Source organism: Pinus tabuliformis, chromosome 6 (assembly GCF_031772625.1).
Source record: "Pinus tabuliformis cultivar Carrire ecotype Pingquan chromosome 6, CPIR1, whole genome shotgun sequence".
In the NCBI taxonomy this organism is placed as follows: Eukaryota; Viridiplantae; Streptophyta; class Pinopsida; order Pinales; family Pinaceae; genus Pinus; species Pinus tabuliformis.
Window position 1 is genome coordinate 1588310517 of NC_142292.1, and position 288358 is coordinate 1588598874.

At 37.9% G+C, this 288358-nt stretch overlaps 1 protein-coding gene, 1 non-coding gene and 1 pseudogene across 3 annotated transcripts; all 3 read left to right on the forward strand.

Annotated features, from left to right (window-relative positions):
• Window positions 1–12175: 12175 nt before the first annotated feature.
• On the forward strand, window positions 12176–170908 carry LOC149264887 (uncharacterized; annotated as a pseudogene).
• On the forward strand, window positions 12716–12788 carry TRNAR-CCU (transfer RNA arginine (anticodon CCU)). The gene has a single exon. It is a non-coding gene; the product is annotated as a tRNA-Arg (tRNA).
• On the forward strand, window positions 150412–239557 carry LOC149264889 (uncharacterized). Of its 2 annotated transcripts, none has more exons than XM_089429029.1 (3): window positions 150412–150691; window positions 191502–191577; window positions 238621–239557. In XM_089429029.1, the coding sequence occupies exons 2-3, from the start codon at window positions 191541–191543 to the stop codon at window positions 238968–238970; spliced, it is 387 nt and encodes a 128-aa protein (XP_089285155.1). In that variant the 5' UTR covers window positions 150412–150691; window positions 191502–191540; the 3' UTR covers window positions 238971–239557. The 2 variants fall into 2 exon arrangements, with proteins under 2 accessions (XP_089285155.1, XP_089285156.1); XM_089429030.1 differs by lacking the exon at window positions 150412–150691 and adding an exon at window positions 189691–190055.
• Window positions 239558–288358: the final 48801 nt, after the last annotated feature.

The window sequence follows — 288358 nt, forward strand, 5'->3', positions numbered from 1 at the left end:
AATATGACAGAGATGGTGAAGGTCCTCTGTGAAGAGAGGAATACCAGGTTGCAAGGGGAAAGTTCCAAACCTCCCAAAGGAGAAGGATCTTCAGGAGGAGGTAATGGAAATGGAGACAAACCTCCACCCTCTCTACCATCTTCTTCATCTTCTTCTTCACAAGCATCTTCACCCTCTTCCACTAACACAACCCTTACTCATACTCATCATCATTCTTCAAAAGGAACTGGTAAATCACCTTTTTTAAAACTTGATGTTAAATTCGATTTGCATATGTATAATTGTGAAGTGAATGCAAATAATCTTGATAATTGGATTCATTAGTTGGAGGTCTATTGTAGGATTCAAAACCTTCAAGAGGATGACATAAATATTTAGTTAGCTTCCTTGAGAATGGAGGGTGTAGCACTAGTATGGTGGGAATCAAAGACCCAAAAGGAGATTAAAAAACACTGTAAGATCTCAAGTTCTTGGAATGATTTCATTGATGCAATCAAAATACAATTCTACCCTCTAGCTTATATGGAGAAAGCCATCATGAATTAGCAGAAATTTAGACAACTTAAAGGTCAAAATGTGCAATATTACACCTAATAATTCAGAAAAAAGGTCTTTGATGTTAGGTGTAGATTTGCAATCAAAGGACACATTGCTGAAGTACATAGGGGGTTTACACAGTTATCATAGGCATATTATCTTAATGTTTAATCCCAATAATCTAGATGATGTGTGTGTGCAAGCCACTCATCTTGAGAAAAGAGGGAAAAACACCCCAGAATAAGGTAGTAAAAACCCATTTAAGAGTAAATGAAAGAAAAAGGATTTCAAAGGGAAGGCAAAGAAAAACGCGTCTATCAAAAAAGGAGCGAAAATTACATGCAAACATTGCTCTAGAGAGGTCAGGATGAAGCTCATTGTTGGAAGATTCATCCTGAAATGAGACCAAAGAACAACAACAAGGGAAAACAAATAACAACTGCAACCACTCAACGGGATTTGGGATCTGATTCAGCTGATTAAACTAAAATCACATCCATGGGGTTAAAAGGAAAAGAATCCATTTCCAGAACTAGTTCTTCAGACTCACAAAATGAAACTCCAAATGAAAAGAGGAGAATAGAACTTTTTCACATAAGGTGATATCAAAACATAACAAGATTGATACGTTGTTCAATAGCGGCTCTCAAGCCAATCTTATCTCTGAAAACATTGTCAAAAGTTTAAATTTGGAAACTGTTCCACATCATAAACCGTATCCACTTGGATGGGTGTGTGACAATGCGCAATTGTAGGTAACGAGAAAGTGTAAACTAAAATTTTCCATTACTGCAAAATTCATAGATGAAGTGGAGCTTGACATTGTGTCGTTAGATATCTGTGGCATAGTTCTGGGCAGCCCATACCTTTATGATAGAAAATATATCTTCCATAGACATGAAAACAAATATCATTTATTCAAAGGTGGAGTAGAATATATTGTGAGAGCTCATAGCAAGAAAACAAATCTTTCGCTTGTTAACGCAGGGCAGATGAAAAGACTAGTGAATTTGAGCAAGAATTTTGTGTTTCTAATGATCAAACCCAGGAATGATGTTGATAATGAATCTTTTAAAGGTTGTGATTTGAATTTGAAATCTGAATCGGTTGACATAGTTAACCAATATGATGAGATGTTTCAGAAACCAAATGGATTACCTCCCAAGAGAGGAATCCAACATGAGATACAGTTGCAGCATGATTTTTCTCTTCCTAACATTGGCATGTACATGATGTCAGTGATGGAAAGCACAGAAATTAAGAAACAAAATCAAGAGTTGTTGAATAAAGGGATCATTAGACCATCTTCTTTATCGTGTGGTCCACCTATTGTCTTGGTGCCAAAGAAGGATGGAACATGGCGCATGTGTGTGGACTTCCGTGCATTGAAAAAAATTACGGTAAAGAACCGTTACCCACTAAAAGATGCAAAGTATTTTACTAAGTTGGACTTAAGAAGTGGCTACCATCAAATTAGAATAGTTGAAGGAGACATTTGGAAGACAACATTCAAAACAAAACAAGGTTTGTTTGAATGGCTAGTTATGTCGTTTGGTTTATGTAATGCTCCCGCTACATTCATGCATGTGATGAATGATGTATTGAGGTCATTTCTTGATGAGTTTGTCATAGTCTACTTAGATGACATCTTAATTTTCAGTAAATCTCGGGATGAACATGTCATGCCTGTAATAAAAGTACTTGATGCCTTGAAAAAAGAACAATTGTATCTTAAGATGTCAAAGTGAAAATTTGGAAAAACTTATTTAGTTTACTTGGGACATATTGTTGGAGGAGGTGAGTTGAAAATAGATCCCTCCAAGGTTGACGTCATTATGAATTGGCCAAGGCCTAAGACAGTTACAGAGGTAATAATTTTTTTGGGAGCAGCCCAATATTGGAGGAAATTCATTGCTAATTTTTCTCTTATAGCAGCTCCTTTGCATGTGTTGACAAGTGTGAAAAAGGTTTTTCAGTGGGGAGGCAAACATCAAAAGGCCTTTGATGCGTTGAAAGAAAAGATCAGTAAAACTCCAGTACTCGCACTTCCAGAATTGAGACAATCGTTTGAGATTCAGACTGATGCTAGTGATTACGTTATGGGTGCAATCCTCATGCAACATGGTAAGCCTATCTGTTTTCATTTGGAAACTTTTAATGGTGCAGTGATTAACTATCCTACATATGAAAAGGAATTGTATGCATTGGTACAAAGTGTGAAAAAATGGAAACACTACTTGATGGGTAAGGAAATAGGAATTCACACTGATCATCAACCATTGCAATACCTACATTCACATTCAAAGTTGCAGCAATCAAGGCACTTCCGATGGATGGGTTTACTTCAACAATTCCACTTTGTAATCATGTATAAGAAAGGAATCTACAATAAAGTTGTTGATATGCTTTCTAGGCCTATTTTTGGTGCAACTACTTTACTTACGCATAATTTTGTTCTACATGAAAGTTACATTGAGCAATATGCATCAGATAATGAATTTCAATATGTCTATGCAAGCTTGAGCCAAGGTAACCAAGTAGAGGAATTGGATTATCATTTGCATGATAACTTGATGTACCATCTTGGCAAGCTTTGTATTCCACAGGGAGAAAGAGTAAACATCATAAGAGGGGCACATACTTCTCTTATTGTTGGTCATTTTGGTGTAAGTAAGACGGTGGCACATCTACAAAGGTATTGTTATTGGCCTCGTATGCTTGAAAGTGTGTCTCATTTTATTAAAGGATGTTCATTATGAGCAATCAGTAAGCCTAGCAATAGGAAGTTAGGATTGTACACACCACTTTTGGTTCCTTCACGACCGTGGGAGAGTGTTTCTATGGATTTTGTAGGAGGTCTTCCATTGTCAAAAAGAGGTCATGATTATTTGTATGTAGTTGTGGATAGGTTCAGCAAAATGTGTATTTTGATGCCATGTAAAAAGCAAGTTACAACTGAAAAAACTACTCAGTTATCCTTTCATAATGTTTGGGTGCATTTTGGATTGCCCACATCTATTGTTAGTGATTGAGATTCTCACTTTGTTGGGAATTTTTGGTCGAGCTTGTGGGGATTCATGGACACCAAATTGAAAAAAAGTACAGACTTTCATCCAAAAACAGATGGTCAAACAGAAGTGGTGAATAGAATAGTCATATATCTTCTTCGTGGGTATTGCAGCAAGAATCCTAAGTTGTGGGATGAACATTTGCACTATATTCAGCATGCTTACAACTAAGCCAAACACTCTTCCACTCAAACTTCACCATTTGAGACATGCATGGGATACTTGCCTAAATCTCCTTTGGATTTTATTTTGGCAAAGATGTTTCTATTGAAGGTCATAGCGACATAGACAAAGCAAGGAAGTTCATTGAACAAATCCAATTAGTACACCAAAAGGTTCAAGAACAACTTGAGAAAATCCAAGGCAAGTACAAAGCAAGGCATGACAAGCATCATCAAGATCACAAGTTCTAAGTTGGTGATGAAGTTTGGCTTCACATTAACAAAGAGAGGCTCAAAGGAGAAGGTAAAAATCTAAAACCAATTAGATATGGTCCATTCATAATTTTGGAAAAGATTGGTAACAATGCCTTCAGGTTGGATTTGCCTTCATATATGAAAATTTATGTTGTTGTTAATGTTGATAATTTAAGGTTGTATGAGCCTCCTTTGATTGAATATCAAGGAAAGAATAGTCAAATTCCATCTATTGAAGACTTTTCTCTAGAATTCCTTGATGAGCTTCAGCAAGACACTATACTTGACAGAAGAACAAGGACATCAAAAAGGGGAAGTATCGATTATCTTCGAGTGGGGGTCAAGGGTACAAATCCTTTAAAATTCAAATGGATATAGGTTGGAAAGGTGAGGGAAATGTACCCTCACCTACTGGACAATTGAGAGTGATCCTTTTGGGGTATAAAAGGCTTCCAGTTGGGAGGAGTGATCAGGTGCTCAAAATTAGGCTCAAAAATCAAAGTGTTAGAATCTTGATAAACTTAGCTTCAGATTGAAGAGCTTGTCATTCTGATTCCAACGGTGTGAATGGCACTCGAATCTAAGCTCATATGAAGAAGTTACAGCAAGTCAAAGTTCAGGTTTGACTTGGACAGATGGCAAGAAAAGATGATGTGACAAGGCCCTTCAGTGAATGGGGAGGTGCCAAGTGGCAGGTCACCATTGGCCCCCGCAGATCGCTATCACACTTTGCAAAAGATGGGTGGAAAGGCATTAAGGGATCAGCCCCATAGTTGCGATGCGATGGATTGCAAATCACAATCGCACTTCGCAGAAAAACAGAAGTCTCGCATATATGGACCTCTGATACTCTGTCGAATTGCGATTTGCGAAAGGATCCCGGATGTGATATGTTTATCGGTTGTGGTTAATACTTTCGTCAGGTCCACCACATCGCAATCGCACATCGCCCATCACGTTCACAGACTGTAAAGCCCACTGGTTTCCTCTTCGATTGCGATTTGCAATAAACAGTCGACTGATAGATTATGGCCTGCCGCACGGTGAAATTTTTGCCCAATTAGCGCATTTTTGGGCTAATTTGTAGGATCATGCCGGAAATGGGGCAATTTGTGGAGCGAATATTGGGATAACTAGGAGAAGTCATAACTTCTTCATTTTTCCACCAAATTGGATGCAAAAAGAGGCGAGATAGCCATTTTTTAGTATTTTGGACTGATGGGAGTAGATTTCAGAAGCATTTGAGCATTGTAAACACATATTTTTACACTTTTGATCACAATAGAGAGGCCCAAGCCATTAGAAGTTAGACCAAGAAGACGTAGCCCAGGAGGGGTGAACTCCTTTATCATGGGCTTGTTGTAATGTGTTTTTGATGATGTTCTATACATGTTTATGTTGTTGTTCAATCTCTTATTTATGTTAAATTTCTCATAAAATTAACATAAAAACTATTCATGTCACTTGCAAAATCATGAATCCTTAAGCACAATGAAATCATTTTGTTTATAATTTAAGGAGGACCTTAGCACTGCAATCTAATATTCTAAATCAAATCATCTAAAGTGTCAATGATGTGATTTCCTCAGCAGAGACAAGAAAAATGACGTCATCAGAGGAAGGTTGGAGGCTTGATGTCATAGGGTCTGTGCAGGGCAGTGCAGAGGCTAACACAGAGGGTCCAGCAAACTGAGTTTTGTGAAGGAAGTTATGTCGGGATTGCTTGTGGAAGAAGGGTAATTACCTTAAAATAATTTTGCCCAAATTTTCTTATTGTTTAGATTTCTAGTTAGGCATCCATAGATTGTATTCATATTTTCACTGTTGCATAATAATAAAACCCTCACTTGTGCACCGGTTTTCCCTAAGTTGGGTTTTTCCAGGGGCTTTAGTCCAAAAATAATTGTGTCATTTTTATGTGTGCGTGCTACTGTTTTCTCAGTTTCCAGCGCTATTTATTTTCCGCAATTTTTATTTGTGAGAGTTGTTGTGTGTTTATTTCGATGTTGTCGTAGCAATAAACTGAATAATTCATTTATCAATTAGAAGAAATAATACCAATTGCTACAATAGGATTTCAGTTTTAATATTTTCATAATATGTGTTGTGATCGCTTGCATGGTTTTCTAACTAAACTTGTATTGACAACATCCTTGTTTATTATATGTTTTTTGAGTTCATGCAATAATAACTAGGATCTCTTGTTTGCATTGATAAGCTTTGTATCAAGTTTTATGACATCTTCATCTATATTCATGTTTTCAAAGCCATTTGCATTATCCTCACTATGTTTTTTATAGGATTCTTCTATATATTGTTCTTAGTTAACTGTTTCAATACCACGTAAAATGTTTTTCTCTTGTACTATTTCTTTCAGAGGTTCATAATGAAAATGACCTACACTCATTTCTAATTGCATAACATGGAATACCATTGTGTCTTTCTCAAATGCACGAAATCCAACTACAACAACTAACGTATCAGCAGAATGTATGTATATAGTTATATTCATATATATTGTATCCAATCATAAACAAAAAGGCCACCCTTTATCTTCCCTTTTTCATATGGAACTGCTAATTGTATAATATATCCTTGCCAAATTGCTATTCCAGGGAATTGCATAATTACATTTTTATTCATGTATTTTTCTATGCAAATGAATCATTATGAATGATTGAATTGCAAAAATTATATGCAATTATGTGTCATAAACAGGATACATAATATTCATTAACATCATCACAAGAATCGGCTAGTTAAGTACGACTTCTATTGGTTTTATGCCCACGTGATGGGCCAAGAAACTACGACGAATGTTTCAAAATGCATTTTGTATTTATTATTATTATTATTATTATTAGTTGTTGCTTCGTCACAAACTACAACACTTGCTTTGTGGTCGAAGTGTGTTGACTCTCCATTATTTTGCCAAGTTTTTTATTATTACAATTTTTCTATTGGTCAAAGTCCATTGACTATCAATTATTTTGTTGAGTTTTTGCAATTTTAACCATAGTTTTGGGAAAATGTTGAATATTCATATTTTCCTATAAATTCAAGTCATTTTCTAATTTCTGGAAATTTTATTTCTAATTTTTCATTGGTTGAGATAGGTTTGTCTTTACTTACTATTGATAAGTATGTTGAAAATTTAAAAGGTGTTGTGACAATTGTAACCACTAAATCTAGTTATGTTGCTTGTAGGAATATTAGCCAAATGTTTATCATGTAGTTTTTTGGCATACACGTTTTGAATGCATGATCAATTACTATTGGTTTTGATTGCATTTATTTGTAGGTTTCTTCACGAATGCTTTTCTATTTCAAGTTTATTTGATAAATACAATCTCTCAAAAATGTACAGCCCCCATTTAATCACAAACTCTTAAAGCCAAAAGTACTCTTGGTATGTACATCATCGTCACTACAACTTCATCACTTCCCATTTATAATAATTAATGGATTTTAATATAAATTAAACAATATAAGCAAAAAGAAAATATCAATAAGAACAAGAAAGTGTGAAAATAATAATACATTGAATTAATATATCAACAAAATAATTGTATTGGGAGGTGTTCTACAGTTTAATATGGTTGTTATGTTGTAAAACATTATGTAATATAATGTTATGTAATGTGATGTTGACACGGTCAAATTATTTAAAATAAATTTATAATATTCTTAATATAATATTCTATAATTTACTACTATATTAGGATTATTTAATTTAACATGCATAATGATTATTATATTATATAATTTAGGGTTAAAGCATTGTAAGTTTGGTTTAAAGCACGAATGTGGCCATAATAATATATCTCTTAATATATTATTTTATAAAAAAAAATTCCACTGGAAAAATCGTAATCTTTCATTATGATTGAAAAATTACATGTTGTAGATGCCTTTCGGCATATGTTGTAAAAACAGATTCAAAAATGGTGTTCAAAAAAAGATGCAAAGATCCTTCATCACCACGCAGGGTGTACGGATTTCAGGAAATAGTCATGTAAAGAAAAATGAAATTTAATGTACAGGTGGGGAAAAGTCAGACTTTTCGCCCTTTTTTCTTCTCAACCTTTCTCCAAACCCCCTGTGACTCTGTTGGAGTTATAAGTGCTAACGTTGTTTCAGCCACAGGTTGTGGATTGTCTTTATCGGAGTCTGATGTGTCTGATATGTGTTGACATTTATTTCTGCCCATATCCATAGTATCTGATATACTTGCCAGTGTTGTGTCTATTTGTTCCTGTGGGTTTGTATTTTCTGCTGCTGGTTCTTTGTTCATCTGGCTGGTTTCAGTGGGGTTGGTAAATTCCATCTCTTCTTCCTCCTCGTCATCCGGGGGGTGGAGAAAATTTCCATCCCTTAGCTTGCTTTTCCGTTTTCTTCTTTCTGCGATTGTCTTTTTTGTTTGCTGGACATGAGCTTTGTAGATGTCCTGTTTGTCGGCAAATTCGGCATCTGAATGCCGTATTTTCATAATCTAGGACCTGTGTCCAGCTCCTCTGTCTATGCTTTAGCTGAATTTGATCTGGCAGGCCTTTGCTGAGGTCTACTTCCACACATATTCGTGCAAAAGTATATATTCTTTCCTCTATTCGTTGGGTGTCCATTTTGATGTAGCGTCCAATAGTGTTTCCGATTCCAGCTAGTACTTGATTATTCCAGAGATGTATTGGGAGATTGTGTAGCCGCACCCAAACTGGCATCTTGGAGATGACCATTGTATTTGCATCAAAATCTGGGAACCATGGTGTGATGAAGAGTCCAGTGGATCCCCAGAACCAAGGTCCTTCCTGTATTACTATGTCTCTGTCTATTGCTGATAGAAATTTCACTATGAAAAAACCCTTGGAGCAGAGATGTATTTCGCATTGTGTGGTCCAGTTCGTGAAGATCCAATAAAATAGATCAGCTGGTTTGGGCCAAAAACAGTTAAATCTACAGATTATTGCTTGCCTTTCATATATTGTGCAATGCTCATCTATTTCTGGTGTATCTATATTGTATTCTGGGGTATGATCTAGTTGTTCCACAATGTATGGTCTGGCGTCCATACCTGTTTGTTTCGGTGCTGCTCCTTCTGTGTTTTTCCCTTGTAGGGCATTTTTGAAGGAAATGCTGCCTGGTTTTTTCCCTATTGAACCAGTACCACTTCCTTCAGCCCTGTCAGGAATCCTGTTATTGTCAGTTGCTCCCCCTCTTATCCTCAGATTGAGGATGATTGTTGACAGTGATGTAATTTTGTATTCCCACAGGTATTTTGTGTCTTGTAGCACTCTGCCCCCATGTATCAGGTTTTGAGTTCTGATGGGGTATCCCAACTGTTGCATTATAATTTTCTGCACTTGCTCTACTGAATCTGTCTCTTTTACCCAAATTATTTTCGATTTACCTTCCGGGGTTTTTACAAAAACTTGAAAACTGTAAGCTCTTACCAGGGTTTCAGATCTTGTTTTCTGCAGATCTAACCATGTTTACGATTCTGCCCCGTCCCCACTAACCAATATAGACCACAGAACAAATCTCACGTTTACTGGTCCACACGACTTCGGGCAAATAGAGCAGCTATAGCGGTATAACTCGGATCTAACGGAATCAGTTTGGGGGTGATGAGTGGGTGAAATGTAAAGCTACGCACTTCGAAACAGCTTTTCCAGTGAGTGGGTTTCCAGATCTGACCAGAAAAGGGGTAGATCTGCTCTACAGAGGTCTAGATCGAAGAGCCCAGGACTCAATCTGTGCACAATGCTGCAGATCGATGAATATGATGCCCAATCTGGGCTCAATGGCGGTTGTTCGGACATATGGAAATCAGGATCTGCGTAATAGTTCAAATCGGAGTTCTGACATGCAAAGAGCTTAATTATTTCTTCATACCTTTGGCTGTATCGGCGATCTACCGTCCTGAGAGCTCCATTGTTGCTCGAGACAGCACCCTCGCAAAGTATGATCTCAGATGCAGTTGCTGCCACAGAGCAGACTGTCAAAGGCTCGATCCGTCTGCATTTCGGAAGCATAGCCAACCCTGTTGGGCCTATCGGGGGTTTATCAACTGTATTCGCCACAGTATGCAACAGATCCGGCCGGATTCGCACCTCCGCTCTTCTTTTAAACCCTGACTGCAGCAAATAACGTGATACCCTTACTCTCGGCCGTGCAAAGATGATCAATACACGTCGAGCGGATTCAGGCTTCTTGCTTGTGGAATCTCCGGAGGTTTGACAGGTGCGGGTAGATCTGAGAGCCATTGCCTTCGCAGGTTTTGAACTCAGGTCGCCGCCTATAGTGTTTGCATCCGTATTATTTTATAATTTGTACAGTAATATAATTTAATATACATAATATAATTTAATATATATATAACATTTTTTACTATGATTGTAATGTTTAATATTTTGCCTTGATCAAAATAAAAAAAATTAATTAATTAATCAAAAATATAAAATTAATAATTATCTTTATAATTATAATTAATACTTAAACCAACACGTGGGTTTACCAAGTGGAGGATCAAATCTTTTGAGACACAAACCTCTTACAAAATGAAAAAAAAAAATGATTCCTCTTGACACTTAGTAAATTCAAAATTAAAATAAATCTAAACTAATATATAATATAATTTATTATAATATCATAATAAAAATATAAAAATAAATAATATTTAATTAAAAAATTATGAACGTAATACAAAATAAAATTAAGTATATGATACTTATGACAAAAATTATATTATATATAAAGTAGTTAAATTTTCCTTAATAATGAAGAGTCAAACGCTTTAAATATTAATTTCAAAAAAAAGTAATTATTGATATTTACAAAATGAAAGTAAAGTTAAATTAATATTTTATTAATATACTAGCCGTTGGTCAAGTTAGTTGTTGGGTGCTCTGCTCAGATTATTTAACTTGCTTTGCTGGATCTGTTTCTTCAACTTGTCCTGACGATGAACCACACTAGTTGGTTCGAAACGCGTCGACAAATGATATTCCTTGTGATTTTCGCCGAAAAAATCTCTCTAACTTGATATGGATCACAGAAGCCTGAACTCTATTATTTTATTAATATTATAGTTAATTTTTATTTATAAATATTATAAATGTAATATTATCTAAGTTATAATTACATCTCATTAATAAAATTACAATTTGTGAAAATTATATTTATTTCTATATAGTTTGTATATGATTTGCTAGACTCGCTTATGGTATAAGAAATTGTGACTTGTGACATATAAGTTGTTCATCAAAATCACTAGTAATTGTATTTACCTTAAGTCATATCAACCTTTAACATGGTTGGAGTTTTTAAAGTGTCTTATTTTTCTAATAATGTCCTTGTGGTTTGGAAAACTAACTTGTTTAAGTCGTTCGTCAAAATCATCAGTGACTACACCCAATCTAGGCCACACCAACCCTTAACATGGTTGGATTTTTTGAGTGTCATTTTTTTATAGTGTGTATGTAACTTGTATGTCTAGCTTGTGGTGTAAGAAACTATGACCTGGGGCATCTAAGTTGTTTGTGAAAACCATTGGTGATTGGACTCGGCCTAGGCCACACTAACCCTTAACATGGTTGGATTTTTTTCCAGTGTCTCCTCTAAAATATAACAAGTTTTGAATCTTGGCCACCTTACAAAATGAATCCTTGAAATCTAATTGCACTAAGGAGACTTGGCCTTTTAAAAAAGGACATGGTGGTGGGCTTTGATCTACCTCTGTGTGCACAGGGCACAAGATCATTAATAAAATTTCTCTCGATGCAACCATACATTCAATTATTACCTCAAGGTGTCCCATGGCTTCTTCTTCTTTTAACACCATGGTAAATCGATAACTCATTGGAGTACTCTAAGTGAGGCCTGAGATAAAACCTAGTGGTTGCCACTATAACACCAAGAGTATATCCAACAACCCGTAAGCCAAATATATTTAGGAAGATTCGAGACTCCACGAGGGTGGGGGAGCCTACTCCTTGAGCGTTGTCACAACAAGCCAAATATTTTGTAGTATTTGAAACTGGGTAGAGGGGATAATATCGCATTGTGCCAACCACTGGGTCGTCCCACAAAGAGACCAAGGTGTCCGTGACTTTAAGGGTAAGTAATCTTCACAAAAAGAAAACTCTACTCAATGATAAAATGCAAACATTATATGATGCTGTATGGTTTAATGGTGAGTGTTTTTATATGATGATAAACTCTTGGTGTTATAGTGACGAAGTTTGATTCTAGGTCTCACCCAAAATTAGTCTAAGAATGGATATACTTTTGGTGTGCTATTGGATATATTCTAGACCTCACCTAGATTAATCTAAAATAGATATACACTTAGTGTTATAGTGGTAGCCACAAAATTTTTAATTGGAAGCCTTACCCAAATTAATCTAAAAATTTACCAATTTACCATTAATATTAAAAAAATCAAAAAAATTCTATATTTTATGATTTTTATTTAATTCTTTAAATACTTGAATTAAGGCATTGAGATTACTACCTATGTAATACGCTGAACGGGAATTCATGAGCGGTAGAATTAGAACCTGCGCGCGCAAAACCCACCCACATGATTACTAGTAATGCTGGACAACCGCTTCAACACGTCCAACTGAATGTTGAAAAATGGAGAGGATAACACAAAGTTCAATGAAATAAGATTATAAACGAAAGAAAGATAGCTTGGCGCCTGTAGCTCAGTGGATAGAGCGTCTGTTTCCTAAGCAGAAAGTCGTAGGTTCGACCCCTACCTGGCGCGTGTTCGGCCTCGTTTAAGCTTACGCAGTTTTTTGGTGGGGATTTATAAAAAGGAGAAGAGGGGAAGTAATGTGGATAGTGTTGTTATCAATTAAATGTATTGTTGATTTTTATTTTATATATATATAATGTTGTTTGTTGGTGGGGATTTATAAAAAGGAGAAGAGAGGAAGTAATGTGGATATATAGTGTTGTTATCAATTAAATGTATTGTTGATTTTTATTTTATATATATAACGATCTTTGTTGCTGGGGATTTACAGAAAGAAAGAAAGAAAGAAAAAAAAAAAAAAAAGAGAAAAGTAGTATGGATATGGATAATTTTTAATACATAAATATAGTATATTGTTGTTATCAATTAAATATATTGTTGATTTTTATCTTATATATATAACGTTCTTTTTGTTGGTGGGGATTTATAAAAAGGAGAAAAGGGGAAGTATGTAGTGTTGTTATCAATTAAATGTATTATTGATTTTTTTTTATATATATAACGTTCTTTGTTGGTGGGGATTTATAAAAAGAATAAGAAAGAAGTTGGTGGGGGATTTAGAAAAAAAAAAAAAAAAAGAGGAAAGTAGTATGGATATGGATAATTTTTAATACATAGATACAGTATATTGTTGTTATCAATTAAATATATTGTTGATTTTTATTTTATATATAATGTTCTTTGTTGGTGGGGATTTATAAAAAGAAAAAAAAGAAGTTGGTGGGGGATTTATAGAAAAAAAAATATATGGATATGGATAATTTTTAATACATAAATATAGTATATTGTTGTTATTGATTTCTATTATATATCTATCTCTCTCTCTATATATATATATAACACATTCTTTGTTGGGGATTTAAAAAAAGAAAAAAGAAAGTTGGTGGGGGATTTATAGAAAGAAAAAAAAAGAAGTTTGTGGGGGATTTATAGAAAGGAAAAAGAAGAAAAAAGTAGTATGGATATGGCTAATTTTTAATACATAAATATAGTATATTATTGTTATCAATTTTATATATAGATTATATTTGAAATTGGTTTTTTAATGTTATTTTGTTATATATTATTGTTATCAATTTTATATATAGATTATATTTGAAATTGGTTTTTTAATGTTATTTTGTTATTGTGGATTTTAAAAGAAAAGGTAAGTAATATGGATATGAATCATTTTTATATATAAATATAGTGTATTGTTATTTTCAATTAATTATATATATATAAAGTATTATGATATTTGAAATTTGTTTTTAATCTTCTTTTTTTTTTGTTGGTGGGGATTTATATAATAAAGAAAAGAAGGAAGTTGGTGGGGATTTATAATAAAAAAAGAGGGAAGTAATGTGGATATGAATAATTTTTAATACATAAATATAGTGCATCCTTGTTATCAATTTTATATATCATTGATATATATATATATATATATATATATATATATATATATATATATAAGAAAGTAAAAAATTGCCAAAGTAAAAAAGTGCCTAGAGTATGCCCTAAAATTAGCTCATCTTTTTTGGACGTAAGGAAAAAAGTTAATGGCCAAGACGCATCTGGTAGGAATGAAAACCTTCCACCTTATGGATCAGCAACATGGAATTATAGGTGGCCTGGTTTTCCTTGAATAATAGTGATGAGTCAACCTACATTAGTGGATATCAGCCATTAATGATTATCCCCGCTCTTGATTTGACAACTAAGTTATGATAGGTTTTCTCAATATTAAAAAAAAAATAGTACCAAATATAATAAAAATACAAAAAATTACACTTTCAAGGTCTTTAGAGGCCCTGCCACACCTTAAGAAGCTTATTTATCATCTTATAATTCTCCTTACAACAGTGTAACTAATTCTACTTATATAAACTCGTATGAAGGAGCCACTCCAAAACTTCGTGAGTGTAACTAATTCTACTTGTATAAACTCTTATGAAGGAGCCACTCCAAAACTTTGTTTTGAACTGCATTTTTAGCAAGAATTAAACATCAATAACAATTACCTTTAGGTCATCTGTTGCCCGATTCAGATCCTAGATAGTTAGGAAGATCGAATTTGTTGAGGATATTTGAATTGAATGGCCTTGACCCTGGTTTTCGTTCACAATGGTAGAGAATTGGGCTTCAGCCTATTAATGACCACTATTCGTATGCAGCATGTTAGAGAGCCATAAGTAGCTTGTTGGATAGCTCAATTATCACTCAGATGAGTGCATACATATCCATCATTGACGATATCTTGATTACTTTTGTGTCTAATTTTTTGTTTAGAAGTGAAGCCAATCCTTGAAATTATATGAGTTGAATTCCCCTTGAACCAACCCGAATTATCAGTGTCCCTTTCCAACTGTCAATTCTGAATTCAAACCAACCCAAGTAACACTGAAATATGAAACCAACTAGAGTGCACACGCTGATTACTTTGTGAGCATCACTGAAACTCGTAGAGGCACTTGGGAGGGCACACTCACGGAGCCAATCTAAGGGAGTGAAGGTGCTTGAGAAATCCAAGAGCTCAGATATCACATGTGAACCAACAACATATTTCAAATTCGCACCTAGGCCAATGACACAACTAAGAGCTCAGGGAAGTCAGGCAGAGGCTTGTCCAACTCCAAGAAATCCACAATACCAAACTAGAATCTAGGGACTCAGAGAGACCAGAGAACCACCAGACTAGCTTCTGTTGTAGTGCATTATCTAATAGGCAGCGGGTTGGATTACATATGATAGAGTAGTGCCTCTCAATTTGGTCAGACAGACTCACTCCAAGAATTCTCTCATGCCTAGGTTGTCCTGCAACGTCACTGGGCCCATCATCCACCATCATTGTAGATAGACGAGACCAAATTCGTCATGGGTGGTCGAACTAGTTTGCAGGATGAAGTATAATTCCTCTGAGCTTCAATTGAATTTGCTCATAGCTAAGTGGGGAGAGGTACGAGAATAATGCATGAACAACTGGGTGGATTAATTGCCATATGGTTTCATAATTCTTTGAAGGGGAGGACGCGTACCTTCCCTTAAAAGAATTTTGATCTAAACTTAATAAATTATTATGAAGCTCATTAAGAAAATAATCAAGGAATTGGGGCCTCTAGGATTGACTCATTTGCCACTAAAGTTCCCAAAATAAACGAGTTGCTTGATTTTCCATAGAGTCTACTATGGAGTTATTCTCCCTGAAAATGTGGAATACTCAAAACCTATCGAGGGAGGAGAACTAGAGTTTAATCTTGGATAAAATTGATGCAAGCGCAAGTCTGAAGGCAGTGTATTCAGAATAATATGTTGGATTATATTATGAGAGTCCCTTATTATTGTTAGAGAATTGATTCCCCTTTCCAAGGCTAAGTCAAACCCCTTAAGGATCCCATAGTATTCTGCGTGATTTTTGTGGCCATTCCTAGACCTCATGAGAATTTCAATTCCATTTTTCCTCTAAGTCTAAAGATTACCCCCTCCCCCCGGACCTGCCACCTCAAGATTTATTTTTGAGACTCCATCAAAACTAAGAATATGGTCATCACGTGAACTAATACATTGTCTAAATTCCTCATAAAGAAAGCAAAGGTGCCAATTTTTATGAGTTCATTTTGTGTTTGGAGGGGGGCGGGCAGTGGTGAACTGAAGAATTGTTAATACCATTATTCATTTTGCTTATCCAGTTGTTGGGTCTGAGGTTGCTTGATCTTTTTTGTTTGAAGATGTTTTGTCAGCAAATATAGCGGCTATGTTAGGAAGGGTAATTTTACCTTAGAAGACTGCTCTATTTATTGCAATCCAAATTTTACAACAAATTTATTTTGGGATAACCATCCAAATGCCTTTGAAGATCACTTTGATTTTATAAGGGACAGAGTAATTTATGTTCCATTCACCAAATATTTGAGTGGTCGAGCTTGGCATAATAACTCATCCTCTTATTTCTTAAAGGGATAATCACCAAACCCACTTAGAAAAATCACAAAATAAAAATAGATGACTATTAGTTTCTTCATGATTTTTGCATTGAGGGAGAATATATGGCCCTAGGATTCCTCTTCTTTTCAAATTTTCAAATGTGAGGATTTTCATGTGTATAAGAGTCCAATAGAAGATATTAATCTTGGGGAGACGATCAAGATTACAAATATTAGTCCAAAGTTTCAATATAGGGGGTTGTTAGAAGGGAAGAGAAGGGCCTCATAACCTTGTTTAACTGAATAGAAGGATTTTGTAGAAATTAATGTGTAGATTCAAAACTGCTCATGAAATTTACTAAATCACAAGACTTGAAACTATTCTACTGATCTGCAGAAGTTAATTCACCATCTAGAACACAAATCATAGACATGCAAAAGGAAACATCACACATGCATAGATATTTATCTAGGGGAAAGAAACTGCTCAAAACCCCTTACTATCTATATTGCATTAATCAGAGAATAGATATGAAATACATATGCTTTCTCAAGCTTGAGCACACCCTACAAGTGTATAGTCTATCCCTCTGCCTGACTAACTAAACCTGGCCAACACTAGCCAATTTCAAGCCTTTCCAAGCTCTTATTTCCTTGCATTTTTCCCTTGGGAAATTGCCCCTATTTTTTAGGAATTTCACACTTTGAAATTGCACAATAGCCTTAGGTCAATCTCTAACTACACGCACCACCTGTACACATTGGAATATGCTACAATTAATAGTACATTGCCTTGGAATCTCCATCTCAACTGGGTAACTCGAATTCTTTGTATGCAACAATTATTTTCATTTGATTGATCAGTTAACTGGTTGATCATTGAGTGTGGTTGAAGTTCCACTTCCACAACTTGACCTCCACTAGTTCTTTTGACTGTTAGAACTAGTTAAACTGACAATAACTCAAATTCGATGAAATAGATTGCTACAAATTAGCAATCAATCATGCAGAACTGAACTCAAGCTTTCCCAACTCGAAATTACTGAGTTCACTGAGTGAAAAGTGCCATGTCACCTCAGTTAACTACCTCCAAGTATTCTACTGAAATAGGAATTCGAATTTTACTCTAGTTTGACCAAAGCAAAATCAAAACTAGATTTTATTATTGCATTTTCAACACTCCCTCTCAGTAAGAAAGGGATTCTCAACCACCCTTATCCTGCACTTGTGGAACTCAAACTTCCCTCTTAATAAGGCCTTTGTCAAAATATTTGCATCTTGTTCCTCTGTTGGAATGTACTGCAATAGCATAATCCGCCTCTGCACACAATCTCGTAAATTGTGATATCAGATATCAATATGCTTGGATCGATCGTGTAAAACAAGATTCTCATAAAGTGATACAACTTTGATTATCATAGTAAATTACAGTAGGATCCATCATCTCACTAAAAAAGCCAACAAGTATCTTTCTCATCCACATCGTGTCACATGTTGCTTGACTTGCAACCATGTATTTTGCTTCTGCTAAGATGAGTGCCACTGATCTCTACTTCCTACTATACCAATAAATTGTTGTGGATCTAGCACTGAAATTCCATATGATGTACTCTTCCAGTTTGATGGACTTCCCATACAATCTACATCGGTGAAACCACATAAATTCACTCCCTTTGTCTGTTTGTACCAAAGTCCAAATTGGGTAGTGACTCTGAGGTACTATAGAACATGTTTAGTTTCCCTCCAAAACAATTTGGTTGGCCTAACCACAGCTTGACTAAGTTGATTGATTGCATAACACATTTATGGTCGTGTGTTCACAAGATATATGAGTGAACCCACCAATTGTCGGTAAATAGTTGCATCCACTTCCTCACTTGAAGTGGCATCCTCTTTCCTCCTCTTTCCTCTAGTTGGTCACCAGAGGAGTCTCTATGGGTTTGCACACGTCCATGCAAAACCTATGAAGTATTTCGTTGGCATACTTTCCCTGAGAGACAAACAGTTCCCCATCACCTTGCCATACTTCCAATCTAAGTAGTGCATGAGGCCCATGTCCTTCATCTTGAACTCTCTTGCAAGGTCCTCCTTGCAAGATCTAATCAGTTGCTCATCACCAGTAAGGATCAAGTCATCAACATATAAAACAATAATCAACAATTTACCTTCTACCAAAATATGATAGAGGTTTGCATCTGCTTCACTTTTGGTGAAGCCCAAACCAGTGAGATAGTTATCGATCCTGGTGTACCAAGCACGGGGTGCTTGTTTGAGACCATACAATGCTCGCTTGAGTTTGCACACATGAGACTCTCAATTATAAGTCTCAAAGCCTTCTAATTTGTCGATATACACCTCCTCCTCAATAACTCTCCATTTAGGAAAGTTGTTTCACATTCATCTGGTAGATCTTCCAACCCATCTGTGCAAAAAAAACAAGGATTGATCTCATGGATGAGTACCTTGCTACGAGAGCAAAGGTCTCCTCATAGTCAATCCCCTCCACCTAAGAGTACCCCTTGGCCACAAATTTGGCCTTGTTTTTTTCTATGCTTTCATCTGTTGTCTTCTTCACCTTGAAGATCCATCTCGAACCCACCATTGATTTGTCTATTGGTCTTTGGACCACTTCCCAAACATTGTTCTTCACAATGGATTAATACTCCTCCACCATTGCATCAACCAATATTGGTTTCTCTACTCCTTCCTTGAAAGAGGATGGCTTAGTCTCTACTAGCTCATTAGTTAGAGCCATGTATCTAGTGTAATGATTTGGTGACCTTCTCTATCTATGTTGATTTGAAGGAGCACCCACATTCTCCCTCGCATCCTGCACAAGTCTCTCAGCTTCTCTGGTTCTCTTCCTGCCTTTTGTGGATGATTATGTTTGAGTAGTTGTCTCCACTCTATGCTCCTCAACTTGTGGCTTCTCCAAAACATCTTGAGGCTCCTCCTTTGGAGCTAAATTGCGTAGTGCCTCTAAGGTACCATAGAACATTTTTAGTTTCCCTCCAAAACAATTTGGTTGGCCTAACCACGGCTTGACTAAGTTGATTGACTACATAACACATTTATGGTCGTGTGTTCACAAGATATATGAGTGAACCCATCAATTGTTGGTAAACAGTCGCATCCACTTCCTCACTAGAAGTGGCATCCTCTTTCCTCCTCTTTCCTCCAGTTGGTCACTAGAGGAGTCTCTATGGGTTTGCACATGTCCATGTGAAACCTATGAAGTATTTCGTTGATATACTTTCCCTGAGAGACAAACAGTTCCCCATCACCTTGCCATACTTCTAATCCAAGGAAGTAGTGCATGAGGCCCATGTCCTTCATCTTGAACTCTCTTGCAAGGTCCTCCTTGAAAGATCTGATCAGTTGCTCATCATGAGTAAGGATCAAGTCATCAACATATAAAACAAAAATCAACAATTTACCTTCTACTAAAATATGATAGAGGTTTGCATCTGCTTCACTTTTGGTGAAGCCCAAACCAGTGAGATATTTATTGATCTTGGTGTACCAAGCACGGATTGATTGCTTGAGACCATAAAATGCTCGCTTGAGTCTGCACACATGAGACTCTCGATTATAAGTCTTGAAGCCTTCTAATTTCGCGATATACACCTCCTCCTCAATAACTCTCCATTGAGGAAAGTTGTTTTCACATTAATCTGGTGGATCTTCCAACCCATATATGAAAAAAAAAACAAGGATTGATCTCATAGATGAGTACCTTGCTATAGGAGAAAAGGTCTCCTCATAGTCAAACCCCTCCACCTAAGAGTACCCCTTGGCTGCAAATTTGGCCTTTTATTTTTCTATGCTTTCGTCTGTTGTCTGCTTCACCTTGAAGATCCATCTCGAACCCACCATTGATTTGTCTATTGGTCTTTGGACCACTTCCCAAACATTTTTCTTCACAATGGATTAATACTCCTCCACCATTGCATCAACCCATACTGGTTTCTCTACTGCTTCCTTGAAAGAGGATGGCTTAGTCTCTATTAGCTCATTAGTTAGAGCCATGTAGCTAGTGTACCGATTTGGTGACCTTCTCTGTCTATGCTGATTTGAAGGAGCACCCACATTCTCCCTCGCATCCTGCACAAGTCTCTCAGCTTCTCTGGTTCTCTTCCTACCTTTTATGGATCAATCATTTAGGGCCTCAAAATAGCTCCGAAAGTTTAGGACCCAAACTGCCAAAAATAGTAAATTGTGCTACAATTAAGGAAACCGAAAGAGACAGTTGTGGGGGTCCAAGTGGGATAGGCGGGTGGCCGCCAACATCCACCTAGATCATTCATCCCCCCTTAGGAAGCAATAGTCCCCATTGCATTGAGCGCCTCCATGAGATGGGGAAACTTCTGCTAAACTTGGTCCCTGGTGAGTTGTTCAGCAATCTTTGATGTGTCTAGTAATGATGGGAAGCATGGTCGAGGGCGGTCCACATTGAACACTCGGTGCAAGCCAAGGAATGGGGGAATTTTGTGCGCCAAAGTATTATTTCCCATAGCCTTGGTAATGGTGTACGCACCATATCGGAGTGGTATGAGCTTCCTATGGGCTCTGGTAAGGCATCCTTTCTCCAAATGCAACCAAAATTTGTCGTCCACTTGAAACTTGTGTGGTACCTGATGCTCATCACTTCGCTGCATGTACTTGGCATTTTCCATACTAGAGCGGCGATATATCAGCTCGTTGGGTAGAGGTGCTCTGGGAGTCAGATTGAATGAATGTTTGACCTGACAGTGCAACGGTACCCCTGTGGGTGAGGAGAAGATGTCCCTGTATTCTTTCATGACCGTATCCCCCTACTTCTGCTACGTGGAGGAACCCTTCCTGGGGGCCATGGATGTGGCTACGATCTTCCCCTTACTTTGAGAGCAAACCAAAAAGAAAATAAATTTCCTAGTCTAGGAGATGATCTTACTGCATTTCTTAGCAGAGATCAAAGAGGTGGCGGTAGGTGGGGCTACCTCCGGTATCCTGTATAATGAATTACCCAAAGAAATAATAACAGTGTGAGGCCTTGACTCATACACAGCATGTCACTTCCACAAGTATGGTTGACCTAATAATACATCACAAACATCAAGAGGTGCAACATCACACAATACCTCATCTATGAAGGGCCTAATGCTGTAGGAATGGTGACACTGCTAGTGGACTTGGAGATCTCGTCCTTGGTGAAGCCACACGATACTGTACAGTTTCGGGTGTGGTGTAGTCGGTAGGCCCAACCACTTCACGACCTCTGCTGAAATGAGGTTCTTTTGGCTACCACTTTTGATAATGAATTGCAGTGGCAAACCCTTCACCCACATTTGTGAGTGGAAAAGACCCTCCCCCACCTCTGGATCTTCGGGCTCATTCTTCTGGATCTTGGCAGTGGCAACAGTGGCGTTGGGCTCCGCATCAATGATCTGCTTCCCTTTGTGATTTCTTTTGTTGGGTTCTGACTTAGGGTCGGACCATGCATCTGATTCTGAAACCTTCAACTCGGCCACCAGTGACTGCTTGGTCCGGACTCACTTGTGTTGTGAGTGGGACTCTTATAGAACTCACACCACTTTCCTGTGTCCTTCTTTGAATTCGTGGTGTTGTTCTTTTCTTGCCGCTTCGACGGGTTGTCTTGGGTCACACTGTCTTGGCTTTGTCCTTGGTTCTATGGTTTTGGGAAGACTTTCCCCTACTTTGGATTCATGGATCCAAAGTCTCGCTTCTTCTGTTTAAACTTCTGCTCGATCTTGACAACGTATTGGTACATCGTGCCAAGCGAGGAGATGTCCAGGAAATCCATCTTGTCCTAGATGTACCTATGTAGGCAGTTGCGGTATTTGAGTACCAAATGTTTCTCAGAATCCTTGATGTCCAACTTTGTGCGCAGGGTATGAAAAACATTGGTAAACTCTGGCACATCTTGGTCGCTTCCCTGCCGCAGCGTGGTCCACTTTATGTATTTATCCTCATAGCTCCTGACAGGGTAGTACTACTCCTTGATGGCATCTCAGAATGAATTCCAAGTGGGAGCGGCTGAAAAATGTGAGTTCGTACTTTCATCCTTCTGCTTGTAGTAGGTCTACCACTAGTCCTTGACGTGAGGGGCTGCTTTGAGAAGAGCGAAAGTAATCTTTTCCTGGCTGGAAAAATCATGAACAGAAAAAATACCCTTCTAGCAGGTTTAACCATTTGTCTACAACATCTTCATCTATCTCACCCTTGAATGTGGGGATTTCAAAGTTAACATGTACCTTAAAGGGTGTGGCATTTCCAGAGTAGCTGCTAGAAATAGATGTGTCGCCCCTAGGTAGTCGTTGAAGGATCTGGGCAAAGTTGTCCATCATCGCATTCCTTTGTCGCTCGAGCACTTATTTGAGCAATATTTTGATAGGATCTCCTGCTCCCTCATCTTTCTTTTCATCTGCCATGGGAGGTCATCAGGGTTTGCAAGGCTGATCTTGCAAAGGCTCAACCAGATCAAGCCCTAACTCCTTATATCCCAACCTCGTTGGGGACATGCAAAGAAAAACAGAGAAAGAGCATACCACTCTGATACCTCTGATCTGGATTTATGCAGGAACGCAAAAAATTACAGAAATAAACATAAATACAGAGATACAATGGAAATAATACTTCATTTCATTAATGTAAAATATTGAAATATGCTTACAAACAAAATGGAAATAAGACTAGCTCGGGCGATGGTAGCTTATCTCTGAGAAGAGATGTGGTTGCTACATGCCTCTAAACTGTGTTACAATGAGGCTCAAAGGCCTATTTATTATTGAGAAATAATGGAAAACCCTAAACATCAAAAAACCTAACCCTAGGAGATGAAGCGCCTAACTATGGGCCCCATTTAGGTAAATTGGTACATCAACTTCCCGGAGTCGTAACTTTGGCATACGATCTTCGTTTGGTGTGCACAATACCTCGTTAGAAAGATCTATCCAAGGAATACAACTTGTGACCCATGTTGGTCCCGATTTTCCCAAAAAACGTCGTTTAGGGCCTCAAAACGGCTCCAAAAGTTCAAGACCCAAAACACTGCCAAAAATAGTAAATTGTGCTACAATTAAGGAAACTGAAAAGTTGAAAGAGACAGTTGTGAGGGTCCAAGTGGGATAGGTGGGTGGCCACCAACATCCACCTAGATCATCCTTCCATGCAGCATAATTTGAGTTTCCCCCAAGGGAATACTCAAACCTTAGTCCATTAAAAGCCATCTTCTCGACCCTGAAGAAAACCTACAACCTGATCTACAAACTCGAACTTGATTTCAAGAGTTGAAGCTACTCTACTGATCTACAAAAGTTAATTCACCATCTGGAACACAAATCATAGACATGCAAAAGGAAACATCACACGTGCACATAGATTTATCTAGGGGAAGCAACTTCTCAAAACCCTTTACTATATATATTTCATTAATTAGAGAATATAGATGAAATACATATGCTTTCTCAAGCTTGAGCACACCCTGCAAGTATATAGTTTATCCCTCTACCTAACTAACTGAACCTGGCCAATGCTTAGCTAATTTCATGCCTTCCCAAGCTCCTATTTCCTTATGTTGTTCCCTTGGGAAATTTCCCCTATTTTTTAGGAATTTCACAATCTGGAATTATGCAATATCCTTACGTCAATCTCTAACTGCATGCACCACCTATACACATTGGAATATACTACAACTGATAATACTTTGCTTTGGAATCTCCATATCAACTAGGTAACTTGAATTCTCTGAATAAAACAATTATTTTGGGTTGATTTATTAGTTAAGTGGTTGATCACTGAGTGTGGTTAAATTTCTACTTCCACAACTTGACCTCCACTAGTTAAACTGACAATAACTCAAATTAACTAAAATATATTGCTACAAATTAGAAATCAATCATGTAGAACTGAACTCAAGCTTTCCCAGCTCGAATTCACTGAGTTAACTGAGTGAAAAGTGCCATGTCACCTCAGTTAACTACCTCCAAGTATTCTGCTAAAATATAAATTCAATTTTAATCTAGTTTGACCAAGGCAAAGTCAAAACTAGATTTTCTTGTTGCATTTTCAACAAATTTTCCCCAACCTCTAGTGTCAGCCTCTACAATGGACTTCAGTGCACATCCTTCTAAGATTTTTGCTAGAGCTTACTTTAAATCTTGCATATAAGGGGGGGTGACTTCCATATTCCAACCTTTCCAAGTATCATTTCCATCTCGGTAGGAGATGACAAACAAAGAATGTTTCCTTGCTCTAGCTTTCGAGTAGTGAAGCCTCAATAAAGTTGAATAATTGATCATTAATCCAACTAATAATCAATATTCTTTCCATTACCCAAGATCTAGGTAATATTTGAATTAATCAAGGGGATTGTTTTCACCATCAATTTCCAAAATTGGAGAATCTCCTCGTTACCATGAGAGACAAGGAAGGTTGGAAATGTTTTACTTGTTTGTGTATTTCTATTGTAGAACTTGTCTCCACCAATTTTTCTCTCATGAGATGAATCTCGATAACAGTCTTCCACCCAATGCCATAGTCATCAAGGAGGGTTCCTTTATACCCAAACCTCCATAAAACAAGAGGGGCCTTAATTGTGGACCAATTAACTAAGTGAAATCTTTTATTATTATTTTTTCCTATGTTACAAAGAAATTGACACTGTAAAATAAACGTTTATTTTATATTATATGATAAATTGAATGATGGTCTTAACAATGAACGCCCTAGCCTTAAATATAGCCCCAGGTGCCATTACACAAGGGGTCTTGATATTTTGATTGTGTCCCCTTTACCTAATTAATCATAATTAATATTTATTTAATATTTTATATAACATTGCCTTCCTCTCACTAAATGATTTCTCCTCAAAGCATAGGTAATGAGGGATGTTGTTGACAAAAATATTATGTTTCCCAATGATCCAGATATTTTCACTTCAAGGATGCATATAGAATTGCATTTAAAATAGCATGTAACCATGAATGCACACACATAAAAGAAGCGGAAATTAAAAGGCAACCATGAGAAACAAAGGCACACACAAGTTGATAACGGAGTTCACCTAGTGTGGGTTATGCCTCTGGGCCCTACTCAATGTGGGGAGGCCTCTTTCATTAATCTTCAGTAAAATAAAAAAAATGCATACAATACAAAATTACATCTTATACCTCCACTCCTAGGGATGGCCTAAAAATGCACAACTCTGCTGAAGAAATAGATTACACGGTGTTGATAGTCTATATTTACCTCATTAACATTGGGAGAAAACCACCCGGTCGGAGTCACAATTAGACCCTTTTCCGTTTGGAATGGTGGATCCGAATGGAATTATGGGACCAGTTTCCCTTAACTAAAATATGTGGAATGGGATAAATGGGGTGATAATGTATTTATTAAGCAAAACTAATAAATTCTGATAATCTACTTATATATATATATATATATATATATATATATATATATATATATATATATATATATATATATATATCGCTAAACCTTATTATAATACTCGGGTAAGCTGATAACATATGTGCTAAAAAGATGTCATAATAAACATAATAATGTAAATCATTATGCAATTACGATATTAATTCAATCAAAGAAAATTAATTTAATTAAATAGTTAATTAAATTAATTTGATTAAAACATCAAATATGATAAAAATTTGTTGTTCACAATATAACATTAAATTTCAATCCAGCATATCAATAATGATCATGAAAGACTGACTAACATACATATATGTGAACAAAAAAACATTAAACAATTCCCTTTCAAAGCAAATACACATAAACATAGGATAATAGTACCCGATAAACTGTAGATCTGCTCATACTGGAACTGCAAGTGGTTCAGCTTATATTAAGAAAAACTTAAAATACAATAGTGCAATTTCAAGTCCTTTCTTTTCAAAATTCATAACCCCTTCTCCATCTCGGAGAAGTAATTTATAGTCTTAATACAAAAAGGAAAAAAATAAACTATTCTAACAACTTCTCAACATAAACAATACTAAAGGACTAATCAGGAAATAGTTGCAACAATTTCTAAGCTTAGGACGAAGACTGTCCAATAGTAAGTTGTCACAATCTGTAGATATCTAACAAGATGGTGAGCTCTGGGGGTTGCTTGGGCTTGATTCTCATATGACTAGTAAAAATAGCAGTCTTCAGTGATGGTAGCATCTGAGTAGTGACATTAGAAAGACATCAGAGAATTAACCATTGACTATGTGGCTTAACCAAAAATTGTCAATGATGCTCAAGGTTAAGTTTAGATAATTGTTCAATCAGTTCAACCATTTTTATACTTTGTTCCAACCATGCCTTCAGTAATGTCTTGGAATTTGGAATTGAATATTTGGAGCAGTTAGATATGAGATTTGAATGCAATAAGGTATCATTGACAGCTTCTATGATAGAACTAGAAATATCTTGGGCTTCATGCACAACAGCTTCAACCTACTTTATCCTGATTTCCCATTCTCTAAAAATTATCATCTTTTGAGTTTCATCCATCTTAGGAAGATTTACATCTCTGCCCTCTACACTTTCTTGCCAAGTCAGAAAATCAGTCAGTTTCTCATTCACCTCATCAAAATAGTTTGTCATATCATACAATTGATCAACCAAAGAATTTGCAGTTTTACATTGATCATGGATCATCATGAGCTTATTGCAAAATAATTGCTTCTGATGCTTAAGAAAAGCATTTAATTATTTTGCTTCTTTCTTGAATTATGTCAATTGATAATTGATATGGAATTGTTCTATTTTCTTTTACATTTCTTTAATTTGATCATCTTCCATCTGTATATCCTTGTCATATTATACCTTCAGGGCGTCAAATTTTTGTTGTAACTCAGACACTTGATCCTGTCATTGTTCATTAATTTTATGTCTCTCAATATTAAGAGTTTGTTCCATAGGACTTCAAAAGAAGAAAGTTTGTTGGGTACTAATGATTGATATTTCTCTAATTTCCTTTTCTTCCTTCCCCTTTTTACCACATCTTTATGTTGAGGATTGTAGAAAATGTCTAAGGGAGGAATTTCCTCAATATTCAGAGTTACTTATGCAGTGGGAAAAGAAGGAATGATCTCAATGTCATTTTGAACATAAGACTTATCAGAAGTCTCCCCTAATTTTGTATTCTTCTCAGAATTCTTTGGAGAATTTTGAACTTCATCTTGTTGTGAAGTTGTTGTAGTTTGAGAAACTATATTTTGTTCATCAGTCTTTGAATTAAGAGTTTGACTAAACTCTTTCCATGCCTCATTTAACTTAGGATTAAAAATCAAATCCTTTTTCTGGGATGTGGAGGAAGTTATAATAACCTCTGGTTGATCCTGAGGAGAAACCATTAGTTGTGAAAAATTATCAGGTTGATCATTAGAAACTGATGAATTCTCTAGGGTTAACTATAGAAAATTCAAAGGAAGATTAGCTATCCTTAAAGCTTTGTACTATACAAACTAATTTTTCTCCTTTGTATTCAATTGTTCCTCCACTTTTTTTAGGACTGATGCATAAGAGAAGGATTGTGCAAATAATTCATCCAACTTGTCTTCCTCATGGACAAATTTTCAAAGATTATGGGAGGCAGTGAAATTATTCACCACAACACTAGGATCATATTATATGTTGGGCACAGTAGGTAAATTAAGGACCTGAATTCCTAAAATTTCTTTCTCAGCATGGTGATAATTCGCCAATTCATATATTCCAAATCTGACTAGGAAATCAGGCCATATCATTTTATTTGATTCCTTCAATGTCATAGAGATACCATAACCCACTATTTGATAGGATACCTCTCTGCTTACTAACTTGCTTGGGATGAATAGAGGAAAAACATGAGGATGGGAAAGGCTACCATAGACTCTAATGTAAGTGAACAATTCCTCCCCAAACCAACTTCCGACCTTCTAAAGATCATCCATGGCTTCTTGAGACATCCAAGGTGGCTTAGACTCAAAAATGACTTCATAAATCAGAAGCATCACTCTATGACAAATCTGGTAAAAAATCTCATAGTATTTGAAATTTCGCGAAATATCATGATAAGTATTAATGGGTTTTGTATCTTGAATGGTCCATTTCTAGCCCATGGTAGGAAAATCCATTGTAAAACACAGGGAATCCATGATATAGGCAGACATGTAGAAAGGAGGGATCTTATTTTCATAAATATTTCTGGTATGCCAGAAAGATAAGATGTGTGTAGCTAAATTATCTGACAAAATAGTGGCCCAATCAAATATAAAGCCTTCTATTGCACCATCCATTAAAGGTACCCAGGTGTCTGGGAATTTTGACACATTAGGCATTGCATGCAACTGACACATCATAGCTGCAACTTGGGAAAATGGAGTAGTGAGGGAATCAATTGAGTACTTACCGGTTTCCTCAGCTTTATGTTTATTAGGGTCTTTTCACCATTGTCGAATTTTTTCTAACAGGTGTCCATTCTCCTTTATAAAGGCTTTGACATACTTCTTGTTATAAACACACTGAGGATTAGGAAAATGATACATACTTTGCAAATCCTTGCTGGAAAAAGAACCAATCATCGTTCCCTTCAATGTTTGTATGTGTCTCTCAGAGATATCCATATTTTCGACCACCCAACGAACCATATTTGTATACGACATTAGTCTTGGTCTAGCCCAATCCTATGAAGAAAGGAATTGGTCATGTATTTTGGAGTATTTTCTGAGGTAGGAGTTTTTCTGTCGATTGTGATTGTTCTTTTAGTTACCTCTAGTCCTTCCTCTTCAAAATATTGATAAATCGCTTCTCAGGAGGAAAGCCCAACATCTCTTGTGCATACAGTGTTGGAAAACAGTCCTACTCCTGGATTTTTCTCATCTATGCCTTCCACAAATGGACCCGCAGGTTGCTGTTGTGGAGCCTTCTTCTTTCCCTTGTCACCTTTCTTCATCTCTTCAAAATGCCAAGAATCAGGGTTCACCTGTAAGGGACAAGCGCAAGAACTTAGCAGAGACACTATTTAGCATCAACTCAGACTAGCATAAAATAGAACTTATAATAAAAACACATTCTAGAACGAATTGGGAAAACCAAAGCCAATTAAAAGTGAATTGTTTATACTTTCAAGATCAGTAAAATTGCATTTGAATCCTTTCAGTTAAATGATGGGAAGCCACGTGAATATTGCCACATTAGATTTCGGGGCGGAAATATCAGAGAGTAATTTAAAATGGACGATATTGTATCGCTCTGATATGGAAAGGTTCGAGATATAATGTGTCGAAAGTAAGAGCTCTGATAAACAAGGCCTTTTGCTATAAGAACATTCTCAGTGGAACCTTTTTCGTAAGTTTAATTAAATTTTATTTATGATATTCGAAGTCTCGATATATACTAACCTGATATAGAAGTTATAAATATAAAGGAAAAGCATCGGGAAGTAGGACCTCGAGGACAAAGAATTTTGTAATGTTTTATAAATAAAACTTATGATATAAAAAGCTCTGACAACAAGGCTTTAGTGTATCACATGGGAATCTCACCTCAAGAAATTACCTTTTCGGAACATCGGGAATTCAAATATCAGAGATAAAAATCTCGTAACATTTTATGGAATGGCTCCGATAAAATGACTCTGATAACATTCGCTCTGATGAGGAGATAACTTAAGTTTTTTTTAAATGATTTCAAGACCACTTACAAACTTATTTCCTTTTTGTCCTTTTATTAAACAAAGGTAAAGTGATTTATGGAAACATAAGAAAAATAAAAGGGTTCTCCATTATTTATTATGTCTTAGTAATCAAGAAAAATGGGGGTTTTTGTTTGCTACGACAATTGGCGATGCACTGGGTGAAACAATTATCTCTAAATAAATTAATGAAGTTGAATAGAAAAAAGGAATAAATATGAAAAGATCATAATGCTAAATTCAGATTTCATATAAAAATTTCTCTAAAAAAAATAAAAAGGAAAGTTATTATTTGCAAACTTCTCAACCTATTGATATGAAATAACTTAACCTATCTCTCACATCCATTTGTTAATGCTAGTTATAATGGTGAGATAAAGACTATTTGTAAGTTTTGTATTAAGATAGACTCCATTGTCACATGTAGTGCCATTGCTGCTAGCAAGTGTTCATAGCCTCGACAAGGTTACCTTAAACTAAGGAAATACTTTATCTCATCCATTAGTAAGGGTTTTAAAGATATTTATTTTTTATTTTTGATACTTACTTTTCCTTGAAAGTCATTGTCCCGACTTGGTGACCACTTTTCGCCAATGCCATTCACAAGTACTAATGATAATGAACAAGCTGACTCATGATGAGACTTATTGTCTTACAGCTTTTGGCTATAAGCCATTACCCTGGCTTGGTGACCATATGTGGTAACATCAGTACCATTAGTACCCATGGTCATGGTAAGTTGGCTCTTAATGAGACCCCTTATCTTTCAAGATTTATATTTTTGAATTAAAGTCTAAAAATATTTAATTAATGGATGGTGAGGTAAATCTTCTCCTTAAGAGTCGTAGATGACAGTTAGAGTCATGATATGCTAAAATCTTTCATAGCCTTTACCTATTTCAACAATTGTTTAAAGTTATGGCTAATCATGAGATAAGATATCCTTTTTAGAGATTTAGGTCATGAGTAGTTCACAAAATAATATAATAGAGTTATTAATATCAGACACTGTAATATTTATGAAATACTGAAAGATAACATAATAATCATTTTCTTAATAAGTTTCCTTTTTAGAAATTGAATCTCAAAATAATGATAGAGACTATTAATATAAAACTCAAGTAAAAAGTCAAAAGAGTAGCATTCAACAAAACTAGCTAAAAGACAAGTCGGTTTATACATATGATTATCTACATTTTTACAACAACAAAAAACATGATCTTCATGAAAGATTTTTCTTAAGGCTATTCCCATTCACGGGGAGGGATTATTTCCTACTCTGCAAATCTTGGAGAATAAAAGTAGATGGGCCAATATTTTCCACAATTTGAAATGGTCCTAGCCAAAGTTTTTGAAACTTTGTGTTTTTACCTTTTCCCTCATGGGCTTTATCCCATTTCAGCACAAGATCACCAATTCAAAGTTTTTATTTCTAGTTGAGCTTGCATTGAACCAGGATTTAACTATGTTTTAATGTTTAGAATAAGTATTTTTTGCCTTCTCTTCTTCTTATTTCAGTAATTAAGACAATCTTAATTGAAGTGAAGAATAGGGTTGTTCCTCAATAGATTGAACTATGGCTAATGAAGGAAAAGCTATATTAGGGGGTAATGCGTCCTCTTTTCCATATACTAAATAGTAAGGTGAAGTACCTAAGGAAGATTTATGAGTTATTTTATCAGCCCACAGAGCAAAGATTAAATCTTTATGCCAATTCTTTTTATTTTCATCTGTGGTCTGCCTTATTATTCTCAAGAGGCTTTTATTTGTAGATTCTGCTAAACCATTTTCCTGGGGATAATAATTTGCAAAATATTTAACTTTGAAACCCATTTTAAAGAAAATACAGTAATTAAATTTCCATAAAAATAGGATGCATTGTCAAACTATTGACGTGCTGGACCCGCCAACATGTCAAGGGATCTTCCCGGTAAGAAGTCCCAACTAGACCTCAGACCGTTTGGTGTAGGATTCCTAGCATTGGATCATATGTTATCACCTTGACAGCGGTTGCGTGCAGAGGCAAGTAGGATGTCCTTGTTGGTAGCAAGGGTGTGACCAACGCAGCAAGCCAAGGAAGGTGCATGAAGGGTTCTAATACACGGAAAGGGGAATGAGTGCGCCCCTTAGAAACCTGTGGAAACGCGCAGCTTGAAAGGGAACACACGAGCAAAGACACATCTCAGGGAAACCAACGATCCAAAGTGATGGTTAAACCAACAACACATCTCAGTAAGATTCATACATACATATATAGAAAGATTCCATACATACATGCGTAAGAAAATAGCTACATATATCATTAGAGTAACCAAGATAGCTGAAATACAATAACAACATATGCATGAAACATGTTGGCTCTGTTATATTAAGAGTGAAAGATCCAATCATACAATGCAACCATGACCAACCACTAGTTCCGACAACGGAACATTACAGTCACTGTCGCCTGCTCCTCCAAAGAGATATACTAGCTCTGCACTGTGGAGAAGCCAAGGCTCGTTACAATACACTCCAAGCTTTCTCTAAGATACACCTATAGGAATCTTGGCTCCCAAAATCCTGTACAATGAGTTATGAGGTTCTATAAATAGCAAAGGGCGGGGTGACCCTTGACATTCCCCTTTGTGACTCTTCACCTACCCTCATGACTAATCACCTACTACATGACTATTACATTCAACCATCGACACTTGGTCTTTCACTTTTATAAGATGTTACATTATAATCTCCACATGTACCCATGTGAGAAAAAATAGGCTTGAGAAATCCATGCAAGCTATCAATAAGACTCGGATAGTTGTGGGAAGACCAACTCTTCGACATCCTCGTGATGATCGATGGTGGCGAACTGATGCCATGCTTGGTAGTCCATGATGGTGTCTGCATGTTAAATGGTGACATCTTGCTGAAAACAAACTCATGCCTCTGTTGCATCCGGGTACACCGATTTGGCTCCTCTGTCCAACTCGTCGAATAACATGTGCATCATAATCTTGAGTGCGGCCAAGCCAGCAACATACTAATGCATAATGTCTGTGTTGATCTCCAAGTGCGTTCTGGTGGCTATATGCATCAACTCGTCGAAGTACATGTCCAGCTCTAGTCAAACTTGGTTCTTTGTCTTTGCCTCAGTGAGTGTGCCAACGGATGGGATCGCATGCGTGCACACAATGACATCCACGCTTCTAAACAACCGTGCATGCGATCGAGAGCACTGCTCACCATGTCTACTCTGTTCAAGTTGCTGGGATGGGTCTATATCCTGTATGGGTACAGTTTCATCAGTCTGTGCATGTTGCGCCCCTGTTGTACCTGTTCTTGTTGTGCTTCCTTCTCTACTATGCACAACTCTTGTTCTTCCCTCAGTTTCCGCTTCCACTCCTTCTCTGTTTCCTCCATCCTTTATTTATCTCTTTTCCTTTGTGCAATCCTCTTGTCGCGCTGTCACCTCTTAGCCTCAATCTCCAAAGTTGCTTTCATCACAAGTGGATCTGCTTTGAACTTGCAACTTTTCTCCGTCTCTGTGTTGTCAACAACCTTCCTCTTGCCTTTGTTGTGTGTAGCTCTACTACTCTCTATTGTTGCTGATGGTTCTTCTCTTTGTGATGTCACTTCCATTTCATTTTGATATAATTTTTTATGAGCAGCTTGGTGTCTTCATAGATAGGGAAGCTCATAGACACTCGCTCAACTGCATCTTCAATTGCGCTCTCAATGGTGTCCTTTGACCCTGCTCTCTAGGAGGCCATTGTACCTATACTGCTGAGAGGTAGATGAACACCTGTGATACCTGGAGACATAGGAACACTCATGGCAAGCAATTTTTCAGTTGAAAACCAAAAAAAAATATATGACTGACATGCAACGTACCTGTGTGACTGTCTGTGAAGATTGCATAATTTTCACTAGGAGGTTGGGAGACTAACTGAAAAAACTGTGCAAGGCACAATCTAGGCTGTCAGGACGCTGATTAACTGTTTGAACTGCATAATGCATAGTCTAGCCTGGCCTGCTGAGGAATGAAACTGTGCAATGCGCAATTTCAGTCAGCAATGACATGCAAACCAACAAGCTGCATTGTGCGGTTTCTGAGGCCAGCAAGGCACTGCCTCCCAGAATTACGCAATGAAAGCCTAGAGGCCAAGTGTTGGGCCAAATTTGTGCAATTTCTAGAGGGAAGGTAGAGCTTTCACTTCCAAAAATGTGCATTTGCTAGCTAAGTAAGGAAGGGTTTGGGCCAAGGCAGCCCAAACCCGCCGACGGGCGACTGGAAACATGAGAAGTTCGAATGCATGGTGAAGTTGAGTGCAAACAAGAGTGAATGATCATGCATGCAAACAATGAGTGTAGGATTAAGAAAATGGGAAAGTAAGCATGCGTGTGAAGTGAGTCATCATGACGGTGACCGTTAGTGAAAAAATAGTGCCATGCATGCGATAGTAGTGGGATGCAAAGAAAAATTGAAACAGTGCTTCTACAAGCTAACATGCATCAAAACGACAATAAGCATTCATTGAAATCAAGCAGACAACACTTACACAAAGAGAAATACAAAAAGCGATAGAAACGCAACACAAGACATGAGAAGCAAACTTACCCTGAAAAAGATGAGTTGAATGTGCCAAAGACTCCTAGATGTGATGTGGGATACCTGAATTTCAAGATCGATGAGAGGAATGAGCTCTGCAGCATCCCGAAAATGAGTTTTGATAAGATCAAGGTTATGACGCGCATGCCACAAATCTAGGAAAAAGCGACACTTGGAGGGAAGTTTGTAAAATGATCTTTGCATGTAACCTCTAGCTACCAAAAATAGATTCCTAAAATTTATGGATGCCTTTTGCATGTTGCTTTTTGCTATTTCGGGAAAAAACAGCCCATGCATGCAAATCAGGATTGCTCAGTTCCAGAGGGAACCGGTCAACCTGAGGCACATGCAGCAATCTGCAAGCCTATGAAAGGGATTTGCAGTTTCTGGGCTGAGCAAGGTTGGTTTTCCCTCAGGCATTGCGCAATTTTTGGGGTCAACAGGTCACTGTCTCCCAGAATTATGAAATTTCTGGGTTGAATCCCAGTGTCAGGCTAGATTGCATAATTTTTTGAGGGAGGGCTGCCTGGCTGGATTACTCAATTCTAGAGCTCGACATGTAGCCCAATAATGATTGTGCAATTTATGGAGGAAAGGATGGTTCCCCTCCAGAATTGTGCAATTCTCCAAGTGAACATCTCAACCAGAAAATTACCTAAGTCCGGAATGGAAGCATGTGATGGCAAACAAACAAGTTGACATGCACAGGCTGGCAAACCAATGAAACTCAGTTGAAGCCTATGTACTTGACAGTGCAAGACATGTTGCTAAGGATGGTGTGTAGGGAGGCTCCAAAATGAAGCTAAGGCAAAATTTTGGAGGGTGGTTATAGCCGCTACAACACAAACATAAGAGCATTTGGAAGGACAAACCTCGTAATAATATGTTGATCAATGAAATAAACTACGACCTCAAAGTTAACCAATTTAAATGGAACTACCTCCACCCATTTAGTAAAATAGCTAGTGGCAGTAAGAATATATTTATGCTGCTTGGATGAGTGTGGAACAATCTCACCTATAATCACTACAACAAAACTGACAATTTGCGCCAGGTTTTAGTGCATTTTTTTACAATTGGGATGAGCAATCTGGTGGTAAATCTAACTCTATTGTAAAAAAATTAAAGTGTCCTTTTTTGCACCTGATTTTGCAACCTTTTTCATGCTAGTTTTTGCATCCTTTTTTACACCAGATTATGCATCATTTTTTGCATCAAATTTTGCACAAAGATTTGCATCTGATTTCATGACAGGTTTTGCTTCTAGTTTTGTGCCATTTTTTGCATCTATTTTTCATCGTTTTTTGCTTCCTATTTTGTGTCATTCTTTTCTTCCATTTTTGCATCATCATTTGCATCAAGTTTACACCATTTTTTGCATCCAATTTAGCTGTTTTTTCATTCATTTTGTGTCGTTTATTTCATCTAGTCTTACGCCAAGTTTTGCATCGAGTTTTGCACCAGCTTTGGTGCCTATCTTTGCACCATATGTTGAATTTGATTTAGCACCAAATTTTGCATCCATTTTTGTGCCCATTTTTTCATCTTTTTTCGAACCATTTTTTATGTTCACTTTTATGTTTGATTTGTCTCCCTTTTTCGCATCCCATTTTGCACCACATTTTGCATCATTTGCTACATCCAATTTTGCATTGTTTTTAACACCACTTCTTACATCTAATTTTACATCCTTTTGAGCATCAAAAATTGCTTCTATATTTGCATCCTATGTTAAGCAATGTGTTGTGTCCACCTTTGCATCCCATTTTGTGTCTATTGTTACATTCTATTTTGATCCATTTTTTACATCCACTTTTGCATTTGTTTTTGCACCAAGTTTTGCATCCAATTTTGATCTATTTTTATGCCCATTTTTGCACCGTTTTTGTGTCTACTTATGTGTCCAATGTTGTACCATTATTAATGTCCACTTTTTCATCCAAATTTGCATCCTTTTTGGTGTCTAATTTTACATCATTTTTGCCATCCAAATTTGCATCCTTTTTTAGCCTAATTTTGTGTCCACATTTGCATCTCATTTTGTGTCTAAGTTTGAGCTTGAATTCGCATCTGATTATGCATAATTTTTGGAATCCAATATGGCATCCTTTGTTTCACCCTTTTTTTAGCCCCATTGTGCATCCTATTTTATGTCTTTTCTTACATCTTTTTTTTCATTTTTTGCACCTAAGTTTTCATCCCAAATTTACACCATTCTTTGCATCATCATTTGGCATCTTAATTTTCATCATTTTTTGCTTCTTTTTAGCACCCAACTTGGCATCCCCTTTTTCATCCTATTTTACATCTAGTTCATTGTCCTTTTTTGCATCTAGTTTGGTGTCTATTTTTTTGTCCTTGTGATTGTCACCATTCCCTATGAATATTAAGGTGCGATGGAATTGAACCACCAACCACCTGCTTGTAAAGAAGGTGCTTTTCCATTGAGCTAGCACCCTTCAAAGAATTAGACCTTGAAAATTTATAAATTCTAAATTTTAAACCTTTAATTAAATTATAAAGCTTTGTAAAGTCTTGTAGGTTCCATTGGCTCAGCGATAAAAAACAATCGTTTAATAGATGCAGAACATAATTGTTTTAGAACAAGGAAGCAACTTTGACATGGTATAAGAAATTTTCTCGCGGAAGGCCCAACCCCACTGTATTCATAGATTTAGATGCTCAACCAATATTGATTTTACTATCTTGTTCCTCTTTGTCTATTGCAAAGAATACAATGGATCTCACTTTTGAATCCCTGTAAGTCCTCTTAGTGTGTCTTTACTACTTGATTTTCGTACCCTCAGTCAAAGGATGGGCTTGCAGGGACACTTGTGGAAACCTACAGGTGAAATACCCCATCGAGACATGCCCCAGTTATGGGGATTCATGATTCTAGAACTTGGTAAGTTGTGTGAATCAAAAGTTAATGTTCACTACTCACTCAGGCTCTTACCCTATCTCATATATTGACTACAGCCAAACTACTATTTATTTAGCCAATCCTCAGATGTTGACCTGCACTAGCATGACCAGTAGTGGTAGCTTTAGCCTTGACTCCACTGTGAATTTCAAGTTCAAGAATGAAATTTTCGTCCTCTTTAGTTGTTCTCTTTCCTCCTACCTTTACAGACCCACAAACTATATGTGCGACACTAGAAGTTCCCAAATCCACAATGGTTTCTACAATTTCCCTAGAGTGGTAGGCCTCGGTTTACAACCATATTCCCCAATTTTCTCCTGTTGTGTATATGCGCCCATCAATATGGGCTCTGCTAATGAGATAAACTTGTCTAATCTCGAATGTCAATCCTACACCATCATTTATAGCTTGGTTTTTAGTGAGGCGCTCCTCGCACCAATGATCCCCTCTGTCTCCACCCACACCAGAGCCATCTTTTTGTCGCTTGTGAAGTCCCTTTACATGGCCTGTGGAAGCAACATTGACAATAGGATGAAACAACAAATGGGATTGTGGCTCATACTCACCAACTTCCAAACATTCATAGTTGCTTCTGTCATGGATTTTATAGCTATGGTGAGTAAGCCCCTCATCGTGAATATTTCTACGGGGGGCATCAGGTGGACGAATTGGGCTATGGAAACATTTATGTCTCTTATCTTTGTTCCACTCCTTTACATGATCTACCCACCCTCTGTCAAGAGTAGCCCCGATACACCAAATCTCGGAAAGGAAAAGGTGCAAAAAAAAGGGTTTGATGAGCAAGAACAAGACAATCATGAGTGTTAGGTTGTTAGTCACAGTTTTCCTTTGGATATTTGGGGTAATTCTAAAGGTAGATGTCGTCACTCTAGAAATCCTTGGTTTTAACATCCTTCTGCACAGATGTTGTGACATGGAAGGAAAATCTGACTGAATTAGTATCTTGGGACACCCTTATGAGGTTTATTGCTCTAATTGTAATGGCATGTTATCTCAACAATTATGTTGAAATATATATTGATGTTGTAGATATTGTAATTCTCAATAATGGTTGTTTATGTTGTATATTAAGAGGTGATCTTGTGCGAATGTTTTCAGAATTGATGAAAAGAAAAAGAGACAAATTTGATCATATAATTATCCCAACAATAGGTCTTGTAAATCTTGCATTGATAATTCAAACATTCTATGTTGATGACTTCGTCTGCTCTCTAGTGTCAAAATCACCTTATTTGTTACATCCATACATTCCAAGCGGGCTTATCTACAAGATAGTAGCTAGCTACATGAAACATGTTACTTCCTTATCATCCTATGCTAATTATTTGAGCCATACTTTTCAAATTGTTCAAATTACTCGTACTCACCTCAAATCAGCTTCCAAGTTCCAAATGGACTACATACTTGGAGATAATCCTTTCAGTCTTTCACATGTGGTGGGATATGGTTTTCACTTCCCTTATTGTATTCATCACCAAGTTGTTGGAGTGGACCCAACTTCAACCTATGTGTTTGAGATGGCTTGCTTAGAAAATATGTTTCATTTAAGCATGACAGAAGCAAGTGGATTTCTTACAATGGGTCCTATGAGAATCTACAAAGATAAGCCATCATATTTCTACGAGGCAGGCTAACTGATCTATTGTTGAATGTTATTTTTGTTGTGCTAATTTCAACTTCAAAATTAAAAACAATTTCTCATCATTTTCTTTATGTGCATAGGTTTCCTTATGGTGTTTTTGAATGTAACAGGTAAATTTGTCAAGTTTTATGTCAAATTCATGAGCAAAACAGTATGTAAATAAAGTGTTGAACAATAGAAAACAAATATACATCAAAATATCAAAATGAACACTTAACACAGTGTTTTGATAAAGGAGTTCACCCCTCCTGGGCTACATCTCCTTGGTCCAGCTTCCATGGCTTGGGCCTCTGTATTAGCTCAAAATGGAAAAAATTGTTGTTTAAAATTCTCTGTTAATCCTGAAACCTACTTCAATGTGCCCAGGACATCCAAATCATCTGGGAATGAATTTTTCTGACCCTAAATTGATCGAAAATTGTAAAAGTTATGGTCTCTTCAGTTTCCCCTAAGAAAACTCCACCAAAACTAGAGAAACTCTAGTTAATCCCGCCAAATTTGGAGAAAGGCCAAATTTATCGAACCCGCCAAAAAATCCGCCAAGTTAAATTGTGCTTTAATTATGGATAAGCATGGGTTTAATTGTGTTAATCTATAGTTGGCGCATAAATCGCATGGTTAGTGCTAACCACCAGCCGACAGTTTTGTGGTGGTGGTCACAACCGGAGGGGGCTAGCCCGCAGGACTATCCCTCTCCTCCCCCAACTGCCAAGTGTTATAATAACAAATACAAACCGCAAGCATAGTATGTTAAGAAACATTAGTGCGGCATAGTGGTAAGCCTTTGTGCTTGTGTGGGCGAGGTCGCGGGTTTGACTCCGCCGACCTACCAATATAATTTTGTCACTACACGCAAATACCTATACACCATTGGGGAGGGACACACAGTGGCCTCCAGGATTTCCACGTGTCTCCTTCTCAATGGTCCTCCCCTGTCTAATGAAATCAAGCTAACTCATCAAATTGTAGACAAACCGAAATGTGCCACTTGGCATGACCTCACTAATCATTGACCAAACCTTTGACCTACACAGTCACCTTCCATGTCAGCAGTACGGACTGCTGACTGTGCAATGACTGTACTTTTTTTCAAAATTCCTGTGTTTGAAAAAGCAAACAGAAGGCGGTATCTTTCTCATACGAGCTCCATTTTGAGTGAAACGAGTTGCATTAGGATCGTATCACCGAGACGGACACGGTCGTTAAGGTTTTGAGTGATTCTGAGCACTTTGATTTTTGAGCTAAATATTGATCACCTTATCATTCCTCCCCATCGGAAGCCTTTTGGACCCTAGAAGATATTATCAATTGTTCAGTAGGTGAGGGTACAACTTCCTCACCTTCTCAATCTGCATTCATTTGGCCTTAGAAGGATTTTTCGCTTGAGTCCCACTCAAAGGTATTCGACATTCCCTCTCTTTAAAGTTCTGGTTCTTTTGTCAAGTATGAGATCTTGTTGTAGTTCATCAAGATATTCTGGCGAGAAATCATCTATTGATGGCAGTTGAACATCCTCTCCTTGATTATCAATCAAAGGAGGCTCAAACAATCCCAAATTCTCAACATTAACTACAGATTATATTTGCATATAAGGAGGAAAATCTAGCTTAAATGCTTTGTTACCAATCTTTTCCAGAATTTTAAAAGGACCATAACGGATTGGATTCAGCTTTTTACCTTCCCCTTGAAGTATCCCTTTGCTAATATATAACCAAACTTCATCTCCAACTTGAAATTTATGATCAACATGGTGTTTGTCATGCCTTTCCTTTTAGTTGCTTTGATTCTTTTTAAGCTATTCTTGAACTGTGTGATGTATCAACTGAATTTTCTCAATGAACTTCCTTGCCTTATCGATGTCGCTATGACCATCAATAGTGACATATTTCTCAAAGATGAAGTCCAATGGCGATCTTGGAAAGTACCCAAAACATGCCTCAAATGGCGATGTGTTTGTGGAAGAATGCTTTGCCCTATTGTATGCATGTTGTATGTAATGCAACTGTTCATCCCACAACTTGGGATGTTTGCTGCAATATCCTCTAAGAAGATGAATGATTGTCCTGTTGACCACCTTGGTTTGTCCATCTGTTTGCGGATGAAAGGTTGTACTCTTCTTCAACTTAGTGTCCATCATGTCCTGCAAATTTGACCAAAATTCCCAACAAATCGAGAATCCCAATCACTTACAATGGCAGTACGAAGACCAAAATAAACCCAAATATTTTGAAAGAAAAGATGAGTTGTTTGTTCAGTTGTAATTTTCTTTTTACATGGCATTAGAATACACATATTGTTGAACCTATCTACAACTACATACAAGTAATCATGACCTTTCCTTGATAATGGAAGACCTCCTACAAAATCCATTGAGATACTCTCCCATGGACGTGAAGGTATCGGAAGTGGAGTGTACAATCCTAGTTTCCTATTGCTAGGCTTACTTATTGCACACAAATAACATCCTCTAATGAAACGAGATAAATTATACAATGTGTGTGGCCATAACAATACCTTTGGAGATTTTCTATTGTCTTGCCTACACCAAAATGTCCAGCAATCAATGAAGTGTGTGCCTCCCTTATGATATTGTTTCTTTCTCCCTGTGGAATACATAACTTGCCCAAGTGATACAACAAACTGTTATGTACATGGTAATCTAACTCTTCAATTTGGTTTCCTTGCCTCAATCTTGCATACACATCTTGAAATTCATTATCATATGCATATTTCTCAATGTAACTTTCATGTAAAACATAATTGTGCTTGAGTATAATAGATGAATTTACAATAGGCCTAGAAATCATATTAGCTACCTTATTGTAGATTCCCTTTTTGTACTTGATAACCAAATGAAACTGTTGTAGAAAATCCATCCATCTGAAGTATCATGATTGCTGCAACTTTGACTATGACTATAAGTACTGCAATGGTTGATGGTCGGTATGGATAATGGTCTCCTTCCCCATCAAGTAGTGTTTCCATTTTTTAACACTTTGTACCAATGCGTAAAGTTCTTTGTCATAAGTGGGATAGTTAGTCACAGCACCATTAAAAATTTCAAAGTGAAATGAAATGGGCTCACCATGCTGCATGAGAAATGCTCCCATGGTGTAATCACTAGCATCCATTTGAATCTCAAATGGTTGTCTAAGATCCGAAAGAGCCAATACCGATGTTGAACTGATCTTTTGTTTTAAAACATCAAATGCTTTTTGTTGTATATCTACCCAATAGAATATTTTCTTGACGCTAGTCAATGCATGTAGTATAGCTGCAACGGAAGAAAAATTAACAATAAATTTCCTCCAATATTGTGCTGCCCCTAGAAAGCTTCTTACCTCTGTAACTGTATTGGGCTTGGGCCAATTCACAATGACCTCAACCTTAGAGGGGTCTATCTTCAGCTCACCTCCTCCAACAATGTGTCCCAAATACACTAAAGAAGTCTTGCCAAATTCACACTTTGACATCTTTAAAAATAACTATTCTTTTCTCAAGACATCAAGTACTTTGTTCACATGCATGACATGTTCATCTCTGGATTTGCTGAATATGAGAATATCATCTAAGTAAACAATGATAAAATCATCCAGAAAGTAGTTGGAGCATTTGTAAGACCGAAAGGCATAACAAGCCACTCAAACAATCCTTGTTTAGTTTTAAATGTGGTTTTCCAAATGTCTTCTTTAGCTATTCTAACTTGATGATAACCACTTCGTAAGTCTAACTTAGTGAAATACTTTGCATACCTCAATTTATCAAGAAAATAATCAATTCTTGGGAGTGGATAACGATTCTTTATCGTTATCTTATTTAGTGCACGGAAATCCACACACATGCGCCAAGTCCCATCCTTCTTTGGCACCAAGACAATTGGTGAACCACATGGCGAAGTAGATGGGCATATGATACCTTTGTTCAGCAATTCTTGAATTTTCTTCTTGATTTTCATACTGTCCATGATCGACATGCGATACATGCCAATGTTTGGAAGTGGAACATCCTGCTGCAATGTATCGCACACTAAATTCCCCTCTTAGGAGGTAACCCCTTTGGTTCCTGAAACATCTCACCATGCTTGCTTACCACATCAAACAAATCAAATTTTAACTTATCATCACAACCTTCAAAAGATTCATAATCTATATCATTCTTTTTCTTTATCATGAGAAGAACAAAATTTTTACTTGCATTTACTAGTCTCTTCATCTGCCCTGCATTAACCAAAGAAATGTTTAACTTTTTACGATGGGCTCTCACAATATACTCCACTCCATCCTTGAGCAATTGATATTTTTTCTCATGGTGATAAATTACTGCTTTCCTATCATACAAATATGGGCTTCCCAAAATAATTCCTGAGATGTCAAGTGGAACTACATCTAACTCGACTTCATCTATGAATTTTTCAGTAATGGAAAACCTGAATAAACGTTTCCTTGTAACCTGTAAATTTGAATTATTGACTATCCAACCCAAAGGATATGGCTTGTGATGAGGCACATTTTCAAGGTAAAGCTTTTTGACCAAGTCTTCTGAAATTAATTTCGATTGTGACCCACTATCAAATAATGCATCAATCCTTGTATGGTTTGAGATTACCCTTACATGGAACAACTCTGTTGGGTCCCTATAATACTAGTGATTACCCCATTACTATTGTAGTTATACCCCTTATTTATATTGTTGTGCCCCTATTACCCCCATATTGTTATTTCTGTGCCCCATAGAATCCCTCTATTGTTATTTTTGTGGCTTTATATTATTATTGTTAGGTCGGCTGGATTATATTGTGACTCCTTAGACTCCTATATATAGAAAGGAGGTTTTGTCATTTGAATCATCCAAGAATTGTTCATTTATGTAATGTAAAGGAGGTTGCCCCCTCGAAGAGGCTGAATTCTAAGGCGTTGATCTATCTTTTCTATCTTTTCTTGAGCTGGTTTCATAACATTTGGTATCAGAGCTTTGGATTCTAGGGTTTCGCTGCTCCAAACAGGTCATCGTGGCATTTTCGCTATAACCTTTTTTCTGTGACGTTTCAGAAGTTGCAAAAAAAACCCATTTGAGAAGAAATCACATTGAACCTTGGGTCCGAATTTCAGAGCTTTTCGTGCGATATTTGCGGAGATATGATCTGAGGAAGTTGGTCTTTTTGCAGACTCCTGAATTACATTCAAAACAGGTGACCTGGGGAAAATCGTCATAACTTTCTCTCTGGGATCGGATTGAAATTTCGTAAGAAAGTACAGAAAGAGGACGGACTGTAGTTTCTTTTATGCATTTTTCAGATCCAAAGGTCGAAACAGTGACTCGTGGCACGTCGTACAAGTTCGCTCTACTGAACTAGTCTATAATCAAGTCACTGTGGGAGATTTCGCATAACTCTTCCTTGGAGAATCCAATTTGGGTCAGACTTGTGGCATTGGAAAGAGGACACAGAGGGCTACTACAGGTCACAAATTCAGAACTAGATGATCGAAAAGTACAGAGATACATCAGAGGCAATATCGAGCTCCTACAAAGTGAAAAAAGGTGTGTAGATTTTTTTAAATTTTTGCTTAAGCTTGGTTTGAAAATTTATTTTGAAGGAATTCAAAGGGCATAGTAGAGCATTATTATCGGTAACTGATGCCCCGAGGAAAGAAAATGCAAACACCTAGTAAGGAACCTGAAAGCTCTAGCATGACTCATGAAGAAGAGGAAGAAATGCTACATGATATATCAAAATTACAAGAACAAGTGCAACAAATGTCACTTGCACAAAAAGCAACAGAATATAAAATGGATGGTTTAAGGAAAGATGTAGAAGCTAAGATGGATGGTTTAAAGAAAGGTGTAGAAGCTAAGATGGATGGCATGGAAGCTAAGGTGAATGGCATGGACGCTAAAATTGATGGCATGGATGATAAGATGGAAGAATTGAAGATAAATATGAATAAGTTGCTACAAGAAATGGTCACTAAGGGTGAAAGGGTACTAAAGGAAACTCATGATGAGAACAAAAGAAATGTTAATCATGATTCCATAGACTCTAATGTTGGATCGAAGACTCACCATATTCCAAAAATCGATATGAGGAAGTTTGATGGCAAGGATCCCGCCACATGGATATTACAGATGGAGCAATTCTTCGATCTCAATAATGTGCAAAACACACAAAAGGTACGTATGGCAACTTTATATTTGGAACCAAATCAGTTTGTATGGTATCAATGGCTTTGTTCTCGTAAACAATTTATCACTTGGGCAATTTTTACGGAAGAATTGATAGCACATTATGAGGATACAAAAAGCAACACTTTTTTTAGCCAATTGATAAGTCTCAAACAAAAGGGTTCAATAATGGAGCACATTGAGGAGTTCCAAAAATTGAACATAAGGGTAAAAGATATTCCAGAGGAGCATAGGATTGATGTGTTCATAGGGTCTTTAAAGGATAATATCCAACATGATGTTCGCCTTTGGGAACCTGATTCATTAGAGAAGGCATTCAGGTTAGCAAGAAAAATGGAAAGCAAAATTATGGCAACTAGGAAGCATACCACTCACAACTATAAAGACGGAAGTGTTGTTGCCCCTAGTCTTCCACAACCTACAAGGTTGACACCACAACAATTGGAAGAAAAAAGAGCAAAAGGGCTTTGTTACAGTTGTGATAGCAAATACACAAAAGGTCATAAGTGTGCTGAGAAGAAATTATTCTACATAGATTGTGAAGAGGAAGAAGAAAAGGAGCAAGAAAGGTCAAAAGAAGAGGATATACTCCAGGAACAAAGCCTAGATGAAGAACAAATAAATCCGACCATATCTTGTAATGCATTGGCGGGAATTACCACTCCTCAAACCATCAAGATAGAAGGACAAATCAAGAAGAAAAAGGTAATAGTGTTGATTGATTCAGGAAGCACCCACAATTTTATTCATTGTAGGGTAGCAAAAGAATTGAATTGCTTCCTATATCCAGCACCAGAGTGTCAAGTGATGATTGCAAATGGAGGAACAATAAATTGCTCTGGAAAGTGCCATAATATCAAGCTATCCATGGGAGAATATGTATTGACTAGCCCAATGCTTTCCATTCCAATGGGAGGTGCTGATGTTGTACTAGGAGTCCAATGGCTACAATCCTTGGGTACAATAGCTTTTAATTTTCAAGAACTTTTCATCAAATTTTCTACGGAAGGAAAGGAAGTTGAATTAAGGGGTATTGCAGGGAAACCAGGAAAGATAATCAGCTCTAATGGCATGACAAAGCTTCTAAAAAAGGAGCAAAGAGGTGTAATTGCACAATTATGTTCGCTAGATGTTTCCACATTGGAATCATCTATTTCTCCAGATCTCCAAAAAGTCCTGGACAATCATTCCAAGGTATTTGAGACTCCAAAGGTCTCCCACCTATGCGTGATCATGATCATGCTATTCATCTGATTCCAGGAAGTGTTCCTCCAAACATCAGGCCGTACAGATATCCCTATGTCCAAAAAAGTGAAATTGAACGTATGGTTGCAGAAATGCTAGAGGCTGGTATAATTCAACCGAGTCAAAGTTCTTTCTCAGCTCCAGTAGTATTGGTGCACAAGAAGGATGGATCATGGCGCATGTGTCCGGATTATAGGGAGCTCAACAAGCTCACTATTAAAGATAAGTTCCCCATTCCTGTCATTGATGAATTACTGGATGAATTGCATGGATCAATTTACTTCACCAAGTTGGATCTTCGTTCGGGATATCATCAAATCAGAATGAAGATTGAAGACATTCCGAAAACGGCATTTAGAACTCATGAGGGTCATTATGAATTTTTGGTCATGCCTTTTGGCCTTACCAATGCACCTTCAACATTTCAAGGTTTGATGAATTCAATTTTCAAACCATTCCTTAGAAAATTTGTGTTAGTATTTTTTGATGATATACTAATCTACAGCAAGTCTTGGAAGGATCATGTTGAACATGTTGACAGGGTGCTACAACTATTGGAGGAGAAACAATTATATGCAAAAAGATCCAAATGTTTCTTTGGAGTCCAGGAGGTGGAATATTTGGGTCATATTGTATCTCATGAAGGAGTTAAGGTAGACCCTAGCAAAATTAAAGCCATTAAGGAATGGAAAATCCCCACATCCATAAAGCATCTGCGAGGATTTCTTGGGTTGACAGGGTATTATCGCAAGTTTGTTAAGAATTATGGGAGAATAGCAGCACCTCTAACAACATTATTGAAGAAAGATTCATTTTCATGGACTCCGGAAGCAACAAAGGCCTTTGAACATCTTAAAGAGGCAATGTGCCAAGCACCGGTCTTAGCTACACCGGACTTCACAAAAACCTTTATTGTGGAATGTGATGCTTCAGGAAATGGAATTGGTGCTGTTCTAATGCAAGATGAAAGACCCATTGCTTTTGAAAGTCGTCCAATCAAGGGAAAGTTTTTAAGCAAAGCTATTTATGAGAAGGAAATGTTGGCAATACTCCATGCACTTAAGAAATGGCGACCCTACCTAATGGGAAGACACTTCAAGGTAAAAACGGATCATGATAGCCTTAAATACTTTTTAGAACAAAGATTATCCTCTGAAGAGCAACAAAAGTGGGTCACAAAGATGTTGGGTTATGACTTTGAAATCATCTACAAAAAAGGGAAGCAAAATGTGGTGGCAGATGCACTCTCAAGAAAGGATGAGGATGTGGAAGCATTGTTGTGTGCCATTTCTATTATCCAACCAGATTGGATAAACGAAGCAAGGGAGGAATGGAAGAATGACGAAGAAGTGTGGGCACTTATTCGAAAGCTACAACAAGATTCCAGTACTTCTGATACATTTAGCTGGCAAAATGATTCGTTATGGTACAAAGATCGCTTATACCTCTGTAAGAATTCCCAGCTAAAACAAAAGATTCTTATGGAATTGCACACTTCTCCCTTAGGAGGGCACTCAGGATTTTTAAAAACTTACCACAGGGTTAAGAAGGAATTTTTTTGGGATGGCCTTAAATCAGATATTCAAAAGTTTGTGGCAGAATGTTTGGTTTGCCAACAAAATAAAGTTGAAACAATTAAGACACCGGGTCTATTACAACCTTTATCCATTCCAAGCCAACGTTGGGAGGAGGTTTCAATGGATTTTATCACAGGTTTACCCAAGTCTGAGGGAAAGAGTGTCATCATGGTGGTAGTTGACAGACTTACCAAGTATGCACACTTTTGTGCATTATCACATCCATTTAAAGCCAGTACAGTTTCTACTGCATTTATGGAAACAGTTCAAAAGCTACATGGAAACCCAAAGATTATTGTAAGTGACAGAGATCCCATTTTCACTGGAAATTTTTGGACAGAATTATTTTCTTGTCTTGGTACTCAGTTAGCTCATAGCTCATCTTATCATCCTCAATCTGATGGGAAAACTGAGATAGTAAACAAATGTTTGGAAGGATATCTTCGTTGCTTTGTATCTGATAAACAGACACAATGGGTCAAATGGTTGCCTCTGGCTGAATGGTGGTATAACACTTCCTTCCATACAGCAACAAAAATGACCCCATTTATGGCACTTTATGGGTATCAACCACCATCCATCACATCATATTTAAGAGAAAATTCTAAGGTTCAGGCAGTGGAACATCACATCGAACATCAACAACAAGTCCTCCAACTCTTAAAGGATAACCTCGTGTTGGCACAAAATAGAATGAAACAACAGGCAGATCAACATCGCAGTGAAAGAAGTTTTGATGTAGGTGATTGGGTATTCCTACGGCTACAACCATATAAGCAAATGTCCCTAAAGCAAGCTAAGAAGGATAATAAATTATCACCAAAGTATTATGGTCCGTACAAGGTGTTGCAAAAGATTGGTACTATGGCATACAAATTGGAGCTTCCTGCAGCTTCTCGATTGCACCCAGTTTTCCATGTTTCATGTTTAAAGAAGGTTATAGGCGACAAGCTCCCAATTCAAACAATATTGCCAGAACTTGACGAGGAAGGAAAAATTATATTGGAACCGGAAGCAGTCACAGAAACAAGAACTCGACAGCTACGAAATCGATCAATTTCAGAGTATCTTATCAAGTGGAAGAACTTATCCGCTGAAGATTCCACATGGGAGGATGAGAATTTTATGCAGAAGTATCCAGAACTACTCAAGCGTTGAGGACAACACTTTTTTGAAGGAGAGGGGCATGTTGGGTCCCTATAATACTAGTGATTACCCCATTACTATTGTAGTTATACCCCTTATTTATATTGTTGTGCCCCTATTACCCCCATATTGTTATTTCTGTGCCCCATAGAATCCCTCTATTGTTATTTTTGTGGCTTTATATTATTATTGTTAGGTCGGCTGGATTATATTGTGACTCCTTAGACTCCTATATATAGAAAAGAGGTTTTGTCATTTGAATCATCCAAGAATTGTTCATTTATGTAATGTAAAGGAGGTTGCCCCCTCGAAGAGGCTGAATTCTAAGGCGTTGATCTATCTTTTCTATCTTTTCTTGAGCTGGTTTCATAACAAACTCTATCCTTGATTCTTCATTTGGAGTGTTGTTGTGACTATGTGAGGAACTAGTGCTTGTTATAGCTTCTTTTCCCTTTGTGACCATGGCTGAAATCTTGGTCTCATCACTGGAATCGGATCCAAGATCATGTTGTGTGGTAGCGGTCGTCTTTTGTTTCCCCTTATTGTTTGGTTTCTTAGGCCTTAGTTTGGGATGTAATTTCCAACAGTGGGCTTCATCATGCCCCTCTTTGGAACAATGTTTGCATGTAATTTTCTCCCCTTCTTTCTTTACACTTGCATTCTTCTTTCCTTTCCATTTTCCACCCTTCTCTTTCTCCTTACCCTTGAATGGCTTCTTCTTACTACCCTCTTCCTGAATGTTCTTTCCTCTTGCTTCAAGATGTGTGGCTTGCACAAAAACCTCATCTAAATTGCTTGGATTGAACAAAAGGATAGTGTGTTTTAAGTAGGAATGTGAACCCAATGTATTTCAATAATGTATCTTTGGAATTCAAGTTTACTTCTAACAACAAAGCCCTTTTCCTAAACTCTTGGGTATAGTCTTGAACTATTTGGCCCTCGAGTTGCCTAAATTTTTTCCAACTCATAATGGATTTTTGCATGTAGGCTAAAGCATAAAATTGTATTTTAATTAAGAAACAAATTCAACTCAAGAAATGGATATCTTACCATGAATTTGCATTTCCTCTTGAGTCTTTGCTTCCAACCAAACTAGTGTTGCTCCTTCTAGCCTCAATGAAGCCAACTGGATATTTATGTCATCTTCTTGACGGTTCTGAATTTGCAATAAACCTCCAATTGTCGAATCCAATTCTCTAACTTTTCTGCATTTATCTCACCATTGTACATGGGAAGTTCAAACTGAATGTCCAATTTGAGTACAAGAGTTTTTCCTTTTGGGGTTTGTGAATGAGTATGAACAATTTTTGTGGTGGAAGTGGAAGATAATGTTGTTTGTGATGATGAGGATGATTAAGATGATGAGAAAAATGATGAAGATGGTGGAGATGGAGGAGGCTTTCCACCATTACCCTTTGAATCCTTCTTTTCATCTTTTTTATCTTCTGAGCTTCCCTCTCCATGTGGGGACTTAGAACTCTCTCCAACCATTCTTGTATTCCTCTCTTCATAGAGGACTCTAACCATGTTAGTTAAATCATAGAAAGCTTTCTTGAACTTTTCCTCTTATGAAAGACCTTCAGTCTCTCTTGCTCCAAACATGATGGATTTGGATTCAAGCTCAGCTTCAGGTACTACTTGTACCTCCTCAATCTCAACTGAAGGTAAAACTTGAGGTGCTTCAAGTGCAGCTGGGATTGAAACTTTGGGTGGATATTTTGGCCTTGTGGATCTCCTTCTTCTGGGAATTACCTCAAGATTTGCAACCAATAGTTTCCATTCTCCTCTTTGCAACTTTAACCTTGTAAGCATCATAAATTTGCAACCATTAAAACCCAACTTGCACATAACTCAAGCAATCAAGAAAATAACCTTGGCTCTGATACCAACTTGATCTGTTGTTGAATGTTAGTTTTGTTGTGCTAATTTCAACTTCAAAATTAAAACAATTTCTCATCATTTGCTTTATGTGCATAGGTTTCCTTATGGTGTTTGTGAATGTAACAGGTAAATTTGTCAAGTTTTATGTCAAATTCATGAGCAAAATAGCATGTAAATAAAGTGCTGAACAGCAGCAAACAAATATACAGCAAACCATCAAAATTAACACTTAACACAGTGTTTTGATAAAGGAGTTCACCCCTCCTGGGCTACATCTCCTTGGTCCAGCTTCCATGGCTTGGGCCTCTGTATTAGCTCAAAATGGAAAATGGTGTTGTTTACAATGCTCTATTGTGCTCAAAACATCCAAATCATCTGGGAATGACTTTTTCTGACCCAAAATTGGTCAAAATTTGCAAAAGTTATGGCCTCTTCATTTTCCCCTAGGAAAACTCCACCAAAACTGGAGAAACTCCAGTTAATCCCGGCAAATTTGGAGAAAGGTCAAATTTATCGGACCATTCAAAAAATCCACCAAATTAAACTGCACTTTAATTACGGATAAGCATGGGTTTAATTATCTTAATCTGCAGTTAGCGCATAAAGCACGTGGTTAGTGTTAACCGTTGGCTGACGGTTTTGTGGTGGTGGTCACCTGCGGAGGGGGCTGGCCCTCTCCTCCCCCAACCGCCAAGTTTTATCATAACAAATACAAACCGCAAGCATAGTATGTTAAGAAACATTAGCGCGGCTTAGTGGTAAGTCTCTGGGCTTGTCCAGGCAAGGCCGTGGGTTCGACTCTGCCGACCTGCCAATAAAATTTTGTCACTGCACACCGATGCCTATAAGCCATTGGGGAGGGATACGTGGCGGCCTTCGAGCTTACCACATGTCTCCTTCTCATTGGTCCTCCCCTGTCCAATGAAATCAAGCCAACTCATCAAATTATAGACTAACCAAAATGCGCCACTTGGTGTGACCTCACTGGCCACTGACCAAACCTTTGACTTGCACAGTCACCTTCCATGTCAGCAATACGAACTGCTGACTATGCAATGACTGGACTTATTTTTCTTCAGAATTCCTCTGATTGGCAAAGTGGATCTCATATAAGATCTATTTTGAGTGAAATGAGTTGTGTTGGGATCATATCACCAAGACAGACGTGGTCATTCAAGTTTTGAGCGATTCTGAGCACTTTGATCTTTGAGTTAAATATTGATGACCTTATCATTGACAAGCAAACTATTTCATCAAGGATATCGATAAACCACATAAAACCCTTGCCACCAAAGTCTAGTTTCTAGGAATAACATTGTTAGCATTGCAGGGTATCTCTATCCTTAGATATTTGTTCATTATGGTTAAGGGTTAGCCACACAAAACCCTTGCCATCGAAGTCCATTTGCTACGAAACACACTATCATTATCACAATTGGCTCACAAGCATTGTCGGGTATCTCTATCCTCAGATATTTGTTCATCATGGTTATGGGTCATCCGAAAACCCGTGGCTATGGATCAACCACACAAAACCCTTCTCTTCATTAGCTCATGTTCAACAAAAGCTTCTCAAGAGGGAACTCTACACAATGGGTACCATTGCTTCCTAAGGAGGGAGGAATGATCTGAATGGAAATTCGCATACACCCATGGTAGTTACCCAGGGTATTTTCCCATGGAATTTACCCATTGTATCCGCCCATGGTAATTACCCATGGTATTGTAACTCAAAAGGCTTTAAATTTTGGGTCTGACTTTGTAAAAAGACATATTTGTCCACATAACGTAATGGTAGATATGTCTCTTTAATCTAATAAAGAATTTCTTTATGTGTATTTTTCTTTTGTTTTTGAGTTTTGGTTTCTCATATCTTGGCCCCCTAATATCTAGATCATGAGCGATTGCAGCTAATCATAGAAACTCACACCTCCAAGTTTGTAGGGCACCTTGTGTAGGGAAGAAAATGACCAACTTGCAAAGGTATGTGTATTAGCCCAAGATGGAATAAAATGTATCTAGGTTCATAAGAGGATGCATGCTTTGTTGATCCATACACTATCATGGATATTCCACTGGAAAATTCATCACAACATATATGATAAAATATAGATATATAAAACATCCTGAATCTACATTATTAAATTTTTATCTCTTTAGATTTATAGATTTATAAATTGTTGTTAATAGCATATGCATGTAAATTAAAATTATGCAAAAAATAGAGAACCGTGACATAAAATCTCACACACACATTTGACACAAGATATGACGTGGGAAACCCTTTTGAGAGAAAAACCCAGCTAGAAGGTGTGGTCACTTTGCTCCCTTTCTTTTAATAGAAAATGTTTGTGAGTACAAAGAAGTATGGCATGTAGCCTGCGGGATACTATAGTTCACAAACCCTCTCTATGTGCTCTATATCCTATCCCTCTCGGTTATTTTTTCTTCACGATGGAACAAATGCACTCAAAAGAATGGAACCCCCTTTTCCTCCTAGTGGCCCAATTATAATATAGCTCGAAAACCTACTAGTGGTTAGGATTGACTACCTCAACTCTTAACTAGAGTTACAATATAGACTATTATAGAGTCTTCTACACAATAATCACATGGCTAGCTCCTTTTTCATGAATAATGGGGGCTGACATGGCATCCTCTCAAATTATGGTGGTGAAAACAGGAAGGTCAACTTTTGAGTGGCATAATTTTCACTTACAGACTCTAATTGATGTGATTATTGCATTGTTGGAAAGGTCTATGTGTGTAGAAAAGGAAAAAAAAAAATCACCCTAAAGTTTCAAATTTTTAACCTAAAAAATAACTCATTTGATGCCTGAAAACACTCCCGAAAGGTTTCATACCCCAATTTGGAAAACTCAGTCTCATCAGTAAAAATGGTCTTGTGAATTGATTCCTCCTCTTTTTTCCACTCTAGAAGCATCGAGATGAATGAAAAGAAATACAATGATCCAATATGGATCACACCTCCTCATTTTGGGAGGATTTTGGTCCCCAAAAGCTTCTACTGAATGAGGTGAGGAAATTTTTCCTCCACCTTCTCTCTGATGTACCATTTAGCTTTAACTGAAAGTTGTCCTTTCAACCCAATATTACAAAGGTCATGTTGCCCGTGTCTTATATTTCTAGACCTTTTATGAAAAATTATATATTTTGTCAACTCTACCTCAGCATCTAGTGCCAAATCCTACAAAAAGGTAGGACATGTTCCTCTTCATGGTCTAACATGGAAGGCTCATAAAGTTTCATATTCTCTACATTCACAACTAAGTAAATGTGCATATATGCTGGTAAACTAAGTCTATAGGCATTACCACCCATCTTTTCTAGTATCTCAAAGGGATTGTACCACAAAGCCTTGATCTTATTAATACGCCCCTGTAGTGCCTCCTTGTTCAAATGTAGCCATACTTTGTCTCCTACCTTGAACAATTTCTCTATTCTATGTTGATCATGCATGGCCTTATATTTATCCTGTGACTTTTGTAGTGTCTCTTATACATGTATACAGATCTACCTAATCTTCTCTATAATTTTTTCAACCCTGAAGGTGTCTCCTGTAAGATCTACCCTCACTCCTTGTTCTTGAATAATGTAACTAGTGTTGGTCTTCATAGTTGTATTTTTCAAAAGAGAAATTTATTGTAAAATAAAAATGTTATTGAAGCATGGGTTTCATGTTATTTTATTTATTTTCTAGGTCATAGCCTCCATTGAAGGCTTATAGGCTTTATCAAGAGTCAAAATATTCATTGTCACATTTATTAGACCCTTCTTGGGTTTTTATATCATGTAAAGAAATTTATTTTTCAGGCAAAGTAGTCATTTTGTCCCTCCTCACCAAGTCATCCCTATCCTAGAGAAGTTGGCCCAATTGGAGGAAATTCAACCTCATAGAAGTAGTATAAATAGAGGGACCTTGACTCATTTGAAAACACACTCAACAAGTTCGATCTAAAAACAGAAAGAGGATGAAAAAGAGAGTGAAGTGCAGGAGAAGAAGACTTAATCCAAGAAAGAAGGAAGATTAAAGTTTTTGGGCATCTCTCTCTCACACGTGTGAAGTATGCTAGGGTTTATGGACTGAAGATGAGGCTGCAATTTCTGAATTAATTGCAAGTCTAAAATTCTAAAGTTGGAGACTGAAATTTTTGAATTAATTGCACGTCCAAAATTCTAAAGCTAGAGGCCAAAATTCTGAAGCTGGGGGCTGAAATTTTGGATTGAAGTTGCATTTGAAGAGCTGACACTTGGAAAATTTGACAGATATCATCTACTTGAAGGAAGGGTTGACTTGGTGATTAGCAGAGGTCTTTTTCTATCTCTAAAGGGTCTTGGATTGACTCATCTTGATTGGAATATACTAGTGGAAGAGTTGGACCGGGTTTTCCCCTAGATAGGGTTTTTCCCTTACTGAGTGCCTACATCTAGTGTTTCTTGTTCTTGTGATATACATATACATTTAATTTGGTAATTGATTAATGAAACATAATCTAATAAAGAGGTAAAATAATCCAACATAAATCACAAGTAATTATCAAGAAAAGAGGAATCGAACTCTATAACTACATGCATTGATTTCTCAACATGGTTTCAAAGTTAAGGTGAAAGAAGGACTAGTTGAAGATCACTTTTTTGGATATCAATTGAAGGAAGGAAAAACAATCTTGAAAGAAAATATCACTCTCTCAATGGAAATTTATTCGAAAATGGGACTCAATATCATGAAAATTGTAGGAGACTTGGTTGGAAGTATCATCTACAATCTATCTATAAGAGTCAAGAGTGGAGGATTATTGGTTGCACTTACAGGAACACTTGATGAAGACAATGCATGTATTATTGATAATGGAGCCTCAAAGCACATGACAAGATAGTGGAAAGCTTCATACATTATCAAAAGAATCATTATGACATGTAGTGGAGCTTCGAGACAACAACAACTATGCAGTCAAGGGCCTTGGATCTACATCATTGAAGCTAGAAAGCATAACAAAGCTACACCTCAACAACACCCTCTATGTCTTAGGTTTGAAAAATAATTTACTTTCCATTTCTTGTTTAGAAGATAAAGGATATACATATGATTTTGTAGATCGTAAATATTTGTTTTAGGGAAAATATTCTAGTTTTGAAAAGGCAAGGGTAATTGGGATTCGTGAAGGAAGATTATATGGAGTTATAACTCCATCTCCTCAAGCCCTTGTTTATATGGAAATTTTTCCCATTGAACTTTGGCATAGACTATATGGACATATTCACTACAGGATAATACCCTCTCTAAGTCAAATGGTGAAGAGCATCCCCAACATCAAGGAGGACCATGAAGGAATTGTAAGGGATGTGCCTTGGGAAAGAATACTACGAATCCCTTTACATGCAATGATGAAAGATCTAAGGAGATACTATATCTCATTCATTTTGATGTATGTGGGCCCATGTCTAATAAATCTCTTGGAGGCCACCAATATTATGTGACCTTCATTGATGATCACTCTAGAAAGACATGACTCTATATTCTCAAGACAAAGGATGAAGTATTTGAGAAATTCAAGGAATTTAGATCCGAAGTTGAGACCCTAATCGAAAGAAACATAAAGACTCTGAGATCTGACAATGGAGGTGAATACACTTCAAAAGAACTTATAACATATTGTAAAGAAGTAGGCATTAAGAGGGAGCTCATTGTTCCCTACAACCCCGAATAGAATGGAGTAGCAGAAAGGAAGAATAAAACCATTGAATAATGCATAAGGATTATGATATTTGATCAAGATCTACCAAAATTTCTATGGGGAGAAGCATCCATGACAAAAATATACATACAAAATAGAAGTTCTCATAGAATCCTTGACAATATGACACTGAAAGAAGCATTTTCAAAGAAGAATCCATTTGTAGACCATCTCTTAAAGTTTGTATGTCATGCATACATTCATGTTCCAAAAGACAAGCGAAAGAAGTTAGAATCTACAAGTATAAAAGGTATCTTCGTTGGTTGTATCCTTTCATCAAAGGATTATAAAATCTACATCAAAGAAGATAGATGAATTGAAGTTAGTAGAGATGTTATATTTGATTAAAATCATGCCTACAAGAAATCCAAAGATATGAATTGAGTCTGATGAAGAAGATGTACCATTATTTGAAGAAGAAGAGCAACATGACAAGTCACCTACAAACCTAGAGGAATAAGTACCAAGTGAACCTATTCAACCTACAACTATTCCTTAATGAAGAAGAGGCCTAATTGGTTAAAAGTTACACTTGAAGATGTTGAAGGACATGGAGCAACAAAAGGAATTTTCAAAGAAAGAAAAAGATAAAAAAGATACTTAGGATATGCAACATATATAATGAAGTTAATCGAAGCAAAACCAACTATCTTTGAAGAAGTTTCTCATCAAGAAGAATGGAAGAAATCCATGTAGAAAGAATATCAATCTATCATGAAGAATGGAGTTTGGGAAATTTTCCCTAAACCTAGTGACAAATTTGTTGTCACTTCCAAATGGATTTAAAAAATCAAGCATGTCATTGATGGAAGCATAAACAAATACAAAGAAAAATTTGTTGCAAGGGGTTTCTCTCAAAAAGAAGGAATAGATTATGAAGAAACCTTTTCTCTCACTACCAGGTATACTACTATTAGAACTTTGGTTTCACTAGTTGCAACTATGGGATGGAATATACATCAAATGGATGTTAAAATAGCCTTTCTAAATGGAACCATTAATGAAGAATTATATATTGAACAACCAAAAAGATTTGAGATAAATAGCAAGGATACTCATGTTTGCAGACTAAAGAAATCTATATATGACTTGAAGCAAGCTCCTAGGGCTTTGTACAAAAGAATGGATCCTTGTCTTTTAAGGGTTGGCTTTGTCAAAAGTTATGCTGATGAAAACCTCTACATCAAGATAGTGAAGAATGAACCCTAATTATACTTCTATATGTGGATGATTTATTTATTATAGGTGTGGAGCGTATAATTCTAGAATGTAAGAAGTTGCTAGCAGCTGAATTCGAAATGAAAGATTTGGGACTCGTGCACTATTATTTGGGCTTGGAAGTTTGGAAAAAACCTAGTAAGATATATCTTGTTTAAGGAAAGTACATAATCAAGATGTTACAAAATTTCAGTATGATTGATTCCAAGCCTATGACTACTCCCATGATCACAAATATAAAGAAGTTGAGAAGCTCTTGTTCTAGCCCCATTTATACTACAAGCTATCATAAGTTGGTGGGCTCTTTGATGTACCTGGTGAATACCAGACATAACATATGTTTTTTTGTAAACTTTTTTTTCAATTTCAGTTGGATCCTCGTCATGACCATTGGATAAATTCTAAGCATATCTTGAGATACCTATGGGAATAATTCATCACTTCCTAAATTATGGTGGAAAGGACGTTAAAGTAACATGGTTTACCAATTTCAATCAGGGTGGCAGTGAAATTGATGGAAGAAGCACTACCATTGGTCGTTTTAGTTTGGGATCTGCAATGATTTCATGGATGAGTATAAAACAAGATCTTATTGCTTTAAGTAGTGTTGAAGTTGAATATGTTGTTGCATGTGAAGTAGGAAAAGAAGTAGTTTGGTTAAGAAAACTCTTGTCATATTTGTTTGGAAAGCCACTAGATCCTACAATGATAAATTATTATAATCAAAGAAGCATCAAGATGTCTGAAGACGTCATGTTTCATTCCAGGATGAAGCATATCAATAACAAGTACCACTACATTAGAATTTTGGTACATGATGGGGTCATGAAGCTATAATATATTTCGACAAATGAACATGTAGCTGACATGTTGACAAAATCTATTCAAAATAAGAAGTTTGAACATTTCATAAGCATGCTTGGATTAGTTTATATTACAGATTTAGTATATAGGGAGAGATGAAGCATCTTGTGGCAACAAGATGCTTTGGAGGACATGTGATCGACCTATGATGAAGTCTAGATCCCAAAGTAGGGAGGGTGGTCTTGGTCTTGGAGCTCCAACCTTATATATGCACCTAGATCCCTGGGTTGGTGTTAGAACTAAAGATTAATGGTACCTAGAGAGGATAAAGCTTGCAACATACATTAGTTCCACCCAGTTAGATACCTTGGTTAGGCATCTAAACTGTAGCACTATGTGTGCTATGACTCTTCATAGGGTATATCATTTTGAGATATTCCATGTACCTTTGTATATGTAATTATGAATACCTTCCTAATTAAGAGGGAGTGTTGAAGAATGTAACTAGTGTCGGTATTCATAGTTGTATTTATCAAAAGAAAAATTTATTGTAAGAGAAAAATATTATTGAAGCATGGGTTTCATGCTCTTTCATTTATTTTCGAGGCCATAGCCTCCATTGAAGGCTTATAATTTTTTTCAAGAGTCAAAAGAGTCATTGTCACATTTATTAGACCCTTCTTGGGATTTTGTATCATGTAAAGAAATTTATTTTTGGGTCAAAGTAGTCATTTTGTCCCTCCTCGCCAAGTCTGCCCTATCCTGGAGAAGTTAGCCCTATTGGAGGCGATTCGACCTCATGGTAGCAGTATAAATAGAGGGAGCTCAACTCATTTGGAAAAACACTCAACAAGTTCAATATAAAAAGAGAAAGAGGACTAAAAAGAGAGATAAGTGTAGGAGAAGAAGGCCTAATCTAAGAAAGAAGGAAGATCGAATTTTGTGGGCATCTCTCTCTCTCTCACAAGTGCAAAGTCTGTTAGGGTTTCTGGACTAAAGTTGGGGCCGAAATTCTGAAGTCTGTTATAGTTATTTTTGTGCCCTACAACCCCAAGCATGAAATGTCCATAAACCAAGGGCTCCTAAGTCCCTAAAAGTGTTGTTCTAACCCCTAAAGGAACAAGGTCAATTGATTACAGCTTCTCCCAGAAGTTCTCCATGAAAAACTACTCAGAACTGGTCAAAACTAGATCATTGCACTTGCTCCATGGCCAAAGTGTGATGCATTGCACCTTATACACACGGGAAGTGCGTTGCATTTCAAAAATCCCTTCTATGGGGTGTGATGGACGAGAAAAGACAAGTGGCGGAGACAGTTTGCGAGGTGGATGATCATGGAATCTTCCAGAAACTTCTCCTGGGACACTTGCCTCTCAGAATCGCCCAAGGATGAGTAAGAGATCAATGAGATCTCCAAGTGGCATCAAGAAATATCAGAGAGAAGAAACTAATCAAAAACCCAGAGCTGACTCACACCTCTGCAAATATCTATATATAAATCTCTCATCCCAGAGATCCAGAGGTTGGAGGCTGGAATTTTGCATATTGTAAGGAATTGTTGTTGGTTTCTAAAGACAAACATCAGATTGTTGGGTGATCTAAGCTTTGTTTGAGGTGAAGAGGGGCTTCTTTGCTGGGAGGTTGATGCTGGGTCGGAACAACTGGTTGTAACTCCTCCTGGATCTTTTCTTGTTTATCAATAAAAGCTATTTGAGTTTTCCTCCATGCTTTTGTATCATTGATGCTTGTTACATTTGTATGGTCAATTTACATCTGATCCTAGATTGTTTATGAATATAGATCCATGTCTTTGTATAGTGCTATGCTTCTGTGATCTTACAGGTACTTTGTGAAGCTGGGCGTGCAAGGGAGCAGGTAGCTGGGGACTATCAAAGAAGAGACGGATCGAATCAAAGGATTACCGCAAGACAGAGGTTGGTCTTTCTATTCCTCTCTATCTATAATTCATAAAGGAAAAACATAAGTAGATTTTCTCTGTTTTTTTCTAAGGCAGCTGTCACACCTTAGTGGGATAGAGCAGTTCTATATAGACACTTTTCCCTGTAACAAAATGGCGACTCCACTGGGGACAACTAATTAGTTTGTTTGTTTATCATTCTTTGTTATTTGTTTCATAAACTTACAAGTAGCATTCGAACTGCATTTGCCATAACAAATGCAAAGTAGACAACTGCTACTTCAATCCATCTGTTGGATCTGTTTATGATTTAAACAACTGATTCACAAACTATCTGATTGCCCTTGTGATAGCTCTTAGATCCTCCTTAGACCTACCCCTGATTGTTGCGTTACTGATTGCTTTTTACTTGGCCAAAACCCAAGAACTGAACTGCAAACTGTGACCCAGAACCCGAACAGAGTCTCGTTTCTGGCCCAGCGCAGGTACTATTCAGAGATTCTGAATTTTAGCGCACTTCCTGAGTGGACAACCTGCGCTGCATTTCAAATTCTCTGTGTTACAGGTGCGTTGATCAGACTAGCTTTGTGTAGTTGTGGCTTCTGTGATTCATTCTTTCTAGTTCTATTCCTGAATCTTGCTGCCTGTGATCAGTATATGTCTATTTGGAACCCCTTTTCCTTGTTGTTATTCCTCCTCCTTTGTACAAAAGAACTGTAGATGTTTTTGTGTGTTTGTTGAGTCATTTACTGTTCTCCTTTGCAAAAGTAGCATAGTCGTACTGTCATCCTTTGATTTGAATCTGTCGCAAGTGTCGATTTCGATCGTAGGAAAAATTTTGATTGCTGTTGATGGTCGATTATCCTGTTACTATTGCTTTTGGTCTGAATTTGTAACTTTCTAGTGTCAAGAACAAGAATTCAGTTCAAAATCATAAGGTGTTGTAATCGTCTCCATTTTTTGTTTTCGAAAAGAAGCTTGTTTATATTTGTCGCTTGAAAAGAAATTCAGATTTGTGCATCAACTTTCTTTTTAGCATCCATATACTAAGAAAGTCGAAAACAAATACATACATGTGCATTTGCATATAGACAGTCTGATTGGCTTGATTTAGGAAAGTGCATTTAGAGTGTGCTCTTTGCTCTTTTTGAAAAGATTATGTCTTTCTTTTCCCTAGTAGCTAGGATTTTCATTGCATAAAGAAGATAAAAAGTTTGTTTATCATCTTAGATTGCATTTTAGGAATTACATCTACATCTCGTGGTGAACCCGAAAGGCAAACTTCATAAACAAGATCAACTTAAAATAAATTCAATGAATCTAACAACGCTTTGGAACTTAACGCACAACATTTAGAAGTCTAGGCTAGAGACATATTCCGGCGTCGTAAACCCTGGTAACTGTTGTTCTCACTGATGGCTGGGTGATTCCTCCACTTTGAGACGATAAGTGCCAGTACAGACTTGTGCTCCCACGTACCGTCGAGTATATTTTGGGAGACCCCAATAGGCTTAATCCTTTATCCATAGGAAGCCGTGTCTGCCGCCCTATCGATCGCAATGCACTGAACACAGCATTCGGGAAGATTGACTGTCGTACTGTAAAAAGTATTCTGCAGTTTTGCGATTGGTTTGGTACTCCCTCTACCTAGACTTCCAGAGCAGTCCCTTTCGTTCCTTTTCAGACTCCTTAACGGAAAAGGTCCATCTGAGCACTTGTCACTTCAGGCTCATTAAAAATCGAAGGAGACTAGAGTCATATTTTGTTTTTTCTCGACTCTTAAAAACTGAAAAAACAATTGTGTCAAAGCGTCTAAAATTTATTTTAAACGGAATAATCATCACTATTCCCTCGTTGGTCTTAGAAGTTATTCTCACTTCATCGCAAGTTCTTATAGAATCGCTAGTAAATATTTTGGATAGACTAGATATGTCTGAACAACCGTCAACATCTAGGACTGTGTCGTCTGACACAGCGATGGAAGAACCTCCTGCTGCTACTCCAACAATGTTCACCGGTATACCATCTGTTCCGGCATGTTATCAACAACAAGCCGGAGTCCAATCAGGGACTGCTTCAACGACATGGTCAGTTCCTATATCTTCATCCGGATTATCATCTGGTATTTCTTATGTTGAAACTCAACAAATTGATCCAATGTGTCTTCAAAGGCCAATCTACCCTTTAAGTATTGGCTTTCCACCATATGGAGGGCAGTATGCCTTTTCATTGTTCCCTCCTGGAGAACAACCATATGGGAGTTTACAACAAAGTTCAGGTCGAACTAGAATTACATCCAGTGGTTGGGTACCAATACTGCCTCAGCAACCAAGGGTTGTATATTCAATGCAACCAGTCCCCCCTGTGTCGAATATTCCCACTATACCTGCTATGGTGACTACGTCGCAAGTACAAGCGTTACCTGTTGTATGTCAACCCCGAGTTTCTTAGGTTGCAATACAACAGCCTCTTGTCTCAACGACTCAGTCACAACCTCAGGTTAGTGCCTCCTTATCTGGAGCGACTCAGGCTCAAACAAGTACTATGACTCCTCATCTTGGTCAATCATCCAGTATTGGGCAACAGCAAATGGTCCAACAACCATGGCTGATTCAACCTCAACAACCGCCATTCCAGTAATCATATCAAGGACTTGAGCAACAAGTCTTTGTAAGTAATGGGCAACCGCATTTCCAAAGCGGTTATCAACAACCATATTATAATGGTTATGCCCATCAACCTTGTCAAAATTGCCAGCATCAAATACATTATGCTGGTATGCAAAGACCCACTGCTCAGGTGATTCCATCTTATCCTGGGTATGCTTCGCCTAACCTGAATCAACAATTGCCCATTGTAGCAACTCTGGAATTACCAGATTTAAACCAGCTGACGAATGATCCAATTGCTTACGCCCCTTGGTGGCCGGCGATTCCGCATAAACTTCCATCAGATATTCCTAAATTTAATGGAAATCCGGGTGAAGATCCATCGAATCACGTGATGACCTTTCATCTATGGTGTTCATCAAACACCCTAAATGATGATTCAATAAGACTTCGCCTCTTTCAGAGGACGTTAATGGGTCCGGCGGCAAAATGGTACATATAATTGCCTAGAGCTTCATTCGACAACTTCAGTACCTTAGCCACAACCTTTTTAACCCATTTTCAGTTACCAATAAGGTACGAAACGGGGACAGAACTTCTTACCAATTTCAAACAGACAACTGCCACTCACATATCTGATCATATACATGAGTGGCGACGTCGTCGTAGAATGGTAAAAACGTATGTCCCCGATCAGCTCGTAGCTGAATGGTTTATCAAGTCATTACTACCTTCCATCACGGAAGATGTGGCAAAGGGGGGAGTCATAACAGAAGACCAAATTATCGCTCGTGCGCAATATCTGGACTTGATTTACACTCAATCTGGCATGCTCTACGATAAAATACCTAACGCTCCTAGACCAGAATTCTCAGTTCCTCCTCCTCCTAAATCAAACAATGACTCTCATGCCGGCGATGGCGTGATTGGCGCAACATACACGAAATCGACAAAGGCTACATCCAAAGAGGCCCGTAAGATTTCAGGTCATAATGCAAATGAGAAACTTCTTGCCTCGGAAGTAAATGTCGTGTCGGCCGAAAAGGGCAAACAACTGAAGCAACCAGGGGGCAAGAAGAAAAAGAAAGGGAGAAAAAAGAAGCGGGATGAGTCATCTCCTGAAAAACCTTTTGCAAACCCTTCTGGGCAAAGGAAACCCCTTGCGGGGTGTCACATATGCGATGAGGATCATCGGACGAGAGATTGTCCACATAAAGATGAAGTTAAGAAACTCTTTAAGAGTTCAAAAACCTCAGCAGTATTGACTGATCCGTTTCCAAACCCGGGAACCAAACTGGTTGCTAATCAAAATGCTTCCCGATCCCAAGTGCTTATGTTGTCTATCTCAGAGCAGCAAAATGATGCTTTGACAAGGAATAAAGATTATGGGAATCCACAGTTGTCGAATAACAAGGCTAATGAACAACTTAGTAGTTCGACAACAACTTTGACCGAAGTTGTGCCACCCATCATTCTTGAACCAATGATAAAGTCGCCAAAGGGAGTAGTACACAAATCGACATTTAATCCTCGTGCAAAACTAGCACAGAATTATAATATAGTAGAGGACCTAGCCCAATCACTGTCCGCTATGTCGACACTTGAGGTACCGAAAAATTTCCCCTCCCAAAAGCAAGCTTTATTATCAGCAATAGGTGGGATTGACCCAATGGATTCCAATCTTGTGGCCTTTGATCATAAAGGATATGACCCTCAATTACCGGCTCAACTAGCTTTCCTTATTCAAGTGAAAGCCCTCAACAAAACTGTTCATCGAACAATTATTGATGAGGGGGCATCTACATGTATTATGTCGATGAGTTGCTGGAAAAATTTAGGCTCACCACCCTTGTCAAGATCGTCAACGACATTAAAAGCATTTGATGGACGATCATACACTCCATACGAGATTTTAAGTAACTTGCAAGTTGAACTGGGGGGAAAAACAGTAGAAATTGATGTTGAGGTTATCCATGAAAACCTCGATTACAACATCCTACTGGGAAGGCCCTGGATATATGCCATGGCCGCAGTTGTGTCGACCTACTTCAGGAAGATTGCATTTCCCTTTCAAGGAAGAATTACAATCGTCGACCAACAAACATTTCTCCCCAATAGTTCACAAGTTACGGGAAGCATTCCAATGATCCATGGAAGCAATCATTCGCTTCAAAATATTTGAGTAGGCCTCCTAAAAGACCCAGCCTTAATGGGTACTCTTGCCCTACCGCCTCTGAGAAATCTGGCGGAAGTGGCCACAGTGGAAACCCACAATATGAAATCTTCTATATCTAATGGATTCAAAAGATTCCTAAACATTTTGTCAGCATGGATCATCGCCATTTTAGAAATATTGTAGCAATCAATTTTCTTGGCTTGGGGGGCAAACCCAAATCAACGCTCATCGAGTGTTTGGATAGATAGGTCTAAGGAATATGGCACCTCTTCAAATCCTTGGTCGCATGTACATTCTACAGACGAAGGAATCATTCAATCAATGATGATAGGAGAGGCACCATGGGAAGATTACCACCATCTTCCGGATTACCACGAAGATTATTCCAGCAACCTTAATCATCCATCAGTTTTTTATTTTCTATCAAATACTGTAAATACGGTGGATTTCGAGGATGATTCTTATCTCGTGTCGACCTCGTTAAAAAATGAAACAAGGAGTCATGAGGATAGTTCTTTTACTGTGTCAACCTCATTAAAAAATGAAACAAATCCCCTTTCCAAATCTCAAAGGTAAACCTTCATTACAACCATCGAGTTGATTGCAATGAAGCTTGGGGGCATGCACCTCGATTTGCGTTATTATGCCGGGGGCATGCAAACTTATCACGAGCACTGTTACTGCAGGGTTCAAGCTCGTTAAAAAATAAACCCGACACGAGCAATGTTACCACAGGGTTCAAGCTCGTTAAAAAATAAACCCACATCGAGCAGTTTTAGCACATAGTTCAAGCTCGTTAAAAAATAAACATAAGACATGAGCAAATGTTTCCCCCCGCGTTTAAGCTCGTTAAAAAATGAACTATTCCCCGGTAAATAACCATCATGAATGTAGTACTTCAGCCGTTAAAGCCTTGGTCGTGTTTGCACCGTCACCTCCACTTTTTCATTGGCCGATCATTCACCTCCATTTGATTGTTTACCCATTTTGAGGAACAGCTGCGAAGAGTGATTTCACTAGCCATCCTTGTGACACTGCCGTGATTGGAAAATTCCAAACCTTACCTGGAATCAGCTGCTACCCATTTTATCACTCGTTCCTCAAAAGACGAGTCTCCTTTAAGCTCTTTTCAACTGACTCGTAAAATATGAAAAGATTGCCGAGCCATTGGCCTCTCCAGCTCGTTAAAGGGACAGGAAGTGCTATCCCTCCTCTAGATTTTAATCTTTTTGGACCTGAGGGATTATTACACAAAAAGATCGAGCGCTTGTTTTGTTCGGCTCGTTAAAAGTATCAAAAATTCATCCCTTCTGTATTGTTTTATAATTTTTCAGACTTAAGGGATTAGATGACGAAAAAGGAATCTTGGAGTTACCTTTACGTTCCTTTTCAGACTCTCTAAAATTGAAAAGGACTGAGTTATCTTTGTCGTTAAACTCGTTAAAAAGATTAATAGCGACAAACTTGTCTATAGACGAGAACGAGTTTCACTATCACTAGGCTCGTTAAAACATAGCGATGGGTTTGCCTGAAGGGAAAATTATAGAACAAGCATATGTTATCCTCCTCAAGCTTGACAAAAATAAAGAGGTACGGGTTAGCAATGACTGGGGAAAAATTGGGAAGAAAAATCAAAGAAACTTTGTTGGTAGCAAGTCGCTCTTGAACATGACACTTCCACTCCGTGTCCGAATCGGGTTGGGTTGTTTCATTCACCGGTCACATCACCATGGTCCCATCATACCATCCACATTTGGGGTTAATGCTACCAATCCATCACAACAGTGTCGCCAATATGTTCAAGAGAAGTCATTCAGAGAATTCACCTGTGTCTCACCCACTACCATACATTATACTCCATTCTTTCATGACCGTCGCCCTGAACCTTATATCACCAGATCGTTTTCACCTCCATTAAAATAATTTGCTCTGTTCCGTGTCATTGATGTGGGATTCATTAAGTCCCTCCTGTGATGGATCACTTCTTGTCGACATCAGCTCATTATCCAAGAAGTTGATCTAGGAACACCCCATTCAGTACTTTGAAGCTTGCATGCCTCAATGGCAAGTTTCTCACTTTCGGCGACATGTTACATCAATGGCCTTCGACCGAAAGATTTTGCGTGGTGTTCGATGCCAAGTCCTTTATTCACACCACGTAAATTGTACTGCAGTACCTTGAGGGTCATTATCATTATCGGTGATTCCTCTCGCGCTTGTTAACAGTTTACATCACTGGTTGGTAATCAAGCGATGTCTTTCCATGTTCGACTTCAGAACATTTCTCACATGGATCGACTTGTACTCCGAGTGAAGATCGAACGAGATTGAAGACCCCGGATCTAGTTTCATCCATCCGGGCTGCGATATATATTCAGGGAAATAAAGACATCAAATGTACATCATTGCCGCACAGATAATCATCCAATCAAAAGGATGATGGCTCTATTAGAATCATCAATCTACACTCAGACGATTGTCTGTCCTATGTACATGAAAATGAATTTATAAAGCTGAGCATGGGAATGCTCGCCTCAGCTAGATCATGAAAATATTATGAAGATAATGTATTATATTGTATCTTATTACAGGTCTCCTCCTAGCATTGAAAGAACTTCGGATCCTCATAATAAAGCATTTCACCCGACACCAAAAGGTTAACGGCCTCATACTTTAGGGAGCAACTGTTATAGACATTTTTGTGCCCTACAACCCCAAGCATGAAATGTCCATAAACCAAGGGCTCCTAAGTCCCTAAAAGTGTTGTTCTAACCCTAAAGGAACAAGGTCAACTGATTACAGCTTCTCCCAGAAGTTCTCCATGAAAAACTACTCAGAACTGGTCAAAACTGGATCATTGCACTTGCTCCATGGCCAGAGTGCGATGCATTGCACCTTGTACACACGGGAAGTGCGTTGCATTTCAAAAAGCCCTTCTATGGGGTGCGATGGACGAGAAAAGACAAGTGGCGGAGACAGTTTGCGAGGTGGATGATCATGGAATCTTCCATAAACTTCTCCTGGGACACTTGCCTCTCAGAATCGCCCAAGGATGAGTAAGAGATCAATGAGATCTCCAAGTGGCATCAAGACCTATCATAGAGAAGACATTAATCAAAAACCCAGAGCTAACTCACACCTCTGCAAATATCTATATATAGATCTCTCATCCCAGAGATCCAGAGGTTGGAGGCTGGAATTTTGCATATTGTAAGGAATTGCTATTGGTTTCTAAAGACAAACATCAGATTGTTGGGTGATCTAAGCTTTGTTTGAGGTGAAGAGGGGCTTCTTTGCTGGGAGGTTGATGCTGGGTCGGAACAACTGGTTGTAACTCCTCCTGGATCTTTTCTTGTTTATCAATAAAAGCTATTTGAGTTTTCCTCCATGCTTTTGTATCATTGATGCTTGTTACATTTGTATGGTCAATTTACATATGATCCTAGATTGTTTATGAATATAGATCCATGTCTTTGTATAGTGCTATGCTTCTGTGATCTTACAGGTACTTTGTGAAGCTGGGCGTGCAAGGGAGCAGGTAGTTGGGGACTATCAAAGAAGAGAGGGATCGAATCAAAGGATTACCGCAAGACAGAGGTTGGTCTTTCTATTCCTCTCTATCTATAATTCATAAAGGAAAAACATAAGTAGCTTTTCTCTGTTTGTTTCTAAGGCAGCTGTCACACCTTAGTGGGATAGAGCAGTTCTATATAGACACTTTTCCCTGTAACAAAGTCAGGGGCCAAAAATCTGGATTGAAGTTTCATTTGAAGAGTTGACACTTGGAAACTTTGACAAAGATCATCTACTTGAAGGAAGGGTTGACTTGGTAATTGCTTGATGCAAGATAATCTAATAAAGAAGTAAAAGAATAAATCACAAGTAATTATCAAGAAAAGATGAATCAAACCCTATACCTACATGTATTGATTTCTCAACACTTGTTTCACATATGCAATGTCCAAAGGTTAAGTTGGAAAATATCCAAAACAAGTTTCAAATGGGAACTTTCCTTAAAATTGTGGGCTGCAATTTTTGTAAGAATGTTGTATATATACCAAAATTTCATTCTAAGTCTTTGAATGATTCTAGTTGTATCCCCTCATAAGTGTTTAGTCAATTTAGTGTTTCTAAATTGATGTCATTAATTGTCAACCCGGGGCTCGTAAGCTGATGAAGTGAAGGTGTACTATATGTACTTAAACAACCTCTTAGATCTTTTTGTCGTTTTGGGGGTGTTGTTTGTGGTCAATTTATCTTCCTAAGATGGAATGGAGTTTTTATAAACAGATGAGTGAGTGTGTGTGTAAGGTGATTTCTAGATGAGTGAGTGTGTGTTACAGGTGATTTCTAACTACATTCTACTTGCAAAGAAAAAGCTTGAAAGAAATAAATAACTTGAAATGAACTGAAAGCAAAGAACCACTTTCTAATGGCACTAGACACCATTCATGCTGCTGCAAAAAAAAGGTAAGAAAACCACTTTAAAAACCAATGATAATGTTTATCTCTTCCTAACTCTCTGCTTCCAACATATGGTACTATGTAAAACATGATTAGGAAGTAGTTAGAGATGAGTTTAAAAAGTGATCAAAAATGAGAAAAATCTACTTTAAAGACTAGTTATAATGTTCAGCTCTTCCTAACTCTCTGCTTCCAACATATGGTACTATGTAAAGCACGATTAGAAAGTAGTTAAAGATTAGTCTAAAAAGTACTCAAAGCCAGCTGTAATTTATTAGTATTCTGATCTCTAAAAGATGAACAATTTATGATAAAGAGACCATCAATATGTTAGCAGACAACTTTGAGAAACTAAACTAGAAATCAGTTATGAAAATAAAGTAAAGGCAGCAACTTTGAATCTGTCAACTGAAAATACCATCAGATATAAAGCAAATACACAAAGACAAAAACAATCCCGGGTTAAAAACCTGCAAAAGAACAATACTAATCAGTTTAAAATAAAGGCTGGAAATGAAATGACATAAGATCAAATGGTACACTATGATACATGATGAAAGAAATAGAAATTGCTGAAAGCATGAAAACGAAATCAAACACTATGTACACGGGCTGTCATAGATGGGGGACCTCCATCCACGCAACCAACTTAAAAGATCAGCTACGAAAAGGTGAACAGAACAGTCTTCTTTTTATAAAACCAGCATGTCAAAATACAGTGAAAAGTGATGTAGGAACAGCCTTCTAAAACAGAGTTTTTATAACAGAATCAGCGCAGCAATTACAATACTCAAAAAGCTAATCTACAAGCGTTGGCACACGCTTTATTTATAAGCGCAGAGGCAACTACTCTCTGCGTGAACTAAGCAACTACAGCCTAACTGATTAACTGCGCAGCAACACGCAGTCTTGGCTAATTAACTTGTGCAGCAAACACGTAGGCAACCCCGTGCACTTTTGAGGGAAACGGTCATCATGGGAGACAAATCTATGCTTGGATTCTGTCTTTAGCTATCCTCGTGGCATGAAGGAGGTGCCAGCTACAGTTCCGTGTCCCAACTGTTCACGGCTCTCATGCCACCGTTTAGAACTTGACCGTTTGACCGAGGGAGTACCTGCGTTGACCAAGGGCATACGTGACTGGTTTGGCTCAACCAATAGCATACGATCCATGTGTACATCCAACCCATCATGCCCATGTGGCTCATTCCTTGAGAAGACACGTGGAGCATATCAAACAACAAAAAGGCTGCGGAATCTCTGAACAGTTGCGGAATTGCTGAACAGCTGCGGAATTGTTGAACAGCTGCGGAAACTCTGTTTATATGTCAAAAATCTAAACCAACAGTAAAACATAAGCAAAGTTAACTAATTATGCTTAGAGACATCAAATGTAATGATCTGGGCGGAAAATAGAGCAAAAGAGAGGGATAAGTGAGGAAAAGCTGTAGGTAATGATGGATAATCAAGTGCAAGTTTGAGGCTCTACATACCCCCACTACGAGGGTGTTGCATGTCCTCATGCAACGAAAACATTGTTCAATCCACCTGCTGAGATGCCTCTGCTAAGACATCTAGTCTTCTCTTCTTCCTCTGTGTGGCCACATTGACTCTTGGTCTTTTCATCAAACATCTGAATTTTAAATTGATCAAAGCTCTGCTTAACTTCCTGCATTTCTTCTTGAGCTTTTTGTTTTCCTTCTGCCAAAGGCCCATATGAAGCATGGTATTATCTTGGACCATCTTGTCCACATTGCTCTGTTCCTTCAGTCTTTCATTTTCTTGTTTGATGTGGCGATTTAGTACCTCTAGCTCAAATACTTCTTGCTTCAGTGATTGAACTTGTTGTTCAAGAGGTAGAACAGTGCTTGGACCAGCAACAGCTTGTTCTAATGTTTCCAAGTAGTTATATACTCTTTGCTGGTCTGGGTCAATCTCTGGTGACCTCTTTGGACTAGGCTCATGCTCAAATTCAGATTCATGTTCAAATTCAGGCTCATGCTCAAAAGGACTTTCCTCACGTGGAGGGCTAGTCTCAACCTGCTCAACATGTGGAGAGCTTTTCTCAAAGTCAAGTCTTGTAGCAACCTTTGTTGGTGTGCTCAAGTCAATAAATAATGACTCTTTGTTCCCCATTTTGCTTTGTAACTCGCTGCTCCTTCTCACGGTGGTGATGCTCTGTTTTTCTTTTTGTTGCTTCTGTTTTTGTTTTTGCATCTTCTTGGAAAGGGCAGCCTCATGAAGTTGGGCCAACCTATGTGCCAATGGCTGAGTGTCCTCTTCACTAGAATTCTCAGGAGTAAGGTAGGTTTCTTGGGCTATGGCTTTTCCTTTATCTTTCTTTTGTTTCTTCCTACTCTCCTTTTTCTTTTGAGCAGCTTCTTGTACAATTTCTTGCAGGGTTTCTGTAATGATTCCTTGGGCTGTTTGATCAATGTCTACAGCAAGTTCAGGGTCAATTTCATGTTCAGAATGATGGCCAACATTTTCTTCTTCAACAAGGTCTTGGACAGTTTCTTCTTGGACAGCAGTTTCAGGGGTAACCTCTTCTCTTTTTCTTCTACTCTTTCTAGGCACAGAGGCTTCTCCTGCCTCTTCGAAGTGGTTTCTCACAAGAAATCTTTCCCAGGTATCCCTTTTGGCCTTTAACTGTTCTTCAACTAGTATTTTGACAAGCCCATGATGGTATAAATGTGGCTCAATGTTTCTTGGGTTTCTTTGGACTATTGAGCACATTTTTCTAAGGCTTGAGAGTAAAAAGTATGGAAGTTTAATGTCATGCTCTCCTAAGAAATGCATCATAATTTTGGCATGATAAACATATAGAACTCCAAACCTTCCCTCACATGTAAAGAATTTTTGTACTAGTAGAAGCAGAGCTGTCCATTCTTCTTTGACAAGATTAACAGGGATTCCTTTTGTAAAGATGCTAGTGTCCATACCTGGATTCTTTAGAATTTGCTTCCATTGCTGGTCTTGTACTGATCGGTTTTTGAACCATCTTTCTCCAGTTTGTGGGAGTGAAGTGGCCTGAGCTAGACTGCTTTCAGTGACTGTAAACTTCAGATCCCCTATCTCCACTTGATTGTCTTTGTCTCTGAAAGAACGTGCAAAGGCCTTCGTAACCTCTTTGTGATAACCCCTGAATTTTTGGATGCATTGGAGCCAGTTTGCTTTCTGCAAAGCGTCTTTAACTTGGGGGTATCCTTCCAGAAATTTGGAGCCCTCTGGCTCTGCCCTTAAGAGTTTACCCATTAGCTCTATGGCTTTGTTTTAAAATTTTTGGAGAAAGGGTTACACGGCTTCAACAGTGGTCTTAACACAGTAGATTTACGGCTCTAATGTAACAGCCGTAATACACTCTCAACAGTAATCAAAGTTTAGCAGAGAGGAAAGAGTGAAACAGAGTATGGTTACGGTGGCAGCGTAGTGAGCACAGCGGAGTAAGGGAAATGCGGAAATGAACCAGCGTGAATGGGATTATACAAGCGTAGGAGGTTTATGAATGATGGGTAGAAACGGTTAGGTCCTTAGGCATCGGTCATGAGTTATACACTTGGCTGCGGAATCATGACGCAGAGAAGCGTAGTACAACAGTCTACGTCACTCAGGTACAAAAACATTAATGGAATAGCAGCCGTGATTGAGTTTCAAAATCGTGATGGATAGGGACCGGTAAGTTTGAGGGATACGTGGATTTTTGGTCGCATGATGGGAAGGACTGTAATCATTACATTAAATGGCAAAAAACATAACCCGGAAACTTTGCAAAATGATATAACCGTAGGTTTAGGATTTAGATCATACCTCATATCCGCGCTTGGATTGCTTTTGATCATTTGCCACTAACCCTTCATTGCTTTATTGTTGCTGCATGACTCTTTTCCAGTTATTGTTGATGACTTCTGAACTGTAAATTTCTTTTTAAACAGACTGTGTTTCTTTTGTGCAGGTGCAGAGAGCTGCGGAATTGCTAAATGGCTGCGGAATTGCTCCTCAGCTGCAGAAACTGCAGTGATACCCTTCTGACTGCACAAAACAACTTTAGCTGTGTAAAAATAAATCTGACAATGACTTTATTGATGGAATGGAATGTAATGGATGGATGAATGAAAAGAAATGAGGTGGAGTGAGAGTGGTTGAATGAATAAGATGGTGAATGAAGTGAATGAAATGGCGAAATGAGATGGAAGAAAGAGAGAGATTTTTTTTTTTTTTTTTTTTTGGAAAACATGAGGTGTCAGGTGGCCCTGATTTTCACCTCAGGTTTTCTGCATAAGACTGCCAATCAGAGATTGGTTTTCAGGCTTATACACTTATTCTTTTTTTTTTTTTTTTTTTTTTTTTTCTTTTTTTTCAAAAACCAAAGATTAGGCTGATGGAGGAGAAGAATCCTTCTCCACCAACCTGATTGCAGAATCTTCTTTAAACAACTTGACAAATTCCTCTTTTGAGAGTGGCCTCTGATAGACTTTCAATCTATGGCCATTCACAATAAGAGGAGTATGAAATTCATCAATAGTTTTCACTCGAACTGCTCCATTACTAAAGACTTCATCAACCTCATATGGCCCAAGCCAATGAGTTTGAAATTTTCCTTTGAAGTCCTTAAACTTTGAATCAAACAATAGTGCCCAATCTCCTTTCTGAAACTTTCTTTCTTTGATATGACGATCATGCCATTTAGATCTTTGGTGCTGAACTAGATCGGTCCTTAGAATTGCATCTTGTCTTATTTCATCTAGCTCATTTAGCTGGTCCATTCTGTGTCTTTGGGCTTCTGAGAGGCTCATTCCCAATTGGACTGCCATCTTGAAGGTCTTGATTTGGAACTCAATGGGGAGCAGGACTTCCTTCCCATAAACAAGTTCATAGGGAGAATGTCCTGTTGTGTTCCTCCATGTAGTTCGATAGGCCCATAAGGCTTCAGGAAGCCTTTCCGCCCAATCTCTTCTATGAAGATGAACAGTCTTGGTGATAATGCCTTCAAGAACTTTATTGGTAGATTCCACTTGGCCATTGGATTGCGGATTGTAGGGAGTAGATGTTCTGTGCTTGATCTTATATTCCTCCATCAGCTTCTCCATCAATTTAGATGTAAATTGGCTGCCCTGATCTGTTACAATTTCCCTTGGGACACCAAAACGAGTGAAAATATCCTCAAAAAGAAATTGAACAACTGAATTTTCAGTGGCAGAAGGCAATGCCTTGGCTTCTACCCACTTAGTAACATAATCAGTACAAACCAGTATATACTTCTTTTGCTTTGATGGTGGATTAATTGGTCCAACGAAATCTAGAGCCCATTTCTCAAAGAGTTCGATGCATACCTGAGGCTGTAGTGGCATTTCATTTGAAGGAGTTGGTCTCCCAACTCTTTGGCAGCTGTCACACCTTCTAACATACTGCTTTGCATCTTTAAAGAGAGAAGGCCAATAATATCCTAGAGAAAGGATTTTATAGGTTGTCCTCTTGTCAGCAAAGTGCCCGCCGCATGGTTCATCATGACATGCCTTAAGGATGTCAGGCATTTCATCTTCCCGAACACACCTTCTGATTATACAATCTGGCCCTGTTTTGAACAATTCATTAGAAATCCAAGAATAATGTGAACTCTCCTGAATGATTTTCCTTTTCTCATTAGGAAATAAGTGTAGAGGTAGCTTCCCTGTAACTAGATAATTAGCCATATCTGCATACCAAGGAGTTTTGGTAGTTACTGCAAACAAGTATTCATCTGGAAACTTATCTTCTACTGGAGAATCTTCATTAGTGTTTTGGATTCTAGACAAGAAATCAGCTACTGTGTTTTGTTTTCCAGGTCTATCTAACACAGTAATGTTGAATTCTTGTAAGAGTAAAAGCCATCTTGTAACTCTACCATTGGTAACAGGTTTGTTCATTAAATATCTTATGGCAGAGTGATCAGTATGGACAAAGGTTTCATAGCCGGTTATGTAGTGTCTAAACTTATTGATCGCATGTACCACAGCTAAGAACTCTTTTTCTGTAACAGTATAATTTAACTCAGTGGGAGTCAAATTCTTACTTGTGTAATAAATGGCATAAGGGATCAAATCCTTTTGTCCCAAAACAGCTCCTAGAGCTGTATCTGAAGCATCAGTAGAAATGTGGAAAGGGAGTTTCCAATTTGGCCCCCTTAAGATGGGTGCTTCAGATATTCTAGTCTTTAAAGCTTCAAAGGCAGATTGACATTCAGGATCCCATTTGAACTCACAGTCTTTGGTAAGTAATTTGAAAAGAGGAGATGCTATCTTAGTGAAGTTTTCAATAAATCTTCTGTAATATCCAGTAAACCCAAGAAAACTTCTAACATCTTTCTGGCAATTTGGAACAGGTAACTTAGAGATGACTTCAACTTTAGATCTATCAACCTTAATCCCATCTCCTGAAATATGATGTCCTAAAACAATCCCTTCAGTAAACATCATAAAACACTTTTCATGACTTAAAGAAAGATTTGTTTCCTTACATCTTATTAGTACTTTTTCCAAATTTTCCAAAGTTTCTTCAAATGTATTACCATAAACTGTGAAATCGTCCATGTATACCTCTACACAATCATGAATCAGATCTGAAAAGATTCCTAGTACAGCCCTTTGAAATGTAGCGGGTACATTGCACAATCCAAAAGGGAGTACTCGGTAGGCAAAAGTTCCCCAAGGACAAGTAAATGTGGTTTTGTCTTGATCTTCAGGTGCTACCTGAATTTGATTATACCCACTAAAACCATCCAAGAATGAGAAATACTTTTTACCTGCTAAAGTGTCTAGTACCTGATCAATAAAAGGTAGAGGGAAATGATCCTTTAAGGTTGCCTTGTTCAATTCTCGATAATCAATGCAAACTCTCCATTTACCATTCTTTTTGGGCACTATAACCAAGGGAGAAACCCATTGGCTATCTGAAATGGGGTAAATGAAGTTTACCTTGAGCAATTTCTGGAGTTCTTCTTTCACGATTTCCCTAAGGTTTGGATTCATCCTTCTTTGTGGTTGCCTAATAGGTCTGTTGTTTTCTTCAATATAGATGTGATGAATACAAGTCTTAGGATCGATTCCTTTCATGTCAGTGTATTCCCATGCAAATGTAGTGGAATGTTTTTGCAAAAGTTTAGTTAATTCTTCTTGTTGTGGTCTTTCCAAGTTTTTGTTAATGTTCAATGTTTTTCCTGGAAGGATTTCAACTGTAGAGCTACCAAACTCTTCCATTGAGAAGAGAGACATCTGTCTAGAGGAGAGATATTCAATGTCTGCATCTAACTGAAACTGTGTAGAGTCATATTCTAAAGGTATTTCAAAATTTTCTAATGTATTTAGAATTTGACTATCCTCACTGATCTCAGAGATGGTTAGAACAGGTTGAATAGTATCCTCATCATCAACCCACTCATCTTCTCCTATTTCTGTTATTGCCTTTGCTGGAGGATACAAGTTGAATTTCTTGGTGGAATTACCATCTGATATATACATGTCCCCAGACCTACAACTGATAAAAGCATCGGCTGTTGCTAACCAAGGTCTTCCTAAGATAAGAGGATGTCCTCCTAGATTGTTCTTGGGAGTTAAAATCATAAAATCAACTGGATATTCCCAAGAGTCTAGGGAGACTGGAATGTCTTCCAATACACCATCAGGTTTAATGATTGATCTATCTGCAAGCTGCAGTAAAGTAGGTGTAAAGAGAAGGTTAGGAAGCTTTAACTGATCCATGGTCTGTCTACTCATGATGTTGATCGCGGCTCCTAAGTCAATCAAAGTATTTGGGATTTCAACCCCATTAATATGAGTTTTGACAATAGGGCTACCGGGATCCACATACTTTTGCATGGTAATCTTACCCATCATAATGTCTGCAATTTTTCCAACTAGATGTATTCTTTTGGTATCTCTGGTTCTCTTTCCTGTTTTCTTCAAACTCAACTCCTTTATTGTCTTCGCTAGAATGGGAATTTCCTTAATGGCTTGTAACAAGGGGATCTTGATACAGACATTCTTCAATTCATCTAGAAAACTATAGTCAGGCACCCATATTTGCTTTTCCACTCCTTTGTCAATTTGTAATCTTTCGGGAAAAGGAGGTGTAGCTAAAGGTGTAGGTTTCTCAACTATGGGAGTTGTAGAGGTTGATTCTTTTTCTTTTTCTTTTTGGATATTTTGGTTTTGAAGTGATACTTCAGAACCCTTATTGACTTTGAGAGATTCTTCCTCAGAAATGCTTGGTTGTTGAACACGTGTAGAAGGTTGATCTAAGATTCTACCTGATCTGAGTTGTACTTCATTGAGAGGAACAACCATATAGGTAGGGAATGGTTGACCTTCCATCATGTAAGCATTTTGAGGGTTCCTATTATTTGGATTTGGTAATGGCTGAGAGGGAAGTTGATTTGATTTCTGCTGGGATTGAAGCGAGAGTTGAGAATTTTGATTTTGTGGAGGAGGTTGTTGTTGTTGAGGGTATGGCAATGATAATTGTTGACCTTGATTTGGAAGTTGTGGAGCCTGCTGATTCTGAAATGATGGAGGATATTGATAGAATTGAGCAAATCTCCCATAAGGATTTTGCATGCTTTGCATCCATGCTTGAAAAGCATTTTGAGGTTGAGGCCAAGGTTGTTGCCAAGGATTCCAATTTGGTTGGGATTGAGAATTCATAGAGTTGTTAAACCCTTGATTCTGTTGCCCTTGCCAAGGTCTCCTTGCAATAAAACAGAGAGATTCAAGTGTATCTGGATCCTCTTGAAAGACTGCTTTGAGGCCAGGTATTGAAGGACAATCCTTAGTCTCATGAGTTTCTGAGCAAATTACACATGTTTCTACAACGTGTGTGTCCAAGGGACATTCCCTTAAAGCATGTTTCTTTCTACATTTCGGGCAAAAAATGGCCAAAGCCTCAGCTTCTGCTTTTGTTTATTGTGAATCTTAAGGGTATCTAGTTGTTCACTAAGACTCCCTAAGATGTCAGTTTTGAATTCATCAAGCATATTGCCGATTTCAGCCCTACTTACTGATCCTGTTGCAGATTTATTTGCTCTAAGGAGAGAATGATCTCTAGGCCCTTTTTGAGTTTTTGATTTGCCTCTTGAGAGATGGATACAAAGTTCTGCTATATCATTGAGTGAAAGTTGAGAAATATCCCCTTTCCCCATCATGTTTAAGATATCTATCCATTCATCCCTAATGGCTTTTAATAAGAGGGCTTTTAAGGTCTCTTCATCCAAGCTACTCATTTTTGCTCTTTTCAAGTTATATTGAAATCTTTCAAGTAAATCTTCTAAGCTCTCATCTTCTCTTTGTATCATTTTAAAAACCTCGTCCTTGTGATTAGTAGGCATACAATAGTCCAAATACCTATCCAAAAATGTCTGTTTCATTTCATCCCAAGACCTAATGGATTAAGTGAGTAACCCCATGAACCATTTCAAGGCTTGATCCTTCAGTGTTGAAGGGAACAATTTGAGTTTCTGAGAGTCATCCAGGTAGTCATAAGTTCGACACACCACTTCAAACTCAAATAAAAATGTTTCAGGGTCCTCAGTTCTTAACCCATGGAAATTTGGGAGGACGGATGGTGATATGTTTTTCATAGTGGCTCGGGAATCCTCATTAACAATGGGAAACCCAAATGAATTATCCCCATCTCTATTTCCTCCTCCAAGGGGACCTCTACCTCCATTATTGTTGTTGTTGTTTCCTCCTCCTCCTCTACCTCTACCTCTACCTCTACCACCTCCTTCTTCCTCTGCCATGATGGTTCTCCTAGGGATTTCAAAATCTTCCGGTTCCTCTACAAAAGGTGAATGAGAAGAGATTTCTCCTTCTTCTTCAGATGATTCCACTTCCTCAATTACAATTGGTCTTTCTGTAGGAGAAAGAGAAGAATCTCTTCCTGGTTCAAATTCAATAGAAGGTGTAGGAGAGTCAACTCTTGGCTCTTGAATTCCAGGAATTCTAGGACTAGGAGTGTCGGTTGGAGATAAGGGAGGTGTCTCTTGTCTATCCCTTGAAGCAGATGGACTTGTAAAAATTGAACTTCGAGCTCTAGCTAAAAACCTTCCCCTAGAATCTCTAGCTCTATGCATGTCATTTTTTATTATTTTTCTTCAAGTCAAGTTAATAGTTCTTTTTCTGATCTTCCAGTTCACTCTAGGTGCAAGAAGAGAGCATACTCAAGAAACTACCAAATCAATAACTTTCTCTTTTCTGATCCTCCAGATCACCTTGAAGTGCAAGAGGAGAGCATACTTTGATAGGTTATCAACTTCTTTCCTTGAAATTTTTATGTTTTTTTTTTTTTAAGAATATGGCTACTTAATTTCACTTCCTTGGCAACGGCGCCAAAATGTTTAGTCAATTTAGTGTTTCTAAATTGATGTCATTAATTGTCAACCTGGGGCTCGTAAGCTGATGAAGTGAAGGTGTACTATATGTACTTAAACAACCTCTTAGATCTTTTTGTCGTTTTGGGGGTGTTGTTTGTGGTCAATTTATCTTCCTAAGATGGAATGGAGTTTTTATAAACAGATGAGTGAGTGTGTGTGTAAGGTGATTTCTAGATGAGTGAGTGTGTGTTACAGGTGATTTCTAACTACCTTCTACTTGCAAAGAAAAAGCTTGAAAGAAATAAATAACTTGAAATGAACTGAAAGCAAAGAACCACTTTCTAATGGCACTAGACACCATTCATGCTGCTGCAAAAAAAAGGTAAGAAAACCACTTTAAAAACCAATGATAATGTTTATCTCTTCCTAACTCTCTGCTTCCAACATATGGTACTATGTAAAACACGATTAGGAAGTAGTTAGAGATGAGTTTAAAAAGTGATCAAAAATGAGAAAAATCTACTTTAAAGACTAGTTATAATGTTCAGCTCTTCCTAACTCTCTGCTTCCAACATATGGTACTATGTAAAGCACGATTAGAAAGTAGTTAAAGATTAGTCTAAAAAGTACTCAAAGCCAGCTGTAATTTATTAGTATTCTGATCTCTAAAAGATGAACAATTTATGATAAAGAGACCATCAATATGTTAGCAGACAACTTTGAGAAACTAAACTAGAAATCAGTTATGAAAATAAAGTAAAGGCAGTAACTTTGAATCTGTCAACTGAAAATACCATCAGATATAAAGCAAATACACAAAGACAAAAACAATCCCGGGTTAAAAACCTGCAAAAGAACAATACTGATCAGTTTAAAATAAATGCTGGAAATGAAATGACATAAGATCAAATGGTACACTATGATACATGATGAAAGAAATAGAAATTGCTGAAAGCATGAAAACGAAATCAAACACTATGTACACGGGCTGTCATAGATGGGGGCCCTCCATCCACGCAACCAACTTAAAAGATCAGCTACGAAAAGGTGAACAGAACAGTCTTCTTTTTATAAAACCAGCATGTCAAAATACAGTGAAAAGTGCTGTAGGAACAGCCTTCTAAAACAGAGTTTTTATAACAGAATCAGCGCAGCAATTACAATACTCAAAAAGCTAATCTACAAGCGTTGGCACACGCTTTATTTATAAGCGCAGAGGCAACTACTCTCTGCGTGAACTAAGCAACTACAGCCTAACTGATTAACTGCGCAGCAACACGCAGTCTTGGCTAATTAACTTGTGCAGCAAACACGTAGGCAACCCCGTGCACTTTTGAGGGAAACGGTCATCATGGGAGACAAATCTATGCTTGGATTCTGTCTTTAGCTGTCCTCGTGGCATGAAGGAGGTGCCAGCTACAGTTCCGTGTCCCAACTGTTCACGGCTCTCATGCCACCGTTTAGAACTTGACCGTTTGACCGAGGGAGTACCTGCGTTGACCAAGGGCATACGTGACTGGTTTGGCTCAACCAATAGCATACGATCCATGTGTACATCCAACCCATCATGCCCATGTGGCTCGTTCCTTGAGAAGACACGTGGAGCATATCAAACAACAAAAAGGCTGCGGAATCTCTGAACAGCTGCGGAATTGCTGAACAGCTGCGGAAACTCTGTTTATATGTCAAAAATCTAAACCAACAGTAAAACATAAGCAAAGTTCACTAATTATGCTTAGAGACATCAAATGTAATGATCTGGGCGGAAAATAGAGCAAAAGAGAGGGATAAGTGAGGAAAAGTTGTAGGTAATGATGGATAATCAAGTGCAAGTTTGAGGCTCTACAATAAGCTACACCAAATTCTTATTAACTACTTTTGTTTCCTCATCTGTATGTGGATGGAATATTGTGGATCTCTTCAACTTTGTGTCCATATTCTCCCACAATATAGTCCAAAATGCAATGAGAAATCTTGTGTCTCTATCTAAAACAATGCTCCTTGGTATCCAAAAGTGTACCCAAACTTGTCCAAAGAACAAGTTTGTTGCTTCTTGCCCAATGACGGTCTTTTTACAGGATAATAGCACACACATCTTGAAGAACATGTTAACTACCACGAACGGGTAGTGATGTCCCTTCCTGGTTGTTTGTAAACATCCCACAAAGTCCATGGAAATTCTTTCCCAAGGGAAAGTGGGTACAAGTAAGGGATGATATAGACCTTATTTCCTATTGTTAGGCTTGTTGGTACAATAAAGCATGCATCCTCTTATTAACCTAGCTACTTGCTTTGCATCTCGGACCAATACAAATACCTCTGGAAGTTGGCCATGGTCTTCCCTACACCAAAGTGCCCTCCAACTTTGGAGGTGTGAGCATCTCTAATCAGTGTCAATTGCCCACTTTTAGGAACATATAACTTATCTAACCTATAGAGTAACCCATCCTGGAGAAGGTAGTAAATGATGTTGTTTCCATTGTGCACATGACTCTAACTATGAAATTGTCGATACACCTCCTTGAAGTCCTCATCTTCTAAATATGCCTCTATATATGCATCATGGACGAATGGCTCTACATGTATCACAGTTCCCAAAGCTCTGATATTTGGTGTGGGTAGCCTTGAAATCATGTTGGCCAACTTGTTTGTGTTTCCCTTCTTGTACTTAATCACAAAATGAAACTATTATAGAACCCCACCCACTTGTAATGTTTGGTTTGTTGTAGCTTACTCTAGGCCTCCAGGTACTGTAGTGCTTGGTGATTTGCGGGGATTATTGTATCATTTCCCATAATATAGCGCTTCCACTTCTTCACGGCTTGCACCAAGGCATAGAGCTCTTTGTCATAGGTTGGGTAGTTGAGAACTTCCCAATGAAGAACTTCATAGTGATACGATACATGCCTTTCTCCTTGCATCAAGACCTCTCTCATAATATACCCACTCACATCTATATCCACTTCAAAGGTTTGTTACAAGTTTGGTAATGCCAAAACTGGCGCTTGATTTATCTTCTTCTTTAGCTCCTCGAATTCCCTCTACTAACCCTTTCCCCACTGAAAAATCTTGCCACTTGTTGCTATGATCTGGAATGGTGCTGCTATTGCTGAAAACAAGGCTATAAATTTCCTCAGGTTGTGCTTCCCCAGCGAAAATATTGACCTCAAAAAAATTAGTAGGCACCAACCATTTCATGATGGCCTTCATCTTGGTAAGATCTATCTTCGGCTCTCCTCCACCTATAAAATATCCCAGATACGCCAAATATTATTGTGCAAACTCACACTTCGTGAGATTTTCTAGTAGTTGGTGCTTCTTTAATGTCTCCAATGCCCGAGTAAAATGTGAGATGTTCTCCTCCCAGGTAGCACTGTATACCAGTATAAAATCCAAATAAACAATAAAAAATGAGTCTATAAAAGGGTGTAGTACATCATTCATTAATCTCATAAACATAGCTGGTGCATTACATAGGACAAATGGCATGATTAACCACTCATACAAACCTTGCCTGGTTTTGAAGGTGGTCTTCGAGGTATCTTCTTCTCTAACTTGAATAGGGTGATATCTAAACTTTAAGTCCATCTTGGTGAAGTATTTTGATTGCTGCAATTGATCTTACAGATCATCTATCCTGGGTAGGGGGTACCTATTCTTAAGCGTGAATTTGTTCACCTCCCTATAATCTATACACATCTGCCAACTAAATTCCTCCTTTCGCATAATGATGATGGGTGACCCACATGATGATGTGCTCAATCGAATGACACCCTGCTCCAATAGATATTGTGATTGTTTCTTCACCTCACTTGCTTCTATAATAGACTTCCTATACAACCCAATGTTTGGTAATGGGGAATTTGGTAATAGTTGGATCCCATGCTCCACTTCCCTCTTAGGTGGTAACCCTTTAGGATCTCAGAACACATCCATGTATGATTGTAGCAACTCTTCTAGTTGTTGTTTCTATTTCTTAGTGCACCCCTCCATGGATGCATTGCCTCTTACCGGCTCTTCTATAGATTGATTTTCTATTAAAAATAATAAAGCATACTTATTGCTAGAATCGATCAATTTCTTGGCTTGGTTGGCACTTACCAGTGAAGTTTTCGACTTGCCTTTGTGTGCATTGATGGAAAACATGATATGGGATCTCTTATTTACTGGAATTAACAAAGATATTTTCTTCGATGGATGTTAGCATAATTGCATGAAAGAGCATGTTAAAACCATGTATGCAAACACTTAAATAAGAAGAAATGTAAAGGAGACCATAAATACAATGGACACAATGTTTGATAATGGAGTTTGTCCAATGTGGACTACGTTTGGGCCCTGCTTCAATAGTGAGGAGGTCGCTTAATTCATCTCTTCAAAAGAAAGGAAAGTACATGGAAAAATACATCATTATAGCTCCAATCTTGGGAGTAACTTGAAATTTGGAAACTTAAATTACGGAAATCACAACACATGTAGATTCGTCTCGTCCTCCTAATACTTTTGACTGTAAACATGACCTACTTCTAATAGGTGCATTGTTATCTCCAACTTTGTGCCCATCATTTAATGATGAAGGAAGGTTTCTTCCATGACCCCCCAATTTCACTACCCATATACAAACTCTGACAGCACCATTGCAATCCTTGCAAAATTCTAGGTAAAATGAGTATAAACTTGGCCTCATTCCGACAATTGCAAATGTAGTCCCATAGGGAATCTAAAAGATTCCTCAAATATTCTTGCATAAAATATTCCTAGAATATTCTATCTCTCAATTCATGCAAACAAGGTTCCACTTCATGGTTCCATCTCGATAAGGATTCCCGGTGTATCAGGGTTCCACTTCACGGTTCTACTCCATTGCGGTTCCTTCAACTGAGTTTTGCTCAGCCTTGGCTAATGGCTCCCTCTCGCAATGGTAAAGAGAAGGGGTTTAAAAGAAGTGTGTTTGGTGGACATAACAAAGGCCCCCATGTGGGTGCACATGGTTGGCATATGACTATGAGTCGTTGGCAACCCAGGGGCTGTGGGTTCAACCCTATAGACCCCAACCTCCTGTGTATATTTTGTAAAAACAAATGTTGATTCTTGTTTTACTTAACATTGTTTATTAGAACCACATTAGTTGTAACCAACCATATGTTGTTGTGTAACATTTGTTAATCATCGTCGTTTTAAACCGTTGAACTATATATATATATATATATATATATATATATATATATATATATATATATTTGTTTGTTGTCGCGCTCACATGTTAACCACCAAATAGAATGTTAACCACACCATCGGATTAGCCATATATGGTTCGGTGCCGAAACAAACTTTTCCGATAATAACATTGTGTTATAACCTATTTGACGAATTAAAAAATTTCACGTCGATTGTCAACAATACATAGTCGTTGACATGTGACTACCGACCAACAGTTATTACGGGTCGTCGTTAGAACTGTAAGTGTCATATTGGCAACCATTGGTTGTTTGTCGGTTTACGGTTTTTGGGGTCGCAATTTGGTCAGCCCACGCTCAACTTCCACCAACCATGTATTTATATAGTATTAAATTATTTGAAGTTGTAACCAATCGTCAAGCCAGGTTATTGAACTAAACCATCACTAATATTTAACATAACCACCAACATTGTTGCCTGGTTATTTTCCATAACCATCACTAAGTTTGTTTTGGGGTTGGCACATGGTTATAACCAGTCACAAATTCGCCCAATGCATGATAGTTAACCATCAGGTCTATCGTTGTTGACTGCTCGTCCTAGCCTCGGCATAAACACAAACCGTCGTTTGAATAAAAATTATCGGGATGCTGCCGAAATGTGGAGGTCGCTATGGATCCGGTGGTATTTTTCCGCCAATTGAAACCCATTACAACAAAACTAATTGACGCCCAATACATACCAAGGCACATACACATGGTATAGTGATAAGCCGAATGGCATGTTGACGAGGGGGTTGATTCCCATGGGGCCCCTATTCAAAATTTTGACCGCTCCCATAGGGGACGTGACGGCTTTTCACACGTCCATGTGGCAGCCTCATATAGGGCCATGTGGCACCTTAGGATTGGCCCATGTGCCTGCCAATCCATTTGCTTGAGTCATAGCCTTGTCACCATACAGCTTGTCGCATGTCATCACTATGTGTTGCCATGTCACCTGACTAATGTCATGTTGATGTCCGCACTTATGTCTTGCTAATGTAAACAGTACAACCCGTTGATGTCACCCTGCTTGGCTTTGGATTTTCTCCTTTTGTCCCAAAAAATTTTACTAACCATCACTTGCACATGCGAAGTCGGATTGAGGCGATGCCTGCGCTATTGGAATTAGGACAACGAGCTCTTTGATCTGGTCTTGGTTTCAATGAGATTTGAAGACTTTGAGTTTTGAGCTTCTCCAAAGCCACCTGGATCATTCCTCCCCATTGAGGATATTTCGGTCCTACAAAAGAATATACATGATCTGCAATCTCAATCTACATAACATATGTCTCTGACAAGCACCTTCCCTTTCCTTCATCTTTGTACTTTAGAACATGGAATGATGAAACCAACACATGTATCTATATGCAAACCTGTAGCAGCCAATACATGTTAAACTTACAAGACCCAAACAAATCCATACTTCCATGAGTTTATAACACACTCATGGTCAAATTTACATCATAAACCATATCCTATGCTATCCAACTAAATGGCCAAAATATCACTACATTACATACACAAGTGATGGTATACATTCATCACTTTTACAAACGATTTCACAACATGTGATTTACAATGGTGGACATGCCAAACTACTTAAAAAGGCTTCCAACTCTGGATGGAGCTTCTTGGGACGCAAATATGGAAGGATCTCCCAACAAGTAGCTCTCTGGTGTCATTTCTTGTTGCAATGGCTACAATGGTTCTTCTTCCTCTAGAATTTATTAACCTTCTTCCTCCAAACTTTCTTGAGCTTCTTCCTCCCTTGATGTGGATAGGGATTCTTATTTTGTGACTCCTTCCTAGTCGAGATAACCTTCCCCGAACGGTTGTCTCTAGTGCAAGTCTAATAAGGAGAGCTTGTCTTAGCTCTTCCTTTGAAATATTCACCTCCCTTTGGAGATGACTTGCAATCATGATCATTGGATTGTCGTGTTGTGCTTTTCACTGTCTTTGACTTATCGCTTGAAGACTCTCTTGTCTCTTCTTTTCTAACATAGCCAAATATGGCATATTGAGGTAATTCCACCACTTAAACGGGATTCACAACGCCTTAGCCATTAAATCTTAGGCCCTTTCCTTCATATCCCATATTCTTCATGAACTTTGAATCAATACATGTGGTGTGTCTTTCAAAAGCACCAAAATCATCTTCATAATGAGAACATGAAACTGAAGAATCATTGTTTATCTCAGTTGTTAATTCTAAAGCGGGTGATAAAGTCAGAAACTAAGGTCATTGCAATTTGTCCAAGGCCTCTTCCATGGCTCTTTGTTGAAGCTACGATATCCACTTCTCCTCTTCTGCTTCTTGTAGAAGTCGTCTTAGTTTAGCATTCTTTGCTTGAAGGATCTGGTTGATCTCTTCATTTGAATTATGAGAAGAAGATGAAGAAGAAGAATATCCACTTGAAGATGAAGAGGGAGCATCGTCCTTTGCTCTCTCTTTCACCTTATTTTCTTCCTTTGTCAATTTATTCTCCTACTCTGCAGACAATATATCTAGCATGTCTACTATTTGGTACAAATCCTTCTAGATATCTTTGTTATTCTTCATTTTCCTTCTTTTTGTTGAATGTTCAATCTATGGTAATCATTCACACTCGCAATTCACATTGGCAAGAAGACCTCTTTGATACCAAACTTGATCCAAGATCTTTGATTCACCGACATTAACCAAGGTCTTTTCTTCTGTGGATGTTAGCATAATTGCATGAAAGAGCATGTAAAAAACATGTACGCAAACACTTAAAGAAGAAGCAATGTAAAGGAGATCATAAAGACAATGGACACAATGTTTGATAACGAAGTTCGTCCAATGTGAACTACGTCTCCGAGCCCTGCTTCAGTAGTGTGGAGGTTGCTTCATTCATCTCATCAAAAGAAACACAAGTACATGGAAAAATACATCATTATAACTCCAATCTTGGGAGTGAATTGAAATTTGGAAACTTAAATCACAACAATCAAATCATTAGTAGATTTGAGACTTTTGACTATAAACATGACCTACTTCTGACAGGTGCATTGTTGTCTTGAAGTTCATTCCCAACATTTAATGATGAAGACAAGGTTCTACCATGACCCCGAATTTCGTTTCCCAGATGCAAAAACTAACTACACCATTACGATACTTGTAAAATTCTAATAAACTTAGCCTCACTCCAACACTTGCAAATCTAGCCCCATATGGAATCTAAAATATTCCTCAAAGATTCATGCACAAAATATTCCTAGAATATTATGTCTCGTAATTCATGCATATAGGGTTTCTCCTCATGGTTCCATCTCAGTCAGGGTTCCTTGTTGCGTCAAGGTTGCACTTTGCGGTTTTGCGCCATCGCGGTTCCTTCAATTGAGTTTCACTCGTCCTTGGCTCATGGCTCCCTCTCGTAATGGTAAAGAGCGAGGGTTTAAAAAAAGTGTCTTTGGAAGACATAAGAAAGGCCCCCACATGGGTGCACATGCTTGGAATATGATTGTTGGGCCATTGGCAACATGTCGTGGGTTCAAACCCGCGAACCCCAACATCTCGTGTATATTTTGTAAAAACAAGTGTTGATTCTTGTTTTGTTTAACAATGTCCGTTGGAACCACATTGGTTGTAACCAACCATAAACTATCATGTAACATGTTGTAGCTAGATCATAGACAGTCAAAAATTTAAATTTTTTGAATGTGAACTAGGGAAAAGGACATTATTTCTAGGGCAAATTTGGTCCTTTGTGAATACCTTTTATCGCTCTCGGCCTTTATACAGGGAATTTGTTTTTATTAAAAGAAAGTTATTAAAAATTTGTTGGGTCGAAGGCTTATTCACAAGTTAATTTTTCAAATTCATAAGTGAAGTACCAAACCCTGCCCTAATTGAGGATGAAGATTCACTCAACTAGCACTCATATAAAGCCCCAACGAAGCAACTACTTGGAGTCATAAAGTTTGCACGATGTGTCGATGATGCCTATAGTGAATGGTGTATATACAAGGTTTAAAGGCCTACTCAGTTTAATTATGTGGGATTATTTCCACACTGTAAAACAAAATAAGTGCCAAACCATGAAAGTAGCGGCATGTTGACCATGAATTGATATTTTAAGACAAATTTATATTGGTCAAGATCAAATGACACGCGTTGGTTTCATTGTTACATCTTCAGGATAGGACGAATTTATGTGTTGCTGATATAAATTTTATGACAATAGCGCTAGAAAGTTTAATTAAATCGCCAAAAGGGATTGTCAACATTGTAGCTAAATTGGTTTGGTCCAAAGATATGAAAGATCCCAAATTTTTAAATTCTTAAAAGAACATGACAAGGAACTTCTTCAACTTAATCATGAATATAATGTTGACTCTGAAGAAGATAACGAGAATTTCAAGGAAGGTGTTTTGAATCCTGGTGAACCAAAAGGGAGTGACAACAAGAGTTGCATCCTTTATTAAAAAGGGTCCTCACAGTTGCTCACGTTGATGCTTGGTGTCAAGAAATAAAGGAGCGATAAAACATAAGAGATCTTTGTCACCTCTTGTAGGCTTTTCGAACTGCATATCACTATGGGGATGAGAAAATATACCATTTTTCTTCAATTTTGACAGTTGTAAATAGTAATACTTTTAACACAATCATAATATTTGTCCTAGGTGATATTGATGGTATATTCAGGATTTTTTGCGAATATTTCACTTCTGGTGTAGTGGGAGAGGACCACCCTCTGTTGTATCTTTGATATTTATTTAAAATATGGTTCTTCATTCAGATTGTTTTGACTATTACCTTAAACATATCTGCAAAAATTTTGCAGTAAACTGCAAACTTGTCAACACAATAAACATTCAACAATTTGAGTTCCTAAAGAAGTGTGTTGTGGAACCCTATGGAGTGGACTTATCAAATGCTTATCAGTATGTATTTGCATCTATTAATCAATTGGGAATGGTTTTACGACGTGTTCTTATATCAAATACCAAGGTACAATAAATTATTTGGTAGATGACACACCCTTGGATCAAGGTGAAAATGTGGACACCCATAGACAGAACATGCAAATTGTAGTTGGGGCTTATCTCTATTTAAAAAAATAAAAATAAAATAACAACAACACACTTTAATGAGGAAGCACTTGAGAAGGCTTACAGTTGATGATATATGAATTGCCTTGAAACTTTGGGTTAAATTTCTTTGTGCCGATGCCAGCAATATTGACTTCCAGCCTCTTTCCTCTTCGATGGCTCATATTGTAATTGGAATTGCTCATATTGTAATTGGAGTTGCTCATTTGATGCCTATTGCATGTTATGCCTAGTGAGGTTGTGATGTTCCAAAATGTTAAACATGTTTGAAAATGCTAGAGGAATATTTATTCTTGTGTTTTTGATATGCTACTGTGTAAAGGATTGGGCAGAGCAACCAACATAATATTTCAGACTTTCGTGGTCCAGTAACTGTTATATCAAGTAAACAAACATAACTATAATTTGGGGAGGGTTCAAATGATATGAATTCTATGATTGATGCAGCCAAATTTGTTGATCTTGTTTTACTTCTCATGGATGAAAGTTATGGTTTTAAAATGGAAATCATTGAGTTCTTGAGTATTCTTCAAGTTCAAGAATTTCCAAAAGTTATGGGGCTCTTACACATTAGATAGTTCAAAGATATCAAAAGGTTGAGAGACTAAGCAACGTCTCAAACACCGTTGTTGGGCAGAGCTATATGAGAGTGTAAAATTGTTCTATTTGTCAAGTTTCATTCACGAAAAGTGTCTTAAGCGTGAAATACATAACTTGGCAAGATTTATTTCTGTTGTGAAGTTTCATACTCTATTGTGGAGAACCTTTTACCCCTATATATTGGTAGATCGTTTTGAGGATATTACCCCTCCAGAAAGGGTACAAAAAGATGAAAATGTGATTCAAATGTGACTATCTATGTTCACCTGAGTGGTTACAACGTGAAGAAGGGATTGGTTGCTGCAACCATGAAACTTTATGATAAGATTGAAATTGTAAAGATTGCAACGAAGCGAGGAGTTCAGAATTTTGACAATGAGTAAATGGCAGAGGAGATAAAGTGGCTCACAGGAGGTTCACTACTCTCAAAGAGATGAGGAGTTCATTGTTTTCCAAAGGGAAAATACCTTATTATAATGGACCGATCTAGTGATTATACACCTTTCCAAGCATATGAGTGTGCTTGTGAAAAACGATGTGTAGCCAGGGTGTTGGCACTGGACCAGTTGGAAGGGTTGAAAAACTAGGATGTACAGTGTTGGAGATACTATTGTCAAAAAACATAGGAGTTACATCAGTTCCTGAGCTTACGCCTACACATCCATTCTACGTTATTTCAAGTGATGGATTCATCGAGTTCCTCTCCAGTAAACTAGTGATTGATATGATTTCCAAATTTAGAGATCCTCACGATACTTCTATTGAAATGACTGTTGTTAGAGCATGGTCCTATTTGGACTCCTCCAAATTTATTTAATCAAAAGTCTCTAGAAAATTGGACCATATTGAACAAGAACTGTAAGGAAATTTTCCCTTTAATAAATTATTAAAGGCACAGTCTCAGATGTTTTGTGATTACATTGAAAAGTTTCAAGGTAGGGCACAGTTGAGATTTGAAACTTAAAATGGCTCTCGTTCTCCTCTCTGTATGCCGCAACACAATCACTTACCTCACGATGACCAGAGCTTAGTTTCATTCTTTCCATCATGGATGAACTCGCTTACAGTATGTTGTTGGTGCAAAGAAAATCGACAACCTACATTGTTTGTGCCCAAGATTGACGAAATCCAAACAACAAAATATGCACGAAGGTTATACCAAAGGAGTGACCCCGGGAGTGTTTTGGCCGAAACCGCTTATCTACAGATTGACGGCTCAATTTTATCCTAACATCACTCATTCCTGATTAGAGAAACTGCTCAAGTGCTCCCGTGGAATTGTTTATGGTGTCAAGGGAAACATACGTTGCATCAACGTGTGAGTGGAGACTGGCACCTGGGACCCGCACTCCAATTATGATGAGAACCAACTCACCTCCAGCTTGACTTATGTGAATTTTAACAAAGTTGGGCCTATGTCTGTCATTCATATTTTATTAACATTTGTTGAGATCAAAAATGTATTGGCATTCATTCTATAATTTGTAAAATCGTCTCTGAAATCAAAGAATACACAAATAAATTTGATTCTAAATTTGGGTGTAGTTGTAGTCATTGCTTTTCCCTTCTGATTCAACATTCATCTATGCTTTTCTTCTCATGGAGACTGTAAGATGCAACTGGTGTTTCGGTTTAGTTTTTCATGAATTTACTGAATTGTACTCATGGTAATTAATTTTGAAACCCTTAATGAAGCGCTCCATATCGAAGAATTCATCCACGTCTTCTCAACCTTTCAGTATTCTTTTTACATAAGTTATATTCAGATTCTTAATTGCTTGGGTATGAACTTTTTCATCTTTGTTTTATTCAAGCCATTCCTTCAGTCCAAGACCATGCAACCCTCAAAGTTTTTTGGCCATTATGTTTTGGAAAGAAAGGGTTTCTGAATTAGAAGTTTTGGTTGCAAGCCCTCATGGTCTGCCCCTCCAACCACTGAGTTTAAACTTTTGATCAATCTTGAGATGTCCCAAGCATTGGTTCCCTCGCAGCCGGGAACTTTCTCCGGGGATCAACATCAAATTGGCGTCTTTGTCGAGGAACAGATTAAAAGGTTTTTCCCTGGGTTTTTCATAAATTTTAGGGCTAAATCTTGAAGGTAGAAGACTCAGCATTCAACTATAGATCTTCACATATCTACTTAACTTTGAATTTTCTTTTTCTGGGTTTAAAAATGCCAGTCTCTGGATTATTTTCTCATAAGTTATTTTCAGAAAAAGAAGAGTTGATTGAGTTGTAGACAAACACTCGAAAGTCATACATTGTATATTTTTCCGGTGCTCTTGTTTATGATACTCATCTGTTAGAAGAAGGTTTTAGTTGTGCAACCAATTCTCCAATTTATGATACTTACAGTTCAGAGGAGGAGGATTCTTTTGCAGATTTCCAAGAAGATTTGCTTGCTAGCAAATGGTAATAAAATGTACTGCAACAACCTCTTCCAGAAAAAGCCAAAGTTAAAGAGTTAAACAGTGTATGTGGCTTCCTTGTGCAAGAAAACACATATCAGGATTCAAAGAAAAGGAGGCAGCTACAAATTTTTCTCCTTTTTTAGATGATCCCGTAGCTAATTATAAATTATATCGAAGCATTCTTTGTTCAGCTACAGATATCTTTTCTGGGGTATGTCTTAAGTTCCTTATCTGAGGATTCCATATGGTGCATGCCAATTTTTATTTTCAGTTTTCAAGAATATATTAGCATAAGCTCCAACATTCATTTGTTGGGTTGGTACGACTGGAAAGCGGATTTCACTTGAAATAATTCAACCATGTATATAAGTAGGACCTATAGATAAATAAGCACAATTATTGAGCATTTAGTTTTCAACTTTTAGAAGTTTTGTTTTAGCTTACAAAAGGGAGAATAAAAATATGGAAAACATATATTTCAGGGAGATTTGAATTTTCATAAATTTTATAGTAGGAACAGTTCCAGTTTTAAGTTTGACCCTATGCCCAACAAAGACTATTGGTTTACGGTTCTTAGTGCTTTGCAAGCAAAGTGTTGTCCCTAGTTGGAACCAATATGTTGTAGCTAGATCATGGATAGCCAAAATTTAAATTTTTGAAGGTGAACTGGGTAAAAGGACATTATTTATGGGGAAAATTTGATCCTTTGTTAATACCTTCTTGCTCTCAAGCTTTATACATGGAGGTTGTTTTTATTAAAAAAATGTTGGGCCAAAGGCTTATTCTCAAGTTAATTTTTCAAATTAATCAGTGAAGTACTGAACCCTCCACTACTTGATAATGAAGATTCACTTGGTTAGCGCTCAGACAAAGCCCAACGAAGCAACTACCTGGAGTCATAAAGTCTGCACGATGCGTCGATGATGCCTATAGTGAATGGTGTATATACATGGTTTAAATGCCTACTCGGTTTAATTATGTGGGGTTATTTCCACACCATAAAACAAAATAAGCACCAAACCATGAAATTAGTGGCATGTTGGCCATGAATTGATATTTTAAGCCAAAGTTATATTGGTCAAGATCAAATAACATGTGTTGGTTGCATTGTTGCATCTTCAGGAAAGGGAAAATTTTTGTGTTGTCGATATAAATTTTATGACAATAGCCCTGGAAATTTTAAGTAAATCGCACAAAGGGATTGTCAAAATCGACGCTAAATTGGTTCGGTGGTTTGGTCCAAAGATATGAAGGATACCCAATTTTGAAATACTTAAAAGAACATGAGAAGGAACTTCTTCAATTTAATTGTGAATATAATGTTGGCTTTGAAGAAGATAACTAGAAACTCGAGGAAGGTGTTCTGAAGCCTAGTGAACCAAAAGGGTGTGACAACAAGAGTTGTAGCCTTTATTAAAATCAGTCCTCACAGTTGCTCATGTTGATGCTTGGTGTTAAGGAATAAAGGAGCAGAAAAACATAAGAGCTCTTTATCGCCTCTTGTAGGCTTTTCAAACTGCATGTCACTATGGGGATGAGAACATATACCATTCTTCTTCAATTTTGACAGTTGTAAATAACAATATTTTTAACACAATCATAATATTTGTCCTGGGTGAAATTTATGGTATATTCAGGAAATTGCTGCGAATATTTCATTTCTGGAGTAGTGGCAGAGGACCACCCTCTATTGTATATTTATTATTTATTTAAAATATGGTTCTTCATTTAGGTTTTGATTGTTTTGACAATTACCTGAAACGTATCTACAAGATTTTTGTAGTAAACTACAAACTTGTCAACACAAAAAACATTCAATAGTTTGAGTTCCTAAAGAAATGTGTTGTGGAACCTTGTGGAGTGGATTTATCAAATGCTTATCAGTATGTATTTGCATCTATTAATCAGTCGGGAATGGTTTTACAACATGCTCTTACATCAAATATCAAGGTACAAGAAATTTGTCGATATATGACACACCCTTGCATCAAGGTGAAAATGTGGACACCCATAGCCAAAACATGCAAACTGTAGCCGGGGCTTAGCTCCATTAAAAAAAAAAAGGAGAGACAAAGCACTTTAATGAGGAAGCACTTGAGAAGGCTTACAATTGGCGATATATAAATTGCCTTGAAACTTTGGATTAAATTTCTTTGGGCCAATGCTAGCAATATTGACTTTCAACCTCTTTCCTCTCCGATGGCTCAGATCATAATTGGAGTTGTTCGTTTGATGCTTATTGCATGCTACGCCCCTTTGAGGCTACGATGTACCAAAATGTTAAACACGTTTGCATCTCCTAGAGGAATATTTATTCACGTGGTTTTGATATGCTAGTGTGTAAAGGATTGGACAGGGAAAACAACATAATCTTTTTGAGATCCGTGGTCCAGTAACTATTATATCAGGTAAACAAAGATAACTGTAATTTGGGGAGGGTCCAAATGATATGAATTTTATGATTAATGCAACCAAATTTGTTGATCTTGTTTTACTTCTCATGGACGAAAGTTATGGTTTTAAAATGGAGACCTTTGAGTTCATGAATATTCTTCAAGTTCATGGATTTCAAAAAGTTATGGGGCTCTTACACATTAGATAGTTCAAAGATATCAAAAAGATGAGGGACTAAGCAGTGTCTCAAACAACATTGTTGGACAGAGCTATATGAGGGTGTAAAATTGTTTTATTTGTCAAATTTCATCATGAAAGTGTGAAATACATAATTTGGCAAGATTTATTTCTGTTGTGAAGTTTCGTCCTCTATTGTGGAGAACCTTTTACCCCTATATATTGGTAGATCCTTTTGAGGATATTACCCCTCTAGAAAAGGTACAAAAACATGAAAATGTGATCGAAATGTGACTCTCTATGTTCACCTGTGTGGTTACAACCTGAAGAAGGGATTGGCTGCTGCAATCGTGAAACTTTGTGATAGGATTGAAATTGCAAAGATTGCAACGAAGCAAGGAGTTCAGAATTTTGACAATGAGCAAATGGCAGAGGAGCTTAAGTGACTCACAGGAGGTTCGCTACTCTCAAATAGATGAGGAGTTCATTGTTTTCCGAAGGGAAAATAGCTTACTATGGTGGACCTCTCTAGTGATTATACACCTTTCCGAGCAGATGAGTGTGCTCGTGAAAGAAGATGTGCAGCCAGGGTGTTGACACTGGACCAGTTGGAAGTGTTGAAAAACTGGGATGTATAGCGTTGGAGATACTATTGTACAAAAAAAACATAGGATTTACTTCAATTCTTGAGCTTACAGCTACGCATGCATTTTGTGTGTTTGCAGGCGATGGAGTCATCGAGTTCCTCTCCAATAAACCAGTGGTTGATATGATTTCCAAATTCAGAGATCCTCGTGATGTTTTTCTGAAATTACTATTGTTAAAGCATGGCCTTATTTGGGGTCCTACCAATTTATTTAATCAAAAGTCTCTAGAAAATTGGACCATATTGAAAGGGCACTGTAAGGAAATTTTCCCTTTAATAAATTATTAAATACATAGTCTCAAATGTTTTGTGATTACATTAAAAATTTCCAAGATAGGACACAGTTGAGATTTTAAACTTAAGATGGCTCTCGTTCTCCTCTCTATATGTCGCAACATAATCACTTACCCCACGATGACCAAACTTAGTTGCATTAGTTCCATCGTGGATGAACTCGCTTACAGTATGTTGTTGGTGCAAAGAAAATCGACAGCCTACATTGTTTGTGCCCAAGATTGATGAAATCTAAACAACAAAATATGCATGAAGGTTATGCCAAAGGACTGACCCCGGAAGTGGTTTGGTCGGAACCGCTTATCTACATATTGATGGATAAAATTTCTCCCGACATCACTCATTCCTTATTAGAGAAACCGCTCAAGTGCTCCCATGGAGTTGTTTATGGTTTCAATGGCATCATACATTATGTCAACGTGTGCGTGGAAACTGGCACCTGGGACCCGCACTCCAACTATGATGAGAACCAACTCGCCTCCAAACAAAGTTGGGCCTATGTCTGTCATTCGTATTTTATTAACATTTTGTTGAGATCCAAAATGTATTGGCATTCATTCTATAGTTTGCAAAAGGGGCGGGATTTTATTTTGTAACCAACAAAAATAAATACTATATAGATAATATTTAAATATTTTGTTTTTATTTGTAAATATTTTAAAAGAAAAAGAATAAAGGGAGCAAATTTTGTAACCGTGTCAAGAATAAGATTTAGAAACTAATTGAAATAGTTAGGTCAAGGAAGCAGAAATAAAAGACCAGAAATTAGACATTGTAAGGGTTCAGTGTCCAGTTATAGTTATAATGGCTGGAATTATAATCAGATATCCTCTCTGAAATCAAAGAATACACAACAATTTTGATTCTAGTTTTGGGTGTAGTTGTAGTCATTGTTTTTCTCATGTGATTCAACATTCATCAATGTTTTTTTTTCTCTTGGACGGTGTAATATGCAACTGGTATTTCAGTTTAGTTTTTCATGAATTTACTTAATTGTACTCATGTTAATTAATTTTGAAACCCTTAATGAAGCGCTCCACATCCAGGAATTCATCCACATCTTCTTAGTCTTTCAGTATTCTTTCTATAGAAGTTATATTCATATTCTTAATTGCCTAGATATGAACTCTATCATCTTTATTTCTTCAAACCATTTCTTCAGTCCAAAACCCTGCAACCCTCATATTTTTCTGGCCATTCTGTTTTGGAAAGCTAAGGTTTCATATTTAGAAGTTTTGGTTGCAAGCCCTCATGGCATGTCCCTCCGGCCACTAAGTTTAACAATTTTCATCAATCTTGAGATGTCTCGAGCACTAGTTCCCTCACAGCCAGGAACTGTCTTTGGGGAACAACATAACATTTGTTAACCGTCAGCGTTTTAAACTGTTGAATAGTTCATATATATATGCCAGTTGTTATGCTCACATGTTAACTTCCAAATAGAATGTTAACCAAACCGTCAACTCATCCATATATGGTTTGGCGTCGATAATAACATTGCATTATAACCGGTTTGCCAAATTAAATTTTTTTCGTGTCGACTATCAACAATACATAGTCGTTGACATGCGACTGTCAACCAACAGTTATTATAGGCCGTCATTAGAATCGCCAGTGTCTTATTACCAACAGTTGGTTATTTGTTGGTTTGGGGTTTTTAGGGTCGTGATTTGGTCGGCCTGCCGTTAACGGGCAGGTGTTGATTCGACTCTCGTTGACCCCATATTTATATAGTATTAAACCTTTTGAAGTTGTAATTTCTCGCCTACAACGATTGACCATCGAGCCATGTTGTTGAACCAAACCGTCAGTAATATTTAACACAACCAACAACATCACCGCACGGTTGTCCGCCATAATAGTCACTAAGTTTGGTTTGGAGTTGGAACATGGTTATAACCGTTCACAAATTCGCTTGATGCATAATAGTTAATCGCTAGGTATGTCGTTGTTGATTGTTCGTCGCGACCTCAATATAAACACAAACTTCCATTTGAATAAAAATCGTCAGGATGTTTCCAAATTGTGGGGGTTGTCGGGGATTTGGCGGTCTTTTTTAGCCAATCGAAACCCATTACAACAAAACTAATTGGTGCCCAATACATACCAATGCACATACACATGGTACAGTGGTAAGGCGAATGGCATGTTGACATGAGGTCCGAGGGTCGATTCCCATGGGACCCTTGTTCAAATGTTGACTGCTCCCATAGGGGCACATGGTGACCTTTCACAAGGCCATGGGACAACCTCTCATAAGGCCATGTGGAACCTTAGGATTGGCCCATGTTCCTACTAATTCATTTGCTTGATTTAGCACCTTGTCCACATATGACTTGTCGTGTGTTGTCACTTTGTGCTACCAAATCTCTCCATTGATGTCAAAAATATGGCATGTTGATGCCATCGTGCTTGACTTTGACTTTTTCCCTTTTGTCCCAAAAAAAATTACTGACCATAACTTTCACATGCGAAGTCCGATTGAGGCACCATCTGCACCATTGAAATCGGGATGACAAGTTCTTCGATATGGTCTTAGTTTCGATGAGATCCAAAGACTTTGATTTTTTATCTTCTCCAGAGCCACCTCGATCAGAATGATTTTCCATCCTTGATGAGTTGATACTAGTTGATTCTTTGCGTGAATATTTCATCTCTCATGTACATGTAGGGACTTTCAAACACAACTCCACATACATCAAGGGGAACCACATCTAGTTCTACTTCATCAATAAAATCAACACTTATGGAAAATCTAATTTTGCACTGTTTTGTTACCTTCAACTCTGCATCCTTATTTACCCATCCTAGTGGATATGGGCTTGGATGATCATGAACTTCCAATCCCAATTTCTTGGCCAGCTCTATGGAAATGAGATTTGCATGTGATCCTGAGTTAACAAAGCATCAATCTTTGTCTTCTTGACTTGTTTCTTTATATGTAAGAGTTTGGTCATTTCTTTATGTTCTTGTTGATGAAGGCTACTCAAATTCACCTCCTTCTGCATTGACATACAAGCGATCCTCTCATCCACGTCTGAGTTTCTTTCAACTTGGTTGCTTGAATTAGTGGCCATGAAATTCTTCTTCTTATTATCTTTCTTTTTGTTCTCCAGGTTAAGCTCTGGATGCAACTTCTAGCACTTATCCTCTCTATGGTCATAATGTCGCAGTGGTTGTAACGATTGATGGTATCTTTGTACTGATGTGTCATGCTTGTCATATTTTTATCTTTCCCCCTTTTTGCATCTTTTTCCCCTCCTTAGAAGCGCCATGTAGGTACTTCTACTTTGATCCACTTAATTATGATTTCTTCAGGCATATGTTCTCCAGGTATTGTGCTTGTCCACAAGCCTCGTCAACTGACATGGGTTTTAACAACATCACTTACTCTTGCAGATGGAAATGTAGACCCCCCAAATACTTTAGGAGTACATCTGGGTACTTTGGGGAGATACCCAACATTATGGTCATCTTTCTAAACTCTGTGGTGTATGTCTCCATGCTTTGCCCCAACTTTTGCTTGATGTAATCCAACTAGATCCACTGGTCCTCTACATACCCAATAGGGTAAAACAATGACCTAATGAGAGTTTTAAAGTCCTCCCACTTAGTCACTAGAGGCTCTCCCTCCAACGTTAGGGTCTCCGTGTGGCTTTCCCACCAAGTTAGGGCATGACCCTCTAATTTTAGTTGTGCAAATGAAATATTTTGTTCTTCCTCAATGTGATGGATGCTGAAATACACTTCTAGTTGCTAAAACCAATGATTTAGCTTCATCGCATTGATCTCACCATGAAATGGCTTGATATCGACCTTTGCTTCCATTTTGAACAAGGAATATGATTGATTCACAATACTCGAACTGGGTCGATTTTTTTTGGGTTCTTTATTTGGTTGGTTCTCCATTTCTTCTCCATCTCCTAATCCCCCTTATTATGTTCCCTCTAGATTAGAACCCCCATCTTATCCAAATATCCCAAGCTTATTGCTCAGGGATTCCATGAGGAGATTTACATTATGATTTATATCTGAGACTTGTTGTTCCAGTTGCGAAAACCTCTCCTCTATAGGATCACGAGGGTTATTCACAGATTTGTCGACCGTGATTAGGATTTTACAACATTTGGCCTAGTCGATTTAGATCCCTTACAAATCTCCAAAATATACCCAAAGAAACATGCTTTAATACAAATATGATCTGTAAATTGTTGTGGATATTCCATCAGACAATTCATCACAATAGATCTAATAAAATATATTTAAAAAATACATAATCTACATTATTACAGTTTTATTTCTCTTTAGATTTATAGATATGTAGATTGTTATTAATAGTACATGCATGTGAATTAAAATTACGCAGAAAATAGAGAACAACGAAATAAAAGCTCACACACGCATTTGACACAATATATGACATGGGAAACCCTTTTGGAGAAAAAACCAACTGGACGGTGAGGTTGCTCTATCGTTTTCTCTGAATAGAAAATGTCTACAAGTACAAAGAAGTATAACCTGTGGCTTGTGTACTACGACAATGCACAAATCCTCTCTGTGTGTTAAAACTCTTATCCTTCTCAACTATGGAAGAAATGCATTTGAAAGAATGGAACCCCCTTTTCCTCCTAGTGGATTGAAAATAACACAACCCGACAACCTACTAGTGGTTAGGTTTGACTTCCTCAACTCTTAACCAGAGTTACAATATAGACTCTTCTAGAGTCTTCTACATCATAATCATGTGGCTAGCCCCTTTTTCATCATAATGGAGGTTGATGTGGCATCCTCTCAAATTATGTTGGTGAAAGAAAGAAGGTCAACTTCTTAGTGGCATAATTTTTGCATATAGACTCCAGTTGGAATGATTCTTGCACAGTTGGAAAGGTGTTTGCGTGTAGAATAGGAAAAAAAGGTGCTATGCTAAAGTGACAAATTTTTACCCCCAAAAAAATGTTTTTTATGCCTCAAATCGCTCTCAAAAGGTTTCAAACCTATAATACCCTCCTCCCACATCTACCCAAGTAACCGGCTAACCGAGGTAAACATGTGACGAGAGGATATTATGATTGGATTCAACCTCCATTGTGACCTTAAGGAAGTGGAACCAATGGAAACACAACATACAGACATTCCACATCAACTGCAAGACTCCCAGGAACCATCCCATCCACTCAGGTAGCTAGCCCTTGGGTCCCACTGAGGTTTTAGATCACTTGACCCACTAACACTCCCATGATATGGACCTGACAGCATCCAGGAGGCTCTGGATTCTCTCATGCCAAGGCATGCCAACGTCCAGGGACTAATTTTCCTAAGGTTGTGCCAACGTCCCTAGGATTTGAGCCACTTTTTTAGGCCCAGAGCCTATATCACTACCTAGAATTGAATGACACCTTCAGAACAGAAAGATAACAAGGAAAAAGTGATGCAAATGTAAATAATTGAACAAGCCCTCAACTGGACCCCTACTAGCCATGACAGGCATTTCGTCAAACAAATCACAAATATGTAATCTACAAGTGTAAACAACAAATTTAAGCATAGGGATCTCATACTTATCCGAGAATCACTATGAATCATTGTTCCCTTATATCATTTGTTGCATTATCATTTATTAGGTCATAGATACATTTTTCATCCATTTACAAGTAAAAACATGATGAGATCCATACAGATCCAATGTCATAAACCATATACATAACCAGCATAATAGCAACAAAAATACCAAGGAAATCACAACAATGATCCACATATAAACTAGTATAATACTCATAGAAATACAAGGAGAAAAAACCTCATATTGATGATGCAAAATCCAAACCTGGGATGGAACTACCATGTTCCACCCGACCATAGAATGGTTGATCCAAATCTCTCTTCAACCATTCACCCCCGTGCCATATTCCAAACATGAATGTGGGACTTGAACCAAAAGAACCAACGAGGGCATCCCGAGGCTAAACCACCTCACCCTCATCAATATAAATTACTGTAATCCATCCCAGATCACTAATCCAACACAATAAACATGTAATAACAGGCTTTACCATGATCTCCACTGATCACTAGGCCAAACAAGCATGGATGCCACCAGATTTCTCCACCTACACCGTGAGGAATTTTCCTGTCTCTTAGTCTCTCAGGCTTTACCGCAATCCACACTAGATCACTAGGCCCTAAACCGAGACCCACTCTCCAGGATTTACCGCATATCCCAACCCAGGATTACTAGGCCCAACAGAGAGAAATCCACCTCTTGGATTTATTGTATATCCTACCATTCACCGGCAAGGATTCCTAGGCCCACCGAGGCAATACAATCCTGGATTTACCGCAACCCACAGTTTGGCTCAGGGGTTACTAGTCCATTGGATTTACCGTGATCTCTGGTTCAAGGACCACTAGGCCATGTGCTCTATCATTCAAAGATCCACCTCACTCAACTTCAAATCCATCTGAAAACCTAGATCAGCGAAAACATGAGAACCCCATCACACCATGGCTATCCAGAAATGCAAAGGCTAGGATGAAAACATTGTCACACCTGGAAAAACCCATGCCATAATAGCAAAAGAACCATATTCAATACCATGCATTCCAAATCTAGCAAGGAAAATACACATGCAAATCGATACTTGCAAAGAATATTGTTGTAGTTGCTTGATCTTACTCTTCCTTGCTTGCCCCTTCCTTCCTCTTGCCTTCTTTGCCTTTCTTGATCCAATGCCAAAATGCTCCAAGAAAACTCTAAGTTTCCAAGAGTGAGAGAGAGAGAGAGAATAATGAGAAAGCTCCAAAACTAAACTGACAAAAGGTTACAAACTGATCCTCATAAGCCTTTTTATCAATTAGGCCTCTATTTTCTTCATTTTCTATTATTTTCCTTCATTTTCTCCTCACATGCAACATGTGACTTTCACCTTCCTTTTCTCCAAATTTCCATTATTTTCATAAATCAATGTGCCAAAAATGCCATTTGCCTTTCCAAAGCCTTAGTCGTTGCCTTTGCCAATTTCTTTAGCCATAATAAAACGAATGAACGCCCACTAGGATGTTTTGCCTAACATTCATCTTGGAATAAGTATCCCATCAACCATGGTTATTATTTTTCCCTTTATTAACTTTCATTACATGGAATTTTCAATGAGGATGTTATAAAACCCCAATTTTTCAAACTTAGTCGCACCAATAAAAATGGCCTTGAGAGTTGATTCCTCCATTTTTTCCACTCTAGAAGCATCAATATGGATGAAAAACAATATAATGATCCAATCTAGATCATTTGTTGTACCAACAAGCCTAGTAATAGGAAACAAGGTCTATATCATCCCTTACATGTACCCATTCATCCCTGGGAAAACATTTCCATGGACTTTGTGGGAGGCTTATCAACAACCAGGAAGGGACATGACTACATGTTTGTGGTATTGGACAATTTCAATAAGTTGTGTGTTTTGACGCCTTGTAAAAATATCATCAATGGGAAAGAAACAACAAACTTATTCATTGGACAGGTCCAGGTGCACTTGGGGATACCAATGAGCATGATTTCAAATAGAGACATGAGATTTCTCAATGCATTTTGGACTACATTGTGAGAGAACATGGGCACGAAGTTTAATAGGTATACAACATTCCATCCTCAAATAGATGGGCAAACAAAAGTAGTCAATAATACTTTAAAGAAACTTTTGAGGGGTTACAACTAGAAGAATCTGAAGACCTGGGATCAAAATATGGTATATATACAACACTCTTATAACAAAGAAATCCACACTTATACTAGTAGGTCCCCATTTGAAACTTGTTTTGGATGCTTTCCACTTTCAACTTTGGATACTGCATAAGGGAAGCAATGAAGAGTGAGGAGGGGTAATACAAGAGATGCCTTGAAGGCTGAAAATTTTGTTGAGAATATTAGGCAGATCCATTTATAAGTATAGGAGGCACTACGAAATTCATAGGAAAAATGTAAGGCCAGGCATGATCAACAAAAAATAGAGAATTCATTCAAGGTAGGAGACAAAGTGTGGTTATAATTGAACAAGGAGAGGCTATAGGGTCTTGGGAAGAAAATCAAGGCTCTGCAATATGGTTCCTTGGAGATACTGGAGAAGGTGGGAGATAACGCCTATAGACTTAATCTACCCCCATACATGTGCCTTTACTCAATTGTGAATGTAGAGAATCTGAAACTCTATGAGCCTTCCATGCCATATCAGAAAGAAGAATAAGTCCTACCTTCTATGGAGGATTTGGAACCAAATTCTTAGGAAGAGTTGACAAAAGATATAGTTTTGTAGAAGAGGTCCAAAACTATGAGACAAAGGTAGCATGAAATTTGGTAGATTGGGTTGAAAGGACAACTTCCGGGCAAGGCTAAATGGTACGCCGGAGAGGTGGAGGAAAAATTCCCTCACCTCATTTAGTAGAAGATTTTAGGGACCTAAATCCTCCTAAAATGGGGAGGTGTTATCCAAATTGGATCATTATATTGTTTTTCATCCATCTCAATGCTTTCAGAGTGGAAAAAGTGGAGGAATGAGCTCATAGGACTACTTTTACCAGCGGGACTCGCTTTAGAAATTGGGGTTCAAAACCTTCTGGGAACATTTTAAGGCATTAAATGACATTTATTGGGGGTAACTATTTGTCACATTAGTGCAACACCCTTTTTTACCTATTCTACACACATAGACCTTTCTAACGACACAATAATTGCCTCAATCAAAGTCTGTAAAAGTTATTGTTACACATCAATTTGTCACACTTATGCAAATGATGCCAAATCTGGGTCTTTCATGATCTAATGAACTATGGTCATAAGTCCCCTTGAAAAATGGAAGAAATACCTTTCAATTGTGTATGAGAATCCTGGATTAAATATCTTGAAAACCCTAATTTTTTAAGACATCGTGGGTCATTAATTTACAACATGTGATAAAGCATGTTGAATAGTTAACACAGAGCGATGTCATCACATTCTGCCTTTGTTTGGGACATGATGATATTCTTGCAGATGTAAAAAGTAAAAAGTAAATGAACATCCTCTTCTAGAAGCCTCATAGTGGGTATCTAATCTGAATTGGTTGAGATTGAGCTCAAACTCCCCATATACTGGGCCTCCTTCCTCCTATAGTGGATCCATCCCACTCATTGTAGATATCTCTCCTCCCTTTGTGGATCTCTCAACTTCCATTCCTTCCTATAAGTGCAATGCATCTGAAGAGAGTTTGGTTTCCATTTTAGACCTCTGAACTTACTTACATGCTGCCAAAATCTCCATTGGAGTTATTTTGATTTCAAAGGCTTGGGTTGAGGATCATTGCAAGGAGACTCCAACATTAAGGCACTTGGTTGTAAATCTCCTGCTCTTTATCATTAATACAAATACTTGTTTCTTTCTCATATGCATATGTTATAATGCTTATTAGAACTCTCCTCTATCTCTTATATGGTTTATGATTGAATCTTTAATGTATTTTATGCTTTGATTTCTTGTTTGGCTTTGTCTTTGCAGGTCTCCGCTTAAAGCATCAAGGGAGAAAGGTTGAAAGCTACAAAGGACAACTATGATGACCGTAATTAGGCATTTCAAAATGAGGTATGAGCTTTAAATCCTTTTTTATATCTATTTTTAAATCATAAATTAGGGAATGCTTTCAAGTTTTTGTATGTTTGTTTCTAGGCTTGGTTTCTTAGCCTAGGGAGATTTGTCTATCCACAGGAAGATATTTCTCCGCCAAATAATTATGCCACTCGGAAGTTGACCTCCCTATTTTGGCTACCATAATTCGAGAGGATGCCACGTTAGCCCAATTATTCATGGAAAAGAGGTTATCCACATGATTATGATGAAGAAGACTATAGAGGAGTCCATATTTTAACTCTGGTTAAGAGTTGACATAGTTAAAACTAACCACTGTAGGCTATCGAGCTATGTTATAACCACAGGGGCTTCACTCAATGAACCTCTGACATATCACGTGTATTTGTGGAATTCTAAACAATACCCTTAATTTGACTACATATTGGAAAATACCTATAAAAATCACATTATTTAACCCCCTACAAATACAAATCCAATACACCTTCCCAATTAAAAAAAAAAATCTCCTACTTTCACTAGATATTGTAGGTATCCATTTTTTCATTAACATTTTTTTATGCCCCTTTATATTTTTTCATTAACTTTGAGCTCCTTGTTTTATACCTACCAATATAAAAACCATTTACCCCCTATTATATTCTCAATATATTATGTCATTTTCCCCTCAATATATATTCCTGAATATGAAGGCACATGGTATGGTATTTCTCCCCCACTAAAGCCCCCGTAGTTATAATCATGCAACTAGGAGGAAAAGGGGTTCCATTCTTTTCGAGTGATTTTGTTCTAGATGAGAAAAGTAGCTAAGAGGGATAGGAAGAGAGCGCACATAGAGGATTTGTGCATTGTAGTAACCCACGGGCCATAGGTCTTACTTATTTATACTTGCAACTATTTTCTATTTAGAGAAAGAGAGCAAAGCATGCTCACCTTCCATTTGGGTTTTCTCTCGAAAGGGTTTCCCAGGTTATATCTTGTGTCAAATCATGGTTTTTGAGTTTTTATTTTGTTGTTCTTTATTTTTGCATAATTTTAATTTGCATGCATACACAATAAGCAATAGTTAACATATTTAGAGATCTAAAGAGAAACAAACCCTTATTGTGAAGATTTCATATTTTTTCACTATAATTTATTAGATCTGTTGTGACGAACTGTCCAGTGGAATATCCATAACATTTTAGGGATCAGTTATAATAAAAAATATGGGATGGTAGGTGTGAAGGGTCTATTATAAGCCTTAGAGTAACAAAATTATTGACATATGCTTGGGTTCTTAATATATCAACGACAAAGTAGCAAAACCTTATGTGTTAATGCAACGACGAAAATTAGCAATTGAAATTGATAATCGACCTTTGATAATTGTTTGGGATTCAAGGTTTGTCATTGGAAAAATGGCCTCTAAGGTTCTACTAATCATACTCGTTATCATCAAAAGTTTCATTTTTGTAATTTTTATAAAATGTTGACAGTTTTGTTGTTAGCATTTAAGGTTGTAATAAATAGGTTAATACTCCTAGCAGTGTTTCAAGACCTGATATAGTTGGAAAGTGAATATCGCTGACAACGAGGATAACGTTATTTTCTCATTTTTTTCGACAAGTCAATTGTCAGCGATTAAGTTATTTTTTAATATTTAAAGTGATGATTGTGTTGACCACGTCAGCATTGGTATTTTGAGTGCAGGTGTCTCTGTTATGATCGAAAGGGTAAAGTATGAATTTGATCATGCTTACCTTATGTAATGATTAAAGGTGTTATGTAATCAATTTCATGTAATTTTTTATCATGATTCACAATCGTGATCAAATGTGATGTTAAGTTTAACTGATGCATGTGGGTTCACCATATCTTGCACCTCATATCCTATAAGCAGTTATATCGGTAATTCATCTGAGTTCTCCACTTAGCAATTTAAGTTATTTCCACTGCGGGGACACAACATCGAATCCCGTGGATAGTACCAGCTAGGAAAGGGAGGCATGTTGGACGGAAATGAACCTAAAGAGCCGGAGCTATTGAATGTCTATCTTGATCTCCTACATTTTGTAAGGACTCTGGATACCACATATCTCCACAATGGTATGATATTGTCCACTTTGGGCCTAAGCCCTCATGGATTTGCTTTTGGACTTACAACCAAAAGGCCTCATACCAATTGAGATATTTGTCCATCCTTATATATCCATGATCCTCCCCACTTCTAGTCAATGTGGGACTTTGGTCGTATACCCAACAATCCTCCCCTCGAACAAAGGACCATCGAGCCTCCCCTCAAACGATTATCCATCCGTCCACTCTCTACCAACCAGGATTCTCCGCTCCAATGCGTTGGAAGCACACGTCTTACATGGAGCACCACCTGCCTCGAGAGCTTGCTCTATCCCAAGTCACCTCCTCTTCACCGTGTTGGGACCAGGACATGTCCATGAAGAATCCGGAGCACACCGCCTGTCTAACTGAGCTCATCCACGGATCCCATCATGATATTACCGGGGCCCACCACCTTCGTTCGACATTCCGAGGATTCATCCACTTGGCTAACTTCGGGGTATGGCTCTGATACCACTTGTAAGGACTCTGGACACCACATATCTCCACAATGGTATGATATTGTCCACTTTGGGCCTAAGCCCTCATGGATTTGCTTTTGGACTTACCCCCAAAAGGCCTCATACCAATGGAGATATTTGTCCAGCCTTATATACCCATGATCCTCCCCACTTCTAGTCAATGTGGGACTTTGGTCGTATACCCAACACATTTGTTCCAGTAGGCAAGGTGGATTCGATTCTTCTATCAGTGTTCCGATTACCACGATTTGGTAGCTCAATCATTTTCAGCAGGTTTCAGTGGGAGCCATGCGGAAGTCGGTTGTCTAACATTTGAAGTCACAAAGCACACAGTTTCCGAAGACACAAATTTTCCCATGGATGGTGAGAGGATTTTTCACAACCATATTCTAGCAGGCATAGACATTCCATATTTCTTCAAGGAAGAGCACATAGCAGAAAATTGGAAGGTCGGGGTTCTAAAAAAAAGGATACAAGACAAATGGTATGCTCCCCTGCAACTTTTCCAACAATATTTTACTTGTGAGGGTCATTATAATAGGATCAATTTGTATCATTTTTACTTCTTAGCACATTTAGATGGGAATATTAGGATCAATCCCTACTTCTACTTGCTAAAAATCCTCAAGAACATAGTTTTTAAGTATAGAGCTAGGGTTAACCCTTCTTCACATTTTATTTATCACAAGGCACTGATAAAACTTTTGATAGAAAGCCAGTTGATTAAGCTCAGGAGGACCTGGAACCATTTCCTTTTCTGGGAGGGTTCCAGCCTCAACCTGCCAAAAGGAAAAGAGGTAGACCCCAAACTATCAGGAGGATGAATAAGACTCAGACTCAAGTTCCTATTCAAACTCCCATCATGTATGAAAACTCAGAAGCCCCATCTACCTCAACTGCCCCAAAAACTCCCAAGGTCTATCAAAGGAAGAGTGCTTGGCTTCACAAGCTAGAGCCTACATCATTGAGAAGCCCAGAAGCTGACATTGGCTCCACTACTTTTTCAACTTTACCCTTAGAGAACACCCCTACAGACACAACTATTCCTGAATATTTAAAGGGAAAGAAGCCAATAACAAAGGAAAGGGAACCAACACCTGAGATTCTCAGATCGGGTAATAGGCACACTAGGCCAACAAACAAGCTACAGTATAAAATCAAGCTTAGAAGCAACCCAGAGTTAGCTAAACAAGTCATTGACATAGATGATGTGCCTCTGAAAGACTTAATCATCAATGAGAAACCTGCAAAGTCTAAGAAAAAGTCTATAGAGTCTGAGAATAAGCCTGCAAGCCCTAATAAGAAAGGAAATAAATAGGTTGCCAAAGAAAAGCCCATGGAGACTAGAAAGAACAAGAAGCAGAGATTAGACAAGTTGGATGTGTTACTCGAAGCTGCCAGTACCCTCAGCTAATATGCTAGGGTATCAAAACCAATTTTGTCCACTTGTTTAAATCAAAAACTTAGTTTTTGCATTTTGTTGACAGTCGGCCTACTAGTTTTGTATACAATATGAAAGTCGGGAGAGCTGACAATGCCCTTGTTAGCATTTTTAAAAAGCTTGACAGTGTGTCTGTCAGCTATTTTGAACAAACTATGCATACTGATTAGTAAATGCAACCTACAGGAAAATGTCGATAGCATGCATGTCAGCAATTTTTTTCTAAAATGAAACAGAGATGCTGACATCTCTGTTGTCAACGATATTCGAAAGGATTGACCTCCCAGTTGTCAGCTATATCTCAGATCAGAAAATCAGTAATGCCGACGACCTACCTGTCAACAATTTTTCCAGAAAATCGCAGAGTAGCAGAAGACATCCAGGGGCAGTGTTGATGAAGTAGACAGAGGGACCTGTTTTGTTGAAACAATGATGATAATCTACAGAGGGACCTGTTCTATTTTCTAGCTAGACAGTTGACCAGATCACTTTATTTTTGCCTAGATTTTAGCATATTTGCCTACAATTTTTCTAGGATTCATTAGATATTTTCTAAGTTTATCTTTTTCATGCATGAACTTAAAGGATATTTTAAATATCTTAGTATTGTAATTATGAGGATTCTATTATTTTGCAAACTATTATGTGAAACTCTATAAAGACAATTTATGAATAATGAAACAGGGTTGGAAATCATTTGAAAAATTACTTGTAGTCTAGATATGTTTGAGCAATCTTAAATGTATTTGCAGTGTTTGATGAGCAGCTAGTATAAAACTCATGTGTTTCATTTCCCTGTCAATGTTTCTATGTTATTAATTGTCTCTTTCATGTCTGAAATGTTAGTTTAATGAGATTGGATTTCATTTGATGCTCCTCTCTTAAATTATCAGTCATTAAATACTTATTGTTCTCAACTCTTATAAGCTTTGTTTTCTCCCAGTTCACCTTTCTTCGAAATCTCCAAAATAGTCAAAGGATGTGTTACTCCCATGATTTGTGCAATTTTATCATTAGATCTGTGATTTCATTTGGTTGATAGTTTGAATCCATGCCCAATGGTAGGTTTTGAGGATCATCCAACCATCTTATACCTAAACCCAAATCTGGCCACCTGAACTCAATTGCGAAAACCTTCTACTACAGTGACCATAGAGTAGTTGAGTTTTACGGAGAGATCCCCCTCCGAGTTGAAGGGCCAACTTTCAACCTAAAAGTGGTTTGAGGTTACCTTAGGGTTTCTCCCTGCAGCCAGGGTTTTCTCTAAGTGATAACACTCCTGACAAAAACCTTGATAGGGCTACAAAGAGAGATCCTAAACTCCACTAGAATTAACTTCTTCCACGTCCTTTAGGAGAACAATCAAACTACATACCCTTTTGCTAACAAAGGCACCCTATTAAAATCTAGGGCCATTAACATTAATTAAAACCTACTTAATCAACCCATTCCTTGTATCAACAACACATAAGCCACTTATCAAAGCATTAAACCGTCACATGGTTGAGTGTATGAATCCTTAGATTGTATGGACAAAGTAGTTACAAGACAAGCTGAGGAGCTCATTGGCATAAATTTTGTCATAATATTACACATTTATGTGTTTGGTATGGAATAATTCTTAGTCGTGGTGGCATTATTTGGATGGTTCTATGGAGCAAGTTATAGTGGTTCATTAGAGCTAAGGCAAGTGCATTAGAGTTTTGACTATGGCCATGGAATTTCATAGAAGTTCTAAATGGACCCCTATATGTGAAATGTAATATGTTGAGGAATCTAATGACAAATATGAAAAAGGATATCATTCAAGAGCTACAAACAAGGTCCAATTAGTAAACTACAATTGTGGCAAGATGAATGAAGAAGCAACAATGCACTAGCTTGAAGATGTAATGTCGATTGAGAAACCCACTCTAGAAACATAGAAGACAACACTAATAGGCTTCCCTCCCCATCATAAAGAATAAGATCCCAAATAAAAGCAGAAAATATTATACCCTATAAACCAAGTAATTATATATGGCCTAATATGCTACTATTATTAACCCCTTAAATTGTAGGAAAATCTAGGGAAAAGTAGTATAGTGATGATTCTCTGAGACTTGATAACAATTTGTGAAGTATTTTTACCTTTTCTTAGTTAGCTTATACTTCTTCTTCTTATTATTAGTGCATATGTGTGTGCTTCATCAAAATGTTATCAAAACAAAATAACAAGAACACAAAATTTGGCTCTCTGTCAGGGACAAACCCTCTCCACTCTTGAGAGGGAAACCATTTGTAAGTTTTCTCTTATTGAAGATTCTTATTTGAACAACTTCCAAACCCTAGACTCTTGACTAGGATGTCCTCCAAGCACGAGTCAAATTCTTCCTCTTTCTGCATTGTCACTTCTAGCACTTCTTTCAACACTTTATCTTCTAGGTTAGGAAACCCTAGAATATTAGGGCTTCTCTTGTTCGCTATAAAGAGATATTTCTTTACCTTTCTTTGGATACCTTGTGGACATTAATACACAACTGAAGGAGTTTTCTTATGCTGCTACCCTAAACAGCAGTCAAACCCTTCCAGCACCTCGCACATGTGACTGTTTCTAGCCCTAGAAACAATTCTTTTCTTCTTCAGATTTGTCCCTCCTTCCTTTGCTTGTGAGCCCACCTTCAACGCTAGAGTAGGAGAATTTTGTTGACCTATTTGTTAGCCCAAACCATAAATAAAATACCACTTCAACCTTGTTGTTGTTCTGGCCGTAGATCTGTCCTTGAATTCTTCACAAGTATGGTTGTAACAACTTTAGATTTCACCTTTTTCCCTTCGTTGTTTTGTTTCCTTCCTACGTTGCCCTTGTAGCCCTCTATCTCTCACCCTTTTCTTCGTCTTACTTCACCCTCCTTGCTTGTGGATTTCATAAATATGATTATCTCCAAATGAGGAGTGGACAACCTCTATTTATAGAGGTTTGTCCCTCCTCCTTTAAGCCAACTTGACAATTCAGCTTTTAAATTAATTTTTCTTCATTATTTGTTGCTCGTAGTCTTCATTGCTGCTAGGAGAGGATTTGACTTGCCTTGGAGGTGTTCCCATGACCTTGTATGACATCATACATGATGTAACATGCCCTCAAAGGGTCTCATCATAATTACATTTTGACTTTGACTCCCTAGAAGCACTTCAAAATGTGCTTGACCTATTTTCAATGAGCAAGAAACTCATTGACAAATAATACAAAAATAATTTCTCTTTTCTTGAATAAGTACAAATATCAAAATTACATTTATGAAGACCGAACCTAGTTACATTTTCTCCAACACTCCCTCTTAACTAGGGAGGTATTCATACAACATTACAAGGTGTTTGGCAATTTTCAATCTTGAAGAATTCACATAAGAGAAACTGGATTAGCAATCCATCTGTTATAGCATCATATTCATCAGCATTGTCATAGTGCAAGGCCTTGACTAACAACTCCATCTCTTTACAAGGCCATGAGCCAAATGCTAGTGAGACCAATGATTTATAGACACCTTCATCATTGTCTCTCAAGGTACATACCCACCCGGGTGTTCTCGAGTATGACCTTCTAAGACTATTCTTAGCTTGGGTTCCTAGCCCTCAAATAATATCATTCCTCTTGCCTACTCTTGTATTGGATTCCCTACACATCCTCAAAGAATATCAAATGCCAAATGATTACCTAATCCTCCCATTCTTTCTTCAAGTGAAGACAAGAATGTTATGTCTATCTTGTGTCTACATTTCCATTCATGGCCTTCATCTAGACTTATGGTTGTTAGTCTTGCATGACCCATGGCATGGAAAACACAATAGTTACACCTTTGTAATCAGGGGTGATTCAAAAATCCCTCTTGATTAGGGACTTTTCAGAGCTACCTCTTAACTGGGGACTCTTTCCTTCATTAACAACTTTTTTTTTTGTGGGTCCTTTAGCTGCATGATATACTTCCTTTCTTGATGTCATGAAGTCTTCGATCAAACTTCTTCTCGGTAGGGCACCATCCATCCATCACTTTCCTTCTTGGTTAGTCATGTCATTGCTTTGTGGAAAGTGATTATCAAGTTCTTCTTGTCATCTTATCCATGCTTCGGAATGCACTCCTCATGGATGCTCCATCATACTTGCTAGATTATATGTTTTGACCTAGTAGCCCGTCATGACTCCGTCCTAATATTGCTTCAACATTTCTTTTCCTTTTGTTGGATGGCTTCTTGATTACGACATCTTCATAGAGTAGAATCAGTTATTGGCACCTTTTATATCTCCAAGGCCTTCAAAGGTGCCAAGGGTCCTTTCTTCCTTCATCGTAGTTATCTTTCCTTCTTTCGGGATATATCTTTCAAGGCATTTTGTCAGATAGTGATTCTCGGTGATCATGGTGTTCTTCACATGTTTGATCTCTTTCTTCATTTGCTTCTTCTCAGATAGATCAGTCAACCACCTAATGCTTCTTGTGGAAGCATTCCTTCATCCCTTGCTTTCTGGACTTATCAACATTTCTTCTTGCTTCTTAGTCAGCAATCTTATGCTCCTTATGTGAGCATGTTCTTTTGTTTACCTTCATTGCATCGTGGTACATGCCTTCGAGCATGGTATCGGTGAAAGAGATCATTTCATGCTTTATCATGTTATAGAACTATACTTATGACTCATTAATATACAAATGATGACATGACTTAAACTTTGATACATACATACCTCATCTTGATCCTCCTTGATCATTCCTTGGTGTAGCCCTTCTTGCTTCATCTTAGCCTTCCTGCATATCATCCCTTTTCTTGAATCCCATGAGTGGGATTCCCAATGAGACATCTGCCTTTGTTCACGAACCTTCTCTTGAAGATTCCATCATAGGATCTTAAAGATCCTCGCCTTGCAAATGTTTCCTATCTTTAATGATTTAGGTCTTCTAAGATTCTTATCATGATCAAGTTTTCTTACATCATATATGAGGTCCTATTCTAGGTATGATCCTTCTACATGAATGTCTTTGAGCTATATTTTCCATGCTCCCATATTCTAGAAGATATTCCTACATATGCATTTTTGTTCTTCTCATAAATGCTACATCTACATGAGTGTCTAGAACTCCATGTACATAATACTGCTAGATCCTAGAGGGTGATTCTAGCTATTCAATTTAGTTTATTCCTGCATGCTCCTATTTTACTCAAAACTTTGAGAGAAGTCTAGAAGGAAAGAGTTTGAACTAGTCATAGTAGAGATCCAGAGGATCTTCCTTCTTTTGCTTCTTTCCTTCCTCTTCCACCTCTTGAGTTATATGAGCTTCTTCTCTCTTTCTCTTGTTGTCATCCATCTTAATCTTGGGACAATTCCTTTTGTAGTGTCCATATTCTTGGAATCCAAAACATTGGATCTTAGACATGTCTTTGTTCTTTGTTCTTCGTGGACCAAACTTTCCAAACTTACCCTTTATTTTAGCCACGGTAGCAAATGCTTGCTCCTTTGATCCCACATCTTCTTTCGCCTTAAGTCTAGTCTCCTTTATTCTGCATAGAGACCACATATCACTGAGAGTGGTTGCTTCCTTCTTGGCATAAATGCTTGATGTGAAGTTTCTCCACTCCTTAGGTAGAGCATTGAGTACAAAAATTGTCATCTCTCTGTCAGACATGACTTCCTCGAGCTCTTGAAGTTGATCTCTCATCTCAAATATTTTCATGAATTAGGGAGCTATTCCTTCCTTTGTTATCTTAATCTTGTATAATTCATTCCTCATAGATAATACTTCTTCGGTGGTGGATACTGTGAATAACTCTACTAGCTTATCATAAATTTCTTTTGATGTCTCAAACTTGGAGACATATGGAATGAGAGAGTTCTTGACTGATTCTATCAGAATCCTTTGAGCTCTTGTCTCATCCTTATTGTACTTGGCTAAGGATTGAGTCTGTTACTTAGTAGGGACAATGATGTCCCCCTTGACATATTCTAGGTGCTCATTCTCCTTGAGAAGTAGATCAATCCTCTTCTTCCATGCAAGAAAGTTATTGGTGCCTACCAATTTATTTTTTTCCTTGCAAAAAGACATTGATGTATATTCAGAAGGGGACATATACTTACTTGATAGATTTTGAGATTTGATGGATTTGCTTCCTCCTTAAAAGCTTGATGTCTTATTTTCCCTGGATCTTGATGTCCTTCAAGTTTCCTTCTTCAAGTGGACTTTCTTGGTGATGAATTGTGCTTGAAGACTTGTAGCTTGATGTGGATCTTCTCTTCTTTGTTATGTGACTTTATATAAGGCTCTTCTTATAGCTTTGTAACCTTCCTTAATGAATTATGAGTTGTAGACCCTTCTTGTTCTTGAGGTGGTTGAGCCTTCTAAGCTTGATGCTTGAGTGTTCTTGAGTTGCCCTTTCCTTGATGTGTAACCTCCCTCTGATACCATGCTAGAAAATCTAGGGCAACGTAGTCTAGTGATGATTCTCTAAGACTTGGTAACAATTTGTGAAGTCTTTTTACTTTTTCTTAGTTAGCTTATACTTCTTCTTCTTATTATTAGTGCATATGTGTGTGCTTCATCTGTTGGGTTGTGTTATATTCTTTCCATGACTAGCCCTAGTAGTTAAACGGGGGGGTTAGAGGGGAGGCGGAGACTCCCCTTCATTGTGTTGATGTGCAGCGGGGGCAGAAGTCCCCCCTATATGGGGGGTTTGAGGGGGGCAGTTAGCACCCCTCTACAAGGTCCAAGGCAGCGCCCCGAGGAATTTTTTTTTTGGACCCATGGTTTTGTGCACAGTTTTGTGCATGGTTTTCGCACATGGTTTTGGGCGCAATGGTTTTCGGTCCATGGTATTGGATGCTTTGGCATGTATATATATGTATTGTAACATTGAAAGGAACATAATGAAAAATCAATCTGGTAGTCCCGGTTTTGGGATCTAGGGGAAAATCTCTGTGTGTATTTGTTTTATGTGTTATGCTCTCGCCATTGTTTATTTTCTGTTTTTTTAGAATTCGTATGCAAGTAATTTCTGTACGGGGTTAAAACCTACATTTGGTATCAGAGTTTTGAGTTGTGGAAACTCAAGATGGAGGATCTATTGGTGGACAAAGATCGTGGATCGCGGTAGATCCGGGTACTAAACCAACAGGAATGTCTGATGAAGAATGGAAGCAGTTGGATCGAAAGGCTAAGAGCACGATACGATTGTGTGTCTCAGATTCAGTATTGTTGAATGTATCAGGGGAAGGTACAACGAAGGCTTTGTGGAACAAGTTAGGGACTTTGTACCAATCTAAGTCTCTGGTGAATAAAATGTTCTTACAAAAAAAATTGTATAACCTGAGCATGAAATATGGAGACTCAGTGACAGAGCATCTAAACGCATTTAATACTGTGCTAAGCCAGTTATTGTCTGTTGATATTAAAATTTCAGATGAAGTTAAGTGCATCAATTTGTCATGTTCTCTACCAGTTTCATGGGATAGTCTGGTTATTACAATAGGTAGCAATGCAACTGCCTTACAATTTGATGAAATAGTCTCATCCTTACTAACGGAAGAGATGAGACGGAAAAATATGGAGAGCTAGAATGGTGATGCCTTATCTGTACGAGGATGGTACTAGAACATAAACAAAAACAAGTCATCGAGTGGGAGATCTAAATCTAGAGGGAGATCTAAATCTCCAGGAAAACCTATAAAGGTGTGCTAGAAATGCGGAAAGGAAGGGCACTACAAAAGAGCCTGTAAATGTAAAGCTCCTGACAAAGGAAAGGGATCTGATGATACTCCTTCTGCAGCAGCGAAAACTACCTCAGATAAGGTGGGGATATGTACTTGGCTTCTTCACGCACACATGTAGATCATGAGGCATGGTTGATTGACTTAGGTGCATCCTTTCACTTCACTCCCCATAAAGAGTGGTTTTGCGAGTATGAGAAATATGATGGTGGTGATGTCTTCTTAGGGGATGATAGGAAGGCTAGAATCATTGGTCCTGGAAAAGTAAAGTTGAAGTTGCAAGGTGGAAGGATTAGAACACTTTCGGGTGTTCTGCATATTCCTGCATTATCTAGAAATCTGATTTCTATAAGTTGGATGATGCAGGTGTAAAAACATTGTTCGAGAAAGATACTTGTAAGATGGTTCGGGGAGTACTGGTATCGATGCATTCGGATTGGAACTCTGTACAAGCTGAAAGGTAGCACTATTATTGATGGGTGCAATAGTTCTGTGGTTCCTAAAAGTGGAGCATAAAATCTAGTGGTCTCTGGAGAAAAGACCATGCTATGGCATCAAAGGCTTGGACATATTGGAGAGAAGGGCCTTCGAGTACTTAATGGTAAAGGTATGGTAGAAGGTATAACTAATAGCTCTCTGGATTTTGATTTATGTGAAAATTGTGTGTATGGGAAGCAGAATCGGGTGGGTTTCCCCTCTGGTGGTAAGAGGGTGAAACATATATTAGATCTTATGCACAGTGAGTGTTTGGACCTGTGAAGGTTCTGACTCCTCAGGGAATACATGGACACATTTCCTCAAGAAGAAATCTGAAGTATTTGATAGGTTTAAAGAATTTAAGGCTCTAGTGGAAAACCAGACAGAGAAGAAGATAAAGGTGTTGAGGACAGATAATGGTGGAGAGTTTTGCAAGAAGGAATTTGAATAATTCTGTAAGAAGTGTGGTATAGCACAGCAGAAGACTACTCCATACATACCTGAGTAAAATGGAGTTGTAGAAAGAATGAACATGACGTTGATGGAAAGGGCAAGAAACATGCTCAGTGGTGCCAGGTTAGGATAGGAATTCTGGGCAGAGGCGGTGGAGACAACATGTTACCTGGCCAACAGATCACCTTCATCAACATTGAAGGATAAGACTCTACAAGAGGTATGGACTGGTAAGAAACCTTCTCTTTCACTTCTGAGGGTATTTGGATGTGATGCATATGTACATGTTCCAAAGGAGAAAAGAACCAAGTTGGACAGTAAATCTTAAAAGTGCATCTTGGGTATAAGGATGGTTTAAAGGGTTATAAGCTTTGGAACCCAGTGATAAGGAAGGTTGTGTACAGCCGATATGTGGTGTTCATAGAGGTGAAAGATGTTATTAAACATGAAGTCCCATCAAAGGAACCTGAAAAGATAGAGTTTGAGCTAAAGGAGGAAGAATCAGACTCTACAATAGAAGAGGAATCAGAAGATGAAGAGCCACAAACTCTGGGTGTGAGAAGATCAATTCAAGAAAGAAGGCATCCAGAAAGGTGTAGTCCATCTGCTTTCTATTCAAATTTTACTTTACCTATTACTGATGATGATCCCAGAACTATGAAGGAAGTAGTAGATTCAGAGGATGGCAAACTCTAGAAAGAGGCCATGGTTGATGAAATGGCATCTTTGCACAAAAATGACAAATCAATCTAGTAGTACCGGTTTTGGGATCCATTGGAAAATCTCTGTGTATATTTGTTTTATGTGTTATGCTCTCGCCATTGTTTATTTTCTGTTTTTTTAGAATTCATATGAAGATAATTTTTGTACGAGTTTAAAACCTACATCATCAAACTTCTATCAAAACAAAATAACAAGAACACACAATTTGGCTCTATTCCAGGGAAAAACCCTCTCTACTCTTGAGAGGGAAACCCTTTGTAAGTTTTCTCTTATTGAAGCTTCTTATTTGAATAGTTGCCAAACCCTAGACCCTTGACTAGGATGTCCTCCAAGCACGAGTCAAATCCTTCCTCTTTCTACATTGTCACTTTCGGCACATCTTTCGACACTTTGTCTTCTAGCACTTTATCTTCTAGGTTAGGAAACCCTAGAATATTATGGCTTCTCTTCTTCGCTATAAAGATATCTTTATTCACCTTTCTTTGGATACCTTATGAACCTTAATACACAACTGAAGGAGGTTGATTATGTTGCTGCCCTAAATAGCAGTCAAACCCTTCCAGCACCTCACACGTGTGATTGTTTCTAGCCCTAGAAACAATCCTTTTCTTCTTCATATTTGTCCCTCCTTCCTTCACTTGTGAGCCCACCTTCAACGCTGGAGTAGGAGACTTTTGTTGACCTATTTGTTAGCCCAAACCATAAAGAAAATACCACTGCAACCTTGTTGTTGTTCTGGCCATAGATCTGTCCTTGAATTCTTCGCATGTGTGGCTGTAACAGCTTCTTATTTCACTTTTTTCCCTTCATTGTTTTTTTTCCTTCCTACGTTGCCCTTGTAGCCCTCTCTCTCACCCTTTTCTTCATCTTACTTCGTCCTCCTTGCCTGTGGATTTCAAAGATATGATTGTCTCCAAATGAGGAGTGGACAACCTCTATTTATAGAGGTTTGTCCCTCCCCCTTTCAGCCGACTTGACAGTTCAACCTTTAAATTCATTTTTCTTCATTATTTTCTGCTTGTAGTCTTCGTTGCTGCTAGGAGAGGATTTGACTTGCCTTGGAGGTGTTCCCATGACCTTGTATGACATCATACATGATGTAACATTCCCTCAAAGGGTCTCATCATAATTACATTTTGACTTTGACTCCCTAGAAGCACTTTAAAATGTGCTTGACCTATTTTCAATGAGAAAGAAACTCATAGACAAATAATACAAAAATATTTTCTCTTTTCTTGAATAAGTACAAATATCAAAATTACATTTATGAAGACCGAACCTAGTTACATTTTCTCCAACATAAATAAATCAAGTTGTTAGATAAAAAAAGTAGCATGTAGGCATACCTTTTGTTAAATTTGCATGTTTTATAAGGTTATTAGCCTATCTAGTTTGTTTTGTAAAATTTACACTTTTCAAAAACATTGGGTTATTTATGTGTGGAAATTACAAACTCGATTATTAATGTATAAATAGATTAGATATTAACTATAAGTGAACATCTTTAAAGCATTTTCGATGTAATCTCTTTATAATTTCTGCACTGTTTTTTCTAAATATAAACCTATCCAAAAAGTAATGCATTATATGTATTATACTATGTAACTTCCTTTCACTAAAATGTGGAATCTCTATTTTATCAAATTCAATTGAAACATTTCTTTTTTGTAAATTTGTGCATAGAATTTCGTTAATCAACATTTGTAAGGAGACATCTAGGTAAACAGAGTAATAGAAGCAAAAGTATCACCCAACTTGAGCTAGTTTTTAGATCTACTTATTTTCCCTTTCTTTTTGGTTACTTTCACCCACCCATTCGGCGAAGGAGTAACCACGACTTACTGAATAATTTCCTAACAAGCTACTATTGTGTCCTTATCAGAGTTTAAGGAAATTGATCCGCAGGCTCACTTTACTTCTCCCAACGAAACAATAATATGTTATTTTATTTGCGAAGTGCTAAAATTTTACTCTCCTTGCGGTCCTCATCCAAAGAGAGAATTTCATCATTTGATTCACTATCCTCCTGATCTGATGATAAGGAGTCCACTGCCTCCATAATGGGTAGGTTGCATGGCTTCCAAGCCTTAGATTTAGTATTTTGTTTTACTGGCTTTTGCACATAGGAGTTTTGTAGGTGTCTTGTTTGATGGCAAAGTCGACAATGAAAAGTCATGTTCTCATAGTCCAAGAGCTGGATCCAGTGGAAATCACCTACTTTCAAGTTGATTTTGTCAGGAAATCCTTTACTGATGTCGAGTTCTACGTAGATCCTACCATAAGTATAAACTCCAATTTGGCCTCATGTAAGAACTATGGCTAGGAAGTGATCCAGGGCGTTTCTAATGATTGTAACCACAAAATCATGCCATAAATGAGCCGACAAGTTTGAAAGCCAGAACTAAATGGGGAGTTTTGTGATTATTGTCATAGAGGGGTCAAAGTCTAGGAACTAAGGGGTCATGAATGGTGAAATATGTAACTAGGTTCGCTCTTCATAATGACTGACATATGTAATCATGATTTTATGTATTTAATGAAAATAGAAAAATAAATTTACTATTGTTGTTCTTGAGGCATGGGTTTCATGCTAAAGGGAAATTTATCTTATGTCAAGCACCCATTGAGTGCTTCTAGGGGTTGTCACTGAGTATACAAGTCAATTGAGTCATTATCATGTATGGAATACCCTTTTGGGCATGTTACATATTGTAGAGAAAATTTATTTAAAGTCAAAACACCCTCCACGACCTTGTCATGGTGCAAAGATCAAGTCGACCTAGATGAAGGGATAAGTCGGCCTAGAGATAACAATTCATGCCCCTTAAAAGCCTATAAATAAGAAGGAACTCGACCTCATTTGTTAACTCTCTCAAGCAAGTTCGATCTCCTCAAGGAAGAAGCTGGAAAAGGACGGAAAAAGAAGAAGAAGAGCAAGATCAAAGTTTTGGGCCTCTTTCTCTCTCTCTCTCTCTCTCTCTCGTGTTAGGGTTTCTACAGTTGTTAGGCAAGTCGAAGTGCTGGAAATTTGTTGGGAAATTCGAAGTGCTAGAAAGTTGTTGGGCAAGTCAAAGTGCTAGAAAGTTGTTGGGCAAGTCGAAGCGCTAGAAAGTTGTCAGGAAAGTTGAAGTACTGAAATGTTGTTGGGAAAGTCGAAGTGTTGAAGAGTTGATGGGTCAAAGTTGCAGAAGAAAATATTGGGTTGAAGTTGTAAAAGAAACTGTTGGGTCAAAGTTGTAAAAGAAATTGTTGGGTCGAAGTTGCAGAAGGATTTTCTAGAGATCAAAATTGCAGAAGTTGTCGAGGAATTGCTGGAAGGAGAGCTCGTCAAGAAGGGAAGATTTGACTTGGTCTTGGAGGATCTTGGTCAAGGGTCATAGGTCTTGGAATTCTTCAATTGAAGTTCTATAAGAAGAGAATAATTCTTGTGGGTTTTCCTCTCAAGTGGAGAGGTTTTGGCCTTGGCTAATCGCCTATATCTTGTGCCCTATTGTCTCATTTTTATTTATGGTTTAGTATATTTTTTATGAAATGAACACAATAATAATCAAGTTGAAGAAGAATATAATTAAGATAAGTAAAAAGAAAATACAATAAGTTATCAAAGAAAAGAGAAATCACCTAATCTAGCTACCCTAGATTTATCAACATGGTATCACGGCTAAGGTGACAAGACAAGGAAAGGCAGCTTGAAGAAGGACCATCAAAAGAAAGGACAAGGCATCAATAAGACATCAAACCATCAAGAAGGGTACTAGAGGGTCGAAGCATAAAGAGATCATTTAAGAAACATCAAGAGAATCAATCATAAAGAAGAATCAAAGACAAGGGTTACATCATCGTTTTGAAAGAAGTATCTAAAGAATACCTCAAAACCTTAGCTTATCCAAAGAAGGGTTAGGCACTTGAAGCAGTGTTGAGAAGCTCACATCATCATCATCATCAAAGAAAATATCTACAAGAACCTACCTCCACTTAAAGAAGGACTTTGAATCATCTTGAAGTATACACATACGAGGGAAGCAAGAAGAGGCTTTGTCAGCATCATTAAGGAATCAAGGTGATCTCCCTCTCCTCGAAGGATCACTTTTGAAAGAAGACATCTTATATTATCAACATCATAAAAAATCAAGAAAGCATCAAGCTCAATATATTGTCATCAAGAAGCATATTCAATTTAAAAGTAAGTACTTTTATATTTATGACTGAATTTGATAACAAAATGACTTCATTTTGCAAGAAAAGCAACAAATTGGTTGGGTCATCAAACTTTCTTGCATGGAAGAAGAGGACATATTTGATCCTCATATAAATTAAAGTCATTGATAATGTTAAAGCCTCAATCACTAAACCTCCAAAGTAATAAGCTCAAGCTCTAGCAAAGTACATGAAAGGGGAAGTTAGGGCTTAAAGGATCCTTATAGAATCCATCAAAGATCCCCTCATACCATATGTATCAAAGTTGGAGACATCAAAAGAAATATACGAGAAGCTAGTAAAATTGTTCTCTGTAAGTACTGCTAGAGAAGTGATATCATTAAGACAAGAACTCCACAAGATGAATATATCAAAGGAATATGGAATAACCTCATTCCTCATGAGGGTAACATAAATAAGAGACCAACCACAAGAGTTGGAAAAAATAATGTTTGATAAAGAAATTACCACCATAGTGCTCAATGCACTACCAGAGGAATGGGGCAAATTTACATCTAGCATCTATGGAAAGAAGGAAGCTACCCATTTCAATGAACTTTGGTCATTGTGTAAGATTTAAGAAACAAGGTTGAAGGAAAAAAGTGATGTAGGATCAAACGAGCAAGTTCAAGCATTTGTTGCCATCGCTGGGAAGAAAGGAAAGTTTGGGAAGTTTGGTCCTCAATAAAAGAAGAATATGTCAAAGATCCAATGCTATCGTTGTCATGAATATAGGCACTATAAGAGAAATTGTCCTAATCTCAAGAAGGACAACAAAAAAATAGGAGGGGATGAAGCCCATGTCACCAAAGAAGTGGAAGACGCTGAAAAGAAGAAATCAAAGAAGGAGGAAGTGAAATATCTCTACTATGACTGAGATAATCTCCTTCATTGTGTTCTTTTTAAATTTTCATAGCTATTGTAGAAATCATTATAAGTATAGGATGCATCATATTAAGGAAGCAAGAGCTTTTAACATCATTATAGAAGCTTCAAAAAATGATGAAATATATGTCTACATGGATGTACTACTCATCATAGAAAGAAAATAGCTCTTGGTAACCTCATTAAAAGCATAAGTAGTACTTATGGGTAGAAGAAAGTCATCTAGCATAGAATTCATCATACATCATCATCATTAGGAAGAAGCGTTTTCAGGATGAGTATAATCAAGACCCTTCATTGGAATCTTCATTAGAAGGTTCACCTCTCTTGGGAGAAGCAAGTATCTCATTGAGAATTCCACCGTGTATGGGATTCATTGTTTGGAAGAATGATGATATGATGACAAAGGAGTGCAGCATGTCAAGATGGTTGAAGTAATCTCAATCAAGGAAAGGAAGTTGCTAAAGGAAGCCTAGATGACCAAAAGAAGGAAATAGGTGTGTATGCATGTATTTGGTTGAGTCATGTTGTCATATGGTTGCATGAGTAAAATGATCTACATCATGATCGAAAGGGATATCTTCCTTTGGATACATAAATACATGGTTCACATATTGAAAAGATGAAATCAACATAATATGTCCTCATATGGAATATGAGGTGGTTGACAAAGATAGTGGAACTAGGGATAGAAGTTCATGGGGAGAAATATCAAAGAAGAGATCATGAAAAATACAACTATGATCACATAAGGAATCAATATCCATGATTTGGTATAATATCTCCACGGGAAAGCTATGAAAACCTTGATAAAGTCTGAAAAATAAAGAAGACACTTGATATTGGAAATCATGGAGATGTGTCGATGAATATGCAGGATGTTGATGTTGCAGAGAAGCATATGTCATGATGAAATACCATCACAAAAGGTAATTTTGATTTGAGGATTTTTGAACAACATCTGGATGGGTTAATACAGGGCTTGATCCGGATTTAAGCAGGAACGCAATAGATTACAGAGATAACCATAAATACAGAGATGCGATAACCATAAAAACAGAGATGCAGCGGAAATAATACTTCATTTCATTAATGGAGAATACTGAAATATGCTTGCAAATAGAAATAACCCAGCTAGGGCGATGGTAGCTTATCTCTGAGAAGAGATGTGTCGGCTACATGCCTCTGAACTGTTTCGAACTGTCTTTACAATGAGGCTCGAAGGCCTATTTATTATTGAGAAACAATGGAAAACCCTTAACATTCCAAAACCTAACCCTAGAAGATGAAACGCCAAACTATGGGCCCCGTTTGGGTAAATTGGTACATCAACTTCCCGGGGTCGTAACTTTGGCATATGATCTCCGTTTGACGCGCATGATAGCCCGTTGGAAAGATCTCTCCGAGGACTACGACGAAAAAGACGATTTTTTACCTAAAAATTTGTGAAGGTAGATTTCCCAAAAAACGTCGTTTAGGGCCTCAAAACGGCTCCGGAAGTTTAGGACCCGAAAAACTGCTAAAAATAGTAAACTGCGCTATAATTAAGGAAACTGAAAAACTGAAAGAGACAGTTGTGGGGGTCCAAATGGGATAGGTGGGTGGCCACCAACATCCACCTGGATCAGGGCTACCAATAGAGAGTTGTAGATGTCACCTACAACTAACACTCATGTGGTTGGATAAAATATCCTGAAGGAAACATGACTTGGAAGAGGTAGTTGTATGAAGAAAATCCAGATGTGGACTAAAATATCACTTTCCGATGAACAAAATGATGACATGAATAACATGATTCATGAAGGAAAGTGGTGGATGGCCGATGCCCTACAAAGATGAAGGTTCCATAATTATGAAATTCATGACATCAAAAGGAGGATCTATATGAGCAGTTGAAGTTCCCATGATCTCCACTAAAGAGCAGAAAGTTGTTGTTGGAAACAAGTCCTTGGTTAAGAGGGAGCTTGGAAACAAGTCCCTGGTTGAGAGGGAGGTTGGACAAGTCCCTAGATAAGAGAGAATTCGAGTACATTCCTTCTCATAGGAATGGGTATATCTTCCTTATTCAAGAGGGAGAGATAGACACATCATTCTTGTCTTCATATTGTGAAGAAAGAATGGAGGATTGGGTAAGCATTTAACATCCAATACTCTTCGAGGATGAGGTAGGGCATCCAAGATAACAGTAGTTGTAGAGGACTGATATTCTTTGAGGATTGGAAATCCAAGATAAGAATAGTCCTGGAAGGACATACCCTATGAACACCCAGGTGGGGTATGTTCCTTGAGAGACAATGATGATGGTGTCTATCAGTCATTGGTCTCGCCAACATTGTGCTCTGATATTGTGGAGAGACAGAGTTGTTAGTCAAGGCCTTGCTATGTGACAATGTTGGTTGGTTTGATGCAAAGATGTGACTTATCAATCCGACTCTTCTTATGAGAATTCTTTAGATTAAGAATATCCAAGTACCTTGTATGGATTATGAATACCTCCCTAGTTAAGAGGGAGTGTTGAAATATGTAACTAGGTTTGGTCTTCATAATGACATATGTAATCATGGTTTTACGTATTTAATGAAAAGAGAAAAATAAATTTATTATTGTTGTTCTTGAAGCATGGGTTTCATGCTCAATGGAAATTTATTTTAGGTCAAGCACCCATTGAGTGCTTCTAGGGCTTGCCATTGAGTCTACAAGTCAATTGAGTCATTATCATGTATGGAAGATCCTTTGGGCATGTTACATATTGTAAACAAAATTTATTTATTGCTGTATTTTTTAAATTCAAAAGACCCTCCAAGACCTCGTCATGGTGCAAATATCAGTCGGCCTACATGAAGGGACAAGTCGGCCTAAATATATCAATTGGTACCCCTCAAAATCCTATAAATAAGAAGGAACTCAACCTCATTTGTTAACTCTCTCAAGGAAGTTCAATCTCCTCAAGAAAGAAGCTGGAAAATGACAAAAAAGAAGAAGAAGAATAACAAGATTAAAGTTTTGGGCCTCACTCTCTCTCTCTCTCTCTCTCTCTTGTTAGGGTTTCTACAGTTTTTGGGCTAGTCAAAGTGATGGAAAGTTGTTGGGCAAGTCGAAGTGCTAGAAAGTTGAAGTGTTGGAAGTTGTTGGGAAATTTGAAGTACTGAAAAGTTATTGGGAAATTCGAAGTGCTAAAGAGCTGCAAGGTCGAAGTTGTAGAAGAAACTATTGGGTCGAAGTTGTAGAAGGTATTGTTGGGTCGAAGTTGCAAAAGGATTTGCTGGAGTTTGAAATTGTAGAAGTTGCTGAGGAATTGCTGGAAAGAGAGCTCATCAAGAAGGGAAGCTTTGACTTTGTCTTGGAGGGTCTTGGTTAATGGCCACAAGTCTTGGAATTCGTCAATTGAAGTTCCATAAGAATAGAAGAATTATTGTGTGTTTTCCTCTCAAATGGAGAGGTTTTGGCCCTAGTTGATCGCCAATATCTTATGTCCTCTTGTCTCATTGTTCTTTATGGTTTGGTAGTTGCTTGATGAAAATAATACAATAATAATCAAGTTGAAGAAGAATCTAATTAAGATAAGTAAAAATACATTACAAGTAGTTATCAAAGAAAAGTGAAACCACCTAATCTAACCGCCCTAGATTTTCTCAACAATGAAAAGCCCTGCTTTTCCCCAGAACCATGGGCCCTTAAATAGAGCACTCTGGTAATCTTCCTAGAGGGAAAAAACAACTATGAAGAAGCCCTTAGAACAAAACATAACCTTGCAATATCTGGTCTAATTAGAGTGTATCCATTTGTAAAGATCCGTTGTTTGAGGCCACAACCCATTGAGGCACCAACTCATACCATTATTTTCCATTAGCTCGTGAAGATCTTCTAGATCTAGATGGGAAATGCCAACAGAGGGAATATCCTCTTATTTGTCCACGATAAATGGACTAGGCACATCTTGGAAGGGGTTGCTTTTCCTGAATGCTGAGGGTGAGTTGAAGGAGGATGAACACCTTAGGGAGCCTGATTACGAACTGCATCTTTGTATGAGAAAGCCTCGAAGGAGGATGGATTCCCTAAAGCACCCCCTCGTAGGTGAAGAGTCAAAAGCACAGTGGAATCCTTACAAATATGATAATCATAGATGGGAAGATTAGAACTTATGATAATTTATTTTAGAAATTTATGTACGCAATTATGAACATTATTTGGTTTTAGAATAGGATTTTAAAATAATTTTGTTTAACTAAAAGTTTGTCTTTTTTAAATATAAAAAAATAAGAAAGGAAGAGTTTGTCTTCTTTAAATATATTTAAAAAACAACAAGAGATGAGAGATATAAAGAACAATCAAATATACATAAACATTAGACACTAATTCTATCTCAACAAATCATTGTAATTACGTTAATAGGGATGCTTATTTTGGAATAGGGTTTCTAGAATTTTAATTTAACTATCCATAATTATCAAGTGGATTATAGGTATATAACCTCCACAAAATATTCTAAAATATTCTTAGTAGTAATCACAATCAAAGGTTGAGATTTATCTCTAAAGTTGTTATGCCCTTTTTTGCCCTTTAATTGATTTAAAAACTAACGTTTAAACATGAATATGGTTTTTTGGGCATGTCGTACTAGCAAAGCATGGTATTGTAACAAAACTTATTTATAGGTTAATAATATTTATGATAAAGGGGGGTAAATTTCCACGGTTAAGAATCTTGTTACATATTATAGTTTTTTTGATCTTAAAAATTTGAGATGTATCATGAGATAAATGTGTTAATGCTTCTTATGAATTCATTCTTATAGACATTTATCAATTATTTAATTGCGCCGAGAGGTGCTCTACAACCTAGTATAGGGGGAAATGTGTAGTTGTAAATGTTTGTAAAATTTAACATTTAACATAAACATTTATGTGTTGGATCAGTAAAAAAAAATAAAACATAATATAAAGTATAGGGGGAGATGCATAGACGTAAATGTTTGTAAACATTTAACATTTACATGTCAACTCAATTTATAACCAACCTAGATCCATCTTAACCTTGGATATATCAAGTGCTGAGAGGGATCAAATTTGATCTCAAGGTGCAAACCTATTTTTTGAGTGCAAAACCGAAGGAAAGGTTTGCACCTCGAGAGATTTTATCCCTCTCGACACTTGATAGATTCGAGGTTAAGATGGATCTAGACTAGTTTCAGTCATGTGCGGCCATAAAAAAATTGTTAAACATTTAATTATTCAAGTCATTTTAAATATGCTAAATATGTCTAAGAGTAATCTGGTCATTTTAATTTTAAAATTGCTTAGTTACCTTAGTTTGCTGAGATGATAAAGACTCTTAATAACTTGAATGTTGAAAATAATGAAATATAATTTTTGAATGCAAAGTGACAATGTAACAATGTTGAATGATAGAAAATGTGAATAATAAAATTGTACTCAATTACAAATAGCCTTCATTGTTACCAATCTCAAACTATTTTCTTCTATTGTTCTTATTGTCACACCTTTTAATTTTTCCTTCTTTTTCTATGAATCATATGAAAATGGCAGTTGAAATCGTAGGCCATTCAAATCTTTAACTCGAACTATTGTAGTAAACGATGTACCTTGTCTCACTTGCTCTCAAATATTAGTAGATTTCTCCATTGTCAATCATTGTGACTTATGGAGTATTAAACCCCAAGTAAGTTTCAATGATAGTTGTTTTCTATTACCTTGTTTGAATGCGAAGTGACTAACAATGTTGAAAGATGGAAAATGTGAATAATAAGAATGTAGTCAATTACAAATAGTTTATAGTTTCAAGAAGCAAGCATTTTAGGGAAGTGAACATTTTATCTAAGACGAAAATTCAAGTATTTTATTTATGGTTGAATTACTGTAACACAAAAATCAATGTACATCATCAAAATATTTTTTTGTTATTACTCTGATATCAATGCATTTAGTGGAAGCAATTAAATAGGATTAGAAATAAACATCCACACTGAAATCAATGCATCTAGTGCAAGCAATCAAATAGGATTAGAAATCAACATCCAGACTGAAATCAATGCATCTAATGCAAGAAATCACAAAAGATTATAAATCAACAACTAAACTGGAATCAATGTGTTGGGTAGCGGATCCCCCCATAGTGGATGTTTGGGGCTTGTAGCCTGAATTTTGGGTCAAAAGTAATGTAAGACCTCGCAAAATGCGAGCGCGGAGTGCGAGAGTCTAGGGTTGTTTGTCCTAAAATATTGTAACTTAATATAGAATGTGTCGGCCTACCCATGGCCCGCGGACCATGGGAATGTATAAATAGAGCGAGGCTCTAAGAGTAGAAGTAAGTTTTTAGGATTGATCTTAAGTGATATGGGTTTTTGAGTGCGATATTCACTCTGAGTATGTAAGTCCGAGTCTTGGGTTGTAGGAGTAGGAAGAGGCTCTGCAGCTATGTGCGTAAAGGCTTGGTAGAGTCCGCAATTGTGTGCGCAGACCCCTGTAGCTAAGTGCGTAGGGTGGAGTTGGGATTGTAATGGAACAAAAGTTTAATAAAAGCTAAGTGAGTTCTGAAATATTGTGCAACTATTCGTAGATTTGTATGTTTATGATTCTGTTATATGTTTATGCATCTCTTTACAGTTTATGATTGCATGCACTTGTTATAAATGTTGAATGATTGATGAGAATACTGGGCCCACAAAATTAAGTTAGATCTATATTAATAACACAATAAAAACAAGGGATCTAGACCACGCCCCTTCGTGCTCTTTACAGAGCTACGCGAAGGTCAAACAGCTGCGTGGAGCGGCGCAGCAAGATTGGTTCACGAACTTCCCAGCCTTCATCAAGACATCCCTAGGGTTCGAAAACCTGGTTCCAGCACCCTCCCATACTACCTCAGGTGAGACCACAGTCCGCGCACCACGAACTGTTGCCGAAAGGGCCGGTAGTTTCAGGATTTGTTTGGCTAAATCACTTCTGAACCTAGGTTAGGCCCCAACAAGCCAACACAATGCATCGAGTGCAATCAATCAAATAGGATTAGGAATAAACTCTCTCTGCCTAGACTCCCTCCCTCTATCTGTCTCTCTCTTCTTCCCTCGCTCTCCCTGCCATCTATATTTATGTCTCCTTCCATCTCTTCTTTGTCTCTCTATCTTAGCCCCCCAAACACACATGACCTCTCTCTCCATATCTATCTATCTCCCCCCTCCCCTCCCACTCTCTATCTTTCTCTTCTTCACTCTCTCCCCCCTCCATCTATATCTCTATCTTCCTTCATATTTCCTTCTTTGTCTCTCTATCTCACCCCCAAACATTCACACCCTCTCTCCAAATCTATCTCTCTCTTCCTCCCTCTTCCTATCCCTCCCTCTCTTCCCTCCCACTCTCATCTCTCCCTCACTCTCTCTCCATCTCTCCCTTGTCACCCTCTTTCTCTTTGTATATATTTCTTCTTCCGTTCCTCTCTCTCTCCCTACCTCTCTCCTTATCTCTCTCAAGTCCTCTCTCTCTCCCTTTCTCTACCACCTCTCTCTCTTTCTCTCTCCACCTTCCAACTCTTTTACTATCTTCCTCCCTCTCTCTCTCCCTCTCTCTCCTCTCATTCTATCCCTCCTCCCTCCTCTCCCCTCTCCTTCTCTCTCTCTCCCCCCTCTCTCTCCTCTCATTCTCTCCCTCCTCCCTCCTCTCCCCTCTCCTTCTCTCTCTTCCCCCCTCTCCCCTCTCCCTCACTCTCTCTCTAATCAGGGGCTCAACATTTAGCTCAAAAACCAAATTGCTCAGAATCACTTGAAACTTGAACGACCACGTCTGTCTTGACGATATGATCCCAACACAACTCGTTTCACTGAAAACCGAGCTCGTATGAGGAAGATATCACGTTTTGTCTGCTTTGCCAAACGGAGGAATTTTTGAAAAAAAAGGTACAGTCACTGCACAATCAACAGTTCATACTGTTGATGTGTTAGGTGACTGGGAAGGGTCAAAGGTGGTCAACGACCAACCAGGTTTCTCTAAGTGGCACGTTGTGGTTGATCTGTAGGTTGGTGATTTGGTTCGATTTCATTAGATGGAAGTTGACCAATGAGGAGGGGACATGTGGCAAGCTCGAAGGCTGCCACATGTCCCTCCCCAAAGGTCAAAATAGCATCGGTGCACTGTAACAAAATTTTATGGCAGGCCGGGGAGTCGATCCTGGGACCTGCAATACACAAGCTCCACGACATATCACTACATCCGCGCTTTGTGACTTAACCTATAATGGTTTGAGTTTCTATTTAAAGTGTTAACACTTAGCGGTTGGGAGAAGGAGGGAGCCAGCCCCCTCCCATGTGACCAAACATTAAAAATTGATGGCCATCACAAACTGTAACTATTAGCATTAAACCGCCAACATAAACCTCTTCGCATGTGACCGCTATCACATAACCACCATCACATAACTGCCAAGCTAACGGTTAGCCTAACCGCACATGATTAGCGCTAAGTGGGATTAACCCATAATTAAACTGCACTTATCACTTAACTAATGTGGAGTTTAGTTTAGCGGCAAAATTGGTGGAGCCCCCAAAATCGGCGCTAACTCCAATTTTAACAGAGTTAACTCGAGTTCCTCCAGTTTTAGTGGAGAATTCCTAAGAGAAATTGATTTTGCCATAACTTTTGCAAAATTTGACCAAATTGAGAAAAAAGGCATTCCTAGGTGTTTTTTATGTTCTGAGCACATTGAAGCAGGTTTCAGGAGTAGTAGAGCATTGTAAACATCACTTTTTTTCCATTTTGAGCTAATATAGAGGCCCAAGCCATGGATGTTGGACCAAGGAGATGTAGCCCAAGAGGAGTGAACTCCATCTAAAAACTATGTTAAGTGTTCATTTTGATGGTTTGTTGTACATTTGTTTGCTGTTGTACAACACTTTACTTTCATGTTATTTTTCTCATGAATTTGACATAAAGTTACTTGTTCATTCACAAACACCATAAAGGAAACCTATGCATAAGAAGCAAATGATAAGCAATTGTTTTTAATTCCAAAGTTGAAATTAGCACAAAAAAAATAACGTTCAACAACAGATTAAGTTGGTATCAGAGCAAAGGTTATTTGCTTTAATGCTTGAGTTTTTTGCAAGTAGGGTTCCAATGGTTGCAAATTTGTGATGCTTACAAGGTTAAAGTTGCAGAGAGGAGAAGGGAAACTATTGGTTACAACTCCTGAGGTAATGCCCAGAAGAAGGAGAGTCACAAGGTCACAATCTCCACCCAAAGTTCCAATCCCAGCTGCACTTGAAGCACCTCAAGTTTTACCTTCAATTGAGATTGAGGAGGTACAAGCAGTACCATAAGCTGAGCTTGAATCCAAAGCCATCATGTCTGGAGCAGGAGAGACTGAAGGTCTTTCAGAAGAGGAAGCATTCAAGAAAGCTTTCTATGACTTAACTGACATGGTTAGAGTCCTCTATGAAGAGAGGAATACTAGAATGGCTAGAGAGAGTTCTAAGCCCCCACATGGAGAGGGAAGCTCAGAAGATAAAAAAAAGATGAAAAGAAGGATTCAAAGGGTAATGGAGGAAAGCCTCCTCCATCTCCACCATATTCATCATCTTCCTCATCATCCTGATCATCACAAACAACATCATCTTCCATTTCCACCACAAAAACTGTTCATACTCATTCAAAAACCCCAAAATAAAAAACTCCCTTACTCAAATTGGACAGTAAGTTTAAACTTCCCATGTACAATGGTGAGGTGAATGCAGAAAAGTTAGACAAATGGATTCAACAATTGGAGGTTTATTGCAGAATTTAGAACCTTCAAGAATATGACATAAAAATCCAGTTGGTTTCATTGAGGCTAGAAGGAGCATCACTAGTTTGGTGGGAAGAAAAGACTCAAGAGGAAATGTGAATTCATGGTAAGATATCCATTTCTTGGGTTTAATTTGTTTCTTCAATTAAAATAAACTTTTATCCTTTAGCCTATATGCAAAAATCCATTATGAGTTGGCAAAATTTTAGGCAACTCAAGGGCCAAACAGTTCAAGACTATACCCAGGAGTTTAGGAAAAGGGATTTTTTGTTAGGAGTAAACTTGAATTCCCAAGATACACTCTTGAAATATATTGGGGGTTTACATTCCTACTTAAAACACACTATCCTTATGTTCAATCCAAGCAATTTAGATGAGGTATGTGTGCAAGCCACACACCTTGAAGCAAGAGGAAAGAACATTCAAGAAGAGGGTAGTAAGAAGAATCCATTCAAGGGTAAGGAGAAAGAGAAGGGTGGAAAATGGAAAGGAAAGAAGAATGCAAGTGTAAAGAAAGAAGGGGAGAAAAATATATGCCAACATTGTTCCAAAGTGGGGCATGATGAAACCCATTGTTGGAAATTACATCCTGAACTAAGGCCTAAGAAACCAAACAATAAGGGAAAACAAAAGATGACCGCTACCACACAACATGATCTTGGATCCGATTCTAGTGATGAGACCAAGATTTCAGCCATGGTCACAAAAGGAAAAGAAGCTATAGCAAGCACTATTTCCTTGCATAGTCACAACAACACTCCAAATGAAGAATCAAGGATAGAGTTGTTCCATGTAAGGGTAATTTCAAATCATACAAAGATTGATGCATTATTTGATAGTGGGTCACAATCAAACTTAATTTCAGAAGACTTGGTCAAAAAGCTTAACCTTGAAACTGTACCTCATCATAAGCCATATCCCTTGGGTTGGATAGTCAATAATGCAAATTTACAGGTTACAAGGAAATGCTTATTCAAGTTTGCCATTACTGAAAAATTCATTGATGAAGTTGAGTTAGATGTAGTTCCACTTGACATCTCAGGAATCATTTTGGGAAGCCCATATTTGTATGATAGGAAAGTGGTATTTTATCACCATGAGAACAAATATCTATTGCTCAAGGATGGAGTGGAGTATATTGTGAGATCCCATCACAAAAAGTTAAACATTTCTTTGGTTAATGCAGGGCAGATGAAGAGACTAGTAAATGCAAGTAAAAATTTTGTGCTTCTCATGATCAAGAAAAAGAATGATATAGATTATGAATCTTTTGAAGGTTGTGATGATAAGTTAAAATCTGATTTGTTTGATGTGGTAAGCAAGCATGGTGAGATGTTTCAAGAACTAAAGGGTTTACCTCCCAAGAGGGGAATCCAACATGAGATACAATTGCAACAGGATGTTCCACTTCAAAACATTGGCATGTATCACATGTCAATCATGGAGAGCATGGAAATCAAGAAGAAAATTCAAGAATTTCTGAACAAAGGTATCATACACCCATCTACTTCGCCATGTGGTTCACCCATTGTCTTGGTGCCAAAGAAGGACAAGACTTGGTGCATGTGTGTGGATTTCCATGCACTGAATAAAATAACGGTAAAGAATCGTTATCCACTCCCAAGAATTGATGATTTGCTTGATCAATTGAGGTATGCAAAGTATTTCACTAAGTTAGACTTACGAAGTGGTTATCATCAAGTTAGAATAGTTGAAGAGGACATTTGGAAAACTGCATTTAAAACTAAACAAGGATTGTTTGAGTGGCTTGTTATGCCTTTCGGTCTTACAAATGCTCCAACTACTTTCATGAGAGTTATGAATGATGTATTGAGACCATTTCTAGATGACTTTGTCATTGTTTACTTAGATGATATGCTCATATTCAACAAATCCATAAATGAACATGTCATGCATTTGAACAAGGTACTTGATGACTTAAGAAAAGAACAATTGTTTTTAAAGATGTCAAAGTGTGAATTTGGCAGAACTTCTTTAGTGTATTTGGGACACATTGTTGGAGGAGGTGAGTTGAAGATAGACCCCTCTAAGGCTGAGGTCATTTTGAATTGGCCCAAACCCAATACAGTTACAAAGATAAGAAGCTTTCTTGGGGCAGCAGAATATTGGAGGAAATTTATTGCTAATTTTTCTTCCATTGCAGCTCCACTACATGCATTGAATAGTGTCAAGAAAGTCTTCCATTGGGGAGATGTAAAGCAAAAAGCATTTGATGCTTTAAAACAAAAGATCAGTTCAACACCGGTATTGGCTCTTCTGGATCTTAGACAGCCATTTGAGATTCAAATGGATGCTAGTGATTACACCATGGGAGAAATTCTTGTGCAACATGGTAAGCCCATTTCATTTCATTCTAAATTTTTTAATGGTGTTGTGACTAACTATCCCACTTATGACAAAGAACTTTACGCATTGGTACAAAGTGTTAAAAAATGGAAACACTACTTGATGGGGAAGAAGACCATTATCCACACTGACCATCAACCATTGTCATACTTACAGTCACAGTAAAAGTTGCATCAATCACGACACTTCAGATGGATGGGTTTTCTACAAAAATTTAATTTGGTTATCAAGTACAAAAAGGGAATCTACAATAAGGTAGCTAATATGCTTTCTAGGCATATTATAAATTCATCTATTATACTCAAGCACAATTATGTTTTGCATGAAAGTTACATTGAGAAATATGCATATGATAATGACTTTCAAGATGTGTATATAAGCTTGAGGCAAGGAAACCAAATTGAAGAGTTGGATTACCATGTACATAACAATTTGTTGTATCACTTAGGCAAGTTATGTATTCCATATGGAGAAAGAAACAATATCATAAGGGAGGTGTACATTTCATTGATTGTTGGACACTTTGGTGTAGGCAAGATAGTAGAAAATCTCCAAAGGTATTGTTATTGGCCACACATGTTTGATAATGTATCTCATTTCATTAGAGGATGTTATTTGTGTGCAACAAGTAAGCCTAGCAATAGGAAACTAGGATTGTACACTCCACTTCTGGTACCTTCATGTCCATGGGAGAGTATCTCAATGGATTTTGTAGGAGGTCTTCCATTGTCAAGGAAAGGTCATGATTACTTGTATGTAGTTGTAGACATGTTCAGAAATATGTGTATTCTAACACCATGTAAAAAGAAAATTACAGCTGAACAAACAACTCATCTTTTCTTTCAAAATATTTGGGTTCATTTTGGTCTTCCTACTTCCATTGTAAGTGATCGAGATTCTCGATTTGTTGGGAATTTTTTGTCAAATTTGTGGGACATGATGGACACTAAGTTGAAGAAGAGTACAAACTTTCATCCGCAAACAGATGGACAAACTGAGGTGGTCAACAAGACAGTCATTCATCTTCTTAGAGGATATTGTAGCAATCATCCCAAGTTGTGAGATGAACAATTGCATTACATATAACATGCATACAACAAGGCAAATCATTCTTCCACAAACACATTTCCATTTGAGGTATATTTTGGCTACTTGCCAAGATCGCCATTGGAATTCATCTTTGAGAAAGATGTCGCCATCAATGGTCATAACGACATTGATAAGGCAAGGAAGTCCATTGAGCAAATTCAGTTGATACATCATACAATGAAAGAACAACTTGAAAAAAGTCAAAGCGGCTACAAGGCAAGGCATGACAAACTCTGTATTGATCATAAATTTCAAGTTGGAGACGAAGTTTAGTTATATATTAGCAAAGAGAGACTTCAAGGGGAAGGTAAAAAGCTGAAGCCAATTCGTTATGGTCCTTTCAAAATTCTGGAAAAGATTGGTAACAATGCATTTAAGCTAGATTTACCTCCTTATATACAAATATACTCTGTTGTTAATGTTGGGAATTTGAGATTGTTTGAGCCTCCTTTGATTGATGATCAATGAGAGCATGTTTAGTTTCCATCAATAGATGATTTCTTGCCAGAATATCTTGATGAACTTTAGCAAGATCTCATACTTGACAGAAGAACCAAAACTTCAAAGAGAGGGAATGTCGAATACCTTCGAGTGGGACTGAAGGGACAAAATCCTTCTAAGGACAAATGGATGCAGATAGAGAAGGTGAGGGAGATGTACCCTCACCTGCTGAACAATTGATAGAATCTTTTGGGGTCCAAAAGGCTTTCAGTGGGGAGGAATGATTAGGTGCTCAGTATTTAGCTCAAAAATCAAAGTGCTCAGAATCACTTGAAACTTAAACGACCACGTCCATCTCAATCATACGATCCAAACACAACTCGTTTCACTGAAAACCGAGCTCGTATGAGGAAGATATTGTTAGCCTCTCTCATAAAACAATAATAAATCCAAAAATAAATAAATAAATTAAATATTCCAAGTTAGGAATTTGTGCCTAACTCTTGGGTTGTTCCTCTAAGATAAGAGTTAGTTTAGGTAACTCCTATATTGGTGTGTGTCTGGTGAGAAATTATCTCAACCAAAGGAGAAATTATCTCAACCAAAAGTGTCTAAGATAGCACGCACTATCTTGAGAACACTATCTCTCATCTATTTATTTGTAACACTATATTCAATTTTTTTGGATGTATGAAAGTGAGAGAGAAGCATGAGGCTTCAGCCTTTTTCCGCCAATATTTTGTGTCTGGTTTTTATGTGTGATTTATATATTTGTCTGAGTTAATCTCATTTTCATCATGTGGTATCAGAGCTGAAGGCTATCCATCGAATTGGAGATGTACTGTTGGGAAGGTAGATGATGCTAAAGTGAAAGATACTACGAACAGAGAGTCGGTCTGTTGGGGATTGACGCAGTCTGTATAATATGATACGATTACAGTGGATTGTCGTAACAGCCAAATAACCAAGATTCTACGTCGATCTCGAGTTTGGAAAGATGATCTAGTATAAAAAGAGTTCACACAAGATCTATTCTAAGGCTTGCATGTGTGTCTGGCTGGATCTGTCCAATGCTGGATCATCAATCGACGTCCAAGTCCTGTGAAGATATAGGTGAAGCCACTTCACAATTGCGTGCAACTTTGAGGAACGTTCAAAAAAGCTGCATACACAAGTGGCTAACGTAGAGTGTGAGGAGAAGATCGCCCATATACTGGAGAGAATAAAAATAATGGAAGGTGGATTCCACGCTCGATTTAAAAATCACAATTTATAAGAAGATACCAAAGGCAAATATGTGGAGCTATGGAACTTCGTTGGTGCTAGAATTCAAGAAGAGTTCATGAAAAGGTCAATGACTGAAGATCAATTGTCGTTGCTGCGATGAACCTAGTTGTATGAGAAGGAGCTGAAGTCTTCAAGTATTGCATAGATGAACTGTTGCAGGCATAACTATTTGGAGTTTTTCTCCATAGTGTGAGAACGTTTTCTTCGTGTGATAACTGTGATGAAAACATCGTTATTTTGGTCTACTGAGTGAAGGTGTCAGCGCCTATATTAAGCACTTCACGACGCCCATTGTGTCATCCAATCTGAGGTTTTATGTCACCAGATCGTCAAAGAATCAGTGCTGGATTAAGAGAAGGTTCTCATGGTGCACTTTGTCAACTGTAAGCCGAATAGCACATTGACACATGGGTAGTAGATTGAGAATGTCGTGCCACTGGCCATGAATATCACCCACCACCACAACACTCCAATTTCTGTCAACATCGATTTCCAGGCAAACTGTAGAGCCGACACCACAATATTTCGCTGCAGAACTGGAAGACGACAATGAAGGAGTTACGTATTGGAACAGTTCTTACATTGATTGGTAAGTCTTCCGATCGTTTCATTAAGATGTCACTTGATTTCTTACAATCATTCTTATCGGTACGACTGTGAAAAAAATTGGAGACATCGTGGGAGCATTTGGGTTTCTTTACGCTGTGGAGAGAACACATGAAAAGGAGACGGATACAGGTTAAGCCACGGGAATCGGAATCAAGAAATCTCTGCTGCTACTCGTTATTATCTGCGCCGTCGAATTTTTCTTCACATTCCTTGTGCCCAAGATGAAAACGGTGACGATGATCAAGAAGAGGGACAGGATTTTCATGCCAATGGGTTCATTAACAATAACATTATGAGAGCAATACATTGAAGTTGAGGCATTTTCCCCAGTATTTTGTCTCTGGCGTATTTATGTGTGTTTATTTAATACTGCATGGTGCATGTTTGAACACAATGTTTGAAGTGATGTTTTCACTTTTTTATAAAGTGATATTGAAGTAAAGTTCTTGGAGGAATAAGAGTGGTATGTGATAATGAGGGCATGTTTTAATACTTTGGAGTGATAAAGTTTTTTTTTGAAGTAAGAAGTGATTTTGTATTCAAAGTGATAAGTGGAATTCTTTGAGAGAAATTCTTTTTTGTAATCCGAAGTAATATTTTACTTTGAGAGAGATTTTGAGAGTGAGTGAGTGCAGGTAGTTTTTTGAAGACATTTTCTTCTTTCAAAAAATTCTAGAACTCTGATTCCATGAAGATGTTGTGAAGCTGAGCGCTTATGTACTCCAAAATTTAATAAAGACATATTATTTGTGGTGATTGTGTCCTAGATCCGCCCGAAATTGAATAAGGGGATCTTAGGTACACGAAGAGTGTGTTGATGATGGTGCATGCTTCATGTTGTTGTTTTTGATTTGTGTCTAGTTTTGACACATAAATGATCTCATTTAACACACATAAAGTTCAATGCAAGCAAGCACAACATTTGTAACAAAATAGCATCAAGGAAGGATAATTAAGCTCAACACATGCATTTGCGTCACTACAACAAATAATCAAAGTTTTCAACATCGGCATTCTACCTCAACAAACAAATTCACTCAATACAATCAAGTTCATGAATCTGCAGACTCCAGCATTTCAAAGCAATGTCTACATCACTACAATCAAGTTAATGAATTTGTAAACTTCAACGTTTCAGAGCACATTCTACATCAACATTATTGAACTTGTAACCAAACTCAAATTACATTGAATTGTAAGGGTGCATTCTCGGTTGAAACTGACACCCAAGTCTTGAATTGAGTCAAATTGAATTCATTGTAGTGAATCATTGAAATCATTGTAAGCTTTTTTGGGTGCATTTTCGACAGTGTTCGACACCCTTCCTTTAAGCAGAATCAAGTGAATGCATGAATTTTAACTCTAAAGCAAACAAGCAACAAGTTCACATCTCCTGCAAGCGAGCGTGAGTATTCATTCAAGCAATTTGCGTCAAAACATTACAAAGTTCAAACTTTCAAGCGAGCCAGAGTGAAGATCATCAAAGCAACCAAACAAGTTCAACTCTAACACCAATCAAGCAAGTTGAAATTGACATCAAGCGAGCGTGAAGTCATCAAATAAGGCAAGTGAGCATTCACACAAACACAATCGTCATCAAGCGAGCGTGAATTCCAGAGTTTAAGAAAGAAAGTTCTACAACTCTAGCAAGTGTTCTCAGCAAGTACAATAAGCACAAAATCAAGCGAGCGTGCCATTCAATTCCCATAGCAAGCGAGCCTGTCATCAAGTAACAAAATCAAGTGAAACAGTTCAAAGCACGACATCTACGACAAGACATCATGATTTCAAGTGAGCAAGTTCATATGGCGCAACATATTCAGTTGTTAAACATTCTTCACAGTTTGATCATCTCCAGTGATGAAGACATGGTGCACATCAGCAAAGAAACTCTTGCTGATCTTTCACGGCATCTACAACAAACACATGAAACCATTGAGTTTCTTCAACTAGAGTCGCAACTACAAAGAGATGAGCTGCAACAAAAGAGTGCTTCTTCCAGGTCATTCAACCATACAGATGAAGATAAAGATGTTGATTCCAAATCACTCATCCAAACAACTTCAAGTGTCGAAGTTGTTGATGATCTGAAGTTGTTGATGATCAAATTCAAATTTCTTCCAAATCCATCATCAAGCCCTGGGAAGAGATTCAAAATAACAAGAATCGACGAGGCTTAGGATATGTCTCTGATGACACCAACTTACATATCCCAGATTATTCCAAGCCAATTAAGTTTTTGAGTGCAGGATTTCTTGAACAACTCACCTCAATAGGTTCTGAGAAAGTTGCAGACACACAGAATTGCATGCAACCTGAAGTTGAAGTCCAACCGAAATGTTCTCATTGTCAAAGAATTGGTCATATGGAAGATCAGTGTTTTGATCTCCATCCTTGTTGCCATTGTGGAAAGCCCAATCATTCCTCAGAAAAATGTCGCAACCAACAAAAATCAACCAGATTAAAGATACATTATGAATGGATCGATCCTTGGGAATGGTCATCCACAGTCAAACGGTTATCTCAGTTCTACAACCGACTACAATCACACATAGTACAGCCAGCAGTGAACCGATGATGGTACTCTCATGCAGTTGAACGAGGGAGTACAACAATGAAACTCTCCTACACCTGAAGGGGGGGAGTTCAAATATATTTTCGAGAAGATTGTCTCTCCTTTTAGCTGACAAAGGGGGGAAAATGTCAATGAAATTGACAAGTGATTGTCAGACTGAAAGTCTCGACAACATTAGCGAAACAGCCAATGGGCATCTTCATCAGCCAGTGGGCATTTGTCATCAGCAGTGAGCATCAACAAATTTGCTAGTGGGCAAAGCAGCAGTGAGCAGCTTTCATCATAGCAAAAGCAACATTGAGTTGTTTTTCGACATCTTCAGCCAGTGGGCAATCATCATCAGCAAACACGCCAGTGGGCGTTCATCAAATTGTGTCAGTGGACACCGGATGCTGTTTTCAAACAAAGGATAGTTGGATCCTTTGCGGCTTGGCACGTGATGGAGTTGTCAAGCAACATTCAGAGATGAATCAAGCATGCAGCTGATTCATGTTCTCTTCAGATTTGCCTTTTTTCCAGCATCCAGTTTTGGCGGTTTTTTCAGGCAATGTTTTTGAGGATCAACATGAGAACTTGGAAGATGGTTCCTCGTTCTTATTTTGGATTTATCATTGAAGGGGGGAATGTTAGCCTCTCTCATAAAACAAAAATAAATCCAAAAATAAATAAATTAATTAAATATTCCAAGTTAGGAATTTGTGCCTAACTCTTGGGTTGTTCCTCTAAGATAGGAGTTAGTTTAAGTAACTCCTATATTGGTGTGTGTCTGGTGAGAAATTATCTCAACCAAAGGAGAAATTATCTCAACCAAAAGTGTCTAAGATAGCACGCACTATCTTGAGAACACTATCTCTCATCTATTTATTTGTAACACTATATTCAATTTTTTTGGATGTATGAAAGTGAGAGAGAAGCATGAGGCTTCAACCTTTTTCCGCCAATATTTTGTGTCTGGTTTTTATGTGTGATTTATATATTTGTCTGAGTTAATCTCATTTTCATTAGATATCGCGTTCTGTCTGCTTTGCCAAACACAAGAATTTTTGAAAAAAAAGGTACAGTCACTGCACAGTCAACAGTCCATACTGCTGATGTGGCAGGTGACTGGGTAGGGTCAAAGGTGGTCAACGACCAACTAGGTTTCATTGGATAGAGGTCAACCAATGAGGAGGGGACATGTGGCAAGCTTGGAGGTCACCACGTGGCCCTCCCCAAAGGTCAGACTGGCATTGGTGCACTACAACAAAATTTTATGGCAGGCCGGGGAGTCAAATCTAGGACCTGCACTACACAAGCTCCACGACATACCACTACACCCACGCTTTGTGACTTAACCTATAATGGTTTGAGTTTCTATTTAAAGTGTTAACACTTGGCGGTTGGGGGGAGGAGGGAGCCAGCCCCCTCCCATGTGACCAAACATTAAGAATCGACATCCATCACAAATCGTAATTGTTAGCTTTAAACCGCCAACATAAACCTCTTTGAATGTGACCGCTATCACATAACCACTAAGCTAACGGTTAGCCTAACCGCGCATGATTAGTGCTAAGTGGGATTAACCCAGAATTAAACTACACTTATCACTTAATTAATGCGGATTTTAGTTTGGCGCCAAAATTGGAGGAGCCCCCAATTTCGGCGCTAACTCCAGTTTTAGCGGAGTTAACTGGAGTTCCTCCAGTTTTAGTGGAGAATTCCTAGGAGAAATTGATTTTTCCATAACTTTTGCAAAATTCGACCAAATTGGGATCAGAAAAAGGCATTCCTAGATGATTTTGATGTTTTGAGCACATTGAAGTAGGTTTCAGGAGCAGTAGAGCATTGTAAACAACACTTTTTTCCATTTTGAGCTAATACAGAGGCCCAAGCCATGGAAGTTGGACCAAGGAGATGTAGCCCAGGAGGGGTGAACTCCTTCATCAAAACACTGTGTTAAGTGTTCATTTTGATGGTTTGTTGTACATTTGTTTGCTGTTGTTCAACACTTTACTTTCATGCTATTTTTCTCATGAATTTGACATAAAACTTGACATAAATTTACCTGTTCATTCACAAACACCATAAAGGAAACCTATGCATATGAAGCAAATGATAAGCAATTGTTTTTAATTCTGAAGTTGAAATTAGCACAACAAAACTAACATTCAACAACATATCGCTCTCCATCTCTCCCTTGCCACTCCCTCTCTCTCAACACTTGGTAGATCCAATGTTAAGATGGATCTAGGTTGATTTATTTAATTTTTATGATTTTTTAAAATCTTGACAACATGAGATGTGCTATTAGATAAGTGTTTTGATGTTTATTAGGTCATGTTGATTATATAAATTAAATGACCTAATAAACATCAAAACACCTATATAATAATACATCTCATGTTGTCAAGATTTAAAAAAGTCGTAAAAATTAAGTAAACCAACCTACCTCCATCTTAACTCCAGATCTACCAAGCACTGAGAGAGAGGGAGAGATGGAGAGATAGTGAGGGAGAGAGGAGAGAAGGAGAGGGGAGAGAGAGGGAGAGAAGGGGAGGAAATAGAGAGGGAGACACAAATATGGAGGAGGGAGATAGGGGCAGAGAGAGAGAAGGAGAGAGGGAGGATGATAATGAAAGAGTTGGAGGGGAGAGAGAGAGAGAGAGAGATGGGGAAGAGAGACAAAGGGAGGTGGTAGAGAAAGGGAGAGAGAGGAAGGAAGATATAGAGGACTTGAGAGAGAGAAGGAGAGATGAAGGGTGAGAGAGATGGAGTTGGAGTGTAAGAGAGAGGGGGAAGAAGAAAGACATAGAGAGAGAAAGGTGGAGAGAGAGAGAGAGCGAGGGAGAGGGAGAGGGAGGGAGAGATAGATAGACATGGAGAAAGTGTGGGTATGTTTGGGGGGTGAGATAGAGAGACAATGAGTGAGAGACAAAGGGAGATAGAGATATAGATGGAAGAGGGAGAGAGGGAAGAAGCGAGAGACATAAAGTGAGAGGAAGGGAGAGATAGATAGATATGGAGAGAGAGAGGGCATGCATGTTTCGGGGGCTAAGATATAGAGACAAAGGAGAGATGGAAGGATATATATATATATATATATATATATATATATATATATATATATGAGATAGAGAGAGAGCGGGGGTGGGGGATGGGGGAGATAGAGACAGATGAGAGAGACAAGGTGGGGGAGATACAATGCTATTCACTAAAATAGATGCATTGGTTTCAATGTAGATGTTTATTCATAATCATATTTGATTGATTGCACTAGATGCATTGATTTGTGTAGTTGTTGATTTCTAATCTTTTGTGATTGCTTGCAGTAGATGCATTGATTTCAATGTGGAAGCTTATTTCTAATGTTATTTAATTGGTTGCATTAGATGAGTTGATTTCAATGTAAGAACAAAAAGATGATTGAAAATGTGCATTGATTTTTGTGTTATAGTAATTCAACCATAAATAAAATACTTGAATTTTCATCTTAAATAAAATATCCACTTACCTAAAATGTTTGCTTCTTGAAACTATGAACTATTTGTAATTGACTACATTCTTATTATTCACATTTTCCATCATTCAACGTTGTTAGTCACTTTGCATTCGAACGAGGTCATAGAAAACAACTATTATTGATACTTACTTGGGGTTTAACACTCCATAAGTCACAATGTTTGATATTGGAGAAATCTACTATTAATATTGGAGAGCAAGAGAGACAAGGTACACTGTTTACTACAATAGCTCGAGATAAAGATTTGAATGGCATACGATTTCAACCATTATTTTCATATGATCTATAAAAAATGATGGGAAAACTAACATGTGTGACAATGAGAACTGTTAGCCTTGTTGGCAAAAGGCCCACAAATGGATCCATCAATGCACTTGACATTTTAAATTTTGGCTCAAAGATCATCTAATGATCAAAATCAACGCAAGAGGAAAGCCCTTGGAAGGGCAGAAATGCACTATTGGGAGGCTCAAAACACTCTAAAACCATAAAAAAAACATTACCGCAGGCTTAAACTGGGCATTTCACAAATGTCGTTAGATCTGGCCGATCAACGGCCCGGATCCAAGCGGCAAATCGCATATCAGCCGGGTAGAGGTGACAGTCTAAAGGTGGGCGCATGACACCGTCGATTAGCGATCGCTGACAATCGGATCGGCAGGGAGCTATGTTTTATATATATATATATATATATATATATATATATATAGATATATATATATAAGGCCCGGGGAATGAGCGATCAGCGATTGCGATCGGATCGCAGCGTTGTATCGCATCGGCTATATACCAAGGGGTAGGGCCTATGCACATACATGCAGGCGACCCAAAAAGCCAGACCCGACGACATTATAGCTGGGAATTTATATATTTTTATATCCGCGCTAAAGCCAGTTTCAATACATTTTAGTATATTTTCGTTATAACGAAAGTTACAAAGGAAGCCTGGCACCACCGAAAGCGATAAAGTCCAGACTCGAAAGGGTTCGGGAATGATATCGTATAAAATTTCAAATCCGCAAAGGGTCGTTTTCAATGGATTTTTGTGTATTTTCATTTTATAAACGAAATACAAAGGGAAGCTAGGTTTGCGATTTGCGATAAAGACCTGGACACGAAAGGGTTCGGGAAGTGGAATATATGAAATTTGAAGTTCGCCTAAAGCTTTTTTTTTTATGCATTTTGCAGTGCTTTCGCATATTTCATTATATAAGGGAAATACACAGGCCAGACTGAATGCGACTTGCGATAGCTACCCAAAGGCGGACCCGATAGATATATATCCCCTTTTGGAGGACTTTTGAAGTCTGAAAAGGACAGGGAAGGAGGGATTTATTAGTAATTGTTGTGTCTTTTGTTTATAACAGAAATATACATTTATTTTCAACAAAGGTCCACCATAAGGCAGCACTGTTCTGCTACAACAGAAGCATGCATTGTTAAAACATTGGAAGGGCCACAACACACTGCAGCCCGAAACAAAAAGTTCAGGGAGCTCCAACAGTGCAACAGCCACACTAACAAACATCATGGAGCCTCTCTGGCACAGGAGAACTCCCAGACAGCGCAACAAGCAACCAAAATATCTGAAAGTCATTATTCCTCTGTCAGAAAGAGGAAAACCGCCGAGCCATGCTTGCCTAGAGGGTATCAAATCAGTTAAACAATGCATATCAGGTAGAGTAAGACTCCGAGCCTTCTAAAGAGCTCAGGAGCATTGTAAACAGGCTATAAATAACTGTTAGTGAGATGTAATAGGGGTTCAACTTTTGGAGATTATTCCTCCTTTGTTCATTCAAGCTTCTCATCTACATTCTTTAGTAATACAAGCTTCTTTTGCTGTTATATGTTCAATGTCCATTTCTCTTCTGTTCTATGCTTGCACTTGAACAATTTGTTCAGGTTTCTCTATGTTTAAGGCCAGATAACTATCATCTTATCTCTACTTTGATATATTAGATTTGCAAGCTTCTTTGCTGCCTGTAGCTAGCCATTTATATGTGTTATTATATATGCATCTGCCAGTATAGTCAGTAAGCTCATTTGTTGCCTGTAGCTAGCCATTCATATATGTTCATGTATGCAATCTGCTGGTACTGTCAGTTTTCTCCATCTATCCATTAATTCTACAAACTATTGAGCATTAGTGGTCTAAAGCCTTGTGTTGTTGAGGGTATTCATGCATGTATTGAGTGAGTATAGAGCTGAAATGGTTATCGGATTTGATCCAAACCATCATCCATTCCAATAGTTCTGAGAGCAATATTGAAGATTATATGTTACCAGGCATCTCTGAGCTGCAACCCAGGAGAGTTTCCTGGAGTGATAACAAGAACAACAAAAGAAAATAGTTTGAGATTGATCACAATGAAGACGATTTGTAATTGAGTACATTCTTATTATTCCCATTTTCTATCATTCAACACTGTTACATTGTTACTTTGCATTCAAAATTTTTATTTCATTATTTTTCAACATTCACGTTATTAACAATCTCTATCATCTCAACAAACTGAGGTGATTGAACAAATTTAAAATTAAAATGACCAGATTAATCTTATACATATTTAATGTATTTAAAATGATCAAAATAATTAAATGTTCAACAATTTTTTTATAGCTGCACAGGAGTGAAACCAACTTATCCATCTTAACCCCGAATCTATAAGCGCCTAGAAGGATCAAATCTCTCGAGGTACAAACTTTTCCTCAAATTTTACACTCAAAAAAAAGTTTCACCTTGAGAGATTTAATCTTCTTAATGCTTACTAAATCCAAGATTAAAATAAATTTTAACTAATTTATATAACTGAACCATTTCTATCCTTACAACATATCATTGTTATTCTATCCCTTTATAACACAACACAACGAATCATCATAACTAATAAAATTGTGTATCTATCATGTTTTTTATTTTGGAAAACTATTTGTGACCTATTTAGCCGAAGTGATATAACTTCCAACTACACTTCAAGCAGTTACGAGACCAACGTCTTTACGAGTTAATTGCAAGTTAATCCGACATCCCGTGCAAGTCCATGGACTTAGACGCCAAAAAGCTTCTCCCCTCAATTCAATTAGAAATTGTATTTTGGCACGATTCCGTGTAACGTTCCATTGCGAACCCAGATCGCCTCCGTGGTGTTATGATTATCATCAAGGGTAGAGACAAATTAGTTTTCCATTTCCATGAACATTCTGCAGCGCATCCGCTATCCTTCCTCAGCAACGGAATTCTTGCTTCGCTCTATCAAAGGGTATGTATTGGTTTTCTCCCTACAGAAGGCAAGAGCACTTTATTTTGTCAGTGATTATTCTATTACAGAAGAAAACCACAGGGTATGATTTAGCTCAGAATTAATGCACCGCCTCAAAATTCCATGAACTCTCTCTGCAAAGTCATCTACGTCTGCAAGCCCGCCTAAACATTTTATTTGATGAATACCAACAATTAAATCATTTTATTGGAAGAAAACCAACAATGAAAACATTTTCTTGAAAAAACCCTGATGATCCGAGTCTCTTTTCATAAATAATAAATAATAATAATTTAATTAAATGGATATAGGATAATGAGTTGATAAATATTGATGTATGAGATCTACTCATTTGTGTAACAAAATTACGCTCATCACAATGGTTTGACTATTATGTTTATGAACGTCTACATATCCTATTAAGTTTATATTTAATTTAATTTTAAAAATGCAGGGACAGGGTAGTGAGTTGATAAAAATGATGTACGAAATCTACTTATTGTGTAAGAATGTTGAGTTTATAAATGTATTAATTTTTTTCTACCAGTTTTAAACTTGCAGTTTTCATGGAACAAACACATATAAACCTACTCAAGCAATCTGAGTATCACAAACCAGGAAACAAACCCGGGTCTGTACCATTTCAGGATACTATTCTACCACTAGTGCTTGTTGCTGCTTGGTTGGTTCTTGATGCATGACCTGTCAATTGAAACAGCTAAACGGTGAGTGCACAAGCTGGGAATCAAACCCAAGAAACACATATAATAACTGTTATTAACCATTAAGCCTACGCAAGCTATCACAAATTGAGTATCATAGACCTAAAAACAAACCTGGGTCTGTACCATGTCAATATACTATTCTACCACTAGTGCTTGTTGCTGCTGGTTTGGTACTTAATTCATGACTTGTTGCTGCTTGGTTGGTTCTTGATGCATGACCTGTCAATTGAAACAACTAAACGGTGAGTGCACAAGCCGGGAGTCAAACCCAAGAAACACATATACTAACTGTTATTAACCATTAAGCCTACTTAAGCTATCACAAATTGAGTATCATAAACCTAAAAACAAACCTGGGTCTGTACCATGTCAAGGTACTATTCTACCATTAGTGCTTGTTGCTGCTGGGTTGGTACTTAATTCATGACCTGTGAATTGAAACAGTTAAACGGTGAGTGCACGAGCCAGGAATCAGACCCAGGTTTGTACATTGACTATTACCCGAAACAACAGCCAGATAACCAGCGCAGAGTGCAGCTGGGTTCGAACCACTGACCTATTGATCTGCTGTCAAATACTCTACCGCCAAATTATTGGCCCAATTACTCAGAGTGGAAATTAGTTTTCTCATATCTATGTTATGTGTTATACCCTAAATCTATTGCTGATGTAAATTTCACATTGTCGATGCAACAAACTAGCTCAACACGGCAATTTGAATTTTAGCCATAACAGGGATGGAAAGCTCCGTGTCAACAGAAAATAAAAACATAAACAGATGCTTTTCTGTTCAATGAACAAGTTAAAAGGGAAAAATGAGCTAAGGATATTTCTTGCCATATGTTACAACAGCTGTCGTTGAAGCTGTTTATTTTGTTTCAATTTCACTTACTCTGTTGTTTATGATCTAGGATAGCAGGGATCCACCACTTCTTTGGTTGCATGTGTAAATAACTGTTATAGAGCATGTGATGCTGCAAATTGATGAGAATAGAGCCTGTATTTAATCTTATAGTGAGTTCTAATTTACTTCCGAATGAAATGGAGATGAATTCGCTCGATGCAATGCAATTGTGCTCATAGCCTATAGGATGTTGGTTTTGTTTAAATTTTCATTTTGTAGACATTTGACATATTATATCCCTTTTGGCCTCATAATCTAGGGCAGACTACTTCAGTCTTCCAATATTCTTCCAGTTTGTTAGTTCGTTGAAACCGTTGGTCTGTGAAGTCTTATAACATGGAAGTTAGCTTGGAGATAGTTCAAGCAGAAAATTGCCTATGATTTAAGAAAACAGCTATTAACAAGAAGAAAACAAGAGGTTAGTTGTTTTAAAGTTCCCATCCCAAAAGGATAACATAGAATTTCAGTAGCAAATGGTGTGTCAATTGAGAGAGCCCTATGTACAATTATTAGAGAGGAAGAGTTTTCTAAAGTTCTAAAGGATGAAAAGGATTAACTCACGAGTCAAAGTAACTCCATTTTAAAGGGTTGTCAAATTGTAAACATTTGTACTGTATGTCATTGGATCCCAAAGTCTTAGATGCCTCTCAGTAGCTACTATGGATCCTATTTATGTTGGTAAGCTGGTACCCCAAGTTCAATGACAATATTGGAGTTCTATGAGCTCCAATTATTAGTCTTGGTTGGCTGATACTGAGAGTTTTACGCGACGGAAGATCATATAGTTATCACGATACGTTGACCAGAATAATGAATGCATCAAACCTACAACATCTTGTGTCTTTATCATACGGATGACTGCAAGCAGAACTATTGTTGACCAAGATATTGGGGCCCAAAAAACTTGCCATATGTTGCAAAAATCACCGTTGCACATGTAGCTGCACTTTCATCATGTAAATCTCATCCACTAAATATTCCGTCGAGTTTCTCATGATATGCAAGATTGTTTATCTGGTTCCAACTTCACTGATGCCTACATCAAATGCCTTGCATACCTAATTCCCTTCCCTTTGATTGGAGTCGCAAAATATTCATTGATTGGGGCCCAAAAAACTTGTCAGATATTGCAAAAATCACCACTTGCCACATGCAGCTGCACTTTCATCATGTAAATCTTGGCCACCAAATATTCCATCGAGTGTCTCAGGATATGCAATATTGCTTAGAACTGCTTCTATAGAAACATTTCCTTGACTTCACATATGCCAAAGGCCTTTTAAAAGAGACTATCACTGCAAAGTGGGAGATCATTAAAAATGATTACAAACAAAAGATCATTTGGAAAGATGTAATCAACAGGTCTTTCTTCCAGCCTATTGTCTAACCGAGACAAGAAACCTTAAGGTATATATCGAGGTACTCATTTTCTTCTTTAATTGATAAAGTACACTTGCTCCATGTTCTCCTCATCTCATTGTTACATGGCTATATTCATAAAGCCTATCCTTTAGAATGAATAAAAAACTGTAATTTAAGCATTTAATTTTTGCAATTCAGTCAATAAAAACAGATCTAAAATAAATGTCAAATCCACTGTAAGTCATGCCATAGAAGGACACGGTGCGAGGTGTTACCGATCCTTTTAGCAGGGTCGCTAAGGTCCTGACAGCAGATGGGCATACACATGGCAGGGACCCACTATCACCTCGGCCGAAACCTCCGCTATTTAGGCCCAACACCTCCTAAGCAGCCAATGGAGGTGTCCTTAAATATTCCTCTACAACTTCGGTTTATATCCAGTGCCTTGTATGGAGTCAATGGTTTGGAGAGGTTCTTGAATTGTCCACTATCTTGCGTAAAAAATAGCGCTAAAAGCAAAGCATATTTCTACAACACATATTATTAGCCAAAATATTTCAAAGATATAGCAAGTAACCTATGGATTTTGGTCTACTAGAGTTGCCCTAACTAAATATGTGATTATTTCTTGATTTTGAGGTTTGGTTAAGGAGTTATGAGTTAAAATAACTCGTTGTCCAGTATGACAACCTTGTTAATTTTTCTTAGGGTTATATTGTTCTTTGCTTTGATAATTGCATTTCAACATTTGCATATTAAATTCACCCCATAGTAACTTAACATTATTCAGATTTACAACATTATTCAGCAGCATATGCAATTATATAGAAAGAACAACATCATCATCAATGCAGCGGAACATAAAGGAACAATAGAAGAAAAGCATTCACACATAGAGACACCAAGATTGGTCGAAGACTAGGGCAATACCCACTATGGGGAAAACCCTTTCAAATTTTTCTTCTCATTAGATTGTCATTGGATGATTAAGTAAAAGAGAGTACAATGATCCTTATCTTCATCCATACAACTATCTAACAACATCAACTAAACAATATCCATGAAATGAACCCAACAATGCCAATACTAAAAACCCTATTTCAGAGGCCTATAATCCACTGTCGCTGTTCGTAGTCAACTACCGAACTCTACGGTCAACTGAAAAACCAAACCCTAGGTCCCAACCACACCCAGAGAGTGACGTGCGTGCGGCTGAAGCCCTTCGACCGCACGCATGAGCCTACAAGCATGCAATTATGACCAAAATATGCGTGTGTCGTGCTTGGGGTCGGAAACCAAAAACCCTAAACACACGCGAGCTTTGGACTTTGCAATCTCAGACTTGTGCGAGTGAACTTTCCACGAACTTTCTGAGACCTGTGCGAGCCAAAAACAAGAAAGAGAATAGAAGAATGATCCAAGATGATTGTCCAAATGAGGTTGAGGTCACTTGTATTTATAGCCTTCCAAGGGTGTCCAATTTGCTTTAGGGCCGACCTGATCAAATATGCACATGTGGGCTTTAATTCAAAAATACACTTTCCCTTGTCCAAATTGAGTGCTTCAATAGTCAAAATTGGTCCTCTCGAAAAGAGGAATCTCGTCCCATGGTTGGAATTTGTCACTGAGCTGCCAAATTAACACTCCCTCTCAACTAGGGAGAAATTCCAACTACATCATATAATCATCGCAAGTATCCTGTCATCAAATCATATCCTGTCTCAAGTATCTTGACATCAAATGTCATCACTGCTCATCTCGGTTCATCTCTGCTTATTCTTGCTCATCTCTTGATTGTACCTGCTTATATGCTAAACATTCTCGAATCTAAACGAAGAAGAATTTGACATTGGAGGGGAGCTAAGCTGCCACCCACTATTACGTCAGAGAGCACAACTCAATCGGAAACAATATGAGGGGGCACATCTCAACCTGAAACTACATCGGGGAGCTTAGTCTCAACCTGAAACTGGATAGGGGAGCATATCTCAACCCAAAAATCACATCGGCGAGCACATCTCAACCCAAAATCTCATGGGGGAGCAAAGCATCTTCAACCCCATATCGAGTAATAGGTGATATAGGAGAGCACATCTCAACCCATCCTATTGCCCACTGATCTTTCCAATAATGACTCTCAAGAGTCATGTGGTAGAACACCTGCATCATAATATGAGATTACTGCAATCACAACAGTTTATACTTCAACCATTGTGTCAATGACAATGATGCCAATACAAAATCATTATTGAATACCAATATTAGTCATTGAAAGTTACTATGCTCACATAGCACTGTCATCAAGGCAAATCATCAGATATCAAGTCAAATCATTAGTCATCAAGTAAAAACCCTAATTTGTCATCTCTATGAATTCAATCAATCCATAAGCCAAAAACATATGAAGCATCATGTCAATGTTCTAAAGCATATTTATGAACTATCAAGCATCATGTCAAAACTCCAAACATTGCTCATCTATACCAATCAACCAAATCTTGTCAAACCCTTGCAATTGTTATCAAATATTGTCATACACTAGCTTCAATGGTTAAATCATAATGACATATTGATATGCATATTCCGGTCACCTGCAAACACAAGTTTAGTCAACACATTCACATTCTCTATAGTAAGTCAAACATTCAAACTTCCCTGCTCATAGGACTTTCTGATGTCTACTCCATATCTGTAGGACTGTCATACTGTTGGTGCATTCCTGATTTTATGCTTAAAACTTTAGTTTTGTGATCTATAGGCATAACCGCACCCATAGGCTTTCTTCTGTTTGGTTGAGAAACTACAACATCAAATATTTGACTATTTATGTCAAAAAACTTCAACAATAAAGAATCTTTTATACATATAATGCAAATGATAATAGGTGTAGGGATCTTATGGAGAGTTTCTCCCTTTGAATGAACAACCCCTTCAATCATTGTTATTCAAGTCATCAACTTGTCTATAACACTGTCATGCATCCGTAGAACTGTCAGATCATAAAATCAAGCTATATCAGGTTCTAACATATATATTCATCATGGTCATAACATGTCAGTATCAACTACTTCATCATCTCACATGACATCAAATTTTCATCAAGGGTTAGAGTCATATAATTAGGGCAGTTGTCAAGTGCTTCATCATACTTTAAGGATCATAATCACTTCATCACTTCTTTTACATTCATTCAATCATCAAATCAGGGCATCCAATTTTACCATATGTCATAATTACTAAGCTTATCAAAACCTAACCACGGTCAACAAGAATATCCTGAATATCAATCTCATTGTTACACTTCTATCATCATGGTTATCATTCTTATCACAAACATTATCAATAGTATCAAGCTACCATATATAAGAATCAATGTGCTAGCCTTCTTAATGGGATCAGGAAATCCATCATGTCTAAAATAAAAGATGCTTACGAAATATCAAGTAGACCAATATATCAAAGATCAATGTTTCTAAGTAGCTTTACCATGACTTAATAGAATGTAAGATACTTGTCCAATACTAAGTGCACCATCTCATCATAAGTACCATGAATCAAACTTTCATATGCATGAGCCATTTGTGAAGGTGACATTCCCATCATACCTTAGGGCTTACCTTGCCATCCAATATTGCAGCTGAAACATAACATTGAAATAAAGCACCATACATACCTTGTAGTATTCAAATACCTGTGCACCTTCTTATTTGACATAGGCAGCTATAGCACTTTGTCAACTTTTCATCAAGTGCCTCTTTTCCTTTTCCAGCGCTAGTTCTTCTCTTCTTGCACTAGCCATGATCCTCAAGAAGGATCCACTTATCACAACTCATCAGGAGGTTAGAAGTATCCAAATACTCAAATACATGCAGGAAGTATAAGTAATAATCAAAGCAATAAACTTAAACAAGAATAGAATCACAAAGAGGTAACATAAATCTAAAAGTACTTATCTTCAATGAGAGGTGATCATCTCCCTCTTGAACCAACCTTCAAGAGTCATGACTATCCATTGTCCATATAACATTGTTGCCTTCAATATTTTAACCAACTTCATCAATAACCAAGGCCTAATTGAGACTATCCCATCTAGGGCTACATCAAATCTGTCACAAGTGCTTGAACATCTTCACATTGATCATGCTAGGGTTTCTAGATTGCATATCTCAAATCTTTGTCATAATCTAGGGTTTCTTCCAAACCCTAACCTCATAATATCCATCAAACCTTAATACACAAATTGCTTAGGGTTTCCTTCAAACACTAGTATTCTTTTAGGTCTCCACTGTCTTCTCTTGCTTCCATCAAAGGTGTCTTTTTAGGGGTGATTTCATTGAATTTTCTTCAACCCAACTTTGATACCATGTTAATTTTTCTTAGGGCTATATTGCTCTTTGCTTTTATAATTGCATTTCAATATTTGCATATTAAATTCACCCCATAGTAACTTAACATTATTAATATTTACAACTTTTTTCAACATCATATGCAATTATATGGAAAGAACAACATCATCACCTATGCAGCGGAACATAAAGGAACAATAGAAGAAAAACATTCACGCATAGAGACATCAGGATTGGTTGGAGACTAGGGTAAAACCCACTATAGTGAAAACCTTTTCAAATTCTTCTTCTTATTAGATTGTCATTGAATGATTCAGCAAAAGAGAGTACAATGATCCATATCTTCATCCATACAACTATCCAACAACATCAACTAAACAATGTCCATGAAATGAACCCAGCAATGCCAATACTCGAAACCTTGATTCAGAGCCCTGTAATCAACTGTCACTGTCTGCGGTCCACTACCAAACTCTGCAATCAATGAGAGAAATCTGCAGTCAACTGAACAACGAAACCCTAGGTCCCAACTGCACCTAGAGAGTGACGTGCGTGTGGCTGAAACCCTTCGATCGCACACATGAGCCTACGAGCCTGCAATTATGACCAAAATCTGCCTATGTCATGCTTACGGTCGGAAACTAAAAACCCTAGACATGTGCGAGCTTTGGACCCTGCAATCTCGGACTTGTGCGAGCGAACTTTCCACGAACTATCTCAGACTTGCGCGAACCAAAAACAAGAAAGAGAATAGAAGAATGATATAAGATGATTGTCCAAATGAGGTTGAGGTCACTTGTATTTATAACCTTCCAAGGGTGTCCAATTTGCTTTAGGGCTGACCTAATCAAGTATGCACATGCAGACTTTAATTCAAAATTACACTTTCCCTTGTCCAAATTGAGTGCTTCAATAGTCAAAATTGGTCCTCTTGAAAAAAGGAATCTCTTCCCATGGTTGGAATTTGTCACTAAGTTGCCAAATTAACAAACTTGTAAACCCTGCATTAAAACATAGGGACAAGTAGCTAATTTGCTTTAACAACCAATATACTATGTGGAAAACATTTCAAGGGAGTTACCCCAGAGTGTAGAAATGATAGAGGGTGATTGTAGAGGCTTTGGGGCCTCCTCTTTGTCAAATTTGGGTTGAAAAGTCAATTTCTAGCTAGCTGGAAATTGATTTCAGAATTTTGGGTTATGTTTAATAACCCAAAACTATTATTTAATTTAAATGGCTGGAAAATAAATTTTATTCAACTCTCATGTGAAAATTTTACCGGCAAACAAGTATAGAGCTAAAAATTACTAGTTTTAGTACAAGATGCTTACCTGTAAACTGGTGGAACTTATTTTATGATGGCTGAAAATGTAGGTCCAGCAAGAAAAACACCCTCTTCACCTGGTAATTTGCCACTAGAAGGCTAGATACAAGCATAAAATGCAAACAATGGTAACTTGTACCTAAATGGGGTTTAAATTTAGCTTAGGTTGCACGATACGGGGAAATAAGTATGAGTTTCCGAAACAGGTACTGGTACGAAACGTGACCCCCAAAATTTTGGAAACGGGGAAACATGATATATATATCCAAAATCAACCTTTACTATATATCCAAATTTCAAAATCAACCTTTATTATATGCATGAGGCTGCAAGCACAATAAATACTATGAAGTTGCAAGTACTATAAAGACTAAAGACTAATAGTCTTCAATCTTCATCCTCATCATCATAATCCTTGTCAAAAATAGGAGCAGAAGCATGCTCAACAGTGGATGGTGGAGTTGACGAAGATGATTGGCCAACTCCACTTCTACAATCTAGGCTCACGGTTCTCAATATTCAGGGTAGCAAGAGAGAGTTCCAAATCAGGACTTTTTGGATCCACATCCCATTCTTTAGAAGGACCACTACTATATTCTGGACCCCTACGAGATGCAAGGCGAAGGTTGTAGTGCACATAAACAAGATCCTCTGCCTTCTATGAGCCCAATCTGTTGCGCTTCACAAACGAATAAAACCATAGGTGCTCCAATTCCTTTCTGTTGATGAAGAGCTCGCCACTTGTGACAAAACACGAATGGCAAGGTTTTGCAAATGTACGCCATTTTCTCCATGAAAAATCCACCACCTAACTGGATTCATGGTGCTTCTTTGCTCCAAAGCTGATATATCTAAATAATCATCTAATCATGCAGCAAAACTGGCAAATTCTTCCTTCACCTCCATGTGTAGATGAGCTGGAAACATTCTCATAAGGGATTTTTTCACCCCATTAGCCTTCTCGCTATCCTTATGGGGTGCCTTCCTCTTCCCATTGCTTTGAGCAATAAGCTCCTCATCATAAAATTTGGGGTTCAAGGCATGTGCTAAAGTGTGCAATGGAGTGTTGAAATTGTTCCACCTATCAACAATGATTTTTTTGACTAAATCAACAAAATGATCATCAACCAATAAAAGCTGTGGAGACTCCTGTGAAATGGTTTCCATAGTTTTCTCAACCATGGTATCTATGCCATCATATACCTCTCCTAAGAAAGGTTGGTCTGTTTCAGCATTCCGAAGAAGCTTAAATGCAGGGGTTGTGGACTTTAACAATAACTCTATATTGCTTCACCACTCCTCATCAAGGCACAATCTATGCGCCATGTATCTCCGCTCCAAATCTTCTTGTCTCCACTCAGCTCAGAGTTGCAGCACCATAGAAACTAATGGTTGCTTACTCTCAACAAGGCGACTCAACATTAGGAAGTTTGAGGCATATCTTGTCTTAACAACTTTTAACAACTCCAAATTGGAGTACTCTCGAAATATTGCTTGATATTGGTGGTGGTTGGTGATGAATTTAATGATTTCCCTTGCTTCCCCTGTGATTTCCTTTATCCACGGAACTTTATTGTTGATCTCCTCTAAGATTAGATTCCGATTATGGACAATGCAAGGTGTTCAAAAGATGTGGTCATACCTCCCCTCAATAATTAAACCTACAACTTTGCAAAGTGGTGCATTATCTATGCTAACTTGCACCACCCTGTTAGGTCCTATTTGTTTCATAGATTTTATTATAACATCAACAATGAACTGTGCATCTTTTACTTGTATTGAGCAATCTTCCGTCTTTAAAAACATTGCTCCTTTTGGTGAAGTGGCAGTGATATTTATCAATGGCCTACGCCTTGTATCTGTCCATCCATTTGAGACTATGCTAACCCCAGAGCTACTCCAGGAAGAACAAATCGGTGATAAGATATCCTCCATAGGCTCCTTCTCATTTTTGAGACGCTAAGTTCTGACTTTCTCATAGTTGGGGCCCTTTTACCCTGTGGGAGCATTGTTAACTGCCCTTATCATATCTTGCCAGTAAGGAGAGCGAACAACATTGAATGGGATACCACATGCATAAATTATCCTAGCCACTCTAGAATTTGCTTATTCTCTTGCTTGCACATTCACCAATTTAGCAATTTTGCTATCTTGAACTAAAGCGAATGCCCCTCTGGTATTTTTGGATGGTGGTTGTTCTTGTTGTTGAGTGGCTCTCCTCTTCCTTGCTTCAACCACAATCCTTGGCTCAATGTTTGGTGGAGCTTGAGGAGTAGCTTGAGTAAGCTCTTCATGCCTTCTTTTAAGTCCATTTGCCTCATCTTGCTCTCTTTGATATGCCCTCCTCACCATTGGGTCTGTTATTTTTGTGCAACCTACGATCCCTTCTCCTCCTCCATGCAAAAGATGTGCCTTCACTCCTGGGTAGGAGCCCTTGTACGAATTACTGCAAAGATTACATTGCCATTCCCATGAGCCACCTGTTGACCACTGGAGTGGCACCTGATGATTATATGAAGACTCCATGCCCAAGGATGATCCAGAGGACACTTGTACCATCAGATATCGTCAGTCAACAGAGTTTTTAACTCTGCTTCTATATTCTCATCATCTTTCTTGTACCCAGATTCCACACCCTACGGGGAATTGTAATAAGTGATACTAGTAATGATGAGTTTTGAGTCTGTAACAAGCTTAGGATGTTGGGAATCGATCAGCAAATGAGTACACCTTGGAGTGTTTTTTTTATCTGGTTAATTATCCCTTCTTTTTCAGAGGCGGATAATTTTTTAGGTTTTTTCACTCACGTTTTACCCCAAAGCCGGGGTGACGGTTTGAAGATTGAGGTCCTGACACATCTTAGTGTCTAGAGTTGATGTATATTACCATACTAGATCACACAAAAATTTTTGTGGAATTTGGTTAGGTCTAGGTAGTCATTTTTTAATTTTTTTAGATTTCCCGCAGGTCAAAAATTACAAATAAAATTGTATTTAAATTGTAATAAGTGTAGTCTAGAGAAGTTGTATGGGGTATGAGTAATCAAAATTACACCTCTCACTCTCAACTTTCTACTATGACACACTTTGAGGGGTTAATAATGTGTTTTGGACCTTCAAAACCCACTTTTCCTAAGTTTAGTGGGAAATCTGGCAATTAATTAAGCCATAAATTAAATAAATGGAGAAAAATAAATATCCACACATGCTAAATGTTGTGGAAATGAGGTGGAAAATTATGGGGGAGTTAAAGTGAAGTCTCAAGGTGATGTGGACTCCTAAAATCAAGGAAAGGACATGTGCTCAAATAAAATTGAATTTCTGGCATTAAATGAAAAAGCTGTTTGGAAATTCGAATTTGTGAAGTTAATGCACATTTGGGAGGATTTGGGAGAATATTTGGTGGAGATTTTTGTGGGAAATTGTCCCCACATGGGTTACCACCCATATACACTTGTCATTCCACCATAAAATTCGAATTTGGCACATAAGGGAAGAAGAAAATGATGTTCACTTGCTAGAATTCGATTTTTACACTTGGCATTGGAGCTCCATTCAACAAATTCGAATTTCTCATTGGGATTGGCTCCAATACCATTGTCATTGTCATTCTTCATTGGGATTTGCTCCCAACTCTCTATTTAATAGAGCCATGGGCTCTCACATGGTAGAATATTGTTACTAGCTATTGTGCTTGCGGAAGCGCTGTTGCCTTGTACACTTTCAGAAATATCAATTAAGACTTTGGGGTTTCATTCATGAGGAGTTCCTCCTTTTCGAGTGTGATGAATTGTTGAGCATTGGTATAATTCCTTTTACTCATGCTTTGATCTAATTTTCTTCCATATGCTCTTGTAGATTTGTTAATGTAGAGCTATCTTGCATTGACATTTGATTTAGAAGTATGCTCTAGGTATAGAATGCTCTACTTGGTTTTAAATAAATCTATAGAGTTTCCTATCATTGTTTATTGCTAAATCTATATGGAACTAATTCCTGATTGAAGTTTTGTAAAGGGAACATTTTGTTGGGATTACAGAATCAAGCGCGAGGGGAAGTCTTTGGAGAGACCAAACCACTCTTGATACATTCTTAAAGGAGTTCTCATTTGTTCTTTGAACCTTCATAGTTTAATCTTACAAAGTGGTTTTGCAGGGATTTCGGCCCATAGCTTGTACACAAGCCGAGAACTTCTAAATTTAAATTTCTTTTAAAAAAAACATTGTACTTCATTTCTTTCATTTGCTATCTAAGAGCTTGAAGATGGCTAAACAAAAATCAGAGTTTACTCTCACTCTTTAGCTTAGCCTTCTGTAAATTATAATTGTACATATACATTTTATCTTGCTGATTTTTCCATTAATACTTAACTTATTTTGCAGCCATTGTTTGGATTGTTTGCCAACTCTTGTGTGGCAGATTTTGAAGAGAAATTTCCCGCAACATCTAACAAGTGTTTGCAGTGCCTTTGGCAAGTGTTGGGGGTTCGATTTCCAAGGATGTCGTGAGCCCTTTTGAGGCTTATTTTGGCCAAGTCGAGTTCACTAGAGGGCTGCCCATTTTTCTCTCTAAGCCGTGGGCATTTGGAGGAAACTCACACCTTGTTTCTTTTGCATAAGTTTTGTGAGATCTTGTCACTACTTTCTCAAGAAAAGAGGTCTAGTGTCCAAGTTTCAAGCAATTATTGTGAAGACTCTCCTTGAAGTATAGTTGAGAACTTTGAAGGGCCCTCTTCTCTTTGTAATATTAATAAAAGATCTAACTTATTTGTGGGAGCTTGGGATTTCTCCCATGGTATCCTATCTCCCCATTTAGAGGGAGACTTCTCTTGGGTGGATTGACATTTGCATGGTTTAAGCTTTCATACTTCATTCACTTGCATGCTTTAATTGGGAATTAACACAACCTCACTATCACATTTCATTAAGTTAAAGTTTGTTACAATTTCATTTGAGCTTTGCATTTTCTTTGTCATTGTTGCTTGGAGCTACAAGCTTACACTTTACTTTGAGCAATTCATCCTTTACATGCAAGCATTTTATATTCTTAACAAACTTTAATTCGTTTCCATTTACCTTGGTAATTTGTTTCATGAGCACTTGAATACATGCTTCAATTTTATGGTACATTGTTATCTTGAATATTGGAGCAATTTATTGTCATTGTCTATTTGAAACAAATTTTACTTTCAAGCAAATTATTTGTATCATTTTAATTCATTGATGAAACACATGCAACACTTGCAAGCTAATTTTATTCCTCCAATTGAAGTTATAATTGCAACTTATGTTGAACACTATTTCATTTTCAAGCATTGCAAATCAATCTCTTTGAAGCATTTGCATGTATCATTATTTTAATTTGGGGAATTAACACAATTTGCATTCATCTAGGCATTTAAGTGTAGGAAGGCCCCAAGCCTCATTAAAATTTTACCTCCAACATAAGTTGGTTGAAGTAGACATCTTAGAGATCCTCTACTCCTCTATTGACTCCTCACTGTGAGATCCATATCATTGGGCGAGGGTGAGGTTTGAGGATTGAAGAGTTAAATTGTAATCTTGTCGTAGAGCTAATTAATAAAATTAAACAAGAGCACTTTCCATTACATTTACTTTACTTGTCTTTTGATGGTTTGAGTTTTCATATGCAAAGTCTATTCTAAAAGCAAGTATTGTAATCATTTCAAACAAGTGTCTTCTTTTCATGTTTCAAGTCTAATTGCTTATTGATGTCTTGGTTTAGCACCTCTTTTCTTTTACATTTCCAAGTTAATTACTAATTTTTGGGTTTTGGCAAGATATGTTTCACATGTTTTGATTTATAAAGTTGATTATCTCAAAATCATTTTGTATCTTACGTATCTTGTGCTAACAATTCTTATTTACATTTCAGGGTGACTTTGTTTTCTCTTTTGAGAGCATTGCATTTTACTTTGAGCAAATATATCTTTAAATTGTTGAGCAAATCCCTTATAAGGCACTGGTTTTATGGTTTTTAATCATATTTATGATTAGCATTGTTATTTCAAGTTGTTCACTTCATATTTGCCCATTAATCCTTAAAAGTAATCCATTTTCACTATAACACTCTCCTAGAAACTCACATCTTTTAACTTAATTTTTCATTAGGGACCACCCCCCTTAGCTAACCTAGGAGATAGCTCAAATGGAGAGAGTCGGGATTAGTGTGACAGCCCCTTTTCTGAGTTCCCTGCCACCAACCACACCTTGTGGGGTTGAAGGCTTTTCTCACTGACTTGTAGGTAGGTGTAGGCGACAGGGTCAACACCACCATTTGCACATCTTTGAAGCTTCTGAACATGCCTCCAAAGAGGATAATAGTCAACTCTTGGGTTGGACTTGGGGGTTGAATTTGCACCTTGGTTGGAAGCCATTGTTGCAAAAAAATTTAAAAAAACAAATCTGTAAAGAAAAAACGTTTTTCACATTTTTGGAAGCATAAACCCTCGAAAAATAGAAGAAATAGTGGGAAAAAACTAAGAAAATGAATGCTTCTTACCCAAATTAATTTTTTGTAGCTGAAGCTACCCCAAAATGCCACAAAACACAAGAGAAAGATGGTTGTAGCTGAGCCAAAAACCAAGAATGCCGTAGCCAGAAACTCCCCACTCTGAATTTGCTTGTGAAATCTCTCTCTTGCTGTTGAAATCTCCTTTGCTCACTGTTGAAAATGCCCTAGCTGAAACCATTGCTCTCTTCCTTTTTCTACTTGCTAAAATCTCCCTTCTCCAAGTGAAACAAATTGCTCAATTCATGTGATGAGGGAATGAGGTGGGAGTCTTTTTATAACTTGCAAGAGCCATATAGAAACATCCAAAAAATATTTTAATTGCCAAAAGAAAAACTGGACGAAAGTCACTTTATAGCTAAAACGTGGATTTACGACCTTGAAACATGTTTCAGGGTTGTGAAATGTGCCAGTACGGCCTGAAACACGTTTTAGGGCTGTACTAAACGTGTTTCAACGTTTCAGTTTTGTTTTTTTCCCTGAAACGCCCTCTTGCCCAACATTTCTCACAACATTCATTTAGCAATTTATTTAGTGTTCCCCTACAAAAAATTGCTATAAATTTAATATGGTAGTAAAACCAACAAGCAGAAGTCCTATCCTAATGCAAAAAAATAAAAGAAATTTGAAGAATTCATTATTTTGGTTGTTGGAATTCTTTACTTGTGCCATGGAGTCTCACCCTTTGCTGGAGTGTGAAGTAGATATCTCTCTAAGTTTCTATGCCCGGTTTATGTCCAGGGAGTGGGCTTGGTCCTTCCGTAAGTCGCCCCCACTTTGGATTAATTCACCTGTGATCTATGATTCTCCTTAGCAGCGGCCCTCTTATGTGATGTATCCAACCTTTGCTCTTTGTGTGCGGCAAGATACCAATCCCTCGAGATAATAAAGACTTCTCACAAAGCGGTTTAGAACCCTTGGACTTATTTACCTACAAAACCGCCCCCACTTTGGCTTAATTCACCTTGCAATCTTCGATTCTCCTTAGGAGTGGTCCTCTTATGTGACATCTCCAACCTTCGATCTCGTTGTGTGGCAAGATAACAAGCCCTTGAGATAATAAAGTCTTCTCACAAAGCGGTTTAGAACCCTCGGATTTATTTACCCGCAAAACCAACGCAAACAAGTGGGGAACCCTAGTTATTTGCTTCCACATAGCATATTATCTCCTTAGTGGCAAGGAACATTAGTTTTAAGATAAATCTACTAGTTAACAAAATGAAATTAGATTAAAAGTAATTCAATACTCAATGGCAATAGCAAGATGGAAAATATTAACAATCACCACTCCACAATTTTCCAGAACAAATGTTTGCAAAATGAATGAGCTCTTTTTATTATATGGCACTTGTCTCAAGTGACAACAACGATTTGCAAATGAGGAGAGGCTAACCATTTATAGAAAAAATTATAATGGCTAGTTTGACTCTTCCTTGATAAAATATTTACTCGTCATCCACATGTTGGAGACTTAGTAAATTAATTTATAAAATATTACAATATAATTTTTAATTCACCCATTAGGAGGTCATCTTGGACAAATTTTTGTAAGTTAGCTCAAAGCTATTTTTGCTCATGGTCCATTGCTAAACTAATTTGTCCACTGGGTCTCCAATAGCTAGTTAGACCCTCTAACGGCTAGTTGATTTTAAAAAAGACTTTTTTTGACTTGATTTTTCCCTTTAGTAATTCGACCTAGCCACATGAAAGTTGGATCTTCAATGCCCTTGACTTTTTGACAATTTTGGCACTTGGGTGTGCTAAAACTAACTTGAATATGAATTGGGTATCTCTCAAAATCTTCATATCTTGCCCAACAATGCAATACCATCGCCTGCCTGCCATGTTATGATGCCTTGTTGGAGCTCTAACGTGCTTGAGAATTTAGAGAAGCCAAGACATGGGTTTTGCCCCTCTCGTTTTGTTGACCAATTTTGACATATTATATGTTAAATTCTGTCAAGTTCCCCCTGTTAAGCCTCTTGGAATTTTTTTTTGGCACATCATTATGTTCAAGTGGATGATCTCTAATGCCCTTGAGGATTTGCAAAATTTAAAATGTGGGTTTTGTTCTTCTCATTGAGTAGAACACTTTTGACGTCATGCATGTCACAAACAATTCTATGCTTTGCTTGAAATTCCCCTTGGTGGGTTTTCTTATATTGTTGACCAAGTTTGATTGAGCTGTAATTAGCCACCAAATGCTTAGATCGGGAAAATTACACATGGCATGGAATCCTCTCATCATGCTCTATAATATGACACTGAGTTGACTTTTTTGTTCATCGAGACCATTTTGCATTGAGAATCATGAATTGCCTCGAGGAACATGAAATTTGTCACAAGAGATTGCTTAGCTATGAGATTTGTCATGAGTAATATTGCACCAAAGCCAAGGTCACCTACAAACTCTATAGATAGTGACAATGTGGAATGGCATAGGCGCACCTTGATGTGCATTGGATTGGTCCATACATCAATGATCACCCCTACAAATGCAGGCTCCCTTAAAACCATGAGTCCTCATTAGAGGCCTCACAGGGTCCCCTAATCTCGTTAGGGATGAGATCGCCTAGATGCAACTTTCAAGGGACATGGCATGGTTCGATCAATCACAATGTATACAGAGTTAAACTGATAGGAAAGGTCCAAGAGACCTAATATAGGGCCTCAAATGGTTTTACAAGGCTTTGACTTGTGATCTTAGGCTTACAATGGTGGTGAATGATTCACTAAAAAGGTCAATGTACCCCCACTAACATCGGGGTAAAACTAGGATTTATTGTAAGTCTTTGTGGGAACTCTGAACACCTTTCAAATGCTATTTTTGACCAAATGGGCAAGAAATCCCCCTCGCCACAAGGAAAACCATAGGTTAAAATAAATCTGAGGTTTAGGTGAATCATAATTCGTTCATGGAGAGGAATAATTTCTTCATTAGAGAATAATGTTATATTAAAAAAGGTTAATGCCTTGATCTAAATAAGAGAATGTCATAATGGAGACAAGGAAGGACATCTCTATACAAGTTTCTTTTACTTCATTAATCCTTTCATTGATTTTTCACGTTCTTGCCACTATTCAAGTGTCTATTACAATTTTATATTTATTGATTGGGTTTAAGTGTGAATAAAAGGGTATAATTTTAATTGCTTTGGGTCCTTATTATTCAGAACTTTTCCCTTTTAATGACCATTGTGACATGTTTTGCTTGGTCTTTAACAATTATCCAATGTATGATTGTTGTGATAAGAAGCTTAAGGATCAAATGAGTACCTAATCTATATCCTTTCCTTTTCTTTTTAGTGACCCTTCGTTATATAGTATTATAAGGTTGGATTATATGGATCACTTGTGTTTGACAACTTTTATTCTCTACATTTTAAGCATTTTGAATGCTAGTAGCAAGCAAAACTTTATTTCTATAGTCATATTTATGTATTTGTTTTTGTGTAACCTAAGCACTCTTTTCATGTTATATACCTCAATGGAGCACCATCTCATTTCTAATGTACTTGTTTAATAGAGTCATTATCTATCTGGAAAGTGGACACTGAGATGATATGTAATTGTTTGTGATGATAGTTATAATTGTTGGCATAAAACACTGATTTAACTACATTATACGTGTGGACTTAGTGTCATAACTTGGCTGGTAGGAGGTGTTGTCACACAAAGTGTTTAGGCACCATGACAACACTCAGAGTAAGGGCCATCACTCTAATCCTTACTTCGTTTAGAATCTAGATTCTCTCCTAGACAAGTCAAGAGGGGTAGTCCCCGGGGTGAATGAATGAGGATAACCTGTGAAACACAGGCTCTAGGAGACCTAAAGATGGACAACTTGATGAATGTAAACGAGTCTTGGTTAACTGAGATGGATAGATCTAATAAAATAAGACATAACCACAAGATAAAAATGATTTTAGACCACTGCCTTATATTCAATTAACCATAAACTAGATAAAAACAAGTTATCCAGAGCAATTTATAAATGTGGCGAAAGTGACGATCATAAATGATTAAATGTAAACGCCCAAAACTTTATCATGCAATATTTTCTAGCAATTAAATATCGTGAAGAATTTAACTGCTCAACAATGATCCCAAATCTAGAATTTATCTTTCTCATATAATCAATCTTTAGATATGATTCGAAAACATTAAATGCACTTGACAATAGAGAAATCACTACCACAAAAGTTAAAATTTTACACTTAACACACAAAAAGACACCAAGGAGCTTTAGATTTAGAATTTAATTATCCCTTAGTTAAATTTTTAATGTGCTAAGTTTATGAAGTAAATTTAATGTGGCAAATGAAATTTTTTAATGTGACCAAAAATAAAAATCAAAAGTACTTAATTAAATTTAAACTTTTTATGGGCCATAGGCCACATAAAAATTTAAATTTTTTTAAATGTGAAAGCTCAAATTCCTCTTTTGATTTAATTCCTTAGCAATTTTAAAGTGACCAAAGAATTTTTATTTTTTTTAGATTTTTAATGTTTTTTGAATGTTTAAACCAAAATCAAAATAAAAAAAATAAAAGGAAAGGAAATCAAAATAAAAATAAAAAAATCATAAGAAAAAATAAAAAATAAAAAATGTAAAAATTAAAATAAAATAAAATAAAATAAAATCAAAATAACAACTAAAATAAAAAATTCGAACTTAAGTGAATCTAACTAAAAGGAATGAAATCGGATTTTATAACCCTAAACCTAAGTCATGCAAAACATAAAACAAAATGAAGCAAGAAAAAAAAAGTGGAGTGTTGTTTGTTTGTAGGTCGACTTTGACGGCGGCGTATGGAGAGGGCAGCCATCGGAAGAGAGATGGCAAGTCGATGGAAGGGATAGCAACGAAGGAGAGGACGCTGGCAACAATAGAAAGGGATGTAGGTGGAGAGAAGGCGATCCACGCGCAGGTGGACAAGGAGAACGCGGAAGGGAAGAGCTCGAGGGAGCTGCGGATGGTAGAGATGAGGACCACACAGGTGACGGCTGCGGGTTGAGGTTGTAGTGGGCAAGGAGAATGGCGGATGGGAGAACGCGGAAGGGAAGAGAGGAGCTCGACGGTGGATGGAGAATGGATAGCGTTTGGAGCTGCAGGTTTGCAGGATGAGGGCAGTTGCGTCAAGGACTGCTTATAGATAGGAGGAGCGAGCTCGGGCAGTAGGGGTATGGCAACAAAATGAGGGGATTCAGAGGTCGAAGATGAGGAACAACAAATTCGAAATTTACAGCAGACAGTTGGAAAACCTCAGGCAGCAGAGGGAGATGAAGGTTGGAGTAATGGAGGGATAAGGGTTTTATTAAAAAAAATAAAAATTGAAATTTGCAGAGAATCGAAAAACCCAGTCAGCAGATAGATGGTAGCCCAGAAACTCAAATTTTTTTTTCAGAAAATTTTGATTTAAAATGATGTGTCCCTTTGCTTTAGGTTGATCCCTGTAACCCTTTTAAAAATTTCTAGATCTAATAATTTTAAAACCCTTGGAATGTAAAAATTTGAACAATATCCATTCAAAGTGATATTGAGGCTAGATCTTACCCTCCAGGGCCTAGATCTGGCTTCAAACAGGAATTCTTCTTCAGATTTGTACCTATAATGACAAAAATGAAACACCCAAAAACGATATATACAATGATGAAACCAAAAAACCAGTTAAATTACAATAATTACAAGCTGAAGGCTCTAAGTAGCCAGATCTATCATTATACTGCACAATTTTTTTTTTTTTTTTAAAGGAGGTGCTAACTCGAAACCCTTCGTGCATCACCAATAAAATCTTATGATAAGCCCGAAGCTAATTTAGTTGGGCTTTTCAGAAAATATGGATTGGAATTTCGCTGGGCCAACTGAAAATTTCTCCTAACGCCCGAGGATCTAAAATCAAGATTTCCCTGCAAAATTCAATCCATCCATAAAAAATAGAGCGACAAAATAATAATAAAATTCAGACAAATAGAGATACTTGCTATTATGTTCAAAATTTAAATTATTATTCAAATCCCAGTGACTGAGCAAGATACCTGTACTTAAATCACTCTTTAGAAGCTACAATCAATGGCTTTAGAAAAAATTATGCATGAAAATAACACATTTTACAGTATTTCCATGAAGAGTAACACCAACAGGATTTAACCCCAAAGTCTTTCTTTATTATCCATAAAAAAATTACACCAGAGCTTCTTATTAAGTTCCCAACTTAGAGATCGGATAGATCAACTGACAAATGACTTCCTATTTAAAGATAAATCCTCCAACAACTAGTTCGAGTGATCCTCGTCAAAGCAATCTCGACCATTGATGAAGATTAAAATTTCTTTTAATCTCATCCGTCGAAATATTTAAATATTTGAGGAAATTCGGAATTTTTAATTAAATGCATTTTAATTAACTAAAAAATAGAATTTTTGATTTAATTTCCCCAAAAGTTTAACTTTGAATTTGACTTAATCCCCAGGGATCAAAGGTTTAAAATTTAGCAAAATAATTAATTTACATAGGACCTAGAATTAATTAAATTTCTGGCTTAGGATTTTAATTAATTTTTGGCTAGAAAATTTAATTAATCAACCTATGAGGGGATAAATTATTTTTCCAACTCTTCAAGACACTTTACATCATGATTTTCGTATTTTTTACATCATAAGGGGGAAAACCCATTTGTAATAGACCCTCACAGACCACCCATTTCTGCGACACAAATATATTCCAACAGACCAAGTAATCTGTAATAAAATAATTTAACCAAATAGTTAGGATTATTGCCAAATTACTTTTACATAGACTTGATCTAGAACACTAGGACTCACCTAAGATCCTAGCCACAAAATCCATTCCAACTTTGGGGTAAGCCTGGAGGGGAAAACTCTGTCGACCATCCAAGAATGGATCGGTGAGACAAAAAACCTCCCAGAATGGGGATCATCACTAGAAAGGTAGGTTTACCTTGGTTGTTACATATATGGCATGGTTTTGCTGTGATTATTTACATCATGTACATGCAGAATGGGTTTACATTATAACATGATGATCAGGCTGATGATGATAATTGGATGGCACAGACACATTGATCAGGCGCTATCCCTTTTGCGAAAAAAGGGGGTGTACTGCTATGGGTCGTTGACACATAGTGGTCAACATCTGGCTCTACTTGGGGACACGTCGCTGCAGCGGAGGAATGTGAGAATCCAGAATCTGCATCCACACAATACACAAGATAAAATAAGTAGCATCCATCAAAAAATCATCATATAATATTAAACACATGAAAGATATAAGCTCTTCATTTATTAACTAGTCTAGTAACATGAAATCTGACATAACTACAAAGTGAAACGCTAAAATAAAAGGGTGTAGGGTTAGGAATACAATACAAATGATGCGCAGTGGCATCAAATGTCCTCTCTAAAGTACAATTTGAGCATTTGGCCATTCGCGAGTAAATCCAATGGTTCGCCTTCCAACGTGCTCAAATGGAATGAGTTGGGTCCAACAATGCCTCGAATGATGTATGGTCCCAGCCACAAACTGTCAAATTTGTTATGCTTTCCTGGTTTTTCATTCTTTCGATCCCACAACAAGACCATATCTCCAACCTGCAAAGATCTAGGACGAGATTTTTTGTCAAAGCTTTTCTTGATGTTAGATTGATTCTTATACATATTATCAAAAGCCTTCCTACGAGTTTCATCCAACTCTACAAGCTGATCAATTCTATTCTGGACAATAGTTTTATTGTTAGTAAAGTGCTGAAGGAGTTGGTAAGCTGGCAATTTAAGGTGCACTGGCAAAGTTGCATCCATGCCATAGACTAATTCAAAGGGACTTTTACCAATAGCTTTCTTTTTTGTTATCCTATTTGCCCACAAAGCATACTTGATTTTACTGTCCCAAGATCGCTTGTTATCTCCCTACTATTTTCTTGATAATGGTTATAAGATTTTTATTACTTGATTCAACCAGGCCATTACCTTGAGGATAATAGTTAGATGAATGAGATAACACAATGCTGTACTTAAAACAGAATGATGAAAGTTCCATAGAACTGAAAGCCTTAGCATTGTTAGTAGTGATCTTGGCAGGGACACCAAATCTAGTAATTATTTGATTTTCAAAAAAGTCCATAATAACTTTTTCAGTGGCATTCTTAGCTGGAATGGCTTCTACCCATTTTGTAAAATAATCAGTAGCAGTCAAAATCCATGAGTAGCTATTGCTATAATTTTCCTTGAATTTCCATATGAAGTCCGGACCTCAATGCTGAAAAGGAGCCTCAACAACCACAGGTTGAAGGGGCAGGGCAGCTAGCTTCTGCTTCCCAGTGAATAGTTGACAGGACTGACAACTTCTAACAAATTTGTGCACATCAGTAAAAATTGAAGGCCAGTAATATCCAACTTTAAGGATTTTGTGGGCGGTAGTTCTAACTTCTAACAACATAACACCTTCCCCACAATCCAGAGTGAAACTTGGAAATCAACTTTTTAGACTCATTTCATCAACACATCTAAGTATAATGCCCTCTGGATTTCGCCACCCAAGGCCATCCTTCATGAGTGTTAAGTTATGGTATGTTCTATGTTTATAACAATTTACTTCTTTTTCTTATTATATTCCACAGATTAGCGATCACATGTACGTAAAGTAAAGTACAGATAGAACATTAAACGATTGATAGAAAACAAGCCAAGACAAGAGACACAAGATGTGGCGGCTAGCCAGGGACAAACCCCACAATGTGTGGGGAAACCCTTTGATCAAATCTTCTTTTATCTTCAATAATTCAGCAGAGAGAAATAGTACAATAAATCTGATTTATATCAGTAGTAGCAAACTCTAGATCAGCAGCATCAGAGTTAGCGGCTTCATCATCAAACTAGGGCAGACGATATCTCACAAACCGACCGTTGGATTGGCTTGATTCCAACACCAAAAGTTGCGGTTTCCAGAGGAGGTTCAGATGAGGAGATCTTCTAGTCCATGCAGGTCAATCTTTACTTCCGTAGTTGCAGCTTCAGTTTCAACAGTTTCTGGCTTCAAATTAGGGCAGTCGATATTTTGCAAACCGTTCGTCGGATTGACTTCATTCCACCACCAAAAGATGCGGCTTTTAGAGGAGATCCAGATGGACCTAAAACGCAGTTCTAAGGAGGAGATTTGATGGTCAACGCTGGTCAAACTTTGGATTTGCAATTGCAGCTTTAGGTTCAACAGCGTCCGGCTTCACATGTGTGAGAGAGAGACCCTTTTCTACGCAGTAGAGAAGAGACCCTTTTCTGCGCAGTAGAGAAGAGACTCATTTCTGCGCAGTAGAGAGAGAGAGATGTGATGAGGTGAGTGAGTCCAAATGAGGAAAAGTCCTCTTATATTTATACACAACGTTGGTGTTTGAATAGATGCCACTGTTGGGCTTTTGAACCTACATGAGTTGTAGGTCGGCTTGATAATAATTCCATCATCAAAATAAATTCATATCTCCATGAATACTTATCGGAATCGGATGATCTTTATGTCAATCCTACACCTCTCGACGAGAGGAATCTAATAAAAATATTATCAGCCATGAATAAGATGACCCACATGAAGTTTTGCCCTAGTTGCCAATTTTAACACTCCCTCTCAACTAGGGAGAACTTCATCTGCAATCTGTCTATCGGTCGTTACTATTCATCCATCAAATGCACTGCCCTGTACAGCCTGTCCCTTGCCTTGCTCTGCTCTATTCTGCCTGTTCTGCTTTGTCTTGTTCTGCCCTGTACTGATCTGTATTGTTTTGCTCTATTCTGCTCTGCTTTTGTCCGAATTATGAAGAAGAAGAAATGATCGAGGATGTATCATATTGACTCAAAGTCAGTCTCAGAGTATGTACCACTGGTCCCAGACCAGTCTCAACCAACCCGAAGTCAGCGTCATAGTGAGTACAACTCCACTGGTCCCAAACCAGTATCATCCTCCACTGACTCAAAGTCAGTCTTAGAGTGCATACCACTGGTCCCAGACCAGTCTCAACCGACCCGAAGTCAGCTTCATAGTAAGTACCACTCCTACCACTGGTCCCAGACCAGTATCGCAGTCTCAGAGAGTGTACCACTGGTCCCAGACCAGTCTCAACCGACCCGAAGTCAGCGTCATAGTATGTACCACTCTCACTGGTCCCAGACCAGTACTGCACTGACACGAAGTCAGTCTCGGAGTATGTACCATTGGTCCCAGACCAGTCTCAACTGACCCGAAGTCAGTGTCATAGTATGGTACAACTCCTACCACTGGTCCTAGACCAGTATCATTGATCCCAAATCAATGGAGGTCATCCTAGCGTAGGGAGTACGGTAGATACAACGATGCGTCCATCGGTACTACTATGGTCCCTAACTTCATTTCCCTGCTCATTGATCGGATGAGAGGTACTTGCCATGAGTCCCAGACTGCATGGGTAGGATGCCTTGACAGGAGAACTAATCAATCCTATCCTCACAAGAGAATACATCAATCTTGCTACAATCGCCATGGAGAACACATCAATCCAGGCCTCACAGGAGAACACATCAATCCTGCTACAATCGCCATGGAGAACACATCAATCCAAGCCTCACAGGAGAACACATCAATCCTGCTACAATGTCACCACGGGGTGTACATGTATACCACCAGGGGATAGTGAATCATCCTATGGTCATATGCTGCTCCAAGAAGCACCCCGCACCCCCTGGAGCTCCCAGAGCTCAATGCATCATACATGACCCTCATCGGAGGGTATTTGAACAACTCCAAGTTGTTCTCGGAAAGTTATAAATTTTACTTTCCCAAGGGGTTTTGTCAGAATGTCGGCGACCTGTTCATCTGTACTGATATGTTGGAGCCTTATAGCTCCCCGTTGCACCATATCTCGAATATAGTGGTATCTGATATCGATATGCTTGGAGTGATCATGAAATACATGATTCTCTGACAAACGAATCCCACTCTGGTTGTCACAAAGGATCATGGTGGTATCCAATGTAAATCCAAACAGCTCATTGAAGAGCTTTCGCAACCAAACTGCCTCACAGGAATCCATGCTGGCAGCAATATACTCTGCTTTGACGGTGCTCAAGGCCACCGACTTTTGCTTCCTGTTCATCCAGGATATCGAAGCAGATCCCAAGGAGAAACAACACCCGGAAGTGCTCTTACGGTCCTCCACATTGCCTGCCCAGTCAGCATCTGTGTATCCAAATAGTCTCACATCTCCGACAGTGTATCTTAACCCATAAGTGATAGTGCCACGAAGATATCTCAACAGATTCTTGGCACCAATCCAATGTATGTGGTGGGGTTCAACCATATGTTGACTCAACGTGTTGACTATGAAGCATATATCTGGACAGGAGTTCACTAAGAACATTAATGCTCCGACGAGTTGCCGATACTCGGTAGCATTTCGTAAAACAGGTCCAGCAGCACTACCGCTTAACTTCTTGAAGTCAAGCTCCATCGGGGTAGTTACAAGCTTGCAGTCCACCATACCGAATCTTTCCAATATCTTCACCACATATTTTCCTTGAGATAGGAAAGTTTCTCCTGGCTTCTGCCACACTTCAAGTCCTAGGAAATAGTGCATCAGTCCTAGGTCCTTCATTTCAAATTCAGAAGCCAACTCCCTCTTACATTTGAGAATGAGAGGGTCTGCACCTATTAGAAAGAGGTCATCCACATACAACACCAGTATGAGAGGTTTATCATCTTCAACCTTAAAGTAAAGGTTAGGATCGGCTTCACTCCTAGTGAATCCTAGCTTCATCAAGTAGCTGTCGATCCTCTCATACCATGCTCGGGGTGCTTGCTTCAGCCCATAGAGAGCCTTCTTCAACCAACATACATGAGATTTCCGATCATAAATTTCAAATCCTTCGGGTTGCTCCACGTAGACCTCTTCTTTGATCGAGCCGTGCAAGACCGTAGTCTTGACATCCATCTGATGTAGGTTCCATCCTTGTGAAGCGGTAAGGGCTATGATCGAGCGGATGGTCGTATATCTGGCAACAGGTGCAAATATCTCATCATAGTCTATACCTTCCTTCTGGGAGAAACCACGAGCAACAAAACGAGCCTTATACTTTTCCGTACTTCCATCTGCTGCATGCTTTATCTTGTAAAGCCATTTGGAAGTAACAACTGTCTTGTCCTGGGGTCTGGGAACTACTTCCCAGACATCATTCTTCATGATAGACTCATATTCTTCGGTCATAGCATCCTTCCATACTTGATGTTTGAATGATGAAGGCTCATTTTGTATGATCGTGCTCATGATGGTCAGGTATCCCTGATACCTATTAGGTTTCTTACTTTCACGAAAGGTTCCTCAGGGTGCAGCATGTCCTTCAGCATCATCAAGTAGCCCCCTAAGCCATGAAGGCCTCTTCCTAGAAGAGGAAGGCTCATGTGGAGGAGTATCAATCGGATCCATGGGTTCTTCTACATCAGGCATTGATTCATCATCCTTTTCTTTCGGTTCCCTGGTGTCGGCTTCTTGAGAGCTCCTCAAAGTCGGAAGATTGTTCACCTTGCTGAGAGCCATATATTCGTCAAAGGTGACATCATGACTAATTACGACTTCCCTTTGATCGGCTACATAGATTCTATAGCCTTTAGTATTTTCACCATAGCCCACGAAAATTCCCTTCTTTCCAGATGCACCCAATTTATTTCTTTTCTCTTTCGGCACATGAAAATATACAGGGCTTCCAAAAATTCTAAAATGAGAAACATCAGGTTTGAACTCATTAGATTCATATTCAGTCCCATTATCAGTTCTTAAGATCTTGATCTTCTTTTCGGTTTGATTCTTGGTTAGGGCTTTGAAGTGTCGAAACCAAGAGAACACTTCATCCTTCTTTTTCAGGAAGTATATCCAGGTCTTTCGAGAATAGTCATCAGTAAAAGTGAGATAATATGAATATCCTCCCAAGGAGTTCACAGGCATCATACCAGATATGTCTGAGTGAACTAGTTGTAATATATCGGAGGTCTTGCTTTGACTTGATGGGAATGGTCCCCTTTTGAGCTTTCCTTCGGCGCATCCCGGACATACACCTTCTTTCTCTACTTGGAATTCCGGCATCCCTGTTACCATCTGTCTTACATCGGGTAGAGCTTTGTAATGAAGGTGGGCAAACCTCTAATGCCAAAGTTCAGACTGAAGAGTTGTGTCACAAGACATGATACCTAGCGGACTTCCACCGATCTGATATAAAGAATCAACTCGAAACCCAGGAGTGAAAGCATCTTTAACATTATTTTTCCATATACGTACCTTGCCATCGCTAAAGGTTACCTTGTAGCCTTTGTCTTCCATTGCCGAGATGGATACCAGGTTCTTTTTGAGATCACGTACATATACTATATCTTGTAAGTGAATCGTATTACCTTGATTCAATTTGAGCGAAACATTGCCTACACCTTTCACGAGGTATTTTATGTCATCTCCAAGGACAATTTCCAAGTTAGTTTCCTTCTCTACGAGATTATGGAGTACTTCATTGTAACCAGTGAAGTGTCTTGAGGCACCACTATCAATGAGCCAAATTCCCATTGAGTCCGAAGGAGCGAGGTAGATAGAGCAGCTGGTAGATAATATTCAGTTTGCTTATTGTCAACAGTGTTAGATTCATACTTGGAATTTCTAGCCTTCTTGAATGGTTGCCCTCTTCCTTGATTTCCAGCATTCCTTTTACCTTTGCTGTTGAATTTTCCATTCCTTCGATTACCATGAGAGGGATTTTGATCATCGTCACAGTGAGAGTCCTTTCTATCAGGGCATTCCCTTGCATAGTGACCTGCTTTATTACAAATGAAACATCGTCCTTTTCTTCCACCCTTAGATCCAACGTTTCTTTTCGATTTAGACCTAGATTTATTTCTTTTCTTAGCATGAGAAGAAAAAGTAGCAGGAGGACCTTTAGGCAAGGGAATTTCTTGCTCTTCTACCCTTGCTTCTTCTTGAATGCATCTAGCCATTAATTCCTTGAAACCATGAATTACATTATTGTTCAGAAGAGTAGTCCTGAACACATACCATTCGGATGGTAATCCTCCAAGAGTTGTGAGTGCCATTTCTCTGTCAGTAATAGTCTCCCCAATAGATAGGAGATTGTTCTTGATCTCGGTGATTCTTAAGAAGTATGCTTGCATACTCTCATCTTTACCCTTCTTGATTTCCCTCAGCTTATTTCTAAGAAACAAAACTTGATTTGCATCATAAACGTTAAATAAACTCACCAGTATATCGTAGATTTCCTTGGAGGTGTCTAGATTAGAGATGTAGGCCACCAAGCGCTTGTCGATAGAAGTCCCGGATGATCTTCTTCGCTTTAATTTCTCCAATCTTCCATTTGTTCCTGGTAGCAGGAGGGCATTTGATGGAGGCTCAACAATATTGCCTCTCACATGATCCAACACTCTTTGATCCTCAAGGGTTAGATCGATAGACATCTTTCATCTGTGATAGTCAGCTTTCTCATGGAGCTTGTCTTCGGCAGGAAAGAGTGTTGAGGACCCCATCGTTCTTTTAGGATAGCTTTGCCAATCTTGTCTTTGGTGATTGCTCTTGCTCTTTCTTGGGCTTTGTCTTCACCTCAGCTTTGAAACCATGTTAAGTTATGATATGTTCTATGCTTATAACAGTTTACTTCTTTTTCTTATTATATTCCACAGATTAGCAATCACATGTACATAAAGTAAAGTGCAAATAGAACATTAAACGATCGACAGAAAACAAGCCAAGACAAGAGACACAAGATGTGGCGGCTAGCCAGGGACAAACCCCACAATGTGTGGGGAAAACCTTTGATCAAATCTTCTTTTATCTTCAATAATTTAGTAGAGAGAAATAGTACAATAAATCTGATTTATATCAGCAGTAGCAAACCCTAGATCAGCAACATCAACATTAGCGGCTTCATCATCAAACTAGGGCAGACGATATCTCACAAACCGACCATCGGATCGGCTTGATTCCACCACCAAAAGTTGCGGCTTCCAGAGGAGGTTCAGATGAACCTACAACGCAGTTCAGATGAGATCTTTTAGTCCACGCAGGTCAATCTTTACTTCTGCAGTTGCAGCTTCAATTTCGGCAGTTTTCGGCTTCAAATTAAGGCAATTGACATCTTGCAAACCGTCTGTCGGATTGACTTCATTCCACCACCAAAAGTTGCGGCTTTCAGAGGAGATCCAGATGGACCTACAACGTAGTTCTAAGGAGGAGATCTGATGGTCAACGCTAGTCAAACTTTGGATCTGCAGTTGCAGCTTCAGGTTCAACAGCTTTTGGCTTCACATGTGTGAGAGAGAGACCCTTTTCTGCGCAGTAGAGAAGAGACTCATTTCTGCGCAGTAGAGAGAGAGAGATGTGATGAGATGAGTGAGTCCAAATGAGGAAAATTCCTCTTATATTTATACACAACGTTGGTGTTTGAATAGATGCGACTGTTGGGCTTCTGAGCCTACATGAGTTGTAGGTCGCCTTGATAATAATTCCATAATCTAAATAAATTCATATCTCCATGAATACTTATCGGAATCGGATGATCTTTATATCAATCCTACACCTCTCGACGAGAGGAATCTAATAAAAATATTATCAGCCATGAATAAGATGAGCCACAGGAAGTTTTGCCCTAGTTGCCAATTTTAACAATGAGGCAATACTTAGAAGCCTTTAATCTAAGTACCCTTCTTTTATGAGCAACTAAATGGTTAGGACATGTAAGATTCAATAGGTAATATATAATATCCTTGTACCATTCATGCTCTTCTAACCTTTGCAGCTCAGGTGAAGATGAATTGTTAAGACAAATCAAACCAAGAGCTTTTTCGTTACTTTTAGTTAACATCTCGGCTAAACCTTGACCCTTAACCAGCTTGGTGGGTTTAATTTCCAAATCATATTCTTGAATTTTCTTGAAATCGCGCTGAACCTTGGGTCCGAATTTCAGAGCTTTTCGCACGATATTTTCGGAGATATGATCTGAGGAAGTTGGTCTTTTTGCAGACTCCTGAATTACACTCAAAACAGGTGACCTGGGGAAAATCGTCATAACTTTCTTTCTGAGCATCGGATTGAAATTTCGTAAGAAGGTACAGAAAGAGGACGGACTGTAGTTTTCTTTTATATATTTTTCAGAGTCAAAGGTTGAAATAGTGACACGTGGCACTTCATACAAGTTCGCTCTACTGAACTAGTCTATAATCAGGTCACTGCAAGAGATTGTGCATAACTCTTTCTTGGAGAATCCAATTTGGATCAGACTAGTGGCATTGGAAAGAGGACATAGAAGGCTACTACAGGTCACAATTTCAGAACTTAAAGATCTGAAAGTACAGAGTTACAGTCGTTTCAAGGTCGAGCTCCTAAAATCAAGAAAAAGCAAGATGAGGAAGTTTGATGGCAATGATCCGGTAAATTGGATACTTCAGATGGAGCAATATTTTGATCTACATGGTGTACAACTGTTACAAAAGGTATGTATTACATCTTCATATTTAGAACCAGATCAATTTTTATGGTATGAAGGGCTTTGTTCTCGTAAAAAACTTGTTACGTGGTCAATTTTCACGGAGGAAATGATAGCACATTATGAGGATACAAAGAGCAACACCTTCTTTAGAGCAACACCACAACAATTGGAAAGAGTAAAAGGGCTTTGTGACATAATGGAAAGCAAAATTATGGAAACCAAGAAGCATACCCCTCACAACTATAAAGATGGAAGTGTTGTTTCTCCCAGCCTTCCACAACCTACAAGGGTTACACCACAACAATTGGAAGAAAAAAGAGAAAAAGGGCTTTGTTACAATTGTGATAGCAAATGCACTAAAGGTCATAGGTGTGCTGAGAAGAAATTATTTTACATAGAATATGAAGAAGAAGAAGAAAAGGATCAAGAAACATCAAAACAAGAGGATATACGCCAGGACATCACCCCAGAGAAAGAAGAAATGAATCAGACCATATCTTGTAAAGCATTGGCAAGAATTACCACTCCTCAAACTCTCAAGATAGAAGGACATATCAAGAAGAAAAAGGTGCAAGAAGTGAAAGATCACATCGAGAAAGAAGAAATGAATCCAACCATATCTTGTAATTCAATGGACGAAATTACCACTCCTCAAACTATCAAGATAGAAGGACACATCAAGAAGAAAAATGTTCAAGAAGTGAAAGATCACATCGAGCATCAAGAAATGAATCCGACCATATCTTGTAAAGGACTGGAAGAAATTACCACTCCTCAAAAGATAGAAGGACATATCAAGAAGAAAAAGGTTCAAGCAGAGAAAGATCACATCAAGCATCAACAACAAGTTCTCCAACTTTTAAAGGATAATGCCACTTTGGTGCAAAATCAAACGAAACAACAGGTAGATAAACATCGTAGTGAAAAATGTTTTGATGTAGGTGATTAGGTATTTTTACTGCTACATCTCAAGCAAGCTATTTATGAGAAGGAAATGTTGGCAATACTACATGCACTTAAAAAATGGCGACCTTACCGAATGGGAAGACTCTTTAAGGATGAGGATGTGGAAGCATTGTTTTGTGCTATTTATATTATCCAACCAAATTGGATAAACGAAGCAAGGGATGAATGGAAGAAGGACAAAGAAGTATGGCTACTTACTCAAAAGTTGCAAAAGATCCCAATTCAAGCAATATTGCCAGAAATTGAAGAGGAAGGAAAAATCATATTGGAACCTGGAGCAGTCACAGAAACAAGAACCCGACAGCTACGAAATCGATCAATTTCAGAGTATCTCATCAAGTGGAAGGACTTACCCACTGAATATTGCACATGGGAGGACAAGAATTTTATACAGAAGCATCAAGAACTACTCAAGCGTTGAGGACAACGCTTTTTGAAGGAGAGGGGCATGTTAGGCCCCTATACTACTAGTGTAACCCCTTATTGTTATTAGTATAACCCACTTATTATATTGATGTACCCATGTAGTGCCCATATTGTTACTATTGTGCCCCATAGAAGCCCACTATCGTTATTATTATGCCCTTACATTATTATTGTTATGTCGGCTCTGATTATGTTATAACCCCTTAGACTCCTATATATAGAAAGGAGGTCTTTTCATTTGTATCATCCAAGAATTGTTCATTTATGTAATGTAAAGGAGGTTGCCTCCTCGAAGAGGCTGAATTCTAAGGCGTTGATCTATCTTTTCTATCTTTTCTTGAGCTGGTTTCATAACACCCACCTAGCATGGGTCCCTAAGCAATCAGTTTGAGTTAATATATCTTTGAGAATGGAATGTGGGACGAAAGCTATGACTTTGGAATATCCCACATATGTCCTGAAATGCATCAGAGATTTAACTAAGGCATAAGCTTGCTTTTCCATGGTAGTGTAATTAAACTTAGAATTTTGGAGCGCTTTACTCATGAAAGCAATAGGCTGTTCTTGCCCATCTTTATTTTTCTGAAGTAAGACACCAACAATGGTATCCTCGGAAGCAAAAGAGAAAATCATGAAATCCTTGGAATAATCGGGACTGAGTAAAACAGGAGCTTTGGCTATAACATTCTTTATTTCTTGAAAAGCCTTTCTACTGTCTTCTTTCCATAGAAAATTTGTGTCTTTTTTCAAAAGACTTTGAATAGGCTTTTCTAATTCTGCGTAATTCAGAATAAATCTTCTAAGGAAATTTATCTTTCCTAAGGACTGGAGGGATTTTAGGCTATGGGGTAGAGGAATCTTTTGAATTGCCTCAACCCTTTCAGGATCAATCTTGATCACATCCTTTGAAATAATGTGACCAAGTAACTTCCCTTCAATTACCCCAAAGATAGATTTAGTTGGATTTAAGGAAATGCCAAACTCCCTACATTTGTCAAAAATTTGCCTAAGATGACTTATATGATCAATACAATTTTTAGAAAAAACAGTAAGGTCATCTTGATATATTTCAATGAATTTTCCAATTAAACCCTTTAAAGCATAGTCCATAGCCCTTTGGAAAGTAGCCCAACATTCGTTAAATTGAAAGGCATTCTTATGTATTCAAATGTTCCCCATGGTGTGGTGAGAGTCGTTTTATGTTGATCCTCCATTTTTACCTAGACTTGATTATACCTGGAAAAACCATCTAACAATGACATCATCCCGGATCTCGTCACTCTTTGCAACATGGTCTCCATATTAGGCAAAGGGTAATTATCCTTTTTACAAGTTAAAATAAGGTTTCTGAAATCGACACACAATCTGATTGTACTGTTTTTTTCTTAACGATCACCAAATTTGAGCACCATGTAGAATGCCTAGTTTGAGCAATAATGCCAGCAACAAGCATATTTGTGAGTTCCTTTTGGACTAAGGGAGCCAATTTAGGATTTATTTGTCTAAGTTTCTGACGAAATGGCTTAGCATTTTCATCTTTTAAGGGAATAGTATGTTCCATAACATCTTCCCTATAGCCTTTTAATTCATCGTAAGAAAAAGCTAAAACATCCCTATACTCGTGAAGTAAATTTATTAATTTCTTTCTTTCATCATCATTAGTACCTTTACCAATTTTAATAATTCTAGGATCTTTAGATGTACCAATGTTTACTTCAACAAACTCTCCAGGATCAATTTTATTTTCCTCTTTCTTCTTAACAACATCATGTCGATCAAAGTGTTGCTCAAGAGCAACAACATTCCGAGGAGTAGGATTTAAAATATCTTCATCGTTATTAGGTCCATCCTCCTTATAATTTACTTGAAAACCCTGAAACTCATCCAAATTGTCTAAGAAGCGAATAATTTGTCTTTCATCATCAAAGACCTGCCAATGCTCAGAATTATCTGGGACAAAAGGTCTAAAAACAATTTCCATCTTAATTTTATCTTCGATTAAATTATCAAATAATTGCATGGTGGAAGCAGCAACAACTAACTCATCGGCCAAACTATTTTGCTCCCTTGGGATAACTTCAAGGTTAATGGCATCAAAATACTCCATGGTATCCCACACAACATTTATATAATTTTTTAATCTATTATTTTTGCATGTAAATTTATTTTTAATTTGCATGAAATCTAAATCCGAATCACCCTTGATACTTAGCAATTTAAATTTCAAAGCTTTTGCCAATTCAATACCCAACAACAAGGCTTCATATTCAACCACATTGTTGGTTGCTTCAAATTCTAACCGATAGGCAAATTTGAAAATATGACCAAGGGGAGATTTTAAGACAATTCCCACACTGCTGCACTATCAAAGTATAAATACCAAACCTTATCTTTTAAATTACCCACTTTTTCTTCAACCTTGGCCTCCAAGGGAATGATAGAATTAGACAGGATAGCATGATTCCCTAGGCTAGGTTGTTCACTTATGATTTCATTGTGGGGACTTTTAGGATCTTCCACATGGAATCTCCTTTTAGGCTCTCTGTTTAATTTAAGATATCTTTGACCATTAGGGGAAGGAATCATAGCATATGACCAGTTCATTTGTATGCTTCCTCCTAAATCAGAGGCCCATTTCCTAGACAACAACATACCCCAAGCATCAGGCACATCAACCACAACTATGTCCATGACAATCATGATATCAGGGTAGACAGACAGATGGAATTGTAAGTCCTTAATCAACCCATGAACTTTAATTTTCTTCGAATCCATGGCACATATGTTATAGTAAGGCCTAGATATCCTTAAGTTAAGCTGTTCCATGACTCTCTTAGTCATCACACAAGTGGAAGCACCAGAGTCAAGCATGCAGTTATATAAGCGATAATTGTTCACAAGCAAAGTAATGAAGAACGAAGAGTGTTCTTTATTATCAGAATCCATACTCTGCAAGTATATGGGAGCATCTTGATAGAAAGCCTCAGGAGGTTCCTCTTGAGTTGCATTTACCTGGGTGCTACTAATAACATTCAATAACTTAGTCCTTTGGGAGGGGATCTTTACTATTTCAGTGACAGGGACCAAAACTTTAGAGTTATTAAACCAACCTCCTAAATCAATATTCATTCCAGAAGCTGATCCAAAGTTAAGACTTCGAGAATTAACCGGATTATCATTTTGATTTCTCCTTCGATAAGTTAACCCTTTGTCCTTAGCGATTTCAAGGACTCGCTCAGGCGGAGGTTTCTCACCAAAGAGTTTAACTAAGACATCAATTTCTTGACCAAAATTATTGATACTATATGAAGATGTGAAAGGTTTGACGGATTGACTATTTCCCTTGACCTCTTCCCAATTTTCTTACAACAAATGATATTCTTTACCAACTATATTTATCTGGTTGTTTGTCCCAAGCATCTCATGATGCATGATTCTTTTGATAACAGGACAAGTGGCTTCTTCATGAAGCTCGTCACATGCTCTACAATAAGGAGGGGTCTCCTCCACAAGATTATTCGTTTCAAGAGGGTGAGGAGGCCTCTGCTCACTAGATTGACCTTTCTTTTGCGAATTATTTCGATTATATTATTGTTATTCTGACCCATAGGTTGATGATTTTGTATTTGAGATCTTCCATTTGAATCAACCTAGATTGTATTGTAGTTATTTCTTTAGCATGATCAACAATCATCCTAGCTTGATTTAACTCCATATTTTTCAAATTCTTAAGCAATTTTTGCATAGGTTCTTCTTTGGATTCCTTTTCTTTTCCTTTAGGTTCTTTTAATTTAAAAACAGATCTATCAAACCTAGGAGTTTTAGATTTGCCAGAAGCCTTCTTATTGTTTTCCAGCTTTTCAGCTGTGATTTGACAAGCCTTGTAGTCACCAGGCTTGGTTCTTCTTAGCTCATAAGAAGTGTCAGGATTGAAAGCATTATGATAATATTCTAGAAGCATTTTCTCAGTTGGTTTGTAATCAATAGATATTTCTTTAAGCATACCATTAAACCTTTTATTAAATTCTTCACATGTCTCATTTTCTTTCTTTTTAATGACGCTAATGGCTTTTGCTAAAAATCGATCTTCTTTCTTATCACCAAATTTCTCTCCAAAAGCATTAGGGAGGGAATAAATGAATTAATGCTATGATCAGGCCTATCCCTAAACCAATCCATAACATCCTGCTCAAGGGTCAAGACGAAGCATTTCATTTGCACATCCTCATAATTATGAGCATTAGCAAATTTAGCCCACCAAGTTTAAAAAGCATATAAATGATTTTTAACAGTGATTGCATTATTTCCTTGGAAAGCGGGTAACTTGTCTAGACCATTATTAGGAAGGTTATGGGGATAACCCTGGATGTTAGCAAAGTTAAGAGGCTCATAGATATCCATGATGTCTGGAACGAGAGGATTCAAGAAGAATGAATGGATGTCGCAGAGAGCTTCCTTGCAGAGATTGTCAAGGAGTGTACGAGAAGAGAGCTTGTGTAATCTAGCTCTGAGAGCTCTTTCAGGATCCAGAGCAGGATTAGCCAAGCTGCTTGGGTTCCTACTAGTACATGCCCCTGTAGAAGATGAAGGAAGTGGAGCCACCACCCGGACATAAATCTAACTTAGACACATAAGATGATATGATGAAAATGAGATGAAGATGAAATGAGGAGATGAAAGGATCAAATGATGAGAAGAATTTGAGAGGACCAAGGACAAAAACACTGTCCCCGACAACGACGCCAAAAAATGTTGTCGCACAAAGTGTCTAGGCACCGCGACAACGCTCAGAGTAAGGGTTGTCACTCTAATCCTTACTCCATTTAGACTCTCTCCTAGACAAGTCAAGGGGGGTAGTCCCTGGGGTGAATGAATGAGGATAATCTGTGAAACACAGGGTCTCGGAGATTTAAAGATGGGCAACTTGACGAATGTAAACGAGTCCTGGTTAATTGAGATGGATAGATTTAATAAAATAAGACGCAATCACAAAATAAAAATGATTTTAGACCAGTGTCTTATATTCAATTAACCATAAACTAGATAAAAACAAGTTATCTAGAGCAGTTTATAAATGTGGCAAAAGTGACGATCATGGATGATTAAATGTAAACGCCCAAAACTTTATCTTGGAATATTTTCTAGCAATTAAATATCGTGAAGAATTTAACTGCTAAGCAATGATCTTAGATCTAGAATTTATCTTTCTCATATAGTCAATCTTTAGATATGATTCTAAAACATTAAACGCACTTGACAATAGAGAAATCACTACCACAAAAGTTAAAATTTTACACTCAAAATGACACCAAGGAACTTTAGGCTTAGAATTTAATTATTCCTTAGGTAAATTTTTAATGTCACCAAAAATAAAAATCAAAAGTACTTAATTAAATTTAAATTTTTTATGGGCCGTAGGCTACATAAAAATTTAAAATTTTTTCAATGTGAAAGCTCAAATTCCCCTTTTGATTTAATTCCTTACCAATTCTAAAGTCACCACAATTTTTAAATTTTTTAGATTTTGAATGTTTTTTTTAAATGTTTAAAGCAAAAAAAAAAGAAAAAGGAAAGGAAATCAAAATAAAAATAAAAAAATCATAAGAAAAAATAAAAAATGTAAAAAAACAAATAAAATAAAATCAAAATAACAACTAAAATAAAAAATCCGAACTTTAAGTGAATCTAACTAAAAAAATGAAATAGGATTTTATAACCCTAAACCTAAGCCATGCAAAACATAAAACAAAATGAAGCAAGAAAAAAAAGTCGAGTGTTGTATGTTTGCAGGTCGACTTTGACGGCAGCGTATGGAGAGGGCAGCCGTCAAAAGAGAGATGGCGAGTCGATGAAAGGGATAGCAGCAAAGGAAAGGACGTTGGCAACAACAAAAAGGGACACAGGTGGAGAGGAGGAGGATCCACGCGCAAGTGGACAAGGAGAATGCGGAAGGGAAGAGCTCGAGGGAGCTGCGGATGGCAAAGATGAGGACCATGCAGGTGATGGCCGCAGGTTGAGGTTGCAGCGGGCAGGGAGAATGGCGGATGGGAGAACATGGAAGGGAAGAGAGGAGCTCGACGACAGATGGAGAATGGACAACGTTTGGAGTTGTAGGTTTGCAAGATGAGGGAAGCTGTGTCAAGGACTGCTTACGAACAGAGGAGTGAGCTCGGGCAACAGGGGTATGGCAGCAGAACGAGGGGATTCAGAGGCCGAAGATGAGGAACAATAGACAGTTGGAAAACCTCAGGCAACAGAGGAAGATGAAGGTTGGAGTAATGGAGGGATAAGGGTTTTCTTAAAAAAAATTCGAAGTTTGTAGAGAATCGAAAAACCCAATTAGCAGATAAATGGTAGCCCAAAAACTCAAATTTATTTTTTTATTTTGTTTGTTTTTTGTTTGTTTTTGTTTTTTCAGAAAATTTAGATTTAAAATGATGTATCCCTTTGCTTTAGATTGATCCCTGAAACCCTTTTAAAAATTTCCTGACCTAAGAATTTTAAAACCCTTGGACTGCAAAAATTTGAACAATATCCCTGCAAAGTGATATTGAAGCTAGATCTTACCCTCCAGGGCCTAGATCTGGCTTCAAACAGGAATTCCCCTGGCTTCAAACAGGAATTCTCCTTCAGATCTGTACCTGTAATGACAAAAACGAAGTACCCAGAAATGATATATACAATGATGAAACCAAAAAACCAGTGAAATTACAATAATTACAAGCTGAAGGCTCCAAGTAATCAGATCTATCATTATACAACACATAAATTAAAATTTTTTTTTTTTTTAATTTTAAAGGAGGTGCTAACTTGAAACCCTTCGTGCATCACCAACAAAATTCTATGATAAGCCCAGAGCTAATTTAGCTGGGTTCTTCAGAAAATACACATCAGGAGTTGGTTGGTCCCACTGAAAACTTCCTCTAACGCCTGAGGATCTAAAATATGTACTATAGTTATAATTTTGTGTTTCATATTTTGTATTTCATCTATATCATTGTAAATATTTCATACATGATTTGGGAAAAGAGGATCACTCCACCTAACTTTTCACCAACCGCACTTGCCATGATTTTGTACTCAATTCCTATATATATATATATATATATATATAGTTAATCTTCTTTTGTACTTGCATTCTTCTTTCTTTGTGTATGTGAGTATGTAAATTGCTGTCCAACTGTGTTCATCACAGTTGAATATTGTCAATCTAATCTTGGATTGATCTGCTTTGTATTTTGCCGTATCAAATAAAATGCTTTTTGAGTATTGACATATGCAGTTCATGTTTCAATTTGATTATTTTCTATGTAACCTTTCTATTGCCTTGACTTTTATCTTTAAAAACTAGGTAAAAGGACTTGGCATTTTTAATTTAGCCTCAAGAGAAGTATTATATTTGGGAATTAGCGATGTTAACATTTCATTGTGGTGTAAATTGCTGTCCAACTGTGTTCATCACAGTTTAATATTGTCAATCTAATCTTGGATTGATCTGCTTTGTATTTTATCGTATCAAATAAAATGCTTTTTGAGTATTTACATATGCAATTCATGTTTCAATTTTATTATTTTCTATGTAACCTTTCTATTTCCTTGACTTTTATCTTTAGAAATCTAGGGAAAAGGACTTGGGATTTTTAATTTTAGCCTCAAGAGAAGTATTATATATGGGAACTAGCGATGTAAACATTTCATTGTGGTCTTTCTTGCAGTGCATGAATGCTGTTGATGCTTAATTAAAGCTGTAAACAATGGATCAAGCAGAAAGCAAGGTGGAGATAGATGCAGGTACATGCATTACTTTTGATGTAATTATTAGCTTGTTATGATAGGCTTTATTTTTAACATTATTTTTCTCTTCCATGTTTAAGACTCAATGTTTTTAATTTCTAATCAGATTTAGAGGGCCATGCTTCATTCATCAGAGTCTTCGTAACTATAAATGTTTACTTTTTCAAGGCTCTATGATGATCGTTAGTCTTCCATCAGTGGCTCGAAGAAGATATATTGCTTACCTATTATTGTCTCAAACATGTGGACACGAACTCAAATGCTACAGCAACAATATGAGCTGAATTATTGCAGTACTTTCCATGAGCAAGAAGTTGCATACCATAATGTCATGCTAGAGGGACATGTGATGTTTCCTTCTAATTAATTGCCCTAGGGAGGACGAAGTAGCCTATCCAATCTCATAGGATATAGTCAATGATAAAGGAGAAAGCCCATTATCCAATGCTTTTAGGGCAACATTGGGTAATTGGGGCAAATATTGTGAAGGAAATTGAATTGGGGTCAAATGGAGGGAAACTTGTAACCCTCTCACACTAAAATAAGAAGGGACCCCATAAGGAATCTATAAGTAAGAGAGATGAAATTTTTTCATCATTATCTTTTGGTTGGATATCTCTGTTTTTGAGTTGAGGCTTTGAGTGTTTTAAGACCCCCCCCCTTCTTTTGATTAGCTTTTGTGGAGACGATCCCACCCTACCTATTCTTCTCTATTATCTCTAAACTGTTTGGCATAATTCTCTGAGGTATTTTTTTCATCTCATTGTGTCAAGCACAACAAGTTCCGTGGATTAAGTAGGAGGCTGTTTAAGTCATATTACCTGTAAGATACCCCCTTGGGATACCTCAAAATTTCCCACAAGCTTTTCTGAGTTTTGTTGGGTTTGTCAGTGAGGAGTTTTGTCAAACAGTTGTCAAGACTTTTCTGTAGGTGCACTTCTGCAATTTAATTCAATGGGAATAAACACAGTAGCACAATTTATCTATGAAAATGCCACAACCTAGCAAAATATAATTTTATTTCAGTTTATGAAGGGGTATATACTGCTGATATACATTTTCTCCACAATAATACAAGAGATAGGAGAGAAAACCAATATACTGATAGTTAATATGTGGCTGTTACAAAGCCTAGAAGATACCAACAATATAGTGTTGGCATTGTTGTCATTGATGGCAAAGGACCAACAAAGGAGCAACAAGGTATAATTGTTATATCTAAGTGTAATGATATGTTTGTGTTGCTTGGTATGTGTGATATGTTGCAAGATATCTTGCAGAGGGATATGTTGTTGAGCTAGAGTTTATTGATGTATGATGTTGATGCTTGGTATGGCTTGATGCATTATGGTTCTATGAGATGCATTATGTAGCAGAGATCAGTGTTGAAGAGGTGCAAGGCAAGGCAATGAGAATGCAAGACAAAGTTGTGATGCAAGGCAATGTTGGCATGTAGAAGACTTGAGGCAGATGACAAAGGCAAGACTTAGAAAGTGAAGGACTAAGGTATGAAGAATGTTGTGATGCAAAGTGATGATTGACAGAGATATGTTGCAGAACATAAATGTCTTCCAAGCATAACAGAACATAAGTGTTGACTGCAAAACATGCCTAGATGTGCTACAAGTTCTTATGACTGTAACACACCTTCTGCTCTCAGAAAAGGCATTACAACGCTGATCATTCACTGTTTACATTGCGTTACCCTAGAAAATAACGCACTCTATCTTCAGAGAACCTGCATTACAGAGTGTTTGCTTATTCATTTGAGCCCTCACTCATGCGCTCATTAATGCTGACTTATGTTATCTTGGTTTTGACTAGTATAAGGTTTATTTGTCTTGACTTATGCTTCAATTTGAGATTGAATACTTGGAAACGGAGAGACAACCAAGAATGCAAAGAGGCAAAGCCGTTCACTTCAGATTCCTCCATGGAAGACTAAAAGTCAGAAATCTTTGTTTATAAAAGATGTGATTTTGGAAGGATAGTGTGGTTAGAGAGTTAGAGAATGTGAGAGATGATTGAGTTATTGTTCATTAGTTACCTGGCACATATAGAACAAATGTGAAGCAGATTTGAGGAGAAGAAGAAGCAGAGACAGAGATGGAGGTATGCAGAGTTATAGACCAGGTAAACCAACATATTGTTTCTTGTATGTATCAAGGGATTGTAGTCTCCTTTCAAGTTGTAGCTTGATAAATAACAGGTTGGAACCTATTGAGGTAGGAGCCTCCTGTGGGTTGTAGCCTACAAAAAAATTGTGGGAGTTGGAGCTTCCTTGCAAATTGAAGCTTGCAGAAGAATTGAGGTAGCAACTTCCTGTAGGTTGGAGCCTACAAAAAATATGATGTAATAGAGGAAGTAGGAGTTTTCCTTTGCATCACAACAATAACAAACTCATGGTTTTCTACCTTTATGGATTTCCACTAATATTTGTTGTCCACATGTGATGTTTATGTGTGCTGATTTTATGCTGTCATGAAAGTTATGACACTGTGGTTTACTTATTACATTGTTGTTCATATATTAAATCTGTTGTTCTTAAGTTGTTATGCTGCTCATTAAATAATTCAGATAAAGATTAAAAGGAAAAATAAAAGTTGTCCATGAATGTACTAAATTGATTCACACCCCCCCTCTTAGTTTAGTCAAGTTTCCAACATATAGTCTTTCTTCTAGTAGAAGCTATAACATGTGCTCAGTCATGAATATGATACATATAACTCTGGAGTCTGAAGGTTAACTGCCACACACAACAAATCATCTCTGCTCAAAGAAACAAGAAATTTGACCCCCTTATGTCTAGCAACTCGAGCTCCAAGTGACAAGCTATAACTCAACTTAAGAAATAATAAACTCAGTCCATGAACAACCCTCCTATAACAGCTAACTCGGCCAGAGATAGAACAGGCTTGTGACCACTGTAAATAGGTATGAGACATCCTCTCTTTCCAGTAGAACTCAACCCCTGGTAAGTAACCAAACTCGACCCTCAAATGGTGATGAACTCGATCCCCAAACAATGATAAACACGACCCTTCTTTTCTAGGTGAACATCAACCATTGACCAACAAGATTTGGCCCAGCAAATACAAGAAGAACTTGGGCCTCTGCCCAGAAAGCAATAGAGAATCAACCTCTAGATAAACCCAAAACTCAATTCCTTAGTCACTAACTTGTCCCACTGAAACTCAGCTCCTTAGCAGAATTCAACCCGCATATTTGTCTTGGAAACTCGACGTGTAGAAGAGATATAGAAAAACCCATGTTAGAGTATAAAATCAACTGATAACATTGCGGAAACTTATTACATCACTTCTGTGGCGTTTTCCTCCATCAATAATGAAGCTCAATGACGAAATCTGAGTAATTTTGTTCCCAAACTAGCTAGAGTGTATGGTTTCAACACCGAAACTAGCAATTAGTATGATGGTTTTTCCAAAAACCCTAGACTCTTACTCAAGAGCTCTTCAAAATTTCTTTTTCAAGTGAGCAAATGCAAGAATGAGGAGCGTTAATTTTCCATGAAATTTTGCAACTACTTAGTGAATAATTGAAAACTATTGAAACTGCAAATTTTTCTTTCTAAAAGATACAATTTTTTTCATTGATAAGCAACGAAATAAAATGTAGAGATAAAAACATAGTCACACAAATTAACACAATTATTTTCTTGGGAAACCTAACAGGGAAAACCCTCTTCTTTGATGTGTTCTTTTATTGATTGAGCAATTGAATCAATTGCAAGGCAAAATGTTCAACTGAGAACACACTTGTTCTTTGCTATACTAGCCTAAACCACCCTGCAATTATGTTGACCCAACTCCTACTTTCTTGCTCTTTTCCTTGTCCGAATTCCTTCCGCACATGTCTCCACTTTCTAGCTCAAATTCCTTGCGCATAGGTCTCCTATTTCCTAGCACAGAGGGCCTCCTAATTCTTAGGACACAACTCTCATTTCTTAGTGCAGAATTTCCTGCTAATTCTTAGCACAATTCTACAACAAGAAAGCCTCCTCAATATTGTCCACTAGCTCCTGTTGTTTTTCAACGATCTTGGTGTCTAGGATAGAATCTTAAATCACTTATGCTACCAAACCAAGAATCACAACGAAGCTACTTTGCACAACAGAATATAAACAACAGTAAATCTACTAGTGCACAAAATATACACAACTTTTTACACAATTTTGTATAATAACCCAATCTTCGTTATATTATTCCAATTGAATAATAGAATAGTCTAAAGCTCTTGTACCAGCGCTAATGGCCCTCAAATATCCACTAGTACAAGAATACAAAATACAAGATACATTGACGATCTAGCTGATGTAGTCGACAATCACAACTGCTTTGTTATATCCTGTACACTATGGGTACTTCACTTCCGTTCTGCAACACTGCCTCTATCAATGCACTAACTCCTTTAGGTCACTGAACTCGGTCTCTACTCTCTACAATCTGCCCTCTAGCTGATCATAAGTCCAACTATCATCAACACATAGGGTCTTCATGCTCACTAGTTGCTCCTTCATCCTTCAAGGCAACATCACTTCGAGACTTCTACCCACTGCTGCTCCCCAATTGGTTTGGGACTTGTCTCCCCCCTATAGTCTTTTTGCGCTGCTCCAATGAAGACTAACATAGGGGCAAGAGGGCTGCCATCTATCACCATCAAATGTTGCTCCTCCAATGATGAACACGGGCTACAATAAACTGCTCCTCTGGCTGGCTAAACCCTTGAGCTCCACCAATTGCCTCTCCTAGCAGCCAAGAGTTGTTCCCTGCACTACACTTAGGTCTCCACTTGGGCACTTTCATGCTGCACTCCAACAGACCATAAATGCCCAGCCACTGTCCAAACTAGGACAACCATCCAACTAGCATTAACTCATCATGAAATCATCAAGAACACACATACCTTGTCATCCTTCATAGGCTAATATGCACTGCTGTTGGTCTGCACTCTTGGTTAGGGTTGTAACAACATTACCACAACACTCCTCTTTCATGTCCAGGTCTTCTTCTCAGCTGCGACCTCTCTTCAAACAGGTCTACCCACACTTTGCTCTAGTCTTTGGCTAAAACCAACTACCAACAAGCCTTCTTTCTATCTGTACAAGGAGATTAGGGTCTGCGACCTGCTTTGTTCCTCAAAACAACCTTTCAACCCCCTGTTTGTTGGGAATGGGATCCCCCAAGGACAATTTTGGGGCTTCTTGTCACACAGATTGTCACAACAACGGTCAGACTGGGGGCTGTCACCCTGATCCCCGATCTCTCCTTTTAAGCCTGTCTCTTGCGGCTAAGGGGGGTAGACCCTCTGGGACAATGGATGACCAACTGTGGACCAATTGGGTTGGGAGACACAAGGGAAAATAAGCACTTATTTGATTTTATTAAGTTAATAGACTAGTGCCTTATGGAGTTAATGACTGAATGATTATTTATCAAATGCTTGCAGAAATATGAGCTCATTAACAATCATTTACCATCAAATAACTCAAACAAAGGTTAACTTTTGTCAAATGCGACATTATCGATAAATGCTCAATGGCTTAACAATATTCCAACAATTAAAATTCGAAAGATTGAATGCTTTAAATAACCACGTAATTTTAAATGCTAACCAGTTATCACTTTCATATAGTTAATCTTCAAATGAACATTTAGGCATGTTTAACCACATAAAGAAATGATAAATATTAATCCCACATCAAAATTTTAGCCTCAGCAGAAAAGATATATCACAAACATGACAAATCCTTGAGCCAGGACTGAATCCGGCAAAGTATTTCCAATTTTTTTTTTGTATTTTTATATTTTCAAATAAAACAACACTGAGCTAAGCGAAAGCTAAATTTTAAATAGATGAAACTTAAATCCAAAAAATCTAAACTATAGAACAAAATAAAAAAGTCTAAAGATTACTTCTTCTTTTTTTTTTTTTTTCTTAACTTAAATAAAAAAATGAACTAAAACCTTAAAACTAAAACTTTTTATGATTTTTATATTTTCTAATTTTTATGATTTTTTTATTGTTATATTATTTAGTTAAATGAAAAACTAAACAAAATAACTCAAATCCTAAATGTTAATTTAATTTAAATCTAAAACTAAAGTAAAAATTTAATAAATCTAAAACGAGAAAATAATCTAAATTAAATTCTATCTAAAAAAAAAAAAACTTAAAAGGGACTCTTTTTAATTTTTTTAATTTTTTTTTTGTAATTATGAAATAAAACTAAACTTTAAAGAAAATCTAATTCTAAAATCAAACCCTAAGCTATGATCAAAATCTAAATATAACAAAATGAAAATCTAAAAAAAAAAAAAACTAAATGTTGCTTTTTATTTCTTTATTATGTGAAACTAAAACTTAAAATTAAAACCTAAAATCGTATCTACGTTAAACTGAAAATCGAATTCTGCCTACGCATATGGAGAAAAACTTACGAATATCAAATTTTTCTTTAGTTTTGGCTGTTGCGTGTGCAGGTTAGTGGATGGCGACAGAGAGAAAAACGCAGTTTTGGCATATGGCTCAGCACTGAGCAGCACGCAGAAGAAGAAAGCTGGACGAGGCAGTGTGAAAAAAAATGTGTGGAAGAGAGTGGGCGCTGCAAAAGGAAGCAGCGTGGGAGCTGAGGGACTTCGAAAGGGTTTCGAATGGCAGCAAATGGAATGGATGCGAGTCAGGGAGGAGAAAAACGATGGGCAGTCAATGGCAGCCATGGAGATGTGAGAAGCTGCGTTTGAGGATTAATTTGCAGGTTTGCATGGAACGTAGAGGGACGCAGGCAACGCTTATTTTGCAGGTTGATCTGATGACGGAGGGCAGAACGGAGGGGATAGCTGCGTAGAAAGATGTCTGAGGCAGAAATGGACTGTGGAAATGCTGGCTGCGTGATTTCAATGTGTTTTGCAGGTGCGGAGGCAACAGCATGAGCAGAGAGAGAGAGGATGATACTGCAGCGTGGGTAGGATGCAAGTGATGCGTAGGCTGGTGAGAATCGTAGAAGGGAATGCTGAGGGAGAATGTGCAAATCAGCGGAGACAGTTTAGGAGATTCAACATTTCTGAAGGAGATGGCCAGAGGTAGAAACATGATGAGCTATATGGCAGATCTGCAATCTCTCCATAGTTGTACGTTGGGCAGTGAAGAGCAGATGTTGAGAGAAACTGCGTGGAGATGGAAAGGAAAATGCGTAGATGAAATAGCAGCCAACTCAATGCAGAGGGATGCACGTAAGCAAGGAGAGCTGCAGAGAAGCGTGGGAAATGACAGCAGGGCTGGGGTTCTAAACGAAATTTCGAAATGTATGGCGAAATCCTACCAGGCAACCAGCAATTGAAGAAAATACTTTCCAGAGACCCTGATAAAATTACTTGAGCCACTTATTTTCAGCGTTGTTGATGAAACCCTCTCAAAAGACTTCCAAATCTGAAAGTAACAGAAGTTGAAACCCTTGGATAGCCAAAACAGTAACCCTGCAAAAATTGGTTGTGAGGCCAGATCTTACCCCCAGGGCCTAGATCTGGCTTCCAACAAGAAATCTCTTCCTGCAATCTGCAAAAACAGGAAAACCAGAGGCAAAATATACAAGGACAAAACCCAAAATTTAACTAAATAATTACAGCTTTATGACTCTACAATAGCCAGATTTGTCAGTAATCCACTAAAATATTTTCAGAACTTTAGATTTACTATGAGGCACTTCAGAAAACTTCTCATGCATTCAAAAGATAAATTAAAATGATAGACCCAGAATTAAAACTGGCTGGGCTCTTCAAGAAAATGCTTTGCGGGAGTTGGCTGGTTCAGCCGAGAACTTCCCCAAATGCCCACTGATCTTCTCAATCTAGATTTCCTGCACAACTCACTTCAACCATCAATAAAGAGGGAAAAAACAGTACTAAATTCCAGATCTAATGGAGATACCTGCCATTACTTCAGAAATTCTATTACCATTCAAACCCTAGTAAGTGAACAAGATACCTGTGTTCAACATCACTCTACATCAAGCTATTACCAATGGCTGAAAACAGAATTATGCAGAAAATAAAGCAGCTTACAACACTTCAGGAGAGTAACACCAACAAGATTTCAACCCCAAATTCTTTCTTTATTTGCACAAAAAAAAGGTTTACAAGAGAGCTTTCTTCAGCACAAGACTCATAGATCGAATGATCTCAAATGACTCCTAGCACCCTATTTAAAGGAAAAATTCCCAATGGCTAGTTCGAGTGATCCATGTCAAAATGATCTTGACCGTCGATGAGGATCAAGATTTCTTTTAATATCATCCGTCGAATTTTTAAATTCATTTTAATATAAAAAAAAATTAAAATTTTGCATTTATTTACTCAAAAATTTGACTTATTATTATTTTTTAATTAATTTATTTATTTAGTTATTTTTTAGTTTTTTTAATAATTTTTTAATTTTATTATTTTTTTATTATTTATATTTTATATTTTTTTTTATTTTTTGGATCCTCGAACTTAGCCTTTGGAAAAATCACCTAGGACCTAGGACTTAGGACTTATGAGGGGATTAAAACATTTTCTAACCCTCAAGACACTTTACATCATGACTTTTACAATTTTACATCTCAAGGGGGAAAACCCATTTGACATAGACCCTCATAGACCACCCAGTTCTGCGACACAAATATAATCAGACCAACACACTAGGATTCCCCTAAGATTCTAATGACAAAATTTGTTCCGGTTTTGGGGTTAGGCTGAAGGAAAACTCTGCCGATCACGGATCGGTGAGACAAAAAATCTTCCGGAACGTAGATTATCACTAGAAAATTAGGTTCACCTAAGCAATTTACATACATGACTCAGATCTGCTAAGATTATTTACAATTTACACATGCAGACAGGGTTTACAACATAACATGATCAGGTTGATGACGACGCTCGAATGGCACAGACACATCGATCAAGCTCTATCCCTTTTTGCGAAAAAGGGGGTGTATTGCTACGGGTAGTTGACACGTAGTGGTCAACAGGGCTAAAAGCCCATGTTTTGGGTCAAATTTTGTAATAAACTTGTAAAGACTCCGCATTTTGTGGTCGCGGAGTGCGAAGGTTTCATGAGTTATAAAGGGTTGTCCGCCCTTAGTTTTGTAAAGTAAAGTCGGCTATAAAAGACCTACCCATGGTCCACGGACCATGGGATTGTATAAAAAGAGCTAAGTAAGTAAGCTCTAAGTAGTTCAGTAGTCGCTAAGAGAGTCATAGCTCTGAAGTAAGAAGTCTAAGTTTCGGGTCGTAGCGTAGGTAGAGGCTCTGCAACTGAGTGCGCAGAGGCCTAGGGTGGAAGTCCACAGCTGAGTGCGTGGACCCTTGCAGCTGTGTGTGCTGGGCAGATAGAGTCTGTAATCGCTTGAAGATATCAATAAAGAGAAGTATTCTACAATTTCTGTGTCTTTGTTCCGATTAATGCATTTTGTCATTTTATGTATGAATTTACTTTATAATGCTTATATGGTGCGCAAATGAATGTAATTACGTTGGATAACTGAACACAAATAAGGATATCTGTTTATGCGGTGCTAACTGTGATTATCTAATAAGATAAGTAAGACACTTAAACTAATTTGGGAATCTGCACGGTACGCTATCCTAGCAGTGCGAAAGTACCTGCATCGCAGGTCGGGGCTGCGCGAAAGTCCATCGTACCCTTTCGCGGAGGTACTGAAGGCCGAAGTATAGGGCTAGTCTAGCGAGCCCTAGAACTGAGTGACCTGCGCGAAAGCAGGAATAGATGGAATAAAACGACATCACGACCATCTCAGGGAGCTAAAACTTGGTTCCAGCATCCCCCCATACTGCTTCGGGTGAGACTTCGGTCCGCGCTCCATAGGCTGATACCGAAAGGGCCAGTAGTGTAGGGATTTGTTTGGATAATTAACGCTGAAACTGGGTCAGGCCCCAACAAGCCAACAAATGGTTCCGTTGCCGGGACCGAAATTTGCATAAGGGACGTGTGATGTCGTATCACTGGAATCCAACTAAGAAAGAGATCGGAGACTGGTTGGATAGAAAGATCCACGAATTCGTGACGCAGGAAAACAGAAGTCCGCGACTGACAAAGGAACAGTGGTTGGACAGGTACCTATATATAGAGATCCACGAGATCTTTTTCTGTTCCTTTTCGGTTGAGCTATACGAGTGGATCGCGAAGCTAGCAGATAGCTAAGGAAGGTGGAAACTTGATGGTCCTATTGTTTGGACCCCGGAACTAGTGCGGAGATTGGAAGCATCTGAGGATAAGATCGCTCGTGTTGTCAATCATTGGCTCAATCGTGTCATAGGAGGATTTGTAACTGAATTTGCGGTCGACACCTCAGTCAGCTACAACGAGGTGGAGCGGCGCTTTTTCAAAGGTCCGCGAGGTAAGTACGTGAAATCTTTGAATACCTGGATTAAAATGTTATTGTGCAAAAAACGGGTTATGCAACTACCTTGATGTTTGGAGCTACACGAAGCGGAAAAACTTACAGGAACAAAGGAAGAAAGGGTCCTGAATATAGTCCATTGATTTCACCTCCGCGAGGTGACGAAGAGGGAATAGCGCAGGTTTCTCCGCGAAGTGCTATTCAATTAATAAGACAAGGATTCCCGCGACTGCCACCTCCACCCACTCCACCTCCAACTTCACCACCTTCGCCTGCGACTTCACCCGTACCACCTCCGCCTCCACCGCAGTTCAGTATGGCAAATTTAGTGAAGCTGCCTTTGTTCAAAGGCTTGGGAAATGAGGACCCGGACCAATTCTAGTTCATTGTGAAAGCTGTATGGGAAGCTCAAGGCGTTACAGATGATAACATGAAGAAGGCAACCCTAGTTAGTGCTCTACAGGATCGCGCGCTAACCTGGTACATCAAGTACTCTAATGATAACCTGAATGCTGGAGTGGCAGACATCTAGACCGCGCTGAACAAAGAATTCAGTAGGCCTAAATTTGAAGCACAGTCTATTGTGGGGTTCAAAGAAATTGTGATGCAACTAGGCGAGACACCTTGGGAATTAGATCAGAGGTTGAAGTGTAAGATCCGCGAAGCTAATATGAATTTAATAGATGGACAACATTGCGAATGGTTTGTGGCTTCGCTCTTGCCACACCTGAGGGTTGCGCTGTCACAACAGAAGATAACGACTCAGGCAGAGGCCTTGGAGATTGCAATGAGACTGCATGAAACACTGATGCAAGATCCAAATTTGGGGGTTTAGCAGATCCATGCGCAGTTGAAAAATCTTTGCCTGGAGATGCAAAGTTTGAAGCAGGATAGAATAGTTTGACCAGAGGTGCGCGAAGAGGTATGGTGTCTGAAATGCAAGAGTCAGGGGCATGACAAAGACCATTGTTTGGTCTTTGCGAACTATATTGCAGGAGGAGGACCGATGCCTTTGAGGTCAGAAGCTCAAGCAAGACCAAGTGCGGGGCTTGCATTGTGGTGCGCTATATGTCAGGTAGCAGGAAAACATGCCACAGATAACTGTCATTTGTTGCAGAAGTTTGTACAGACACCGCAACAACTGTTCTGCAACTTCTGTAGGTCGGTAGGGCATGATGAGCACAACTGCAGAAGCTACGAATTGATGATGGATAGAACACCCACCTATAGGGTCCAGGTAGAGACGCGACTCCCTGACCAGAGTGCGGGAATGACGTGGACAGGCTTTCAGGGGCGCAGACGAGGACTAGGCGGATGAGGACCTGACAGAGGTCGGGGACAATTGATCTGCTACAATTGCGGAGGACCAGGACATTATGCCCGCGATTGCACTAACCCAACATATCCATTGTGCAAGTATTGCACTCTGTTTGATCACGAAACGAAAGATTTCCCTACGCTAATAACAAGGATACGTGACAAAGGGGCGCTACCACCTCAGCCGACTCAGAATTTACAGATGATGAGGTCTAAGCTGTGGGAAGAGGATCCGAACGTAAATATAGTGCTTCGAAGTGGAATCACAACAGGAGATGATAAGGGGAAACAACCCGAGGACGACACATTGGTTTGTAAAGCCCCGACGATGGAGACTGAGTTCGATTTGTAGCGCGGACGTGAAACATTCATGGAGGAGAAGAACTTCGCTGAGACCTCCCCTCAGGAAGCAAGGATAAGCCTGATCAACAGATGGATCCTTCTATGCTCACAACCTTTTTGGAGACCTGCATGAAGTTACTACGTAATAGCAAGGTTGTGAAGGGGTTGCAGGAGCTCATAAATAGATGTGCCAGAAACACTCTGGCTGAGTTGCGCGTAGTATGAAAGCTTGGTAAGCATAAAACAAGGATGGGACGGGAGATGAGACTGACCGCGCAGATAGGAGAGTATGAGATGGATCAAGTTATCTTGGACTTGGGGTCAGACGCGAATGTCCTACCAAAATAGACTTGGGAACGGATGGGAAGACCTGCGCTGCAGTGGTCTTCGATTCAGCTAAGGATGGCGAATCAGCAGAAGATCATCCCCATGGGGCGGCTGCAGGGGGTGACTGTAGATATTGAAGGTGCAAGCGCGCTGGCTGACTTTGAAGTAATAGAAATTGTGGATGATAGCAACCCCTATCCTGTGCTCCTTGGAATTGATTGGGCTACTGATATGAACGAGGTAATCAACCTAAAGAAGCGGAAGATGATATTTGAGAAGAAATCGCTCCGCATAATAGTACCCCTAGATCTTGCTAAAGGATCGCGCTATACTGAACCAATCTGCGATTATGAGAGTGATGACGATCTGGACTGTATCTATAAAATAGTAGTGTGAGACCAAGACTGGGTGAATCCAACAACGGATGGACGAATTACATGGGATCGCGAGAGTTCTTGCACCTCAGACTCTGATGAAGAATTAGAGCGTTGGCAGAATCAGTTATATGAAGTAACCACGCTGAGCTGTAACATGATGACCCGGTCGCTGCGCTGTGTGTTGTCAGAGGTAAGAAATCTGCCTACTTATGATAACCTGAATGATGTAGATATCTTTCTAGATGCATTTGAGAGGGAGGTACTAGAAAAGCAGTGCTTCCAGGCGTTGGATTGGGCACTATGCGCTACGCCCGCAAGATGGTGGGGTACGCACAAGGGAAGCTTTGATGATTGGCGCGAATGTAGGAGAATGATGAGAACACGCTTTGGGAAGCCGAAGGTGCGAATGACAGACAAGTATGATGGGCAGGATGACCCGCGCGTGCACTTGGCCAAATGGGCTCAGGCTTATGGAGAGAAGCCCCAACCTGAATGGGTGCACTTGTTCTGTCACACCCTGGATGTCGTCCCGATGAACTGGTATGTAGAAACAGAGCTCTGCCATGGTACAGGTGAATGGGATATTTTGCGCGAAGGATTCATAATGACATTCAGTTTTGAAGACGGGTTTGACTGTATTGATGAGGTGCTACAAGAGGTGAAAGCAGCAATCTTTAGGATACCGCAGGATCCTTTAGACCTGATTCAGCTTGAGTGGGCTACTCAGCTGAGTCACGTGCTAGAATGCTATAACGTAACCGCTGAAGAAGAGGATGAGGATCCGCGAAAGATTAACATCCCGGAAACAGAAGGTCACCGCGAGGTTGAAGGACCACAGGTTGAGAATCCTGATATAACCATGCCGCTGAAAACGAAACAGGTAAACATTGGTACAGAGGCAGAGCCCAAATTCATGAAGATTGGAGATTACTGGGACGATGCGACGGTGGATAAGGTCGCTGAATTGCTATGTGAATACTAGGATTTATTCCCTACCAAGTTTACGGATCTAAAAGGGATAATCGGGGATCTAGGTGTTATGAAGATTACGTTGAAGCTCGACGCGAAGTCGGTTAAGCAACGACCTTATCGTCTCAATCCAAAGTATAAGGAGAAGGTTCGCTTAGAGCTAGACAAGATGCTTGCGGCAGGCATCATTGAGCTTGTGGAAGAATCTGACTGGGTAAGCCTAATGGTGGTACAGGAGAAGAAGCAGAAGGATGAAATAAGGATATGCGTGGATCTCAGAAAGTTGAATGACGCTTGCGTACATGATCCTTTCCCGACTCCATTCATTGATGAAGTGTTGGACAATGTAGGTGGCCAGGAAGCATATTCCTTCACTGATGGGTTCTCGAGGTACCTCCAGATCAAAATCGCGCTGGAAGATAGGAGAAAGACAACCTTCGCGACTGAGTGGGGTTGTTTCCAGTACACTGTAGTGCCGTTTGGATTGAAGAATGCGCCTGCGATTTTCTTGCGCGTAGTTGCTGCATTCAAGGAGTTTATTCATAAGTTCCTGGAAGTATACTTTGATGATTGGATTGTGTTTGGGTTGGTGAAACGCCATGTAGCAAGCCTACGCCTTATGCTGGATACCTATCAAAGATACCAGATCGGGCTCAATCTAAAGAAGTGTCTGTTTTGTGTTCCTTTTGGGACCTTGCTGGGTCATGTGGTTTGCAGACAGGGACTGATGGTAGGCCTCGCAAAGATCGCGGTGATACTAAACTTGGAGGCGCCAAGGAGTGTGAAACAGCTGTGCGCTACCCTAGGACACAGGATACTACAAAAAGTTCATCAAAGGCTATGCCCAGATCACCGCGCCTATGGAGAAGTTATTGAAAAAGGATGTCACATTCTGCTGGAATGAGGACTGTAAGAAGAGCTTGGATGTATTGAAAGAAAAGATGGTCGCTACGCCGATTTTAGTCTCCCCGGATTAGAAGGAGTTTCATGCACACGTCGACGCGTCAAGTATAGCACTGGGAGAAGTACTGACACAGGCTGGTGGAGAAGACTTGGACCATCCTATCGTGTTTGCGAGTAGAAGGTTATCCAAGGCAGAGAAGAACTATTCCACCACCGAGCGCGAAGGGTTAGCTATGGTATATGCGCTCCAGAAGTTTAGGCACTACTTGCTGAGAGGCCACTTTAAGATGTATACGGACCACTCCGCGTTGAAGTACTTGGTCAATAAGCCTGTGTTGGGGGGGAGAATCTGCAGGTGGCTGTTATTGTTCCAGGAATATGATTTTGAGGTTATTGTGAAGCCTGGACGACTAAATGCGGGACTAGACCATCTGTTGTGCATCGAAACAGGGGAAGAGCCCACTAATTTGGAGGAAGGGTTGCCCGACGCACAACTTTTTGCAGTGCGCATCGCGGATGGTCATTTTGAGGATATCATACACTTCCTGACGACAGGAACTACCCTAGAAGGATATACCGTCCAACAGAAGAAGGAATTAGTGGTGCGCGTGATAGATTTTTTTGTCATTGCTGGGCATCTGTACAAAATGGGGTTTGATGAGATATTGCGACATTATGTACCCGAGTTTGAGAGGAGCAGCATCCTCACGGATGCTCATGGGGGCACTGCGGGAGGAAATTACATAGGGAAAGCGAACGCGCAGAAGATTCTACATGCAGGGTTGTGGTGGCCAACCCTCCATTAGGACTCAAAAGCATATTGCAGAGCGTGTGATGTGTGTCAAAGAATTGGTAGGCCATCGCGAAGGCATGAGATGCTTTTGAATCCATAAATGACATTGCAACCCTTTGAGGAATGGGCGATAGATTTTGTGGGACCCATTCAACCCTAGGGAAAAACGGGAGCAAGGTACATTATCACCGTGACAGAGTATTTGACTCGTTGGGCGGAGGCACAGCCTATGAAGGATTGCACAGGCGCGACTACTGCAAAGTTCCTCTTTGAGAATGTACTGACGCGATTTGGTTGTCCAAATATTTTGATGAGTGATCGCGGTACGCACTTTCTAAATGAGACGATTAGCGCGCTAACAGAGGAATTTCAGGTATATCACTAGAAGAGCACGCCTTATCACCCGCAGGCTAACGGGATGGTGGAAGCCTTCAATAAAGTGTTGGAGAATGTGTTGACCAAGGTTTGCAACGCTTAGCGAAGTGATTGGGACCTACGCATACCTGCAGTACTATGGGCTTATCAAACGACATGCAAGAAGTTGACTGGACAAACTCCCTTTAGGCTGGTCTATGGCATTGAAGTGGTAATGCCTATGGAATATATTGTGCCTAGTCTGCGCATAGCGGCGCTCACAGGTATGACGGATTGCAAAGCCCTGGAGGAAAGGCTCGCACAACTGGATGAGCTTGAGGAAGAGAGATTTCTGGCTAGATTTCACCAATAGGTCCAAAAGCAGCGCGAAAAAGCATGGCATGATCGACACATTAAATTGCGCACCTTTAAGGTAAATGCCCTGGTTTTGTTATATGACAGTAAATTTGATAAATTTCCAGGGAAATTCAGAATGCACTGGTTAGGGCCCTATGTCATTAAGGAGATTACTGACAGAGGAGCGGTACAGCTGGTCAAATTGAATGGAGATCCCTTCCCAAGAAAGGTGAATGGCAGTCGATTGAAGCCATACACCGGTGGTCCGGCCATGTGACTAGATGAAGGTAGCACAGTCTTAGCGCTCCAGGCAGTTGAAAGGAGGCGCGAGACTATAAACTACACTGCTCGGGTTGGGGAGATGCGCAATTGGAGAATTGTGCGAAGCAAGGAAGTGTCACAGGGTTCGCAATAGTGCGAAGAGAGTTGTGCTACCCATGGAGAAATCGCACAGGTCTGTTGGAGAGTGACCGTTAAAGTCACTGTTCATGATTTGACAATAGAAATGCGGCTAAATGGAGTGGGCGGCTGACATTTAAGACGAAATTTATGGCTCAGATCTTTGAAAATCTGCTGCCAATTCGGCATTAATGGACCAAATTTGGGGGGAACAGTCGGATTTGAATTCAAAATGCCTTATAAATTATAAGTGGATGTCCAGCGAAAAACACTTGGCATTTTGAGAATTGAGTTGTTGAGCTGTCAGGCACACATGAACCAAGAATTCTTCGAGGCTTTGAAAGAGACTCCAGCATTTGCAAACTTACCAGACATCACGAGCATTGTTGAAAGCATTATGTTGGCACCCACAGAAGCTGTAGACACCGAAGGTAGAGGAGCCGGTGCCAGAAGTTGAGATGGAGGTAGAGGAAGCTGCTCCAAAAGTGGTCGAAGTATTAGTAGAAGTCCCTAAATCACTAAGAACGCCAAGACCAAAGCCCACCCCAAACAAGGAGACTGTGAAGGATAAAAAGGGCAAGCAACCTGCCATACCGGTGCGCACATCACTAAGAAGAAACCCACCGAAACCCACTGCATAGGAGAAGGGCAAAGCCATAAATTTGGAGCCGGAGGAGGAAGACATTGAAGACATCCTGATGGATGATGAGGATGTGGGAGTCGAAGTGGAGGAGGTTGAAGCCCAGGGTGCGGACCCTGTTACTCGGTTGCCTGAGTATGTCCCTCCGCGCAAGCCCAAGACCAAGGTGCCAAAAGACATCGATGAAAGCAAGACCCCCTTGCAAACCCCTCTGCTGCCAGATGAGATTGTTTTTGAGGGACCGCGCTTGGCGCGGGTGCCGCTGCTAAAACTTGAGGACTGGGACTTGGCCGACCACGAGAAGTTCCCACACCTGGCGACCGAGCAGCTGATGCGCCGCATCATCGATACAAACACTGGAATGACCGCATTGGAGCCGCAGAGGTGGCTCAGAGGAGTAGACAAGGCAGGGTTTCTCAACCTGCTTTGGGTGCCGCACTACAACCGCACCCTGGTGACAGTATTGGTCATCAAGCAGCTGTTGTGCTTGGTGCATGATAGGTGTCTGTGGCTGGAGGAGCCAATACTCTTCATAGATAGGTTCATTCATAGGATAACGCGATTGCCGTATACAAGAGAGAATCCGGCCATGATATTTGGTGGAAAAGGCGGTGAGCAGGCCCTCGCAAAATCCATGAAAGAAAAGTTTAAGCTGGTGAAGAAGCCGTGCGGATATGCTATATCCAGCATCTGCGACCCTGTTGTGAAGGTAGCTACACAGATCTTAGCAGGAAAAGTAATGAGGAAGTGTCGCGCCGATGAGGTGCTGACGCCTGTCGTTGCGCTAGCAGCTCAGTGCGCCGAAGGAGTCTAGTTCAACTGGTCGGACTACCTTCGCGGTGAGTTCCTGGCGAATTGCAAAGCACAGGAGCTCAACAAGACATTCCACTACGCGTGGCTCTTGCTATCAATTGTGCTGGTAGCATGGGAGCTGCCAGAGGACAGCCAGTTCCCTTCGGTCGCGCCAGACCTCCCAGAAGCAGCAAAGTATGCTTCGCTGTGGGCGACCAAGGACGCGCAGCGAGTTAAGGACAGTAAGATCTTCTGGATCTTGATGGAGATGAACATCTGCATGGCCATCAATCGCAAACCGCGATTGTCGCCTATGGTGTACACCAACCTGCAGGGCTATGCAAAATTTAAAGCAGACTTTCATCATGTATCCATTAGGGCACGGAAGGACCCTGCACAAAAATGGTACAACTTGCCCTATCTGGCAATGGATGACGCCATTGATGCAGTACTTGATCAATGACCGGCAGAATAGCGCTCTACCACAGACTTGGCGGTGGGAGGAAGCAAGTCCACCGCGTAGAAAAAGGAGGTGGCCAAGCTAAAGATGACTCAGTTGGCTGAAAAGTGAAAGGAGGCGGCTGCTGATAAGGCCCGGGCAGAGCGCAAGGCCGCGCAGTAGACCGCACAACAGACAGGTGGGACAGAGCGAGGCTCTGACAAAGGCATGAGGTCGCCTTCACCTGAGACCGAGGAGGAGACAGATGAGCATCACAACGCGGACCCACAGGAGACGTCCGCCCTCATCAAGCGCCCAAGGGCGCTGCAGAAAGGAGGGTCTAGGAAGAAATCAAAAGCTACCAAGACATCGCTAGACCCTAACACGCTAACAAAGGGCGATTTGCATGATATCAGTTACAGTGAGGGATGTCACTATGGAGGCCCTGCAACAGTTTGAATAGCAGTAGTAGATAATCTTGGGGGCCATCCAAACAGGTTTACGAGAGCTACAGACCCGCGCGTTGCAGGCTGGCACGGTGTCTACTAGCCTAGCTATCGGCACTTTAGAGCCTGTCGAGATGTTGCGCGTGAAGGCCTCTAGCGCGATCGTGCTGCCTTGACCACAGAGAATGTGGTTGACAGGCCCACTGTTATCGCCCTAAAGGGAGTAGGGTTGAATCTGGTAGCGCTCCCTCGTGAAGCGCTCCACCTCTTGCAGGATGGAGTGATTGCAGAGCTGAGGGCCCGTGAGCACCGCACCCTCCAGGTAATCAGTGAACAGTGGATCAACAATGAGCAGATGGCACTACAACGAGATTCTGCCATTGCCGCTGAAGCTGAGGCGACCAATCACAGCAAGCGCATTATGCAGGTCGCTGAGGAGGCTTGTCGAATGGTCCCGGAGTTGGCCATTCCTGAGGAGGAGCCAGTGGAGGTGCGCATCCGCAAGATGGCCATAGGGGTGTGCGACACTCGCACTGAGATGGCAAAGGTTCAGTTGGAGTTGAACTTGCAGATCACAGAGTTGCAGTTGAAGGCCCAACCTTCAACTCCACCAGAAGTCAAGGAGCAGCGGGCAACCATTGTCACAGAAGCAGTAGCGGCGGTGGACAGTGCAGTAGCAGACTGCACGCAACTGTTTGAACAGTCATTTGAGGTCTTGACAAGCTTGCAGGAGGACCCCAATGTCTAGCGACTAGAGACGGAAGCGTGCGAGCTACAACAGTGCTATGATGAGGTTAAGGGCACAACGCGAACCGTCGCGCTGACACAAAGACTAGCAAAGCTGCAAGAGGCCAAGCAACTGAAGGAACAGGTGGATGCAGTGCTGCACAAGGAAGCAATGCTGAAGGCAAGACTGAAGCCCTGGCTAGATGAGGCTTACATAGTGACAGGTTCTATTGAAGCAAAGCTTGCGACTCTGCAAGCGACACAACAAAATCTTCAGGCCAATAGTTCAGGAGCAGTGACTGAATAGATGGTCGAAGACGCAAAGCAGGCAGTCGCACAATGCACAACTGAGGTTGCGGTCATCCGAGTAGAATTGGAAGGTCTTCACACAAAGATCTCTGTGCCTGCTGAGTGACTCGAGGGCGAGTCACGATGTTTGTGTTGGGGGCCTGTTGGGAACGGGATCCCCCAAGGATAGTTTTGGGGCTAAAAGCCCATGTTTTGGATCAAATTTTGTAATAAACTTGTAAAGACTCCGCATTTTGTGGTCGTGGAGCGCGAAGGTGTCATGAGTCATAAAGGGTTATCTGCCCTTAGTTTTGTAAAGTAAAGTCAGCTGTAAAAGACCTACCCATGGTCTGCGGACCATGGGATTGTATAAAAAGAGCTAAGTAAGTAAGCTCTAAGTAGTTCAGTAGTCACTAAGAGAGTCATAGCTCTGAAGTAAGAAGTCTAAGTTTCGGGTCATAGCATAGGTAGAGGCTTTGCAGTTGAGTGTGCAGAGGCCTAGGGTGGAAGTCCGCAGCTGAGTGCGCGGACCCCTGCAGCTGTGTGCGTAGGGCGGATAGAGTCTGTAATCATTTTATGTATGAATTTCCTTTATAATGCTTATATGGTGCGCGAATGAATGTAATTACGTTGGATAACTGAACCCAAATAAGGATATCTGTTTACGTGGTGCTAACTGTGATTATCTAATAAGATAAGTAAGACACTTAGACTAGTTTGGGAATTTGCACGGTACGCTGCCCTAGCAGTGCGAAAGTACCTGTGTCGCAGGTTGGGGCTGTGCGAAGGTCGATTGTACCCTTTCGTGGAGGTACTGAAGGCTGAAGTATAGGGCTAGTCTAGCGAGCCCTAGAACTGAGTGACCTGCATGAAAGCAGGAATAGAGGGAATAAAACAACATCACGACCATCTCAGGGTGCGGAAACTTGGGTCCAACATCCCCCCATACTGTTTCGGGTGAGACTTCGGTCCGCGCTCTGTGAGTTGATGCTGAAAGGGCCAATAGTGTAGGGATTTGTTTGGCTAATTAATGCTGAACCTGGGTCAGGCCCCAACGAGCCAACACTGTCCAAGGTAGGTTAGGCTTGCGACCTACCTCACAAGTGTGGTATAGGGTTGTGACCCTCTTCAAACAGACCAACCACGAAATGTCATAGAAAACAACCCAGAATTGCTGTGACCTACTTCTGCTTAGAATTCAAACATACAAGGAGATGAAAACCACACAAATCATGCCCAAATTTGCCCTCAAGCCTGCGGTTTTCCTCTTGTAGCAACTCGGCCTTGTCATAGATGTCAAACTCACCCAAACACAGATCCAAACACACTCGTCCTCCTCCTCTTGAGCTCGACTGCCTCAGATGATGAATTTCCTATGAGAAGATGTACTCTTAGATGATCAAATGAACTCTCACACATCTTCTATTTATAAAATTGATAAGGCTTCAAGTGGTGTCCTCCAACATGTCTTATGGCACACAAATACACTAGGCCAACTTGCTCTAGGTGCCACAAAACCCACCAAATATCTTCAAAAAATAATATCTCATGATAGACAACTCGGATTTGAGTGATTTTCGTTGCTCCCGGTTGCTCTCGGGATCCTCTATCACCTCAAATCATCACATGTCTAAAACTCCTCACGGATTCACACCCACTAGCTTGGGTGCAAAGCCCATATCTTGGGTTTCAAGCCCACAAAGTGCTTTTTGTGGCGCTCCAACCTCCAAATCTCAAACCCTAGGGCTTGGAGTACCTCCCAAGCTACCAAAAATCAACAACTCCTCCAAGTACGCACACCACAAGCCTCTCACTCACAATCTCGTGAGCTCGTCTTGTATCGCAACCTTGTGCACAAAACAATTGAATAACTTGTGCCTTTTGTCCTTCCTTTATAGATTTTGTCCATGCTATAATAGGCAAGTTACAAATTTGGAAGTTGAGTTGTGACTGACTAGTTAACTAAGTCGAACTGGTTCTCTTCTCCAATCATCACTTGGAGTTATAACTCGTCCTCCTTCAATCAAAGACTGAAGTTCCCAACTCGTCCTTTTCTAAATTCGAACTACCATCTATCTTGTAGTTAATTGAAGAAGACTCCTCTTTAACTGGAGCTCCAACTCTACGCATGAACTCGTGATGATTATTCCCATAAATTGGAAATTAATTCACCACAATTGAAGTCTATCCCGAGGACAATTCAAGGTCTTTCTGGCCAAGGCATGCACCAAAGAAGACCTTCTCTCGCTACACTTTTCAACACACCCCCGTAGCAAGGAAGGTACTTCTGGAAGCACCTCTTCCACTTGGATCTCAACACCACCACATTATCCACTACTGCTATTGTTCCCTCTAAACTAGAATACTTCCCTGCTTTCTACTACAGAACCCGATCCGAAGACCTGTTCTTGCCAACCATGCTCTGCTAGTCTACCATCTTAGTCATAAGTGCCATGTACCTTGTGTATCTCGGTGGCTGCTTACTCTCCCTGAAGGTGACACTGGAAGATCCAACTCTCTCTTGATCTCCCTTAAACAACTCTTTTGCCCACTTGGCTCGAACTCTCCCTATGCTGGGATTCATTGATTGAGTGGTTGCCTCCACTCGCCTTGGGGTTCTACTTCTCATCATCCTGTTGGTTGGGCCACTTGCCAACTAGCCGAGACTCAAACTGTGATACTGGTTGAAGCACACCATCTTGAGAGCTCTATCCTGCTCTCGCTCAACCATCACCTCTATACTTTGCGCACTTCTTGCCTTGTTGCTCAAGGCTGCAGCTATCTTAACCTGGAGCAGGTATATGTTCTTCTTCCTTACACCTATCTGCTTGTTACATCCAGAAGCTAAGTGTTGGAGGTAAGCCTTACCTCTGCTGAAGATGACATCATAACCCTTGTCCTCAATGGTAGCTACCAAAACAAGATTCTGCTTTGGTCTTGGAAAATAGAGGACATCTCTGAGATGGAGAGGATTACTTGACTTCCTTAGAAAACTGATAGTACCAACTCTTCTAGCTGCATACATACCATCATCTCCTAGCTTGACTAAAATCGCGGGTCCTTCTCCTTTAGGTGGTTGACATACTTCTTGTTCTTGGTCATGTGGAAAGATGCTCCAAAATCAATATACCATACCTTGTTGCCTACTGAGCTTGCCATGGAAGCAATTAATGATAAATCTTTCTCGAACTGGGCAGAAAACACATCTACCTCTGCTAATGTAGCTACATGATCCTTTCTAGTCTCCTTGTTCCAATTAGGACACTTAGTGGCATAGTGCCCAAACTCATGGCAATGGAAGCACTTGATCTTGCTTAGATCCTTCTTATTTTTGCCCTTCTGATTGGACTTGGCCTCTCCTTGGCATTTCTTGCCCTTGGATCTGCTACCTTTGCCTTCCAGGGCAAAGTTCTCCTTGTCCTTTGTCTTCATCGATCTACCATCTTGGGTCCCTCTTCGGATTTCCTCTTGACCATAGTCACTCCAAAAGCTTTCGCAACTGGGAAAATTTTCTCTGCCACTCACTGCATCTTGGAAGCCATAGCAAGGCTTATGGAGTTTATGAATCGCAAGACTCACAAGGTCTTTTTATGCTACTGTCTGGCCCACACCACCTAGCTCATCCTGAACTTTGAGTGAACTTTGAAAGATATGTGACGATGGGCTCATCTTTGCTCATCCCGATACTTATTAGCTTCTCTTTGAGAGCTAGCTTCCTGACATCACTGGAGCCTTGATACAAATTTGAGATGGCCATGAACATCTCATATGTTGTCTTCTTTTCATGGAGATGTGGAATAATATGGTCTCTGGCCCCCTTCAGAATGATCCTCCTTGCCTTGGTGTCATTCATAGTATGTTGGGCCAATTGTTGGGGATCTTGAGGTGTCACTATCGTCTGCTTGATAAACTATCCCACCCCATTATCTTCCAACACTACTATGATTCACTCCTTCCATGCACAGAAATTAGAGGCTCCCTCTAGACAATGATTTGCCCTCAGTCCTTCAAATGCTATACTGCTTATTCAAAGAACTGCTCTTCAAACTCTAGCGCTAGCCTTCCTGACTAATCTGAGCTCTTCACTAATTAATCAACTTGGTGCTGGTCTTTATGTTGATCTATGCTCTGATACCATGTTAATTTTCCACAAAATTCTGCAACTGCTTAGTGAATAATTGAAAATTAATGCAACTGCAAACTTTTCTGTCACAAAGATATAGACTTTCTTAATTGATAAGCAGTGCAATAAAACACAGAGATAAAAACACAGTCACACATTAACACAAATATTTTCTTGGGAAACCCAATTGGGAAAACCCTCTTCTTTGATGTGGTCTTTTATTTACTAAGCAATTGAATCAATTACAAAGCAAACTCTTCAACTAAGAACATACTTGTTCTTTGCTATCTCTGCTATACTAGCCTAAACCACGCTACGATTATGCTGACCCAGCTCGTGCTTCCTTGCTCTTTGCCTGGCCTGAATTCCTTGCGCACAGGTTTCCATTACCTGGCCCGAATTCCTTGCGCAAAAGTCTCCACTACTTGGCCTAAATTCCTTGCGCATAGGTCTCCTATTTCCTAGCATAAAGGGCCTCCTAATTCTTAGGACACCTCCTGTTTCTTAGCGCATAATTTCTTGCTAATTCTTAGCGCAATTTTGGCACAAGAAGGCCTCCTCAATACTACACATTAGCTCCTCCAAGTATGCACACCACAAGCCTCTCTCTCACAATCTCGTGAGCTCTTGTCTTGTCTCACAACCTTGTGCACAAAACAATTGAATAAATGGTGTCTTTCGTCCTTCCTTTATAGATTTTGTCCATGCTATAATAGGCGAGTTACAAATTTGGAAGTTGAGTTGTGACTGACTAGTTGACTGAGTCGAACTAGTTCTCTTCTCCAATTCTCACTTGGAGTTATGACTCGTCTTGCTTTAATCAAAGATTAAAGTTCCCAACTCGTCATTTTCTAAATTCGAATTTCGAACTGCCATCTATCCTGTAGTTAACTGAAAAAGACTCCTCTTTAATTGGAGCTCCAACTCTACGCATGAACTCATGATGATTATTCCCATAAACTGGAAATTAACTCACCACAACTGAAGTCTATCTCCGAGGACAATTCGAGGTCTTTCTAGCCAAGGCACGCACCAGAGAAGACCTCTTGCTACACTATTCAACAAGGAGACTCTCCTCTTTTTCTCTCTTTTAGAACTCACTTGACCCTTTTGCCACCTTTTTAACTTTTTACTTAATAAAGTCTCTTTAGTGGGTTTTCTCACTTTATAATTTAAAAGTGACTTTTCATTAATCTAGGACCCATCTCCCCTTTACACCACTTTAGCTTTTGTAATGTTTTGTCTTAAGTGAATCGTCTTCCCTTGATTAATTTTTCCCATCCTAACCTACGAGAACCTTATTAGGCTAGCGGATCCCCTTCCTTATGACTCTTAAGCGGATGGGGACATTACATTACCTGTAGGCGACAAAAAAAGGGTTTGGGGAAAGGCATTTCTGTGGCTCTGATTAAGCAATTCAGGTTACCTTGAAACTGTGTTGAAGTGTGAAGCCCACCACAAGAGGAGTGAGGGCTACCACTCCCATGTTGACTGGAATTTTGTTGTAGATTTGCAGAAAACTCTAAGGAGGATTATCTGAGTTAACGAAGTTATTTGTGGGTTAAACCTTGGTAGTAGAACCTTCCAGGCTCGAGTTCACATAATACCAAGGTAGTAGATCACTCATCTACGTACCAGTCAACGTAGTCTGTGGGCTTGCAGATTGATTTAGGTTAGACAAGAGTAGTAGAGGACATCTTGTGCCATTTGTAGGACAACGACACCTTTTATTGAGCTAGAGAGGGATGGTTAAGCAGAGTTTAGGGTTTACTAAATATATCTAGGGCTGCTAACCCTTTTGTTGTCATCGCAAACCCCCTGAATGGCCTCTATTGGCAGCAAAAGGAGCCTTTAATCTGAGTTAGGACTATGGATGAAGCACATGAGTCAATGAATCTCATCCAATATTCATAGTGGCACATCCAGGCATGAATCTGTGTATAGCAATAGGTTGAAGATTAGTTGAATAAGCGGATTTCCTTCTTTAGTCTAGTGGGAGCCACTTTAGGGCTGCTAACTAAGATTTCAACACCCACTGAGGTAACATACTCATCTTCCAAAAGGCAACAAATCAAGTTGCGGCAACAATTTAGTTAGTAGCAAGTGACTGCAAGGAGGCAACCAGTTGGGTAATTTTTGCAGTCAAGACAAGATTAGTAAGCTAGTAGGATTGTTAGCAATTTAGCAACTATTGTGTCTCTCTATTGTAGTGTGAAACTTGAAGAATTGTTGATTAAATCTTATATGTGTGGAGCCCTGTGTAGGAAAAATACTGAGGCGCAGGGTTGAGTCAGTGTTTTAATTCACTTTAAATTTTCATTTCATATTCTGAACACCGTACGCTATTGTTCTTTATGCAACAAGCACATGTACGCGACTCTAGTAAATGCAAACTGCGTATACCCAGATTACTTAATTTATGATAACTTCCATCAGTGAGTTAACTTAACCATTGCGTTATTAATTCTTCAACCATTCAGTATGCAGTAAAGAATAGATAAATCACAACACATAAGCAACGCGCATAGATTTTAGGTGGAAACCCAATGTGGGAGAAAACCACTGCTGCTGTTGTCTCTGTCTTCTTTTATTATAAAGAAAGCTTCATTACATCTTGTACTGGTGCAGACTCTTACCAGCGCGCAGACACCAACTTGCAGGAGGCTACAACCTCCACCTGTTCTCCAACACCCACTGGAAAGGAGCTACAATCCCTTGAACTCGTTTATTGGCTCCTACTGGAATGGAGCACCTACCCCTTGAACAAATTTATCAGCTACCACTGGAAGGAAGCTCTGACTCCCTTACTGAAGGCTCCAACTCTCAGCACCCTTCGTGGACGACATTTCACAATATTTCAAACTGGATCCACTTGTCTCAAAACATCAAACTTGTAGGCCACTTTTCATTGTATTTTCAAAGTGGACCCACACCCAACAATAAGCCCAATACCAAGTAACATCTATGAAACCAAATACTAAATCAAATCATCCACTCAATGAAAAAATCAAGATACCATACTGAATCAAAGAACACTGAATCATTTCTAAATCACCATAATTAGATCATGCCAATGCACACCCACTCATCAATATACCAAGCCATACACTGTTCATCATCATAGAACGAAGTGCTGTCACTGCAAACCCTAATCAGACATACATCAAAATGTATATGCTACTGTTCTGAATAAAACCTGCATATATATGCGCTTCCTCTGTACAACCCCCGCGTACAGATCTCAGATTACTGAACACTGAATCATGAATTACTGTGACATTGAATCAACCACTGAATCATACATAGATCATTGAACCAATCACAAATCACCACACTGTAGCATCATTACCAATCAATATTCCATTTCACTTTCAACCCAATTAATACTGTCAGACACAGATCACCAAGATAGAGACATCATTGACAGACAACAACAAACAAATGAGAACTCATCAAATGTCTTCATCAAGCCGTACTGCAAACCTTAGAACATATACGCGATATCCATGAAACATATTGGCGTATGTACGTGACTACCATACATAACACCCACATATATATATTGAATAAATTATCGCAGGATTTATACGCAACCTTACTAAACCACATCCACGTATGTACGCAGCTAACCAAAAGCAAACTTGCATACAGATCTTAAATCTTTCACTGCAAACATAACTTCACACTCCGCAACCTTCACTGTCAAAACTACTGATTTCTGAATAATTCATTTAGATCACAGCATTACTATAATCACAAATTCATCATTGTTAGCTACTTAGACATTTGCAACAAGTAAATCAATCAAGCATATATGTCAACATATCTTCAGATCTTTCAAATCTGAGTCTTCTCCTTACTCCTTGGTGCACACTTGTTCTAGATCAAATCATACATGAACAACCTATTACTTGCACACCTAACACCTTGATCTCCATCTCTTTATATAGTTTTAGCCTTAGCCAATACCTTAAGTAAATCCCTTGATAATGTCATTAGTATTCTTTGGCGGGATCAAATAAATGTTTCTGCAACCATTACTAAGGGCCAATATGTTGAAGAAAGTGTAACTAGGTTTAGTATTCATAATGACATGATCTTTGTATTTGATGTAATAAAAGAGAATAAATTATTTTTGTAATCTTGCTACATGGGTTTCATGAGCAAGAAGTGTCTGTAGTTAAAAGACTTCTTCTTGATGTCTTTAGGATTTATTTTATCTGTGAAAGAGTCATGTCATGTACGTAGAAACTCTTTATGGGTTCATGTAAATATGTACAAGTCTTCTAAGTTGTCTAACAACCCTCCAAGACCAAGATCTATGTCTCAAACAAGCCTTCCGAAGTCTGCAAGCAAAGCGATAAGGAAATACATCATGTCGGCTTCAATGAATAAATTAAATATATATTTAAATAACACGTCGGCTCAACTCAAGGTCACGTCGGTTCAAGAGGTTCACGTCAGCTTGGATATATGACACAACCACTGGGGTATCCGCAAAGAGGTAGGACTGAACTTGTATAGAGGAGCCGCAATCAAGGGTTGTAACCGCAGAAGCCGTAGTCATGAGGTAACCGTAGTGAGATGGAGCCGCAGACATAGAAGAGGAGCTGTAGTAGATGGTAGCCACAGTGAAGAGCCGCAATCACATGGAAGAGCCGCAGTCAAGAGATCAAAGGTATGTCTGCACCTCAGATGGGTTTAAGGGCAGACAGACTAGATCTTGAATGGCTAGAAAGAGCAACTCATGACCTGATCTCAGAGAACGTAGCATTGTCATACGTTCTGGGCTAAATATCTCGGCATACCTGAAGGAGAATATATATTTAATGACGCAGTGATCTCACACGTATAGATCTCGGATGGACGAAGAGGACTGTGCATCTATTGTAGTCTCGACTTCATGTTTGATCTCGGCATATTGATATATATGTATATCACATCCTCAGTGAACCTATTCCATGACAAAGGATGTATGTATGTGATGGAAAGAACCTCGAATTCTGACTGTCCTCATATGGCCTCAGTATCATTGTCTCAGAACTTCTGTTCTAACATATACCCTTTGTTGTTCACAATCAACCCTCATGATGATATCTCTAGCTAAGGTTCAGTGATGATTCAAGTATGGTATAACAACAATAATGCCTTTTTTTTTTGTAAGAGGAGTTTCGGCGTAAATCACATGTAGAAAACCTTTGTTGACGCGTTTCGAACCAATTAGTGTGGTTCATCGTCAGGACAAGTTGAGGAGTCAAATCATGGCTGCTAATTAAATAGGGAGAGCAGATCTTCCACACGGCTAGGTTGACTAAGTTGACCATCAAGGGCTACATAAAACGGCTAGATTATATAATAATATTAAAATGTTAATAAGTCAAAGGTACTAACTTATAGTAATAGAATAATTATAAATAATTTTCTTCTAATAACTAATTATAATATATTAGTTATTCTATTTTATTTTATTAATATATTTTACTTAGGTTATTAAATTACTTAATTTAATTCCTTTTTAATTTATTTAATCATATAACTACTGGGGATAAGTATAGGGGTTTTTTTTATATAATAGAATGTTATACAATTTTATTTTATTTATATATTAAATTACCTAATTCTAATTTATTTAGTCAATTGAATCGCTAGGGATAAGTAAAAGGGGGTTTATATATTAGAAATATATATAATTTTATTTTATTTTATTTTTATTTATTTATTACTATTTTTTTATTATATATATATATATATATATATATTTTTTTGAATTAATTTATTTAATTACTTGTTAATTTATTTAATCGTTTAAATCCCTAGGGATAAGTAAAGGGTTTTTAATAATAATGATTTAATGGAATTAATAAATTATTTATGGGTATTGGTTAAAATTAATTTTTATTTTTATTTTTATTTTATTTATATGGTAAAGGTAGAAGCTTAATAACAAATAGGATTAATAATACTAATAAAATTTGATTAGGACGAGCGACAATATTTTTTTAAATACAAGAAGGACAAGAACAGGACAATAAGTAAAAAACTTAACCAAAGGAGAAATCCTAGGAGGATGGAAAAGACAGCTCTAAGGAGAAAGAACCAGGAAATTATGGGGAAACCTCGGCAAGACTAAGAAGAAAGGGCAGGGATCCAACAACGACTGATCTTCCAGCCGTCATCTCTATTGAGATTGTTAGGCCTTTTTTCAATTTCAATCGCTTCCTTGAATTTACGGTGATGGAACTGCGCAACCTTGGTAATAACCTTGGCCTCCTCAATACAGACATGATGCTTGGTCTTTTCCGCATGCTCTGCTAACGCTGAAGACTTGGTTCTCCCATGTCTTAGGTCGGTTGCATGTTCATTTATCCTTTGATGGATGGAGCGTCTTGTTTCCTCGATATAGGGGGTCCCACAAGAACAAGGGATCAAGTAGACATCCTTCATGTCCTTAGGGTCAATGGGATCTTTCATCGATAGGAGGGATTTATGAATGGTGTTGAGGGGCCTAAAGGTTGAGGGAATATTATACTTCTTAAGGATCCGAGCAATCTTGTTTGTGGTTCCCTGGACATAGGGAAGATGGACACCTAGCAGGCATTCTTTAGGTTCCTTTTTAATTACTGAATTTTTAGAGGCTTTAAGGAAAGCCTTCTGACCTAGGCGCCTACTATAGCCATTCTCCACAAAGACATTAAGGAGATGGGATTTCTCCTTATCGAAGCTCTTATTATCAGAAATCCTAAGGGCACGAGTAGCGAGGGTGTTAAGAACCCCCAATTTCTGAGCGGGGAAATGATGGGAATCGACATGAAGATACTGCTCAGTATGCGTTTTCTTTCGGAACACTGAGTGGGAGAGGGAACCGTCCTTATTCTTAGAAATAAGAATATCCAGGAAGGGGAGGCAACCATTGACTTCTTTTTCCATGGTGAACTTAATGGCAGAGGATTGACAGTTGAGGTGATTGAAGAAGAGATCCAACTCCTCTTGGCCATGGGACCAGATGACATTAGTGTCATCAACATACCTTTTCCATAGCTTGGGTAGGAGACGGGCTGAGGCTAAAGTTTTGGTTTCGAAATCTTCCATAAAAAGATTCGCAACAATAAGGGATAGGGGTGAGCCCATGGCAACACCACAGGTTTGTTCAAAGAACTCACCCTCGAAAAAATAATGCCCTCGGTACATTGATCAAGGAAGATCACAGTGAAGATCTCAATGGAGACAAGAGATCTCTGAAATATAGAGGCTATGATGAAGATCTCAGTGATACAACAGAGATGACTTCAACAGTGCAACAGTCTTGATGATCTTAGCTAGGAAGAGGATAAGATGTCTTGGTCTTGGAGAGGCTAGCTATGTCAAGGGTCATGGTCTTGGTATTTGTCACTCTCTATAAGAAGAATTTACGCATGGGTTTTCCTCTCCAAGAGGGAGAGTTTTCGGCCCTGGCAGAAAGCCAAAACATTTGTGTTCTTTTCTCTTTTGTTTTGATAGCAGTTTGATGAAGTTAACATATACATGCTAATAATGAAGTAAACATCAAGTTAAGAAAATTGTTTAAATACTTCACAAATTGTTATCATGTATCGAAGAATCATTATAATTATGCATGCCCTAGATTCTTCAACACAATACCATGGTAATGACCCCTAGTATCCAAATTACCATGGTTCAGATTCTGCACACGAATTTCACTTACAATACCTGTGTATGCACGCGACCCTTCTTCATAGGACCCGCATATACATTCTCAAACTTTACTTTTGTCATCCATCTGTCACTGTACTGTCATTTTGTTGAAGAAAGTGTAATACCATGGTAATGACCCCTAGTATCCAAATTACGATGGTTTAGATTCTGTACACGACTTTCACTTACAATACCTGCGTATGCATGCGACCCTTCTTCTTAGGACCCGCGTATACATTCTCAAACTTTACTTTTGTCATCCATTTGTCACTGTACTATCATTTTGTTGAAGAAAGTGTAACTGGTTCGGTCTTCATAAATGTAATTTTGATCTTTGTATTTATAAAAGAAAAGAAATATTATTTTTGTTATTTATATCAATGGGTTTCTTGTTCATTGCATAGGTCTAACACATGTCAAAGTGTTATAGGGAAGTCAAAGGGTCAAAAGAAATGTTGAAGACCCTTAAGGGCATGTTACACCATGTATATTTATGTATGAGAGTCCAAGAAATACCTCCAAACCAAGTCACCATGCAATGACATCACAAAAGGAAGCAATCCGAAGCATAGAAATCAAGTCGGCCTAAAGAAGGAGCATACCTCTATATATAAGGGTCATTCCACCCCTCCAAAGTAACGCAATTCACCTCTAAAATCAGCGAAGGAAAAGGACAAGTATAGGGTGCGAAAAAGGATGAAGAAGGAGCCTCTAGTGCAACGAAGAAGGAAGGAAGAAAACCGAAGTTAATAGGGCTGTCTTAGGGCCTATTACAATCACACGTGCGAAGAAAAGGAGGCTCTCTCTGCTGTCATAACAACCCTCCTATTACAGTCATAAAAGTTTGTTGGTTGGGCTAAGAAAGGAGTGCCTATTAGGCCTCTCACTCAAGCGAAGAAGAAGACCACACAAGCGAAGGAAGGAGAGCAATCTAGCCTTTAGTTTCTTGAAGGAATCCCCTCACACGTACGAAGAAATAGGGCCACATTGCTGTTATATCAGACATGCAACTATATCTCAAGGAAGAGCTCAATTGTAAGAGGGATAAGGTACTCTTCATAAAGGAAGGAGTCTACTAAGGAACAAAGAAAAATATCTCTTCTAGTGCAAGCATAACTAGGGCTGCTATTAGTTGCCGGAAGAAGAACGAAGTGCCGGAAGAAGGAGGATGAAGTGCCGGAAGAAGAAGGACAAAGGCTTGACTTGTGCTTGGAGGATCTTCTTGTCAAGGGTCTAGGGTTTGGAATTTATCAATAAAATCTTCAATAAGAGAAATTTCAAGAAGGGTTTTCCTCTCTAAGAGACAGAGGTTTTGCCCTGGCTGAGAGCCAACATCTTGTGTTCTTGTCTCTTGTATTTTGGTAAATGTTTGATGAAGTAAGAGAACATACACTAATAATAATAAGAAGAAGATTGTGTTAGCAAGAAAAGTAAGAGTACTTCACAAATTGTTATCATTGCTAGAAGAATCTCATTATAACTCAGGTGCCCTAGATTCTTCAACACATTTCTTTGCCCATAACATCTGTACCATCTATACCAATCTGCATTAGTTCCACAATCATCAATGTTGACATCAAGTACATCTTTATCAAGTAGGTTTCCATCAAGGACAACACATTAGCCATAATGCCAACAATCTCCCCCTTTGGACTTGATGGCAACCACTTTGGTGTTTGGACACCATCTGCAAATACTTGCAAACACGATTGCAAATACCAAGAATTCTCTCCAAGTACCTTTCTCCAAACACCAAGCTTCTCTCCCCCTTTGAGATCAAGGGCAAAGGGATGAACCAGGCTGAATCAAGTCCTTCACTTGTAGAGTTGATTGCTATAGGTCTAATGGAATCTGCATATTGACCATGCTCCCCTTAGGCATATGCTAGACCTTATAAAGATATACAAGAAAAGTACAAGACTTTATGACTCAAACAAATATGACCTTTCCTATGACCAATGACTCTATGCTCTCATGATTACATCAACCACCCAACATAGTGGGTTTACATATTGGCCCCAAATTTTACATCAATGCCCCAACATAATGGGATTACATACAAGACACGACTTGATTCTAGTATAGTCCATACATGACTGAATTTTACAATGATTATAACATGGATCTTTTCATGACCTTTAGATCAAGAGATATATATGACGCTTATAACCAAAAACAGGGACCTCAACAATGAGATAGCAAGACCACAATAGTCATCAGTAACCACCATGCACCATATAAGAATCTGTAACATAATCATCTGATAGCAGCAACACAAATGTCATAATGACAACAATATGAATGTCCTCATCGTCAAGTAGTAAAGTAAGATATGACAAAGTAGCATCAATCTCTCCAACATCATCAACATGTGACCAAATGTGCAGTACTTCAAAGCATCATCAATTAACTGTAGCAAAAGCATAAGATAGTACAATAAAGTTTTGGCAGCTGCTCATCCCCTTGACCTCATGTCATCAAGGTTAGCACACTCTCTCCATATATAGGAAGAGCTACAATCCTTAAGTAGCAATATCAAACACCATAGGCAGCATGAGCATGCATCAATAACATATGTGAAAACAGAGAGAATCTTCAGTGATCACAAATCTGATCAACAACATTATTAACCAACATCTTTAGTGATCATAACATACATATTTTCAAGCTTTAACAATCACAAGAATATGCAACTCAAGCAGCATATAGGCATCATCCATAACTTCACAACAAGCAATCTATGCATCATTGATAACTCATGACAACAACATATGTATCTTCAGAGGCAACAACAATAACAACCATATATCAACGATGATATGTACTTATCATAAACCCATCATGCAACAAAACCATAATGCCAACAATGAACTATTAGAAACATAGCAGATGCTCCCCTGAACTTGTCCTGTCTTTTCCTGTTCACTGTTACTTCATTAGATGCAATGTCAATACCATAAATATCTTCAAAAGAATATCAAACCAAAATAGGGAATCATCATTTAGATACATATGCATGGCTCCCCCTGAGATCATACACCACCGATCCTGTGGACCAGATAATCATCACCTGCTCTTCATGAGGTTATGTACCTCACATTCACTTCTGCAGTGACTGTTAAAAGAATGCATTAAGTAAAATAGACTGTAGTGGGGACCATCTTCTTTTACTCTGAATCTGAAGAAGAGGAACTATACCTCTTATTTTTGCCTGAATTCTTCTTTACTAGCACATATAATTTGTCTGGATTTCTGTATCCTCTTTCTATAACCTTTCCAATTTCTTCTTCTATAACCTTGCATTTAGTTGATGTAAACACAATTATATGTCCTTTATCAGCTATTTGACCTACACTTAGAATATTCTGCTTTAGCCCTTGAACTAATAATGCATCAACTACTTTTGTATACTTATCAAGATTGGCTCTACCTTTTCCTAGAACTTTTGCGGAGCACTATTTCCAAGAATAACTTTACCATCTTTGTTTTTCTTGAGAGATTCAAACTTGTTCTTATCTCTAGTCATGTGATGAGAGCATCCACTGTCTATGTACCATTCATCTTCATCTTCAAATGAGCAAAGAGCAAGGCCACACCTTATTTGTTCTTCTTCCTTTTGCTTAACATGAGAAGTGCTGGTGGATCCATCATAACTTTACCATCTTTGTTTTTTTGAGAGATTCAAACTTGTTCTTATCTCTAGTCATGTGATGAGAGCATCCGCTCTCTATGTACCATTCATCTTTATCTTCAAATGAGCAAAGAGCAAGGCCACACCTTATTTGTTCTTCTTCCTTTTGCTTAATATGAGAAGTGCTGGTGGATCCATCTTTCTCAAGTATTTTGGTAACAATATTCTTATTTGGTTGTTTGCCATGTTGTTTGTGGAGATCCATTGACTTGTTCCTGCATTCTTTTGCTACATGTCCAAACTTGTTACAAGTATAACATTTTACATAACCAGAAAACGGAGCAGAGGAATCATAATATTTCTGTCTCCTATTGCAATTAATAGTTTTGTGACCAAATATATTGCAAGCAACCTTACATGTCCCAACCTTGATGAGTGATGAAAATTGAAATGACTCATCTTAAAGGGTAATAAAACCGCCACATCATAAAAAATAATCTCTAACCCTTGAGCTATATGCAGTAATACAAAGAATAATCAAGAAGAAGTAAAAAGTGCACAAGAGGGGTGGAAAAATTAAGCCAAGTTTATAACTCATGCATCCACGAATGTTCCCTCACATCCATACACTCAGGATGTGGACACCCCCATCAGCTGGTCCCTTTGACCATGGCACTTGACTGCGAAGCCTTTTCCTCTCCACTACCACATTATCATACAGTAACACTTATCAATTGGAGGATGGACCAAGGAACTGTCACTTCCCCTTGAGGGCTGGAAATGCCTAATAGGGTTGACCATAACCACCTACCAAGGGAGAAAAAATCTTTGCAATGACTTGGTCCTGATTTTGGAAGGTGATCTTCGTTTGAAGTATTAATATGCCCTTAACATTCAAGTTTGTTTCACTTAGATGCATTATTTATCTTAGTCTCTAATGGATGGTTTCTTTCACTAGAATCCATGTTTTTGTTAGATGGTTCACAGCAGAACAAGCATTTGACTGTCACTCCACATGTACCCAATCCTTTCAGAGAAGTACGTGGCTTTAGCAGATGTAGCGTTGAGAGACTGGAGCCTCGTGACAACACTAGCAAATGACACATGTCCCAAAGTATCTCTAGGATCCAGCGTTGAGAGACTGGAGCCTCGTGACAACACTAGCAAATGACACATGTCCCAAAGTATCTCTAGGATCCAGGACACTAGTCAACTATGACCTTGCTTTGAGGATTCTTCATGATGACACTAGTGGACCCAGTATGCACCCAAGCTGGCTTTGACACAACCTGATGGGCAAGAGCTGATTTAGAGTCCAAATGAGGATGGTCTCCCATTGAGAGACTAGGGAGGGCTTGTTACACCAGAAGAAGCCCTAACGTTGGAGAGAAGGTGGCCTTATTTGATAGTTGGAGAACAATGGAGACCACTTGATGGCACCCGCGCTGCACTTGGGACCCCAAAGGAGGATTTGAGGACTCTCCTTTGTATGACACCAACATTTCCACACGTTTTGGCACCTCAACACTCCTTGGCATGGCATTTGGAGCCTTAATTAGGCATGATGTCACCATTTAGAGAGGTTGTGACTCACGTGTGGGCTAAAGTGGTTTATTTTGTCATTAGCTAATGGGTTGGCTTGTAACCCAAGTTCATTTAATGTCAAACTTGTTTTTAGGGGCTTCATTAGGCTAAATTAGGAGAGCTAAACCTCATATAAATAGAGGTTAGTTTCAATTCATTTGGATTATCACTTGTGGATCATTTTCGACCCTCTTAGAGATTTCGACTTAGATGAAATTCACCTTGTATCTTGTGGAGATGTGATCTATTGAGGATTTTTGCTTATGGAGCTATTCTTTGGTATTGGAGATGTCATTTTGGAGCAATAAAGGATTGATTCATGCATTCTATCTTGTAAGTTTTCCTTGTATTTGATAAATCTTTATATTTTGTGGCTATTGCATGGAATGGTTAATTGTCTAGGGTTTTTATGTGCTAGTTATTGTTGAAAATTATTCTATGGAATCTTAGCAATAATATTGTATGCATTACCCACTATAGAATTTGTGTGATAATTCCATGAGTGAATCTTTCAACTAGCTTTCCTCATTGACTTGCTCCCTCACAAAATGATAGCTAGGGTTTCAAACCCATGGTTTCACATTCCCTTACTCCTTGTTAGGGTTTAGTGTTTTTCTCCTAAGTTAGGGATCCCATAGACTCCATCACCCAAGGTTAAGGCATTGGCCTTGTCCACATTGTTGATCAAATAAAAAACTTATTAAGCTTCACTTTTCTACCCCAAACCTAAATTTCGACCTCTTGAGGAAAGCCACTAGCCAGGGTTAGGGCATCAATTTCAACTAGGACTGCTCACATTGCTTAGTGGAGGGATTCAACACTTGGTTTTGAGGTATTTGCCTCAAAACCATCCTTTTTGCGTGGCTAATTTATCCATTCTAGGGATGATGTCCTTTGCCCTAAGTAAATTGTGCCTTAGCGAAACCCTAGTTTTGCCCTAGGCTTCAATATGAGGCTTGTTGAAGGCTTTTCATGTCTAAAATTGATAATACTTGTCTATTCCAAGCCTTTTTTTGGTCTTGTGATCTTAGATAAGGTCGTTGGCCTTGCTTATTCTTGAACCCTAGGTCACTTTGTGCCATATTTAGGCCTCTTGGAGAATGCATATTACCCATATTGTGCTAGTTGAGCTTTCTTCCTAAGAAGAGTATTTCTCCTTAGCCTATTTTGTCACCTTTACCCTTTGGACTAGATATATCCCTTAGGTGACCTAACATAGGGAAGCCTCCCTTGGGGTGCAAATCCACTAAACAATAGGAGGTAGTAATTGTGGTGGCAGTGGGCCACACCTCATTATGCTTGTCTTGTGAGCTCCCCTCATAAGACCAACTAGATTTTGAGGCAATATCTTCTGGCGCTGTTGTCAGGGAGGATTTGAGTAATATGAAGTTTAATGCTTCATTTCTTTGATTGAGCTTATCCCATAGACAAGGATAAATCTGCTCATCTAGCGACTCCATTGGAAGAACGAAGCCCTAGTTCTTTATTGAGCTTAAAAGGTTTCCATGCTTGTAGAGTGAAGCAAGCATCTTTTAAGGCATTTTGAATTCACCTTGACAACTCCCCATATGATTGTTATGCAAGACTCAAGGCAATGGCTCCTTGGGATCTACATGAGATTTGCTTTGGATGTCAAGGATATTCCTAGATATCCAAATTGGTAGGATACAAATTATATGAAAACTGTTCCAAAATTCGATGTTGACCATGGACCATGATGCCAAATTTATCAAGTATACTTAAGAGATCAACATGGCTCATGAGGATTCTCTCGTGAGTTTTTTCATTAATTCCTTTGGGGTTGATCAAAGAGATTGGCTTAAATTTTCTTGTAGACCTAAAAGCATCCCTTCCATTAAGGTATTCATTGAAAAATTTCTTGAGTATTGGGGGCCAATGTGTCATTTTGAACTTGTTCTTCAAAATTTGGCCGTAGCCCTCCAAGAGGGAGGCCGCCTCAATCATATTAAGGAATTTGAAAAAAAAGACCATGATCTGAGTAGTGATTTTTCTTGTGATCAAGAAGAATACCATGAGCATAAGGAAGAGTCCCTTTTGGATCATCAAGATGAAAACAATGAAAGTAACCTTGAAGATAACCTAGGAAATTAGCATGGTGAGGAGCCCGCTGAAGATGATACCTTGGCAAGTGGAGTTGAGGCAGACTCCACCCTTTTCATGGATGTTAAGTTTGATGATTCACTTTCCGAAGACTTTGAAAAGGTTGAACCCATGAATTCCCTAGAGATTGACATTTGTGATTTCCTGCATATTGAAGAAGGGAAGTGGGATATGAGTGGCCATCATTTTGACAAGGATCCGATTTATGATACCGATGATGATGTTAATAATGACCTTGTCCTCCCTTGCATTTCATGTAATTAGGAAGATATGATTGTTGATGTATTTGAGCCTTACATAGATCTTTCTTTGATCGTCCCTTAGTCATATTTAGGTCGCATGAGTTTTGAACATGAAGAGCCACCTTTGGTTGACCCTTTTGAATTTGATTGTTGTGACAAGCAGCTTGGTTGTCGAGATCTTGTCCTCCAACTGCCTTCCTCACCAGTGCACTCCCAACATGTCCTCAAGGACACCAATGAGAGTCGTATGCTTGAGATAGCTATTGGGCAAAAGTCCATGAAATTGATCACCGATTACTCCACAATGCACATTCAGGTTGCAGGAAAGGATTAGCTGTTGAGACATTTGTCATTAATTTCAAAGCAGAGGATTCATGGCAAAGCAAGGGCTAGCTGGTCACAAACTCTTTCACTAATTCTGCCAAGAAAGAATGAAGCAATTAAGAACAACACCTAGGACACCAACTATGAATGTTGAGGAGAAATATAGTTTTTGGAGTATGAAATCCATTCATTGTCGGTGGTGTTTTAAAAGCACACTATTCTTGGACTTCTAGGTGTTGTTTGTTGAAAATTGGGTAGCTTTGGTATGAATTTTCGCAAAGGGAAACCCTAATGCCCCAAAGGAACCCCATCTGCCAAAGAGAAATATTAATTGTATAATATCATGGGCAAGAAATTATTAAAGTTTTTGGAGCATATATTTAAATTTTATTATTATTTTAAGCAGAAATTCAAATACATGTTATTCCCTCAAAAATTCAAAGTCGGCCTTAAACAAAGGCACCCGATTGATTTGTATAAATATGGCTCATTTGGATTATTGAAAGCACGGTCTATCTTTACAAACAATGTCCGTATGTGTGGCACGCAGTTAGATGAAGCATCGCTCTTGCTATGGCTTGTATAACATATGGCAGAGGCATCATTTACCCTTATGATTTGTATTATAGTTCTGAGGCTCGCTCTTCTCCATTGTCTCATTGTTTAAGGCTCGCTCTTTTGTATTTGGTTGATCTCTGTCTCACATTACAGTGAGTATTGGTTCGTTCTCTACGGTGAAGTATTGGCTCGATCTTTGTCTCGCAATACATGAAGTATGGTTTGCTCTTTGCCTCACATTTCTGGGCATCACATCACATTCTGGATGCATTCTTTCCATGATTCAAATCTTATCCATGTAGCATTCATTGTCTCAATGGTTCGATCTATATCTTAGTATCCAGCATATGCATCGTATGGCACTCTCTGCAGATTGGGTTGTATTCTTTGTAATGCTCTATGGCAGACAAACTTTGATTTGTATAGCTCTATGGCAGACAAGCTCTGATTTGTATAGCTCCATACTGTGGCTATATGGCAGACAAACTCTGATTTGTATAGCTCTATGGCAGACAAACTTTGATTTGTATAGCTCCATATTGTGGCTCTTATGGCAGACAAACTTTGATTTGTATAGCTCCATATTGTGGCTCTTATGGCAGGCAAACATTGATTTGTATAGCTCCATATTGTGGCTCTTATGGCAGACAAACTCTAATTTGAATAACTCCATGGCAGACAAACTATGATTTGTATAGCTCCATAATATGGTTCGCTTGGAAGACAAACTATGGCAGATGATATATGATTCATATAGCTTCATACATTGGCTTGCATAACGAACACACAATGGCATTGAATGTCAAATACTTTGGATGTATGACATCGCTCCTTACAAACTGTGGCTCGATCTCTTAGTTGGTATGTGTCATATTATTTACAGTGATTAGTATGGCTTACATTACTTTCTGTGAGATACCTTTGACCATAGTTTATGATAGATGTGATACCAATATAGACGGCACAAGGTATATATACAACCGTGCCCTTGATTTGAAGCCATAACTGTAAACAGTTGACTATAACAGTGAAAGTATTGCATGTATAGTGGTGTGTAATATCTACAGTGATGTAAGACATGATAATGATGTTTGGCATTATGATGGAAAGTGATATCTTCAGTATGGGAGTATGCTCTATGTGGCTGTCCCTTTAAGGTAGTGCTTGTGTGGCAATGAACCTTCATATGACAGTGATTTATCTGTCATGAATGTATAACAGTGACCATGGTGACTGTAATGACAGTGACCCTGATGTGTACCCTTGTCTATGGCAACATATGTTAGTTGTGATAGTATATATGCCAGTACAGAAAGACTATCCATAACCGTGATGTATATGTTAGTGCTCTCATCTTATTCTTGACAGATACAGATGACAGAGATGTGTTAGCAGCTCTCTTGGACTTATTTGCTTACGGAGGTTAGAACGTTCACTTCACAAACAAAGTTGTGAACTGACTTGGATTGGCCTTTGAGAGGCTTGATGTAATGGTGCCTCTCACTATGGATGTACTTTGTATCTCAACTGAACAATTGATGAATATCTAATAGAAGAAGAAGAATTGAATTCCAGGTTTTCCCTCTTGTGGGTGTTTTCCCTAGTCTCCAACCAAATCTCGTGTCTCTATTGTGCATGCTTTTCTTTTGTTGATCTTTTATGTTCTGCTTTTTATTGTTCTCTCTACATAATTGCTAATGTTGATAATGATGTGATGGGGTGAATGTAATAAATAAATATTGAAATTGTTTAAATGCAATTATCTACAACATAGAACAATGTATCCCTAAGAAAAATTAACATGGTATTAGAGCTGGGCTGAAGAAAAGTCATTGAGATCACCCTGGTGAAGACACTTATGTTGGAGTACATGGTTCAAGTAAAGTAAAAGAGATGAAGATGGCTGTAACTACCTATTTATAAAAATAATATTAAATAAATTATATTAATCAAATTAATAAAATAATAAAAATATAACTAATGATAAAGTATTTTAATGTAAGTTTAACCTTTATATAAAATCAGAAAAAGGAATGTTAATTAAAAATCAATATATTTTTAAAAAGAAATATACATAACACGACATGGGAAGGGTGTTGTGAGGAAATGAAGTGGTGGATGTTGGAGGAAGGACGACCACCACCAAGAATCAGTTTATAAACCAGAAGGAAGAATTTAACGAGAAAGAAAGAAACGAACGGAAGAACTGAAGGAGGAAAAGGATCATAAACTGAAATTATCGACAGGAAGGAAGAGCACAGATTGTTCTGAGGTTCTGGGCACGGGGGAATAGTCTGCCTCAACTGAGAAGCTTACTGGACTGAGCAGCGAGGTTCTACTCAGTTTGGCTGGGTGGTTTCGGTCTTTTGGTAACGCAGCAGGAGCAGGAGCAAGAGTCACGACAGAGCAGATAGGTTGGTACTCAATAGAAGAATATATAATTTGTATATATTTATTTTATATTTGTGAGTAGACTATTGATAAACTCTGTTAAATATCGAATTGAAAAGCTTCACAATTTACTGAATATGAATTTGTTAGACCTTGTTAAACTCTGAATTTATAGTTCTTACAATGGCAAAGACCTATAGAATGCTAGGGCTTAAAGGAAACCCTTTGTTTTGCAAATAGAAGCTAGGGTTTGGGAGAAACCCTAGGAGTGGCCTTGATATAAAAAGGGGCTTGATATGTTATGATTAGTTAAAATCCATTCAATTATTCAGGTACCTGACAATTTCAGAAAAACCCTAGTATGGCATTATCGGTGAGAAGCCCATAATAGATTTAAAGAAACCCTAGGAGAAGGGTATGCTGCAGATTCAATGGTCATTGTATACATTGATGGTTGGACTTGGCTGCCGATGAAAGAAGATAAAGGATACAAGTGGTATTCATGAGGATGCATCTCTTCTGAAGACAATATTGACATATGATCGATGGACCATGATGCCTCCTGGCTAAGAGGGAGACAAGATCAAGAGGGAGTTGTGAGCCTCCTCCAATCTACATTAAAGATAAGTACTTTCAAGACTCATGCCATTTCTTTGTGAATTTATTCTTTTCGATTATTAGTGATTCCCCCTACTTGAGTATTTTATTTCTTTCACTAACTTCTTGGACAAGGATGTGATCCATTGTGAAATTCATCAAGATGTAGAGTAGTGCAGGAAGGGTTAGCTCCCTCAAGAGGGAGCTGGCACATGAAAATGAAGGAGCCACTTTTACATCTAGAAAAGAAAGACAGTCCTGCCTCATCACCAGGTACACTTTCATTATGATTATTTACTTGGCTATTATTGCTCTTTCTCTTATTCTATGGTCGCAATTACATCTGATGAATGTGAGGATGAAGCCCTCTATATCAAGGATTGTGAATGATGGTAGAGCCATCCCATGACTTACGAAACAGACAAGAGCTCAAGACCTCAGAGAAAAGATTGTAGTATCATTGGTTGATTGAAGAAGCTTCCTGTTTAGAGGGAGTAGACTGAGGACAACAATACGATATGATTCTAAGAGCGATATGTCTTCCATGAAAGGACTTTTCTTGATATCTAAGATGTAGCAACGTCTGATGCTTCCGCGATATGGTTCTAACTATGATAAGAAAAATGCTCTCAAAGAAAGAAGGCTATCCTCGAACCTGTTCCCTGATGCCTCAGATATATGTGAAGTGAGCTTCCCCTTGATGTACTTGCAAAACTTTGAGGTGCATGAGTAAAGAACTCATGATTGTGTTAGTTTTTGGTAGCATCAGAAGTGCTCTAGCCTTGAAAATTGGTGGAGAGGCCAAGGCACATGAGTTCTAAAGAACCCAGAAACCATTTAGTGAAATTCCACCCGGATTGTATTTTGGAGGGTTAAAATAACAATTATGGAGACCAACCATAGCTACAAAAATTCAACAACTTCATCAAGGTGGAGGCTGAGTTCACAAGGCACACAATTTATTATTTCAAAGGCATTGCAATAGACCTCAAAAAGCTAAAATTTATGAGAAAATGCAGTGCCATTTAGAAATTAATATAAATGAGCTGGGAAGCTTCCTTAGTTTGGCTAGTTCTACTGGAGACTTGTTGCCAGCTTTTTCAAGAGAGAAACTCCATTGCTCAAGTTGCTCGAATAATAATGAGGCTTATGTGCAATGCTATCAGAACTGGTCAAACCAAATTGGCACTAACCAGTTCGGTTTGTGTAAGTGCTGTGGTTTTGTTTTGCCTTCAACTGGTCCTGAAACAGTCAGAACTAGGATGTGCAACATAAAACCGGTCAGTTTGCCAATTTTGTAGCCACTATAACTACTCTAAAGCTGAATTTTCATCTATTCAGTGATACCTCCTATCATGGTTGGACTTTGCTTGGATGGCTTGTCGCAGTTTTCACTGCCATGGGGTACAAATGTTGGTGTTGGACCTTCAGGGGCATCAAGTCAAGATGTTTAGCATACCCATGCAGAGAATGTAGAGAATCTCATCTCAGATGATTATGTAGTTTGATTTTGTTGTAGACTTTTGTATGATTGTTTATGGACTCTAGAGGCCATTTGGAGCCTCAATGTTTATGATTGTGGTTCAGATGTATCACATTTGGTGTCATTTTTCCATATTCACCCTTGTTTGATGCTATATACAAGAGAAAGAATTAGACATTTGGTGTTTAATGGTTTGGATTTATATTAAATGCACACATTTTTAATCAAACTTTGAATATTTTATATAAAATTTCATCTACCATTTTTTTCTTGGATTTCTTTCTGGTCCCGGTTCCAGTTCTCATAACATTGCTTATGTGGACTGAGGCATCAAATAAGTTTTGATTTCTTGAAAAAATAGTTTGATGTGCTGGTAATAGGTATTGACTCTTTGTAACCCATCTAGACCTTTTTTATCCATACAAAGGTATTGTGGCTATTAAGACAGTTTTTTGGAAAATAATAAAGTGATTACCGAAGATGGTAGGAAGACCAGTGAAATCATGGAAAGGTATCCCATTTTTAATTTGGCCTTATAAAAACCTGGAAACTTTAATTGGAGGCTAATGATGTTCCAGTGGTTAATGATCATAAACCTTTGCTTTAATTTCCCCCAAGATGAACTAGCTTTTAATGGATATAAATGTGCTACAGCCTTTGATGAATGTAGTCCCAAATGACTTACGAAGCAATGTAGTCACAGATCCTTTATTATGGTTGATGATGCACTATAATACACTATGTTGCCAGGAAACGTGGGTTCGGGGACGGGAACGGGGACGGGGACGGCATTTTTGGAAACAAGGTGCGTGGGTTCGTCGGGTAATATAATAATATTAAATTTTAATAATTAAATTTTATAAATTTATAATTTATAATTAATAATATATATGAAATTTGAATTTGTATATTTTTTCAACTTTAAACAAGAAAACTTTAATGATAATCATTTAAACATGCACATCATTGAACATTCAACATTGACATTGAAATTTCAAAATTTATCACCAAAAAACTGTTCATTGTTTACATATTAACATGAATCATGATATGGGACAGATTTTGTCACACACAGCTGACTGAGATACACTAGCCAAGTTTCCTACAAACTCAGGAGTACGCTCAAAAATCCTAAAGTATTCTGAGTTCTCAAAGACTCAACATTTTAAACTTTATTTTATTGGGCTGCCTTGTGTATTTGGTGGGACAGCAGCGTATGCTGCCAGCAGCCATAATTTATACTTTAATGTAGCCACAAGCCTAAAAAAAAACCACAGAATTTATATGTTAATGTAATGATTCAATTTTTCAAAAATTAAAATATATATACTATGAACTGTTTTACTTTTCCCTGAACAAATTCTGAACCATTTAATTGGATTTTGTTGATCCATGGTGAAATTACATTGCAAGGGCAAGCAACACCATTGTTAGAGGGTAGATAATGAACTGGCTTGAATGTTGTGTAGATGATTGAGTTGAAATACATTCTCACTGAACGGTTTATATTGTAAAGAATAGCACAGAGCTATATTCAGTGTATGAATGCATTTATGTAATGCCATTCATTAATGCAAAAAATGATGAAGATTTTCTGCCTTTTATTAATCTAATTGCAACTATTTCAGGTTAAAAGAACTGAAACGTATACTTCTCATATTATAGTATATAGTATAAAAAATTAAAAATTTAACAAGTTTGGGCTGAGTAGAGGTAAGTTTGTGGCATTGTCATCTCTGTTTAGGGCTTTGGTTGGGTACAGGGGTCTGCATAGGGAGGCCGAGGTCTGTTCCTTAGTGAACAGTGAGCTGTTTTGTGTAAACAGTGGCATGAATCAAGCCCTACAGCTCAGCGTTTGACAACAACAAGGAGGAGGGACTATGCCACAGCTGTAGGAGGCAAATTGAGTGTATAAAAGTGCACTGACAGTTGTGGCTCATGTTGCAGACAATCCGAAACAGCAAGAAATTGTGACATTCATTCTGGCAAGCCTTTAAAAGAACCCAAAGAACCCAACCCGAAGAACCCAAGAATCCAAGAACCCATTAAAGGAAAAGAACCCAATTTTTTTTTTTGAAGAACCCAGTTCTTCATGGAAGAACTTGGTTCTTCTGGGAAGAACCCGTACCCGAATCCGGTACTTGGGTGCGGGAACCCGGGACGGGTTCGAGAACCCCACCCCTGGGTGCGGGAACCCGTGCAACATAGATAATACATCATTTCTAACACAAGTTCTTTAAAAACCATAATTTCTCAATAGATTACGGAACTCTAATGTGAACATTGCATCAATTTTTGCATGGCCTGACAATGGGATAATTTGACCATGTATTTATTGGCTTGCAAACTGTTTTGCTAGATGACTGCTGAGAACTCTTCAATTATTGTTAATTTGTTGACTTCTGCAGTTAAGAACTCAAGTGATCCAGGGAGCTCAAATTCTGAGGAAAGGGCATTGGACAACGATGGAAAAGACATAGGAGATGAGCTACAACCAACATCAGAGATAGAAACAGAAGACACCACAAAACATGACACCCAAGAAAAGCTGGTTGGAGACTTCAATATAGAGGCAACCATAACTGAAGATGATGTTCAAAGAGCAGGTGGTTTTGGAGCAACTGATGACATACGTAGTTTTCTTCCAGTTGCACTTGATTCTACTGACTTTGAGGCTTCACTACGAAGTGCACGGGACTATGAAGAACCACAGGGTGAAGTATCTAGACCAGGGCTTGGGTGGTCTGAAAATAAGTGATACGGATCATACAAATGAATTAGAGTCTTGTTGACTTCATTCATCTTGGGTTTCAGGCACATTATACGTCTTCCTCTTTCGAGGTGGTTATGATAAACAAAAGGAATGTCATTGCCAGCTTTGGTTGGAAAGTTTTATGATTTGTGCTCCCTTAATGCATTTATGTACTTCTCTAAGTGTAATATTTAACTGTTAGGATTTTGTTGTCACAGGGAATTATAGACGGATTTGTCTTTATCTGTAAATTGGTTTGAATGAATTGCCACCATTTATTTTTAGTGTTTTGTAATGTGATTTCAAGTACTAATCACATGAAGCATAAATCTGTTATGTTGTTCTTGCATAGTGTTACAATTGGGTAGTGATTTTGGTCCTATATAGGTGTTGACCTCTGAGGCCATGGTGAGAAATGGAAGCATGATATGCATGCAGATTTGTTTGATTTGGATTGGGTGGTCTGAAAATAAGTCATACAAATGAATGAGTCTTTGTTATCTTCATCAGTCATCTCTGGTCTTGGACACAATGTCTTATTACCTCAACATGGTTATGATAAACGAAAGAATGCAATTGCTAACTTTTCTTGATGTGTTTTGTGAGATGTGCTCCCTTCAATTCATGTATGTACTTCTCCAGGTGTGATATTTAAATGTCAAGATTTTTGTTGACACGGGGAGTTACAGATAGATATGTCTTTGTTTGTAAATTGGTTGAAATGACTTGATACCATTTGGTTTAAGTGTTTTGTGATGTGATTGCAAGTACTAAACACGTGTAAATATGTTGTATTGATGTTCTTGTATAGCATTACAAATGGGTAGAAATTTTCATCCTATATAGGTTTGGACTGTCCAAGCCGTGGGGAGAAATGGGTGCTTAATAAGCATCGATCTATGTTTAATTGTGCTTGGGTGGTCTGAAAATAATTGATACAGATTGATCATACAAATGGATTAGAGGCTTTGTTAACTTAATCAGTAAGCTTGGGTCGGAAGGAATACAATACGTCTTCTCTCAAGACGGTTATGATAAACAAAGCGATTGTCATTGCTACCTTTGCTTGCAAACTTTTGTGATCTGTGCTCCCTTCAATGCATATATGTACTTTTCTAAGTGTAATTTTTCATTTTTGTCACTAGGAATCATAGGTAAATTGGCCTTTGTCTATAATTCAGCTTAAACAATTTTCCACCATTTGTTTTTAGTGTTTTGTGATGTGATTGCAAATACTAAACACATGAAGTGTAAATTGATCATGCTGTTCTTGCATAATGTTGCAACTGGGCAGAGATTTTGATCCTATATAGGTGTGGATCTCCCAAGTCGTGGTGAGAAGTGAGTGCTTAATATTATAGGTGTGGATCTCCCAAGTCATGGTGAGAAGTGGGTGCTTAATATTAATGGAGCTATGTTTGATTGGGTTCTTCAAATATTGGTTGATGAAATATGGAATTTTGAAAATGTTGTAACTAGACGTATAGGTTTATAAAAATGAAGCCCCAATTAAATTAAATGTTAAATGTATGTAGGTTATGTTGCCATGTTATGATTATATATGATAGAATTAGTCCATGCTACTCTATATTAAATTCTTGATGTGTTAATGTTACCAACCATGGTTACTAGCAATTGATTATCTAGTAAATTATCCTGGTGGAAATTAATTTATTGTAGATCTACTGAATAAAAACAATACTAAAATTTTTAACAGGTAAATAAATAAAAATAACAGAAGCAATAGAGCCAATCACACACACATATACACATAGGTTTCTGCCTTTCTAATTTGTTTTTTTTCATTAAATAATATTTTCAGCATACAAGGGCCTTCCCTAACTAGGACATGCACATATTAAGTTTCTGCCCTTCTAATCTGTTTTTTCATTAAATAATATTTTCAGCATACAAATATATTTTAGATTTACTGAATAGATGCACTACAAGAATTTTTAACAAGTAAATAAATAATGAAATAACAGAAGTAATAGAGTCAATCTCACACAAGGTACACAAAAGTTTCTGCTTTTCTAATCTGTTTTTTCATTAAATAATATTTTCAGCATAAAAGGGCCTTCCCTAACTAGGAAATTAAATGTTCATTGAGGAAGGTTACAAACAATGAAAATTGATTTTTTTTAGCTAATGAAACCCTCAAAACCTATCTTTCGATCTTACTCGCTAATGGATCCTTTTCCCTTGTTTCCCTTTGCTCTCTTCCTCTAATGATGAATGTCTTTCTCCACTCAATCACTAAGATCTCACCATCTCACTGTCTTGTGCTAACATAATGCCTCTTTTCCCTTCACACCTAGCATTGCTTTTATAAGTTTTAGTTATTGATTGTATCGACAACCCTAATCTCCGAAGTTATTGATGATTGAGATTAGATCTCAACTCACTAGAGATCAATGGTTGAGATTCATTTAATTCACTAATGCAAATAACATTTGCATTTCATTAGATTAACTCATTTTTCTCATAGAATAAATAACTACTTTTCCTAAGGTTAAAGGTTTTTGGATGAGTTCCACATGTCTAGACACACAAAGCTATATGGAACTATCTGTTTGATGCTGCTATCATCAACACTCCCTCTTAGCGAGGAAGGTATTTCTTGAAGAGCCATTTGAAACTAGCTTTCCCTTCGATCCTTGCACAATGCTCCATGTTTCATCTTTTACCATGGCTTTCCTCCAATACTCCTAGTATGCTATGTCTTCAATTGCACTACTCATTAATGGATATAGTTCAATCTTTTTTTTTTCTCAGATGCATGCTCTCCATGATTGTACTTCGAGGAGCCTCAACATGCACCAGAGCATGCTTGAATATCTCCTCAAACCACTTGGGTCTCATGGAAAAATCATAAGGAGCTATTGATTCCTCCTTGCCTAAACTAGAAGTATTTGAATGTTGTTCTCCCTTCCCGGCCTCTTGCTCCTCATCCTTTGTCAATGTTGGTGGCAACTCATGAAATTTCCTAGATGCCAAGTTCTTCTCAAACTTAATATCTCTATTCATAACCGTCTTCTACTGTGTTGGTATGAGAATTTGTAAGCTTTTGAGGTCTCACTGTATCCAACAAATATTCCCTTCTCTCTTGAAGGCTCTAGCCGCTTCCTCTTCCCCACAGACACATGGATGTATGCTATCTCTAGCTCCACCTTAGTATGCCTACTTTTGAGTTTTGTCCCCTAATATCTTGTTGGGACCCTTGTTCTACACATACACTACAATGTTACATGCCTCTTACTCAAAGAAACATAGGCATATCTTGGTCATGTATTATTTCCTTGACAAAACCGTTGATGGTCCAATTTTCTCTCCACAACCGCATGTCGCTCAGGGTTGTATGAGACTACCATTTCCCTCTTGATCCTTGCCTCCGTGCAAAAATATTTGAAGTCATTAAGAGTGTACTCACCCTTGTTTTTTGACCTCAAGAACTTGATCATATTTTCTATCTAGTTACCCACTTGGACCTTGAACTCTAGGAATCGACTAAAGCCCTCATCTCTTGCCTTTATGAAGAATATCTAGGTTTTCATGGAACAATAAATAAACATGACAAAATATAGTCCTCTGCCACTGACATTGGTCCACACACATCTAAGTGAATGAGATACGATATCCCCTTGCACTGCTATTGCTACTTGAAAAAGTAGCCTTGACATTCTTGCCAAGTTCACACCCTTTGCACACGCCTTGCTTCTCAACATTGAACTCTAGGAGGCTAATGAAAATCTCCCTTAATATTGGAAACACCTTGTGTTGATTTTTGGTAGCATCGGATGTGCTCTTAGCATCAAAATTTGCAGGGAGGCTAGGACACATGCATTCCACAATACCCATAAATCATTTTGGGAAATTCCACCCAGAGACAATTTTATTAAAATAATTAATTATTTTTAATGGGTGCCTAAGCCTAAACTTAGGAAATTAAAATAATTAATGGGTGTTAATCTAAACTGTGGGTGAAACTTCTAGAAGAAGATGAAGATCGAGTCCAAATGATTTGAGCTATTGATTAGTATCTAATCTGGGTTGTTGGTTCTCAACTGGAGGATTATAAGGACATTGATGGGCACTTGGAGAACACATTGAATAGAGTTTAGAAGATCGAATTTCTGAAGTAGAGCAACTGTCAGTGAGAAATTTGTTGTGAGCTTTTGCAGTGAGGGGCAGAGATACTTCCGGTTGGAGATTTCCCCTGATCCAGGAATACTCAGCAGAGGAGACAAAGAGAGACACGGGAGAGGCAACATAGAGCCAGAAGAGGTTGACGTAGGGCCACGCAGAGGCAGCGTAGGTTGACGTAGAGGCAACAGAAAGTCTTGAGGAGATCCGAAATTTGCTGGAGGGATCAATTTCTGTCACTGGATGCCGACGTGTGAGATCAGGAGAGCAGAAGTCATAATCTCAAAGGCAAATCGATTAGTCGGGAGGAGTGATGCAGGCCCTAGACAATGTGACACTGTGCTGATGCAGTGACTACCCAGAGACAACGCAGAGATAGCCAGGGGCTAGTCATTCAGTGGCTAGTTCAACTAGGGTCCCCTGTGATAGTGTGAGGTAATCTCACTTATCTTTCGATCTTACTCGCTAATGGATCCTTTTCCCTTGTTTCCCTTTGCTCTCTTCATCTAAAGTTGAATGTCTTTCTCCACCCAATCACTAAGATCTCACCATCTCACTGTTTTGTGTTAACATGATGCCTCTTTTCCCTTCACACCTAGCATTGCTTTTATAAATTTTAGTTATTGATTGAATGGACAACCCTAATCTCTTATTGATGATTGAGATTAGATCTCAACTCACTAGAGATCAATGGTTGAGATTTATTTAATTCACTAATGCAAATAACATTTGAATTTCATTAGATTAACTCATTTTTCTCTTAGAATAAATAATTACTTTTCCTAAGGTTAAAGGTTTTTGGACGAGTTCCACATGTCTAGACACACAAAACTATATGGAACTATCTGTTTGATGCGGCTATTGTCGACACTCCCTCTTAGCGAGGAAGGTATTTCTCGAAGAGCCATTTGAAACTAACTTTCCCTTCGATCCTTGCACAATGCTCCATGTATCATCTTTCACCATGGATTTCCTCCAAAACTCCTAGTATGCTATGTCTTCAATTACACTACTCATTAATGGATATGGTTCCAAAACTTTTTCAGATGCATGCTCTCCATGACTGTACTTCGAGGAGCCTCAACATGCACTCCTCAAACCACTTGGGTCTCATGGAAAAATCACAAGGAGCTATTGATTCCTCCTTCCCTAAACTAGAAGTATTTGAATGTTGTTCTCCCTTTGGAGCCTCTTGCTCCTCATCCTCTGTCAATGTTGGTGGCAACTCATGAAATTTCCTAGATGCCAAGTTCTTCTCAAACTTAATATCTCTATTCATAACTGTCTTCTACTGCGTTGGTATGATAATTTGTAAGCTTTTGAGGTCTCACTGTATCCAACAAATATCCCCTTCTCTCTTGAATGCTCTAGCTGCTTCCTCTTCCCCACAGACACATGGATGTATGCTATCTCTAGCTTCACCTTAGTATGCCTACTTTGAGTCTTGTCCCCTAATATCTTGTTGGGACCCTTGTTCTACTCATACACTACAATGTTACATGCCTCTTACTCAAAGAAACATAGGCATATCTTGGTCATGTATTATTGCCTTGAAAAAACCGTTGATGGTCCGATTATCTCCCCGCAACCACATGCCACTGAGGGTTGTATGAGACTACCATTTCCCTCTTGATCCTTGCCTTCATGCAAAAATGTTTGAAGTCATTAAGAGTGTACTCACCCTTGTTTTTTAACCTCAAGAACTTGATCATATTCTCTATCTAGTTACCTTGAACTCTAGGAACCGACTTAAGCCCTCATCTCTTGCCTTTATGAAGAATATCTAGGTTTTCATGGAACAATAAATGAACATGAAAAAATATAGTCCTCCACCATTGACATTTGTCCACACACATCTGAGTGAATGAGATCCAATATCCCCTTGCACTACTATTACTACTTGAAAATGTCACCTTGACATTATTGCCAAGTTCACACCCTTTGCACATGTCTTGCTTCTCAACATTGAACTCTAGGAGATTAATGACAATCTCCCTTAATATTGGAAACACCTTGTATTGATTTCTGGTAGCATCGGATGTGCTCTTAGCATCAAAATTTGCAAGGAGGCTAGGACACATGCATTCCACAATACCCAGAAATCGTTTTGGGAAATTCCACCCAGAGACAGTTTTATTAAAATAATTAATTATTTTTAATGGGTGCCTAAGTCTAAACTTAGGAAATTAAAATAATTAAAGGGTATTAATCTAAACTGCGGGTGAAACTTCTAGAAGAACACAGAGATCGAGTCCAAATGATTTGAGAAATTGATTAGGATCTAATCTGGGTTTTTGGTTCTCAACTGGAGGATTATAAGAATGACATCGATGGGCACATGGAGAACGCATCGAATAGTGTTCAGAAGATCGAATTTTTGAAGCAGGGCCACTGCCAGTGAGAAATTCGTTGTAAGCTTTTGCAGTGAGGGGTAGGGATAGTTCTGGTTGGAGATTTCTCTTGATCCAGGAATACTCAGCATAGGAGGCAAAGAGACTCAGGAGAGGCAACGCAAAGCCAGAAGAGGCTGATGTAGGGCCACACAGAGGCATTGTAGGCTAATGTAGAGGCAACACAAAGTCTTGAGTAGATCCGAAATTTGCTAGAGGGATCAATTTCTATAGCTGGTAGTCGAGTTGTGAAATTAGGAGAACAAAAGTCATAATCTCAAAGGCAAATCGATCAGTCGGGAGGAGTGAAGCAGACCCTAGACAATGTGACGCTGGGCTGATGCAGTGACTACGCAGAGGCAACGAGGGGCTAGTCATTCAGTGGCTAGTTCAACCAGGGCCCCCTGTAATAGTGTGAGGTAATCTCACTTATCTCTCTGTCAGTGATATTATCTATATTGGATAGCCAGGAGGGCATCCAGATATTGTATTCAGAAATTACTACTACATAATAATAAAAACCTCAGCTGCTGCACCAGTTTTCCCGCATTGGGTTTTTCCAGGGAATTTTGTCCAAAAAAGAACGGTGTAGATGTGTTTTGTATTTCTTTCTTGTTCAGTTTCTTATTTCCACATTTTATTTAAATGGTGAAGGCTGCAGTGTATTAGTTTCAGTGTTTATTGTAGCAAACAATAAATAATTTTGTTCAGTGATTAACAAATACAAGAAACGTAATTAGTTGCTGCAGTAGAAATTTGGGACTTCCAAATTTTCACACCTTGTAGTGCATGTGTCCCATCCTCCTATTCTACATCTCTCAAAAGTTTTCGTTATCATGTATCAAAGCAAAAACATGTTTTCCCTTCAACTTATATAAGTTTCCCTCATTAACCCTGATGGCCATTATTGTGTCTGGGCTAGAATCCTCATGGCGATTGAGAACCTGCTCCATCTAATCGGTCTTCAAATATGAAACTCGTTGTTGCCATTTCTATATCTTATAAAATATGTCATGTGTTAAGTCCTAGCACCCACAAGAATAAAAAATTGCTTTAGTTTATAGATCTACATAAAATATCTATGGATCTGTGTTTTGGTGATAAATCCAAAATAAGAACGAGGAACCATCTTCCAAGTTCTCATGTTGATCCTCAAAAACATTGCCTGAAAAAACCGCCAAAACTGGATGCTGGAAAAAAGTCAAATCTGAAGAGAACATGAATCAGCTGCATGCCTGATTCATCTCTGAATGTTGCTTGACAACTCCATCACGTGCCAAGCCGCAAAAGGATCCAACTGTCCTTTGTTTGAAAACAACATCCGGTGTCCACTGACACAATTTGATGAACGCCCACTGGCGTGTTTGCTGATGATGATTGCCCACTGGCTGAAGATGTCGAAAAACAACTCAATGTTGTTTTTGCTATGATGAAAGCTGCTCACCGCTGCTTTGGCTGTTGATCGCCCACTGGCGAATTTGCTGATGCTCACTGCTGATGACAAATGCCCACTGGCTGATGAAGATGCCCACTGGCTACTTCGCTGATGTTGATGAGACTTTCAGTCTGACAACCACTTGTCAATTTCATTGACATTTCCCCCCCTTTGTCAACTGAAAGGAGAGACAATCTTCTCCAAAATATATTTGAACTCCCCCCCTTCAGGTGTAGGAGAGTTTCACTGTTGTACTCCCTCATTCAACTGCATGAGAGTACCATCATCTGTTCACTGTTGGCTGCACTATGTGTGATTGTAGTCGGTTGTAGAACTGAGACAAGCGTTTGACTGTGGATGACCATTCCCAAGGATCGATCCATTCATAATGTATCTTCAATCTGGCTGATTTTTGTTGGTTGCTACATTTTTCTGAGGAATGATTGGGCTTGCCACAATGGCAACAAGGATGGAGATCAAAACACTGATCTTCCATATGACCGGTTCTTTGACAATGAGAACATTTCGGTTGGACTTCAACTTCAGGTTGCGTGCAATTCTGTTTGTCTGCAACTTTCTCAGAACCTACTGAGGTGTGTTGTTCAAGAAATCCTGCACTCACAAACTTAATTGGCTTGGAATAATCTGGGATATGTAAGTTGATTTCATCAGTGACATATCCTAAGCCTCGTTGATTCTTGTTATTTTAAATTTCTTCCCAGGGCTTGATGATGGGTTTGGAAGAAATTTGAATTTGATCATGAACAACTTCGATACTTGAAGTTGTTTGGATTAGTGATTTGGAATCAACATTATTATCTTCATTTGTATGGTTGAATGACTTGGAAGAAGCACTCTTTTGTTGCAGCTCATCTCTTTGTAGTTGCGACTCTAGTTGAAGAAACTCAATGGTTTCATGTGTTTGTTGTAGATGCCGTGAAAGATCAGCAAGAGTTTCTTCGCTGATGTGCACCATGTCTTCATCACTGGAGATGATCAAACTGTGAAGAATGTTTAACAACTGAATATGTTGCGCCATCTGAACTTGCTCACTTGAAATCAGGCTCTCTTGTCGTAGATGTTGTGCTTTGATCCATTTCATTTGATTTTGTTACTTGAATGACAGGCTCGCTTGCTATGGGACTTGAATGGCACGCTCGCTTGATTTGTTGCTTATTGCACTTGCTAGAGCTGTAGAACTTTCTTACTTAGACTCTGGAATTCACGCTCGCTTGATGACGATCGCGTTTGTGTGAACGCTCACTTGCCTTACTTGATGACTTCACGCTCACTTGAATGAATAGCTACGCTCGCTTGATGTCGATCTCAACTTGCTTGATTGGTGTTAGAGTTGAACTTGTTTGGTTGCTTTGATGGTTGCCGCAATGATCTTCATGCTGGGTCACTTGAAGGTTTGAACTTTGTACTATTTTGAGGCAAATTGCTTGAATAAATACTCACGCTCGCTTGCAGGAGATGTGAACTTGTTGTTTGTTTCATTTGGAGTTAAAACTCATGGACTCACTTGATTGTGCTTTAAAAGAAGGGTGTCGAACACTGTCGAAAATGCACCCAAAAAAGCTTACAATGATTTCAATGACTCACTACAATGAATTCAATTTGACTCAATTCAAGGCTTGGGTGTCGGTTTCAACCGAGAATGCACCCTTACAATTCAATGGAATTTGAGTTTGATTACAAATTTAATAATGTTGATGTAGACTGTGCGCTCTCTTTTTCCGTTGAACCAACTCTCACGGATACAATACTCATGTTGCACTCTGGATCACACCCCATGAACTATACTCTTCGGCTCTTGCACCAATCTGCAGGGTCGGTCTCCACATAGGCAGGATTTAACCTAGAACAGCTCCTAACTTGTAGCACTGAGGGCTCATTTAATTTATACAACAGAAGTCAATCCCGCAGAAAAGAACCGGTCGAACCCTTATCAGATGGGAAAGAACCAATGGAAGCATCCCATGGTGTTGAGCGATGCTCATCAAGCTCTGTTAATGCATCATTCGGTGTATTGGATGCTAATTTTCCCTGTAATAGAGAATGCAAGCCTACTCCTGAGTACCTAGAAGAAGATAACAACGGAGTCCGAGACATTCATGTAACGACGGAACAATTGAGAACAGAGGCTAGCAGCATTGAGATAAGGCGAATTGCGCGCTATCTACATGCCAATTGGTCTGATACATCCGTGGTGTCGTTTGTATCAAGCGACAATGAAAATATAACCTTGAGCACAGAATTCGATAACGTTCTTATAGCGGCCAGGAAAATTCATCTGTTCGGACTCCCTGTTTTGTTTCTTCAAACAACAACTTTATGCATTATTCATGCAACAGTCCACTCCACGCTGCTTACAACAGGAATGTAAGCCAAGAATTTAACATAGCTCACAATCAACCTAGCTCTGTGGAAATAAATTTGATTTTTTTCTAATCCCTTGACTGATACGGCCTCCCTTTCTCCCTTTGAAGAATGGCCTCCACAAATAATTGTTGGCTAATTTGTGCAAAACCCAAAAAAATGGTCTCTCTCAAAGTGCATGCTTTGATACCATGTTGATTTTACTATCCCCGACTAATGACAATTTATTACCTAGTAAATTATCTTGTTGTAAATTAATTTATTGTAGATCTACTTAAAAAAGCATTGTTGAGTTTTTAACAAGTAAATAAAATATAAAACAATGGAAGCAAAATAATGCCAATCTCATACACATGCTCACATAAATTTCTACCCTTCTATTTTTTTTGTTTCGTTAAATAATATGCTGAGCATACGATGACTTTCTCTGACTGGGAAATAAATTCCCACTAGGGAAACCTACAAACAACAACAACTTGAAATTTGTTCAGTTAATAAAAGCCACAAAACCTATCGTTTGGTCTTATTGGTTGTTGGATCCTTCTCCCAAGTTGGCCTTTTCTCTCTTCGTTTGGATTTGCACACTTGGATGATGCCCTTTACTACTAAATCACTAAGATATAACTATCTTTACTCACTTGATGCTTCATTTTCTTTCACCTATTGTTGCTTTTATAAGTTTGAGTTATTGGCCGAATCCACAATCCTAATTTTCAAAGTGATTAATGGTTGAGACTATCTCTCAATTCATTAGAGATCAATGATTGAGGTTGATATAATTCAATAATGCAAATAACCTTTGCATTTCATTAGATTTACTCAAATTTTCTTATAAAAAACAATTAATTTAATAAATCATTTAAGTAATTTGCTAACGTTAAAGGTCCTTGGATGACTTTCACACATCTACACACTTAGACCTATGCAAAAGTACCTGTTTGATGTTAATATCATTAACATGATGCATATGGCACATTTCTTATCAACTACCATCTCACATTATAGATGTTGATCCAACCCAAAGTTTTCAAAGTTGGTTCTAGGCTTCCACTTGAAGACAACATTAATTAAAGTTCTAGGCTTCCACTTGAAGCCAACATTAATGAAGGCATGGCAACACATTGTATAGGCATGACAATACATTATTATATGATCAAGATTGTAATTTTGTATGGGATTCTTTTGGTTGACATGCGTTGTTTCACCTTCAAACATTGTTTGATTTGATTGATGGCATTCAATTGTTTTTTAAAATATCCCATAATGGATTTCAAAACATTATTTAAAAGATTTAGAGGCTGAAAGATATTGTAAGATAGACTATGGACGCCAAGATTATTCAACACTGTTCCAATATATGCTCTAAACTCTATAAGTGATATGACTTATGATCCAATTTTTACCACATTTGAATTGCTTTTACTAGTTACTTTTATATGAATTGCTAAAAAAATTTAATTGGAGAAGTAGTAATCATATAACAAATTGTCTTCAAGATTTAAATGACATTTCCCATTACTATGGATACCTTATTGAAATAAGAACAACACATATTGTTGGCAAATTTTAATGTCTATATGTATTGGGAATGAAGATAAATATATAGTGTTTTGGTAGACTAATTTGGAATGTGGTTTTGGAGTGAATAGATCCCATTGTAACACATTAAACATGAGAAATTTAAGAAAAATTTCTCTGATGAATATGATTAAATGAGCTTGAGCTAGATAAACTTTGTATATGTTCATCATAACTACTTTATTTTGCAAACCTTTAAACAATTCAAATAAATAACATAAATTTTAATCTTCCCAGGTTTGTAGGGTTTGTAGAAACGACTTTGCTAGTTTTTAAAGTGGGGGTGGTGACATTCCAAGTACATGTTAACCATGTGTTCCATGCCTACAAAATTAGGAAATATGTCACAATCCACAAAGTTCCTAGCTTTGATGCTGACATCATTTTTCTTTGGTTTTGAGTAGGCAAATGGAACAATTTTGATATCACTCCAGTTAACCAAATAGTCACGGAATTCTTATCCATTTCCCTTATTGCACAAGGAAGAGATCTCCCTACCATACTCAATAATGCCTCCAGATTATTTTTCCTACTAGTGTGATGTAGGTAGTATGAATCCATCATGTCTCCCATCATCGAGAATTCTAGCAAAAATATGGTTTGATTCTAAGGCACCAAATGAACAAAAAATAAAAATGGAAATGGAGGTTTCTTAAATAGAATAGCCTCTATGGTTCTCTACAATGGCCTTTCAAACTCTCTTAATAGGTGCACAAGTTTATTCCCCATATTTAGATTGCGGACATGTTGATTTGTATATTAGAACAAGTGCAACACTAAACTAATGTGGCACCACATAGAACAAGTGCCCATTGCCATCTTAAAACAAGTCTCCACTCTTTAGGCCAACTCCTATAAAGCCAACCCCTACACTATATATCTTCCAACACATGTTAGCAAACCAATGCCTAATATTACCTCTTGGGTGATGAAGTCTAGGAGTTAATTTTTAAAGATATTGTTGATTTGAAGATGAAAATTTGACTGCGGAAAAGGTAGATCGACAATAAAATAATACTCAAATTATGGAAACAAGCCTTGAAATAACACAATAATTGAGTGTTGATATTACTTACTAAGCTTGGGATGAAATACCTTGTTGTAAGCCTTGGTATGTGGCTGAAAATGAATAATTAGTTTGTTGTTTTGTAACTTCAAATCTACAAGCTAAATCCCCTTTTGAGGCCACACACAAGTGTATAAATGATTTATTACGACAGGATTAAGGGGTGGAAGTGTTAGGGTGATGAATAAAAAAATATGAGCAACCCAACATTTAAAATTAATGAGCGAATTGAAAGATACGAGAATATGGAAAATGTTACTCAATGAAAGGAGTCAAAAAATCCAATTTTTTTATTTATGTAGAAAATTAATTTCTAAACAGATGGGAATTGATTATTCACTTGAAATAATGATAATTTATTGCTTAGAAGTGAAAATATAACAAAAAATTACATGTACCTTTTAGGCTCTAAACCTTGAAGAAGGGCTTCACTTATCACCCAAAATTGTTGTTGTAAATGATATTGTAGACTTATAAAACCCCTGGACAAGCACTTGAATTTGTTTCAAATAAGCTCTTCATACACAAGACAAGCAAGCTATACCTTTATTCAACCAAATGGATAAAATTCAAGTGTAATCCAAGTGATGAAACTAGCTAAAAAATGGAAATTAAGCTCAAGGTAGTGAAATGTTTTAGCTATTTTTATATTTTCTAATGTTTTTTTTTCTATATTTTATAAAACGTAATTTTGAAAAAAGTTTTGGATTTTAAAAATAGATGGAGGTGAGGCCAGGCTTACCTTAGCCTTGCAAATTACCTCTTCCAGCACTGGATTGCAATCACTACCCTTTTTAAATAAGTCTTCTATTTTGGACTAGGATATGAGTTTAGAGTTGAAGAGACTAGTCGTCTTCACTCTAGTCTACGATAATTTACAAATGCCCAAACCCAACTAGGATAGATTCCCTTTTGGAATAACTTTGGCCAATGGATTAGCTATGGGATTAGGAGAGATCTTCTCCTTAATGGAGAAACCCCTAATAAGGACTTGGTCCAACAATCAAATTTTCATAACCCTAACCCAATAAAGAGAAAGTGAGGCATAGCGTCCTAACCTTCCATTTCCATGTGAATGTATAGCTCATCAATGTATTGATTCACTAAATTTATGTAATTTGGAAATACCTGCAATTATCTTATGAAACACAATATTTTACACAGATAAGAAGAAAAAGAATGGAAGAATCAATCCACAAGACAAGTTGTTTGCACCTGAAAAAAAATCTTATTATGGCATGATGATCTCATAATTCACAACACACCTTTGGCATGCCAAGACCAAAGAATGCATACACACTTTATTTCACATGACCATGTGTATAGGATATAGGTGCGTTCAAGACATGGGTTTGACTAGTCCCACAAATAACAATCTCTCCCTACAAAATCAATGGATGCTCTAAATCATGTGTTTAGGTAGGTGCATTCTAAGCTATCCAATCCTACACATGATGAAAGGACCTATGAGTGGAGTCTAAGATGATCGATCATGGCCAACCATGATAGGCATAAGACACAATAATACATAACATCACATGGACTACAAGTCTTTGACTTGCATTCTCTAGGCATACAATGTTGTCGCCAAATGAAAAAATGACATATAGTTACCGATGTTGCGAACATTGTGTTTTTATAATGAAAATTTTGTTGGAAATGTAACTAGTGTTGCTCTTCATAATGTAATTCAAATGAACTATTAATGTATTCATTATATTCATTATTATTATTTATTTTATAGTCAAATCATGTTCTTCATGCTTATAGGGCTTATTGAGTAAAAGGATAATTTATTATGAGTCAAAGAAATGTAATTGAGTCAAAGTCCAATTTGGAATTATTGTAAGAAAAATAAAATTATTTTATCTTGAGCCAAATGAGTCAAAATGTCATCCATAGACCAAGTCAGCCCTCGCTGGACAATTTTGCCTAAAGAGGCAGCTATTCGACCTCCTGGACATGTATAAATACAAGGCAATTCAATCTCATTCACTCACCAATCCAATCACTTCAATTTTTGTGCAAGAAAAGGAAGAAAATCAATGAAAGTACACGGAGAGAGAAAGAAAAGTCAAAGGAGAGAGAAATCAAAATTTGGCCTTCATTACAAGACCAATTTTTTTTGCAGTTTGTCCAACATTTCAAAGGTTTAACCAGCGTTGACTTTGTTAACTTTAACATGTTGGAAGAAGACTTGGAGGAGGGCTGACTTAGGTTCTTTGTGTCAGTCTTAGTCTTAGTATTGGGTCTTGGATATCTCACTTTGATATGATTCTATAAGAAGAGGATTTCTTGGGTTTTCCCCCTTGTGGGGGTTTTCCCTAGCTTGGAGCCTAAATTTTGTGTCTGTTGTCTCTTTGAGATCTTCATATTTTGTACATTTTTAATAATTTCTTGATGTCAAAGAGAACATAAATTTATAAGAAGCCAACAAACATTCACAAGTAATTATTAAGTTAAGAGAAATCAACCGTAATCTACAAGCATATTGATTTCTCAACATAATTAGGAAAACATCATTTTTTTGGCCTAGCTAAATTTTTCAATTGGATTATTTTTTCTAAGGAAAAAAAATTGTGGTTTTATCATAAATTCCACGAAAAAATATTGATTTAGGTAGATGTTTTGACTTTTTTCTTTCATTTTGCAAACAATAAGAAGGTTTTGGAGAGCAAAGGAGGAGGAGATCGTTTTTTCTTGAGCCAAGGAGGAGGATGACTCCATTTCCCTTTGTAATCAATGTGGTTTTTGGGTGGGGATTGATATCCCTCAACCATGGACACATTTGTGGGTATAGGCATCAATTTCCATTGTTTTTTTGGTTTTTCATATTTTTCATGGGGTTTCCTTTTCCAATTAGTTTTTCTTCATCTTGGTAGGGAGGGTTCCATTAATGACATGGTATGTCAATTACAATATTGAATATGGGTGAGGAAACTTTAGAAAACACCTAACGTAGATGCCATCTCATTGGATGGGATTGACACTAGTGCTGCATGGATGGTTAAGGTTGAGAGGCCCATCATGGAATAAACCTTTGATTAGTTAGAGGAGGAGGCACCAAAGGAGGTAGAAACTATAGGGGAGAGAGAAGTAGAGGAGGAGGGGGAGGTGACCACCTAACATGGTCACTAGTCGAGGACATTAGAGTCTACCCCCTACTTCTTTTAGAGGATGTAAGAGTCTAACACCAACTCTAGGGCCTTCTTCCTTTGGAGGAAAATCCACACAAAGATTTCACTAGATGGACAATACATTAACACATCCATTCATATAAGGGGTTAGAAAAGAGAAAAAGTGCAAAACAACATAGTATTATGAGGGAGTTTTTTTGCAATACATAACAATATATGTTTTTTTTGGGGTGGGGGTGGGGTTTCATATCTGTTTGACATGTAATGGGTTCATTGGTCTTCCAACAGTAAGATCAAGACATCATCTTAAGATTCTTTCGTTTTTCCTTTCACCATGAATCCACTATATGTTGCTCATACAAGTGAAGGTAAGGCAAATTTCTCATTTTCCCTCTTCTCTAGCATTTCTATTTTAACTATGTTTCATAGAAATTTTTAAAACTTAACTTTGGAAGAAAAATAGCTTGATGGGTATCCATTAACATCGATGACTAGTTACAGGGATTGGACTATTTTTTTTCATGTTATATGTTCAAACGAACAAGTGTTATTTTTATTATACATGAACATTCTTGGCACTTGCTTTTAGTTTTAGGTCCATATCATGCATTTAACTAATATATCATGCCCCTTTTGAAGAACCAAAAGTCCTACATATATTCATGGTGTAACAATTGATCAATAAGCTATAGATGACAACATAACCATTTAAGGAGGCCCATGAATATAGTACATTAACTCTATAAGAAATTATATCATTTATACCATGAACATTAATATGTTCAACAAATAGTTGTATGTGTCCAAGTTACATGAATTGGAGGGCTACCCACTTGATAGTCACGAGTTCCAACTTCCAACAACATTCTTACTACATCTCTCATTGATGGACAATTTGATGGTAATCTATTGGTGCACAATAAACCTATTATTAGTAGCAATCTCATTTGTTTCTTGGAACCCCCTAACATTCTGTTGTTAATAATTTGTTGTAAATTCTCTCCTACACCAATCTTTGTAGGAACCCATCTCACGATATCCACTTCTTCTCGAAACTCTGTTTTAATAGGTTGATTTTTAGTCAAAAGTTATAGAAACACAATTCCATAGCTATATATATCACTCCTTGTTTACTCTACTGGAGAATCCATATTCTACAATAACAATATTTACCATCTATTGTTCCCTTGGATAGTTTTGGCTACAAACTATGCCAAGGAACCAATGCTATTTTTTCTTTAAAAATGAGGTTCTGATTTATTCAACTCCTTGGTTTTTAGGCTATAGGACAATATCTCTTAGTTATTTAACCAACATGCTAGCTTTCAACTAAGGAAGAAACTAACTAGGCTTGATAGTGGTGACATAATAATGGATGCAAAATTCAAAGAGACTCCACAATATTCAATAAATACATTCATTATTTGTTGTAGTGCAAAACACATCATAATGATATTCTGATGGTTGTATAACTGAACAATAATTTTAATTAAATGAGATATCGAAAACAATCTAACATTTAACAAAGGTATGAAAAAACAAACAACTTCAATCACAAATCTCTGTGTTGAATATAAATTGCTAGTGACATAAGGGAAATTGATTCTCAATTAAACCTATCAAGATATCTCAAGCACTGTAAATAGTTGTAGAGATGAAATCAAAATATGAAATTTACAAAGAAGAAAAACACAGAAAATAACATTATGCCAATAATTGTAAGAAGAATATGTTGATTAAAAACTTCAAAAATATTGTCCTCAGATATAAAAATACAAATTCACTCTCAAAATCCAAACCCTTTTCACGTGTTTTTTTTAGACTTTATATATACAAAAATATTATAATAATTTATTGTTGCAAAAGCAACATTTTAGGAACACACTAATTAAAAAAGAAACTAGTTTCTATCAATCCAATAACTTGTGACCACTCATCCTTCTTTTGTTGGATTATGTTATTGATATCGAGAGTATTCTAGGGGTGAACTCAATCAACCATTCCCAACCTTTCCCAACTAGATAATTGTATGACACAATATTTCTATAAGAAATATCTAATTCTATGTAATTTTGATAAGTTATTGTAGTGGAAAATAACATACTTACTTGAAAATGAATGTGAAAGTCATTCAGTAACTTATCCACTATTGTTGACCCATTCAATACTTCACTCATATCTAAAAATTTGTTGGAGTCAAGTTTGGTTCTTAGTAAAATTTCCCTACGTGCATCTAATGATCTTGGTTGTCCATTATAATCCTAGCATGAAGGCATACCCATGTCCCTCAAAACATTGAACCTGGAATTGAACATATCTACCTCCATTCTAATTGGCCTGCATTTGTCCTTTAGTTGTTGTACAAAATGCCTTTTGGTGTTGACCTTATTAACTTCCATGATAATGTAGGTACTATCTTCAACACCTAATCTTCTCAACCGTTCTCTACTCCTTTAATTCAGAAAATTAACTATCCTTGTAGCAACTTGTGGCTTATCTCCTAATTCTGCTTGAATCTAGTTGATAGCATGCTCAGTAGTATGAAGTAGATTTGATTTTTCTCTGGTAATCACAAATGGTTCCCACATTTTTGCAACACTAGTTACTATATCATCCCAAAGTGATCTTCTTGCTTTAGTCAGAGCTTCTTTTCCAATTAGTTGATTTTTTGACCAATTTATTTCCCTTTGCATCCTCGATTTAAAATCTCGATCAATATGAATGGTCATTGCTTTCATCTAATTCATCCTTGATATTGTTTATCTCAGAATTCTTTCCGATGAGTAGTTTTTAGAATTTCAATTTCTTGATCTTTAATACTTAAGATTAACATTGTCTTAGCCAAGTTTTTTGAGGGATCAAATTTTGTTTTTGTTGCCAGTGCAAATGAATTTAATGGAAAAACATGCTCATTCTTCCTTTTTATTAAGATCTCAATTTACTTTTCTTGATCTTCAGTTTGTTTATTTTACTCAGTTAACAAATATAACAATCATTCTTTCTATTTTTGACAACTTTTACTTAAGGTGTTTAAACATGTTCCAGAGCTGGCATCTCGAGATTTTTCTGAGTATCTCAATGTATATATATCTAGAATTTATGAGAGCTTGGATTGAGGAATAATCACTTGGGTTTGCACCCAACTTGATTATATATTGTTTCAAATGATTAATTCTCATTTGCTTGGTCTTCATTGCAATATTTTTCTATTTTAATTGATCAGTCACTTTTCTAGCATTTACTCTAGTTTTGAAGCATTGAGGGAAGAGTCTGTTAAAATCCTACATAACATTTCTCATGTTTACCTATGTAAGTCCATTTGATCAACTACATGTATCTGTTTCATATCAATGCTGAACTTTGATATTTTATATTCCTCTGCAGTTTGATAACCCAAGTCTTAGGTTCTAAAACTACCATCTTCAATTGTTCTTTTTCATAGTCCAATGTTAAAGGAAGCCTTGTCTACGATCTTGATCCTTGCTTCAAGAGTTTTACTATAAACATCTTTCATTAATTGTACGTTCTTGTTTATAATTTCCATTAATTGTGAAAAAATGCTTTCCAGTTTGCTCGTTATTGAAGGTGACACACCAAAAGATGATGTCCCTTGTGCTATAGAAGCCGATGGTAAAAGTTCCATATTAAAAACAGGTTGGCTTGATGTGAATTCTTCTATATTTAAATTAGATGTTGAAACTTCCCCTTCCTCCAACCTTGGCCTTTTCTGTGTTCTCTTCTCTTCATCTTCTATTCCTAAATCTGATATGAATTGTTGTGTTTGTGTGAATGTTTTTTCTAAGCTCCTTTTCCTTTTGTTTTGGTGTTTCTAGAATAATGGGTTGTGAAGGATGACCTTTCCCTCTGCTATCTTTAATGAGTTGCATTGAATCCTACTCCCAAACATATTTTTTTTGCAAACTTTTCAATTTCTAGTTTAAATACATGTTTGTAAGGAGTTTTGGTCTATTTTACTCTCCTATCTGATATAACACCCTAAGGGTCATAATGCAATATTTCACCTTGGGAAAACCCCTGGTTTATTTCAACATTTCTTCAACTTCTTGTAGTTCTGCTCATGTGTTAACTAAGTACGGTTGAAATTCTTGTTTTAACTTGAACATAGTAGGACTATTGTTTGAGATAAAGTGAATTTAGTCATAATTAAGACTCTGCTTGATGTATTCTAATGCAAAAATTCTCAATGGAAAAAATGAAGGAAGTTTGCAAGGGGGTAACTCACAACCATAGACTCTTATTTCTGTAAAATCCTTAAAATATACCAATCCCCTACTTTAGTATCTAAACCAAGTTGTAAAATATTCTTGATGTTTAGAAATGTCCGGGGACGAAACTAATCATATGGTAAACCAAGTGCTACTTGATATAAACTAATTTACAAAACCAACAACTGTAGAACTTGGAGAATGTCTTCTCATCATTGGAGTCCAATGAATTACAAATATGGCATTACCATTTTGATCTTGAGCATGAAAGTGTAGATTTTAAAACTTGTCCACTTTAAAATAAAGGAAGAGATAGACCAAAACTGATTGATACCTAAATGACTTAGTAAGACTATACTGGGACAATTTGACTAACAGTTTCTGCAAAAAATTGATTGAAATAGAACTTGATAAAGGATTCTTTCACTGGTGAGAAGGAAGTTAAAAACCCTAATATAGTCTCATATACAGATTGGTCATCATCATAGCCTAGTAGACAACAAATAAATAAAATAATTTCTTCAGGAAAGATACTTGAAGAATAAGGAGGAAGACTCTATGGTAATGGAGAGTTTAAGGGTAGACATGTTTTAAGGATGATGCATTTTTATTTAGGATTTATTTCACTTTAGTAATGACTCAAGAAATCCTCATTTAAAGTTTTGGTCTAATTAGGCATTACAATTTTTAACATTTCTTGAAAGGATGAGGGTATAATGTAGAATAGGATTGTTCCATTTCTTGATACAATTTCTTGTTTATTAGGGAAATAACATTTAGAACAAGAAACAAATTCATGATAAGGGTATGTCTCGGGTATGAAAAATTGTGCTAAATAATATTCCCACACCAAATAAATATCCCCTTGGTCCAAAAGATGCTGAAAGGTCCACTCCCTCAGCTCGTAGAGGTCAAATTCACAATGAATCTCAGGTGAATTAGCCTTTCAATCTATCAATGCCAGGTCCTCAAATTTAATTGAGTGGTAGGATGCATTAGTCTTGGGTTTATTTATCTTAATCTTTATTTTCAATGTAAATTGAAGAGAGGATCCCAAGGATTTAACCTAGAAGTTTGTTGATGTTTTCTATGAACTATGTATAGGCTATTGCACTTGCACTAGTTGTATAATAACCGAAATATGCTATTGTAATTTCTCCATGGCCCAATACAACGATAATGAGACAAAGAAAACTTTTATCGCCTTCAAAATTATTTTGAACCTTTGAGGACACTTGGATTCCTTTTATTGGACTTTTACCCTTTATTTCGATTGACAAGCAATTTCCTACTTATCCAAATTTTTCCTATCTCATGCTTATGGGCGTTACACATAAGCTAATTATTTTCTGCTCGTTGGATGCCAACTAGATGCTATTTTGGATGAGATGTATGAATACATATTCATTCCTTCAATTGTACATTAGTTCCACCACCCACCAACTTATTAACTATCTTGAGCCCTACTGGTCACATTAAAGGGCATATTCACCCGAGGGGGAGGAGGGGTTGCAACCATTTTTCAACACTCTTGATGGGAGGCATGATATTCTCTATTTAAGGCATATGTCTCGGTGGAAAATGTGTTGGGTGAAATATTAGATCCCCCCCACCCGCACTGATACAAACCCCTCTCCTTCCTTGGAAACTAATTTCTTTGTTACTGATAATACTTTTACTGGGGCTTAGTCCATGACCTATGTGTTGGAAACTAGATCACTACAAAGAGGGGGCGGGGGTGAATTAGTAGTGATGACACATATAGACTTTTTATGCAAATTATTATTCTTTTACCATGCACAAATGAAACACAAAACCATAGATGATAACATCAAAATAAACATGGAACCATAAAATCAATCAACACAATAGACACAATTATTTATGGTGGAAAACCCTTCACCAGGAAAAAAACCACTCTACTGCTGCTGCGTTGCTCTATTATTTTATTAAATAGCTGAAAAAATTGTACATGTATTAGCTACACCCATAGCCAGAAGGCTCAACTTCTTTCACAGTATGTTGATCTTTTCAGATAGGAAATTATTCCTCCCTCAGATCTACGAACTACCATCCACTGAAGGCCACCACAATCAATGATCCTCACCCAACTTCCATTAGACTATCGAACTCCTATTAGATGGAGAAATCTCTTCCTTCTACTGGATCCACCAAATCACTGTCTACTATGAAGCCTTCGTGCCTTCACTTCCTCCATGTGAGCCTCGTTTCATATATTTTCAGACTGGACTCATAAACTTGCTCAACATGAGCACTGCAACAACATAGCATCAAAGAACAATCAAATAAAAAATTTGCAGCATAAGCTGCAATAAAAAGTAAATCCACACAAAATATCCACACCAGTTGCAAAACAATCTCCTCAAACTCTACTCCAATCCACACATCAACACCTCACTCACTACACAATATAATGGCTGAAATAAACTTCAACTATTTGCTGCTAATACTACAAACTAATTTGGAAAATCTGCATAGACAACTCACACAACTTGCACACTCTTCCCTAAGCTCACACTCACACCACACAAGTAGACAATAAACCGTAATAGCATTGAGCTGCCTCCAATATGTTGATGAACTCAAGTGCTCAAATCAATAATTATGAAGAACTACTAGGTATTAAAATTCTGTTCATATGCTTTATTTGATTCGGATTCAACTTATTGACCAGATCAACCACTAACTCAAATTTTCTTTTTGATATTTTCAACTTTAATAAGATTTTGGAGGTCCCACAAACTTTTCTGACCATAAAATGAAAAGTTATGATCAAGAATGTTGCCACAACATAAAAATTAGCTGATCAACATGAGAAATCTAGAGGAAAACTCGTGTAAATGCTCAATCACATGCATGGAACTGTCTCCATGCGACTGGAACATCACATTCGCTCCCATAGGTTTGTCTCCATGCGATTGGAGATTTTTAGCCGTTCCCACATGCTTGGATCCATGCAACTGGGGCTAAGGATGAAGAAAACTAATAGATATTCAGTCCAGAACCTATGCTAACTAATGGAACACCTTCTTCAGCATATGATCACTCCTCTAAACCTCCGTGATAAGTTTGCAACTGATGAAATATGATAAGAACAAGTGAATGATATGCAAGACCTATTCTGCCAACTGTAGCATGAAGACCAACACCTCCATCTCCTCAAGCAAAAACTACAACATCTCTAAACATCTCCAACACCTGTAGCAACATCTCTAACTCTTGTAGCAACATCTCCAACTCTTGTAGCAACAACATCATGTCATACAACTAACTGCCTCCAACATTGGTAGAAGAACCTACAACACATACAACCTCATCTCAACACATGTAGCAACACATCCAATGTCTCTGAGACATGTAGAGACATATGCAACACTTGTAGCAGCACTTCAACCTCTTGTAGCAACAACATCTCCAATCAACATAACATGCCAAACTCAAACCAATCATCACATGTGGACGTCAACTATACTCAAGAGAAACAACATCATGTCACAAGCAAGTTGACATCAATGCCAACTATCAAGACCATCAAGCCAAACGTACATCACACATGCACATGACAAGCAACATATCCAACCTGTTGACATCAATGCCAACACTACAATGCAAACAAACTCCCCCTTTGGCATTGATGTCAACCTTTATCCAAAAACCGAGGTTGATATCTATGCATCCAAATCTCTCCCCATTTGAAATCAATGGAAAAGGGCCATATCAACACTGAAGAACAATTCCAACAATGTTGGATGAGAGTAGGACTCCCCTTATCATACTCAAAACCATACTGATGCAAGGCTGATGTAGACCAAGAATCTCAACTTACAATCATGTCTCTAACCAATGCCATGCCAACTGTGAAGATTGAACATGCTCCCCCTAAGCATGTAATGGAGTTGCAATCACATTATCTCTGCTGTTGTAGCAACACATCTGCCTGCTGCAATAAACCTCTGTGCTAAGCACAAGAGACTCTTCATGACCATGACTCCAACTAACTTTGGACATGATATACAATGAAGTACAATACATATAATGCTTCATGGAGTGAGTACAAGGCTACAACAAGTACATAGAATTGACAAATGACTCCTCTACACTTATCATCAATCAATACTTTTATGGATCCAAGTTTACATCATGCACCCAAATATAATGGGGCTACATCAAAGATATACAACATAATACACGACTTGGACTTCATTTGACCCATACATAGCTAATGACAAGATATGCCAGACACCAAGGGTATCTCCATGAGCAATGTGCCAAAAGATCAAATAATGATAATGCATGGATTTTACATCCGCACACAATGGTGCTCTCATCAATACATGCCCAAGACAATAATATAACATGAAATACATGGCCTCCATGAACAAAGATGTATGCTCCATACAACAACAACAATAAGAATTCAATGCCTGTCATGTGCATCAAACATAAGGCATCCATGAGCAATGACATAAGCTCTTAATATGTAGAAACAACAATAGAAATACCTTCCACAACATATGCTAATGCATGGCCACTCAACACTTTTCCATCTTCCTCCCAACAATGAAGATCCCGCAGTAAGATCATGACAACCACTAGAAACCACCATGCTCCACATAGGTACAACAATAAAATCATCTCATAGCAGCAACATGGCAATATGTCATAGGGAAGTAGCAAATACATATCCTCATCATCATGAGGCTCATCAACCATCAACATAATGCATCATTAACTCAAATCATGAGAAACAAATCAATGGCTAGAAGAAACAACAATAACATAAGATCTATCATTATAACACTATTTGCAACACTAAAATCATCATCTCCTCATCATAGGTGAGCAACATATCATCAATGAGGCATAAGAAGCAAATCAGTGAGCAAACAAACATGTATAATCCACATATGAGTGTGTATGTATATATATATATATATATATATATATATATATATCATCATCATCATCATCATCAAAACTCACCCACATGAGTGGACAATATCTCATCATCAAAACTCACCCACATGAGTGGACAATATCTCATCCATCAACATGCATTAAATCATGAGAAACAACAATCATCCTTCTCATGACCAACAATATAAAGCATCTAGAATAAATTCATGAGCCATAAAGTGCACAATCTAGATGAGGCAACTCTAACACAATTTGATTTCCATAGCAGCTACATATGCATGACAACATATGACATAAACATCATCTAGAAATATGATCATCATCAATATACCAACTATGTCATGCAAAATATATGATTTTTCTACTATATGGCAGCAATAATCAAACTCTTTTCCCGCAACACATTCATGTCAAGTAAACACAATAAAACTCCTCAAAAGTGAGAATGATGCCAACAATATACAAGTCCATTTGGAAGCAAAAATGATCCCCCTGAATGTGCGATCCCCCATCACACCTAGATAATGCATATAAGAATAACTATATGGCTTCCATATCAATATTAGCATCAACGCAAACCAAAACATATACTTTCTCCAAAACTATCAACATATGTACATGAATGATCAATGAAAATCAATGCAATAGAAATAGATCTGAAATAAATATGCTCTTCAAACCTCATGAACTCCCCCTGAACACATGCATCTCCTACAATATGATTTTTTTTCTTAATGTAAACTTAATGATATGATTACACAATTAAATATTTGCATGCAATTCATTATGCAACCATATGCTCCCCTTGAGACCAAGCAAGCCTCAATTTTTAGTGGGAGTTCCTTGTTGCTCTTTTCTCCTTCAAACCTTCAACTGCTGATCCTTCTTCTTCTTGTGTGGATGACCTTGCATATTTCCTGATTGGATCTCCTAAAACACATGGGAAACTTGCAATCCTTGGCCTTCTAGCCAATATTGTCACACACAAAACATCTAATGTGACCAAGGAATAGAGGAATAGGTTGATGTCTTCTATTGGTATAATTTCCATTCCTTGCATGTGCCCTGCAATCAATATCCACATGGCCAAAATCATTGCATGAGAAAAAATAACCATAAAAAGGATTATTATACCTGACGGATGGAGATTTAATTTACATGCATGCTTGATGTTGCTTCTCCTTGGGCTACTCCTTTTGATGAGAGAGATTAATCTCTCCATTTTTGCACATTGATGCTATATGACCACAAATTCCACAATTATAACACCTTCCAATTCTATTCTTCTTCTTGTGACTCCTCTTATTCTTTTGCTTCTTGAATGGGTGGTTATTTTTCTTATGATTCTCCATTTTCTTGCTACCACTAGCTACTCCAACATTTTCAGATTTGCTTGTTGAAACTTGAGCGCTAGATCTGAACCTCTCTAATTCTGCCTTCAATCTTTGGCATTCATCCTCCAACTCATTGTATTTCTTCCTCATTCCAATCTCAATCTTCATTCCTTATTGCAGTTGAATTTTCAAATTTGAAATTTCTTCTTTGAATGCACACTCCTTTTCATCAAACATTTGCAACAACATCCATTGATCTCTATTTTCAACCTTGAGTATTTGAATCTTCACTTCTAGTTCCTTCACCTTGGATTAATCATCATTTTTACAACTGATGCTCGATCTATCATTGCAGTCACTAGTGCCTTCATCTTCTTATGAGGGGGATTGGTTAGTTACTGCATAAAAGTAGAATCCTTTGCATTTTTCTCCATTTTTGAAAAATGCAATTTTCCTCCAAGACACAAATTCTGTAATCTGTTCAACATTTCTTTGGTAGTCTCACAATGCTTCACATACAAATTATTAGATCTTGGAATTCCATGCAAAATAATATCTTTAGCTTTTTCATTAAAAACATCTCTAACTCCATACTCTACGAACAACAAAAATATTTTCATTAAAGGATAGAAACTATGAATCCAACTTTTCTCTCCAAGATGCAAATTTACCTTTATGAAGCATTAGAATTCCTTGTTGAGCCATTTTAGAAAATTTGCAAAAATTATGCCAAAATATCCAAGATCCACTCTCCAACAATCAAGCTACACTCCAGAGCCCCACTTTAATACCAATTTTTGGAAACTAGATCACCACTGAGAGGGGGGCATGAAGCAGTAGTGATGGCACATATAATTTTTTTTTTGCAAATTATTATTATTTTACCATAAAAAATATGAAACACAAAACCATAGATCAGAGCATCAAAATAAACATGGAACCATAAAATCAATCAACACAATAGACACAAGTGTTTCTGGTGGAAAACCCTTCACTGGGAAAAAATCTACCCTATTGCTACTGAACTGCTCAATTCTTTTATTAAATAGCTGAACAAATTGTACATGGATTAGCTACACCCATAGCTAGAAGCCTCAACTTCTTTCACAGTATGTTAACCCTTTCAGACAAGAAATTTTTTCTCTCTCGGATCTATGGACTACCATCCACTGAAGGGCACCATGATCAATGATTCTTGCCCAACTACCATTGGACTATCCAACTCCTATTGGATGGAGACATATCTTCCTTCTACTAAATACGCCAAATTACTGTCTACTCTAAAGCTTTCGTGCCTTCAGTTCCTCCATGTGAGCCTCATTTCATATATTTTCAGACTGGGCTCATAAACTTGCTCGACATGAGCAATGCAACAACATATCATTAAAGCACACTCAGATAGAAAATTTGTAGCACAAGATGCAATAAAAAAAACTCCACACAAAATATCCACACCAGCTGCAAAACAATCTCCTCAAACTCTACTCCAATCCACACATTAACGCGTCACTCACTACATAATATAATGGCTGAAATAAAATTCAACTATCTTTTGCTACAACTACAAACTAATGCATAAAATATGCATAGAAAACTCACACAACTTGCAGGCTAATAGCATTGAGCTTCCTCCAATATGTAGATGAACTCAGGTGCTCAAATCAATAATTACTAATAACTATTGGGTATCACAACTCTGTTCATATTATTTATTTGATCTGAATTCAACCCATTGACTTGATCAACCACTAACTCCACTTTCCTTTTTGATATTTTCAACTTTAATCAGCTTTTGGAGGTCCCATGAACTTTTCTGACCATAAACCGAAAAGTTCCGATCAAGAATGTCGCCACAACATAAAAATTAGTTGATCAACGTGAGAAATCTAGAGAAAAACTCATGAAAATGTTCGATCGCATGCATGACACTGTCTCCATGTGACTGGAACATCATAGTCATTCCCATAGGCCTGTCTCTATGTGACTGGAGCTTTTTAGCCGCTCCCACAGGCTTGGCTTCATGCAATTGGGGCTAAGGATGAAGAAAACCAATGGATCTTCAGTCTAGAACCTCTGTCAACTGATCAAACACCTTATTCAACATCTGATCACTCCTCTAAACCTCTGTGACAAGTCCACAATTGATAAAATAGGCTAAGAAAAAGTCAGTGATATGCAAGACCTATTCTGCCAACTGTAGCACTAAGACCAACACCTCCAAATCCTCAAGCAACAACCACAACATATCTAAAGACCTCCAACACCTGTAGAAACATCTTTAACTCCTGTAGCAACATCTCCAACTCCCGCAACAGCAACATCATGTCATACAACTACCTCCAACACTAGTAGAAGCACCTCCAACACATACAACCTCATCTCAACACATGTAGCAACAAATCTAATGTCTCCAAGACATGTAGAGACATATGCAACACTTGTAGCAACACTTCAACCTACTGCAATAACAACATCTCCAATCAACATAAAATTCCAACCTCAAACCAATCATCACATGTGGGTGCCAACTCTACTCAGCAACAACAACATCATGTCACAAGCAAGTTGACATCAATGCCAGCTATCAAGACCATCAAGCCAAGCATCCATCACACATGCACATGACAAGAAACATCTCCAATCTGTTGACATCAATGGCAACACTACAATTCCAACACTACAATGCCAACACTATGTGAGAACGGACCCCAAGGGATGCCAATCCACTTTAACTTTTCAATGATAATAATTTTGATTAGGCCTTAGTGAAATAATGCGATCTAAAGGTGTTTTTTCTTGCACACTGCTACGACCATCCTTTTTAGACTCTTCAAGAGATAATGGGGCATATTCGTATAATTTTTTCCCATCCAAATGCATAAAGATTTGTATGTGTTAGTGATAAACCTTATTGAAGTGCCCTTTGCATGTGATTATTTTTTGAATGAAATAAATGACATCCCTCCATAATGGTTACAATTCCTCTCGTCAAATCTCCTATTTCAAGTCAAGTAATGGTGATGGATCTTAAAGAAACAAACACTATCTCTTGCCAAAGATATTATGGTTTTTATACCACCTCTCGCTATCCCGTGGAAGCTCAACCACTACTACAAGGGTTTCTTCATTCACAATGACTGTGAGTTGGTGAACCAAAACCTGAGCTCTGTTAAAGGTATTGGAAAATTCCAGGGCTATTTGTGTCTCATTCCCTTGGAAATTCTCAAGGAATGCAATCATTATTATCTACCCAAAACATCCCAGAACGTTGGGTTCACATGAATGGAATTGATATCAGATGGCTCAACTTGGACCATTGGTCCTCCCATGGTTCCCCGTGTAATTTTGTCCTCCCTTTATCAAAAATTTATTGCTACTTCAACCTCTATAGTCTCTCTCTTTTCACCTCCCTATGGTATGTGTTTCTCGTTCCAATGGTCATTCTTTGTCACTGCATTGTCCTTTGGATCAATCAGTATTGAGGCCGTGTCAACCAATTCCATAAATTCTCTAAAATTATGGCCTAACCAACCAACTACAAAATGGATGCAAATCGATACCCATTACTGCTTGTGCTATAATTATCCCATAACCACTAGTACTACCCAATCATGTGAAATGATGCTTCAAAATGTCATTCTGTGCTGCAAAATATGATATAGGCTACAGAATGATATGTCAGCTATGAAGCAAGGTAATAGGGTATTATTTTTTTATATGGTGATTATATAGCCATAAAGTGGGACATAACATTATAAACCAACTGATGGTTCTTGGCTTGATTACAAAGGTTAAGAGAAGAGGATTTTGAAAAGGGACTATAGAGATTAAGTGGGATAAGTATTACTATACAAGCTCATGATATTCTCAACTTATTACTGGTTTTCTAAGATCATTTTAGAAATAAATTAAAGGAATGTTTAAAGAGCACTTGACTCATGTTAAGAATCATGTTATATGTAATTGTGCCATTCATTCACTTGTGTCATGTGGTTTTCTCGACATATAGCGTTGAAGATACTATCGTTATCCTGAACATCCCTACAAAATCATAATTCATGAGACCAATGATGTGCTTGCACCACATGGTGCTATAAATGTCATGCAGAAGAAACACACACACACATATTTTTTTTTTCTCTCTCTCTTTTCTTTTTTTGAGCTCTGCTAGCAAAGTTCCTAGTTTTCTAGCACAAGTCCATCCAAATGTTCCTCTAAAGGTTTTCATAGTTGGAAGTATTTTTTTTTTCCTTAGTGATATTAGCCAATACCTAGTTTTCTAACATCACCAAGTGCTGGTAGCTCCTGAAAAACTAGGTTTTCACTGCTAGATCTTTTTTTTCATTGGACTAGAAATTAAGAGGCCATAGAAGGGGGTAGATCAACTACCCTTTCTACAAATTCTAGATCTAATTGGTTTACTAACTCAATGAATTCCTCTTTGGACTTAAACTTTTGATATAACCTTAATCGATGTCTATTAGCCATTAATGTTTCCACTCTTCATCAATAGTGTAGAGATTTATAGATCCATTGTCAAATGTAGTTTCAATTTCATATGGCCCTAGCCATCAGGTATATAATTTTCCTTTAAAATCCTTGTATCTCAAGTCGAAAAAGAGAGCCCAATTTCCCTCTTTAAATTTATTCTTCTTGATGAATTTTCCATGCCACTTTGCTCACCATTGTTGGACAAAAGTTTTTTGTTGTATGGCATCATGACAGATTTCATTAAGTTAATTGTGTTAGAAATACTAAGAGCGGGGGGGTGAATCAGTATTTCATAATGAATCAATTTTTACCCTAGTTTTTACTCTTCTTTACAAATTATTAATTGTACCATTGATTAATCAATAAAATACACATAAAAATGCATATCATGATCAACTATATAAGAGAAACCATAAATACATGAGCATTATCAATCATGACCCATGATTACTAAGAACACCGTCAAGCACACATAGACACCAGATATTAGGTGAAAATCCCAGCTTGGAAAAATCACCACTGTTGTTGTCTTTGTCTTATTCTTATTATTAAATTAAAAATATTATTTTACATCATATACTAGCCACCACTAGTGGGTAGGAATCTATCTATTAGAGGCAACCACCTCCAATATTTTCTCCAGTTACCACTAGAAGGAAGCCACCACTCCCTGAGCAAGTTGTATGGTCACCACTAGAAGGAAGATCCCATTCCCTTAACATGTTCTCCTACCACCACCAAAAGGGAGTCTCCATTCCATTTACAAGTTCTCTGGCCACCATTGGAAGGAAGCCACCACTCTCTTAGAAATTTCTCTGACCACCATCAAAATGAAGCCACCACTCTCTTAATGAAGGCTCCAACCCTTATATTCTTGTGGACCTCATTTAACAATGTTTCATAATTAATCAACCTTCAAAAAAATAAAAAATGTAGGTCACATTTCACAATTTTTAGACTGGACCCACATACAAGATTTTCACTCAACAATTGAATACGATCTCAAAATATCTACAACACAACACTTTCTTTCTCTGCACTTCAAAAAAATATGCTCCTACAATATCACTCTGCCACAAATATCTCAATGACTTAATAACAACATTATCATCATACAACACATCCACTCATACAATATATCTTCCATCACACATATCAAACCACTATCAAAGCATATATCCAAAATAAACCTCTAGAGGTAACATGTACACAACATCACTCAACCATTCTAGTAGCAATTCAACAATGGAAAAACCATGTTAGACCTCTGAAACATATTCAACTACAAGTACAAGACAAAACTCATGGTAATGCATACAAGTCCTCATACAATCGTTGTATAATGACATTAATCCCCAAGTTCACCAATATAACCAGTTAACATATTACTTGGAAATACGAAAACCATGGCATATGTTCCCTACAAACATAGTTACAAGTGCACTCAATCTCCATAACATTTGGTACCCTTGTCATATTTTGTCCTAACATAAGAAAACATACTTAATTGATCCTTTATTTTCTCTGACATTGAGATACTGCATAACTCCGCCTCCTTTGTTTTTGCAGATACAATTCTCTCTCGAAATTTCTCTTATGGTCATCACTTGGAAAACTATTGGATCACACCTTTGTCCATACTCTGCCTCAATACTCTCACTCTCAATCTCAACAATAGACTCATAATCACATCCACTCAACAACATGCATCTCACTCAACTCAATTATACATGATTCTCAAACCATACATCAACACTCACTACTCCACAAACCTTGACACCTCAAGACACAACTCACAACCAAAACCTTGACATCTTCTCCACCAATTCAAAACAAGGCTCATCAATACATAATAATATGGATATATTACAGTGAATCACTTTGACATCTAGCCCCTACAGAATACTTGTTAGCCATATAACACAAAAACCATGATATATTCAAGCCACAAGCTCTATCTCTGAAAAATCAACTACACAACACTCTACCTATGTCATTGCTCAACCATTTACATTTGATCAACACACTACTATATATAGTAATGAATCTTGACGAAATATTACAATAATATAACTAAAATTGGTCGTACTATAGAAAAGTATAAGAATTAATGTCAATTTTTTTTTTTTTTTTTTTAATCAGCTCAAATTTGTTGGTTTTTTTGACATCATCGTAATTACAATGGTATTCTCCATATTGTTGTAAGTGTGGCAATATCTAACAATCATCATAATACCAAAAAAAATCCTTTCTTCCTATCCATTGAGCTATTAATAGAATGGTGGCTCACTTTTTGACTAGTCAACTTTGACTTGATCAACTATTGTTGGAATTATGACGGTAAGTAAATTTATAAATATGTTTCTTTTAAGAGACGTTGCGAAATTTTCACTATAATTACAATGGTTTTAAAATGTTATAAGGTCTTCTTTTTAATTTAAAAATAGATTTATTTTTATATATGTCAATTGCATCACAAAATATGATAGATCTAGTATGCCACTCAATTTTATAACATAATGATTGCATAATTTTTTTGTGGGAGAGAATGTCAACAAACATTGGCAAAGGAAAAATAAAGAGGATGATGGGAGATGTTATTTCCCTTACGCTGAATATGAGGGCTTACATCATGGAAGAGTCTTAAAAGAAACAACTAAAAGACATTGTAGGAAACATGGGCACATTAAAGGGGGACCAAAGGAATATCTTCCCTTGGTAATCTATATATTCATTATTTATTGTGTTTATATTAATTGTATCTATAAAATTTTATGCTGTTATAATATTTGTTATGAAGACTAATTTTACATGATTGTTTGTAATTATAAATTCAAGTTAGCCCCCTAGTCTGTGTCCAAATGCCCCAAGTAGTAGTAGAAATGTTGTACAAGCTGAGGAACATGGAGAAAATATTGAAGATCATGTTAATGATATTATGGAAGAAGATGGAAATAATAACATAGTTTAAGATGATGGAACAAATGAATTTGTCCAAAGGCTTGTTCGCTCAACCAATCAATGATTAGGGCGAGGACAATGATGATTATACTCTTGATGGACTTTTCTAGAAAAGGAAATGGCACCACTTTATGAAGGCTCAAAAGCAAATCTTCTCTGCACTACATTATTGTTGGTGAACTTAAAGGTTTTGAATGGTTTGTCAAACACTTGTATGACACATATCCTAAGGTATGTAATTTGTTTCATCACATATTATACACAAAAGGTTTATCTTTTCCCCTTTTAGTATTAATTAATGTGTAAAACAAGAATGGAATATTTACGATTAATATTATTTACACTAACATGTGATTTTTTGTGTTGTATATTGTTAGGTGAAATTTTGTTACCATCAACAAATATTCTACCTCACACATACTAAGATTTATATGCCATTATGAAAGAAATTTGAATGGAGTATCAAGCTATAGATGCATGTCTTAATGATCATATTATATATTATGGACAAAAAGCATAAAAAACATTCCCGTAATGTTAGAGAAATAGATATTGAATCAATCAAATAATAAAAAATGTGCCTCAAAAGGTTCTTCGTCAGATTCCCATAATTCCATGTTTGCAGTGATTTTTCAAGCACAAAAGCATAACACCATTTATGGATTACCATGCATGGAAGAGATGTGGAGATTGTGTTCTTTGAATGTCTACAGATGGTTATGCATTTAGGGAAATTGAGGAAGAATGGCCGCATTTTAAAGATGAACCTTGTAATGTTAGGCTTTCATTAGTAGCTGATGGTGTTAATCGGTATAGAGAGCTCAAATTTATTTACTCAGTGTGGCCAATTTTTGTTATCAAGAATAAAATTATTCCTTGTATGTTAATAAACAGGGAGCACATAATGTTGAAAATTATTGTTTCAAGTATTTGTTTACATTAATTTTTAGTTGTAACATTTTCATTTGTCTTGTTTGTTGCATAAAATATTATATTTGTTTATTTATTTATATACATACATATCATGGTAGTAATTATGTGTAATTTCAAATAATTACTAGGCATGTACAAAGTTAAAGATACAAATGTATATATCAAGCCTCTTATCGATGCATTACTAAAGTTATGAGCTAACATCACTATCTATGACATCTATAAACCAATAAGGTGGATGCAATTTCAATTCCATGGAATACTTGTATGGACAATACACGATGCCCTAGGACTAATACAATTTTTTGTTATGTAACATTCCAATATTGCACTTTAATAGTATATATTTATTTGAAAATATCATGCTTTTTTTAAAAATAATCTCTTCATATTATTGACATTAATCCATCTCTTAATATAGGTCTTCAAACAAAGGGTAAATTTGCATGTCAAGTTTATGGTCCTAAGATGAAATATCGCTGTTCAAATTTTTTAGGAAATGTGGTGTTTGATGAGTACAGGAACTTCCTCTCTAAGAAACATAGGTATCACACCATTGAAAAACATCTTTTCAATGGGATAGAAGAGACTATATTAAAACCACGAAGAATGACACCTTACCTATGGAATTTGGAATATAATAGAAATAGTCAAGGTATGCAGTTTGCTTATGTATCATATATGTAATGCTTTGAATTTTTATACTTTGTATGAAGGTCATGAAGGTATTAATAATGGGCTTCCATGAGGAATGAAAATTTATCCCACTCAATGAATGAGGTTGACATACTATGAGGAGCTAAGAATAATTCATTTGTTTGATGTAATGCATAGCGGGAAGAATGTGACAAAAACATTATGGTGAATCATAGATGGTAGGAGGGTAAAGAAAGAATCGTCAAAATTTTCAGTGACATTTAGGAAGCCAATCATGTGATCCAAAGTGTGATCTGGTCAAATAGCGATGGGGATCAAAATAACCTTCCATGGTTATTAATAGAGAAGAAATAAAATGATGTAAAAGAGGTCATTCGAAGAATTAAATTTCCCATAGGGTTTTCTTCAAAAATAAAAAATATCTAAACAAATAAAGGTGAATTTGGTGGGGTAAAAACACATGATTGGCATACCTTCATAGGTAATTATTTTGTTATATATATTTCTATATTGGTATACATATTCATAATTTTTTTTGTCTGTTTTGAATTAAAAAAATAACGATCCATTGTTATTGTTACAATATGTTCTACCTCTATCTCTCTAAGAAGACTTCAACAACAACGCCAAACAAATTATATATGATCTTGGGAAATACATGAGGTAAGTAGTGATTTATATGAAAATATATTTTTTCAATTTTTTGTTCAACTTAATGACATGGGTTTTACTTGTAATTTAGTATATTATGTTTTATTGAAACATGTTATTTTCTTGTATCATTTGTAAATGGTTGCCATTACAATAAATTAATAAAGAAGATATAAGTATTGGAAGAGAGAAATTCCTTGACCGATGTGTGAAATGAAAAGGTATCTACATCTGACATTTTTCAATGCATAAGAACACTATCTCATACACCAAGTTGAGGAGATTGAATTGTGTGGACATGTATACACAAGATCAATGTTGATGGTGGAAAGACACTTGAAATCATTGAAGGTTTTGGTTAGACAAAGAACACGTCCTAAGGGTTATATGGTGGAAGGATATATGGCATATCAATCCATGGTGTATATTAGTTAGTATCTTCCTAAATTAGCAACAAATATGCATGTGGATCACATTTGGGATGTGAAATCCATAAAAATATTTGAAGGGGTGTACCTATTGGGGAAAGGTAGAATAAGCAAAGTGAGAGGTAATTAAATATTTAATGTGGAGATTATTTATAATATATATAAATTTTCAAATTTTTTTATGTCATACTTATTTACTTTTTATTCTTTCATTAATTATTAATATTGACCATGGTAACTAATATTTATTGATGAATTATGATTTTCTAATAAATTTGGTCAAGAGTGGGATGCACTACATATGTACATTGCAAATAATATTGACTGAATGAAAATATGGATTGAAATATGGATGCAACATGATGGTAGGTTATCATGTTAAGGGGTGTCTACATTGGTTATTGAAGCTCATCATAAAGGATATACCAATCTTACACATAGGGAAATTGATTTAGCAAAATTTTTGAAACATAAACAAGCAAACATGCATTGTCACCATGCAATATTTTATTAAGATATTTTAAATTATATATATATGGAAGATTCCCTATTAAAGGACGAAACGATCTGGGGCAGCAAGAGGGCGATTTTGGAGCTAGGGTTACAGTTTAGTAGAGTTCGTTCTCCATGGAAGGTCGTAAAGGAGGGAGTTCCACTCCCTCCTACAAGCAGGTAGTGGCCAAGAGAGGAAAAAAACCAATAGAAGAGGACAAAGATCCTTCAGCTGAAAAACAAAGAAACAGAGAAAGGGAGCAGGAGGGTTCTGAATCTAAGGAGAATAAAAACAATAAAGAAAGCAAGGAAGTGGACAAGGAACAGGGCACAACAGACAAAACTCAAAGGGGACCATGCAAACCCAAGACTACTATCACTCCTAGAGTTGTTTTATATGATCCTACTCTACAGGCGCATAGGGACCACATGTAGACTTATGCAATCATTTGTAAGTTCACGGGTTTATGGCCCACTGAAAAAGCCTCACAATATTGGATTAAATACCACTGGAAACCAAAAGGAAGCATAGAACTACATCTTGGGTCAAAGGGATTCTTTACTGTAGTCTTTGCAAACATTGAAGATAAGGACAGAGTATTTGAAGGAGGGCCCTACTTTTATGCAGCAGCAGGCCTGTATATGAGACCTTGGATCATGAATTTTGTCCCAGAACGTGAAACTTTTACCTTGGTCCCAGTCTGGGTAAGACTCTACTCTCTACCTTTGGATTACTGGCAACTGGAATCCCTATCTGCCATAGGAAATAAGTTAGGACATTTTGTCAAAGCTTCTGAGGCCACCAGAAGAGGAAAATACACATCCTTTGCAAGAATATGTGTGGAGATGGATCTTTCTGGAGCTCTGCCGGATGAGGTAATATTGGAAGTGTTTGATGAAGAATGGGTACAAACAATGGATTATGAGCACATCCCATTTAGATGTCGTAAATGTCATGAACATGGGCATCTATTCAGAGATTTCCCTCTTAGTAAAACTGAAAATAATAGTAAAACCAATAACATGAAAGACACTGAAAGCTTTCACAAAGTGGTCCAGAAAGGAAAAGGGAGCAAGAGGGGATCAAAGACACATCAAAATGAAAGGCAACAAGCCAGTCAAAATAGGTTTCAAGCACTAGAAGAGGAAGAGGGGATAACGAAAGCAGATCAAGCCAAGGGAGACACTCCAGTGAATGAGGAGAACGAAAAAGAGGATGAGCAAACACAAACCATTAAAAAATAGAAAGAAGAAATGATGAGTGACACAGAATTGGAGATGGATCTGGAAATGACCCAGAGTGAGATGGAAAGGAAATATCATGAACTACAGGAGATTCTTGAGAAAGAGAATCTAGATCTAGAAGGATTCCTGAATCAAGGAACTAGGGAGGGAGTGGATTTGTTACCTCCAGAGGAGTTCAATAGAGTTCAACAGCTGTTCTTATGGAAAACTTAGACTACAGGGTTGGAAAAGCAAGGGAATCATGAAAGGTAGAGCAACGAAGGTGTGAAAGCTTTGAAAACCACACCGGGCTTGGCACCCAGATACCCAAGAAAGAAAAGAGGCAGGAAAAAGTAGAACGAGCTTCGATGGAATGTGGAAAGCTAATGATAGACTCAGGTAGGATGAAATACCTATCCAGTTACTCCTTTACAAATATTTAATAATGAAGTTCACTTCTTGGAATATTAGAGGCCTAGGCAGTAAAAGAAAACAAAGGTTACTTAGTAATAGAATGAAACAAGCAGCACCGGATGTAATCTTCATCCAGGAGACTAAATGTTCCATTTAGAAAATAAAAGAGATTCACAGTAAATGGCTCAATAAATTTGAGTTTCTGGAAGTCAAAGCAGAGAATACAGCAGGTGGAATTCTCACACTTTGGAACCCCCAAAAAATTGACATTATAGATGCAGAGGCAGCCAGGGATTATCTATTAGTGGTCATTCAGCCAGTGGGAGATAAGGAAGTCTACCTAGTAATGAATGTGTATGGTCCCCAAAGATTGGATGGAAAACTCAAGCTTTTAGACTCCCTGCAGGATCTCAGGGAAAGACATGCAAGTATCCCTTGGATCTTGGGGGGTGATTTCAATATGATCAAATCTTTGTCGGAGAAAAAGGGGGCACCAGAACTCTAAATAAGGATTCTTGTGCCTTCTAATCTTTCATAAACAATATGAAGTTAGTGGATATTGGTATGAGTAATGGTACCTTTACTTGGAACAATAAAAGAGGAGGAGAGTCTCAGGTGGCTTCCAAATTAGATAGATTCATTATCTCAGAGGATCTTATGATCAAGGACAAGGACATAGTTGCAAGAGTTCTCCCCTTTGGAGGCTTTGATCACTGGCCCGTGCAACTGGAAATGCAGGGCATTGGTACCCCCAGGAATAGACCTTTCAAATTTGAAAACATCTGGCTTTCCCACCCAGATTTCGCCAACAACATAGCCATCTGGTGGGCTGAAGAATTAAACATTCAAGGCATAAGCATGTTCCTACTCCAAAAAAGACTAAAACATATCAAACTCAGGCTCAAGGAGTGGAACAAGAAGGAGTTTGGTAATATTTTTGAAGGAAAAAAATATGTTGAAGGAAAAATGCAGGAACTCAACCAAACCCTTATCAGGGAGGGTTTTGATAAGGTTGGAAATGAGCAGGCAACCAAGTATCAACAAGAATGGGAGAACTTCTGTAAACAAGAGGAGATTTTCTGGAGGCAAAAATCCAGAGTGCAATGGCTAAAAGAAGGAGAATATAATGCCAGATTTTTCCATAGATCCACTGTGGCAAACATAGCTCATAACTAGATTTTTTCTATCAAGGATGAAGGAGGCAATCTTCTTCATTCCCATGAAGAAATAGTAGCAGTACTGGTTCAGCACTTTCGTGGCATTGCTTAGGAATCCTGTTCAGATAGGGAAAAATCTATTAGGGTTATATCAAGACATATTCCAACGCTGGTTTCCAATGAGGACAATTTCAACCTTAATAGACCAGTATCGGAAGATGAGATCAGTGAGGTCTTAAAAGAAATGCAAAATGGTAAGGCACTAGGTCCGGATGGTTTCAATGTTGATTTCTTCAAAGCTTGCTGGAATATTGTAAAACAGGATGTTTTGAAGGTAGTGGAAGACTCTAGGAGGGACAAAACCATTCTAAAAGCACTCAATACCACCCTTATTGCCCTGATCCCTAAACAAGATTCAGCTCTAACTCCTGATAGGTTCAGACCCATTTCCCTATGCAATGTGGTCTACAAGATAATATCCAAGGTTGTGGCCAATAGACTCAAACCTCTTCTCCCCACCCTGGTGTCGGGGGAAAAATCTGGATATGTGGAAGGTAGGCGAATCCTCGACAATATAATTCAAGCTCATGAAGTGGTGCACTCACAAACAAGCAAGAGGAAAGTTGGAATGATCATGCAATTGGATATAGCCAAAGTTTATGATAAGCTGAATTGGAACTATATCAGAAAAGTTCTCAAGGCTTTTGGGTTTGATCACAGTTGGATCAGATGGGTAATGGCCCTAGTAACTTCTCCTAGTTTTTCAATTCTGGTTAATGGTTCTCCTTCAGAGACTTTCATTCCTTCAAGAGGCCTCAAGCAGGGAGATCCACTCTCTCCCTTTCTCTTCATTCTCATGATGGAAGGGTTGGGTAGATCTATCAGACATGCTAAAGAAGTTGGTAAAGTCAAAGGTCGCCAACTTACTGAAGATGGTCAAGATTTAATGCATCAACAATTTGTGGATGATACCATGCTGCAGGGCATCCCCATGGTCAAAGAAGCTCTAGCTTATAAGTAAATCCTACTAGACTTCGCCATGGCTTTAGGTATGGAAGTTAATCTCTCCAAATCTAAGATTTTTTTTCTTCAATACTCACATTGCTATTCAGAGAAATATTTCAAGAATTTTGGGCTTTCAAAGGTAGATCCTCCCTTCAAAATATTTGGGAGTCCCTCTAACGGCCAAGCCTTTCCACAAGAGCATCTGGGAGCCAGTGATTAGCAAACTGTAAGATAAGATTAGAAAATGGACTTTCAGATCTTTAAATTTGGCTGGAAGGTTGGTGTTAACCAAGGCTATCCTTCAATCAATTCCAGTCTTCATGCTATCAGCTCTCCCAGCCCCCAAAGGTGTTCTGCAGCAATTTAGAAACGTGCAAAGAGACTTTCTTTGGGGCAAGGGGGAAGAAAGAAAGAAATGGGCCTTGGTAGCATGGGAAAAAATCTGCAAACCCAAAAACTATGGAGGACTCGGTTTGGATGATCCTGAGATTCTAAGTAAGGCTTTAGGAGCTAAATTATGGTGGAGATGGGTTAAAGATCCTGAGGCACAATGGGCAAAGATATGGAAAGAAAAATATGCACACATGTGGCAAAACAAGGATCTAATAAGAATGTCAGGATATAATAAGGGCTCTCACATCTGGAACAATGCCTGGGACAATAGGGGCTTAGTCCAAGGAAACAGCTTCTGGGAAATCAGAGAAGGAAACCTTGCCTTATTCTAGGAGGACAGATGGCAACAAGAACCTATTTTGTTAAAGGAAGACTTGAGGGATCTCAAGGAGGATACATATACTAAAGGGTTATCTAAAGTAAAAGACTTTTGGGTCCAAAACAACAGTAGTGAAAAATGGAGAACCTGGAGGAACTTTGAGTTCAGGGATGAAAACCCCATAAACGCTAAAGTAGAGACTCTAAAAACAATGTTAGAGCAAAGGAATATTTTGAAATCAGGGGAGCAGGATCAGCTAAGATGTGGCAACAAAAGCGAGGGTAGATTTAATCTCAAAGAAGCAAAACTCATTCTCCTTGACCTCAACTCACAAGCTCCAGACAAGACTTGGCAAGACCTATGGAGACATTAAGGATGGATGAAGATTAAAATCTTCATGTGGCTGGTTCAACATAAGAAAATCCTGACCTGGGATAATATCAGGAAGAGGGGTGTCCTGGGGCCTTCCAAATGTCAGTTATGTGAAGCCCAAGAGGAAACTATGGAGCACCTTCTCAATAATTGCATCTTCACCTCCAGTTTATGGGAGTCTTTTACCACCATTTCCAACAGACTGACAGGGACAAAGGGAGCATCATCAATACCCTAAACAGATGGAGAAGAACCCTTTCAGACAATGAGATTCTTAGCTCAGCATGGGCCATCATGCCAAGTTTCATTATTTGGAATTTTTAGAAAGAAAGGAATAACAGAATCTTCAAGAATGAAAAGAGGTCATCCCAAAGCCTTTTTGAGCAGATCTTAAAACAAATCAAGGAAATGGTTGGCACTATTGTGTGAAATCTCCCCAAGAACCCTCCTTCTGCTGCAGATTTGAAAACTCTCGGTGAGCTGGGTCTGTTGGGACTTATTCCTCAGGGATGGGATAGGCAAGGTATCTCCTTGGTTTCTGAGCAAGATTTCTGGCATCCTCCCCCCAAGGGCTTTTTGAAATTCAACATTGATGGGGCTTCAAAGGGCAACCCGGGCTCTGCAGGTTATGGAGGGGTGTTAAGGGATGAGCATGGTGGAGTACTTTTCATCTTCTACTGTCATTTAGGAAGAGCCACGAATAACATGGCGGAATTGATGGCTATGGAGCAGTGCTTAGATTTCCTGAAACAGGATAACCGACAAAATGTGATTGTTGAAGCTGATTCGGAGTTAATCATTGATTCAGTTAAGAGGATCAGCTGGGGCACAAGACCGAAAAAAGTCTCAAGGAACTGGAGTCTGATCCAGGGCTTTCAATGGATTCAGCAACACCTTTAGAGCCTTCGAATTGTTAGCTTTAAACATGTAAGAAGATTGGAAAATAAATTGGCTGATCTTCTTGCCAATCAAGGGGTGATCAACACAGAGAACAGGGTTTCTTTTGGCTGGCAAGAAATGCCTTAGAATAGGTTAAAAGCGAAATTTTATGACCAGGCAGATGAAGACAGGATTGTGTTTCGGAGTAGGGCCATGGAGACGGAATCCAGTTGATTCAGGTGTTCTATGTTTCTTACTTTTTCTACTTTCAGGTCTTTAGGGGGTTGCAGTGCTTCTTTGACCATATTAAAGCGAGTCAGCACTATTTTTGAGATTCCAGTGAATACTCAGTCGGGCGGCCCTAGTTCATCTAAGAAAGATCGGCTGGCGGGTGTGTCGTCCTTCCAGGTTTATGGAAAAATGAAACGCTTGGTAGGATCCTGAGTACATTCGACAACCGCAAAACCAGGGGTTTTCCGTCCAGGATTGGTTTATCGGGCCGGGAGAGGTTTTTTGGTGATCGCAACCCTCATAAGTAGGAAATGGTTTTGCTGAATTTGGAGCAATTCCATACAGAGGGCTACACATGGCGGTGGGGTCGGCTAAAATACCGCCCTCATCGCACACTAATGTTCAGTGAACTTAGTTGGGGCGAAATGATCCTCAGCCGTCGGATCACGCGAAGCGTTTCTACAGCAGGGATTGATCGTGCAAGTTATCAGTCTAGTTGGCAGGAAGCGCTAATGTTCAGTGATATTAGGCGGTGCGGAATGATCCTCAGCCGTCGGATCAGGCTAGGCGATTCGACGACCGGGATTGATCGGGCTGTTCATCGGTCTAGATTGGAGGGATTTCCGGTGACGACAATCTCCCTTCAAACAACTTTCTGTACGGAAAACAAGGTTCTTAGCAGTTTCCAGGTGATCGCATGGCTCCTGAGTGGTAAATGGTATTGGATTTTTGGTAGCGATCCCATTAGGCTTCCTACACGTGGCAGGGGGGTGGTATGGAATACCGCCCCCCATCGCTCACTAACGTTAGGTCAGCTTGGCTGCGTGATATTGCTCCTGGCCGTTGGATCTAGCCGTCCGGATCTATGGTCAGAAACGGTCGTGCTGTTTCTGTGGGGCCAGGTCTTTTTCTCCACGAGTCTTATTGGGGCACCTTTTTCCTCAGCCGGTGGTTGGCGCGCGAAGTATGGTCGGTGGCGACTGTTGTTGATTTTCCAGGCAGTGGAGGTGGAAGGCACCGGAGTTTTCCACGTGGTTGGAGAATCATTTAGTCCAATTTTTTGTGTAATTTGAGAGTTTGTTAATGACTGTTGTAGGGGGGGCCATGTCTATGGTAGGATGACCTTTGTTTCTCCTGAGTCCATGAAGATGGACGATTTTTTGTATATTTTGTAACATTATTTTTGTTTTAATGAAATAGAAGGATCATCTCTTGCTTAAGCAAATATATATATATATATATATATATATATATATATATATATATATATATATATATATATAGATATATATATATATATATATATATATATATATAGATATATATATATATATATATATATATATATATATATATATATATATATATATATATATATATATATATATATATATATATATATATATATATATATATATATATATCTCTATATATATATATAGATATTGCCATATACTTTTCAATTTATATAAATATGTTTATTAATTGAAAATGCCTTTTGTTTTGTGTTTGGAATATTGCAATTGAAACACCACAAGGATATGTGGTATAATGGTTGTAAATTTTGCATCAAAAAGTTGGATGAAAAGAGGAAAACTTCTGATTGTGGGATAACTGTAGTCTTCCAGGTCACTAATGTTTCCTCTAGAAGTGACACACATGCATAAGTATCTAAAAGTTGATACTATGGGTATTTGATGACATACTTGAGTGTGACTTTAATTCCTTCAAAGTGGTTCTATTCGATGTCAAATGGTATAGCCTATGAATGAATGAATGTGATCTTGATAGAAATGTTATTTAACATGATAATGAATTTACCATGGTTAATACAAGGTCATTTGAGTTGGGACCATATCGCTATGTTCTTCCAAGCCAATGCAAATTGGTATTTTACTCAAATGTTCTAGGTAGAGGGGGTTGGTCATATGTTGTTAGATATGATCCAAGAGGAAGGTTGATAAAGTATAATGTAGCAGAAGAAGATGATATGGAAGAATATGATGTTGTAGAGGATAAATTACTTCACCTTTCAGACAAATATGTTGAAGAAGTTCAATAAGATGTAACCAATATAATTTTATGGATGAAAATGATATCGACAATTTACTGTCAGATGAAGAACTTGAAGAATTCGAATGAAATTTCGGAGACTATGTTCAAGATGATGATAACAACAATGATATGATTAGAAATAATGACATTGATGTTGATAATGATATGGACAATCCTTTGATCAACATCAATTATGAATCAGATGATACATATGTTGACTTGGATGAAGAATAAGATTAATGATATCAAAATGAATGTACAAGGTATGTGTTTATATGTTTTCAATTGATTTTCCCTCTTTCATTTACCTAAACTTTTTGTTTTCTTAGTTTGTAGATATACTTGATTATTACTATGTAACTTGCTTTCAAATACTTTATAGTAGATAAATTGGGTATTGGGGAATTGAGAGTGATGTGCAGAGGGGTGGGAAGGGGGGGGCAACATATGAGCTTCCACCTTCACATGGATGTCATTTTTCAGTAGAGTGTATTATTATTGAAACCAAGAGAATGTCATTGAGGTATGTATTTAGCCCCATTGAGGGTTAGCTCAATTGGTTGAGTACCCATCGTCAATGCACCTTAATTTTCTATTGAGAGGTCGTGGTTTCAATTCTCTCGACACTCTTTGGGTCAAGTAAATGTTCAATTCACTTAAAATTTTGCAATAAGTGGAAATTATGCTTTAATTAATTGAGTCTGCACAAAGGGGGTTGTGAATGGGGTTAACGTTATTTTTTTTTAGTTTGTTCTTGTATGCGCTGAAATTTGACATGGTTATAGTAGATGCATGCATTAAGGGTATGGGAGGGTCCTAAGGCTCAAATATGACACACACAAAGAATTCAATAAAATTATAACATAAATGTTGAGAAGATGAATTTATTTATTATTTTTCAATGTCTTTATCATGGTATATTGTATTTAGCCCGGTTGAGGGTTAGCTTAATTGGTGGAGTACCCATCATCAAAGCACCTTAATTTTCTATTGATAGGTCATGGGTTCATTTCTGTCGACGCTCTCGGGGTTAGGTAAATGTTCAGTTCAAATAAAATTTAGAAATAAGTGGAAATTATGATTTAATTAATTGATCCCGAACAAAGGGGTTTGTGTATGGGGCCAACATTGATTTTTTTTTTTTTTGGTGATTATATGCATTGAAATTTGACATGGTTATAGTAGATGCATGAATTTACAGTATGGGAGGGTTTTGAGACTTAAATATAACATACACAAAGAATTTGAAAAAATTATAACATAAATGTCAAGGAGATGAAATTATTTATTAATTTTTATTGTCCTTATCATGGTATATTGTATTTAGCCCCATTGAGGTTTAGCTCAATTGGTTGATTACCCATCTTCAAAGCACCTAAATTTTCTATTGAGAGTTTAATTTGACCTTTTACATATAGATCTCACTAAAAATCTATCAGTGGATCATGACAACGCCTCATCAAGATAATAATTACAACTCATAACAATATGGTATTGGACTTTGTGATTGTCTAGGGACTCATAGTCTAACATCTATCCAATATTATCTATAAGGGCCAAAAATCACAAGGGATTGATAAACCTTCCACCCTAACCAACATAAAAATAATTAACCATGTTTGGATTAGGCCTTATGTGCTTTAGGAGCCAATATTTCTTCCTTATCATCATTAATTGGATATGTTGCCTCCTCTTTCTCTAATATAGAGGATGATTAGAGATAGACATAATAATGTGGGTAGAAAGATGTGATTATATAAGAAACAATCCTACAAACTACTGGAAGAAATGACATACCAATAATCATCACATGGATGCCTCAAATCCTAAATTTACCATTTTCATAATAACAAAATACCAACACAAGATTGAAGTGCAATTAAAGACTAATGTCTATGACGAGATTTAACAAGAAGCATTTTTTCAGCCCTCTTATCCTAATCTTCCTTCATGAAATCCCTCAATTAACAATTTGTTTCCATTAATAATACAAATCAAATTAAACACATCTCAACCCTATTAACAAAATTAACATTTATTAAAATTTAATGTCATTTATTCATAAAAAAATAACAAGCATATTATCATTTATTCCAAATGGGGAAGTATACATAACACTTCACAAATTTTTCACATAATGAATGTATGAGATATAATTTCATTGACTACATTAATCATGTGATGTTCCAAAAATGGACATGGTGAAGAGTCATTTGAAACAATGGTTTTAGATTTAATAGATAAACAAGAAATCAAACCAATTCATGTTTATGATAATTCTCCAAGCATGTTATTTGTTTGGAATATTGATGGAATATTATGAAAAAGAATAAGCATATTAATTCCCATATAGTTAAAATCGGATATGGTATTTGGTTCTTTAATGGGAAATTTTATCATTAAATTATGAGAACATAGAGTATGTATATATAGTAGTTTACAAAATGTTTAAGAAATTTTGACTAACTTACATTTCGAATTATAAACTTGACCGATTTAGATTCGAACTTAGAAATTTTACTAATTTTGATTGTTAGGTTTAGTCAGCGAATTCAACAATTCCTTTCAAAAGATGTTCAAAAGTTTGCAACATAATGTTTGGTTTGCTAATAGAACATAGTAGAGATAATTAAGATACCAAGTCTTTTATAACCATTGACCACACCAATTTACCATTAGGAAAGGGTCCCAATGACATTTATCATAGGTTTGCAAAAGTTTGAAGGGAAAAATTCTATCGTGATGGTGGTGAATAGACCCAAAAGTTATTCCCATTTATGTGGAATTTCTTACCTTTTTAAAGCAAGCATAATAGCCACAACATTCATAGAAATAATTTAGAAGCTACAGGGAACCCTAAAGATTATAGTGAGATAGATATGAAATTTTCGCCTATACTAGCTTATTTTCTTATGTGTGTACTCAACTAACACACAACTTCATTGACAATCACCATATGATGGGAAAATTAAGATTATGAATAAATGTCTAAATGGTCATCTCCATTGCTTTGCATTTGATAAATAGTCACAATGTGTCAAATGGTTTCCTTTGGTAGTATGGTGGTATAACTTTTCATTTCATTTATTATATAGAATGTCACTTTATGGGTATCATCCTCTATCCATCAAAACACCCTTAATATGGAAACCTAAAGTTCAAGTAATGAAGGATCACATCAAGCACCAAAACGAGGTTCTCCAACTATTGAAGGACAACTTGGTTATAACACAAGACATGATGAAAAAAAACATAGATCAACATCACAATGAAAGACACTTTGAATTTGGGGATTGGGTTCTTTTGAGGCTGTAACCATTTAAATAGATGTCCTTTAGGAAAGAAAAAAAGGAAAATTAATTATGATGCAAGTACTATAGCCTCTATATGGTGTTGCAAAGGATTGTTGGTATGGCCTACATATTTGAGTTGCCTCAATATTCACATGTACATCTAGTCTTTCATGTTTCTTGTTTAAAGAAGGTAATATATGAAAAAATCCCATTTCAAACTACTTCATTAAAGTTTGACATACAAGAGCCTAAAAAAATCCTTGAAACATGGATTAGGAAACTACACAATTAAGCAATTATTGAGTATCTCATCAAATGGAAGAACCTACTAGTAGAATATGCCACTTGGGAAGATGAATTTTTCATATAAAAGTATCCTCATTTAGTCATTAATTGAGGGAAACACTTATTTGAAGGGGAAATTCATGTTAAACCCTTAAATCTTGGACCATTTCATTGTTATTGTTATATTATTGTTGACATTATGGGTCAAATATGCTCATTATTTATCATTGTATCCTTTATGTCCTTATATACCAAGAAGGTCTAGATTTATAAATATAAATAAAAAAATGTTTGAAAATATATTATAAATATAAAATAAAAGTTATTTAATTTATTATTATTATTATTGGGATTTAAGATATATATATATATGTGTGTGTGTGTGTGTGTGTGTGTTTGTTATATTTCATTCTGCCATAAACCATGAACACCCATTCGTTCTATTTCATTTTGCCATAAACCCTGAACACTAAGATTTACTTGGTTCGAAATGTAGTAGTCATACAATGTTCCATTGAAATCGAC

Excerpts from the sequence above, each read along its gene's own strand:
- LOC149264889 (XM_089429029.1), top strand. The coding sequence starts at position 191,541 with ATGGATCAAGCAGAAAGCAAGGTGGAGATAGATGCAG. Across the intron at positions 191,578-238,620 it reads CAAGGTGGAGATAGATGCAG|TTAAGAACTCAAGTGATCCA; the intron begins GTACATGCATTA and ends TGACTTCTGCAG.